Here is a 230,760-nt window from a genome sequence, read left to right as displayed (position 1 = left end):
AATGGAAGTTGACAATAATTACAAAAACATTTACATTCTAATAGGTAGGAACATAGAACAGAAAAAAACTTCCTGATTACTGAGTCCTCTTCTATTGCTGCTACTCATGTTATATAAACTTCTAAATAAACATATCAAACTCTATTTTAAAAGCATTTTTTATTTCCCCCAGTGATTTCCCCCAAAAAACCCTGCTGTTAAATTTCACTTCTCTGATTATCATATTTTATAATACAGTTATGCTATTTTGTATAATCTGTTTGTTCCGCTGAGATTGCTGCCTTCAACTTGACTAGCTTTCCAACTTCTTGGATGTTCCCTCAACCTGAGAAGTGTTTGACAGCAATCATATTCTCTTCCTCTCCCTTGTCATGCTGTGCTGAACAAATAATTTTTTTTAGCCTCTAAAAATATTCTCTTTCCTTATAACTTCATATCTTTAATTTACTTTTCTAGAACACAAATGACTAGAACTGTATGTAGTATTTCAGTTTGAAATTCCCTTGGTGTGCTCCATGTCACTGATGCAACTCTACCTCTATGGAAAATAACTAACTTGTCATTTGCCTATCCTCTGGTTGTGTTATGCTGATGGCTCAGAGCAACTCTGTGCAGCATTCCTTCTTTTCTGGCTAAGAAAACCTGATTTATAATGTTTCTAGTCTTGGCATTTGTAGTCTTGAATATATTAACAATTTTTAACTATTTTCTTAAGGAAATGTAGTCATTGCTGTTTGTATTTGAAGCCTTTCTTGTACTGGCAGTATCTCCCACCTTTGTGCTGTACCAGTTCTTACTTAAAGATATTATTATATCTTTATATGAATACTCCCACATTTATAAATGATAAATTCAGTGTTAGATAGGTTTGGCCAAAAAACTCTCCTTTGGGGAATTCTACAAGTAACCTTCCTCTAGTTTGATACCTTCTGTATGCAGTGCAGTATGTCATTATATTCTCTGTTTGCTTGTCTCCTACTTTATATATATATATATATGTCTAGGCAGACTGGATATGTCAAATACTTCTCACCTAGAATGATACGGTAGATATCAAGTTAGCTTGGTATAAGGTACTTTTGCTATAATGTATTTTATCATATTTTCTGTTTACCCTGGCCTTTAATTATTGCCTTTAAAAATTGTCCTGAACCTATGCATTGTCAGTGGGGCCAGAATAAGGTGCCATCCTTGCCTAGATCATTTCCTTTGTACTTCCCAGTTGTAATATAGTCACTTTGTTTATTATGAAATTTTTCTTTCCAAATCTTTATAAAGGAAATAAACTTATTTGGTCACCTGCAAAATCTAAGCTCTAGCTGGACAAGGAAAAAGAGTGCAAAAGATTATTGATAGGATTACATCATTGTAACCTATGTGTTAGTCATAATTGCATTTATCATAACTAAAAAAATCCCATAATAATGCAAGCTAGCACATCCAAAATAGTTTTCATTAGGAGTTTTCTAGCCTTGGATAAGTATAGATGAAGACAGCTATGAGAGTCAGATATTCTAGATAGATTTCTTGACATGGTATTTAGATTACATTACATTATCCTGACTCAGAAAATGTAGTTGAAAAACTCATCTCTTTTGCTTATTGACACTGCCGTATACATGTATGTTGTATCTATACTTGGGTTAGAAATGATCTGAAATTAATTCCCTCCTTTCCCCCACCGAGGGTGGTATCTCCACCACCCTGGAGAAGAGGATTCTCAAGAATTATTCCCTCAATAAATTAAAGGGATACATAAAGGTTCATGATACAATTTACAAAGCAAGACTCTGCTCCCCTAAACAGAAATAGAAACCCTGTACATCAGAATTGCCCTACTATTCTATCAGCTACCGAGTTCTTCATCTTTAGGGCTCATAGGCTCATTGGAATAAATGACAGAAAGGTGAAGCACGTGAATGCAGAGAACTCCATCAACTTTATAGGAAATAAGCTTTTCCTTACAGGAGTACACAAAAGGAAGCATTGGAATAAAAGCAATCAAATTTATCCATAAAGTGTATTTTACTTGTTGTTCTTATTGGCTCTGGGTGTCTTAACAGATGAATCGGTACTGTGAGAGTAAGTGGACAGAACTGAAAAAGCTGTTGCAGTGATTTTTTTTGTTGTTGTTGCGTATGTCTTGCTAGCTCAGCAGGTTGCAGTATAGAACTAAGATGTGTTTTGTTTACCTTCTGATTAATAGCTGATTCTTTTTTTCTCCTTCCTTCATAATATTGTTATCAAACACAAAGTCTAGGAGAAAACTTGCATATTGGTCTCCATGAGGGAATGCAGTGTTAAGAAGAAAAATAAATAAAATTGAAAGGTGACACATAAGTTAAAATCCAAGCTCTCCAAGCCACTTGCTTTGTGAACAGAGGCCAATGATTTTCTTTGTTAGGAAGCTACATTTAGCAGATGGGTATAGATGTATGCTCCTATTATCTGCAGTCTGTGCCAGCAAGAGACAGACTATCTTCAGTATGGAAGCAGTCACTTCATTAACAAAGAATAGTTTCCAGTTTGCTGAAAGGTTGTGTGAGTACAGCACTTTAGTAAAGTAGGCAAATGTCACCTGAACTGGAGTTGGCTGCTGTCTAGCCAGCTTGGAAAATGAGCAGAAAAATTAACACTTGCACTTGTAAAAATATCCTAATTGTCTTATGTGTAATTAGAGGGAACACTATGCTTGGAACAGAAAACACCTCATAAATTATGACGATGTTCTGCTAATAAAGACCATTTCTTTTATCACTAGCAATAGAATAGTCATTTATGTTGCTTCAGAAAGAAGCACAAGCAATGACTACTTAATACGAAATACCAACTTCCTTTAACAGAAGTTTGATTTCCATTCGCAAGTATAAAAATATACCTGATACTCTGCCTAACTGCTAGCCATTAAAGTTCTTGTGCTATAGATGTGTTATTAGTAGTGTGTCATGTATTGATTTTCCCTCCAAATTCTGCCTAGTAACATAATGGATGATGCATAATGGAAATTTTTAGTGGTGAAATGATGGCAGATGCACATTCTTGTACTCAAAGATTATGCTGTAGATTTTTATGATAATCTGAGTGAAAACTGAGTTTGATAACTTGCATAAGACACTCCTTCAGATGGAGTAGAAATGTTAAGTGAGGAAAGTGGAAATAGGTAAGAGTATTTAGAAATAGAATAACTCAGGATATTTTGTATTCAAAGTACTGTAAATTAAAAAGCAAAGGTCATAAGCAGATTCAGGAGGTAGGTTGTAGTCATACTTTTCAATTTCTTACTGGTCATTTGTAATTCTGCTTCACTGAGAAGTATTGAATAAAATCATTTTGAGCACTGAAATACCTAAGGCCTCTTAAGCGAAGAATTTAGTGAAGAATTATTCTTCCTTCAATGTATATTTGTGTACAGGTCTATTCATATGGTGTTTTAAGAGTACATAGGCTTTGATTCTGTACTGATTTTGGGATTGTAAAAGTGGGTTCTCCTCTTTTTAAGTATAATTTGCATATTCAGAGGTATGTGTGTTTTGATATAGATTTGTATTGAGTTATATCCACAGGTGTTTGTATATAGCCCAAATTTATATGTATAATTGCTAGACAAGAGTTAAATGCTAAATCAGTGTGTATACTATGTTGTACCTTTTGTCTACTTACATTACTGTGTTGGTATACTTAGGCTGAAAGCTTTTAGGGTAGAGTGCATGTACTTTTAAAATAAATTATTTACAGTACACCATTCCTGCTTCAAGTGTGTATCTAGTGAGGAAATGTTTCATGTCTGATAGTATGTAATCATGAGGATTGCTTCCAATCCTTCATTATGCTGAAAAACTACTTCCATGAGTTTTATAAAACTCATGGATTTTTTTGTTTGTATGAATTATATACTTACGCAGCACCATTCAGAGATAAATAATCAACATTAGAAATGTTTCTGACACTGAGTAATTTAATTTTAAAAATAGGGAAAGACAACTGTTGCCTTTTTGTCCTTCTCCCACATAAAAAAAGAACAAAATCTTCATTTTTAAGTCTCAAAAGGTTTAAAGATGAATTCAAGATAAAATTCATTTAAACAACTGATCACTAACAACACAGGAAAATAATCTATTGAAAAACAGTTCTCAGTGTTGTGAGAACTTCTTCTGTTTCATTTGAAGACGATGGTACCTCTGGCACTGAAAATCCCTCAGATCTGTGTGTTTTATTTGCCTCGCTACTGGTTGAACCTGCAAACGGGAGAGCCCTGCTGCACCCATCGGTCTGGGACGGAGAGACCCCCGTCCCAGGTCCCAGGCACACCAGGCTGGGCTCCAGCGCCTGGGCAGGAGGGATTCCCCAGTCCCAGAGCCCACTGGAGGTGGCGACTGCTGTGACTCCCTTATTGATTTCAACTTCTAAAGCAAGTGACCAGGGCAGAGGAAAGGCAGGGCATGGTCTGCTGCCTGAACTGCGGGCTTCTGCTGGTGGAAGGAAACTAGCTTCTTAGCAGATTGTCGACTGGGATGTTCTTGGCTGTGCTGTGCCTGATATTGGTAAAGTGAAGAACCTAATTTATAAAACTTGTTTAGCATACCTCACAGTGAAGATTTTCATGAGTTCATTGGCACTTTGTTTCTTGTGTCTGCCTCAAAAGCTGTAGAAAACTGCCTGAGTCTTTAGTATTAATGGAAACTACAGGAAAACATATATTGTGTGAAGTTACATGATTGTATGATTTATATATTTGGAAGTAAAAGTACAAGCTGCATACAATTTGAGTATTTAAAATTCATGCTCTTACCTGTTTTGCTGTAGTTGAGCAGTTGTCATGGTTCCTATTGTACTGTCTGCATTAGAGGCAAACTTCATAAACAGAGACATTAAATGGAACTGGGCTTCTTAAATGTCCTGCTAAATTCATAATACACTCAACTGTGTTTTGAATTGATCTGTATTTTCCAGAGATTGGATTACCTTGCTTTACATTGGTCTTGCTCATTTTCTTTCAAAAGGGATATGAATGGGGATATAGAGTCAACATAGTTCCGCTTTGCAAGGATGGGTAAACTGTGGCAATATGTAACACATCAGCTTCAGGGACAGGGTCAAACCTTGGAAAAGGAACAGTTTATATGCCCTGTTGTTGTATTTACATCTTGTGTAGATATGAATATGTGGAGGTATCTACATCCAATCAGCTTCACATGGAGAAAGGCATGCCTTTATTCCCAGAAACTCCTAAACCAGTGCATACCTCAGGACTAGGCTGTGACTTGAGTTAAAATTAGCCCTTTAGTGAAACGGACACATTCAGTTTGTGATCAGAGAGCAGAATCTTTCAGTATAGTTTCTCAGTGTTGTAGAGGACCGGTCCTCTACATGAGGTTTTGTCTCGACATTGCTGCTGCTGCTGCACCTGCACGAGGTAAAAAGGGCGTGAAAAGGGCAGAAGGTCGCCTCTAGGGCATGAACTGCACGTACTCATTTACCATCTGCGCATGAGCAGGAGACCCCCAGATGCCCCAGCCCGTTTCTGGAAGGTTCCGAGAGGGCGGACTGCGCATGACAGCTAATCTGCATGGGAAGTGAGGAAGCACCTCCCAGAAGCGCCTCCCAGAGGCGGGGCCTATAAAAACTGCAGACTGGGTGAATTGGGAGGGTTTTTTTTTTTTTTTTTTTTTTTTTTTTTTTTGCTTGTGTTGACGGAGGAACTCGAGTGGAGTCAGCGGAACCAGAGGGGAGTTTCCTGCTGCTGCCCCGTCCCTTCCCTCCCCCCCCCCCCCCCCGCCACCGAGACTCCCAAGAGAAGAGGACCAACGGGACGCCGCTGGATCCATGGGTGGTGATATCTATTTTTCTCTTTGTCTTCCCCCTTTCCTCTCTTTTTCCTAAACGTGTGACGCGGGATGTGTATAGTTAGTTGATTCCATTTTGCCTTAATAAATCTTAAAACTGGTTGGCTGGTGTCATTGCACCTTAATTGAGTCCAAGGGCATCACGAACTTGGTCGTTTGGCCCCAAGGGGAGGGAGGTCGTCCTGAACGACTCCCTTTGGGCTGCGACAAGTGTGTAGTGTAACAATTAAGTTTTTAGTGATTTGCTCTGTGTTGCCCAGAGAGGTGGTGGAGTTTTCTTTTCTGGAGATATTCAAAACCCACCTGGATGCGATCCTTTGCAACGTGCTCTAGGTGACCCTGCTCGAGCAGGGGGGTTGGACCATATGATCTCCAGAGGTCCCTTGCAACCGCAACCCTTATGTGATACTGTGATTTTGTGTATTAATTACAATGATTTTTCTTTTCTATTGCACTGCTATTCTCTCTTAATAAGTGGAAACTATTGACTCCAAACAAGTTAATCAGCTGTAAGTTTCTGAAAATGTTATAGAAAATATTATTATATATAAAATAACTGTTTAAATGTTGGTTTTGTTAACCAGGAAGTCTCTGATAACGACACCTGTTAGTGAATTACAGTTGATTTTTCTCCTCTGTTAGGCACTGGGATTAGAAAAGAATAAGCGTTTTGTTCCATGAATTTTAGTTCTCACTGGCCCATTAATTTTTGTGTTGGAACAAAGCTTTCCAAACAGGTATAACTAAAAAAATGTTCAGAATGGGAGAAAACCTCTAAAATCATCTGTCTTCACTTGGATGAACAAAATGAAATACTAGAAACTGGATAGCAAAATCCTGATAACTTATGGCTTTTGAGCTGGTGATGATAAGTGTTCATAAGTTAATGTGGTTAGGTACATTTTAGTCCATAATTAGCAAAAAAATTTCTGATCTGGCAAGTTCTGTGCATTTGGGTAGTTCTACTGAATCAGCATTATAGACACCTTATAAAAGTCTCAGATACATCAGTAAGTTACTTCATGTCAGATTCAACCATGTTAGCTGATTAACATGCTTTATTTAAGTGTTTTGGTTAATGCACAGTGGTAAATTGTATGGATATCTGAGCTCAAAGCGAAAAACATTATAACTTATTTGAGATAATGAGAAAATACATGTCTCTATACAATTACAGACTTTTTATCAGTCAGTGCCAATATATGTAGGGTTATTGGGAAAAATAAAAAAAAGCTACAGCAGTATTAGGGATGCTGAACATATTAATCTTTTTATTATAAGACACTCCAGTATCAACAAACTGAATATCTTATTGTTGGCTAATGTAATGGACCTTGCAAAGAATAATTGACTGTCTTCATCCATTTTTTTTAAGTTCTTCATGTTTCATCATAGTAAGTCTGAAAGATTTGTTCTTATTTCCCCGTAGCTTATATCAATGGACTAAGAAGATTAGACTTAAGTGAGACATAGCACACATTTAAGGAAGCGACAGATTGTCATTACAAAATTGTCAGTGGCTTCATATATGTGTATACTTAGATATATAAAAATGAAATCCACCCCCTCATAATCCATCACAGACCCTTTTATAGTATGTGCTTTTATCACCCTTTCCACAAGCGTTATTTCCAAGGAACTTTTGAGTAGTTAGATTCTGAGTCTTATAGTGTGACTGAGATATCCCTCACAACATTATAACAATATTATATCCCCTCCTGTATAAATGTATAATTTTTGGATTGTTCTATTCTAAAAGCTTTGTTTAGTATGTTACCTGCCTGACAAAGACAGTGCACACAGTCAGAGCAGGCTGAGAAGTCCGGTTATAAATGGATTCCCAGTCAGTGGAATACAAAGAGATTCACCAAAGAATTTCTTTGGCTTTTGTTTCAGTGGCTGTATAAATTGTGAGGCCAAGACCCCAAAGCTGGAATGATTAATTAGAGGCAAGTGATTAATTTAAAACTGATAGTTTCAAATGGTTGAAAATTCAGCTTGAGGCAGTTCAGAGATGTATGTAGGAAAGAAAAACAATCTAAATGGCAAAGATGAGTTAAAATAAGAGGTTTAAAGGAGAAGTTACAAAATTTTGATGGGCTTGGATTCTGTTTTGCTTCAGTACATTTACTCTGAAAAAATATTTACATTAAAGCCACCCATTTTGTTTTTGTTTGCTAAATGTAGCAAGTTAAAGTTATTTTCCAGCTTGAGTGTTTTCAGCTTGCTATAAATTTAATTTTCAGACTTTAATTCTGTGTTTTTGTACTTGTCAGTATTTTTCTGATCTACCCAGAAGACAATAGTTCAGAGGGATTTTTAAAAAATAGAAATGTAAATTTATTATAAAATTTATAATATTTTATATTATAAAATTTATTGTAAAACGTCAAATCCCATTTAAAATATATATGTATGTACGTACATCTATATACATATATACACACACACATATATATACTGCCAAATGCCTTGCCAAAGAAGTAGGCTTTAGGCACTGTGGCTCACCAGTCTGGTATCTGCTCAAATGGGAGATCAGTTCAATTGCTTCTGTACATTTTAGTCAGGTATAGGAATTAATATAGGCATAGGAATATCTATATTAACTGCCCTTGTTTAGAAGCATACACAATAGAATAAGCCTGTTTGCAATACATGTTACAGATTTATGTATAAGAGGTTTGGATTATGTAGGTTAATGTATTGGTACCCACTTTCTGTCAAAGCACTTGTGTTGATAGACCTATGGAGCTTGTGTGTTGGCCCTCAAAGAGTACTTTTGGTAATATGCCATATGGAAAAATTAAAAAATGTGGAAAAGTTTGTAAGTGGATTTGCAATTTAAAAGAATTGTAAGAATGCTAAGACACTAGATGTGCAGAAGACATGAGTGGGCTGAAAGGTTAAGTACTCTGCTGATGCAATGTATTTTTAATATTGATCTTGAAACTACTGCATTCATTAATGAATTAGGGAGGAGAACTTTGGAATCTGCCAATGAAATCAACAAAGTTACTGATGATTGACAGTTAAATGGTAATAAATCTATACACGCAAGGATAAGAATATCATAAACAGCCTTGATAAGTCATGGAATGTAATAGGATGAAATCTAATACTTCAGTCATTCATGATTTTAAATACGCACACACACACACACACACACTTCTGCTATCAGATTGGAACTCAGACATTGCAAAGGCCGGGGTGGAGAAAGATTTAGTTATATTAACAGTTGTAAGATGATTGAGAGACAGTAGTAGAATTTGTCCAGGAAAAGGCAAATACAGCTTTTGACTGTATCAGATGAATTATGTGCAGTAGAGATTGGAGAGCATAAATGCCATTGTACAAACCACATACCAGGAATACTGTGCTATTTTAACCATATATTTTGGAAAGAAAAATTCAAAATAAAATAGGTACAGGATGAGCCACTGTAATTCTTACGGTAAAGAAGAGCTTGTCTCATGAGAGACAGCTAAGTACTATGTGGCTTTTTTGCTCAGCAGAAGGTTTGACGTGGGAAGTAATAGTTCTCTATAATTAGATGTTGGGCTTGGATAAAAAATGGGGACATAATGGCTCTTCAGAAACTAAAAGCTGTTGTAGTAGCTGGGGTGAGCTGATAATATCACTGCATTAGAGTGAGCACATCCAGTGGTGAATCTGCGTAGTTTGGTTTTAAGCAGAGTGGGTTGTAGATGGGTAGTTACTGCTGAATAGAGCCTTGTGCTTGCTTCCTACAGGAATTACAGAAAACTGCATGCTGGAACTTAGTGAAGTATCTCTTTCAAAAGGGGAAAAATAATTGCAAAAGTGTGTGTACTGATTCAGTATTTGTAAAGGCCCTGAAAAATGATTTAGACCAGCTTTTCGTCTGCGAAGTGACCCATGCTTCTCTGTAGTGCTGTAGTACAAAGGAAAACAGTTATTAGCAGATGCAGTTCTTAGGCAGCTGTATGTTTCTGTTGCCTGCCATAGATCCAGTAAGGCCATTGTCACTTGAGTTAAAGAAGAAAATGAAACATGTGGTTTGAACCTCACTCTTTAGAGGCAACAGGAAGGGAAGACTTACCAGTGATGCTCACAGCAGGATTAAGGGCTGCTTACACACAGTGTGACAGAGGACAGTGAAGCACTGCTTTTGTTTTACTAATGCTTTCAGCTCTGGGAATTCTGCATGTTCACAAATCTGGGATAGTGCTTTCTTAAAATTTTCATAGGTTAATAGGATAATTCAGGTTGGAAGAGACCTCAGCAGGTCTCTAGTCTAACCTCCTGCTCAAAGCAGGGTCAGCTAATAGATCAGACCAGGCAGCTCAGGACTTTACCCATTGGTTCTTGAAAACCTCCAAGCATGGAGACTGCACAAGCTCCCTGGGCAACCTACTCCACTGCTTGGTTGTCCTCATGCAGAAAAAATTTTGCTTTTATGTCCAGTCTTGTTCCAATTTCTACCTGTTTTTTCTCGTTCTCTTGCCATGCAACACTGCGAAGAGCCTAAGTCCATTTTCTTGATACCACCCCTGTAGGCACTGGGTGGGGGTGGGAGGGCTGCCCAAAACCATCTCTCCTCCAGGGTGCACAAGCCCAACTCTTCCAACCTCAGCATCCTGGTGGCCTCTGCTGAACCTGTGTGTGAACCTGATCTCTTCCAATACAACTAAGTGCAAAGTCAGTTCCACAAAGGAAAAGACTGACTGTTCTTTAAATGGTATTTTAAAATACAAACCAGTTACAGAAAGTATTTGGGGGAAAAATATGTTCTGTATATTTAAAAAAAGATGAAATTCCTTGCAGATCTTTGGAACACGACTTGAATCACTGCTTAGTGCCACTCTCTCCTGTGTAAATTAGTCAGACATTACAGAAAAACCCTGCCAAAACAGCTCTTTCCTCTGTTCTAAATGAAAATTTTCTGACAGCTTTTTTTTGTGTGTGTGTGAATGTGCAATTTTGTAGAAAGTACTAGCTATATGTATTATTGTTAAGAGCCACATTTCCTTCAGGAAACAATAATCTACTGAGTTCACTGGGATACCCAACACCTACCTGTAAATTAAAAACCAAATAGTGTCCTACTTAATTATCTCCTTATCCTTGCTCCTTTAAGAAGAAGCACTGCTTTTTTAGAGTTCCTATGTTCTCTACTGAGAGTATCTGAATATAGAAATATAATCCTTCATATTTGGTATTCTTTGCCAAGTCTTTATCTAAACATTTTGTGAACACTTAGCAGTGCCTGTAATTGTACAAATGAAATTATTAGCTGTTTACTCTCCAGCTACTACCTAAATCTCAGTTAGCTTCACTAAGTTAAACGTCCCAAGACAGAAATAGAGATCTGGGCCTAATAATCTTTTTATACAGAGAAATTATTATGGACTAAAGTAGGACAGAATTTTCTTTGTAACAGATTACTGGCCATGTGACTGTGCTGAACTGGGAAAGGATGCTGCTATTTCAAAAAGCGGCTATTTTCTATGTCTTAAGTTCTACTTTTTAATTTTCATTTGCTGAATTCTTTTTTAATGGTTTCACTTTAGATAGCCTCATACTATCCTATTCACTTTGTAATTTCTTTTTGTTTGTTTTATGTGGTTGGTTTTCCCCTGTTGGACAGAATGTGATGATTGACAAATGACATCATTGTTAAAAAAAAAAAAATGTTACTGTCTAGAAGGAGCAGCTATACTGTATATAAATGAGGCCAGTCATGAACAGCTTTTCCAAAAGAACTCCAGGTACAGATGACTCTTAATACTGTTAATACAGTTCCTTGAAGGTGTCATCTGTACTGCAGTTCCAGTATTTCTCCCTTGAAATTTGTTTGTTTCTTCCTCTCAAACACACCAGAATTTTTTCTTTAGTAAAGAAATACAATTAGATGAAAAATATTTTAAGTTATCTGGCAAAGAGATTAATAACTCCTCCTCTTGCCTGATCAAGAATGGTATAAGATCATAACTATAATGACAGGTGTGCTAGAATACAGACTTTGATATATACTGACACCAAAGCAGTTTTCTTTTATTCAGTTGTCAGTGCAGAAATAAATAGTGCACTGGAAACGAAGTCATGTTCAGCTAAGAAAACGAGGAGGGGTTGTGGCATGGACTTTTTCAAAGATATTCTTCAGATTTGATCTTTTACTATGACTCTCAAAAATCCCTTCCAACAGTCCCCCCGCCCCCCCCCCCCCGATTTCTGTTCCACACTTCTTAACAAAAAGGAAAAGTCAGGATTTTATTGACTGCAGTTTGCAGATAAGGCTAATGACTAATAATTTTAATGGAATGTGTTATTTTGTGTGAAATAGCGAAAGCAAACAAGAAAAAAGATCAAGTCAAAAGATAGCAAAAATGACATACTGGACCAAGAAAGGTTGTGAATCTGAGAGCGATTCTGAGAGAAAGTAGGGATCATACAATATAAGAGTATGAAAACTGAGAAATAGTAGAAATACAGAAAACTAGGAGTGAAAAACAAGAAAAACAAAAAGATTGCATGAAATAGAATGGATGATATTCATCTCTAGAAGTATGTCAGTCATATTGTGTCTGACAGGGACAAAACCAGCAAGCAAACAGAAGTGTAAAATGAGAACAGAATAGGACTATGTAAAGTTGAAAGAGGGCAATTATGAAGGAAGACGGGAAAACAGAGAAGGAAATAGAAGATAATAGGAGAAAGAGAAATAGCTTCTTCATTCAATGCTTTTGGCATACCAACTATTCACAACTTTCACAAGATTTCTTTTTGTATATACATTCCACCACCACTCATATTTAACTTCTCTGTTACATCTTTATTCAAAATTGAAGAAGTTCTGAACTTCAAAAGGCTGAAATCTGCTACAGATAGACAGGTAGAAAGATCACACTCCAGTCGAAAGTTTTTCACTAATTCACTTCAATGTCTTCAGAAAAGGTATTCTATTGAGGAAGTATATGCATACACACATAAATATGTACATAAATAATACGTAAATAAAAAGATCGATATGTGTATTAACTCTGGGTAGTCTTGTAAAATATCCAGCCCTTAGTAGTTCTTTTAGAAATGCCAAAATAGACACCCATCATGTCTAAGGATTCCACCTAAAAGTAAAATAATGCAAAAATATTTTTTAAATTAAATATTACCCAGGCATATGCAAGCCTTTATAAGTTTACTTTTCCAGTATCTTTAATTTTGATTCTTACTGTATGTTAAGAATGGTTTGGGACTTTCCTAACACTATAACCTCATTGTAATAGGAAAAAAGAAAACCTGTTAAGTGCACACAGATTGTCAGAATCCTTATAAAAACAAGCAGCAACACAATCTATATCATGTAAGAACAGTAATAATGAAAAGGCCAACAAAGTAAGCACTAAATGCAAAATTCCTAGCTCAGTGAGAGTTTTGCCATTGACAATAGCAGTGCTAGGATTTCATACCGAAAGTGGAAGGTAACAGAGTTTAAAAAAAAAAAAAAAAAAAATTTCTTAACAGCCAAATGACTTGCTGCATACAGAACCCTTAGCGCACTCTGTGCAGGCAAAAAAATTCTACACATTATTTGCTTTAAGGATTGGTAGGAAGTATTTAGTGAAATGCAAAGAAATGTTAAGATAAAGTTATAAAGTGAAATTTTGTTTTTAAATTGTATTTTTTTTTTTAATGAAGGTTTGCAATAGGCAGTTACCAAAAGAAAAGTCAAAGCCATTTTTTGGGCAACTTTCTTATGGATAGGGAGCATAGGGTTATTTATCATGCGTATTCAGAAAAACCTCACATTCCGTATTGTTGGATGGTACAACTAGAAGTAATTCTTATAAAAGCTTTACAGTTATATATATGTTTTTATATAAATTGGTGGTGCAGAACCTTTACCTGTTTTCACCACCAGTCTGACATGTGCTGATTTTCTGCCTGTTAGGGAGCTCCCTGGCTGCTCTCAGTCTCGTCCGTCAGGCAGATCATTGCTGCTTCTCTCTTGGTGCTAATTAGGGGGATAGAGCCCTGCATTATTAGGTCCAAACCAGGGAATTTGCTGGCAGATCCAGCCAGTGTGGAATAACACACTCCTGCCTTGGCTAGGTACCCTTTTGGAGGCCATATGAACATATGCTTCAGCAGAGGGGCTTTAGAGTGCGTACACCTGCATTCACACCTGTATGACAAAAGTAGGTCTTTCAGTTATCATTTGCAGAGATATACATTCTAAGCAAAAAGCTGTCTTGTTCATAAGTTATTTTTAAATTTTGCTGTAGGTACTTCAACAAAGAGTAGTTACAGCTGGGATGATAAGAGCTTCAAATAAAATTAAGTGAAATCAGCATCTGTGATTCTTACACTAAATAACTGTTAACTGAGAAATGCTGTCGGTTTTCAATATTATTTCCTACTGAAGTAATAACTGTTATTATACAACCAGGTGTTTACAATGGAATATGCCTTTTTTTTTTTTTTAATCTTGAAGGTGCAAACCCTATTTGTTCTTAGAAGGGATGAATTATTCAACAGTAACTCGTCCTCTTCATCCTTTTACATCATGATGAATGGACAGATGAATGGGCCTCTTTTCATAACATAATGTATTTATATGTATAAATATATTATATTTACTTGGGGATAGTAGTATATCAGTGAGCAAACTACTATGGAGGAGCTGCTAAACTGTAGAGTCTTATCTAGCCTTTTTGTGTGTTTTCACATTCTGAGAATAGCAGCTCTCAGATCATGACTGGAAAGGAACAATTGTAAAGTAATAAAAAATTCTTTTTTTTTCTGTTCAGGTATGAAGCAGTTGATAGACGGGTTATCTAATGTCGTAGTGGCAGAGTGAGACTTTACAATTTATAATTTGCAAGTTATAATTTTTAATACTTCAGTCCAGAAGTCTTGTTTCTCAGAAGATTCTGACTGGTTTTCATTTGGCTATATGGATGAATAAATTAGACTTCTCATGTCCTTGTTCCAATGTGAGATTGGCGATGTGGTTGGAAGAGGTAGCATAATTTAAGAGATGTACTTGAAGCTTTTGACAGAAAATTAATAATTCATTAATTAGTCCTGGTTTGTGTTTTGTTTTCTTTCAGCTTTACTGCTGTTGCAGCAGCATGTTTTCCAGGGCAGAAATAATTATCTATGCATTTATGTGGACTCTGTCACAGTAACATTTTGAACTGTAATTTCAGGCATTACTGTAAAACACACAATCACAGAGGATAAAAATAATCTTTTTTTCAGTAGAGTATACAGTGGTCACATTAGATCAACTTTTCTGTATGTGCGGCCTTATATTACTGTATTTGTGTATTATTAGCGCTAATGATAGCTTGTTTTAAGTTTAGGTGATACTACATTTTGCAAATGCAAACCTTGTGGTACAATCTAATATAATTGAAGATTCTCACCTTATTCTGAAGCTTGCAGCATTACCTACACTTAGAAAAAAATATTGGACCTTAGAACTCATTAGTCTCATCAGTTCCTGAAAAATTTATAATATAAAGAGTCTGCTGGTAACCAGGTTTGCAGTCTTTCTTTTTGTTCCTAGCATCATAAAAGCACACAGATCTATATTGCAAATTGAAGAGTTTTTTCATTATTGGCTTATATCAAATATTTAATATGGTCTTTTAGATCCTTTGCGATATATTTGAGTAAGGGTGTTTTGGCCAGATTTAGTGCGCTTTACAGAGAAGTACATTATTCTCCTTTCAGTGTTTATCTAAGTTTTTATTATATTTCCTATTTATATTATTAATAAAATACCTTATTTCTATGAAAATTATTTTCTTAACGCTTTTGAATCTATTTGATAGTTTAGTAATGGAGTTATACTCAAGATCAGTGTACAAGAGTAATAGAGGCAAGCTTTTCCATATGTATACTTTTGTGACTTGAAAGGATAATTCATTTTCAATCTAGAAGTCTGTTTTTAAACAATCATACAGATAATACCATCTATTCATGCACTTGAGTATCGTGTGAGCTCAGTCTTATCACACATCATACTGAGTCACGTCTATCCAGTACTATGAAAAGGCAGTATGCTGAATTTTTTTGTACACTGGTACAGTGGATAATTACTTTTAAAAATGTTATGAAGGCCTGTGTTTCAGCACTGCCAGGATGCCCTTGTGAAGAATCGAGTCCCGCTGTAATGCAGTACTAAAGAAGAGGAAGCTTCGAGCCTAATTCTTACAGTAGTAGTTTCCAAACTTTGGTCTGGCCAGATGAAGGATTATGGGAGCATCCAGACTAAATTTCTTCAATGCCGCAAACTCTTAATGTTGCTTTTGGTAACAGGTAACTCTATCTGACCTGTCTCTTCTGAAGTTGTTCATAATATCGTAGTCGGTTGAACCAGCGTACACCATGTGAAAGCAACTACTAGTTATGTAGCTGTAATAACAGAATAGACTGAATAAAGTACAACATCCAAACTGCATAGCTCTTTTTTCTGAGCAGTGATAGATCCGAGATTATGCTTAACTACACATGAAGTTGGTCAGTGAAGAAAGCCTTTTTTTTACTAAAAATTTCCAGAGTTTGAGGTGCCATGAAGCCAATGGATGTGATGTAGGAACATCTGAAAATGAACTGTGCTTGACATCAGCTTTCCAAGGGCCTAACTCATATTTTTGTCTTTTGTTGTCCTGCCCAGATGCAAGTTTCCTTAGTCCCTATTCACTCTAATGCATCTGTCAGGATAAACGTAACTTCTATAAATACATTGGAGTATTTAATGTGATCTGGGGGGACTTTTGGCATATTTTGGTCGTGCTATAAAAGCATAGTATTCTGAATATATATTTTCGCATATCCTCTTTATACTTTATAAAAGTGTATATATAAAAATCATAGCAATGCTCAAATTCAGTGACAAAGCAGCGTTCTTATTTTTCTTTCTTCTTAAGGGAAGTTATTCACTAAAAGTTCATTTGCACTGAAAGGAAACTAATCGTTTGCTAACAGATCTCAACAATACTAAAATAGTGTGGCACAGCTATATTTTGTTTCCTCTCTGTCTTGCAAATAATGTGTAGGCAGGAGCTTTGGGAAGTGTGTGTCTGTGTGTCACTTGCTACTTTTCTTCATCCTCTGAATATGCATTTTTGGCCACAGTACTGCACTTTAGCTATCATTTAAAAATTCAATCTTTATTTCCGTTTCAGTTTCTAAAAATGCAGCTTGCGTTTTCAATACCTGGTACAAGTAATACACATTTTAAATAGCTCTTCCTGAAAATGACAGTTGTCAACCTCATCGAAGTTTGACATATATTATAACTGACATTCTCTGGTGAGGACTTTCCTTCAAATTCTAGATGTATTCAGTTTGAAAACTTGCGCACAAGTTTATTCTTCATTACAAAGCTGGACAGAAAGCAATAAATAAAAGCTAGTAGATAATATTTTTCAAACACTATCTTATTTTCTCATTAGTATTTTAGAAACAATATAGGTATATTGAAGGAAAAGGAACAGATAGAAAATAAGGAAAAGTGGAATTTATGCTGAAAATGATATATCTGATGTTTGCGTAAGCAATTCACAAAATGTAAAATGTAGCAATGGTAAAGCACTCCATAGGGATATTTATTGAAATATTGCTGGAATATTGACAGTCTAAGACAATACTTTTTCAGTCATAAATACATAAATATCCTATTCCTGAGCTTTCAGTTTTTTTTAACTCTGCGTTCTTTTTCATATAGCATTAGACAGCGTAGTATCCCAGATTTGTATCATTGCATATTTAGAGTCATCTAAAGAAAGTGCAAGCATAAAGTCTTCATTAAAAAAACAATTAGACCACCTGTGTTACAGGAGGAGAGTTCAAATTTCCCAAGGGAGACCACTGTTTCCTCATCTCACTTGAGGTGGTTTCTTCTATTCCTTTCTAGTGTTCACTGTTGTTTAGATCTTAAAAGACGGCAGTCACTTTCCCAGCGCTTATCAGATAGGACATGCCTACATTATAGAAGAGTATCTATTTTAAGTCTCTAATCCAGTTAAAGTAGCAGGTGTTTCTGAAAGTTCAGAGCCTGTGTTTGCAGTCGCCAAAATGCAAGCCCAAAGTGAGAGCAGACAAATCTTTTGAAATAAGACTGGGTTTGACTCCCAAGAGCAAAATAATGGTTCTGCTTTATCAGTATTATGTGTAGGTAGAGCTGAGCACATGGAATCAAACTGAGTTAATCCTTGCTAGATATCTTTGTACAGTTTTAAATAGTGCTAAGCAAGGAAGTGAAGCTGTATACTTCTTAACTGACTCGATTTATGATGTTCTCAGACTTTATATCAGAGTGAATCTTAAAACATGATGAAAATATTTGGTCCAATTAAGAAACAATTTGTCTTTTCTAGCCTTTCCTCTTACCGTATTATTTTGGAAAGAGATAATTTGAGGCAATATGAAAAAAATCCTCTCTGATTCTAGCTGGTGGATTAATTAAGCTTGGGGAAGTTAGACATACCATCAAAATGTTTGTTTGGACAATCCATAAAGTCTATTCATTACTCATTTCAAAGCATGCATTTTTTGCTACTACTTAGACTATATTTTTAATATGAGCCATGCTGTATCAACCAGAATCTTCATGCAATGGATACTGCGGACCTCATAGAGCATTCAGTCTTTCCTAGTATTTTTAATCTTGTGCACAAGATTTTTATAATATGCTCGCTGATGCAGTGTTACAATCCATAGGCTTATTGTCAATCATAATCAAGTTTGCTCTTTTTAACATTCTTTTGTTGCTATTTATTGTTCCTGTTTATGCCTGGTGCTTTCACTTTTACTCAGTGATCACATTATAAATGTGATGTTTTTTGCATTCATGGTGAAATCACCTTTATCATGCACAGATTTCTGAAATTTTGTATTTTTTCTTTCTTGGTGAAACCATCTTTTTTTAGCTGCACCTTTCATTCCTTGAGTCAGTTTTGAATAGCTAGATAAAGAGAGAAATCTGCAGAGATTTGCAAAGTAAAAGGTAAAAACAGTAACAAAATCAAATTAGCAGGTTTCTGGAAAATTTCTGGGCATCAAATCAGAAGTTTGTAATTTTTGAAGTGAGCATTGGGAGTGGAGGAAGGACCAACAGAAATACAGAAAAAATAAGGGACATCTATTTTAGAAGTCCTGGCTATTTATCACATCCTCTTAATATGAATATGTTATACTGGGACTTTGAACTGGAATTCCAGGAACTTTGATCTCCCAGGAATTTTACAAGAGATAAAAGCCTTCACATATTAGGTCAGAGAAAAAGTGGAACTATATGCTGAATCTTTGCATGAACACCATCTCTCAAGTATATTAAATCAAAGCTTTTAGTGGTAACGAATTATTGAGTGTTGAATGGTGTTGGAGTATTTATTTAAGATATGTATTAGGGTAGCTCATGAGCTTCTGTTTTACATATTTCATATAACCAGTATGAGGTTACAAAGAATTAATAATGTTCCTGGAGCAACACAACTTTGCTGATGTTTTCGCTGTATAAAGAAATCAGCAAGATGCTTTAGAACTAAGTACAACTGAAAGATGATGAGTTACACTTGAGAGAGTGTGGCTTTTAAATAAAGTCACTGTAGTGACTTAAGCAGAAATAGCATGTTATTTAAGCTTATTATTAGAATACCATAATGGTATCAAGGTGAAATAGTCTGCATTAAATTCTGCCTATAAGGAGCCATCATAAATCTGGATTGCAGTACATTATAGTGATCTAGTTCATGTACTCCCATGAATGATCTGTATAACCAATATATCTATCATCTTGTCTGTCTGAACCACAGCCTTGCTGGTGCATTAAAATAGTATTTTATAAATAACTATTAAATGAACTGAAACAAACTCACTTGGTGTTTGCATGTTTGAGCTCATGTTGTTATTAAACGTGCTTTATCTTCCTTGCCTTTGACTTTTTGCTATTCCTCTCACCCCTGAAGATACTTAGGCAAAATAGTCAAGAGATCTCTAAACTTATTTTGATTAATCGATTAAACTCCAGAAATCTCTCATAAAATGTTTCTCCCATTCTTAAGTTCTTGAAGGAATGCCATTTGTATGACTTTTTCCTGCTTTTTCTAGTTTTTTTAATATCCTTTTTTCATACCACAAATTAATGGAGTATTTTAGGCTTTGCAAGTGCTGCACATGGACATTATATACTTTACTGCTGTTGCTCATTATATCAGAGATTTGTTTTAGGAGTGTTGCATTGGATATTGTATATGCATTGTAATTTGCTTCTTCCAAAGTACTTTCTCCATTATACAATACGTTTTCTTGGATATATAACTGTATCTCCTCAAAACTCTTTAAAAATCATATCATTCAATTATAATTCCCCAATAATGACTTTTACTTATTAATCATTTAACTAATTATGTTCTCCATTTCTTACAAGCTCTTTTGGTAGTGTTTACTTTTAATCTAAATATGAGGTATATGTAAACTTGCCAGTTTTCAGTACAGTCTGCCCATTCATCTTCCTTCCCTCTCCCCTTTGGTTTTCTTTTATGATTTTTTAATGCAATAGTTAATTTTGAACAAATACAGCCCAAAGAAGAGAGCTCTACAAAGTAATAAATTCTAAGAAAGTATGTGAAGATTTAACTTGTTAGAGGAGAGAAACCAAATTAGTGCCTTACTAGGGGAAGTAAAGTGCCTTTATGTTCAGCCTGATGGTCCGACTGGTTGGTACTTACTTTGGCAGATGCACTGTTGCATTGACTGGTGGGTTCAGCCACTTCTTCAGCCCAAAATTAGTAGTGTGAGTGGGACGGAAGGAGGGCCGGGAGTTACTGCGAAGGGAGAAAACAGTGAGCTGAGAACGTGAGAAAAGGACTATTTAGGAGGTTGTTGGATGCAAGTCTCTATAAAACCAGCAGTGGCAGCTTTGCTGTGCTTTGAATCACTCATTTTATCAGGCCACTACAGAGTTTAAGTGAACTGTCATATGCAGTGTAAGTAAATACCATTGACTGCTATTTTTTCAGGCTAATATGTAAATTCCTCTAAGAATGACAATGGGTTCTTTCGAGAAGTCTGTTTCCCTTTAACCTTGGCAACTGTCATTTTTTCTTTTCCAGTGTGTTAGTATCAGATTACAATAATTATTTTAACTGTATATAACATTTTGCTAATCAGTTTAGAGTTACCTAGGGTATCCCCCTTGTCTCTCTAAGGGTGGCAATGATGTGCTTTGTTTAAAGTCTTTTGGAATTTTCCTGCTATTGCGTGATTTGTTAAAAGTTGACATCAGTGGCCTTGAGGTGTCTTACCTTATGTTATAGTGCTATCTGACTGGGTGGTGTTGTAATTTTTAAAGCCTGTCTTCATTATAGTTTCTTATTTTTAATCAAATTTTGGTACTTAATAAAGTCTGTTTTCTGATAATTCCTGTATAGCTTTTTCTATTTGTTAGAAATCTTTTTTTTTGTTATATATTCAATACCTAGTCAGACAAGATAGCCTTTAATCTTATGTTCTTCCTTATGTTAGTCATCTTTTTCATTTTTTTGCGCTCTCAACCTCTCTTGCCTGTGCCCTCCTTCATTTCTGATCTTATTGTAAAGTTTTGTAAAGGCAGTTCTTTAGGCTTGCTTCGGACATTAGTGATACTGCCATAGCCCCTGAGTAAGCCTAATTCACCAGTGAAACAGAGCTATTGCCCCTCCTCTCATTTTCATAAATACTCTTCTGTTTGGGGTTAAAGAAAATCTTGGCTGAGTAGCAATTAAATGTAAAAGAAAGCATTTTCTAACAACTAAGAAAAAACTTATAGTAGTCAACAGAAATCCTTTTCTTTTTTTACATGATCATCTACCTAGAGAATATGGCTGTTGTAAGAATTTTCCTTTGTATAATTAAATTTCCGTTAAACCATAAACTCAGTTACAGTAATGTCTAAATGTAAAATATGCATTATAAGAAGCAGCTAGAATGATAAATTGATGTATTTCTGTAAAAACAAATAACTAATGTTAGGAAGTGAAACATTGTGGTAATGATCTGCTATTTTTTCCACATTTTCTCATTGGTCATCCTTTCACAGTCTTTCCCCTCTCCTATTCAATTATTTTTTTTTCTCTGTTAGATTGCAGCTTTATGGACAACCCCTGTAGTTATATGCAGATTTATGGAACATTTGCTCTAAACACCCTGACATAGTTTGCTGTCAATTAACTTGTTCATGTGCTTTTACAGGGTTTGTTGTCTAGTATAAATCCTGTTCATTCCTAGGCATAGTTTGCTCCTGCGTGTTTGAGCAAAGAGACAAGGGGAGCTCATTTTTGGCCAATTTACCCTTTCAGTATCAGCATGTCTGTGCTGGAAGAGACTGAGCTTTATTTCTTCCACTCCTAGGAGAGTTGTTGCAGAGAAAAACTGCTTGCACACATCATTTAAATCAAACCAGGATTGAAACTGTTTTTCATTTATTAGCATTATGTAATTAACTTGCAATGAGTAAACTGTCTGTTCAGGATCAATATCAGCAATACGACAGATAAACCATGCTGGTAGATACGTACCAAAACGTTAATAGATACCTACGGATTTCCAAACACCCGCGATGTGCTGCCGCGCGCATGTGCCTGCGGTGGGAGCAGTGGGCGCCCGGCTCTGCGGTGCCCATGGCTGCCGCGCACCGCTTGGCCGACCGGCCCTTATGGTGCGGGTCCCGCCGCGGCCCCTGCGGTGCTCCCCAGTGGGCACCGCACGGAGGCTGCCATGCCACGGGGCAACCCACGGCGGCATCAGCCCGCATTGCGCCTCGCGCGCTGCTCCCGCCGCGTCTTGCCTGGAAAGTTGCAGTGCCTACATGGATGAGTAGTCCAATGATGTCTGTCGGGCTATGCTTCGGCGGTGCTCTTGTTAAATCCTGGTGTGCACTGAAGTAATTTCTGAATCCACTCTTGACCCATGCTTGAGTAGCTGACAAGTCACTTTTTTCTCTTTTAATTTTTCTGTAAAAATAAGGCCTTATTTTCCCACCCACTGTAAACACATTTGAATTGTATTTTTCAGGATAGTGGCAGCTCTGCATTTTGTTCATTATGTATCTGCAGAGTCTCATTAGGTCCAAAATAATTACTGTGATTAGAATTTGACAAATTTGCCTATCTGTGGTGAATCTGGAAGGATTTCTATTTGATCGTGAAACCCGACCTTATTGAGGTTAGTGTTACATGAAGTTTGTAACATTGACTTTGTTTTTAAATTAAAACCCTAAAATGATTAAAAGAGCATCTGTCAACACATTCTCAATCTGACTTCCAGTCTCACCCACTCCACCGACTCACTCTTATGTTGTAGTTAACACTACTGAAATAAATCCATGACACTGCTGTGAAATATTCAGGTGTCCAGGCAGCAAGTACACTGCGTCTTTACTATCTTTTTGCACATCAGAGCTGGGCTTTGGTTCAGTCCCTCATGAAAACCTATAAAGTTTTATCAGAGGAATGAAGCATATGTATGGGACAGCAACTACACTGATAAGCTGCTGAGAAGTGGTTATATAGGGGCAGAGACAGAGAATGAAATAGCTCTTGAGCGATACATCATGTTGGTGATTTGAGGTGGCTTTCTTCTTCCATTCTGCAACCATTCATTTCTGTTTGTGAATTTATGTGCAGAGTCTATCTTGTCTTCCCTGCTTTGCCACAAAGAGTTGCAGTGTGTGAACAACTCATTTTTAGGTTGTCGCTACTAGCTATCTTCTTGGCTACTTGAGTGCTGTGTAAAAGTAATTACAGAGGTGTTGACAGACAGTGGGACTAAATATAGAAATGCCTTCATACATGGAGGAATTGCATATTGGAGTATAATTTAAATGCCCTGTATGTCACTCAAAGTTGACACCAAAACGAAGGGTATACTGAAATGTTAGAAGCTACCCTTAGGTTTGAGCTGTATTTTCTGTATTTCTATCTATGCGGTCTATTCTCTGGGTCATACAGAAGGAATTGTGTATAGGATAATCTCTCTCTCTGTTCTTTAATAATTGTTATATGCCTCCATGAAACCTGTGCTATCAGTACTTTGTGCTTCTGAAGACAAAGAGGAAGTACTTGAAAGGTTACCTCACTTTTATCTAGGTGGGTAGGATTCACCTATGCAGGGGAGTTTTGACCACATTTACATTATTATGATAATGATTTTTTTAAGTACTGTAGTTTTGGAACATTGAGAAGAGAAATTGAATAAACTAATATCTAATTTGTATTTTGTACAAGAACAAGTCATAATTTCTTTTTTTTCCATAAATAGTTTAGCATCCCACTGTATGTTAACATTGGATTCTGATGTTTTCAGAAAGGAACAAAATATAATTGCAGAGCCTGTAATATTAAATTATTCATTAATAATTAATTTTTACAATAATTTTGAATTAATAAAGTGACTTTTTAGTTGGTAACCAGACACATTTTAGAAAAAACAGGCAGTTTGCTGACCTAAATTTTTGTTTTGTTTACAGACTTTCAACTATAGCAAAGGTACAAAAGTGTTCATTATATGTGTAATGATAAACATCTTATAAGTTACACAGATGAATATTAAATAATGAATATTTACATTTTATTATACAAACAAGAGCCAGTTGTTTGTTACAGAATAACAGTTCATAGTTGGTTCTTTACTGCTATGGGTTTCTGTCATAAACACACGTAAAACTAGTGTAACTAGCAAAGTGGATCCAGACAGAACAGATATAATAGAAGATTAATGAAATTAGCAGAGATTTGTTAATTTCACTGTCATAAATTTTGACTGTACTGCTTGCAGATATTAGTGTTACGTGTGTCTCAGCTGTTGTTGGCCTTTCTACCAGATAGCAGGGAGGTGTCATGCATAATAATACATCAGACAAGCAATGAAGCTAACCTGTCCAGTAATGAACCTGTCCATTTGTTTCATCAAATATACTGTTACTCATGTTTCATTTTGGAAAGCAGTAATAATGTTATCCTAAAACAGAAAATGTGCAGAAAATACAAATGTAAAGGCCTAATCCTACTGCTGGTCTTTCACAACCTCTTTAAAAATCTGCAAACAGAATATAGAACACCAAGGAATATATTCTTTCAGTTTTCTAAATTTGTAGTCTTTCAAATGTCAGATTTAAGAAGTGTTTTGGCACTAATGAAATGCAGATTCCAAATCATGTAGTTTAAGAGGATACAATTCATGTCTATGTATATGTTACTCATTACAATCATTTATTTTTTTTCTCATGCAAGTGTCTTTGAAATAATCAGCTTAAAATGACTGATTCCAAGCAGATAGGCTCGATACTTCTCTGTGCTGTGAGGGTGGATTTGCCAACTTGCATGAGTTACTCTTTCTCGGAGTGGGCACCCCATCGCTGTACCATTAATACTTTCTGAACAGGTTGTCAGTTCTGGAGCGAGGGCAGCTGCATGCCCTAATCCAGCAGAGCTCCGACACACAAGCATAGGGTAAGAATAAGTACAGTTAACTCCACTGGGAATACGTGTGTACACACAGTTCACTTTATGCAGTGTTTGAATAAAAATGTGTTAGTTAATACCGGAATGGTGTTTAATGCACATCAGTATGAATCAGTATTTTTAGCCCATTACTTTCTTTCTACCCACCTTGTACTGAACTACAGTTAGACAAATGCAAATGTTAGCTGTAAGTACTAAGAAAATGTCTCCCATGTTACTTTTAAGGACTTTTCTTATGATATACTTGCACATTTTCTATCTTTACATAGAAAAGAAATAAAAATTAATAAATTGGGGTGTTAGTCCCATACAGACTGTTTCTTCCAACCTCTTTGACTGTCAGGAAATGAGTATGCACTGGTTGTAGGCTGTGGTGTTGTTTTAATAGGGACTTAAGTGCCTTTTTCTTTTTTTTTTCCCCCTCTCTCTCACAGGTTACTTTATTCCTTGCCAAATTACTCCTCATCTCAAAATTTATGAGAACAAGACTATAGAAAGGGTCTAAGGAAAAGGAAGAATCTAGATATCAAAAAATAACCCAAAAGAATATTCTCTCCCCCAGGGGAAAAAAAAAAAAAAAAAAAAAGCAGCAGTAAGAAAGTATCCAACTTTAGGCAGTATGAGTACTGCAGGGGAAATGGTGCTAGAAGCTCAGCATTACAGTGAATATATATTTTTTAAATTAGGAGTGTGTCTGCTTATACTCTATTTTGGCAATCTAATTTTGGAATTCAGTGCCAATTATATGAATAACTGAAGCAATTTAAACTATAATCAGAATGCTTTTATTTTGGAATTATTCATGCACAGATGTAAATATTCAGAAGAATGTCAAACTTTTATTTCTTTCCATTTAATTTTAGATGTCTTTCAGGTGTAGACAAGACACAATTTCCAAAACTAATGTCCTAATAAAAAACTTTACTTTTTGTACTTCTGAAATATGAGTTATCTCTAGTTTAACATGAAGTGGACTAAGTTATAGATATGGAAATGTTGGAAGGGCAATAACTGTATCCTTAGACAACATGCTGTATAGACACTGTGCAAAGAAGATTGTCTAAAAAGCAAAGTCCCTCTACATAATATCACAGTGATATTTTGTGATTAAAAAAAAGAAACTGAGGTAACTTAGGTTGGAGAATATGCAAGTAGCTGTGCAGAAGCCTCTTTTCAAAGGAAAGAAAGGCTTTGGTAAAGAGATGTTAGTGAAAGCAGGAAAGGATGAATTATGGGAGTTTGTCAAGCCAGAAACTTGCTGCTTTTCTGAGTATCGAATCAAAGCAAATTCCATCTAAGAAAAAATTTCTCTCTCAGTGAATATCCATTTTTATTTCGAACAGCTTATAGCATTTACCTGTATCATTTCCCCATCTTTGGATGTTATTAAGTTTGTTGGAAGTCACATAAGTAAATTCAATACCAAAATTAGTATTGTATAGTGTTTTATAAAGATCTCGTTTCTTTCAAACAATAGAAACAGGTGCTAACAGTAGAGCTGAGAGCATCAAGAGGTATGTAAAGCTGTAGTTCATAAATTAACATCTGATTGTCAGGCTTTTAGATAAACTAATTCTTTTCTAAGCGTATTTGATTATTCTGATTGATTAACATTAGAGAGAAACAGATTAAGAAAAAAAAAAAAACTCTATAAGCAAGTGTGGTGAAGGGCCAACAAAAATTTCCATGAGCGAGAATTTCTGAATTAAGTTTGTCCACCAAAGACAGAGTATCACAGAACTAAACACCCAGTTTACTAACCTAATCTAGCTCTCAAAGGAGCATTCTGATATACAAGTTTATAAGTAGTATTATTTTTTTTTAAGTAAGTATTGAAACTACATTCTGAGTTATGTGAACAAGAGTGGCTTGAAGAGAGTATGTGTTGTATATATGTCTACAGAAGTGTAAAGGTGCTACACTAGACAACCTCTGATACCTGCACTCACTAATTCATAGCTAGGTTTTGAGAAGCTCTACAGATGTCCACATTTCAAGTGTAGATAAACCTTTATTGCTAAAAATTAAAGCAACATATGCGGTAGCCAGTAGATAATGGTATGTATGTGAAACTTACTGAATGTTTATAATCTCATCATTAACTTTTATAGTTAAAAATTTGGATGCTGTATGTGGTAAGAATGTAGGTTTGTCATTATAGTGATAGCATGGATGTCACAGCTGGGACAGGGTTGTATCTTCAAGTCTTCACTTGCATTTCACCTATTCCAGCTTCCAGCTAAAGTTCTTCAGGAATATTTTCCTGAATGAGAGGGTTATCACTGAATAAACATGATTGAATAAAATGTGCTGCTGGCAGAACTAGCATAGTTACATTGGTTTAACTGAAGTTTTGATAGGGCCAGCAGCTCCTGTTTTACCCCATAAAGATTTGGCTACATAGTGTATATCACATTGTTAAATGTTCTCTTCTCGATGCCCTCATTATTCCTTCTCATAAGAGATCTTAAACAAAATTAAGGTGTGATTTAAAAATAGCAGAAGGAAGTGAAAAGCATTTGTTGCTTTATTTACCTGATCTTGACTGTTAGGAATATTCGACCTTGACAGAGCCAAGTTAGATGGATGAGAGTGAAAAGGACAAAATGATATTATTGGATGAGCTAAGGGGGCTTGTGATTGATGAACAGGCTGCAAGATTTTGTTGCTGTCTTCTTTCTTTTTGCGTTCTTTGCTGTTTCTTCCTTTTTGTATTATGTCAAACACAGACCACTTTTCTCTCTGTTCAGTGCCTGTTCCTCTCTTGCCAGTTTCCTCTTGCTTCATAATGAGGTTGGCTCTTGCCTTTCATCAGATCATAATGTCAGCTTCTGTTTACCTCAAATAGTGTATTTTCAAGCTATATTTTTCAAGTTTTTATGTTTGAACAGGCGTGTTAAAAAAAAAAAAAAGTCACCTTAATATAAATATGAACTTTCCTGAAATTCAACCCCTTTATATTTGGAATGTATTTCACCAAAATTTCCATTAAAACATTTTGCTGTTGGATTACTGGCTTGGGCTCTGTCTTTAGCTGAATGAGAGTCACCTTCTGAGGGTAATTAATCTCTAAGACCCCTTTGGAACTGAAATCTCAGGGAGTTTACTATAACTATGTCCTTAACTGAGGTGTTTCAGCAAAGTGTCTAAAATTTGATGGGATGAATTTGCTCTATGTTATCTTTGTGCCTTCTGTACAGAAAGAATATAAAGAGCTTTTGGTCTATAATTAAGGTTACAGTTATTACGGTGCAACGTACAATAACTAAATCCACTTGGCAGGATGATTATTAATCCCTTTTTTACTTTCTGGACTTTGAAAGATTCTGTTCGTATTACTTTTGACTGTAAGGGTACTGAAGCTGTTCAGAAACCATTAATCATTCCAGTCCTAAGATATGTGGAACGCATTTAATGGAAAATGAAAAACTAATATTGTAATTACAATTTCAATAATGTTTTGTTTAACTAAGGGCTGTATTTTATAGGACATATACTAATGAAAATGTGCTCTGATTTTTTAAAAATAATTTCTAGCTCTTTCTTATCATTGTTCCCACCTTCAGTCAAATGTACTCATAGGTGCTGAAAGACCTTCTTAAAAAATGTAAATAAATTTCTGTTAGATGGGCAGATAGTTCACCAGGTAAATGCCACTGACATTATGAATGCTATTTTGGTGCAGCTTGGGTTCCCTTTGTAGTCTTGGAACCTACAATTTTATTAGTCAGGTGTTTTGAAGCTGCTGCCTAACAGTAAATAAGCTGTTCTAGGTTCTCCCTCAAGCCAGTTTCTAAAACCTGAATTTTAGCGAGTGAGAGAATACTCTCCACAGGGAGACCCAGCACCAAAAATCAAAATGTCTATTCTTAGTTTGTCAGTCATGTGGGTCAGAGCAACTGCTTGGGAATCTGAGTCCCCTTCATCTTCCACATAGGCTGTTTTTCTTTGCACCCCTCAGAATTTTATTCAGTTTTAACTTGAACAGATTTCTATTACATACCTGACTCCTTAAATTGTTTTTCAATCAGTTAATTGCATACACTCTATGAAAAATCTGGAGGTAGTCTAGAGCATTCTTTTCCTGCTGATGGGGTAGGGGAATGGAGTTAGGCTGCTCAGAACAGACCCAGAGTCCTCAGGATCTTCAGGGATGGACTACTGGGTTCAATCTACTCTGAAGTTCAATAATACCTGGTTGTCAACTGCTGTTTCCATTATCTTACCTGACAATCTTAACTATTACTTACTGTAAAAGACTCTTTAGGCAGCTGTTTTGCAGGTTGGTTAATTCTTCAGCTCCGAGGAGAATAGATGGAGCCAACATCAGAGCATGCCAATTATCCATCATATCCATTATCTTCTGTCTGATGGAAGCCAATTTTATGACTCTTGGAAGAAAGCAAGATTTCTGTGCAGTTGTTTAGTAGTATAACATGGAGGAAAAATGCCTTTCACTTACAGACTGGCAGTCAATTTATGAATTTAGAAATAACTTTTAGAAATAAAATAAGAACAAAAACATCTTTACAGCTGTATTATTTCTGGTGGGTTTTGCAGTAATTTCAAAAGAATTAAAAACATTTCTCTAAAGCATGTATTGTCTTCAAATTAAGAATGTGGAAACTGAAATTTAAAGCTTAGCAGGACTGTTTTCAAACATGGGAATTCTTGTCTTGCATAATACAATTGGACAGCTGTCCATACACAAAGGACTAAAGTGACTGATATAGTGTAATGGTAGCAGCATGGTGCTTTTGGTAAAAAAGAAAAAAAATCAGCAGGGTAAACTAGCCTGTGTAGCTTACCATCTTGCAATAGCTAATCTTTAAGTTACACATTAAATAAAGGATCAGACCTCAAAACGTTATACTCTATTCCCCACTTTGTTGCCCGTATATTTACATGATATCTATACCAATGTTATTTTGTAGATTATTGTTTAAACTAGAGCAGAAAACATCTAAGAGAATAAATACATTTTTTCACAGCCTTTCATGTGGCTGTTTCAATTTAATACATCACGTTCTGGATTTACTAATTCGACTGCATCATTTTACTTGATTTACCTTTCAGCCATAGCAGTGAATAACTCCACAGTTCTGTGATTCTGTGTGAGAGGTTTCCTGTAAGTGTTTTCCATTAAGTTAACAGTCTCAGAAAAATAGGTGCTTGTGATAGCAGGAAGGTGAACATGATTATCAGTTCCATGTTTCCTGTAATCAGTTCTCAAAAAAGTGCATTGCATTCATTTTATTAATTGGTCATTCCCCCAAAATAACAGAACTAGAAAAATAGATAATGAAGAGGGTTACCAACATTGTCTGCATATTTTAAAGTAGATTATTCAGTATGTTTAAACTCTTTTCTTTCTTGTTTCTCTATCATAACTTTGCTTTGAACATTTCAATTGAATCTCAATTGAAATTGAAGTTGAAATTTATTCCATTTATCATGTTATTTTTAAAAATATTTCTGTACTGTCTGATACAGTCTTATGTTTACAGTTCACCTTTTTTACACAGTTACAGCAGGTGCTTTTTTTGCTTGTTTCTTTGTTCTTTTTTCAACAACTGTTTTAATACTTCTAACCTGAAGTAGTTAATATTTATTTTTAGGTCCTTGATATTCTGAGATTGACTTGAAAATAGTCAAATTTAAAATAATACAACTTGGATTCTTTATATTATTATTTTCAATTCTAAATGATGAGATCGCACTTGCATTTTTTCATTCATAGGTTTCATGTAGGTTAAAATTTTGCTATTTACTATATATAATGTCTCTTCAACTAGCCAGAAATTAGTATCTATCTTTTTCTTTCTTTGGATTCAGGAATTGGTACTAGATGTTCTGAGCCACTTGATGAAATCATCTTTATAGTTTGGTAATATACCCTTTACTTGTTCAGGAACATGAAGGAATTGTTAATGAAGTATGAAAACCAGCATAAGTTATAGAGTCTTAATATCAGTTGAGTAAGTGGTTCAGATTGATTTCAGTTAAGAAAATTGATATAATCCTGAAAGATGTCCTTCCGCATGAATTTTTATAGTTATTGCAATAACTGTGCTATAAATATGACAATTTGAAAGCTGGCATTTGTGATACAATTTAAATTAATTATTTTTACAATGAAAGCCTGACTTGACTGAGAATTTTTCATTGACTTCATCGGGAATAAAATTACATCCCTAGGATTTTGTGGAACATGCATTCATTTGTGCCAGAATGCTATTTCTTTTTTGTAAGAGGAAAATGATAGATTGGTTTTAGGTACAAGTAAAGGAGAGAGTTTATTTAAGATTATTCCTGGGATTTTTAATGGCCCATTAAAATCAGTAAGAATTGTCTGAATTAGAAAAAAAAAAAATGTGTGTCCCTATAGCATGAAAAGCAAAAGAAGATAATGAAGCCAAAAGTAAGCCTTTGACATTTATGAAATGCAGAAAATCTAAGCAGGAGCATGGGAGGTGCCCTGCACTGACCTCCCTGATCAGAAAATCTTCAATGCCTTATGTGCTAAGGCAAAAATCAGCAAAAAGAAAAGCACAGAAATTTTTCAGGTGTAATAATACTTAGATCTGCAACTAACAAGTCAAAACAGAAATAAATGTTTACGGAAAGGCTGAGGGAGTAATATTCTCACTGTGTCAATTCTTAATATGTGTATAGAAAAGTATTACTTTTCTATGGTGTAGAATAGTGGTAATTGAAAGTACGGCTTAGTGTGTAAAAGGGGTGTAAAAAGCACATACTTAATAATGTAATCATATCAGAGATAAATGGGGTTAAATAATCAATGATAAACTATAGCAGTGATCCTTAGGATAGCTTTTGTGCATGTGTGTCTCGGCACATGTTGAAAAGGAAGTTGTAGAAAGTGGTGGCACGATTTACATTAATGGTCATCCAAATGAACTTTCTGACACTGGAAGAAGCAATGATATACCTTGGGCAGGATCCGGTGTGCTTAATAGGTGTGTTTTGTGGCCTTATTTTTTATCTATCCTTACAATTGTTTTGGATAGTATTATCACTAAGTGCAACTTTTGTAAATTCTCAGTTTCCATTTTTTCACATAGATTTTTATATCAACTCTGTGCATAGTTGTTACATCAAGTTCTCATGGTTAGTATCTCTGTGCTGCAAAAGAGAAGGACATGTTTGTTGATGGGCAACTACTTTCTTTAAGCATATGTTTTTTAAATTATCTTTTTTTTTTCATTTTTCTCTCCCTATTCCTTTTCTTCGCTTTTTTATCTTTTTCACTGCTGTTACTGTTAATTCCTCTTGTTATTTCTCCTGTTCTTATTTTAAAGTCTATATTCTCCTCCTTTTGCTCTTCTCAAAATGCTATGTTATGCCAAGAAAATAGCCCTCTCTCCGCATCCATACCTCTATTCTCCCGGTTTCCTTCACGAAGAACACACTCTTTTGCCCTGCAAATCTGACTCTTATACTTGCATAAATATATGAAACTGTCAATGTTTTAATCAAGAGTATATAGCTTTTTCCAGCAAAGGCCTTTCATAAATGTGCTTCAAATATATATGCACAACAGAGGCTTTTGTATTCAGGCCCCCATCATCAAAATATTTGTACATACATAGACATTATCACCTTTGACATCTCCACTGTGAAATGTCATTAGGAGAATCTGGCAGTAGTTCTGCTACAGTACTCATATGATTTTATTGTACTGCTGATGCTGTTATCAAAACCCTGTAAAACACTTTAATTAAGGTAACTGGGAAAACTTTCAATAACTTAAGTGTGACTGTGATATGACTGTGTTCAGGAAACAGCTGAAATAACTGTTACTTCCAACTGCATAGTGCTTTAAAAGAGCGATAACTTAAAGCAAACTGCTGACTAAATGAATGTTCAATTCCAAGTTTTTTCGTGTTTTGGGAGGCAGTGGAAAGTAGAACATATAGGCAACATTGGTTGTCTGTAGTGGTCTGCCAAGGTTGTTAGGAGGAAAAAAGGCCCAAAGGCCAACAACAAACCCTCAGTTTATTCTGTGGGCCCTTTTCTTGCCTGTGCACCATTGGCAAGAGTCGTACATGATAAGCTTGATTCAGGGAATGCTTAAGGAAAGTGCATTTTGGAAATTAATTCTCAGAGGTTTTTATAGCACATGCACACTACTCTTCAATGAAATCTGTCATCTACATAGGTGGACTGTCTTCATGCTGAATAGTGCTGAGTATTTTTGCAGTGACATGCTGTAATATCTTATCCATCATGTCTTTGCTTTGCCAGCTTTCTTAGGACTGACTGGAAGCCTGACTTTTCTATAATCTTCCAAAAGTATTCTTGTAAACATGACACTTTCTGGTGACTTTGTTTAAAAAAAGAAAGAAAAAAAGAAAAAAAAGGTGTTGATGGGTTTAGTTACCCTAAGATTTTTAAGACACCTAAAGATTGAAAATGCTTCCTGCAGTTGATACGATTCAACTCTTAAAAATATGACAAAATAACAAAGATGGTTTGACTTGCTCAAGAGTAACAAAATTTTAAAAAAAATCATATTCTCAGAGCTTTAATATTTTCCTTTCTTGTGTCTTTTTTTCCCTCCCAAAACTGAATCCCAGAATTCCTGTCCACAAGGTATACAGCTTAGGCAAGATCTGCCATTTGAAGAGAAGTCTGTTTATAAATACAATTCTAAACACAATTCTGAATCAACTTATGTGAGTTTTTGCGGTTGCTTTTACAAAATTGTGTTTGAACGTGGGTTGTTACTTGTTCTCTTCCCTGATACATGTGTTGAACTGCAGTATGTGATGTAGCTATACTCCCTTACTCACAGAATCCTGGAGTGAAGGTTTCCCATGAAGTATCAATGGAAAATTGTGCTAGTCCAGTGTCCTATGGCTAATAATTGTAAGTATAAGATGATATCGGAGGGACATTTATGAATAAAAAGCAACTTCCACTGTAAATTTATTATACTCTGAAGCATATCTGTTAGGAAGGGCTTTGTCAAAACCCTTGAAAGGTCAGAATCTTTTGTCAGTCGGTTTACCTTCAAATGCTTTTGTATCCAATATTGCTTGCAGATTTATTTGATCGGTTCCTAACAGTTTTATTTTTGTCAGTTGGTACATGTGTATATATGTATAAATGTGTCTGAATAAGCATAAGCCAAATGGTTACACTAGCTGTGTATCAGAATCAGTTGACTGGAGTGGCTGGTCAGTTCTTGAAGTTGAGAAAGAGATGTGAAATAATTTTTATATTCAACTGCCTGAATCAGACTTAGCACCATTCCTGGAATATTTTTTTAGGATTAGTTTTCTTGCTCAGTCATCTTGATACTAATGAGACAGTGTACACTTTAAAAATATAAGAAGTCCCTTTGAGTTCTGTACAAATATTTATTCACCCCAGATTATTTATTGCTTTAAAAAGTACATATACTTGCCACCTCTGACTACGTTTTTGTTGCCCATAAAAAGTTACTTAGAACAGATTTTCTTCATCTTTTCTGAAGAAATATGAGTCAAATAAATAACTTATTTTCAAAACTCACATTATCTGCATTTTTTATCTATTCCCAGGTATTCCAGAAAACCTGTAGTTTCCCTTAGATTTCCAGCTTGTTTTGTTTGATTTTATTTGGGTAAGCTTCCAGTTCCTGAAGGATGCTTGTTTAACTTGAACATGGTAATTTATTCATTTTTCTGTTTATTTATAGTTTCTGTCCCCAAAGGTAAGCTCAAGTACTCTTTTTTTCTAGTCTGCACTGAGAATTTTTGTTTTCCCATCTCTGATATTTTCAAATATTTTACCAGCTTCTTCATTTTATGAACACATTTTTTTTTACAAAGCTTATTCTCAATACTATTTTTTGGTTCAGGCTTAATTGCTAAAGAATATGGAAATGACTTATATTAAACCACTGTTAAATCAGTTATAATAGTTGCTTGTTTAAAGACTTCTTTGTTGCAAAAGACTCAGTTGGGATTAGTCCATCTTTATCTATGCTTACCATTAACTCATACAATGATTTAATACTTAAATACTGTGTAGCAGTCCCAGCAAGTTCAGAAACTCATCGTTTCAAACTACACATTTCTGAAAAAGGCCATTCTTTGTGAAGCTTACAACATAGTAATCAACTATTTACAAATTCTATATGCAAATATACATTTTGGAATTTTTTATATTTATATTATTCCTAAGAAAACTCTCTTAAGAACAGAATGAAACAATGAAATTCTTGTTACAGGAAATTTTGTTTTTCTATGTATTTTAGGCGTAAACAAACTGCTTCTCTTATCTTTTTCCTAGCATGACCTAGCATGATCAGTTTTTAAATTAGACTCTTCTCCACTATTTAATATTGGCTGTCTAGGCACTGCTGTCATCTCTGCTCTTGAATATGAGATTGCTAAGAGGTATAATTTCTTAGAAACTTCTCAGCTTTTTCCTGGCTCCTATCCTACTTAGCCATTTACTGCCAATTCCACTGTGTTTCCTAGAGAGGCCCATAATTTCAAAATAGAGGGTTTTTTTTCTTTCTTTTCTTTTTAAGTAGTTTATGCCCTTATCCTCTTTAATGTCTTTAATCCTGTTTTTTCTTTATTAATTTCAGGACTTAAAATGTTTGCTTTCATACTGATAAGTCTTCATAAATCCCCTCCCAGATTTATCTGAAGTACTCTCAGTATTTCAACCCATTTGACACATTTAACTAGTATTCTGTCTGTCAGATATAGAAAGTATTGAACAGTTACTGATCATCACACTTATATTTGAAATTTGTAACCAAGTCTAAAAGAAGAAGAAGAAAGTGTAACACAGGATCAGCTTAAATATGCCATTAAGCCTTTGGATAAAACATGTAGCTGGACTGTCTCCTTACTTTCCAGGCTAGTAGCCAAATACATGGCTAAAAGGATTTTAATTTCCGACATCTGGATTTATCTGAGGAAGTGGCCTGTAAAAACAACAACTACAGATGAAAATAGAAGTTTTTTTCCTGGATTTTGTTTAATGCTCAGGAGCTGTTTTTTAACTCCCATTGTATTTGTGTTATTAATCTTTACCTAAATCTTACTGTGAAAGTCCAATAGTAGTAGAAGACAACATAGTATGGGAAATTCTTACTGTAATAATGATATGAATATCTTTGCTATAGCAGTATTCACAGGAGGATGATGAAAGTATAGAATTTAATTTTGTCATTTTAAACTTAGAAAGAAGCCAGAAATATTTGCATGCACCTTATTTAGAAATTAAGCAGTTAGATATAGCTTTGCTTCGCTGGTTCTGGCAGAACAACTCAACACAGTTTAGAAGAATGGAAAAAAACTTGATGGGAAAGGTAGAAAAAGAATGAATGTGATACAGTTGTATCAGAGTAAAGGGGAAGGATAGCAGGAGTGGGAAGATTTGGCAAATGAAACAAGGCCAGCTATTTCATTACAAAAACATGATACCTTTATGTATGGTCATACTTGGTTATTCCAAATTAAGAAAATACAGTGAGTCTCTCTGGATGAATTGTACTCCCAGTTGTACATATTAAGGGAATATGTTCTTTATTTACATGTTGATATATCAAAAGGAACAGCCTACCTATCAGGGTAGGCTGAATGGTACCAATAGTAGAAATGATCAAATCAATTTTCAAGCAGTCTCTTAGCTGTTTCTTCAATAATCTCCAAAGAGAAAGTTCTTGAGGACCTTTTGGTCTATTGCTAAGTATTTCAAGTTTCAAGTGTGAAATTTTTTCCTTCTTGTTTAACTGGTAACTGCCTGCTGTAAGCGTAGGAGTGTCTTTATATTCTTAGGCTAGTTAGTTCTGTCCTACTGATCAGTTCCCTGAAAAAATGAGGTATAGCAAAAAACAGTCAATTTACTTAAAGATATCTTTTAAATCAAAATAAGACTAGGCATTTTTTTTCTAAAAGTTTATGCCTTGACTATTTTCTGGGATAGGGACTGTGTTCTAATATATTCAGCTGTGTGGCATTATTATTTAGCACTGATTAGAATTTGTGTTTTTAACAGGCAGTTTTTATCCAAATTGATGTTCTGAAAGTTCATTTTCTAAACATGCATTACAGGATTCAGATATTTCTGATCTTTTGAGAGGTGCATGAGGATGACAATAATCAATCATATCTAATTAGCTGCTGACACACTGTGCTTGCAATAATGAAACAAGACATTACTGCTTACTTTCTAATGGTTAAGATCACACAGATTGAAAGCCAGCTGTTAATCACTTCTCTTGCAAGACTAATGTCATTAACAGAAAATCCCGACATTCCACCCCAAAGGCTATTTTGAGGAGAGCTTTTGGTTGACAGGCTGTGATGTAAGCAGTAAAATAGATTTTAAAATTATGGTTTTTGAGCATCTCTTCAGACAGCTGTTAGCTTGAGCTTTTAGTCTTTTTTGTAGATTTCTATATGCTAGTTAAATATTTAGAAAAAAATCTGTGTCCTGAAGTGCTGGAAAATAATATCACAATGCTGCAATTAAAATATTCTAAAAACTTTTAACATTAATATGCCTTTTAACTGGATGTAGTAAAATGTTAATCCACAATAAGCACTGATAAATGCAGATATGCAAAAATAAGAAAAATCTTTATGAAAAATAGTAATTTTTAAGATGCATATTTCATATATTATAATTCATATATTCATATATTCTGTACTTTGGGGAAAAATAGAATGAATTTTTTATTAAATATCTGTTCTTGAACATTTTTGTTTCTAATTCTGATTCTTATAATAATCATATATCTACCTATTAAATATCTTGCATTGAAAATTTACAATATATTGTGACTGAGTACCATTAGTCTTAATTGACTTACCCTGGAATCATTAATGCCCATCAGACAAATTCCACTGGCTTTAGCATGAATATGAATCACACGTTTAAAAACAGGCTGTCAGGAATTTCTGTTCTTCGCCACTGACTGACAGTGGTGATTGTGAACTCTATGAAATGGCGTAACAGTCTAATCAAAATACATAATCTAGTCTCATACTTCAACTGCTCAAGAGGACTAAAAAAAGGAAATAAGTGAGGAATAAATACTGTTATTAGCTACTTACTGATTAGGCTACCAAGCAGTTTTCTCCTTTTGATTAATTTTTGGTGGGTTTGGCTTGAGGTTTTGTTTGTTTGTTTTAAATAGAGGCTGAAAGAAGATACATTTCAAATACATCTTAGATAGAAGTAAGGCAGCTGTTAAGTCAGTTTGGTTGTATATTATTCTAGATTAAAACTTACTGTTGACTTTGTGATATTAAAAATAATCTGCTATCAAAGATTAACATTGGCAGTTGCTTTCAGACTGGAATAAAATTCACAGTTTATTTTATTTTGGTTTGTTTTTCAGAAATGAAAATAATACTACCCTTCAGTCTACTTCATGATAATGACAAAGTAGACTCTTGCTTCACTGTAGTTTGGGGGAAGGAGGGAATTAGTAGAATTAGGTAATACAAATATGATTTCAGATTTTTGCTTTTGCTGACAGAATGCATTCTAAAGTCCTCTCCAGTTCAAGTTTAAGGGTAGTTCAGAATATTTAATTTTCTTTCTAGGTTGTATAGATCTATTCTTCCAGTAATTTTATTAGGAAATTGTAAAGCAAAATAAAAACAAGCAATGTGTTTAAAACATCATCTACACTATTTTTTCTGTCATTCTATTTGCTTGCACTTAGAGCTGCTACGTTTGATATGTTCTGCTAACTTTAAGTAAAGTTTCTAATTGAAGAAAGCAAGAATACTTATATTGCAAATATTATTTATAGTGTTTGTTCTGCATGGGTTTACAGTACAAGTAATGTTTAACCAGTCAAACCTTCTTATTACCCATCTTAATTATTAAATTCAGTTTCACAACTGCATGTGTGTGTGTGAAGAACACTGTACTTAAAAGGTAAAATTAAAATCAATGATTAAGTGAAGCAAAGCCTCTCCTGAATTCCTGTGCAACATTGCCTAGTTTAGTGATTAAAGCTTATCAGTGACAATATTTGCCAGATTAATGTATTAATAAACGCTGTATGCTCTGTGGCTGGCCACGTGTCATATGAATGACATGCGAATGATGCATTTGTTACTTATTTTCCTAGATGATTATCAGGGACTCAACATTTTCTGTGGCTCAGGCAAGTAGGTGCTTAGTGCTTGTATCACCCTTGTTCTAACAAAACATTTCAACATATGCAGAACTCAGTTATGCTGAAGTTTACATAAATGTGGTGCTCTTGTAAAAGTCATTGACAGAATTAGCATTTTAAATTCCTCATCTTTTTTATGCTATTAAATGCTTTTATCTATGCAAAACAGTTATAATTCTGAGTTTTGCATCATCATGTAGAGGAAAATACATTTTCTATTACAAATATGTGTTGTTCTTTCAAACACCATATTGCTCTATTTTTCTCTCAGGATTTATTCCAGTAGAATGTCATTCTACTTTTCAGAATACTTATTATCATAATGGGTGCAGTTTCTAAGCTATAGCTCACAGTGCACACCCACACACTGTATCATTGAGCTACATGGGAGTTTGCATTTCTATATGGGTTGCAGTTTTGGGGCAAGGCTGTGCTGTGGGCAGTTCCATCTTATTCAGTCAAATAAGTTCTTACATCACGGCTGCCTGTTACAACTCACTTTCGGTGTACCCTCTTCTGGAAGTTGCATTGACGGTGCTCTTCCTCTGTCTATGCAGCAGGCTGTAAACCCATGGGCTTTCAGTGCTACCTTGCTGTTCTTCATGGATGTAAAGGCAAAGTAAAGGGGGCTGGTTGGGAAAAGGGGCAGCTTCTGGATGGAGGGTGGAAGGGGTACATAGATTCAAACTGAGAACAGCTCTAAGGGAAGGGAGTAGTCTTGCCTCAGCCACAGGCGAAGGCCAAAGGACTGAACTGCTGGGGCAGGCAGCCACCTCTTGTGCAAGGGGTAGCGCAAGACGCTGGTGCTGCGGTCACCACTGCAGTTGCTGTGCTCACTTAGAGCGGAAGCAGAAGCAGCTGGCAGTGAGCTATGTGTGTGTGCGGGGAGAGGCCCTGGGCATGGTCCTCAGACCAAAGCACAAGGTAGAGTGTGTAAGAGTGTCCAGCACAGCCCTGGCCTTTGGACTCTGAGGTTGGGTAAGCAGTAAGCGCCCCTGGTGATATCCTTGGGCCTAGCATGTAAAGGCACTGCTGTGCTCCTCTGTACATGGAAACTGGACAGTTGTGGCACTGGTGATGGTGAGCAATAGGAATTTAGAGCAGAACGGTGTCTGGAAATTTGAGCTCCCTCCTGTTTTCCCCGTCTTCAGTATTTCCTGTTAAAAGCACAGCCTGATTAAGTTGTTGACTGGGAGGGGATAGGAGCTCAGAAGAAAACCTCCATCAGAACCCATTGGTACTCTCTGACAGAGCACCCGTTTTTTGGAACAACTTTGAATTTTAATCTCATGTGTGGTTCAGACTGTAGAAGAGATGGCTTCAAGGCAACTAATAGCAGCCCCCCCTGTACCTATGAGAGAGTATCAAGAAGACAGAGCCAGGCTCTTCACAGTTGTGCATGATGGGAGTATGAGAGACAACACGCAAAAATTGAAAAGAGAGGTTCAGACCTGATACAAGGGGAAGCTTTTTCCCCAGGAGGACAGCCAAGCAGTGGAGTGGGTTGCCCAGAGAGGTTGTGTAGTTTCCATCCTTAGAAGAGTTTCAGCCTGGTCTGATCTCAGAGCTGACTCTGATCTGAACAGGAGATTGAACTTCAAACCTCCCAAGTTCCCTTTCAACCCGAATGATTCTGTGATTGTAAAACAGCATTTTACCTCCTGATCTACAGCAGTTTTGAGTTACTCTTTGAGATATGGGAAAAGTCCATACCATTTGGGCATCCAATGGTTAGCATTTTTACAGATGGTTTTGTAACTTGTTCTCAGAAACCCCTAGTATTAGGGAACCATAATCTATCCAAACAATCTGTTTAAGGACTTCATTATCGTTATAATCCCTACATATCTGCTGTCCTTATCCTTTTATTCCAGGTTGGTCCATCAAAAAGCCTGTGTTTATGTTCTCATTCAAAGCCTCTTAAACCTGGAATTACCTTCTAGTCATGAAAGACAAAGTTACAGTTCTTTTTAGGGTACAGTCTTCCTTCAGGTTAATTGGTGTGAAAATTACTAATATTAACCTATTCTATTTTGAATGCCACAAATCCATTTTTAGGTCCTTAAATGAAAAACTTCTTTAGGTCTTCTAGTTATTTTTCATGTCTCTCCTGTAACAGCAACAAGCTTTTCAATGTAGATACCCTTTTAAAGCCAGTCAGAATTCTTCAAGAATGCACGATTCCAGTCATATGCAAGAAGTCATAACTCTAAACATTAGTTTCATAGACAAACAGATCTGAAAGAAATCATTCTGTCCAGGATTTTTGCCATGTAAGAGGATTAGCACCTGTACCATTTAGACAGATGTTCAGTTTTCTCTCAGAATCCCTCAGAGATGAAAATCCATAATCTGTCCCAGCAATCTGAGGACTTCAGTTTATTTGCAGTAGGAGTATGCTAAAGAAAGGAGGTTTTTTTTTTTTCTTATTGGATTGTTCCGTCTGTCTTTGTAATATGCTTTGAAGTACTTTAAAACTGTCATCATCTCCCCTGCCGTTCTGTCTTTAAGGTAAACAACCCTAATTCATGCAGAATTACAGATCTCTGGTAGTTTTTAATTTTTTGTTCTTGACTCTTTTCAGTTCATTATCTCTTTTCTCTAGTGCGGCCATGAGTCAGCACTGTCATAATGTATAAAAAGAAAATTTACTGGGATGCATTAAATGCAACCTGTGGTAATGGATTACTTCACGGACATGAAATAATCTTCCCTTGTATTCAGCACTGTGAGGGAACATTTTGTACTACAAAGCCAGAGTGCTATGTTCACTTTTGGGCACTGTTTTTTGTTGCCGGGAGGGAAGCAAATCAGTTGGGGAGAACCAGAAGTAGAGCCACAGAAATGATCTGTGTTTGCCTTTATTGCAACAAGATAGTACACTAATATTTCCTGTTTCCTTTCTTGAAGGAGTGGTACAAGTTTTCCCAATTACATGCAATTGATTATTATTCCTAGAGTGTAGTACCTTCTACTTTTTTCTGTGGTGCTTCATCCCATTTTTTTGAATCTTTTTTGTATTAGTCAAGGTCATTTCAAATTTGAATTCTCTCCCGTTCCAAGAAAATGCCTTCCTTTGTCTTTTGATCACAATAGTGGAAGTTGTGTATAAAATATATCAGAACAGTTATGAGAGAGTAAATTTAAGTCTTCCTTAACTTAGTGGTGAGAGCACTGTGGGGCAGACAGCAAACCTAAAGTTCTATCTCTGCTTAATTTAAAGTGACATAGGATAAAAATTAGTGACCCCACTTCTCACATGTCCTCCCAAACATCAGTAAACCACAGATATGAAATTTCAACAGAGTTAAGTTTTCAGGAAAACCTTCATAATTGGATTAAAGAATTTAATCACTGTTTCTGAGATACAAGGATTGTTGATAAAATATTTTTATTTATTTCACTTTAAAAAGTTAAATTTAAGTTCAAATATGATGCTAAAAGAATTTTTTTTACAAATGAAGAAAGCTTATTTAGAAATGTATTTTTAGCAGTTGAAAATCAAACTGTTGTGCTATTGAAGCTATAAATTTATTTATTAAGCATAAGAACCAGCAAATGGTAATTTCTGCTGGAGGATCAGTGTGACTCAGTGGACTAGAGCAGAGTATTTTTTAGATACAGCAAGGGAAACTCCTTAGAATAAATTTTCATGCAGGTCTAAAGACACTGACGCCTCTATTCAGTTGGCCAAAATAGTGACGACAAATGATAAAAGCCATTTAGGCAGAGGGAAGGAAGAGAGAGAAGTTTTGAGTTACTGAGAACTTCTGCAATCTAAATCTCTGTAAAAGAGTTTTAAACTTTCTTTTATGTCAAACATTCACTAGCATAAAAAGCCTGAAAACTATTGCTCTAATTCAGTATTACATTTGAAAAACAATTATATGTAAACAAGTAAATAGTTTCTGTAGAAGAAGACGGAATACATCTCAATAACACGTTTACATTTATGTCTGCCTTACTTTTTACAAGTTTTTTCAACATTAAAGTAATGAAGACAAATGCTTATGCCATTAAGACCAAAGTTTGGCCCATAGATGTCTACTCTGAAACAGAATTCACAGCTGTGATGTTTAGGCTGCAGATACAGTGCACTGAAAGAATTATGATAGTTTGAGTAGGGTCCCAAAATACTACACTGAACAGGGAGCACTCTAAAGCAAGTACACTGACAGAGAGGTCCTGCCCTGAGTAGTGAAGAATAGAAGTTTGATAAAAGGATGTATTTACAATTCTAGCTCCATCTAGAAAGTGCTGTTTTCTTCTGTGTGGTATTGACAGTTTTTGAGCTTACTCAAGAAAGTAAGCCTCAGTGTTTCTTCTTTCAAAGACAGAATAGTGACTACGCTTTCTTAAATGTCACGACTAATGTGATGTGTATGCTACTGTGCTCTCTTTTCCTCTCTCTGCACACACATACATACACATACCCCTTTTGTTTTCCTGAGGCCAATGTCTAGAAAACTTACCAGTACGATATGTATTGGTATGGCAACCAACATTTAATTTCCTTATCTGCCCAAATGAATTTAAACACATATTCCTTTACTTCTCACTATAAGCACCCAAGTTCTATTGAGATGCAACTCTCTAGGCACTTTGTGCATTCTTTTATTACAAAACACATACAAATTTGGTGTATGGTCTCTAACATTACTGTGTCATTTTTAGGAGATACTTCTACTCTTCAAATCTCACTTTCTGATACCAGTTATTGGAACAGTTACTTTATAAAGAAACTTTTTAAAAGAGAAATCAAGACAAATCCAGCATAGATTAAATGTTGTATATACAAGTACATGCAAAAACTAAATTGCCATTAAAATAGTCTTGTTTGAAGAAGCACTTTGTCCATACTGGAATTTGCCTAATGAATGTGGAGTTACTTGTAACACCTCTTTAATACAAAGGAGGAACAGGTGAATGTTCTGAATTCTAATTCACAGCCATTTATAATGATCTAAAAAGGCATAATTGAAAGGCTAAGAGAAATCTAGATTTATTTTATTGATTCTGAAAGCAAATATGGTATTGCTGTTTGTAATCTTAGATCACACTGAAAGTTAGATGGTGTGAAGTAGGTATTCATTTTAATAGGAATAGATGAACTTCAGTGAGACTTTTAGTTTAAATAGCATGATAGAAAACACTACAATATTTAATCACTCTACATGTTTCATTCATTATTTGATGGGCTGTTACAATTAAAAGTTCTGTTGTGTTTTTTTTTTTTTAATTGTGTTACTTCTAAACATGTGCAACAATTGCTGGCCAGTAGAATGTTCTGATTTTAGATTATATAAAGTGTTCTGTTCTCTCAAGATGTTTCTGTAAAGCATAATCTGGCATATCAGCAAAAGTAACAATGATTGCCAGGCTGGGTGAAGTAGTGATGCAGAACCTTTGAATGGGAGCAAAATTTGGGTAAGCTGATTTTGCAAGGGAATTCTACTGTTTGAAAATATTTGCTCTTCTGTACCATAACTGTTAAGGAGATTGTGTTGACACAGTTTTCATATCCTGTCATTTATAAAATTGTATTGATAAATCATCCGATCATACTAGAAATTTTAAAATGTTGAAAGTTTGTGAATATAAAGTAATGTCAGTTTACAAACAAACGAGAATAATTAAAGTTTACACATGACACTGAACTTTTTTTTTTCCTTTAGGCATTCCTAGCAGACACTAGGGACAAGATTCATCTGTCCAGAATTAGACACCTGTGTCTGGGTTGTCATTTATATTTATTTTCTAAGTTGAAGTAGAGAGCTATGATGCAATTTGTTTCATTCTAGATGGGTCTGTAGAAGAGATCAGATAAATCCTGCTCCAGAAGTGTTTATTTCTCACCACTGGCTTTACAGAATCCAAATGGCTGGCCTAGATGGGAAATTCTACATTGTAAACCTTTGTGGCGAGATTAATTTCAAGCTTAAAATATCTACAGGTAGATGTCTACTAGTATGATAGGTGTCTGCATCTCATTATAATTATGGAGATCTGGCCAAGCCTCCAGCTAGAAGCACCTGGGTTTCCCGTAGGGCCACATACATGTTTAGATTGTCTTGGATATCCTAAGTGTCTTAAATGGCAGCAGTGGCCTACATGGGGCACTAATGAGAACCTTATGAGCAATTCAACTGAGCAACTGCTATGTAAGGGTATATTGAATTGCTGTCTAGGCAGTTTTCCATTTCCGTGGACTATAATGGATGCTTTGGCACTTTCTTTCTGCATAGAGCTACATGACATCAAAATATAAGTGCCTTAAGCTTGAACTGATCCTGCCTTTAAAGACCAAAAGGTTTTACTAACAATCACCAAAGAGCTCTCTGCTTAATCTTTATAGTAATGAAAATACTGTTTTAAAGGTTATGTGCCATTTTTTTATTTTACTTTTAAATCAGTTGAGGAGCATCCATTCAATGCACAGGGCATGTTTCTTCTTTAATTCCATTACTCTGTTCTTTACTCAGTCTGCTATTTAACAAAATAAAAACAAAATATGAAGGTGAATGACTTGATTTAAAACAGTCTTAAAAAAACCCCAACACTGTAGCTATAAACCTTAAGTTGTGCTTGATTTCTTCACTTGCACAGAGAAAGTGCACAGTGGTCTGATGGTACTGTTATAGATACAAATTAATAAACAAATATTACTCTCAAATATGATCGTCTGTTTTCAGAACAGGTGCTTTAATCTTTCTCTTCTGTGCAACAGTTGTAAAGTTCTGAAATTATACTAGCCTGCTTATTTTAACAACTAACTATAGCATTCTGAATTCCAGTTTAGTAGGAAATCTGTGCATATGTAAGAAAACCAAAAGTCAAAACAGATTTTCTTTTCTATTAGTCATGTAGAGAACTTTGAGGATAATCATTTCTTCTGGCTACAAGCTATCTTTTAGATTTTACCTTTTTTTAATACAAACATACTTGACTACCGATAGACTTTAGTATGTAATATTCTGGTGATGATGTAACTTCAGAAATACATGTCCATTTGACTTAAACAAATTGAAACCTTTAACACCTATATGTTTGCAGTGTGTATATGTGTGGTTTACTGTATGAAAACAGTTTTGTACCACAATAGAACTCTATCTTAAAGGTGGCATTTATGAAGGATACAGATTTTTTTCCTGAGACAGTGGAAGGAACATCTTTGAGTCAGTAACAATATTACACTTCTCCACCTCTTGTTGAAACTGAAAAGTGCATACATACATGTATATATATATGTGCATACATTTTGCTTCTAATACAAATTAATAGTAAGTTGTATGACTAAAAATAAACAGAATTTTCTACAGCAAAAAAATCCTTTGTTGAACAGTACAATGGGGAATATTTTTTTATATATTAATACCTACTTCAAAGACCATTTAGCTGTCTTTTTACAGTACAGAAGAGGCTTTTTATGTTTAATCCGTTTGAAGCCTAAAAAGCAAACCAGTTTTCCACTTTTTATAAAGAATGCTTATTTATATGCATTTTGTGTATTGAATCGGATAGAGGTTATTTTTTATCATTATGAAGTGTTCACATAATTAAAATCTTTGTTTCTATTTCTGTGCCTTGTTTTCACAGACTAAAACTGGTATTGCATTGTTGTATGATGAAGTATCTGAAAATGCCTATGACATCCGACTGAAGCTTACAAAAGAGGTATTAACAATTCAAAAACAAGATGTCGTCTGTGTTAGTGGAAGTGATCACAGTGCAAATGTAAGTGCTTCTAGATTTCTATGTTTTTGACTGTATTTTTTAATGTCTTCTACAGAGATCAGAATATGCTATTGGAGTGCGAGATATGTTATTTGGTAATAGAAAATATGTAATGATCAATATTTCTTTTGTGCATATTTGGATTCTTGTAGGTAAGAACTTATTTTTTTTTTACCTACAAGATGGTATGTGTCCTTTATTCTGACATGACATTACAAGAAATTAAAAATCTATAAATATTGAGAGTACAGCATTCTTCCACGAAATATTGTTAGCTTATTAAATGAAAAATAAAAGCAAGAAAAAGCTGTATTTCCAACTGAAAGCATTTTAAGAGTAAACTAATACAAGGAGTTTTCTTCATTGATGCATCAAGTATCAACAATTGTCTGTTCAAGGGTATAGAGCTGGCTGACAGAACACTTGACAGATACTTACTTGCTTCATTTTAATTCTTCTTCAGCCACAGATGGAGCTTACTCAGTGCCAGCATATGTATGGTGTTCTTTTCCCCCCCCCCCCAAATTCAGTTACGAAGTTTTTCTAAAGCATGTGGTGTCGTTAAGCTATAGAAAAGTCTTCTGTATCACCATTTAATATTGTTGCTAGAAAATCTAGAGACGTTTTGTATAATGAGTACAACAGTGGCATCTGTGTTTTGGACATCTTCAAATAACATCTTTTATTTCCTCATATGAAAGTGTTCCTCTTAAATCTAAGTGTAGATATCCCAGATTTACCGAGTAAAATAAATTTCATGAACCATGCTGGTATTCGCTAGAACAATGCATGGAAGCCTCCTCAGAGAGAGGACAAAAAGGGAGTGTTTTGTCTATTTGTTATATGGCACATTTCATCTGAACATAAAATCTAGCACTAGGAGTTATCATGTAAGTTTATGATATCCTGTTGAGGATTAAGAGTCAAAAAGTATATAGGGGTATCTGTATATGCACACACACACACACACGTATACATATGTGTGCATATGAGAGCGACAGTGAGAGCCTTTTTATGTAACACATACATACATAAATTTCTGCTACAGTAAATATCTGTATTTTTTGTTTAATATCACATAAAAACAAACAGCTTTTAGAAGTTAGAAACTATATACTGGTTTCAGACCTTGTCTGTGTAATTCAATGGAACATGACTTGCTTTTAAAAATGTGCAAAAAGACTGCATCAGTGGGCAGCTAGTGGAAGAACACTTAGTGAAGTGAAAGGCATGTCACATTCCGGTTGGTTTGCTGAAATAAATATAAGCCTGAGCCAAAAATCGTCAGCTTGTGTATACTTTCCATTTCACTGAGAAGCATGAAAAGGTGCAGACTTTAACTACAGACATTATTGGTAGCACTGAGAAGTTGTATGCAAATTGTGGTTACAAAAGTCATAGTAAAATGTTTTATGGCTGCAATTCACGGTGTCTGTACATATAAGCATACATGATGGCTCTGGTCTTGGTGGTATCTAGATGCCTTTTGTATAAATTTTCTTTCATTGAGAAAACAGAAATTCATCCTATTTAATTCTGAGATAGTTCTTGACTGAATTAGCACAGGCTAGTTGCATCTGAGAAAAAAAAAAGTATCAAATCTGTATCTGTATTGATCATCTTTCATTGAGCAAAAAAAGCAAGCCTGATGCACTTTACTGCTACATTTTATGTGTCCCCTTAGTAGCATTTCCTGGAAGAAGACAGGACGGGAAGACAGGCTCTGATAATACCTGGAATTTTAAGATAAGAAGTAGGATTTTGAAAAAAGTTCTGGAAAGTAAGAGTCAATGTAGAGTACCAGAGCTCTGACATGTAGCCACTGTGTACGAAATGAGCTGAAGATCCTAGGTTGTATTTCATGATGAGTAACAATCAAAAGTAGGTAAGCCTAGAGATAAGGGCATAGCCTGGGACTACGTCAGAAAGTAAACAGCTTTTCCAGTATATAGAAGTAGCATTAATCTGTAGAAGTGAGGTAGTTTCATATACAGTTCAGATGGCAATCTAGGTTTGAGTTGCAAAGTACTATGTGGCTCTAGATAGTTCATTAAGAAGGAATTCTTCCTCATTACACTGTTTGTAGGCAACATGGTAATTCTGCCAAGCTGACCTTTCCAGGAAAACACTGAAACATCAGGTGATCATACACAAACAACTGGGTCTTCCTTAACCTGTCCAGTTGCCTATACTGTGGTAGAGCTTATAGCTTTGTACTTTTCTAAATTCATTTAATTCTCATCTTCACATGTTATTTTGATGTTACGGCTGAACTTTTTCCTTGTTTCCTTTAATGGACAGGATAATATTTTTCTCACTGTTTTTCTCCATATTGCTATAATTGGTGGGGTTTTTTTTTTAACAAATGCATTGAACTTATATAATAGAAATTATAAATTGAAAAACTGAATTGTTTTGAAAATCTTAATCTTTATGATTTGTTTATGATATTATTACAATATTATGACTATTACAATATTTATTGATTGTTTACATTAATCCTAAATTATCCTTAAGTTTTCCTCAAGTTTTTTGTAGGTTTTGTTGCTGAAGACTCTAAAATGTAAATTACAAAGCTCTTACCTGTTGCTTTTCCATGGGCCTTTCAAGATCTCCTCAAGTTGTCCCTTCTTGAAAGTGTTATCTTCAATCTGCATGAGTTTCTGTTGTCAAACTCAAATGAGAAAAATGGATTAAATCAAGGCTTCATGGCAATATTTGCTTTGGTTTACTTTGGACCAAATAGAAACTTTTGGAGCATTAGTTTTTAAAATAAATGCCAATTGAGTGTAATGTAAAGATGAGCATTTTAGTTTTTACAGAATATAAATTACCAGTATATAGGAACTCAAAGGCAGAATTTGAAATCAGGGTGAAATAGCTGGTAGTCTTTTAGCACTCTCTTTGCTATTCTAAAATTTTGAAGAAAAATCCAGAAGAGCTAGATGTTTTAAGTGTTTCAAGAAAATAATTTTGCTTGTCCTCTATATGACTATGTATAATTCAATATATTAATAGAAAATTGTAACCTGAAAGGCATTTCTATAGCAGTTATAGACAATCACATTGTCTTACTCATTTATTCTCCTCCTTTCTATACTTTGCCTTTATTATTTATTATTCATAGTTAATCTGTATTTTGCACAGAGCCATTCATCACACTATTTCCTTTATAACAAAAATAGAAATAACTCATTTGCTTTCTTTATGTAATCATCTCAGATATGTAGGAGGAAAAAAACTTCTGCTTTTAGAGTTGCTTTTCGTAGGTGGAATATGTGAATGGGAAAATATTGAAAGTTCTGTATCTACTTCTGACAGTACTTAATTCTCTAGCCAGTTTTGTGGAAAGCATTCCATGTTACCTGTTCTGCTCTGCTCTCAGTTCTTTCTCATATAATTGCAGCCTCCATGGGGCCGACCAGTTCATTGAGCTTGTGCAATACAGAGGACTACACAAGCCACTGGGGTGGGTTGGACTTTCAGCAACACAGATTGCTCCATAAGCCTCTCACATTGATTGTACAGATAAAAGGCAGGTCCTATCACTGTAAAATACTACTAAGAGTAAATTACTTCTACTAGCATCATCTTGACCTTTACTTGTTTCGTATTTTGCCTCTGCCATACATTTTTAAACACTGAGAAAGCTGTTCACCTGTTCATGAGAAAATGTAGAGCTGGTTTTCTGTAATTTGATGGCAGTTCATCCCATTTCACTAGCCCATTTCACTAGACATTTGACTTGGATGTAAAATAATAAGGGAGAGGAATGTGGTTTGTGGAATTCAAGGTATGTATAGAAGAAATAGCTAAAGAAAGAGTTGTCTTTGCATTTAGATACCAGATTCTACACAATAGAAAAGACGGCTTTTAAATATGTAAAAAAAATCCTTCCAGAAGTGGAACCACTGTGGGAAATAAGTTCTCAGTGTTTGATTATATATTATTTGATTATCTCTCTATATATGTTATTAAATATGTGTTCCTTCCAACAAAATGTTTCAGTCATTCAGACTTGGAAAGTCCAAGCACTCCAAACAAGTCTTTGTGACTTACTTCACAGGGTTCTCATTGGTAGGAAAAAGGAGAATGTATGGGAGAATCATTCATAGAAGCAAAATTTGAAAATATTGACAGAAAAACAGGTAATTTTTTTTTCAGGATGAATAGTTTAACAATACCCACAGAAGCAAATTGGTTGTATGGTAGCTAGGGAAAGAATCCACTATCAGTTAAAGGAGAAACAGGACGGCATTTGTTTCTATACTTTCATAATATGATGTGCTTTACTAAGATGTGATATTTCTGTAATTTTTTGCTTCTCCACTTATTAAAATTAGTTTCCCATATATTGCTAGTGCCTCACTATCTTACTGTCTAGTAAGTGCTATGTTACTTCTCCTGCTGTCAGCCCAGTTTTAAGCCTCTCCACTTTTCATAAACATTTTTTCTTTTCCTTTCTATTACCTTTCTGTGTCTATTCCCTGCTAAGTCCACTTACAAAGTAAGAAAAAAAAATGCATTTAGCTTTTTATCACTATTGATCAGTCCCTCCCACAGAGCTGAATTGTCTCTGACTTGATCAGTGGTAGAACAAATAGGTTTCTGATGCAGGCTCTTGGCTTGTTAATTGGAAGAAGACTCTTCAGAGGCTTTTGGAAGACTAATATAATTAGAATAACAAAAGCTTTACATCCTGGGCACACAATCCAGTTTCACAGGTCTTGTCTTAGCTGGAGTTTGCCACATCGAAATAAGGTAGGTGAATAGGGACAAAAAATAGCAAGACTGGTTGTTTTGTTGATTTTCCCCCCCCCCCCCAAAAAAAAAAAAAAAAAAGCATCTGAATGTACTGTTTAAATCTCTGATGAGACTGCTATGACTTTTTGCCTTTATAACTCAGATGCTAATAAGGACAGAGAAGAATGTTCTTTTGGCAAACCTCTAGAGAATAGGTCTGCATTAAAAGTTTCTTTATACCCCAAGTACATTTCTGTCTAGGTAACTACTAATATTACTGTTTGCCCAGTGCCCATTCTGCCATAAGAGCTAATAACTAACATTTCTATTTATTTGGAAATATCAAGCTGGTGATTAAAGAAAGACTTTTCTTTTTGAAAATTAGATTTTTTTGTATGGAGGAAATACATTATTTAGCCTTTTGTTATTTATTTTCCGTACTCTGGGAAGCTGGCCTAGATATTTAGAAGACAGATATCAAATAATGCTTTAGGATATATTATTAAAGATCATAAGCTCCTGTTGCTGTCACTTTGAGAACAGTTAGAAGTTTATATCACAAAATAAATAATAAATATGAGTATTCATCAGCATGACAAACAGAAAATAACTTTGGTTTATTATTAAAGGCAAAAAAGTAACTAGCATTGACAAAAATAGTAATAAATGTACAGAGGAGAGTAATAAAAGGGACACTGTAGATATCCCTGAAAAAAAAATCTCCCTGAGATATGGTCAGAATCTAGCTGAGGTTAAGTGCCCTTACCAACAAGGTAGAAAAGACAGCAATACAGTATCAGTATTTCTGTGTTGCTAACCAGGCAAACAGGCAGACAGATATATGCATCCTTTATTAAAATTTAAATTAATCTGTTGTTGTACATGGAGCCATGACAAATTGTCAGGATTGGTAAATTGCTACTGTATATATTGCAAAAGATTGTGCAACAGTTAAAAATCTTCGATAGCTAGATGCAGAATATCTGACTGTGTGGAAATATAAGCATCTTTAGTGATAGAACAGGACACCGGTGGATACAGCCTCTATTGTTCATCTTTGCCTTCACACCTGCCAACATGTAACAGCGAATGCCATTGAAATTATTCAGCTAAAGAACAGCTGTGTTCTGGAAGGATTTAGCTGTAATTCTTGTTATAGCATGTCTTTTTACTTGAAAGAAATCAGCTTATTCTTAATGGAAAAAGAAAGAAATATAACTATATATTGCCACTGGGGCCATATATGTAATAACAATTAGCAACTCTGAAAATTCAGATTTGTAGATGATCTGCACAGCCTTTATCTATATTGTTGCTCTCACAGTCTGGGATCAGTCCAAGTCTCAAATCCTCTCTTATCACCAAAGATAGCTCCTGTCCCAAATTAATCTTACAACTCAGTGAGGGAGTTCCTGGAGATTCTTGTGAACTTATACCAATACTTATACCAATATTGTCACTAAGAAATCTGTAATATGATCACCACACCCTGGAGAATGAACTACACTGTGGTTTCTCAGACTCATCCTTATTAGAATAGATCGCAAGATAATTTAGATTGAAAGGGATCTGTGGAGTCATCCAGTTCAACCTCCCACTGAGATAGGGGTGGAGTCATCTAGTGCAACCTCCCACTGGAAGCAAGGATAGCTTCCAAGTTTGTTCAGGTTGCTTGGGGCCTTGTCCACTCAAGTTTATAAAATCTCCAAGGATGGAGATTCCACCATCTCTCACCAGGGCAGCCTGTTCTAGTACTTAACCACTTTCACTGTGAAATTATTTCCCATTATACTCAACTGGAATTTCCTTTGCTGCCAGTGGTGACTGTTGCCTCTCCTCTTTTTATTGTGCACCTCTGAGAACAATCTGGTTCAGTTTTCTTTATAATCTTCCTTTAGGTTGGCAGGCTTTAAAAATAGAATGAGTGACTTCATTTTACTCTATCAAAAATGAACTAAGACTTTGATAAGCAGTAATGGAAATAGTTATAACAACATAAACTGATAAAAACACCTTATTACACTTAGCAAGGATCATCTACAGCTGTCCCAGATCTCAGCTTGCATGTGAAAAGATCTGCTTTGCCTCTGTACAAAGCTCTACTGGTCCTGGCATGCCTCAGTCAATTTTTATAGCTGCATTTTTTTTCCTCTTCCTTTGGGGAAAAGATGACATCCTGTACAAAAAATCAAACAAACAAACAAAAAACCTGTGTTAAAAGTTCCAACTATCTCTTATATTGACAGTACTCTCTTGCTTTCTGTTTACCTGTCTTTTATTACAGCTTACCTCCTTTTCATGGGACTGGAGAATGAAGCATCACATATTGCCATAGAGGATTACTGCATGCTTTTCTCTTTATTGAGGTTTCTTGACCTGTATTTCCATTTTCTCCTTAATTTATTCCACTTCCTGACAAGTTACAGTGTCTTTTTATAGACTATAAAACTATTTCTAAGACTATAAAACAGTATTTTAAAAATTACATGGATATAGGGCTAAAATTTATACAGACAGCCTTTGAGCAAAAAGCTTCTGCTGAAGGCTAAACATGTTACAACCAACAGTATAACACATTCTGTTGTAAAACAGGTCTTTGATTTCCACCCTCCTCCAATACATGGAAGAGCCTTTACATTATTTTTCATTGCATTATATAACAGTTTACCTAGTTAAGGGTAAGGTGCTGGTGGTTACAGTTCCCAAGAGAGCCATATTAACAATCCTTAGAAATACATGAATATGGCAGATTCAGTCTTAAGTGGCTGTGAAATTTAGGTGAAACCTTCACTGTTTTCTTAAGATTTGTGATACTCATGGTCTTTCATAAAGGCTGTGGGACATATGTAAGTAGTAACAGGAGTCAGTAAGGAAGCAATCAAAATTCAGTGTTTCTTGGCATTTAATTAATTAATTAAATTTAATAATTTGTTTTTTGATCCCAGACTACAAAGTACTGCAACAAGGAACCTCTCTAATCCAGTCCTAGGTATTGGCATTGCAATTCTTCTGAAATGCTGAATGATCTGTGAAGTCTACTAGCCTTATCATGGGTGCCTATACTAGTCAGTGATAAATCATAATCCAGTACCATCTCTAGTTACAGCTGTCATGTACACTCTTTCTCCCAGGCATAGTTTTTCTTCTGACTTCCACCTTGATAGAATTTTGGCAAATGCAGTCCCTTCTGTAGTTTAAAATCCTTATTTCTAGCAAGAGTGTTGGGCAAAGGGCAGACTGCATCCAGTAGCGAAGTGGAAGTGTGCTGCTCATCAGCGAGCAGTGAGGGTTATGTGAGTGTAGGTGGAAATCTCAATATATGGCAGAATATTAAATATATGCAGAGCAGTATGCTGAGGAAGCTCTGGGAGTGAACAGGTGGAGGGTGTAGCTGAGAAAATCCTTATCTGCAGTGATCTCCCCACCAAAGGATTTTACATATTCTTGTTCTGCCCTGGATGTCTGCATTTGGTGATACATTTTACGTTTACATTTTACATTCTCACAGCATCTGTCTCTTCAATAATTTTTTATCTTATAACTTCCTGTGGCAGCTTCAGCAATAAGAAAAGATTTGGCTGATATCTTAAGTATCTTCATCTTCTTATCCCTTTTTGTATCATGCTATTTCTTTCCTTGCACCCATGTGGGACTTGTTACAGACTTGTTTTAGCTCTTCTTATTGTACCTTTTTGTTCCACTTCTTCCTGTCCCCTGAATATTTCCCAAGGGATTGGCTGGTAAATTCTGCATTATTGTTTAAGGCTGGCTTTTGTTTTGTATCGTCACCCTGCCGTGTCACTTGGAGAAAATTTGGTGCCTTCTTTCCAACATCTAAGATGGCCTTTTGAGGTTATTCTTTCCAGTAGAGGAGATTACAACCACAGAACTGGGAATAAAGTTTCTTTATCTAATAAAAACAACAAAGACTTTGAACTACTATGAACAATGCAGCAGTGAATGATTTCCTTGCTTGCATTTTCCTAGCTTGCTGTTTAGCCACTTACCTTGCTTAAGTTAATAGTGTGTTATGGTTTGAGATGGAGCTGGCAATGTGGAGGCTAGATGGTCTCAGGTACCAAAGCACGTTTAATCACAGATATATGGACAAGTGACACAGCAGCCTTACAATGGAGGAGGTGGCAGGAAGAGTTTGGGCAGGCCAAATGTTGACATTTCTCCTATGACCTGCCTGTGCCCTGGCGGTGCAGACCAGGTGGCCCTGGAGGACACGGGGGGCCAGTGCCCTTGGGCACTCCGGCAACCTCCATGGGCTCTTTGCTGGGTCCACGCGGCAACCTCAGCACTTTCAGCTATGGGTGAAAATGCCTGGTTCTGATTGGCTCAAATTCCCGTGTCACCTGGCGATTGGCTGTTGCTGGGGAAGGGGGCACACACAGCCTGCCCCGCTGGAAGGTTCTGCATGCTGTGGCAATGGCATGTTCACAGCTTTCAGTGTGATTACCAGGTTATTTACCCTAAAATTACTCCCTTATTCTTGTCTGCTTCTTTCTAACTATGGTACAACCAGTGCCAACTGCCAAATAGTCATGACTGCCAGCTAACATCTCCTAGCCTTGTTATGATTTATCTTGGATACAAAATAGATAGTAAAATGCCTATTATTTCTTCCACAATGCATGACGAACAATTGTTTAAATATTTCTCCTTTTCTAGAAGGTCTTTCTTTGCTGTATGAGCCTACTTTTTTAGAAAGAACTCAAATTTCCAAGTGTTTATGTTTGTGTATATTACTTTTATAGCCATCTAGGATCATTATATATATATATGCTGAATATATATATATATATATACACACACTATATATATATATACACACTATATATATATACGCAGTATATATATATATACTGAATCTTCTCCCAAATATATCCCTTTATATCAAATTGTGTGGAAAGCTTAAAGTACCTCCTCATGAAATCTCTCCCCTTGTTCATTAACGCACAAATAGAATACTCTTCATAATGAAGGATCCCCTTCCTCGACTGCCAGTGCTGGATGTTGACAATCTGGTAATGATGACAAAACGGGTAGACATTGATGGGTGGATGTAAAATCCTGCTACAAAACACTAAACTGAATTCTGTGATTGTTCAGTGACAGACAGCAAGCAGCACCAAAAATTAGAACTATAATTGGCTTCTGACATTGGCCCTTAAGCTCCATTCACATCTCTAGAAAAGTCTTTTATATATTTGTATCCATCCACATGCAGAGATAAACTTTTCTATCAAACCATTGTGTCAAGAGCTATCTCATAACTAAAAGGCAGGTGTTTGACCACGTAGTTCTCCAAATTACATTTAATAAGTATCATAAGGCAAGTCTCGATGTTCTTTGAGAAACTTTATTAAAGCTGTTGGTGGTTTTCAGCTGTATCATTCTCAGGAGTTAGGTCTGTGAGCCAGAGTTTATGATTTATTTGTAGGGAAATGCACTTAAAATGAGGAGGGTAATTCATGTTTTTCCTGATAGAAATATTTCAGAAGTGGATTAAAAACTTTTTGAAAAATATGTAGTATTAAAGGATAGTTTCAGTAGCAATGGAAGTTGTTACAACCTCCACTTTATGCCTCCAGTTACCAACTAGTTTCTTCTCTAGTTACTGATATCTTGCTCTTCTATTTGGTGTCTATGTTTTCAAGTTTGCATTGCATTTGTTTTTCAACATATTCTCGCATCATTCTTGGAATTCTTTAAAGTTTTTGCCTTGCTGCTGTCTGTTTCAATATTGATGACTGAGATCTTTTAAGCTCCCCAATCTGTTCAGTTATATATGCTATTTCAATCTAGAGCTCTCCTGAAGTTCTCTCCCTGAAATTGTCTCTCCCAGGGCTTCTAAAACCTTTTGGGACTACATCTAAGCAAAAAAATGCAGGCTTAATTAACAAATATATTTTTGGTACTGCTTTCATGCTTAAAGCTTTGGAGAGCTACAGGTTGTTGAAAGCGACATAAGTACTGAACTGCATCCTGCCCAAGTCTGATTTCATCTGTGGTCTATGCCTGTCAGCATCTTAGGTTAGGGCAAAATCCTTTCTGCTTATTCACATCGTGAACAGCTTTTTTATGCATTGCAGTTGTTTACCCTTGTGCACAGAACAAGATCTTGTTCTGAAATAAAGCCCTTGTCTCTGAGCTACGTACTGTGACAAGATATAAACCCACTGGTTGTGCTCTGGCCTCCCTTCAGAACAAATGTTGTTCCATGAGCATGATAGTGACTGAGGAACAAACAAGTTGATCACTTCTAAATATTACTTCTAACCACAAAATTTAGTTTAACTCCACCCTTTCACTTTTGCAGCTACAAGGGTTTTTTTTGCCTAGAAATTGCTTTTGCTTCTGTCGTGATGACTGCTGATGTTAGTCTTTCATCAAAAGCAAAGTGCTTTCTTAAATGCAGTTGCATTGTCTTTGAACATATCTAAGCCTGTTCATGGTCAACAACCATGAACTCCAGTGTTTCCATGCTTTGGAACAAGACAAAGGTTTTATTCAGGCATGTACAACTGGATTTCTGGATTGCTCCCTCCCCCCCCCCCCCCATAAGCTACATTTTCATTTAAAGGCATTTAAAGGACTTTTTTTTTTTTTTTTAATCAAATACTGGCTTTACCAATAAGATGCTTTTTTATTTACCCTTTTGGTTGTGTTCTGTGCTCTGACTGTCTGCCCTAACAGGTGGCTGGACTCATTTTCACAGAGGGTCCTGTCCATCCTATAGTTCTCTCTACCGTGCACCTATAAAATTCCAGGAAATAGCTTTTTAACACTGGATATCTAATTGGCAGCAAGAACAAAAGCGCAAAAATTGAAATGAACTCACAGACAACATTCATATCTGCACACAATCCCTATATGCTAATTCTTGTGAGTCGACTTTGGTTTCTTGGACCAAAGAGACAGTGTTTAGGAATTTTATTTCTATTCAAACCTTAAATAGAATTCACAGGAAGAATTCATCTTATGCACCTACATTTTCTAACTTTTCATTTTATGACCTTTTAATGCTTTCAGTTTTTCCAGAAACAGATAGCAGATTTAGTAGAGATATCAAGATTGGAACCCATTATTTTGCAGTAGGATTTACGCCCAGAGTTAGGCTTTGTTTCCACTTCTCCATTTGTTTGTCTTACCCATCTGTTACAGACTGTAACAGCCTGTCATCTTAAATTTCAAGTTCTGTGTAGCAGTACTTTTTTATGAAATGATAGATATGTTGGTCCTTGAAACCTCTTGTTATTATTATAGGGCTATATAAAAAGTGTTAGAAGTAATCTTAATCTTGCAAATTCCATTATTCTGTAATATTAAGAAAATTATAGTCCTATTTGGGCTTTGGCAGTGAGTGTGTATTTCTGCGCTTCCCTCTAAAAGATTCCTTGATTGTAAATTTAGGGGAAAAATTGAACATCTTATTTTATAAAATTTTGCGACGAAATATTGACCATACAATGCTATAACTTTATAACAATGAGAATGTTACTGGTCTACTCTTTTTTAAAATTAACTTTTCAAAGAAAAAGCCTGTTTCCAAAATATATATTTCTCCACAGTAAACTAAGTCAAAATGAAACAGCTAGGCTATACAGTCACAGAACTGCTTCTGCCTACCATGCACTTAGGTAAATCTGTTTTCTCTTTCTATGTTGGTACTTCTGATACTGGTCAATTTAATCTGTTTCTTAAAGCTTAGAAGCTAGCTAATATCATTCCCAAAATGTTAACCCAATTCTTAAACATAATGATAGGTATTACATAGCCAGTATCACTTGGAAAAATGGACAATTGAATCCTTGTCTACTTGCAACAATAAAAGGTCCCACAAAGGTAGGAATGTTTCATATTGGTATCCTGAACAATTACAGTTTTATTAATTAACATTCTGTCTACTCAAATGCACCTTGAAGTTCCATGCAGTCCACTTATTCTTCCTCTAATCTCCTAGAAATAAGAGACCCAAAAGCCTGTTATGCTATCTGCTGTAAGAGGTACAGAATTACTTCTGCTTTGTAGCACAATTTGAGTAAGTGATCTTTATAGTGTACACATCGAGTACTTTGGAAACCTTCAGAATGAATGACTTTAATAAATAAAAAATTATTAAAGGATATAATTAGTAAAACAAAACACTAGTTAAAAAACAAAATAGTATTTCAGATTTTCTGTTCAGATTCAGATTGATAATTTGTAACACTTTGTAAAGAGTTTTCCTTGCCTATACAGAAATAATATTACACAGTTATCATACAGTCAGCTGTAGCGCTATATTTTTGTGGTTGTTTCTTAAGACAGCTACAGATGTCTGCCTCACTTTAGCCTCAAACCATAAATAAATTAATCTGAATAGAAAAATTATACATAACATACAGGCAACTAAGGGGTAAAATAAGCGGTCTCTATATTTGAATTATACAAAAACATTAGGTTTTCATCATGCATAAAGTTATCATTTATGTCTTCAGAAGATTTGGTTTTTTACAAATATTAGGGTTTGGTTTTGGCATGAAGTTCTTGTATTAGAATTTTGTTTCATAACTGCATACAAAACTAGTATAATTTTCTGTCCAAGTTTCATTGCTGTGAAATTTTGTCTGCATAAGTACTGATTCAGACCTAAGATCTACTGAGTCTAGTATCCTTTTTTCAAAAGTAGCCATTAATGTATCCCTAGGAAAGGTTAAGGATAGGGCAGGAATATATGATGCTTTTCTTAACACTTTCCCTGCCTGAAGTTATTCAGGGTTTTCCTAAGCAAAATGTAGTTTGTATTAGCTCTTAACAGAATTATTTTCCATGTCCAGTCTCCCCTTGAACCCATGTAGATTTTCAGCATCCAAAATTTTTTTCTCATCAGACGCTATAGATCTGCTACTCATTGCACAAAGAATCACCCATTTTTGTTTAATCTGAGCCTAGCTCCTAACAGTATCATTTGATGCCTCCTAATTCATGTATTGCAAAAGATGATAAAGACTGGTTCCTATTCACTGTCTTCCATGCCACTTGTGTTTTTTTAAGACTCTCCTGATCCCCAGTCCATCTCTCTTCCTGGCTGAGGAGTTATAGGCTATTCTGTTATTCTTTGTACAGAGGCTCTTTTGTCCTTCCGTCATCCTTATTGGCCTTCTCTAAACCTTTTCCAGAAGTTTTACATATGAGGGGACCAAATTGGTATACGTAATTCAAGGATAGGTGAACTTTGGATTTTTACAGTGGTCTAATTTACATATATGTATACCTATATATATACACCTGTATACACACACACACTCACACATATATTTATTTATTTTTTTTATCTCTATTCTTTTGCTTAAGACTTCCTAAAATTTGATCTGTGTTTTTGACCACTGCTGAAGACTGAACTGATGTTGTTGTGGAACTATCTATTTTAACCCCAAGGTTTGACTCCATTATAGAAATAACTGATTTAGAAATAATCCTAACTTCATATAAAAGTAATATATGTGGGGGAAAAAAAGTCTCTTTCATTAACACTTATCTACTATTGTCTTTTATCTGCTATTTTATAATTACTATTTCATGAGATCCTTCTGCAGATATTCCAAGTTCACTCATCCTTCTTGTCTCAGGTATAAGCAGTGAAGATAATCTCACTATCTGACCCTGGTGATTTGCTATGTTATTTAGTCAATTTGCTCCTAAAGTTATTTCAGAATCATGCAGATCCATATATCATTTGTGCTACAAGGAGTATTGGAGGAACATTTCTATTTTCTTTCACAGTAAGCCCTAATGAAAAGTGTTCATTTATCTTCCCTCTAACAGCTTTATTTTCTCTTAGTACTCCTTTATATCTTCATCATAAATTGGCCCTGCAGTTTCTTTGGCAGACCTCCTGCTCCTGATATATTTGAATATTTATTATTATTTTTGATTGTTTTTGATTCTTTCATTCTTTGATTCTTTGTTTCTTTTTGTCAGTTGTTTTTTGAACTCTCTTTACTTCCAATGTCTAATTCTGTTTTTATATTTCATTTGCTTATGTTTCTTTCTCTTGTCTTCATTTCAATATGATGTCCACTCCTTACATCTGATAACCTCTCTTACATCTGATAACCTCTCTTATCCTGCTATTTAGCCATGCTGCTTTCATTTTGTCTTTGTTAAGCTTTGTTAAGCCACATTCAGTGGCTCTGCATTTCCAGCGTGGTAACCTTAAGTAGTCTTCACACCGCCTATGAAGATTTAATTTTCAACTTTATATTCCTTTTTACCAAACTTCCTTACTTTTGCATAATTCCTCTTTTGGGATCAAAATTGCAGTGGAATTTTTGAACTTGCTGCTCTTGCAGATGTTGAGTCTAAAGTACACAGTGGTTGCTGCTACAGAGTAGATCCTTTGTGGTATTCAAGACAGGAGCAAGTGTTGCATCTAATCTTTGAGCTCCATAAGCAGCTGCTCCATGAAGCAGTCACTGATAGACACCTACATTTTATTGGCTGTGTTATATTCTGGTGTGATATTTGTCTGATCTACATGAGGTTAATTTAAATCTGTCATCAGTGTTATATTTCTCATTTTCATCACCTCTTTGCATATCTCGGTTACTGTTGTCAACCTAGTTGACTCGTATCATTGTAATATACAGTCTTGCTTGTATTTAGCTTGGAATCCATAGAGATTCTGTTTTATTTGATGAGGTAGTTGGTTTATTAGTTTTCTTTGAGTCTAAGCTCTTTTTTCTCACAGAGCCTCTACTCTGCTGTTCATGCAGACTGTTTTACCTTTGCTATATGTATGTATATTTATGTATAGTTTTCATCCTGACATTACAGTCATCTTCTACCTCTCCAAAACCCCTTCACTTGAGCATACAGCATTTCTCTGCTTATATCCATAATACGAGCATAGTCCGCAATAATGCTCATCTGTACTTCTTTCCCAGCCCTACAGTTTAAAATTTCACTTACAGCCTTCCTGAATTTTAAGTACCAGCAGCTTTGGCTTATTTACAGTCCAGATGAAGTGTGTGCCTCCTGAACAGGCTCCCTTTATTTCAAAAATTCCTTCAGTTTCTGATGAATCTGAATCCATATTTCTTGAGTTCTCTTTTCAGGCAGACATTAGAGCTTTGTCTGTCTCCTCAGTCCTGTGGGGAATATTGGAAGCATTTTGGGGAATCTTACTATAGAAGTGCAGGTCTCCAACTTACTTCCTTGCAATCTAGTTTTTATCTCTAGAGCTCATTTCCTGAATTTCCCTATGTTGTTGGTACTCATGTAGATCAAACCTACAGACTCCTTCCTGTTTTTTTCTGGGCTGAGCAAGATTCCTGTGAGATGTATCACCTTGCACTTCACTAACTAGACTTTCTGGAGTCTTTTCCCTGGTGTCAAAAACCTGTCTATTTGCCTGATGGTCATTTACCACTATTTCAACTATCTAGGATCTCAGTTTTAAGAAAGAGATTCTCACAGCAAGAAAATACATGACCATCGTCCACTGGGAGAACTACCAGTGGAGTTACATCCCGTATCACTAACCTGTGCATCCTGTGATGAGACTAGTCTTGGGGATCCTGCTATATGATGTTCCTGAAAGTCTCTGTAATGAACCATGTATATATGCTGTCTTTCCCGTGCGGAAGGAACTCAGACATATGATATTAACATGGTAAATTGCATAACTCTCATCATGCATGAATTCTGCCTTCATATCTTCTTTAAACAGATAAAGTTCATACAAATATTAAATACTTAGAAAAAAATATATTTAGGCATTTTGCATCAGTAATACAGAATAAATTGTAGTTTAATCTTTAGGTGCCTCCCTTCTTACTCTGTAGGATGAGGCTACTTGTGATAGCTTTAACTAATTTTATTTCTATGGGTGAATCCAGATATTGTAGCGGATAGTACCATAAAAAGCCCATGAGGATTTTAATAATTCTGCATTTAGAACTGAATTAAATCTGTGTTCATGAAATAACATGATAGATCATGGTTTAAAGAAAGATAAAAAAGAAATATCATTTCATTTTAAGGTCTAAAGGCCATATTATTGTTAAAAATGTTCACTATTTTAAATTCCAATTATGGTTTACCCTGGTAGCAAGGTTTAAAATGTTGTGTCTGTAGTCTGAATGTGTCTATTTTCAACTTCATGTCACTGAAATTTGCACTATATTTGTCTGTAAGATTCACTCTTCTGCCAAGGAAGTTGCTTAAAACTGTGCTTGATCATCCCTGAAATATGCTTAAAAAAGCTAAATAGGTTCAAGTCCTGGTATCTGTTTCACTACAAGACAAACCTCTCAAGCTGTTTGGCATTCTTGTGGCTCTTCTTTGCTGCCTCTCCAGTTTGTGTGTTATCATTTTCAAAATGAGCTTATCAGAACTTGCTGTATTCGTTCAAGTGTTTGCACCACTGCCAGATACAGAAATAATTTAAGTGTCCATACTCCTGCTTAATAGTCACCTAATGATGTAGGATTACACTAGTGCTTTTGGCTGTGGTTTTATTTAGGAATACAGATTTTTCTCATACTCAGTAGAACTCACTTTTTTTGGAAAATCACCTTTTTCCAGATAGAGTGCTCTGCTCTATTTATTTATGGAATTTGTTTTCCTTGTTACAAGAAGAATTTATCTTTTATTTGCTTGTATTAAAATATGTATTGTAACTTCTAATTTAACAAATCATCAAAATAACTGTGTACTCAGAATCTGTCCTGGTGATCATTACTTCTCACTTTGTGTCACCTACAAACATTATTGCAATTAATTTAGATTTTCTTTCAGATCACTAATTTTTTGAACTTTTTTAATAATCCAGGGACTGTCACTACCCTACCAGAAGCATACCCACTTAATTGATGACTTTATCTTAATTAAATTTTGATTTGGAATCTTTTAGTTAGCCAGTTTAAATGCATTTAAAATATGCCATATTATTTTGCATAGTTTTATTTTTTTCTTTAACCATTTTTGTGGTGTCAGATTGGTGCCTTATGTGGGTTATTACAGCACTGGTACCTGTCACTAAGACTGGAAACTGCATAACAAATATTAATTTAATTTGAAAAGCTCTGTTTTCCATAAAATTATTCTCCTTTAAATTTTTATGAGCTGGGTTGATTGCTATTCTATAATGGAACAGGTGGTTGGTTGACAAATTATGATCATCTGACCTTTAAGCCCCTGTGATATAATGAATTTATATATGTTTTAAATATTGACCCAGTTTTAGCTTTCTTCTATTCTTCTGCATTTATACACTCTTCCGTTTTTGGAAAATTGAAAATCACTAACAAAAATCTATCTTTCAGTGAAAATATTTTTTAATAGGAGTATTTGGAGCTACATAATGACCTATGCTATAAGCTATGAAAATATAAATATCAAAATTATAACAAACTATTATGCGAGTAGAGTGCCTTGTAGGGCTCTGAATTGAATAATCTAATCAGTTTTATCAGTTGAAATTTATCTGTCAACTGTATAAAATATGTGTATTAGTTACAGTTGAATGGAGAAAATGCCAGTGGACAATATCTTGCTTGTTTTTTTATTATAAAAAGGCAAAAGCTATCCTTGCAGCATATGTACATTTCTTGCCAAATAATGCTCAAGTAATCTAAACTCTGAAATAATTTATTTCATCATTTCTGTACAATGAATTATATTGGGATAATTTTTTTAGAGGGGATAAGTATAGGTGCAGGGAAAGAAAAAAAATTAAATAAGCGAGTAGGATTTATGTCATAGAAAAATGGCTCTTGGGAATGAGTCAATGATTTTAAACGTAGATATCCATGTATTCTCAATCAGATTGGATCCGAGCTTTCTCAGTACACATGATTATTTTGATTAAAAGTTTTGATTCAATTCAAAATGAAGAATCAATGAAATAATCTGAAATAGCACATACTTCACTAAAGCTGAATTATATAGTCTGAGATTGAATCATACACACCTTTGATTAAATCAGTTATCATATGTCATGAAAGAATACTTTTCCATTTTAGCACAGACTGGAGTAGTATAATATTCATGGGAACAGAAAAGATAAATTTTAAAAATGCAAGTAAGTATTCTTAAGTTTTAACTATATGCTTTAGTTTTACCCTCTTAAAGTCAAACTGAAATGTATGACTTACTGTTGCCCTTTCCTCCAAGTCAATATTGTCACAAGTCTGCTAAGTTGAGTGTTAGAAAAAATAAATAACGTGTTGGGTATGGGGTTAACTGTTGAACATCAAAATTCACATTTATCTGAATTAGTGAAATCATAAAATGCCCAATCAGAAATTTACATGTAAGAGTAATCTCATATGAGATTTTTGATATACAGAATAAAAAGAAAAATATTTTACCTTAAATGTTCAGTAGTTACTGTTGTAGGTGCTGAGAATCAACATTATATGCAGTATTGTTCAGCATGTTGCTAAAAAAGTCCTGCTCAACTATTAATTACTGTCAACAGATGAAGTGAAGATACATGTTCCATTATTATGGTGTCAGGCACTGAGAGGTACACATGAATGAAATGTCAAATTCAGTATAGTATTAAACATATGATAGGTTACTATAGAAAAATATTGATAAATGTGTATCTTCTTTATGCACTTCAACAGAAAATGCAAGAAAATAATCATGAGAAGCATATCCTGCAAGAAAATTCACATAGGCCTGAAGATATGGATTAGAAAACACTGGTATTTGCAATTGAAAAATGATCAGCTAGAGAAAATAATTCAGCTGTAAAAATTTGCATCTCAAATCTCTTCATATAGTTTTTTCACAAAAATATTTGTCAAAGCAAAAGGATGTAAAAATTTCCATCTAGGAAGAATAGTGCTTCAGTAATAGAAAAAAAACATTAAAAATCTGTGTGCAGAATTCACAATATAAAAGTGTTCTGCTCTCAGTGTTAAAGACCTTTATGGTAAGGGAATTAAATGAGTGCCTATGAAGTCAGTCTTGAATCATACCTCAGAAATAAACTTGATCACCCAGATTCTAGGGTACCTTTGAGAAGTAACTTTTAAAAAGTAAAAAAAAAAAATATCAAAGACATTTTATATGCTTGTTCAGATATCATATTTTCACCTGAATTTATTTTTTCTGCAATTTTTTAAAGCACAGAACTGTTACACTTCGTAGACAACCAGTTGGTGGCTTGGGCTTAAGCATAAAGGTATGGATAACTTCTTGTTTGTTTTTCTTTTAATTTTCAGTATAAATAGTTCACTACAGCCTTAATTGAGATCTCATGGTTAATACACATCTTTTGCAGGGTGGTGCTGAGCACAAAGTGCCTGTCGTCATATCAAAAATATTTAAAGACCAAGCAGGTAAAATATATGTTTATATTATTTAAATATATAGTACTATAGTATACATTGTTTTTTCTTGAGAAAATTAAAGGTTCTTTGAACACAGAATTAAAATACATTTATGGATCATTCCTTCAGCATCACACTTTCTTTAAGCCTTTCTATAAATGTCCAAGTGCTCCATATGTCTTTGTGCTGAATTTAAAATCTATAATCTTTTCAAGTCTTTAAGACCTGTACTTGAAATTTTACTGGTCAATATTAGCTTTAGAAAATACACTTTTTACAGCAGAAACACAACTGTGTCTCATAAACATAGCATTTAACATTAATCATGAAAACACAACTATGTTATAGGAAATCTACTGATACACTTAACTTTAATAACCCAGAGGATAAAATAATATGAATCGAGCATATTTTTCCCGACACAGTAATTCATTGCCATATGGTATGACTTATTGTGCCTAGTAGCAAACAGAGAGTGATTTGTAATGTTTATTTTTATTGTGATAACACAAGATATAAATCAGTATAATCCAACCCAGTTAATTATTACATTGACAAGTATTTGCAAAAGAAACCTCCTTTGCAGGGTAGTGTTAGAATTTGGAACGATCTTGAAAAATTGTAGAACTGTGAAAAATAAAGGGTCAGTTCAGTGGAACCACTGCACGTAGGTGGGAATAATGAACTACACAAAGATAGGCAGCACCTTGCAAGGTGAAATAAAGGTTTTAGTTGATCAAAAACAAAGTCATATTTTTGTGTCTGGTGGACATGGACATGGTGACTAGTTTGTTCTTTTCTTCACTAAAGCAACCTTTAAATATTTGAAGACTTACCATGTTTCTACAATAAATCTGTATATTTCCTGTCTTCTCTAGAATATGTCCATTTCTTATAACCTTTTCTGCAAGAAAAGACAGAACACTATATAATGATACTCATTACATGCTGTGCTCCTTAAAGGACTCAGAGCCATTGGGATCAGGTTTTTGGCATCATCTTTTTAGCTTATCAGACTCTCTTCCTGCTTTGTGTAGTAGAGGCTGAGCATTTTTTTTCTACTTGGCACCATGTTCAGCTTCATGCTTTCCTAGATCTCAGACTGTGCTTGTTTTTTTCTTCTCTGCATTTTCTTTAGTGGGTCCACATTTTGCTAGAAGTGTAATACCCAAACTTGGAAACCTATTTCCAGCTGATATCTAATGAATACCCAATATATTGGCTATACTGAATATCCTATTGGAAAGAGTGCTTTAAGTTTCTTACACATACAGTACTTGTGTTTATATATATCAATATAATATTTTTTATGATTGTTTCTGTTGTTTAAGATTCTATTGTTTAGGATTGTTTCTACAGTGAGGAAGAGAACAGATATTTTCATATCAATTGTAGATGGAACAATAGTAAGCTTCTAATGCATAGCATAATAAATCACACAAAGAAAATAAATATATAGTTAAAAGGAGAAGTATAAGCATCCAGGTCTAAAGAATGTAGATCAGGCAATTAAATACAAATAAAGGAAAGATATCTACTGCTCTTTTAGGACACACTACTTTAAATCAAAGTTTATTGTAAGGTTGAATATCAAATAGTTATGTGCACTATTTTGTACATTGTAGGTAATTTTTGGAAATCTGTATCAATTTGTAGAGTAACTAGTGCACCAACAATTTTATGGGGTCAACAGTTTACCTCAGAGTTGAGAGTCTCTTCTCAGAAGATACCTGTTGTAAGATCTTGTAATGTTTTGTCCAAGAAAGCTCTAAAATGAGTAGCAGTTACAATAAGAGACAATGCTGATCCTGGCTGAATCAGTGAGTTGCATGAAGACACTGACCCAATTAACAAGGTATAAAGAAGGCAGTATATGCATTAACTGCACCACTGCTGTGGGTGTTGGATAACATGACCTCCTGAGGTACCTTCCAACCTAACTGTATTTGTGATTAGCAAAAAAAAGATGTAGCACTGCAGGAGCATAGACATGTGATCAAAATGGTTATTGTGGCACTTCGTATCATGCACCCCCATTCTGGTTACTGAATGCCCGCACAACAGAAAACAATTCTTTTTTGTTTTCTTCTGGAAAATGAATATTTCTAAAAAGCATGAAAGGTTTTGAGAAAAACTTGGAAGTCTGGAATGTTCACATACTGCAAATCTTTCTGCAAATCTTTTTTTGGAGATGATATCGAAATCTCAAAATGTTGCTGGTTTTCTGTTTAGAAAAAAGGTAATAACAAAATCTGTTCACAGCATTATTTTGATAGCAGGATATTTAATTGGTAATTAAAGCTAATAAAGAGATTATGTCCAAATGTAACTCATAGATGACCCTGAGGAAAGATTTCAATTTCAAGATTCTAATGTCCTAATGTTACAGGAAACAGTTTAATACTACTATTTAAAGGAAAAGTAGTTCTATACATATGTGCATGCTTTCTTTTTTTTTCATTTTTATCTCTCCCTATTTATTTATACACATGTATATTATATACATATATATGTGCATATTTATAAAAAAATATATAATATATAAAAAATTCTGAAAGAATAATGATATAATGAAATGTAATGAAAGAATAATGATATAACAAAAGGATACGTTAAGCATGAGGAGAGATGAGACCCACGCAGAGTTATCTCTAACTAAACAGCTATGTGTTCAAAATGTGAATAAATTAACAAGAACTTCTGTTATTCTAGAGACTAATAGTGGTGAAACTGGTAGTCTAACATGAAAGGTGGCAATGAGATAACACCCTTTGTATGGAAACATGGGCAAAATCACTCAACTTTACTTTGGTTGGATACAGTATTATTTTATAGTTCCAAAAGCTGGAAGTGTAATATATTAAATTAGTTGATTCTCTGGTATGTACCTTTGCAAGGCTTTTGCTGTCCTAAATAATGTAATTAGTCAGCTGTCTTTATGCTCTCTTTAAATTTCCTAATTATAGGTGAAGAAAGGAAGTGATTTAGTTGGTATTGACCTAAGCAACAGCTGAACACTTCAGTCGTTGATATAGGATGGGGATTTCAAATTTACTTGATTTAATTATTCAACACAAACACTTCTATAGCAACAGTGGTAATAAATATGATTCTTAAATTTTTGTCTATCTAGGAGGCCCCTCAAGGAGCTGTGATCTTTCTGTTTATAATTTCCAGATGAAGATACCCTACTTCACTATATTCCAGATGAATATGACTTTCATGAACAAGTTCACTGAAATATATACAGACACTCAATTCAAAAGCATAACCCTAGATTTCTGAAATACAAGCTTAAGTGGCCATTCAGTTCTGGAGGCTGATGTCTCATATATTATGAATCACAGTAAGAATGCCCTGAAATCTGTCTGAATACGTGCTCTTCTCAACAGTATTAAGAAACAGCAAGTTTTGCTAATGTCCCTCGTCACCGCAGTACTTTACATTTCTCTGTGGTTTCTGTGTTCTGTCCTAACAAACATACTGCATTTTTTCATACCACCAAAGCTTTTATTAAAGTTGATTTCAGAAGGAGAGAAGTACTATGTCAGTCTCTAAATGAGAACAAGTAAACATGAACACATTTATAAATTCAAAACAGAAGCAGTATACTTAACTTCAGAGTCATTTTAATCCAGCACGGTTGATACAGATATCTTTCCAGAGTTATTAAATTGCACACTTTAAGGAGAAGCAAATATATGTTTCCTCAAGTATAAGTAAGCTTAAACACAGGAACACTTACAAATCATCTGTTAATTATAAGATTGGAAAACCTAAAATGGGTAATAATAAAATCATTTCTGCTACAGTAACTAGGAAAAAGAGTAGGCATTCAGGAAAACTGGAAAGGATGGAATATAATCTTATAAAACTGTAGGGATTTTAATATAAGAAATTATTTACTTCTCAAACTAGCCATCTAGATATCTTTACAGTGCTTATCTCTGCTATGTCAAAATACTGTCTGGAATTAGATCACACAGGAATCCTTACTGCTAAGTTTTGTGTAAATATGAGTCACTTGTGGAAGGCTAAAGGCAACACCATGGAAAATGCCAAAGATGGGACATGTTCTTCCAGAGGTAATAACAGCTGTTTGTATTTCTTTAATAAAAAGAGGATAGTTTAAACTGCTAAATATTTAAGAGCAACTGAATACTTCTTAGATCTTTCTAAAGAAATGCAGTGACAGGAATATGAAGCATGAAACTTAGATATTAATATAGCACTTACAGATGCTTACTTACCTAGTTGCAAAATTTTAGAACAAAATTTAATTAAGAACAAACTATATGGAAACGTATGGACAGTAATTAGACAGTCATAGATAGACAGTTACAGATAGACTGGAACTACATGGAAACTACAAACTGTGTGGAAACAGACTGTAAACTCTGCATCACATATGTGGTGAGTTGAACAGTCATATTCCTAAAAAAAAAAAAAAAAATCTTGATAATGAAGTAGTAAATACATGGGAAATGAGTGGTCCTTTATTTACTGGGCTCCTCAAAGTGTCCTATAGCTTACTATTTCACTTCCAAAACAAGGATTTGTTGTTCCTGCCCATGTGTCTGATTTTCCAGTTGACTCAGAATGTAAGCAACATTACTAGTAATTTCACAAAATACGTTTTTGAAAATATACTAACTATTAATGTGAAAGCTTCTAACTAAAATTTTCCAAGATTGATCAATACTTTCTCTTAGTTTTTTCTTTGAGGAGATGTAATACAATATTGTTTTTCCTTTATTTTCCTTTTTGAAGCTGACTTCAAGTTGAGTGAATCATTACATAATACTTTGTGTTTTGCTAATAGCTTCTAGATGTGTACTACTCATATTGTTATCATAATCAGTATTAACAGCTAATTTATGGTAAAGAATGCAGTAGTTTTGCAGTCCAGTATAGATTCCTTTTCTTACAGATGGGTGATTGAACTATTGAACATGGCTAGTTGAAAGGAATCAGATCATTTAGGCTTATTTGATGCACAGTGAACCTATGAGAAATGTTGTCAGGTCCATTAAATGTCCCTTAAAATCCTTATACACAGTAAGAATTAAATTGCATGATCTTTTCTATGTTTCTCCCTATTATCTTTCTCCCTATTATCTGTTATTTTCATTTTAAATGACTAGGGAGTCTTTATGAACTTTTGGAGGCTGTAAATCCTCGTGGACTTTAAAATAACTTCATTGTATGTATAACTGACTTTTAATCACATATAGTATTGGGGGGGGTTGTAAAAACAGTTTATTATACCAGTCAAGGATAAAATTTCTCTTTTATGTTGTAGAATTATGAAGCTAGCAATCACATTTTTTTTACCTTGATGGAACATTCCATTTTTGTGAGAACTGCTGTAATAATCTGACTACTGCTGTGAGCTTTGCCTGTATCTCTTGTAACATGTCGAGTCAGACAAGCAACAATGATGAAACAGACTCATCTCTTCAGAAACAGAACAGTGAGTTCAGCTCACTAAGGCATGATGAAAATAGTTAAATAAAATTAAATACAACTTGGTGGAAGAGGGATAGTTTGGATTTTGAAAGCATTTTCCCACCTTCTGTGCTCTGTAAGGCGATGTATAACCCACATGCTGCTATATTGAAAAAACTTCTATTTTATGTGGTTAGTCCATTTCTGACTGAAAATGGCATGTACCATGGAAGAAGTGGAACAAACTCAGGACATTCAGCCATTGAAACGTTCTTGGCTTGAAACCTTGCACTCTGCAAACACAGATTGTGTCTATGACCAAATGCCACATCCTAGCTGCCTGTATTCAGGGCCTTCTGTTTAGAGGACATAGTGTGGATTTGTCAAGGGCTTATGACAGGTTCATTTACACATAGATGCCAAACAAAGATGGTTTAATATGGAAGCACATGTGCTACTTCCTCCCTAAGTATTTTTTCAGAGTTGACCCCAGTCATTCACAAAGGTAGTACAGCTGAGGTAACCAAGGCTAGGCTGAATGGGTCAGTGGCCAGAAGCCAGGAGCTTGACTCCAGTGGGCCAACAAGGTCAAGTTTAAGGATGAGTTAAGCCCAGATGGGGGTGCTTGTGTGCATAAGGAAGTCAGAGTGGATCAAAAGCTTGTGTTACACCTTGCACTGATGAAGATGGAGGTTGAACATGAGTCCTTCGTTGAACAGAAGAAAGGCCTTAGTTGAACATAAGACATTAGAACTTGCACGGTATTTAATATTTGTACACTGTTACATATTTGTATTAGTATTTGTATTTGTATTGTATAGTGTTACATATTTGACTTAGTATTTTTGCAGGATTATTCTTATTCTCTTCAATTTATTTTTAATTATTTTGCCCATGTTATTTTTCTTTATTACTGGAAAGCTAAAGGTATCTGAAGATAACATAACATCTACTCAGTGTTCTCGCTCTTAGATCCACGCCTCCAGCACTACGTTTGGTTTGACAGGACCGAGTAGAACATTCTTAGCATTTAGGATTTTTTTCTTTTTCAGTATTGCATCTTTGAGACTAGTCAGGCACCAACAGGGGCCTCATTACCTGTTGGTAGAAAGAACATCTCTATGAACAGTTTAATAGCAATCAACAAGAAGAGGGAAGTAGTTTGATCTCTGATTGAAGAATATATTTTTATTCAAAATAATAATTAAACACATACTTAAGTTGCAATGATATGGAGTCACTATATGTTTAGTGAAAAGTGTATGGATAAATTAATTCTACAGTTGAGGCTTTAGAGTAATATATGATAATGGGATTTGTTTTGAGGGTTAAATGCTGAAACAAGGGACTTACTGAGGTAACTAAAGAATTCTTTGAGTAGAAGGATGCACAAGCTTAATTTTTAGTTGTTTGCTTAAGTGAACAGGCATATACTTAAAATCAGATCTGAGAAATGTTTTTAAGAACATAATGTTTTTAAGAAGATACTGGAAATATTTGTATGCTTTATAATTATTTATAAATGATTCCCCAGGAAAAGAAAAATTGGAATGAAGTATTTGTATGTTTCACTTGAAAATTATGTTTTGTTGTGGAATTTGCTTTAATTTTCTTTTTATAGGATTTAAGAGCTTGATGAATTCAAAACACATTTTTAGAGAGAAAATCAAAGTATTCACATTTTAGGCTGATATAAAAAATTTTTTCATTTCTTTGATTTGGCTAAAAAAACAGAAAGAGTGAACTAGCTGCCCAATTCCAGACTTACACAGTCACTTTCTTTCTTTCCTGAAATGAGGCTTTATATATGTGTATATTTATATACATGTGTGTGTGTGTGAATGACACCTGAGGGCTGTGCTGCCATTCAGAGGGACCTGGACAGGCTGGAGTGATGGGTAGAGGGAATCTCCTGAAGTTCAATAAAGGGAAGTGCAGGGTCCTGCACCTAGGGAGGAATAACCCCATGCATCAGTACAGGTTGGGGATTGACCTGCTGGAAAGCAGCTCTGCAGAGAAGGACCTGGGAGTCTTGGTGGAGAAGAAGTTAACCATGAGGCAGCAATGTGCCCTTGTGGCCAAGGCAAATAGTATCCTGGGTTGCATTAGGAAGAGCATTGCCAGCAGGTCAAGGGAAGCGATCTTCCCCCGCTACTCAGCCCTGGGGAGGCCACACCTGGAGTACTGTGTCCAGTGCTAGGCTCCCCAGTACAAGAGAGACATGGAGTTACTGGAGTGAGTCCAGCAAAGGCTTACTAAATCCCCTGATGAGGGGACTGGAGCATCTCTCATATACTGGGACTGTTCAGCCTGGGAAAGAGAAGGCTGAGGGGGGATCTTATCAATGTGTATAAATATCTGAAGGAAGAGTGTCAAGAGGATGGGGCCAGACTGTTTTCAGTGGTGCCCAGTGACAGGATGAAAGACAACTGAAACACAGGCAGTTCCATCTGAATAGGAGGAAACCTTTTTTACTGTGAGGGTGACAGAGCACTGGCACAGGTTGCTCAGAGAGGTTGTGGAGTTTCTATCCTTGGAGATACAAAAGCCATCTGGACAGGATCCTGGGCAACGTGCTCCAGGTGATCTTGCGTGAGCAGGATGATCTCCAGAGGTCCCTTCCAACCTGAACCATTCTGTGATTCTGTAAAGATGTTTCTGGATACTGTACTTTAGTTCTGTATGTATTTCATGATCAATATTCACTTTGGAAGGTGCATTTTGCAGTTTATGAAACGAAAGATCGATATTAAATCTGAAAACCATCATCTGTAATTTCAGTGAACTTGCAGTATTACAGTTATCATTCACATACTTTAATCTTAATAGAGAAAGGTATCAAAATGCAATATATTGTTTTAATTATCATCTCTTCCATGTAACATTTCAGTGAATATACTACTGCGTTAGGATACCACTGATATGAACAATTCCTATTCTTTCTTCTACCTACCTCTGGTTGAACATAGTTCCTTCATGAACTTCAGAAATCTAATTAAATAGAAGTTACTATTTGAATTTATTACCACTACAGTCCAGGTAGAAGAAAAAAATTATAATTATTCCATGCAGGCAAATTAGAGACCTAGACCATACGTGTTCACTCAGATCATTTGTTCAGGAGAGAACCACCTGAAATCTTTCTGAAGATGGATGGTGTTTTGGACTTTGGGTTTGGAGCTTGCTTTTACCATGGTGCTTTAGTGTGGAAGCTGAAGAAGCAAGCAGCTAGACAGAAAGCATCCTCTGGTCTGTAATACAGACTCACAGTGCACTGAAAGATACCGATTAAATTCAGAAGAAAATTCATGCAGATATTTTGGGGCAGAAGCACAACCAAGAATCATACAGTATATTTGATGGAAAGAGCAAATGTAGTGATCCTTCTGCTGGGAGATAGTGTCATATGGAATAATATGAGAAATTTAATAACATCCTTTGGCAATTTCAGAAAAGTTCTATTTTTGATCTTTCCACTGTTCTTATCTTCCTTGTACTGATTTATGAATTAAAGACTTTTTAGGCTATTTTAGGAAATATATCTCTTCTTTCCTTATAACTCATTTAATGTATATACTTCTGCTATTTCTGGCATCACCTCAGTTTGTCAAGTAAGTTTTCCAATTTTCATATCTACAGCTTTTACAACGTTTTTTGCATTCTATAATGGTATGTAATGGAAACTGAGTTACCTATTTTGGAAGAAAAGATTGAAGATATCAGATTTGCGTTTAATTTATTTCTATATAAAATGTTACATATTCATAACTTGTCTGACTTTATATTATGCTGTTCAGCTCAGTAGGCTTTTTACCTGTGATATTAATCATATGTCTATTAGAGCTAACCTTACACCTTAGAATATTGCAATTATGTGAGCAGATTCATCTTCCTTTACATTTTACTGCATTCCTCAATTTATTCACCAAGTGATTAATTAATTTTAAAATGTGTGCAACTATTTTCAACTGAAAAATATTGTACTCATTCTTAAAATATTATCAGGTTTATGTTGAGTAACATGTAAAGACTTTCTGATACTATTAACCATATTCCTAGAAATGCTGCATTTTTATCAATTTAACTAAGTTTGCACTGACTTTTAATGGGGTCCTAATTATTCTTGCCTGGTAGAACTTTTTTTTATTGTTTAACAATAAACATAGCTTGCTCACAACTGTAACTGTTGCTTTTGCTACTTACTTATTGCTACTTACTTCTGTCCTTATACAATAGAGGAGTATTTTTACTTTTATTTTCAAAAATAATGAACTTACTGGCTATAGTTAGGAATGTATCTCAAATAATAAATAACAGTAGTAATGTAGCATTTTCAAATTTTCTAAAGATATATTAAAAAAATAGATGCTGTGTTTCTCATTACACCATCTTAGGTGCCATGTGTTTCCTTGAAAAAGTGAAGTTTTAAGTACTTCCATGACTAAAGTTCCAATTTTATGTTTCTTAACTTCTAGTATTGATATTTTTCTATAAAGACAAAGTCAGATGAGGAAGAACTGATTTACTAAGTGTGGATAAAACTGAAAATGTTTTCCTCTAGTACAAATTTATTCACATAATCACACATTCACAAGTTATACCACTCAACACTATTGGGTGAGGCACATGAATTACAATGAGATGAGAATTTACTGTTCATCAGCTGACCCATGATAACATTCATACGGGCTCTCTTTGCTGGCAACAAATACAAGATAATCTGTGTTACGTTAAACCCCTTCCCTTAACTAAAAAGGTAACTTCATGTGTCTCAGTATTTCTTCATTGACTTCACACTGAATATTATTTGCTTGGAAATCACTGAAAGAATCACATTTTTAGCAGTTTGGCTTAAGAATATGATAATGAGACATACAAATACCTGGACTTCTGCAGGAAATTCAAGTTATTTGCATTTTTCTCCTAATTTCCTAAAGTAGGTCTAAAGTTAGTCTATTTTATCACAGTGTGTGTTGACACTTCACACAGATCGTCTGATAAACTGTCAATGCAGCTGATGTCACAAACCGGCTTGCAATGAGAAAATCATACAAAAGCCTTTAATAATTTTTCTTTTAGTCAGTGCTAAAAGATAGACGGGCAGAAATCTAACTGAACTGTAAAGCTTTTCCTGTTACATCTTTTGATATGCAAAGCACATTTAATTAAAAAAAAAAGGAGTCATCCCCAGGACTTTTCCACATGTCTTCTATGTTTTGAAATGCATAGAGCTTATTGCCCCCACCAGATCAGAAAAAAAATGGCAAATTCAGGCAGTAATATAGGCTCTCAGAGTTATTAGGCATTTAGTATCAAAATGGTATTTTTTGAAATTGGCAAGAGACACAGAGGACAGTTATAATATCATCTGCCTTCTAAAAGTCACAGCAGGGCAGGAAAAGGTTTGGGTTTTTAATTTTTTTAAAAGTTAAGGAAAAAATTGTCTCCTGTTTATGCTTTTCCTTGATGCCAGTTGCTATGCTTTTGCGGTTGCTAATTGCACTTACCCATTTGCCTCCGTTTATTTTTTGGCTTATATAAAATATAAAACAATATTTGTTTATAAGAAAACATTTGTTCCATTGATATAGTCTGCAGTGAAAAATATTATAAATTTGTTGTTGCAGTAGTTTTCCTTTCAAGTTGGACTCAGTGCCAGCCATATAGGGGAAAACACTTTTATTAGTAGAATGTTCTAATAATTTATTCTGAAAACCTGCTTTTTTGCTTGTATCATCTGAAGGGAAATAGTGAAGAAGCAAAGCCGGTGTCAAAAGCAAAGCCATCTGCAAAACAGATTCATCCCTGTTACATTTGCCTTTGTGACGTTTTCTGATTTTTTTAGAATTAAAACAACTTCTCATTTGAAAAAAGAAATTTCTAGCCATTCACAGCAATAAAGCAGGCTTTGAAATCATGAGCTAACTGTAAAATCTCCCCTTAAGCTGCCTATTTCTGTAAAAGATCTCATAAAATAGCTTAGATGGTCTTAAGTATCAGAATTGACTACAAGCTTGCTGATCATTCCAGGGAATGGAGTGGAGAATGGGATGAGAGAACTCACACTGAAAATAAGTAGAAAAAGAGATGGAAAATCACAGAGATAAACAGAGCTAGAAATGAATAAAGCAGAATAGGGAAGAAAAATGGTAATAATACTGGAACAGAGAAAATCATTTTTGTTACAGGACCATAGTAAATATGACACTAACAATCTGAAGTATATATGGTTAGAAGTGACCACCATTTCTTCACGCCCCCACCCCCAGTGGAACCTGACTCAGTTACATTTTTCTGGATGAGATATCCATGTTTGATTTGGGAGGATTATTATTCTTAATTGCTGTGTAAGTCTTCTTCAAAAACTGCTATGAAAATCTGTCTGCTCTCAATGTGAGATTCTCTTTGCTCCTCATGAGGTCTGTTTTTTTTTTTTGTGAATATAGTTCCCATCTCACTGTAGCTCCCATTGCATTCTAGGCACCGGGAATTAGAAAAACAGTGCTTAGGTTTCTCACAGCAAAAAAGATCCAGAAAATGATATGGGTAGCATAGAGTATGAAGAATAATTCTGAGAAGAATCAACGTCTGGAAATCAAACTATAGTTTATGCTAAATCCTGTTTTTATCCAGGATATCTTTATTTACAACAAATACTTCCTTAATATGTTAATGCCATGTTAAATTAGTTGTGTTTGAACAAATATGATCATTATTAGTATACTACATATATTCCTGTATGCACCTTTGCAAATGTTCCTTTGATAGTAACAGCAGTACTCAAGGACTCCACAGTGTATTTTGTAAGCCAGGAATATGTGTAATTCTTCTGAGTTAAATATCTCTCTTAGAGCAACAGCTGTTTCCTTTTCAGTAAAAAATATCAACTTATTTAGCAGTAGTTTACAAGAAATGGAGAAAATCACAATATTGGTATTCTCAGTGAAATAAAGGCAGAAATTAAGGTCACTAGCTAGCATGGAATTTGGGTAGATTATTGAGACAAATATTTCGGTCAGTGTAAAAAGAGATAAATCATCTCAAATTCCACATAATCTATTGGGAGCAAATTAATTCCAGTGTTCAACAGTCTTATATCAAATAGCATAGTTTCTTCTGGAAGTATACTTTCTCTTACCCTCATGGTAAGGCATTAGTTTAACAATGAATTCATGGCTTGAGCAAAACTTACTGACTCAAAAAGCATCATCTTTTGCAGCAGCAGTTATTTTATGGGATTCTCATCCAAGTATTCAGCCAGCCTAAATCCTGCTTAGCTTTTGGAATCTGATGCAATTACGGGCTATTGTGATAAGGCAAAAGGCTTACTACCCAGATTTATTTTATAGTAATGTGAACTCAGAACTTGCTGTGTTTAGATATAGTATTCTCCCCTTTTTCTTGGCAATATTATGTCAAGTAAGTCTTTCTCATGCTTTTACAGATTCCTATATTTGTCCTCTAGTTGCCTTTATATGTTTATCTTCTGTTTGTGTAGCTTCTTAGCTCTGCAGTAATCTTGAGAGAGTAAATAAATAAGAGCTATACAACTCTATTTTGAATTATGTGCCAGCAGAGAGGAGGAGGGAAACAAAGTAAAATCAAGCAATCCATAGTTAGACTACAAAGCCTACATCTGTGCTCTTGGCTTTCTGATCACCACGGAGTGACACTAAATCACACTTAATTAATTGCATTAATTTCTTAAAATGATTTAACATTTTTGGTATGCTCCCACAGATTCTTCTGTCGTAATAATTGCACATGTTTAATTACTAACAAAATAATACCTTTCACTTGCAAACAAAGAAGTGCCAATTTTTTTGGTATAAATCATGGTTTCCTAAAATTTCACAGATTAGTACTGCTAAAAACAACATTAGTAGTTGTATTTTGACCCATGCACATATATTTAGTTTCCAGGCAACTATGATCCTACTCCCATGACCTGACTTTACCAACTTTCCTAGTGTTACAAGAAAAACACCGCCTTCTATTATGTGCAGACCCTGCCTGCCCAATGAGTAGAACAGAAAAAGACTCAATTTTATTAGTATTTCTTTTATTGAAGAAAATCTGAAGTTTACAATTGCTAGCACGTATCTGTGACAAAGGTGTTGTAGACAATTCCTGGTGTCAGCTGCATGCACATGACTATGACCTATGCCAAATTGCAAGGAGGACTCCATCTAAGAGTGATCGTCTCTTGCACAGATACTTGGATGGTGGGTAGGTGTCATTATGTTATCTGCACAGTTATAGTTCATGCTGTTCTTTACATAGTCCAAGTTCAAAATGCTTCTGGTCTTCCAGGCCAAAACAGTTTTATCTTGAATTAACTTTGTAGAAGCAAGAGCATATGCAGCTATAAGAGTACCAGCTAAAATATTGTTTGGCAAGATGGCATTAGCTTTTTAACAGTTCGATAACCTACTCACATAAAGTAACTAATCACTAATCTGCTGTGAGTCAGCAGGAGATTCATTCTGCCACTAAGGCATTCAGGGATGTTGAGGAGGGTAGTGGCATTTTCTGTATCACTGCTGAATATCCCACTCCTTCATTCACATAGGACCTATTATCGTCTCTCCAAAGGTGTCTCCAAAGGTCTCCGTGCTACATCCTGACTTGACCTACTCCTGTATCCAGTACTTGTCTCACCTCACTTCTCCTGTGCATGTCTCACATTGAGTTGATTTCTACAGTGTGTCAGACTTCAGGCTTGTGTACATGTAGGGTCTACAAATGAATTCCTAAGTGGGTGTGTAGGCAGACACAGTACTTCAATAACATGAAGCCATCTTTTTCTGCCTGCTCCACAGGCACTGAGAGAAGTGAGGAAACAAGTCCTAAAACTTCCCATGTACTACCAGTAGTTTACTTACTACAGTGTGGGCAACCTCGTGCTTTAGAATAATGACATGGTGTTTTGAAACACATTTTATTATTGAGTGAGTTAAATGCTTTTCTTTATATGATAAACTGGACACATATGAAAAGGAGGAAGACTAAGCTGAGGGAACCTCATATTCAAGAATAGAAATTTGGACCTTTTTTTTGCTTTAAACAGAGAAATGGATTTTAACATAGTACTGTAAAGAACATGTGCACTTAAAAAGCTTTTCCAACAAGGTATTTTTCAATGTCTGAAGTAAGAGAGTTCCACTTTCAAATATTGATTAGAAATGTCAAATTGTTTGTCCTTAAAGTATAGTAATGAAACAAATGGCACCAAGTGTATCTTTACAGTCATGATGGACACTTTGACTTGTTCATGGGAGAGGAGGGAAAAACACATCTGTACAGCTTTAAGGAGTCTCTTGTACTCTGGTTACCAATTTCTCCATCCTTTGTTTTATTTCATCTGGTTTCTTAATTAATGATTTTCATTTTCCTCATGCAGTGAATACTTATGCCTATATTTAAAGTTAAGCCTATGAGTTGAGAGGTTTGTAAAGTCAATGAAGCTAATCATATGCTTTAAACTGATCATGTTTTTGTGCAAAACTAATACAGTGTCAGAGAACTTACTGCTTTGTATATTTCCTATGTAATTCAGGAATTTAACAATTTTTGAAAAATTAAATGGAAATATTTATTTTGATAAATGTAGGAAAATATGCACAATAAACTATTTGAAGAATCGAATCTGTATTAGGAACTATGATTTGTGCATGAATTAACATGTGGTAAGTCAGGATTTCCCTAGCATCTGTTCTGTAAAATTTACAGTTTCACAACCTTACAAAGTTTAGACAATTTAATACAGCTCTCCTCCAGCCCTAATGAATATGAAACACAAACAAGGTAAAGCTAGAAAAAATTACTACTTCTTCCTTCTCATCAAGTGCAAAATAATTTCACATAGTCCATGACTCTTTCTGAATTTTTAAGTGACTTCAATGATGGGCAACTTGCTTTCAGGAAAGTGTCTCAAGTCTGATACATTCTTAAAAGTAAGAAATTTTTATTTGATTAATTTCATATCATTTCATCTACTTCATTCCCTTTGGACTTCCCAGATGCTTTCTTCCTACTGCAGTATCATTTGTGAATTTTATCAGTGTACTTTTAAAGCTTTTTTTTTAAAAAAAGATAATTAAGATGAAGACTAAAAGTGTTTTAACACTAATTGCTGCAGCATACATTTAATGTTCTTTTAAAGCCTGGTACATTTCTGCTTATAACTACTTTGTGCTTATTTTCTTTTGAAAGTTTTTTTTTTTTTTTTTTGGCCATGTTCAGTTCAAGATCACTGAAATTATTGGTATTGGTACCAAAATTACATATTATTTCAAGTGAAACTTGACTCCACATAAATTGGAACATTTTACTTGAAGTTAGAAATGTTTTTGTTGTATAGAGAGCATATAATTCCAGTGAAAACACCAGTGAAGTTTTAAATGATATATCCACTTGTCTTCAATATTTAAAATATGTCCTAGAGAAACAGAACTGTCTTTTTCTTTTTCTCTCTTATTTTAGTAGCAACTAGGTTAATTCCCTGAACCGCAGCTTCTTGTCAATTTTTTTTGTAGATTTATATATTTTTGCGAGAAACTGAGTAATTCCCTTAGAGCTGGCATTCACCTAGGTCGCAGAATTATTTGTTTTAAAGGGGTAGTATCTGTTTAGTCTTTCAGATAACATCAATTTGTAATACACTTGTAACCTATAATATGACTTCTGCATCTTTTCGCACGTCTTTGCAATTTGATTTGGGCAAAATACTTTTGTTAGAAGCTATCTTTGATTTTAAATTATAGACCATTGGCTGAAATCAAAATAAGAGACTTTCAAAGATGGTTTGCCAGACTACCATCACTGGCCATGATGACAGCTAGTGCCATTACAGCAACCATGGAGGTTTCTACATTATTGTTTTGGTTTGGAGCAATATTGCATTTTTGGAGCAAATCTCCTAATTGTCCTTATTTTCAATGTTTTGTTTCAGATCACAGAACATTTGGTATCAATCCTGTAACCCACCTTCTCTCAGTTACTTTGTCTGGGCACACACGACTGTGCAGAGACTCTGCAAGAATATAAATGCTTTGTGCTCTTAAGCTGTAATATATATTGGCTAATACACACGATACATTGGTATTGCAGTACTCATTACCCCTGGGGGACACCTAGTGAGTCTTTGCTGGCCTGGAAGTCATCAGCCAGATGGGGAAGGTTCAGCCTCCATTGTTCCCTGGAAGAGATTTGATCTTCAGTGTTGCTGAATTACCATCTTCCAGTTCTCTGGTTTTCTCTCTTGAGATTTTATACCTTTTCATGTCAGTGTTTTTCCTCTTCCATCTTCAGCTGCAAACTAGCCCCATCTGAACAATCTTACCTGTGTCTGTAATTTTGACTTTCTTAACTGCATGATGCTTATCTGCATATTTTATTATAGCTCTTTCTCAAAATGTAGCAGTTTTCACAGAAGTCTGAGTCAAGATTATATGGCTGTGCTGCACCAGAATTAGGCAGTAGTGGGTCATGGCTAGGTCAACAACTACGAGGACGGTTACAAGTACCAGCCTCTGGCTCTTTATGATTCACTCTTCCACCAGGAACTCATCTTCCACCCAAACCTCTCCTGGCTCAGTAGGCTTTCCCTTCTTGCTGGCCGTTCTGTTGTTTTCAGAACTTTTTTTCAAACTCCTTGTGCCCCCACCTCTCTTTTATTGTACTTCTTTTGTCAAGTGTCACCATTTCCAGTTAAAATCTTTCCAATGGTGACATCAGCTGCTTTGGTCTCCCAGACAAGCCAAGAAGAGAGGCCCTCAAGGAAACAACACTGCCTGCTGCATGACATCCTCATCATATTGGAGGCCTGTAGGTTAGTTGAGTGGCAGCCATTGAAGTATGTATGATTACAGCTGCTTTGCTGCAGTGATTTGGAGCGTGGGTCCTGCCATCACCCCCACACAGACCAAATAATATCCAAGAGGGCCAGGACTGCTTCATTAAGGGTGTCCTCCTGGAGAAGGTTGAAATCTTACTCTGCTGGTATTACACCTTTGTTCAACTGAAGTTGAAGTTCTGCACTGTAAGGAGGTTCAAATAGCAGGTACCATTGTATTACTTGTAAGTAGGGCCTACTTCTGCCTATGTGGCCCATTATAGCTACTACTGGCATCAGGAGTATGTCACTGTGTGGCACAAACAACAGGATGCTGGTGCGTCTCTGGATGGGCTGCTTAGGGGCCGCTTAGGGGCCAACATCCCAGAAAGTGAAGGTTTGTGCAGTAGCTTTCCTTAGGCAGCTTTGCCTCACCTGGACTGTGGGACCATTCAGTCTGGGAGACCAGACTAACTACTCTGAAACAGAACTTCTGAAACCCATATAGCATAGGTATAAGGAATGTCAACAACAGCTGCTTGAGCTGCTGACCCATTTCTGTTGTGCTTCATTATTGCTCATACAAACACATACAGTATTTTTCTGTTCACTGCTCAATCTCATACAGTAGGCACGGCATGCCTCCTGCACTCTTTGACTTTATCCTCTCATACCTCAGCTAGAATTTCAATCCTATTCACTATCCTATCCTACACAATCGTATATGTGATTGTTCATATACTTAAGTTAACCACATCAATCTTGGTAGGATCAGAGCCTTGCATTTAATTAAGTACTAAATTCCAAGAGGTAAATGTCCTCAAATTCCACTAAAAATTACGAAATTTAAAAATCAGTGAGTACACCTCCGGAAATGTCATTGTTTGTACCTATACAGAATTATTTTTCCTTACAGTTTCATTACAGTGTTCCCATTAATTCTGCAAGGCAGGACACATGCAGATCACACACTGAAATAATGTATTATGTTACTCTCAGGAACAAAGCTAACTCAAACTTCATATTAAAGAGTGGTATTATATTCTAGGCACAACCTCTTTAATTATAGCAGTCCCTGTAAATTTGTTTGGGGGGAAAGGAGCTGGTAAGCAGTTTTCAAAATTCCTATTTTCCTTTTGTAGAAGACTAATGAAAAGTGTGAAATACACTTTCCACATAATTTAATGAAATCCTTCATTAGTGAGAAATTACACTTGTGCTCCATATTAAATAAGTTCTTTGTGCATGGAAAGTAACTCTTAATTTGCTTAAAATTGGAAGGAATCTATTAGCTTTACAGGATGGTAACTGATTGCTGTGCCACTGGTATTTTTCACAAGCAAAGCAGTTTCAGATGACTGTTATAAACAGTATGCTAAACCAAGTGCTGAAAGGCAATATAGCATTATTTTCCACTACCTTTTTCAATTAAAATGTACTCTTTTTGTAATCCCACAGCTGACCAAACAGGAATGTTATTCATAGGAGATGCAATAATGCAGGTCAGTAAACATTTGCTTGTTCTGCAGACACGTTTGTTTCATACTTGGCTTTATGTTTATTTCTTTAGCCAGCTTACACATTGCAAATCGTTTTCTCTCTATCATATCTGCTTTTAGGTTAATGGTATTAATGTAGAAAGTGCTACCCATGAAGAAGTGGTAAGTCATTCTACTTTGATTTGTTGATAACATGCAGAATATTGTGTCCATACTTTTTTTTCTCTAGCTTTGTACCATATCAGTTTATTTTTTCACTGTAAAGACACAGTGCTTTAGCCAGGTCTGTCAGGCATGTGAACATTAAGAGTTTTATTTTGGCTGTTCACATTATTTATAGTTTCTTTATAGGTAGCTTTTTGTGACTGTTCTTCACAGTAGGATACATGCACTTGTGGCACAAACGTACTGTTCCAGAGTCCAGTCTCCATTATCATTTACTATAGTTTTTACATTCCTTAGAAAAAATAAAATTTTAAAAGCAGAAAATAAGGCAAAAATGCCAAATCTTGGTAGGTTATGTCCATTCTCTTCAGTGGAGCCCAACTGCTCTTCCCAGAATACGAACTTTATCAGTTTCACCAATGAACATATGATGAATTTTTTCATTCTGTGAACTGTACACTGGGCTACTTGCCATAAAATTTGAATAGAATGCAAATAAAAAATTAAAAGAGCTTCACTATTTAAGAATTAATGTTAAACATATAAAAAACATACATCACCTTCTTAGGTATGCTACCACAGGTACTCAACAGTCCTGTGGGTATGCACAATTACAGTCTCTCAGGGAAGGCAAATACATTGAATAGTCTTTTTTATATATATATATGTATTTATATATGTATGTATGTATATGTAGGTGTGTGTGTATTTGTAACTTTATTTGTTTATGCACAGAGGTATGATCTTTATGGAGTATGACTTCGTTATAGTCCCTGATCCACTGGTATTGTAGGTGGTCCTAAAGGGTTTAGGTACTTTGATAATACTTTTAAAGAGTACAAAAATTCTCAGCTTTTTAGCATTGCAGAAACAAGGATTGAATTACTGTAGTAAAGAATCTATTTTAATTGATTGTAAGAGCAACATTGAAAAATTAGATTATGTGAGGTGAGTGTCATGTTCCTGCTCAGGTATTTAAAATCTTTGATACCGTTTGCCTTCAGTACGATTAAAAAGGACTCAAGTTTTGCAGGTTATATGTGTGCGTGTATATATATACACACATATATATATATGTATGTGTATGTGCACATGTGCACACGTGTATATATATATGTATAATATTATATATAATTTATATGTGTGTTGTGACCACAAGGTGGACAAGAGAGGGTCAGATACCAGCGGAGAGAGACACTCAAGGTTCATAAGGGGTTAAGCAGGATAAGTTTAACAAAGGACTTACCCTACAGACTGCATGGGGAGCCCCAGGAACCACGAGGAGGGGTTGCCAATGGGAGGCTGCTGGAGGCATGGGTAGGACACACAGGTCAGACGCCCAGGTGGGAGTCAACTTGTTGTTCCTAAGGACCCCTTAAATCTACTAGAACTGTTTCCTCATCTCAGCTGTGCTAACCTGAGTAGCTACTGTCTGGAAAGCAGCTAGACGTTGTTGACAAAATGGAATATGCATGCCTGACCTTGATGGGAATTTGGTCAGTGCATAGTTTCACACAGTGGGCCTGCTACTATGTATGCTGCCAGTCACTGATTCCTCACCAGATCTTCAGCAGGTGTTCTCACTACATGTATATACACCTACATTCATGCGTATATGTATAGTTATGTAGTTATTGTTGCTGTGGGCTGTATTGCTTAGCTCAGTGTACCTGTTTTGTGTTAGGAGTTCTCAAGTGTTACAGAAATATCACTAGTACATAAAAATAAGATTTAACATTATATTTAGACTGTGTCTAAATGCTGGGGCAATAATGGGAGGAACAGAGAAAGCAGTGGTGATAACCCCGTTCAAATTTCAGCTTATCCTGTATGTCATTTTAAGACAGTATTCATCAGATTTGGGGGAAGTTTAAAAGAAAGAAACTTTCTTTGAAAGAAAGAAGCTTCCCCCAAATCTGATGTATAGTGTCTTAAAATGTAAGAAATGTACTTAAACATTGATTGCAGATTTTTCTTCTTTTCTGAAGTTTCTTTTAGATTGTATCTGTAGGACTAAGATGCACTTCCTACCTTCAAGTCTGAGTGCACATATTGTACACATGCTAACTCCAAGCTTATACTGCCAGATGTTAGAGGGATAGAGATAATAAATAACCCTAATATAAAACTTTGTACCTAATAAGACTAAATGTAAATGTTGAAGCAAAAAGGAGAGGAATAAAAAAAAATACAAAGATATACGAAGTTAAAAAGTTGACCTACAAAGATGTCAGCTGCAGGCTGGGATGAGAATAAGGCACACACTGCTGTATCATGGTTTTCATGTGAAAACCAGTATGTGCGGATTACAGGGGAGCTGCACCACTATGAAAAGTCCCCTTCTCTAGAAAAGATTGTCCAGGATTGTACAGCATGCTATGGAATGCACTTGTAGCTTGTGCATAGCTTTTGAATCTGGTGAAGTTCCTTAAGAGAAGCCAAACTGTTATTCATGAAGTGAAAGTATGAATGTGATAGATACCTATCTCCTTTTTTTTCTGAGGCTCACTCATGTTGATTTTTGAGAAGTGTTAACAGTATGTAAGTTTTTGTTAAGTTTAGAGGAATCCTGAAGTTAAAGAATGGAATTAAGATAACTAGTGCTAGTACCGTATACTGACTCTTTCTGGCATATTCATGGTCATTATAATATTCAAGAAGGGGACTAAGGTCTTCAAGTGAGTTCTAAGGAGGTATAGTACAGTAAAAAAGGATCTAAAGATTGGGAAGATTATCTGATATTTCTAAGGCCAGTAATTTCACAGAGCATTCAGTTTGCTGAAAATAAAAATTATTAAAACGTTTTCTATATTGCTTTATAGAATTAAGATGTTAAGAGCTTCTCTCTTCTCCTAATTAAACGGTAGCATCTCAAACTCTCTTATCTCTTCATTGAAAAGGTTTGTGTTGGGGGGTCAGTAGGGTTGTTCTGTTTTGCAGAAAAAAGTTAAAATAGGGAATTACTTTCTTCTTCTGAAACATGTTATTCTTGTATATAATACCTTCCATAGCGTTTTCAGTGCTTAGATGCTTGCAGCCGTACCCCAGATTAGAAAATACTTATCAATTGCTACTTCATATTACCTATTGGAATCTAGACAAGAGATAAGCCAGAAGTTGCTAGCTGAATTTCCAGAATGTTTTTACCAACACATGTAATCTGGTTGGGCTAAAGTATTGATTCTGACAGTATTTCTTATACTTTCTCCTCCAATTCATACTCTACCATAGTTTAAGAATCACTTGTACTTACATTCTCAGACTAATGTGTTGGCATGCACAGAGGAGAGGAGATGGCTGAGATGGGAGTAGGCAGTGCACAGAGCAGAGAGAACCTATGGATTTTGGATGCTACTGACACATCACCAGCTCTTGTCTGAGAGTATCTGAATGGCTCCTAGCAGTAATATGTTCTCATTGCATCTGTTCCCTGTGCTGGCATTAGATGCAAGGCATTAGACAGGGATTACTACCTTAATCCTATAATTATGAAAAATTTATTGAATTTTGTTTTTTAAAGGGAATGGACACACACCATTCTCACTGATTTAAAGAAAAATGGGGGTCAATACTATGTTTATTTTTTTCATTTATTGTTCTGATTATTTCATGTGGTTTTGAAGCACAAACCATGACAATGTTTTCTCCTGCATTTAACATTGTTTAGTTTTAAATTGGTTTAGTTCATTTATCAGATTGACTGTATGCAGGGGATGATTTTACACACTATCAGATTAGGTAGACTACTGGCTCCTAAGAGAATGGAGGATGTTTTATTTCTTGTTTTTATGTATGTTGCATTTTCTTGAAATAATGGTTCAGTTTTCTCACCCAAAATAAAGCCAGTTCATATTCTGCCCATGTGCACTGCTTTTCTGACATGCAGTAAAAGGCAGTATAGGTAAAAGTTCTTACCACCTGTTGTGTGTTTATTGGCAGTATCAGTTGATTCACTGACAAGTGTATCTCAGAATAGCATCTGTAGCAATCATAAATGACATGGGTTTTGACAGTCTTATCAGCAAGGCAGAAATTATATGGGCAAAGAAACTAAACTAGTTTTTATTACCTGGAGGTGATCTCTCTAGGTCAAGATAAAGTGCAGCTACATGATCTTGCAGTCCATTTCTTAGTGCTGATTAATATAGTCAGGCTGAATCTCTAAAATAATAACAGACAGAATCTCAGTAAAGCACTGAGTCAGATCTGTTTTATATTGGTGAACTGTCCTCCTGCTGCTTGTATTGTTATTGCACATACAAAACTCTAAACCTTCTGAAAGCCATTCCTCACAAAACTGTAAGTTACATCCCTTAAGGGTTGTTTTTCAGTACCAAGGAACACTCAAGAACTGTCAGTGTAACTCAGCTATTCTCAGTGGTGAGGAATGATAGAGAAATTTGTAAAGCTACTCTTTGCACTGTGCATGGGAATTCAATGAGAATCACTAAACAAAACATTTTGGAACAACTGTAGGCCATATGGCTGAAAGAAGCTCCAGAAGGGAAAAAGAGATCTCAATGGACCTGGAGACAGATCTGCAAAGAGACATTTCTACAACCACAGCCTGCTATCAAAATCAGAGTGAGGTTTGATAAATGGGTCAAGTAGTTTAGGAAGGGACTGATTCTATATGGTATCAGATTAGGTAGGCTACTGCCAAAGCTCCTGAAAGAATGGAGGATGTTTTATTTCTTATTTTTATCTAAGTTGCATTTCCCTGAAATAACAGTTGAGTTTTCTCACCCAGAATAAAGATTTCCTTATTTGAATATGGTATATGACTTTGTAGTTGAGAAGAAATGCTTCAGAAAGAAGTCTGTTAATGTTCCTAAGCTTGCAGCTGTGGGAATCCCTTGTTTGTCAGTAGCCACTATTTGTAGATGGAATACGTCAATGATGCCTTTATCTGCTGCCTATGAGGAGGTTAATATTTCTTATCTCATGTTCATTGAATTACACAGTGCCTGAGTGCACATGCATGGACACAAACATACGACATAAACAGCTAAAGTAAAATTCATATAGAATTTAGGAATATGTGCGAGTGATCTATTTAATTAAAAATAAAAAATAAAAAGCCTTGAACTGAAGTTCTTCAGAGTCTGTGGGTTTCTTTTTTTTTTTTTTTTCTGATGAATGTAGATAAGTTTTAATTTCTGGTACTGCATACATCCAGAGCTGCGTTGATACTTGTTTTTTCAGTGCTTCTTTCCTATGTAAGATTTTTCATTTATTTGAAAGAGGAAACCTCACTCCTAAGATCTGTTTAGGGTTCAGAGAACTCATAAACTAACAGGTTTGGGTTTTGTATACAATACAGTAGCTTCTGAAGCTATTAATACAATAGCCTAGTGATTAAGAGTACTTATCTAATCCAAAAGGCAGGAAGTTAGGTTTTGAGGAGCTATCTAACCTTTAGGGAATCACACCTGCACCTTCTGTCTCCATAAAGAGTTCCCTATTTTCTATGTGCGTAAGTCGGGTGAGAGGTACTCCATCAATTCTGTTCAAAAGGCACTCAGCAATGAGGTTTGGGTAGTCTCAGTTCATGTTGGGTTGTATTTTATGCTTAGCATTGTTAATATCATACGAAATAGTTAATCAGTGGGAGAATGCCTGCCGCAGGATTACTGAGTCATTCTTCTGGCTTGCTTTATTTCCTTTGGCACCATGATCATATTCAGTGATCTGCTTCAAGTGGAGGCTTCTGAAAAGTCATCCTCCAGCATAGTTTGAACATACTTCTTCCTGTTCACGTCCTGGGAGATGAAGATGTCATTTGTAAACAGCTAAATCAAGATTATGAATTGTAGTGTGTGATCCAAAGAACTACCACAAGGACGCTGGTGGTAAAGGTAGAGACGCTGGATTCTTTCACTAGTGCCTGCCACAGTGATAAGGTATTAAGGGGCAGGTTCAAGAACACAGTCTCTGCTTTTAGTTTTTTGGTTTGGCTTTTTTTTAATCTTTTTATTGTAGCACTAAAAAGTGGTATTTAGAATTTTTCCCCTTTTGTTCTTCATTTCTTCTGTTTTAGAATACCTGCTGGTTCAGTCTTAGAGTATGTGAGGAAGTGTGCTGCATAGACACAAGTTTAGATAACCCACACTTTATTAAATGGAAGATTATGTGTAATCTCATGTCAGTTTGGCTGACAGGTGTTCCAGAGTCACCATGGGTGAATACATTTGGAGAGGAAGCTACAGGATCTGGGAGTAGTGGGAAAGGAGGTCAATTTAGTCTATCTACTGCTTACCAGCCTCACAGCTGGCACTGTGGAGATGGTTATGTAGATGTCTGATCTTGGTTGCACCAAATGTATAGCTTTGTTTCTTGATCCTTGCACTTTCAGCAAGGTTAAAAGATCCTAGCTTCCTTGGAATCCAAACAACTAGCTGGGCTGTCAGCAACAATCACAGCTTTCCTATTTCACACTACTAATTATTAGAATTTGCTTTTCTCCACAGTTCTTCAAGCTGCTACAGACTTGCTATCAACTTGCAGTAGTTCCTACCCTTCTATGGGCTTATCTTGATGGCTTTATTTTCTAATATAATTTGGCTGTTTTTTTGCACCCTATTTTGTACTTCAGCTTTGCATTGTTGTTTCTTTATCCTTTTCATCTAACTTCTAGCAACTATCCTATCCCATAGTTCTCCCATTCTTTGCATTATTTCACTCATATGCACCAACCAAACATCAGAGGGCAAGCAGATAGAATCCTTAAAATAACAGTGTGTCCAAATTTTGGCTGATACACAGGCACGAAGGGGAGCTGCCGTGGCCCAAACTGTAATTTTTGTGTTGTATTTTGTATTCATGCCTGTCCTAGGCCTGACTCAGAAAAATATTCATGAGGTCATCAGATAAGCCAGTGTTTAATCCAGTTGACATACATGGAAATGAAGCATGTGTTTAACTATTTTAATTATTGCATATGGCAATTTCTCTGAATGGTATGTTAGCAACAGATTCAAATACAATAATAATAAAAACAAAAAGATTAATGTGAATTTCATTTTAGATTTATTGCAGTCTGTGTGAGGGATTGCCTGTTTCCATTTCATATTATTAGAAAATAGATCTTTGAATTTTTAGATCACGACAAACTTAAGGACATCATGGATATTGATAAAATTCTGGATGAGTTGCTGTAGGTAGTGTTTGAAAAAAGTGTAGATGAAAACAGAAAACTGGAAATCAGAATTGAGTGAAATGATGCTTTTACAGTAGATAATACTACCTGTGAAGAGTAGTAGTAGTTCACTGACTGTGAAGAATTGAAAATAAATTATTTTCCGTGAAAAATAAATTTATTTTTAGAAATAGTATATTGGCATGGGCAGACTGTTAGTACAGATAATTTTAATGCAGAAATTAATCTTGTTTCTGTATTGATCATCTGAGAGCAAATATATTTTGTTTCTCTCATGGCTAATCAGATTATCACCCAATACAACACAAATCGAACAGTCAGTTCTCCTAATAAAATGTCAGTTCTACGTTTGCCCCAAAATACCCTTACAGCCTGCAAAATTCTATTTCGTGTGCATCAATCCTTTGCATTGGATGGTGTGTATATTAAAATAAAAACTGAATATATATTTTTTACTCCTTTTAAAATTTTAAAATCAAAATCTTTGATGTTGTTTCCTTCTTCTAGTAATGCTTCACTATTTAACAGAAATCAAAATGGACACTCCTTCCAATGAAACCGAATCAGGAATTACAGTAACTATACTTTTAAAAATTACTTTTCTGGTATTTTACAGATATTTTTCTCAGTAGCCTATGTCAACTGACAAATACTTCTGCAACATAGAACCAGTTCCTCCCGTGCTGTCTAAGTGTTATTAGGGTATGAGGAACATGGACAGACAGCCTGTGGGACAAACTCCCAGTACGTTAGTTTATATTTAATTTTGGGACTACTTCAGATCATTGTCAGAGAGAGTTATGTCCAAAACAATGCACCAAAGTCCTTATTTTTATAAGCTCTGCCACACTGTTGTAGGGCAAACTATTCTTAAGCATCCCAATATTGTCTACATCGGTCAAATCATACATCTACCATATGTCTGATCAGAACTTATTCTAGAGAATTACTGGATCAAGCATTTCCTTGATCAGGTCAAAACAAAATAAAATAAATTATCTTGTGTATCATAATGGAAGGTCGCTCTAGGAGCGGTGAATAAATGGGTCTTTTTAACGGTCAGCCACAGAAGGATGTGCTGGCTCTTTACTGCCACAGCGAAGGGGGAGGCTGTCTTGATTTTACCCTAATTATTCCCTATTTTAAGGAGCAGTAAGAAATTCTAACTCTAAGTAAAGACATTTTTTTCCTAGAGAGAGTGGTGTCTGCAGAAAACTTCAGCAATGCTTGTATGCAAGTACTTTATTTTCAGATGTTGTTGATGGGGAGTCTAAAGTATCTTTGTATTTGAGGATTGAGAGGTGACAAATATGTGTTAGTAAAAAGTGCAAAAGATGATCTGGAAAACCTGGTGTCTGAACTAAGCAAATTATAAGCAAGTAGCAAAAAAATAGAGTTAACAAACGCATAGACAAAAATGATTTGCTGGCAAGGAGTCAGTATGTCTCAGGAACCTACTAGAGCTTTGTCAAGAATCGAGAAGCATGTGGATAAAGGACATTTGATCAATATAGTCTGCTTGGCTTTACAAAAGGCTCTCAACGAAATGCTTGTCTCAAACATGCTTTTAAGTAGACTAACTAACCAGTGGATAAGAATGACAATTCTTGCTTGGATAAATAATTGATTAAAAGATGGGAAACAGAGGAAAAACTATCTGGTCAATGTTCACAGCGAAGGGATACCATCACAGCTTTGCTTCATTCACAATGAACTGTGAAAGGAAATAGTTGTCTTGGTGTGAAATTCATATGTCCTTCTACTGTTTGACTACCATTACTTGGGAAAAGACTCCATGGCAATATGGAGTATGATTTGACGACTTTGGTAGTTTTAAAGTTAGTGTCTTTATTTGCATTAAAAGTGAAAAAATATCTAACATTCTTAGGGTAAAAAATTACCCTCTTTTGTGGGAAAGACAGAGAAATTGTTATTCTGTTACATTATATGAAATGGTCATTTTGTATAAATATTGCTTTATGGAAATTGTTTTCTATTTTTGTCATTTTACTGCATTGAAAAAAGCATAATTTTCTCTTAAAATGACAGTAGCTCAATGCTGTATTTCCAAACTGTCCAAAGCAAAATTAATATTTCTTTTTATGCTGAAACCATTGTACAGTACTTGTGGCACACAAATCCACAGACATCAGTGTGCGCGCATGCGTGATTGTCTGTCTGTTTGTGTGAATACTGCTTAGCAAGTTCTACTGAAGTCAAATCAGTAAGTATTTCCTTTAATTAAATCATATTATTTGGAAAGATGCACTTCTATCCAAAATGGTCAGGAGTTCCATATACTTAAGTTATATGTTATATGTCCATATCTTCAAACATTATGTGTCTGTCATATTATGTAATAGTGGTGAGTCTAATCCTTTCTAGTTAATGAAGATCTCAACATAAAATTCTCTATGGGTTTGTGTGTGTGCCTGCAAGTGTATCATGCAACAGAGATTTAAGAGAACAGTATTGTACAAATCAAAAAATAAATAATAATAGCAAAAGAGTTATTTGTTTATATTTTGGGGGAAAAAAAATTAAAAAGACCATTACCATGTAGAGGGTCTTTTAACTTTCTTCTAAGTGGCCTTCCAAGTGCCACAAGCTTGTTTCTGCAGGGTTAGGAGTAGTAAGGGATATCCCACAGAGTACTACTTACTGCACAGGTATACGAATGTGCAGGAACTCTGTAACAGGTTTACTAAATTTGTTTTTTTTAAAAAAATCATCTACTTTGTTCTACTTAATCTTACAAAGTAGCATTTGAGCACACAGACAATAAATTCTTGCTGCTCATCTTATGTACGAATTGCCAGACAGCTGGGTTATCAGGATCATCTTTCTTTGACACACCACTTTTTGTGAACAGCCCAAGTGGTCTATGATGTTCTCTGCGACTTTGAGGGAAACCCAGGGAAATCTGTGCTAAACAGCTATTGCACAGTACAGTTCCTGTTCTGGTGTTGTGTGGTGTGGGCTAGGTGTTAGCATGTGTGCTCTCTGTGCCTAGTGGAGAAGAGAAACATGGTGCAGAAAGATTTTGCTGAGATTTGTCTGGTTTTGGTCGGGGACACATCGCACTGTCCCCAAAGTGAGCGCTACCTTAGAGTGGAATGAATTGTTCACTAGAAATGCCTATTTGTATTCACCATAAACAAAAACCTACATGACTAGTTCAGATGTAAGTTTCATTGAACTGAATCCCATTTCAAGACAGTAAACTTTTTTTCCCATTAACTAGAAAAGACAAAACTGAGCATCTAAGAATATAAAAAGAAGAACAAGGTACTACGCAACATTTTTTCTTCATATTTTTTCATAGTAAATTAGTGAGTTTTAATATAATTTTGGTATTTCACACAAATGGTAATTTAATTGAAATCTTGCTCACCAATCCAGGAAAATACTTAGAAATATTTCTTATTTTAAGTATATGAGTAATGTCACAGAAGTGAATCAATAAATAGGAAGTACTTCTTTAAAACAGAGAAGCCATTCAATGGGGTTGTTTTAGATTTTCAGAATTTCAACTGCTTTTAGTCAGTAGTCATCAAGCGTCTTTGCCAGATCTTTGAACTCTTCCAGCTATTTTTTGTAATAGTTTAATATATTATTGGCTTGTCTGGCAGAGGGTGATGGACTTGGACTTGAATAGGTTGATTCATTAAGGACACAAGGGAAAATTTGAAAATTGCTCTTCTTCCTTAAGATATTGAAATTTTCCTTTCACTCATCCCTTATTTTCATCATTCATTCTTTGTAAAGTATTATTAGTTCTTTGCACAGAGTCTTCTTAAATTCTATTACAAGTGGAACATAGACTATATCCTTGAGTTTGTATCTACGTAATATCAGAAAGAAAAAGGCTGACTAGAAAGAATTAGATACATGCCTAAAAACGTGCATGGTGGTCAACTGCTTAGCAGATACTTCACATCGAAGTTTGTAACATAATACAAACCATATAAGTAGAATTGTAGTGATAAATTAATAAAATCAGTAAAATAGGAGAAAGAGAATTATCAAATACCTTCACAAATTGATAAATTCATCTTTTGATATGTATGTGAAATAATAAAAACATTTTTATGATAAACCATTCATTTACTAATTTTACTGTGTAGCAGTGCCTCATAATCATATTAATAAGTAATTTTTTATTGACATATCCAGTTATTAAAGTCATTTATTAAAATCTGCTGCTACCTTAAATAATTTAAGATATTAATTTATTTGCACTGTGAAAACTACAGTGTTATTTTCTGTAGATTTAACTACCTGCTAAATTTAATACATAATTCAGCTATATTTGAGGCAGCAGCCATGTGAAATTTGGAGAAAATAAAAGTAAAGTTTTCATTCAATACCAGTAGAGGGTTAAATACCTAAAGATTCCTGCAGGAAATAATGAGCAGTACAGATTACAACTGCAAGTGAAATGCTTTTTGTTTTGTTAGATTGAACATGTACTTGCTACATTAAAATATATAGATACACTTGCAGATGTACATGTATTTCTGACTTGAGACTGACACTGACCTTTTATCTTCAGGTTATTCTTCAAAGCTTTACAGTTTCTCCTGTGGGGAGCTTTTCATTTTAAACATGTTCTTTTGCCCAACAGAGAAAATGTTATGATGTCAGCAATAACATGTTAATTGAGATATGGCAAGTATAGTATGAGAGTTTGATCAAATAAATGAAGGCTAAGACAAATATTTTACTACATATGAAGACTGCGCACCTCTTTCATTTCTTGGAATATCTATCTTAATGCTGCCAAGATGAGTATTTTTTCAACAGTACACTGTACATTTCACTTTAATAGTTAGGCTTTTATACTGCAATTTCAGACTTCTATCAAAATATAAGAAGTATTCGGATAATACTGGGAGGTAATTCCTCCAAGTCCAGAAGAACCAGTAGCTAAGAGTTTCTCCGGTCACATGTAGATTATCTGATGCCTTTGGATGTTGGGGCACTGGTTCTTCGTTTCAGCTGTGTGGCTCTCCCATTTTATCAGTACTTTGCAAAATTATTTTTAGACATCTTAATTGTAGTAAATTAATTTGCTCTTTTGTATGGAGAGTTTAGAAGTGATGTTATAAATGGTTTCCATCTAAATGAGATTGTGATTCTGTATTCCCTATCCCTTTTCCTCCCATGTCTCCTTTCCCAAATGAAATTCAGTCAGAAACTGATCAAATAAGTATTAAGAAAAAAAAAAAAAAAGAAGAAGAAGAAAGGATGTGGTGATTCCTAAGATGGTCTTACATATCCATTTAGTTCCATATAGATGTTGCTGCCTTGCTGAGATGTTCTAACAAAAGCGATCTCTTCCTCCTCTTTTTTTTTTTTTTTTTGATGTACTGAAAGAAGAGGTGGATGCTTTTAAGAACCATTTTAAAATGAATTATTACCAGTAAAAAGAGACAGTAAAATTGTACACATTTTCTGAAATATTGTATATACATTATTGCAAAGTTTTGTTGGAATTAAATCCTACTATATTAATGCAAGTCAAAAAAGTATGTGTTATTGCACAGAAACTTAGCAGTATTGTGTTAAATCACCTGAACATTTTGTTGCAATTCACAGTCTGTATTTCCTGAAATTGGCATGTGTTCGAGTAATGCAGATGCAGTAGAGTGGAAATAAACGAATCTCTGTAAAGATTATATTGAACATGTAGAGAAGAAGTGTGTGTACATTTTTGTGAGGTTGTATGTTTTGTCATGGGAAACCTAAAGAAATATGGAATAGGATAATCAAACTTTGTGTTCCAGAGAGACTGCAAATAAGTCTCAGGAAAATGTCAGCGAGGGAAGAAAAAGAAGAGCAATAGGAAAAAGTTGAAAATCTGCCTCAGTGAGTTTTTGTTAGGGCTTTTGTTAGTGCCTTCATTGATGTCAGTTAAGTAGCTGTTAAAGAAAAAGAGAAAAAATATGAAAACTTACAATATGCAATTGACTAACCGAGAGCTAAAGTGGCTCCCTTCTCTCTGTCTGTCTCTCTCTCTTTTTTTTAAAAAAAAACTTAATCAAAGCTTGTAGAGCAAACAGAATTAAGGTATGTACTTTCATAGCCTTGACCCTCCTACTTCCCTTCTCCATATCCTTTCTGTTCATGAGAGCTGAAGAGAGAGGAAGGGAAAAATGATGGAGATTACCTAGAACAACTTGGCAAGGCTATGCTGTGAAATGACTTAGGAGGATCCATTGAGTCTCCCCTTTTTTTCAGAGTCTTTATGTGGAATGCATTTAATCTTTTGAAGATAGTTTTGGCATTTTCTGAATTTTCTGCTTACATCGTTTCCTCCACCCCCCAAAAATAGCATTTAAAAACAATAAAGCCAAAACCTTTGGTATTTTCTTACTCTAGCTGATTTTCATCACTGATCTAACTTGTTACTGGATATTGAAGAAGAAATGTAGAGGTTTTTGTCTATCGTCTTTTCTATGACTAGTTTCTGTGTATGAAATGTAATTTATTTAATTTGTGATGCCTTATTCTTTTCCGTATATGTTGCTGTTAGTTTTATTTCTCTAAATGGATTATATGGGTCATGAAATAAATGGCCAAATACTGAGTGACTGATAAGATTGGAGTGTGCTCCAGGCTAATAGGTTATCTCCAGTTACACAAAGACATAAAGAAACAATGTGGACAGAATCCTTCCGCCCTGAGTATATTAATGAAGGGGAGCTGCATTCCTGGAACCCCTGCTGAAATAATTCCAAACTCTCCTTGCTAGGTATTCCCATTATTAGAAGGTTTACTTTTTCAGTCAGACAGAGCGAGCATGGAGCTTGCCAAAGGATTTATAAGTGAACTTTAAACAAAATGGGATTTTCAGACATAAGAGAAATTGCAATTGCATATAAATAAGATTTTGTGGAGGAACTCTTTGAAAGGAGGAACTCCATGAAACATTCAACAGGTCTCTGTTTACTTAAAGCTTTTTAGTGTATTTCGAGGACTATACAGAGAAAAAAAGATAACAAGCTTCTGAAGATTTTATTTTCAGAACTTCATCTTGGTAGTTCTCAGAGTTCTCGTCATTGTCCCAGATCAGTCCCAAAACAGCACTTTAATTGTGTCCACTATGTGGACAGCAAATACATCTTACGGTGAGTAGATAGCTGCAGAATGGCTGCATGCATCAAAGAGCCCAAGCAGGAGCTGAAAGAAGTAGATGAACCCTTTTTTTAGTAGCATTTATTGAAGGTTTTAATATAGGAGCTTTCATTAGTTAAGACTTACCATGTATTTTAGAAAATTAGCTGCTGCTATGTTGGTAGGCAGTAAGAGAAAGAGAAAAAAAATTTACATTAATAGCAAGAATGCTAATTTGAGTGCAGAATGAAGTCCTGGTGTTCATAGTTTGCCTAGGCTATAAAATAGTATTCTTTCAGTTACTCTTTAGAACTTTCCTGGGATATTTTTCTGGGGATTTGGTCATAGCAGAACAACCCTCCTATCTGACTGCGAGGCAAATAATTTAGCAATATTTTTTACCTTAGATGCGAAAGATATGAGTTTCGTTTCATTTTTCCAGGTGCTAGTTTGCCATAGGCATTCTGTATCCCAGCCCTACGTAAAAATAAAACTACATAAAATAAGCAAATTACAGTACTACTGAAAAATATTGTGGGATACACAATTCATCATTGCTGTTTGCCAGATACCATAAGAAATGGGATCATTTCATCACTGGATGCATCTGTCAGCATTCCTTATTAAGAATCAAGATCAGTCTTCAGCATCTTTAACATGAAAATGATAAACCTCACATGCTTTAACACACATTTTTGCCATTTGAAATTGCACCCTTTTGCACCTCTAGAGTTCTTTTGTAAAGAATAAAAAAAATCAAGAAAAAGATTTAAAAAATAGAGTAACACCATATGGTACCTATATTCGTTTTATACTTAAAAATGTTACATGATTTCTGTAATATATTCTTGGAAATGGACTTACTTTGAAGCACTAAACATGTTAAGAAAGCATCCAGAATTTAATACTTCTAGATTTCAGTATTGTTATTTTACCACCACCTATTTCACAATCACTTAATTCCCTGAGTAAGAAAAGCAGCAAGTACTCTGGTATTACAAAAATGTGTGATATGCATAATCTTTGAACACAAAAGCTGAATTATTGTAATTAAAACCAATAGAAGAATGCAGCTTCTTGGCACAAAGGAGCTATAAGCAGAATTTAAGTCTTTGTTAAGTTACAGGCACAAAATGTAGCACTTAGATAAAGCACATAGACAGTAGGCCTGAACAGCTACCATTTAAAGCAGTACTTTCTACAGGTTAAAAAAATAATATTTTTTAAAAAAGTTTTACTTCCAAACTCAGGTATCTATATCTCTTCCTATAACAGTTAGCCTTTTTCATTTCATAAATTCTGAAAGACCTACAAAAGAGTTTTAACAAATTTTACTAGTCTTAAAGAACAAAAAAATAGGGTCGCTATTAGAGTTGCATGTAAACTGTAAATAATACAAATACAGTTCAGAAATTAAAAGTAATTTTGCATCAGTTTATATAAGGGAAAATAATATTGAATGCATGAGTAAAAGCAGGATGAGTGATCACAATTTATATATTTTATTATGCTTAAAATGTGATCCTCATTTTGATCTAGGTGATCCTTGTCTTAGAGTTTTGAAAAACTGACACATGATATAGCAGATCCTTTTACAAAAATCACCAAATACCTGGAGTTGTGCAAATACCTGGAGCAAGCAATTACAGTAGCTCTATATTTAACAGAGCTGGGGGGGGGGGGGTTGTTGAGGGGGAAGGGTAAGAGTGATCTAAACAGTTTGCTTGTAATAAGATGAAAAATAATCTTAATTTTAATCCATTTTTGTAAATACATCAGACAAATAAAGATTAGATCAAAATATAATTCAAGTTTAAAAGTAGGTCATGTTAGATCAGTCATATTTCTGCCTCTTATGATTATTGAACTTGATCACCACCACCACTGACACCTGCATCCACCCTCCTCTTGGCATTGTTGCCAGCACCCTGTCTGCACACCCTGTCTGAGCACATGGACCACAACCCTTGACACCCTGCACAATGGGAGCCAAAGATCCAGTAGGTCAAAACTGTGCCTGCTACCAGCTGAGTGTGGGGTGTCCCCGCACTGTCTGCAGCAGCAACTTCTTCCCACCACAGCCTACTGCCTCCTCACAGAGGGAGTGAACTTTGAGTGAGTCCTCTTCCTCACTTACTCCAGCCCTGCTCCCCACTACTTCACTCTGCTCCTTCTTCCTTCTCCTCCTATCTGTATAAAACCAAATGCCATGGAGGGAAACCAAATATTTAAGCTAAAGGAGAATGTTGAAATAAGAACAAAAGGGTATAAACTATCTGTGGATAAACCTCTAGCATCACTGAAAGTGTTGATAGGAAAAGAAATCATCTGTTTTTAAAACGGGGCTTAATAGATTCAGGACAAGTACTGTGTGACGTCCCTTGTTATCACTGACAGTCACTAGGAAGAACTTTCCACCCTTGCTTTATTTGATCCTTACATCATGTGCACAAACTAATCTGTTTTTTTCATTTTTGGTCACACTTCTGCACCTCAACTGGTAGGTAGTTTCTCTGAAGCAGTGTCCATTCTTCCTATTTCCCCCTCCCCTACGTACCTTTTGCTGTCTAAACAGTGTTTTGTGCTATCAAATAAATCACTACCTTATCTTGGGTGACCCTCCGTTTTTCATCATAGTGTAAAGAATTACAGAACATGATATATTCTAGCCCCAAGCTTTTAGGAGGACCAAACTGGAAACTAGAAAAGACTTAGTGATGTTCAGTTGATTATGTAAATAAAATTGTACAAGATCAAGCTTATTCTGTTTGCATAAGTGGAACTCAGTCATTTTGTATCTTGTACATTTCCTGAATTGGAAAGGAAAATACAAGTTGTATAAAAGAATTAATCCCACATAAAATTAACTTCTTAATAGAGTTGTTGTATTTCTGATCATAAGTGAGATGCATGAACTACTTCTTGGATTGTGGTTTGTAAAGATCATTATATAAGCTGTATATAAGTTCTGTTTCTCTTCAAAAAGGCGTTGACTTTAATGGGGATGATCTAAACAAGAGGCGAAGAGGACTCATAGCTGTTATTAATATTACAGGCAATATTAATTTTTTTAGCCACTAAATTGAGGCTAGATTGTGGTACCTGCTCTTGTTCCTTATTGTAGATACCAGACAAAACACTCAGAGCATAAATGGTCATCCACTTTGTTAGGGGGAGGCCAAATCCAGTAGCCCAGTAGTATCCTGGGCTGCAGTAGGAAGGGCTGCATTGCCAGCAGTTCGAGGGAGGTGATCTTTCCCCTCTACTCAGCCCTGGGGTGGCCACACTTGGAGTACTGTGTCCAGTTGTGGGCTCCCCAGCATAAGAAAGATATGGAGCTACTGGAACAAGTCCAGCAAAGGGCTACAAAGATGATTAAGAGACTAGAGCATCTCTCATATGAGGAAAGGCTGAGAGAGGTGGGACTATTCAGTCTGGGAAAGAGAGGGCTGAGGGGGGATCTTATCAGTGTGTATAAATAGCTGATGGGAGGGTGTAAAGAGGATGGGGCTAGACTCTTTTCACTGCTGCCCAGTGATGGGACAAGAGACAACAGGCACAAACTGAAACACAGGCAGTTCCATCTGAACGTAAGGAAAACCTTTTTTATTGTGAGGGTGACAGAGCACTGGCACAGGTTGCCCAGAGAGGTTGTGGAGTCTCTATCCTTGGAGATATACAAAAGCCATCTGGGCAGGGTCCTGGGCAATGTGCTCTAGGTGATTTTGCTTGAGCAGGGGGGTTGGGCTAGATGATCTCCAGAGGTCCCTTCCGAACTCAACTATACCGTGATTCTGTGATAGCGGTGAGGCTGTCACAGCTCCGTGTCCCTAAATTCATCCAATAGCAAGGCTGAGCATACATTCCCAGTAGGCGCCCACACAAACATGTATACAACATATATATACATATACACATGACTGGCCACACAGATTAACACGGACAGACACACTTAGCACTCACATAGACACAAGCAGTACCCATGTCCTCATCTTGGTCCCCTCTCTGGCTGATCAGGAGGCAGGTCTTGTAGTGGGGCACATATATGCAAATGCATGATGTGGATCCCTCCTGTAGCTGGGCTTCGACATTCAGTTTGTCCAATCACTGCCCCTAGATCCCCAGTTTCCCAGTTGCTGGCTTATGGACATATGAGTCTCTGAGGCCCATAGCCACACTCCAGTTGCTGATGCAGATCCCTTTATGATCATGAACACACACTCAGAGACACACTCCAGAACCTGGGTTTAAAGACACACAGTCCATCTAGAAGTGTATCCTGGTATTATTTGAGTTCCTCCATCTGCCATTGTGTCTCTGCACCTTTGTGCGTGTGCACAGGAGCTTTTTATCACAGAGCCTAACACGTCAAACCGTGGATAAGATAATGCATTGAATCAAAAATATTAAAGAACTGGATTAGGAAATTAAAAACTTTTGTTTGTTTAATACAGTAAAACAAGTATATCCCTGTGTTAAAACAACTGCACCTCCAGCTATAATGAGGATTCTGGGAGAAGAGAAACTAACCCCTCAGAAGATTATGACATGTCACTGAGATTTGCATGATATTCCCTAATCAATTATTACGATTTTTTTACTATGGAAAATATTTGATTGTTGAATGAAAGAATATACTGACTCGTGCTTAACAAATATTGGCCTGTATAGTAACACAGTTGGAAAGAATCATGGGTTTGGGTTCTGAGATAGTGTGCAGAAGGTTGAAGTATGGGCCTTCACCTATCAGAAGTTTCTTTGTGATACATACTAAATCGTGCAGATGGTCTGGTTTTTTATAGGTGTAGTAGCATTTTGGTGCTTGGGAAGTTTCTTGTGGAAACAAAAACATTAAAGACAGTGACATACTCACATACTATTTTTATAAAACAGAGCTGCATTTTATCTATATAGATGCTGTTATGTTCTTCTATATACTGTAAGAATTACAGTGTAAAAGAGTAATGAAATTTATTTTCCAGCTGCTCCAGTTCTTAAGGCCTGACAGTGAACATATGCATGATTACAAATCAATCCTAATCTAGATGTCTGTGTCTCCCTACTAGATTAGGGAGACTTAGTGCAGAAACAAGTGCCCAAATTGTCAACAATTTCTAAATCAGAGAATGCAGCATATGACCTGCTGTTTTTGATCACTTCAGTAACTTGTAGTTTAGCTTTTGTACTCAGTTGCACAGGACAATCTTCATTAAAATTGGCCATTGTTCAGCTGAAACTGCCTTCATCATCGTTTCATACCATTGCTAGTGGACATTGGTCAAAGTTTCCTCTCTATTCAGAGGTACTTCTGGTCAGTTATAGTTCTTTTCTGAGCACTTGCAGGTATGTTACGAATACAAATACTACCGAAGAAAATTGGAACTGTAAGGCTACACGAAAAACTGCACTTACTTTTTTTAGATCAATATATGCTGGTTGGAGTTTGTATTTTTATATATATATACATATATATATATACACAGAAACACAACCGTTTAACTATTGAATAGAAGGATTTTTGAATATAATCGAAGAATATGAACCTACAAGCTTTGGTCCAATTTTTTGGCTTAAAGGCCTGTTTTGGGGATAGACATATTTTTATTTTTACAAAGTCTGATTCCATGTAAACATATACATCTCCAGTCAAGTTAAGTGAGAGGTGTGTGTATCTATCTGAAGTGAAAATGGCACATAGATACGATAGTGATACTATAGTGTTTCTGACATACCAGATATATTAGTAATGATTTATATTTTCAGCTAGGAATTACATGTTTGTTTTTCGTTAATTTGGCTATTTCTGTCTGTTGTGATTTTCTGATACATGTGAAAATTATTTCTTTTGACAAGTAATACGTAGCAATATTTGAGCTGTAAAAAATTTTGCTTATTCTAAAATTATGAGTTATGTGTCTTTGAACTCTTTTCAATTATAGCACATAAATAACCAATAGATTGACCTGACGTTTCAAAGACAAGTAGTGCTCTGATATTCTTGGAGTTTTTGAAGGACAGCGGTTATTTTCACAGGGAATAGTTAGCCTTAAGCGATTTTCTTCAAACTTCCATTGCTTCGGGGAACAGCTGAGCTCTGATTGTATTTTCCAATCCAGAATGCATAGAAACTACTTTTATATACCATATATTTGTGTAAGCAAAGACTAGAGTCTGTACTTAAAAGAAGGAAAAATAATGTACAAAATCATGAAAAAAAATTAAAATAATTTCCTTTTTGTCTTTAGTTCTTGTTAGTTATACTATTCAGGAACAGTGTTATTTGTTTAAATGGATAATCAAGTTTTGTGGTTAAAAAACATCCTTTACTTTATTTGTAGGCAGAAATAGGAGAAAAGTGTTAATTAAGTGAACAAAGAGAATTTGCGGTATAATTTAAATCTGTGAAAACTTCCATAAGTTGCATTGTCTTCACAGACAGGTAATGGGGAGGGGGAATTTTTAAAGTGATAATAAACAACATTTAGTTTCCCACAGAATAGCATGTTTTATTTTTGAATTGGAAAATGCATAGATTCTCTGTTGTTTCAGGGCCCAATCTGGAACACATATATCAGTTGCTGTTCCACATTCACCAACCATACTAGGGTCTCCTTAGATATTTATGCAGGCCAAAGGGACTGATTTGTGAGATAGGAAGTGTAGCAAATCCAAGTGAATATAATGAACAGGAGGAAAAATTTCAGATAGGAAGAAAAAATGGTGAAGATTCAGGCTCTTTTCTCCTTTACTTTTCTGCATGTTTTGTCTCCAGGTAAGCTGATGCCTTTTCTGCCTCTAAATTTTTATCTGGTTCTTTAGCAAACAAAACAGTTTATGGCTTTACTTAGTATATGGTGGGGTTGTGTTATAATGGATAGGTTTTGGTATTCCTGAAGCCACAGAGGGAGTTGTGCCTTAGGAGCTGTAGTGGAAGTTTGCTGTGAACACCAGTTCCTATTGAAGCACAAGAAGGCAATGAGAAAGTTGCCAGATTATAGTAGGGAGAGGAGCAATAGTGTGATTTGGGTGCAGAGCTCATGATGTTCTAGAAGGCTCGTTTGTCCAGGTCTGAATGTTTTTCTGCTCACTGATATATGTCCCAGTCAGGTTTCTTACTTGTATGAGATATATATGATAGAATACAAGTGCATGCCAAACTGGAGAACTGTTGACTGCCTACCTAATATTTTTTTTTCTCTTCCTGTAGTCTTTTCTGAGATATAAAATCTATATATTGTATTCAGGGAAATTGTAAGATTTTCCAGTCAGTAAGATTTTCCAATCTTTTCTCTCTCTGATTAGTAACTTCGTAGCAAGCCCGGTTCAGACTACAGGAATCAGTATTATTATTGTTTATTTGGAGTTGTATGCAAGTGCTGTTTTTAAATAAGAACTTTGCATGGAACTCATAATTTAATAATGTTTTACTTCTCTACAATAATAAAAATATGTTGTATTTACTAGCTTGTTAAAAAATCTCTTTGTTCCCAAAAAGGGCCATCTTTCTGCTTTGGAACTGTACACTTGCTGTCAACTTCCCTGTGGCTGCAGTCCTGCCATACTTCTAAGTGTAATTCCTTTCTCTTTGTAGGTGATCCTTAATAGCATCCTTGCTAAATTCAACATTATTCTCTGTATTTTTATTCATAATTTATATATATGTGTGTATCTATGTATATATTTTACATATGAATAAAAGTGCCCATGTCTGATGCTGGTCAGCTATGTGATTCTTTGTTGCTTGAGGGTTTTCAATTTCAGAAGAGAGATGAGAGTAAAATCTTTTATCTACGGATGTTGCCCGTAACAGCAGTCTGCTGTGTCGTTGTTGCATAAACTGACTAATTTCCAAACAACTTCCAAACATGTTTTAGTCTAGGAGACATTTAAAGTATTAAGTACTATTGTTTCCTTGTTTCCTTTTGCATTTTGAGGGTTTAAAGATTTTTTTTTAACTTCCAACTTTTTAATCCTGAGTTTTTTTTTTTTTTTCTTTACTGTTTTATGTTATGATCTAATGCTCTTCCTATGATTGACCACAACTTGTTGGGTTTTGCCTGCTGCACCGCAAAGACTTACATACATAATCTTTTCCGCTCAGGTACTTGTCAAGCCCAAGACTTGTATGTCATGTGCATTTCCTCTGTTTCATTTCAGAAATGCCCATGTTTCAGGATCAGACATTCACCATGAGATTCATCTCGTTTTAGTCTGCGTGTCCAAAAGTTAGGTGATCAATCAATTAGGTGATCAAGTTTGACCCACATGCTTAGCAGGAATTAATTTAGAAGAATATTGATGAATAAATTTGTCTCCTAAAATAAACAAGTGGACCACAAAACTGTGGAGCGTTCAGTGGATTTTTAGCATGAAAAAATGCATACTTACAGGTTCGGTTGCTAAACAGTTTTATGCATGTGTGAATAAATTTGCTTATGTGTTATTGTCACTGAAGAACAACCACCTGGTAATAGCATATCCCGATTTAGAGTTTTGTCTACAATTCAGACAGCTTTCAGAATTATATTTAGAACTGCAATTACTGCTCAGCTCATCTATAAGGATGACAATGCTATGATATAAGAAAAGGGAAGTATTTTCAAGCAGTCACTTTCAGCTGTGCTGTTGTGCTCAGCATGAAAGCAAAATATTTCGTCTGTCTTACTCCAGAAGTAAAACTGCACATTTGAGAGAGAATGCTAACAGGGAAACTAACATCCTGTTCTGTCTGTGTAATCTAGGGTGCGGATCAGTAACACCCCAAGATGAGCAATACCATCTGTAAGCAAAAGATCTGTTTAAATGACATTTACTGTTAGGGAAAAGCCCATATCTATGAATCGTGCCAGACTGATCTGACTGAACCCAAGAATATAGAATTTGCCTAAAATGGAACTTAATAGTAAAGGTGAGGCAACACATGAGGTCAAAGGTGAGGTCATTCAGTTTTTGCCAAAATCTCAGTCATATTTTGTTGTGCAAACTCTGTAGTCAGATCTAGAGGGTCCTATTTGTATTTTTTACATTATCTGTGTTACAGTTTTGAGAAAGGGATGTGAAAAAAGAGAAACATAATGAAGCCTGTCTTGATAAAATGCACTTAATAGAGATATGTAAAATCCACAAATTAGAGGCAGCATGAAAAGCAAGTATTTCCTTTAATGCCGTTTTGTCTTCCATACGTAGGAACACCTAAGCAAGTATATACATATACACAGTTAGCTGCAGTAAATGTATTTGATCTACTAGTAAAAAGAAAAATCTATTACCTTTTTAAATTTTCTTTTTACAGTATTACTACAGAAGGGCAACAGTGCAATAGTGAATGTTACTCCAGAGCTACCGGATTTGTCTTTTTGTATTGGATTTGTGTTAAAAGCTTCAGCACCACAGAGCATGCATTATTTAATGACCTTCTGCACCATTAATTCCTTCTTGTGAGCACTGAAATTGATTTTTTTTTCTTAGTGTGTGTGGTTCCATACTATCCCCTTTTTGGACATTACCTAAGAATATAAAGTAGCTACAGAAGGGTAAGATACAGCACTAGTATCTTTCTGAATTACTGTTTGGTAATTTTAACTAAAACTTAAATATTGTAGTTGTTCACTTTTAAAAATCATGTAAAATGAAAAAGTAAATATTACTCTTTGCAGCAGTTTTGTTTTGTTCCATTCAATTTTTTTGCATTGAATTTGTCTACATAGTGTTTTACAAAGGTCTTCTAAAAATACCTTAAGCAGTATGTATATCATGCTGTCTCCTCTCATCCCTTGACTTTTTTTACAAAAGTGAGTTTACACCTTGTTGTGTAATCATTATTTGAATCAAATAAGAGTAAACATAGTTCTTGTGCTGTATTTGAAAGATTACTTCAAAATGTTTTTATCTATTAGTAAGTTAAAATTCTTCCTTGTTATTCTGAAATCAAAGAATGAATATGATTAATGTTAGGAACTTTTCTAAAATCCCAGTTGTAATTGGTTAGGTGAATTCTTGGTATTACAACAATTTTATTTGGTTCATTTTTTTTTCCATTACATATTTCAATACAGTGCCATGAAAATATATTATAACTTTGTGGTTTTTTAATTGTCTATTGTATTTTACAAAGTACTGATGTCGCACTGAGTGTGCACTTAAGTCATTATTGTTGATAGTTACCACACAGTGACAAGGAAAATGGTGTCACAAGATACTGGAGCATTCTGTGACAGGATCTTTTTATATCTTGCCAGCTCTGACCCTTCAGATGATTTTCTGACAGCATGATTTCTTTGGAAGAGAACATAGTTGAGTGTCCTTTTCTCTTCTTGCTCTCTTTGTGGGAATCCCACTCTTCTTTCGTATTTTTGATAGGTATGCTGATGATATGTTCCGAAATCCTCATTTCTTCAGGTACTTTTTGTTGCAGGCAAACAGTTTTTCTTGACACGTGGACATTGCAATGACCGTTGCAATTGTTGTTTCAGCTATATCTGCACTCATAAATTAAATGGGTCCAGGACTGTTCTGTGGGGCTGAGGCCAACTGATACAGGATGACCTGCCTCCATGATCTTTTCCTGCAAAACAGGATAAAAAGTTCAAGCACAATCTTTGAGTATAACTATGTATGATTTATGTCTGGGATTTTGGGGGCAGATGGCTAGTTGACCTGGGCTGAAACCACACCAGGGTCGTTCCAAAAACTTAACAGAAAAGACAAACAAGTTCCAGTGCCCAGGAACATTATTTTGCAGTATTTACTAGTATACGTAAAGCCGTATGTCCCAGTAGTTTTGAACCTTTAACTTTTTAGAGACCAAGCAATAGGTGATATGGGTAGAAGACATATGTAACATCTGTTGTTTGAAATACTTAAAATTTCATAGTGAATGACTATTTATTTTAAAGGCAAAAAGTAATTAATTATTTATTAACTTTATACAAGTAGAAATTGTTTCCAATTAAGCTGTTTTGGTCAGTGAATCAACAAATCAGCTGTTCTATCAATAGAGCAAGGCAAAAAAAATATTTACTCTTTCTGTCTTATAAATGCATCTGTCAAATTTAAAAGCATTTGATACAGTTTTGAAGGCTCCATTACAATGTAGATGAGCATAAATAGTGCAAAGTGATCAGGTGGTGTGCCTGACCTAGAAGGAGAACATCAATTCATTTCAAATTCTAGTGTGGATATTAGTGAAGTTTGGGAAGCCACATTTATCAATCTGAGACTGATAAGTAAATGCAGTCTAACATACAAGGATGTACCAACAGTTTCTTCAGTTTTTATCATATCTATTTTTCATCTCTAGATCAGTTTATGTATATAAATATATATATATCTGTGTATGAAATAGATGAGTGTATATGTCTGAACTGTGTGTTTATATATGATTCAGTATCATTCAGGTGGTTCAGTATAATTACTATGAGTGTCTGTTTTAGCTTCTGAACAAAGCAAGTGTAACCTCTCTCTCTATATATATGTAAGTGTGTAGCTCAGCTGCACACGGCAAAATATTAGTGAAGACCTGTAAGATGAGTACTATTTTTTTTTTGACGGTATTTAATCTATCATGAATGTTTTCCAAAAGAGAACTACCTTCAGGGAAATTAATTTCAAATATTGCTGGGACATCCAAATATCATGTGATAATAGATCTATATAAATACCCAAATATTAAAACATTACTTTCCAGCAAAGCTTTTGGGGAGTTCACATGAGTTTCATGAATCTCTGGGCATTTTGTGCAAAGTAGCTGGTCTAGGTCACAAAATATACACTATTTCAATTTAAAGTTTTGCTTCACCTCACTTACATTTGCATCTACTCACTTACATTTGCATCTACCTAGGTCCTTACTATATGGGAAGAATGGGTTCACGTCGCTTTTCCAGCTGGTGAAAATCTGAGTTGTCTCACTTTTCCTCTCCTTTTTTTCCTTCTGTATTTAAAAAAAAAATCCTTATGCAATAGTGTGCTATACTTTTAATTAGATTCTCATGTTTTAATACACAGATGTCTATTATGTATATATATAATGTGTGTATGTATCTAATGAATGTGTATGTGTATATATATTCACTTATTCTGCTTAGCAAATACTTACAGATAATGAAAACATTCAAAGAAATCAAGACTGTATTTGAAAGAGAAATGTGCTTAATGTATCAATGAGCTGAACAAAGCCAAATACTTCAGAATCAGTTATAAAATATATATTATGTGTTAACATATATTTATATTATGTATGTGTATACACATACGATTAATATATTATATATGCACACACACATATACATATACATATGTATACATACATATAGATACACACACATAAATATATATACACATATGTAGACATAAACATATATATCCCAAGTATCCTATCCCAGTTTCTAGAGGCTATGTTCAGCTGGTATATAAAGTCAGATTGCCCACCAAATTATTTCTTCATATTGATCCTATGGTCTTGCGTTCTCGCATCTTTTATTGGTGTGGCTTGGCCCTCAAGGCATGGTTCATTTCCAGTCAGAAATATTCATACTGAATTTCTTACAGATCAACAGAGATGTAGATTTCATTGTAACTAATGTGTTTTCCATGACTGGTGGTTCTTTGGTTTAAAGTAGCTGTTATTTGTCATACTGACAGGTACACTTACTGAGAAATGCTGGCGATGAAGTTACCATCACCGTTCAGTACCTCAGGGAAGCTCCATCATTTTTAAAGCTCCCATTAGGTAAGAGGAAATTAATGGATAGAAGTAATTTGTTTTGCTCTTTGTAGTATTTCTCATAATAAGAAGACACTGACAGAAACAGGAATTCAAACCTTGAGTGTTTTACAGCAAGAAATAGAAAATTATTTATGTACTTTATTGCTTAACTTGTAAGAATCTAATGTCTACTGCATGATTGCCTCTGTATAGTTGATTCAAAATGAACCTGAAAACTCACTAAAATTCAGTACAATCATGGATATTTTCTGAAAGGTTTTCCACACTAGGGCTGACCAAATACAATAAAGTAGTGTTTATAAACATTTGAATTCTCGATTCACAGTGAAAGTTACGGGTTTTTTTACTCAGGATGATCTAGAAAAACAGCAGGATACTTACACACAAAACAAATGCTTGACTTTAATTGCGTACATGTAATAAATCTTTTTGATATTTTGATCATTTTATCTACCAGAATTATGATGTGCCACATGTGTAGTCAAACTGTAGGAATAGTAAACTGTTTATGAGCAATGCAGGTGAAGGAAATTTTCTCTTCTTCTGGTTAGCAAATACTTACAAATAATGAAGATACTCACATGAAATCTAGATCATGTTGCAAGTAGAAAAATGTACATAATATCAGCTAACTGAATCAGACCAAATACTTCAGAATCATTTTATCTTACAGATGATCCTCTTTCTAAATTTAGCAAAACATATTTAAAATGTGTCTGTTGTTTTATGTAAGTAGTGCTCAACTGTGTACTTGCTTTTTCTTGATTTGAACAGATCAAGATTTGCCAAGGTCTGCCTCCTGTGGTTAGAAAATGTGTGTCTGTAATTTCATCTAGATTCTTACACCTGTTATAAGCAAAGTTGCCAGGCCTTTTCTAAGGTGAACTATATCTTTCATCTTAAAACCATTATTTTACTACTTAGAGCTTATCATTTCTATTTGAAAATGGAATATAAATTCATGAAATTCAAAGAAGTCCTACCTTGAGATATCTTTTTCTGTTCAATGTTCCTTATAATGAGACTTCAGTTTTTTCTTCCTACTTTTCTATCCTAGGTCGTCAGACAGCTAGAGACTACTGTCTGTAATGCTTTTGATAACTGTGCCCAAGCTTAGGTATGATTTTGGCAAGCGAGCAGGCTCTTATGAGTTGTATCTGTACTGTTGGCCATATTCTTCTCTAGTTAATAACGGTTACACCACCCTGGTCTTTGACAGGAAGAAAATGAGACCCACTAGCTTTCCCATACATTCTTGTGGGAGCTGTAGCAGCAGGTCCTATTAACATTTTTATCTCATACACCCTTGGACTCTCTAGCAGTCTACATGAATGACCTGCCACCTTCACCAGAGCACATGCAGGCTGAGGAATATTGATGTCTCCTTGGCTGAGCCCAGATACACCATGAAAGAGAAAAGAGTCACTTGACTTCTGCTTTGCATTTCACAGCAGGAGGCTGTACACCCATTCCTAACTGGTAGGCTCAGATCATGACACTCCTTCCAAGCAATTAACAGGGAGACCAGATTGTCTTAAATCTGCAGGTGACCAAATGTGGGTGCAAAACTGCTGTAGGTAGATCAACACTCCACATTTGAAGTAGGAATTTTCACCTTACAAAAACCATCATTCTATTTTAAAGGGCCTGCTTCAGGGCCTGCAGCTAGCTAGCACTATTTGGAATCTAGCCCTTGTTACTGTTGTTCAAGGAAGAGCTGTTTGAAACAGGAAGACTACTTTAACTGTGGTGTTGTATGCATATACATCATCCGTCCTTCTGTGGTTACAGGGAATGTCGCTGATGCAATTTCAATCAAAATCCTGGTAGCATGAACATGTAGAATACCAGTCTATTCTTGGGCATGTCAGTGACATTGGGATTCAAAGATCAGACGAAATTTCCATAGCAAGCAAACCTGCTGTCTTGCTTTTGGCTACAGCCAGAGTACAGGTGTCATGAAAACAAGATAGAATTTTCATAGAGACGGTATTCAGACTGAAGTTGGAACTCAGTCTCTAATTTGGTAATATATACATCTACATGAAGAGTTCATTTACATTGGAACACTCTCAGTTTGGGTGTAAAGTCCTACTTTGCCAGTCTCCACACTATTTTTTGATGCGGGCTATGTCCTAAGTGTTCTTTCTGAGAAAGCCCAGGTATGGAGGGTGTAGAGTGCTAGGCTGGTGCACACATTTTGTTAATGCAGTACAGCTGTTCCACTATGGATTTTCTGAACACCATGGGCTCATCATTCTGGTTCAATTACAGTCCTCACAAGAGGTCATGCATGGGTTTGCAGCCTGTTGTTCTTCCTCACTATCTCATATGTCTTTCTATATACATATATCACCCTCATCTGAACAACAAAGAAAAAGTTCTTTCTGCTGGACTGTCTTGTTTCTGTTGCTGCACCAATGTTGTGCTGCAAGGAGGACCATCAGGCATTGCATAACAGTATAGGAGGGTGAAGGGAAAAAGGGACAAGAGAGCTGTAGTGCATATGTGTGATGGGTAGTAAGGGGGTTGCTACTCCACTCTCTTTGGCAAATTTTCCTGTCAGTAGCATAGTGCTGTTTTAAACATGCTGTCACAGACTATCAAGAAACACAACAGAGAAGCAATACTTAACTGAAAGAAACTGAGAGAGACATGTTGGATACAAAATGCTAATTTGGGGTGTTTATCGGACCTGCCTCTCTTACAGCAAGCATGAAGAAATCTTTGGCAAGCATTATACTATCCTACCCACTCCAGTGCATGATCCCGTGCCCGGAGTCCTATACTACAGGCTCAACAAAAGGACTCTTTCAATATGATCAGGCAGCTGAGCAACTGAAGAAATGACCCTCCTTTTGAACTAGACATGGACATCAGCACAGAGCTCACCTGCTTGTCTCTGGGATGGTCTGTGCAGCCATCCAGTATAGGCTGAAACCAAACTCAATGAACAAGATGATCTTTGGACTTGATACAAGTACTCATTTTAGTGGTGGTTGGGAAGAAACTAAAGTCTCAGAGAATCATGGAAAATAGATTGCTTTAGGGGTACACACTGACATTACAGAGATGAGCAGAAGTGGGACAAAGCACCCAGTGTTGGGAAGAATTTTCAGAAGCTTGTGCACAAAGGGGAATTCCAGTCATGAAGCATCAGTGACACGTATAACAGGCTAATTAACAATTATACTAAGCAATAAAGTACATCCCAACTCACACTGCTTGCAAGATTGAAGTGTATACATGCATAACTGAAGTATCTTGGCCTTTCCTGGCATCCCAGAAGACTCAGGCATATAGTCCCCTACCTCCAAGCATTCAATCAGACTAGCTGCTGCATTGGCAGTTTTAGTACTGTGGTGTTTTCCTTTTGAATGCAATCATATTGTCTCTTCCCATTAACCGGTGTTATTACTGTAATATTTCTTGTAAGTACATCCTCATGAATAACATTTGCCTCCCCTGATTATTTTTCAGAGTTCTTCCTTCCCTACACTATCTCATGCAGTGGGCTAGCAAAGGCACAAGATGTCACAACAGGGAAATATCTGCCTACACTTCTCAACACTTTTGTCTGGTTGCTTCCCCGTTTCATGGGTAATGAACAATAATATAGGATTTGGCATGGGCTTAGGCAAGGGTATTGACTAATTGGCACTTAAGAATGAGACAAGGACTGCTTGTTTCTTCATTTGGGTAGGTCCTACCCCATGGTGATATGCCAGTATTGGTAGAGATCTCTGTCTCTTTCACAGCTGCCTGGAACTTCTGGACCATACTAGAGTGTTCTGATTGTCCATAATAGCATGGTGTCAGCAAATATTCTTTGGCACAGGAATTTGATCAGCAATATTGTTAAAATATCAGAGGATACTTGGCATAGCTTGGCCCAAACCAAATATTTCTTTCTGAAACAACTACCAGGCCTGGATCAGAAGTTAACATGGGCCAGCCACCCTGTTTTGGAGGTTAAGAGAAATACATATGGCCAGACAATGCTAGTTGGTTTCAGTGCCAAAGAACAGGCACTGACACTATTTTCCTTACTAGTTTAGCTGTGCCCGCTGAATTCACTTTATGCATCCACATATAAAGTTGCAAACTTTGTGCTGTAAGTAGCACTGGGTGTTTGGCAGATTGGGTCTGGCTACCAATATATTGTGTACCTCTAAACAGAAGTAGAGATTGATGAATTTGCTGTCTTTGTCTCTACAGAAACAGCTGCCTCACCTTCTCATGGGTTGCCTCAAAACTCTCACCGTGAATCCTCCAACAGCAGACTGCTTATGCTATTGAGATCATGTTCCTCGAGCACAGATAGATGAGGAAAGATCCCTCATCTATCATGCCCCAGCATAATTTTGTAGGACTGGAAGGTGCGAGGGTGCTAACAGTGCTATCTTCACGGGGAACAGCGGTAGCAGCTGGACCTACTCCAGCAGAAACCATCAGGAAGAGCTAGTCCAGCCTGTGAAATGATTCACAGAAGATAAAGCAGTAGCTGAATCAGTAAGTCTTTGGTCTGAGACCCCAAATGCCCTTCCATATGGCTCCAGCCTTGGGGGAGGAGTGAAGGGAACAGGACTAGGTGCTTCTAGATGCTAGGGCTGATGGTAGCACAATCTACCCCTCCCTGGATCCACAATAGTTGGTTTGTAGGAATGTAGCCATGGCACCTACTAATATAAATTAGGACAAGAAGACCTTGATTCTTGTGGGAAGAGGGTTGGGGTTTTTTTTCCTTAATAAAATTAAGAAGATATGGGAAAGTAGGACAGTTAATTTTCTCTTGTTGACTGGGTGCCCTTTTTTTGGTTTTGAATTTGGAAATAAAATGCTGGTAAGAACTGAAGCTATGTCTTTTGCCTTTCCATGGATTCCAGGAGCTCCTGATCTGTTAGCTTCTCCAAGATGTACAGCTATGTGCCCTGGTGGTCACCCTACGCTGAGGCAGGGCACCAGGGTTCAGAATCTTCTGCAGGATAATAAATTAGGCCAACTAAGGAGTGGTGGGCTGTGGAGGGAAACCTCTACCAGACAGGTTTTGTGATGTTGAAGGGGAAACTTGATTCGTAGCATCAATAACTGTCTGCTTATTGGGTTGCCTTGCTCCATGACTACGATGATTCCTCATCCCATAGCCTGTGGTTTGCTCTAAGGTCACTGCGGGCGAGCCAGAGGACAGATCTGTGTTCCTGAAACAAAAGGGAGGAATTTCCCTTTTTGGGACTGGGTCAGGAAGTTGTTAGTGGATTAGTTATTGGAATTCTTTACTGTAGATGGTACTGAGTTCATTACCCATTCCAGAGTTGAATAGAGCATTAAGGGCCTTGTAGGGCCCTCTTAGATAGGGTTCACTGCTAGGGTTCACTGATAAGATTCATGAGAGCATTTTATTGTCAATCAGACTCTTAAGAAATTTCTCTTTCTGATAGTTAGGCAAAATTACCAGAATATTCTGATGTTGCAAGGCTTGTAGTGTAATTAAAAAATACTAGAAGATTTTCCTTCAGTTTTATTTTGTGGTTTGACTGGAATGGTCTTCTTTCAGTTTTATCTATTGGAGGTTGTCTATAACATAATTAGCAAGTCAGATATATGAGATTTGTTAATACAAGAGATCCCCAGTATAATACAGCAATTTTGATGATAAGACAAACTGTAGTATTATAAAGAATAAAACCTTGCTGACTACATGGTTCTGCTAGCCTGTTTTACTTGTTTTGTTGTTGTTTTTTGCTTAGATGTTTAGTGTAATTCACTGACTGAAATAAACAGCTGTCTGTTGATGGCACTCTGGTGACCTTCTAGGTCTATAAAGTTTCAGATTTTTAAACTTAAAAATATAATCCAGGTCATATTAAAATAAAAAGTAGAATGCCTAACTTTTTAAGTTGAAAAATCTCAGTGATTCAATCAGAAAGAATAGAAATGAAAAAGATTTATTAACAACTCCCACCTGTACAACTGCAAATGAGTTTTTGCTTTCAGATTTAGTTTCACCTAACTCAGTGATTTCCTGAGTTACCACTAACTTTGCAAAGTCCCCTGTGACCCTTTCCCTCACCTCTGAGTTCTGGTTCTCTGCCTCCTGGTACCCTCAGGAGTGCCCTGGTTTCTTTTCATGAACTGCAAACTCCTGTATTGTTGCTAGATCTCTTTCTCTGACTCCTTCTCACCTTGCAGGCCAAGTTTCTTTCTCTGAGTATACTCAGCTGTTGCTCAAGCAAAGATCAGTCTTCTCCTCAACCAGAGAATCCTTCCTAACCCAGCTTTCTTAAAAGAATAAAAAATGGCACAACTGAGAATAAACACATTAAACAGATACAGCCTGTCATGCCCTGCATTCACGTTTCTCATAGGTTGGATGTCTAACTACAATTTGGATGGGGTAAGATGAGAGCTAGGTAATGAAAGGATGCTGAAAACCTCCAGCGTACCAAATACATAGTATCTGGCATGAGTATCCATCAGGATATTGTACGGTAGTGATGGAAAGGGGAGTTACCTATAGAACATGTTTTATTTTACATATATACTTTGTTTAGATAGTCTTTCTTGAAATACTGTTCCAGAGTTAGACTGGTACCTACCCTGTTAGATTTGGAGTCTCATCTACTTGGGCAAAGACTATAGTAGCAGATAGTGGAAGTTTTACTTCATGTTAGTATATTGTGTGTTGTGTATTTACTGCCTTTTTGGGTTTTGTTTTGTTCTGAGAGCAGGGAAAAAAGACTACTTGTTTGCTTTTGGGCTGCCATGCAGGGAGGCAGGTGGAGCTGCTTGGGAGATCAGAGAACAGCACCTTCCATGAAAGCATTTGAGCATACACAGGGGCAGTTTCTAAAATGCTGAATGCGGCCATGAGTGAATAGTCCATGAGTATGTGAGGCACAATAAGCAGGGAGCATACTAAAAGACTTGTGAACTTGATTGTAAGTCAAGTCTGGGAAGTGACAGAGACTGAGAGAGGCTATGTAGAGTTTGTTGTGACACAGTCACACTGTGACAGTGTCAGTCAGCTGCTGAACTGGAAAGCAAATCTGTAAGGACACTGTAGTAGGAGGGAAATTTGTTATTTCACCTTTTATTCTAGGTTTTACCATGCAGCAGATGTCAGTTTTCTCCATTTAAAAAAATAATTTATTGTAATGTAATGTTTTGTATTGTAGTAAAACCTGGATTTAGAGATTTGGAAGTCTCTTTGGAATTCATGTATTTGATATGTTCAGTTAACAGAAGAGATGGGATAGTTCCATTTTAAGAATCTGACTGACTCATGGACTACTTATGTGGTCCCCAAATAGCAGACTCTTCAGTGGAGAATTTAATGGCAACTATTTTATTTAAATGTTTTTATAAAGAATGTAGAAATTATTTCCAGCAAGTTATAATCATCTACTAGTCCAAACATAGATTTTTGTGTTCGCATACATGAAACTATCCATAAAATGTTATAGTTAGTTACTACAGTTGGTGCTTGGGTTAAATATATATAAGCAAACTGTGTCTATGCTGTCTAAATATCTAAATGCTTTATAAAATAAATGTGAAAGATTAATTAAATGAACAACAATCAGCCAGCTTCCATGGCCATCAGAAATATAAAGACATTATAAATGCCTCTTGCTGATATCATTTAAAGGCATACAGAAATGACTGCAAATGAAAACCTGCTGAAACTTCCGAACTCAGGGTATTGCTTTGAGACCTCAGCACTGAACTGACAGAGATTTGTTATGGAGAAAATGAGCTTTTGCTGAACTAACTTCCATTTTGCTAAATCCTTCAGATATGTGGAATATAAACCTAGGAAAATATATGGCCAAGAATGACTTTTTGACTTTCTTGATGTTAGACTTGAAAAACCTATTAATGTGAAATGATTTACAGGCAATTTCAGGTGACTTCTTCAGACAGAAAAAAGAGTTTTCGGTGATGATGAATATAATGCTGTGAAATTGATTTTATGTACTTTATTGATAAGATCAAGTCCTGTCTGACAGTAATTGTATGAAGTACATTATTGGAGCTATATGTTAAGATACATTTAAGAAAATTGTACAATGATGTGACTTTGTGCTGGTTCCATTATAAAAATAGGTTATTACATACAGATGCATTAAGCTAACCTGGAGTCACATTAACCATTAAAGCAGGATCGTGATGCATAACTATTAAAGAAAGAGTTATCTCAGAGATAATTTTTGAGACTATAATGGTGCAATATTAACATTGCAAAATGACTCCTTGCTTTTAATCTTGCAGTTTCAAAAAGTACCTCATACTTGGCACTTGTAGCAAAAAGATGTATCCATTAATAAAGTGTGTGTATGTGTACAGTTAGTGCTTGCCTGAGAGGTTCTTATTAGCTTTGTCTATAAATACAGTCCACAGTTATACTGTAGGGTGAGAGTTTCAATAGTAAATAAGAAATGTATTCATTAAATTAATGGGATTTGTGTAACTAAATTACTTACTTGTTTTTAAATATATCATTCTCAGTGCAAAAAAGGCTTAGTCCTGCTAACAGTTAAGCATATTAGAAGTTCCTCTGAGCCCAGTCTCTATATAATGATGTCCAGCTGCTTTTATCTTTTTAGACATATGAAGTGTAGCATATGGTCAGACACATTTTATTGGCTGTCATTCTAAATGCAAGCAGTACTCTTTTGGTTTGGTGTTTTATATTGAAAGTTCTCATTGTGTTTTCCTTTCTCAGCTGAATTAGCTATTGTCTGCTGAAAAAATATATATGTATAGTATAATGTAATATAATATGTTAACATAAACAGTTTTCTTTCATGATCTGATTTCAGGTTCCCCTGGACCATCTAGTGATCACAGCAGTGGAGCTTCATCACCTCTCTTTGACAGTGGTTTACATTTAAATGGAAACTCGACTAACACGGTAAGCAAATTAGTAATAAAAACATGATGTAAGCTGTGTAAGTTCGCTTTCCATTCTGAGCTTCAGAATGTTAACATAGGACTATACTAAGGATTTGCATTTATTTATTTAATTTAAGGGCATAAAAGATTCTGAAGATTCTGAATTCACAAAGTAACCAACATGGGCTCTTGAATTACTAGGTTCTTATTCGGAAAAGCTAACTGTTACATGTTAACTTTTGACATATTTTATTGAATTTAATACAGCTAAAGATGCTGACTTACACATGGAATTCTGAAGAGAATGTAAATTGAATTACTGAAACATTCATAACAGGAAAGAAAGCGAGAAAAAGGGAAAGAAATGAAATGAGAAAGCAGACTTAGGGGAAAAAAATCGGTTCTTTAATATGGAAGATAACAGTTCTTTTCTCATCAGCAAACAGCTATGATTGAAGCATACGTAATATCATGAGGGTTTTTGTTTTCCCTTTTTGAAGTAAAAAGACCATCTGGCAAAGCCAAAGATAGGTTGTCTTAGTAGGTGGACATGTTGCTATCTTTTTAAAATTAAGATGGAAGATGGAAATAGCAGCTGTACAAGGAGAGACCTTCATGGTGACAACTCCTTTAGCTCCTAACTAATTGCAACTGTGGTCTTTTCACTTCGATACTACATTTTACAGAAAGTATATCCAGAGAATGGACTGCAGGCTGCTGCTTCTATTTTTCCTTTTTTTTTTTTTTATTTGACTCAACAAAAGATATCAGTGTCTGCTCCCTGCCGTAGACTTCTCCCACAACTTTGCACTTTTCTGAGCATTGTCTCTCTAAACTAATCCTTAAGGCTGGTTTTCATCTGATCGAAATTCTGAGATTCATCTATGCTGTGATACCTGTAACTTAGGGCCCAGGGTCCAAACTGAGTCTAGGTTCAGAAAGTTTCATGATTATTTGTTTGCAGTTAATTATTTCCTTTCGGTTGTGTTATTGTCTTACCAAGGAACCCCACTCAGTCATCAGGGTCCATCACTCTGCAGTGCCTGAAGAATGCCTGTGTACCAGGTGCTCTGCAAGCAATCCATTTTGCAAAGAGCATATGTTATAAGAAGAGGGCTATGGTCAGAGGATTGCATGTGATTACATTAGCATGTTTTAGTAAATTAATGCCTTTTAAGTACCAACATGAGTGTTCCATAATAACTTACAAAAATTATTATGACTGTACTTTGGGAATTACACATTTTGAATTCTACACATTATAAAAGTATAAATAAGTGGCTGGAGATACTTAAATTTGTAAAAGATTAATTTAGAGTTGCAGTTTACAAGGTAGCACACAAAAGACTGAGTAAGCTTGAAATACAGGCAGAAAAACAAAAAGCAAAGAAAGGAGAATACTTAGGAACGAATTTGTTTTTATACAGAACTTACTCTCTTTTTCTGAAGTTTGACATAAACTCACATGGGAAGCTATGCCTAAGCACCAGACACTATGGCCTAGAAGTGAAATAAAGCAAAACAGTCTATATTTTATCTAGCCAACTACTGTGGATACAGGAAGGGGTAGCTTGTGCTACCATCAGCTCTAGCATCTAGAAGCACCTAGTCCTTAGTGCTAAAGGAGGAGCTGGCCTCAAGGCCGGTGATTACAGGTCATGTACCTCAATGATTATAACTACAAAACAATGGGGAAAATACAATATGGATATTTTTCTTGCTGTCCAGATGCCCTAGATTTCCAGGCCAGCCCACTCAAGAGAAAGAAGAAGTCTGAAATAACTTTTAATAAAGACATACAATGAAGGTACAATAAAAATACCATTGAATTATTATTATTCAGTAGGATAGTTGACAGGCACATGGGGAGAATGTGGTCATTTTTCATTTGTTTGAAAATCCAGCTTCCTCGAGATAAGGTAAATGGTCTAAAAGTGGTATTCTGATAAGTGAACTGAGACCAAAGTAGACCATGATTTTCTGTGTGTTCATGTAATTTAAGAATGCTAATTAAATTTTTATAAAATGTATGATGATTTTGGTTGGTTAGATGAAACTAAATAAGCATTTAGGATTTTCTAAATTGCTTTAAAATCTTTTTTCCTTAGTTACTTTGTTTCATCTATTAAATTAAAATGTTTTGCATTAAGAAAGACATTGTCTACTTCATCACCTGCTACAGCTTATAAAAAATTAAAAATACAAATGCCCAGCTGATGGGACCTGTAAGATGCTAATTGTTTAATTTGCTATGTAAGATCCTGTTTTCAGAGAGAGATAAAGGTATGGCTCAGTCAAGCCCGTAAAAGGCAAAAAAGGAAAAGGCTCCAAGAAAGGGGATGGACACCCCCATACAGAGAGTAAAAGCTATGCTGACGGATACTTTTAGTAAGTGATCGGGCTATTGAGTTGAGATCCAGTTGCTGCCCTACATCTAAAAGCTTCAATGGTTTTATTTTTTGATTGCTTATATGGCATCTTCCAATTCAGTATGAACACACTATTTATCATTCTGAAGTTTTATTTTATTCTCCATTTTTACCATCCTGTAGCTCACTTTGGAGAAGTTTCAAGATTTCAGATCAATACTTTTTCTATTAGAATGGTTTAGCATGTGATGCCAGTAGACTCAGCCATTCCTTGATCTGAAAGTCCATGATTTTCTCACTGAGAATGAAAGCATTATAGGTATAGATCTTGAAGCTTTAAATTGACTTTCAATTTACACTGCATCATTTAGTAATGTATGTGTATAAAATGTAACAAATACAAAGAATAGTTCCCTTACTTAGAAGGACAGTGCTGGTTCCTGTCATGAAAGTAGTCATCAATATCTGCTGAACAGAAAAGAAAAGTGTTACAATAGATGAGCATAGCTAGGTACACTTAAATATTTTGGACTGCTGCTGGGCTGTGGACCTATATGAAATGAGATAAATACACTGCAAATAAATGCACTCCTTTTACTTCATGAATAAATTTGAAATGGCTGTCTCTTTTCTGCATACAGGGAAAAATAATCTTGAATTTTCTGTTCTGATTACACCTTTCAGGAATAGTAGCAGTAGAAAAACAGGCTGGAAAAAGACAATTAATTAATGCCTTCTTACTCTACTAATATAGAATTGTATATGAAATTATTTTGATACTGAGTAAGAAAATTGTTTAGTTTAGATTTAGTTGTTCAAAAACACTGTATGTCTCTAATTCGGATTAGAGTTGATTGTTGATTAGGACTTTCACTGTGACATTATTGAAATGAGTAAATCGTATCTTTAAAAGTCTTATCTTTTAGTTGCATTGATCCCCATAGTCAATTCTGTTAATTCTTTCACCAGACATATTTCTTCTGGTGTTGAAACTGATGGTTGTTTGTCATTTCTTCTGCACAGAAATTAAACACTTTTTAATTTACCATTGAAGTTTAATTCAAATACGTTTTATGATTTTTTTTTAAACTTAGAGCCTTAGCAACGTCTGGTGAATGGAAATACGGAATTGCAAAGGTCTTATTAGCTGCTAAATAAGTAAACACTGAGCAATATTTATTATTTTATGATATCTAATACTAGTAGAAAAAAATCAGTTAAAACTCTGAAAATTGATCCAATGTTCACATACTGTCCAAGAGGAAGGTTTACATTTTTTAAGTAGGACTGGCCTTGTTCTGTTCCCATTGGAAAAGAAATCAGACCAAGAAAGGTCAGATGAAAGGTTCTGGCTTTGTGTAGTCTTTGTTGAGACTTCTAGCCATAAGCATAACAAAAAAGTGCAGCAGTAAAACTATGGAACTAAAATGCCAAGCGGAAAACAATAACTTGAGTTGCATTTTGTAGCTATTCTGGTTTCATTTATTATTTCTACAAATTTTTCCCATAAACAGCTCTGTCTTGTTGTGAATAAGTTGTTTTCATATTTCTTACAATTTTATTTCATTTTACTTTTCATCAGTAGTACAAAGGAAATGGCTTAGAAGATAAATAAAGCTTAGTTTATTACTTAGGGTTTTTTTATCCTTTCTCATATAACTGGGCTTATTTTCTTTACCCTTGTATTGTCTGCAGAATTGTCTGCAATAGCTGAAGTTTGGATATACTCACATTTATAGTATAATTTCATATTAATCTCAACATTTTTTTCTTTACTGTTCTATTCCTTATATACCTACAACATCATGTTTTGATTTCTGAGTGCAGTTATAATTTGAGAAGCGGCACAATTACTTTCTGCTTTTTGTGCTGAAATTAAATATAAATTACTCTGTCTCCCCATGACCGTCCCCATCTCCCCCCTTCCTCCCCCCCCATAGAATATATCTAGAAAGGCATTCCAGGCAAGGTCATTGAGGTTAGTCAGGAACCAATTACATACTAGCCTGAGGGAAACAAATTGAAGAAAAAGGTGCAAGATTCTGTCAAATAGTCCATATCTATTCTCAAAAAATATCTTAGGCTTTTACTTTACTGAGTCATTAAAAAAAATAATGTAATAGTACCTGGCAGCACAAATATAATGAAATATTCATTAATATTTCCATTGTAAATCACTTCTGGAGAAATTCATATAATTGAAAGGTTTTAGTGTGTGTCTCACTAGTAGCAGAAATACTAATCCAACTGATTTAAATGCATAGCTACTGCAGTGAACAGGGCAGCGTAAGCCACTAACACATACTGATATACAGACTGTCATGTAAACACCGCATATAGGTGTTCAGTGTCTGCAAGAGCAACCATTAAATTAAAAAAACATTAAAAGTCTGTGAGAGCAGCCATTAAATTTCAAAAGCATACAGGTGAGATAGCCTTAGAATCAAATCAAAAGGTTTTTTTCTGTGACAGAAAGAGAGGGGGCAATATCTTGTTTCACATGCTGTTTCACATTCTTCCAATTTAATTAAACAATGTCTGCCGATTAAAATAATGTAGAATAGAGCTGTGTAATTAAAAGTTGCTGCTTTCACTGAATTTTAAAGACCTCAAATTACTTTTCCAAATTGTTATTTCATCTGGAAGACCTTGTTTCCTGTATAGAAGCCTTTATCTACTAAATGATTTGGTGATGCATGCTTTACCACATAATTACTATCGTTTTAAAGCTGTCACAGAATTGTGCACTTGCATCTGAGCATTCCATTAAAAATAAATAAACACCAACCCTCTGCTGAATTGATGCTGCATCAAAGGAATGCATAGGTATTTTGATATCATCATTAAATGAATTTTGAGACTAGTCTAACACTCTAATTGACTCCTGTTTACAGCAGCTATCTCAAAAGTGTGTTTCATTAGCTGGGCATCACAAGAGTTTCAAGTCATGTCCCTGCTCCTCGTTGAACATTTGTAATTTTGCTGTTCCATGATTAATGTAAGCTAATGTAAGACTCCGCTACTGCTAGATGGAACAGTCTTAATTTCTTCTCCGACTTGTCCCCAGCCTCTGCTTCCTCTCTCTCCCAAGAATCAGTAATGTTCAGCCATACATTGATCAGATCAGTTCACTGTTCCACTGGAAACTAATCCTACCTATATATATGGGTATACATATGCACATATATATGTATATACACGTATTTCAGTCACTGACCTGACTGAGAGCTGAAGAGAGAGAGTTCATTCAATTCATTGTGAGTTGTGTGGTTGCTGGTGCTGTTGCAAGAAATGTAACAAGGAAACATGCCTGAGACAAAGACCAGAAGGTTAGAATAACTGCCATCAGCACCAGCATGATTTTATATCAGCTTAAGCTGATCATGGCACTGCATGCTAAGGCCATAGCTTTGTGTACGTTTAAGTTTGCATTAGCCAGCAATAGTAGTGAAAGAAATTCTACCTTCCCCTAAACTAGTAATTCTCATCTATGCCTCCTGTGTACCTTTTCATGCGTCTGCAGTGAACTAGATTGGGGAATTGATCTAGGTTAAAACTAAGCTGGCAAAAACTTCTTCACGTAATTGTACAAATGGTGTTTGTGCAGAGGGTGGAAGTGCTGCATTGTTTTGGCAATGATGCTAGAATATGCAGGCCTTAGAAAGTGAAAATTACATGAAATTATAGCCTCATTTAGAGTGGTGCAGCTTCACAGGGTGTTGGCTGGATCTGAGGCTTTTAGACTATACAGGATGAGTTTTCCAACTTCTCAAGTTCTGCCACTCCACTTCCAATTTTAGTTACCAGTCTACATTGAACAAACCCCTGAACACAATTTTACTAATCAGAACTAATGTATTTGAGCATATTCAAAGACTTGTACAATCTCATTGGAAATTATAAAATGCTAAAGCCCCTCCTCCAGATTAACTGTAAGACAAATCAGCCTACTTTGAAAAGCTTGTTACATTGAAAGCTTTCTTTTGAGTATGCTGTAATATATCTGGTAATGGAGGTTTGTAAAGATGTAAAGATGCAAGAAAGTTAAATTTACTACACTCAAAGTTTTACTAAATCCATCAAAAGTGATTGTCCAGTGTTTTCAGTTATAGCTTTAGAAAATGAAAGTATTGAACATAAGGGCACTTTTCGGCACTTCAGCCTCAGGGTTAAGTTTATAGTTTCAGTATAGTTTCAGTTTATAAATTTCAAATGTTGTATTATCAAATGTTGTATTAATGTCGCTAACATTTTCATATACATATTTTATAGAGAAAGATTTGTTTTTCTGTTCAGAACTTTTCAGTAATGCTTACTAAACAGTAAATAGCAAAAAAAATGCCTTAGAAGATAAATAATATCATCCTCATAACCTCTTATTTTATCCAGTGTCCACAGCAGGCAGTAATCTGGTATTAGTCATGCACTTCCATATGCATGTTCTTGATAGAAAAAACACTTTTACAGAACAAGTTCAAGAGTTTAATAATATGCTTTGAAAGATAAATTCTCTAAAACAAAAAATGGATGAATTCTGAATTATCGATAAAGATCTTACAGAAGGCAAGAGGAAATCACAAAAATTAGGCTGTAATTTTTCCTAGTGGGTATCCCACTTGATTCTTAATCATTTTCTTGTAGATAGTTTTACCTGTCAGTCTTCACCAAAACAATAACTTCATTGAAAGTTAAGTTTCAATATAAGAATTTAGCTGCCCATATGTATTTGATCCAAGTTTCCTTGAAAGTTGTAAGTGTATATCTTGCCAGTCTTTTGAAACCTGCAAACATGCAAGTTAGCAAGTAATTGCAAAAATCAAGGGATTTTGATAGAAGATTGAAATCTTACAGAACACAAGCCTTTTGTGAAATCATTTCCACCAGTTACATTAATAACTGGCCACATTATGTAAAACAAATCTTCTTACACATGATAAATTTTTAAACCCAACTTATTAAATTTTTAAATCTGTAATTTTATTTTTGAACATTGCTTTCATTGCTGATGTTTTGTTTTGTATTCCATTCAAATATTTACTGAGTAGTAAATGCTGGGTATATCCAAAAAGGCACATTTTGGGAAATCGGTTTATGCCTTTACCATCCTCAGTGGAGAAACATCATTGATAGGAGGAACAAACCAGTACCAGCCAAACACATTAGCAGGTTGAGAAGAAGTGATAAGGAACTCAGAGTACCCCCAAAAGAATCACATCTTCCTAGCTATTTCTTGCCCACATCCTTCCAGTAGGATTCTGCAACAGCAGCAGAAATTGCATCAAATATCTCCAGTTTGCCAGAGCCTATCAAAACAGGTGGAATATCTGGAAATGGAAGCATTCCAGAAAGTGGAAGTGAGGTTCCTAGAACCTTTTTTCAATTAAAATTTGCCACCAGAAGTAAGATTGCATTGCTTGGAATGAGAAAGCCTTGAATCCTTGACTTGTCCTATCATCTTTACTGTCATACACTGCAAGAGACCATTGAAAGCTCAGATATTGCTAAAAAAAAGGTTCTGCCCTCACTTTCTTTCTTAAAGGTGGTGACAGCAGAGCAAGGCATCATGGTAGTAAAGAAAGAAAGATAGCTTCTTTAAAGGGAACAAATACTTGATGCTAGTCAGTTTAGTCTTCTAAGAATAAACCCTACCAATAATTGTTGCCTCTGTTTTTTTGCCCAGTTGTGCTATGACAATGCTTGCAATAGATACCTTGCTATTCCAGGTATATTCCTTCATCTTCATCCACTATAAAGACTTTGCAAGACCTGCCTTCCTGCAAAACAGATTATATTTGCAGTATGAAGTAAAGAGCATATTTAAGTGCAAGCTTAAGCACGCTGAGTAGCATGACCCTGAGTATTTTCTGCTCCCAAAACTGGCTTAACTCAGCTTCAACCTGTCTGAAGCCTGTGTTTAAAGAAAGAGCTGTGTCAACCTAGAAAATCATGGTTTCAAGGGGCAGCCGTAAGAGAAATTGCAAATTAAATTACTAGGGAAGATTCAGAAATACTTTCCTCCAATAACATGATATTTCCCCTGTAGAGATTTAAAATCAGTGGCAGTTTAAAAAAAGCAAGGTAAAACAACCGATTGCCTACTCTCTGCAAATCGTATATCACAACAAGATGAAAAGTTGACAGCCACAGCCAGCTGCAATCCTATTTTCTCCCTTCCTATGTTCTGATAGTGGAAGGTTGATTATAGAGACATATCTAATTAAGGCTCCCACTTAACAGAGGATGTTTTATTCTACTTATGGAAAGACTTCTTGGTTGACCCATAATGAGTTGTTATAGAATATGTTTAAAAAAACAACAAAGCTCTCGTCTAAATTGTCCTTCATAGGTCAGTGATTGCTAATGGGATACAGAATCGTTCCCTCCTCCAGGTCAGCAGCTCACATCTGTCCCAGGTGGGTAGTGATTATGTGTCATTACAAACTGATTCTTGTTCAGTGTTCTGTCAAAAATGAGATTTTTCTGCTCAATCCATTTCCTAATGGACAGGTGTTACAAACAAATTGGCATTAATTGGCAACATTGTTGGTGGTCTCAGCAGAAAGTCAAAGGTGTGAAATGGACCAGAGGATAAAAGATGTGATTGCAAAGGTGATCCCTAAACAGCTGTTTTTTTTAGTGCTTTGGAAGGGTGATGTGGAGAGTTGCAACATGAGCAGCAGCTGTTTAGTAGACAGAAGGCTTGAAGGGCAGCCAGCTCAGCACACTGGACTTTGTCCTCAAAACATGCTCTTGACAAAATACAAGACCAGAGGAAATATATAGCGTTATTTCTATGGTATATTCTCTACACCTCCAGTGATTTCTGGCATAGGGACTTCCTGAGCCGGAGTTTGTATCTTTGCATTTAGCAGCCCTATTTGGATTTTGATTCCATATATTTGTATTTCTTGATCACATATAAACTTTTAGCACCTACAACTTTGTGGATGAAAGTTTCACAGCCTCACTCTATGTTATGTGGAGACATACATCCTTTTTTTGTTTTTACCCTGTTGCATTTTACCTCTATTTGATATCTCTGCTTCTTATATTAAAAGACTCAGTGAACTTGTTTCCTAGTCACTTTCTTTGCATTTTTTGTGGCTTTATAAATCTTTGCCATACACCCCCCTCAGCAATTTCTTTTCTAGTCTAATGAATCTTTGTTTACTTGCTCATTTTCATGGAAGCCATTCCATACATTTCAACATTTGTTTTTCCCACAAGAGCAAGATCTTTTTGCTGAGCAGTAATCACCTGTTCATATCCTACCACAGCATATGGAAAGTTAATGTTGTCTTTTCTCAAGTATTTGTTTACAATAATTTTGTCTGTCATTTTATCTCTTGACTGGAGAAATATTAAATATCATGAGATTCTTTATTTTCATTTTGATTTTCTTTTTATTGTTCTTCATTACTTGGTATGCTTAGTAAACTTGGTCAGTCCAGCATTCACCACCTTGTCCAGTTCATTCATCAATATGCATAGGTTGGGCCACAGTTGTCTGTGGGAGCCTGATAATGCCCCTCCACAGTGAAAAATGGTTATTAATTGCTGTGTTTTGTTTGCTATATTTTGCTATATTTTAGGTAATTATTTATCTGTATTTATCTTGCCTTATTTCATAGCAAATTCTAAGAATCTTTTGTGTGGGACAAATGGTTTTTGGAAATCCAAGTGTGCCTTACCAAGTGGTTCTCTCATATTAGTTGACTGCTTTGGACAACTTTGAAAGATCTGTGAGACGTGACCTCTGTTTGCAAAAGTTGTGTTGACTTGATTCTTCCCCAGTTTGTTATGTTTATCCATGTGTTCACTAATTTTGAAGGGATAAAATCAAAGGATGAGTGTCAAATTGAAGTGTAATAGGTTACAGGACAAGCTGAACAAAATGAAGTGTTGGTCCTATGACAGAGTTTACTTTTTGCGTGGTGGCCTATGGCCATGTGTATGCCCTCTTTTTCCCTTAAGAAGGAGGGGTCAGTCTCTACTCTGTGCTCCAACATAAACTGGGTAGTAGAATATGTTTTAGTACGAAGTAGACATTTGAGAATGTCACCAGCTTGACCCCTTTGTATCCTTTCCCTATTCCTTGTCATTACAGACAGGCTTTTAAGTTTAGATTATCTAGATCTGACCCATATCTAGAGAGTGGAGGGGAATGGAAAAATAGGTGAGGATGCTTCAGAAATTGTGGTACTTCTTTACTTTCTGATTCCTGGATATAAATTCAGTGATTGTATTCAAGCATTTATGTTTGACTGTAATAAACTACGTTCAGGTTTATTCTTAGACATTTCAGTTTCCAGATAGGCACTTTAAATTATGTTGATCATTTTCAACATGAGGTTATGTCACAAAATCATTTGTACAGAATTCAAAAATATGCAACAGATTCTTCACTATGATCTTATAAAATTTATACAAAGCTCTGGAGACATCTTAGCCTTTTGAGGCTATTTGTACGGACTAGAATTAGTCTATGAACTTTATTATTAAATACTCATACTGCAACAACACCAGGAGATCTCAATCAGATGAAAGCTGGATTTTCCTAGGTACTTTGCAAATACTCTAAATGAAATTCTTTTCCCCAAACAGTTTGAAGCCTAAGAGATATTTTAGTATTACCAATTCTGGCAATTTCATTACAAATTTTTCATTTACTAGAATGCGTTCCTCAGTCACTAATTCTCAGTGGTCCTGTTAGAATATGAAACTCACTATTCTGATTTATTTAAAGAAATAAATAGAAAGATCAGCCCTTGCTGACTATAAGAGCTTTAGGAAAAAATGTTAACCCTAAAACCTTATGAGCAAGAAAAAGAACTAGAAATAAAACAATTCTCAGAATATGCTTTATTTTGAGTTAAGTTTTATGGCCTTTGAACACCAGGGCTTAACAGAGCTGAAGCTAGGTCATCCTGTAGTTTATCTGCTTTTGTACGTACTACACAGTGCATATTTGTGACCTTTTTTTAAAATAGCCAGCTTTCAACTACATTCTGTACTAGAAAATTCTCTTAACAACCTGGGATAAGTAATTTTGGTTCAGAGTTAGAGAACATAGATGCCTAGTTTTGACCTTAATAGCTGTGTCTGTGAATCTGTCTCAGCTGCTTCTCTGTAAATAGTATTCCTATCTTTATAAAAGAGTGCAATGCTCAGATGTCATGATAGTGAGGAGATAAAAGTAGCAATGAAAACTTTCCAAGTTATCATTTTTATGCATTCTGTAAGAAGCTCCTTGCTGTTCTATTGTTCCCATTTAATAATTCCCATTTTGCAGTACATAATCATGATCATAAATCCTGAGTGGTATTCTGAACAATGAATTCCAGCAGTTACTCAGCTGTTTCTAATTTAATTGATTTTTGCCTGTAAACACAATTTTCAAATCAATTGCAACCAAAACCAATTGCCACCATTTCCTTCTAAATTTGGGCATATTTCTGTACTTTCACTGGTGTAAACCTCTGTTTTTACAAATGGTGTAAACCTCTGGACACTATGTCATAAAGAACAAACTACATATATATACATATATATACCACTGCATATATATATTAGTGTTAGTGGTTCTGTTACACCTTTAACAATCTAAAAAATACTTTCTTTTAATCATGTTTCATTCTGTGGTGCCTTCAGGAACTAATTAAATAATTAGGTGTGATACATAAGAGGCAATATATATTAGGAGGCTGAGCAATCTCCATATAATCTATACTTTAGGTTTGGCTAGACCCTTTTATCAATGACAGTATGTCCAGTCTAATTCCCCTAACTTCGTTTGCAATGGCATTTGCACACATTTAATTTAATGTTATATTATTTTGTTTGTTCTCATAACATGAACTAAGTAGGTCATACAGGTACTTATTTATTTTCACTGTTCTGAGATCTGGACATCTTTTACTGCTTAAATAATGCCAGCAATCTTTACTAGAAGAAATACTTGGAGGAAAACTTCAAAGATAAAATTTTTAAATTCATCAGTCCGTATATGGTTAGTGATAATATGAAACTCAGGATTTGCAGTCTGTTATTAAATAATGCTATGGATAAAAGTCACAATGCGTAAATAAGAAACCAGTATTCTGCATGACTACTGTAGTCTTTACATATATGTACTAAAATTAAAATTACTGAAATACTGAAATCAAATCACAAGTATAGTATCAAGATGTCCAGTGTTCTTTTTTACACAAATACTTTTTAACATTTTTCTACTAGATCCTGAGTTTCTTGAATAGTTCTATTGCTATATATTATTCACTTCCAACACAAGCACAGCCAGAAATGCATATTCTTGCTTTATGCACTATATTGTCTGATAGACTGTGCTTACTGATTCTGATTTGTTTTGTACAGGCTCCATCATCACCTTCTTCACCCATAGCTAATGAACCAAAATACGAGAAGCGCTGGCTAGACACCTTATCAGTTCCTCTGTTGATGGCTCACATCTCGAGGTACAAAGCTGGAACAGATAAATTAAGGTTTGTAATCTAAAAAGGGAAGCACTGGGTTAGTTAGCTGGACCTAATATTTTGCTCTGGAGCATTGGCTGTGCAAGGATTCTTTGCGTTATGAAAATCTTTAGTTTTTATCATAAAAGATACATATATATGCCGGTCATCTTCCCTTGAGGTTAATGGCATGCTTGGTGATTACCAATGACAAAGTAAAAAGTATAGTAAACATAGCTCCATAAAATATGTTTCCATAATCCATTTTATCTTGGGAGTTCGGTTACCATCAGCAGATAGTTCAGAGGTTAAGCTTGGCTTTACTTGAATTAGTTTTTAAGGTATTACATTTCACTCCATAGCTCTATAAGAGAATACTCCTATATTCCATATTCCCAAGTTTTGATATTGTCAGTTAACACCTTTTTTAAAAAAATAATGAGATATCTCACAATTCTTGTGACTATGCTACATACCATTGTCATATAGAAACTCATATTGACTGTAACAGAGTTTTATAAAGTACAGGGTACAAAAAGTAGTATTTTCAATCATAAAATCTTGCATCTCAGAGACCTAAGCAATGGTTTATAAAGCATCTGTGGAATAGGATAGAAGAGCTGATTTTGCTGGACTAACAAAAAGATGTGAAAGCAAAAGTGTATACTGTCACCTGAATCAGGTGGCAGCTCCTCTCCCAGACTTTGCGTTAAAGCATCACAAATCAAATAATAGTAATCTGTCCAGGAGAGTTTTAGGTTCTTCCCCAGTCTTTGTGTTAGCTCTTAATTCTATTCTTTACTAAGTCTCTCATCACTTCCTCCACTGCTTTCTTTCTCCCTCCTTCAGCTGTGAAGTTCACGTGGTCATTCTTCCAAATCTATAACAGGCCTCTATACATTCCAAAATAAATATATCACAACAAGGCTTAGAAGTTCTCCTGTGGGTTAAATGAACAAATCTCTGCATGCATATTTAGGCATCAACTCTAATGATCAATGTTATTGCACTTAAAGGATAAGTGGAAAGAAATTAAAACATTTAAACGACTGAGTTCAGTTACTACCCTGCTAGTTAGAAGCAGTTTCACTCCTATTCTGTGCACTCTGTCCATTAATTGGAGCAATCCGAATGGATTCCAATTCAGAAAATGTCAGCAATGTATGCATTTTGAGATTGCCTTGAAATAAAACAACTTCTAAGTATTTTTCATGTAAGGAATTAGAATTCTAGTGCTTTCAGCCTCAGCCTCGGATAGATACAGTCTCTTGTGATGCATCTGACTCCAGTATATACTTTCTGTACACAGCATTCCACTATTACTGTTCTTTTGCCTTTTCTTTTAAACAGTACAGGAAGTTGGAATCATTCCTTAGAGCCTATCACTATCAAATGATACTTCTACTGATATGCACCCTGCTGCTTTTTATTTTTGGTAATCCTGCAGGAATATCCATGTGAGCATTAAAGGAATACCACTTTGAGAGTAATTGCTGATGAGGCCAGTCCCATGTTCTTACCAATGTTGTATTCTTATATGAGGGGTACCAGACTGCTCTTACCTATTCTCTCCTTCTCTGAAATACATGCTTATATTCTTACTATTATCCCACATATTACTTTCTTTTACATTTCTCCATGTTTGTGTAAGCATAAATTCCAGCATTTGTCTTCAATACTTACTTTATATAATCAAATGTCTGCCTTGCATGAGATGAAACCTATAAACAACTATAAGTATAAATGGTAACATCAGTCTGGATAAAATCCCTTCTTTCAACCATATCTGCATATCTTGACTCCCTTTCACATTTCAGCCATCAATCTAAATTCATTTGAATGAGTCTGTGCCGATTTCCTTGAATGTATCATGGGTCTAGCTGACCAATTTGCTTTTTTTGCCATTCTCTGAATATTTATTTAGAGTCTGTCTGCATACATTAGGTAAACAGCATGCCTACTTTTTCAGTATTAAATGAGTTTATGAATCTATATGTCATCCTTGCTACTTTCTGAATCCCTCCTGTTCTCTGTCATGGCTTTGTTTTGCTGTAATGCTTCTTTATATATTTCTTTTTATATACTACTTTATATATTATCCTTGGGATAATATATAGGATTATCTCAGTTGATCCTAAGAAGGTGCACTGGCACTGGAACAGCCACTCTTGTTTTTAAGTCCATATCATTGAACTATTGGAACTGTTTTCTGTAGTATCACATACACAGCTGTTTGCTTTCTCTTCTACTGGGTGACCTGTGTGAAGGGCCTTTTTCCCTGCTCTTTACATCAATTAAACTTAGAAAGAGTGATCTGTATCATTCTCTGTATCAGGATGGTCTATGTACTGCTTGCTTTAGGAATTTACTTGCAACTGTGCAAAATGTTATGGTTTGGGAAAGGTTATTAAAGCCTGTATGACTATCTTGCTGTCTGTCCACTCAGCCATGTAACACACACTGCATTCTTCAGTCCTTCTTTCCCAAATGGAAAACCGTCTTTTTCACCTCGGAGATTCTTGCAGATAGCCACAGCAGACTTAGCATTCTTTTGTTATTAAAATCAATTGCTTAATTGCTGTGGCTTGTTTTAATACATGGTTTTGTACAGTGTAAGCCCAACTATTCTTGTTGTTCTGATGTGGAAAGCTGCTGCCAGCCAGTTTGGATGACCTCATTCACTTTTCTTTCCTTGGCCATCATAATTTTCAGCTTTCCTTTTCCAGTGTTGTAAATAATCTCCAGCCTTCAGACAACCTTATGAACAAAAAAGAGATTGCTTGTCATAAGGTCAAACAGAGTCTGATATGTTACTGAAGGGTATCTTTTTGTTGCCTTTAAAAAATACTGAGTATGTCAGCGTATAGCAGGTAAGCATCTTGCTGAATGTCTTTGACCCTTTTTTGGATTAGAAACATTTTATAAGCTAGAGTTGTCTGTTAGACTATAATATAACTTTAGTGTGATATTAGATCAGTTCTAATCTAAACTAATCAGATTAGGTTATATCATTTCCTTTGTGGTTAAACTACACATTTTAAATAGCTTGGTACTTCCTCTGAGCTTTCCAGTAACTTCGGCATGAAAATGCATACTTTTAGCTCTTATGTCATCAGATGGCCAGGAAAACCTGTATGTTTGATTGTTATTCTATTCTTCACTATAAGGAAAAGGACTTACCTTTGACTTTTCATTTCACTTGATTTTTCATTTGATTTTTCTCATGAAGTCTTAAGTCTTTTTACTTGGTACCAAAGAGTACCTTTTTTCACATATATTAGATTTTGTTAGCACCATAGGTATTAACGGAAACCAGAGAGAATAGGAAGGACTTTTTTCCTTTTTTATACTCAAAGAGGATTAATCAGAAATACTGCAAAGGGCAAGTCCATGAAGTGTGTTTGCCCCATTACAAAACAAAAACAGAAGAAAAACAGTCCCAGGATACCTAAAGAAAAGGTAAGAAATGTAGTAGATCTCTTCTCTTCTTGGTGCAGGATTTTTCCAGCTATGTCTTCAGAGAGTGTGAGTATGGGCAAGAAATAGTAACTACCCAAGTCACCCCTAATTAGTATATTTCGGATTGTTGATATGATTGAAGTTTATCTGAATGCATGTAGATTCGTGTACTCCTTTTGGTAACTTACTAAATCAATAACTTTTTTATTTGCTTGTTTTTATAATAAGGCACCACTGCTTTTATCATCCTAAAGTTCTCATCAACCCATAAGTGTCTTAAATGTCCTGTTTTCTGTGTAAATTTTACAGTAATATATACTGTGAAAATTCTGTTCTTGTGAATACTGTTAATTGCTACTTGTTGATGGAAACATTAGGGATAGAGTTGGTCACTAATTGTAACAGAAGTTTGGCAGTGAAATACTGAGATCAATGTCTTTCTTACCCAGAGTATGCAGTTCACAAATTTGTAATTATATAAAAGAGGGAGAAAATAGTTCTATTAATCTATAGGCTTTCAGTTTTCTTAGAGAATGTCTAGAACCTTATTTAGAAAAATGTGTAGGTAAGTATTTTTAGTATTTTTAGCAGATACGGACAGTACTACATAGTCACCTTTATTTGCTGCATTGACCAGAGCCTTAAGAAGTGAATATTGTGTATCTATAACCTCTCAAACATTATGAGTTTAGAGTCTGAAAAAAAAAAAAAAAACCCTCATTTGGAAGCAGATGGAAGCTAAATTCAAGAAATGTGTGGACTGGAAGTAACATAGGCACAGTGGCTATGAGTCTGTGTAGCTATGATCCCAATTACAAAAACAGCTTAATTAGGTTTTGGTGTTACTTTCTATTTCTTGATATTCTGGTCATTATAATTATTGCAGTGTATTGTGTTTTTTGTTTTGTTTTGTTTTTATAATTGGCTCACTGGGTTTTTAAGATAGATAATTTTTCTTAAGTCTTCTATTTTCCATTTTAACACGTCAGTGGGTTAACAAAATGCCTTTAATTAGGTAAATAAATAGGACAGTAAGAAATTAAGCAAACCATTTTGAGATAAGGAAGGTGAAGGAATTGAGCAAAGAGTGAGTATGTAAATGAAAAATACCACAGCCAAACTGGAATCTAATTCAAGAAAAGGGGGCAGTAGGGCAGGAAACTATGGCAGACAGTAACATCTGGTAAATGGAAAAGATGAGAGTAATTTGTAGAGAAAAAGAAACTGTTGATTTGGAGAGATACTATTAATAGAGTGCCTTAAGAACTAACTTGGCTGCTGTTGATGCAGAACATAGAACTACACTAATCAAGCTCACTGGTGACACAGAATCAGCATCATAGGTACAGAAAAGGAGCACTATATTCTTATAAAAGGATGGAACTAATGGAAATGGGATGCAACCTAACAGTACAAAGTGCAGGAGGTGACATCACGGATTGTAAATGTTGTAACAGAGCAGTTTGATCCTTAAGGAAGATTACAGTTTGTCACAGTTCTGTTCAAGCAGCAAGATATTTTGGAAATCAATTGTCAGGAATCAAGTAAATGCAGGCTACAGAATAAAGTCTGCTCAGCAGAATAGAAACAAAGAGATATCCAAGAAGTGGCTAGGCATTCTGCAGATCTCTCCACAGAGACAGACAGACATACCCTTGACTAAAATGAGCTGCTAACTCAGGGAAAAATCAAGATATAGGCAGGAAAGAAAAGCTAGACAGGAACTGTGCCACACAGAATTAGAGATCAGCGCTGAGTACTGATTCTCAGCATTTTAGTACCTGTTCCTTATGCAGCAAGTGAAGTAGAATGTCTAAGCCAGAAGTTAGACATCTTTTAGGATGCCAGATATTTGTAGTCTAAAAGTGTATCAAAAAATCAATGACATGAAAATTAAGGAAATTGCTGTTTCTTTGCAGTGTAGAGCAGTGTATTTACATGCTCTTTACAGCTCATATACATGCCTTTAATTTGTTCAGCAGCATAGCAAGAGAAGTAAACTGGCTTATTTTTTGAATCTTCACCCTCACAATGGTTAGCTGAATTCTAGCTTTAAAATCTATACTGCAATTAAGTGTGCCACAAGCAAAAATGAAGCATCCTCATTCTTTTCAGAATCCATGTATTCAGGAAGAACTTCCCCTTATCCCCAATGGTTACATGTTGCACATCTCTTCATTTGTGCTTCTTCTACTAAATAGCATCCCTTAGAGTACAGAATCCTAGATCACAGAATGGCAAATTGTTAGGAAGCAGAAGAAAAGGCAAAAGAAAATCTCCTTCCTATCCCCACCCCCCAAAATAAAGAGATTAATACTGTCAGAAGATTGTTCATATTAATATTACCACTGAGCTCAAAGAATTATTACTTCTTTTTCTTTCTGGAGGTGGTGAGACTTATTTTGCCTTTTCTTCTGCTTGCTGACAACATACTAAATTCTAATCCACTAGGATTATTTCAGCAAGACTCTGCCCCCAGATGTCTTCAATAAATGCCTCTGGATAAATAGCCTTGGGTTTCAGTGGCAGACCTGCTTGCTTTCCACTAACTTGGGCATCAAAGTAGGAAAGAAATAAGTCAAGTGAGCTGAGTATGTTGAAGTGAGTAGTCGTAGTGCTCATTACTGAGCTTTATTGCTTTTGTTTTTCAAAATACCTATTTGTTCAAGAAATGACTGTTTTCAGAGGTGTGTTATGGAAATAGTCTGATTTGCACTATGTTAGCTTATTAATATAATAATAATAAAAATATAAGAGCAAGCTATATTGGTCTTACTTCTGAAACCAGACGGTTTGCAGACTTCAAAGAAACATTGCTAAGTGTGTCATGCACATGAACATCTGTTCTTCCCTCCCAAACACATCTGAATTTCATATACCGTATAAACTATATATTTAAATCATGTGGAGAGCTGAAAACCTTGAAGAAGTAATCATTTGCGTATAATTTAAACAAAATGTACCTGATATTCTCTGTATTCATGACATTGATGAATACAATTCAGTTGTTGTGGGCTGTAGACTGTCCTCTTACTGAAAGGCTTACAGGGCCTGAGAGGAAATTAAACCTGAACATGAACGAGCATTACAATGGCAAGGCAGTCCAGTAATTGTTATCTATATGTAGATTTTGTTAGCCATCTTATGTGTCAGGAAATAACTAGAGACACCTATATGTTATATATAAGAGATTGAAGCTATTGACCTGTCAAGTCATCTGTAAAGGCATCATTAAGATAAATCTAGTCTTCCTACAAGGAATGCAGTAGGATGGCTTATTATTTAAAATTTTCACATCTCTCACACACTCCCATTGTGCTGAAAGACCAATTAGAAAATAACATGCCTCTGTATCATCCAAGTGACTAAAAGAAAATATAAATACTTGCATTAAGACTTCTTAAAAATACAGCTGAAGGGTTCCTTTTTTTTTTTACCTTTACTTGTATTTACTTTGCCAGTTCATTCAATAAGATGAATGAAATCAATCTTGTCTGCTTTTTTCTTTGTCATTTTCAATTCATATTTAGTAATATTTTCTCGTATTTTTTTAAGTTGAGTTAATGTGATTATGCTCTGCATGTCGATAATGTAAGGCAAACCAACATTCCAACTGTTCTGTGGAACTATTCACATGCTTAAAATCTTTATGGGATTGGGACTTAATAAGTGAGATTGATCTCATCTGACTGTAACATCTAATAGTTGCTCATCTGCAAATGTGCTTAATCCCTGGACTCATGTTGGAGTCAATGGAGAGAAATAAATATCTCCAGCGAGTGATTCACCTCACCTATCTTGTGCATTTACTTATGATAAAACAAAGTTGTTCCTGAGTTTAGCATGCCTTCCTTATCGAATCATAGAATAATTTAGGTTGGAGGGGCCCTGGCGGTCATCTAGTCCAACTCCCTGCTCACTGCAGGTCTAATGGGATCATGTTGCTCAGACATCTTGTGCTGTCAAGTCTTGGACACTTCCCAGGATGAAGAGTCCACAGGCGCACTGTGGCAGTTTTTGATCCTGGCACCTGTGTCAGTATTTGATTGCTCCCATGGCAAAAAAAAAATAAAAATAAAAATAAAAATTCCAATATCTGATTGTAATTTGCCATGTTCTAACTTCTGTTTGTTGCCTCTCATCCATATACTTAGGCGATAGAATTTAACATGGCTAAATTGGGTGAAATGCATCTCACTTGAATTATGCCTTACCATAATTACACTGAAATTATAAAACACTTGCTTACAAGTACACATACACCTTGTTCTCCAGCCTACCACAGTGACCAGCCCTACTAGACATGCTGCACTCAAGAGACGACAGTAGTACAGTGATATTGCACATAGCTTTCAGTAATTCAAGCTGCTCCTGTTTTCCAGCAAAACTCCTCCACCTCTTTCTTTGATCTGTTACTTCCATACAAATAAAGCATGCTGAGTGTGACAGACTATAATTCCACAGACTTTTCTCCCTGCAGCAAAGCCAATTAAATTATCTCATACCTGCATTCCACTCTCTTGTTTCTCCTTCAGCTGCTTGTTTTACCCTATTCTGTCCTCTTCATAGTGCCAGTGCAACTATTTGTATGACTTCATGAAGAACAGAGTAAGAAAGAGACCGGATCAATACTAAAACCGTCCCACCTCCCCCCTCTTCTTTTTCTCTGCATGTATTATTACAAACCTGATGGATACAGCTGGGAGTTGCTTCTGCTGGCAAATTAGTAAGAAAATTTCTCTAGAAGCATAATTTCTATGTCACTTCAGTTATCTTACTCTACTACTCCAAGTTTAATACAAAATAAAGCAAAGTTACAGCATGGGAAGCAAAATGTTCAGCTAAAACAAACACAAAATGCAATCCAGGTTTATGCTTAATAGCTTCATTTATTTTTAGCTCCACAGTTTCTGCTAATAACCCAATTGTATGAGCAACTTGATCATTATTTGAAAATATGAGGGTATATAAAAGCTACAGTACTAAAGCCCTTCATTTCTTAAATTTCAAAGAGATAAAGATTCAGAGAGTACTTTCTTAGGAATTTTCATTCATATCCACCCATAATCCATAAAACTTAAGCCTAAATAGAAATAGAAATTCTAGCAAGAGAGCCATAGAGTAATGTAGATAAGCCACTAGAAAATGTTGTAAGAAACACAAGAAACTTTGAAGGCAGTCATCAAAATATGTAGAAACAGGGCGGAAGACTGAGTTAGGACCTGGGAAGATATAAAGCTGATCAAGTGTATCTGTCTGTAACAACATGTTAGTAAACTTTGGATAAAACAGCTGCTGTCAGACAACCATCTAGGCTTTTATTAAGGAAATACCGTATAACTTTGAGATAAATCTAAAGGACAGACTGTTTCACATACCACATTCAGATACTGAAAATCTTAAAGTATCTTTTGCTGAAATCCTTAGCTTCTAAAAAAGTAGAAATTTAGCTTTTTGCATTTCAGTTGGCACTGAGAAGGTGTTTTCTCTTATAAAAGTCTTTTTGCTTAACACCTCTCTAATAGCTAGTGGCTCTATATGGCAAAATTCACAGTGGCCATTTTAAGTTTTATTAGTATTAGTTATTATTAATTACCAAGAAGTGTCAAAGTCAGGAATTGAATTTAAGTCTGTCGATGCCTATCTGTTATTCTGACTGCCACTCTCACTAAAACAGTGTTATTTTATTAAAAGAGATTAATGCAATAAACAAACCCCAAAACAGAGCAGCATGCAGATTCTTCCATCATTTCACCATGAAAGTGGGATATAAATAGACTGAGTATAGAAAACAGTGCCACATGCTCCTGAGTGGTTATGCTTACAAGAAACAAACAAACAAAAATTTACAGATAAAAGGCTGAAAATAATAACAAAGAAATGTAAGGGTAGTGTGGCCCAAATCCCTAAAGTTTAGGAAAAGCAAACATTCTAAAATTCTTATTCACACTCATGCAATGTCCAGTTAAAGATAGTATGGCCAGATTCAGTAGCTGTCCAACTACATAAATGTAGAGTGAGAGAAAGCTGTAGAAACTAACAACATAATATGAAATATTAAAAGAAGACTCTTTTCATCAGAAATTTTTCTGCATCTGAAGTGTTTGTACTTTTCCCCATAGAAGTCACATATCAGCAAAAATGATCTCTTACATTTAATGTGTGAAACACATGCCTAACAATTAATGTTTGTTATCCTTCTTCCACACCTGAGGAAGAGATGAGATATTTTAAATGTTGGAGAATGATGGCTGCCTTCAGATGATTGTCACTTCACAGCCACAATGATGCTGTTTTTGAATAGGCTACATTGGAGAAAATCATGCAACTCCAGTCTTTCAAGATGGAAAAAAGGCCTTCAATTTTCTCAGTCTGGGAGTTTAAGTGATACTTTCCTCAGTAAGACTATTTATACATGATACATTCGGTGATTGCTGCTTTGTAGTGAAGAATACTTCCAATCATGGCAAAGTGGGAAAAATTCCATAAAGTTGATGCATCTGTTAAAGTGGAGACTTCTGTATTTGGAAGGACTTTATCTTTTACTTGATTCAGAGATGAGTTTCATGAGCTTTGGTAGTCACTTAAAATAATTATGTAAAATTCTTGATAATGTCATCCCATCTGTATTTGAAATGATACTGAGAGTAAAGCACCACCACACAATCTTTCTCAGAGTAGTAACTGCTTACATTTCTGTTTCCTGTTTTTTTCTTTTTGGGGGGTGTCTGAACTGAAGTCCATTCATTTCTGGTTCTATTTGCAATAATCGGTACAGTAACAGGAAAAGTAGAAGAGATGGGAATTTCCTCTAGCTCTGTCTTTCAATGATCTTGAAGCCACAGAGGGAAAAAATAGCCAAAAAAGATGTATCTAATCGTATTTTGTGGTGATGAGATGACTACATAGCATCTTGAGATCTCTCAAACGTGTTTTTCAGTATTAAATACAAAACTTAGCTAAAAGGAGTAGGCGCATACTTATGTCTCTTCCCCCCGCCCATGCTTTGAAGAAATGGAGAAAGGCATGATCTTTAAGCCTCCAGGATTTATTTTCTCCTGAATTTCAATGCTGTCTTTGTGCTTGCGTTATTTATTGATTACTTCACATAAAAAGAAAAGAAAAATTCAGCATTCAGTAGTTTTCTATTTAGCTTTTATTTTTAGCTTCCATATTTGCTTTTACTTTTTTCTGTATATATGTTATATTTTTCAGACTACAGAGTAAAACAGAACAATATGTTACGTGAATTGTAGAGGGAAACTACTGTAATTAAAGGCAAGAAATAATCATAATAAAGTTCAGTATGTTGAGAACAAAACCACTGTTTTACCAGCACAGACTTACTGGTTGGCATCTGTAAACTTTGCTTATTCTTTTTCTGTTTTGTTTCAGTCACTTGCTTCAAAGGGTCCTGCTTTCTGGCAAAACCAGCTTTCTGCTAAAGTCAACATAGTGGTGGTGGTGGTGGTGGTGGTGCACTGCAGGTCTCCGTCCCCCATACCAGACAGTGTGACTACCTATGGCACATCAGAGGCCTTAAACCAGACAGAGCTCCTGAGGGAGGAGGCAGTTGTCCTGGTCACAGGCTACAGGGACACATTGGCTAGAGATCAGGAATGGGGTCAGTGGAGGAGGTGGTTGAGCTATCAGTTGAAGAGGAGATGAAGGAGATGAGCAGCTGCATAGCATCATGGAGGATGAACAGGAGATTGACAGGTTCCTCACAGAGACTCTGGGGGCTCAGGACTGCGCCTGTCCACCCAGATTGCTTCATATGATGAAACAACTCTCTCTGTAGATGAGGGGAGAGCAGCGGGTGTTATTTACCTTAACTTTTGCAAGACTTTCTGCAGTCTCCTGTAGCATCCCTGTAGCCAAATTGAGGACAATGGACTAGATGAGTGGACTACAAGATGTATGAAATTCTGGCTAGACTCAAAGGGCAGTGGATAATGGTTCAAAGTTTATCTGGTGGCTGTTTACAAGTATTATTCCTCAGCTGTCTGTAGTAGGGCCAGTAATGTTTAACATCTTCATTCGTAATCTGCTCAGTTGGACAGAGCACATCCTCATCAAGTCCATGAATGGCATCAAATTGGGAGCAGTAGACATTCTTGAAGATAAGACTGCCATCAAGAGAGACCTCAAAAAGGTAAAGAATGAGCCAACAGGAATCTCATCAAGTTCAGCAAAGACACATGCAAAGTCCTGCACCTGGGTCAGAATAAGCCCATGCAACAATACTGGCTAGGGAACAGCTCTGCAGAAGGGCTTGGGGATCCTAATGGACAGCACATTGAGCAGCGGTCAGCTGTAAGCACTTTCAGTGATGAAGGCTAAGACAGATGGGGCTGCATTGGTAATAAAATGGTATGCAGGTTAAAGGAAGTGATTATTCTTCTCTGCTTTGCATTTGTGAGGCCACATCTCAAATACATGCATCTATAGTACTGTGTCCAGTTTTGGTCCTCTCGTTGAAAAGAGAATTGTAATGTAAACCAGTCAGCCAGGAGGTTGGACTAGAGGACCTTCAGGATCCCTCACATCATGTTCTTTGATTCTGTGCAAATATCCTGTGACTGAAGCATTCAGAACTCTGTCAACTGGCTTTTATAACTGATTACCATATTTTAATAAGGAAAAGGATGTGACAACTGGAGTTTATAGTGTCATCCGAAGTATTGCCAGCATCATGCTTTCAAACAATAAAAGATTAGTTCATTTTTATAATAAAATTTGTTTTGTTTTGTTTTTATGTTGATTGTCTAGTGCATTAGTTGTTAGCTTAAGAGTTTATTTCTGTGATCTTTCATCAGCCATTTGTATAACTTTGTGCCACTTGAATAGGGCATTCACATTGCATTCATTCATGCATCTGCTCTGGATGAGTTAGAATCCTAGGCATTCTATGGATTCAGTGGAGAGCATTTACTATTTCCTGCTTCAGTTAAATGTATTTTAATTTTGATATTTAAATTTGATGTCTAAAGTAGGCATTGTGAATGGGTTAACTTCATGGCAGCAGATTCAGTTTTTTTCCATGTTCCACTGTCTACATACAGGATAATGGAACTTTCCTATCTCAGAGGGTTGTGTATATATACATATATATATATGGATACTGTCTTGTGAATATTGTAATTGATGGGAACTTTATAATACCATTTTTAGCAAGTATATAGATTTGAGTCTTCATGTGTACCATCAAACTCCCTATGAATGACAAATGTTAGGTTAATAATTTTTTCAGTAAGTCATGAGTAAACATGCCTTGTAACCTCCATGTGTCACTTTGAATGCTTATTTTGACATATATCATGAACTAAGCATTATTGGACTTGGCCTTAGATCAGAGAATCACAGGGAAACCCTGCAACCACATAGAGCATTTTTCTTGAGTCAGTATCTTATTTTCTTCTGGTTAGTTCTGAAAAGAAACCAATATAGCATATAAATAATCTGTACTACAAATATAGCAGATAGCAGCAATATTTTCCAAATGATATACAAAAGAAACATATGCACAATCTTTCAACTATTTATAATTGTCTTTTATAGTAGTATTTGAGCTTTCTGAAATTCTGTTCCTGAAAACATTGCATGACACATATTTTAAAGATATCTAAACCAGTGCACTTCCATGCCACTACTTAATTTTCTGTTGTTCCTACCAAAAAATCTAACAGTTCAAAATGCATAATGATATCCCATTCCAGCATCCAGATGTGTGGGATTTCAGCAGTACATGGATGGTGCCTAACTTACTGCAAGCAATGAAGAAAGCACTGGCATTTGCAGAATAAAGTTGTTATATAAAAGATGCATAGAAAGTGAATAAATGCAATTAGCAATTAGCATACGTAGATGCTATTATGAAAAGGGGCCTTACACTGAAAAATGCTTTAAAGGAAATTTTAAGTACATTTTTCAGATTTTCTATGTCATAAAGGAGCTTAAAGGAAGCATTGCATTAGAATTTTATATAGAAAATTATAGGAATCCAAGAAATTAAAACTAGGGAAGTCAATTCTTTGCAACTTATACATCCTTAGTAAATGAAACCAAAATGCAAGAAATGCAGAAAAAAATTCATTTTGGTTTCAGGATTTGTTATAGTTGTTCAAAAAAAATTAATGCATATGTCCTCAGTATGCTACACTTAAGTTCAGTAATTGTAAACATATATTTATACCCTAGTAAATACATGATCAGGGCATATAGATACTGGTACAGAGAAAGTATTTATTGTATGTGTTGCTCCTGATACTGCCCATTATTATCTTTCTTTCTGTTACCTTTCCTTTACTTTGTAAAGTCAAAACCCAAAACTTGTCAAAGATTGTAAAGATCACTTGAACCCTGAAAAATATTGGGCAGTTTCAGAAAACTGACATATCTTCCTTTATGGATATGTTTCTTCTTACTGCAGATCTAATGCATTTGAAGTGCTGGCACTCGATGGAGTTAGTACTGGGATACTTCAGTTATATACAGCCCAGGAGAGTGCTGACTGGCTGAGAGCAATATCAACTAACATCAGTGATTTGACACTTCAAAATGTATGTTACTTTCTGCATATTTTTTGTCTATGCTGTCTTAAAATTATTTCTAATTTTCCAAGGACAGAAAATAATTCACGTTTAAGATAGGCAGTATGAAACAAATGTGTGTGTATTGGGAGGAAAAGGAGAAAGGAAAGAGAAGAGACAGGGTTTCTGGTAAATCAAAGCTGTCCTGAAGTTTTCAAGACTTGCAGTACTATTGTAAAACAGAGAGAAATAGAAGTTCAGGTTGCCTTTATTATTTTAAAGATTCTTTCAAGGCAAAATACCGACCCTTTCTAATCATATAATGGAGCCTTGGATAGGGCCAATTATATCACTTGTACTTTCTCGAAATTAGCGTGCTTAAAACATGGTTTCAGAAATTAGCATTTGTTGATTTTGAAGTAGGCATGTGGAAATTTTGTAACTAGTGAAGTGTAACTTATAAGGGCTCATTGGGAGGCAGTATTTTTACGTCTGTAATTTGTCTAGGAATTGGTTTATTTAAAGTCATGTGTTCCATCTTTTTGTCTACAGGTATAGAGGTGCTTATGCCAGTGTAAATTATTCCTGTAAATTCAAAAGTAGTATTTGTTATTGAAAACAGAGGTACTAAATAAACTCCAGAGAAACAGAAAATCGTTATTTGGACAACAGGTTATTATTCCAAGAAAGAACAACTGGAAACTATTGAAAATTCTGGAATGGAACATGAAGTCAAATAGGCAACTTGATAATGTACACTATTGAAAATATATACCAGTCTTTATGAACTGGTAGAAATCAATGATGAAAAAAATACAAGCACAGTTTGCTCTGAGAGAATTACCTGGGCAGATTTTTAATCTTGTTCTTTAGATGTGTTAAGACTGAAGCATCTTCTATAAACCAGGATCTGGTAGGATAAATATCTTTAATTTGTACTCCAGGTTAATCGATGCTTAGTTATTCAGATTATATTGGGTAGGATTTGTATCAGGTTTGAGCAATCTTTGATCAAACTAGATAATAATTTGACTTTTTTGGTCTTCAAAAGTTACTTGATCATGGTAGATATTTGATCATGGTAGTTCTATTAAATTAATTCTTTTTTTTAATCTGAAATTATTTAAGGAGGTCTTTGACAAAATCAGTAAATTTGCTTATGATATATCCTTTATAAATATTCCCTTCTAGGCACTATTTAGTAAATTACCTAATTTAGAGATTATTGTTTCTATTTGATAATTCTAGGGAAATAATATACATTATTCAAGAATGTTCATAATTGCCTGCTGTGTGAATAGTGGAAAGAAGTTCACTTTAATATTTTTAGAGCAATTCCACTTCCTAGTTCCTAATCACAATTCTTTTGCTTTCTAAAAAATTCCCATGAGTTAAAGTTACTCCAAGTATGTAGCTGAATATGACAGTAAAAGTGGCTATACAAGCAAAGTATTTATTAATATATTTTATTACTGGTAGGGTTCTGGTCTGTTTCTTTGAAATGCAATGTATGTGGTAGCAGGTGTCTTGACCTAGTATCCTCACTGTGTTATGACCTGTCTACAAGAATATTTTGTTATCTACTGAGTATTTTTACTAATCTTCATTTTTCAGTTATCTATCACAATATAGAATTCTGTAAACAAAATACTGCATCTTGTGTCTTTCTCTTTAGTAGGGGTTTGATCAAGCTTTGTTAACAGCAGTGACAAATTCACGTGTTCTAAGCCAGGCAGAGAGTAATCTCTACACAGATCATATTAGAAGTGGGTAAAATCTTTACTTGGATTTAGTGCTTAACAGGCTGTGACAGAGGTGCAGCCTTTGGAACAACTGAATAGGGTCTGGCCACAGTAGTATTTTAACTAATTACTAATCATCAGAACAACAGATGTAAAAGTCAATGAGAAACCATTTTATTGCAAAACCTTTTGCAAAAAGATCAGAATGTGAGGCTGGAATGCAATTTCAGTAAAAGTTTGCAGTAAAGGAAGGCTCCCTGACTGGGAGGGCCAAGGGACTATTTCAAATCCACAGTGCCTAGGGCAAGGCCTTTACAGTAGACTTCTTGAAAATCTATTCAGAATGCTTTTTATTACATTATTATCTTCTCACAAATGGTCAGTATTTTTCTATGATCATCTTACTGAAGTCGAAGTTATCTGTATCTGTATCTGTATTTTGTATCTGTAATTCTTCAGACTGTTTTTCCTGTATTTGCCCTTCTTTAGTCCTGTAAAATTTCAGCCATTCTCCAGGAGTCTCTGAAGATAATCAGGATTCAGAGATTAGGGTTAGGGTTAGGGTTTAGAGTTCAGATAATTTCCTAACTTCTCAAGGGTTAATTTCACGAGTACATGCCAACACTGAGTTCATTGGCTTCTCCAAATATTTAACCTATTCATTTACTGTTCTGTCCTATGCTGTCATGTCTGTAGATAAATGAATTCTGTTAGATACGTGATCACAATGGACCTTGTTACTAAGACTATTGGCATCAAGAATTTCAGCCTTTTCACCTGACCATTATTAAGTTTTTCTGCCATATTTTCCATTGCTCACTTTTACTTCTATATATTTTCAGATTTTCTATGTCTGTGATGTTTATGCTTCTTGATTTTAGCAACTCTTCCTGCACCTTAGTCATTCTTGCTTTACCTGTGCCTATCTGTGCCTCTTCTGTATACATTCTTTGTTGTACATGTTTGCATACCATTCGAATCATCTATTTTTGACTTTTAGTTCTTAAAGAGATCCTGATGGAGGTGAATTGATCTCTTACAATGCACGCTGTCTTTCCTGCATCGTAATGCTTTGCCACTTTGCCCTTTCAGCAGTTGGCAGCTCTCTGCCAGATCCCCTGCTGATGCCAGAAGACAGTCCTAATGTAGGCAATACAAAAATAATTCTGCCACAATCTGACACTTCTGCTAATGTCAGACTACTCTTTTGAAGTACTGAAACATCTAACTTCTATGCAAAGGCAAGCTCTCAGGGGATCAAATGAAAGGGAGGAGTTGTCTTTCAGTAGTGAAGATGTGAGGAGTTGTCACTGCCTAAGGATGCTACCACTGAATGTTAGCATAGGTAGAAAGTGTTACTCTGTAGATGAGAAATAATGATTCTGGTATTAGCCTGGAGACAGTTAGTTCTTATAAGACAGAAAAGCACAGCGAATATGGCAACATGGAGAAAGATGTAAGCGTGTCTTTTCAGCCTGCCTTCCTGATATTTCCCTTGTATGCTGAGTTAGGAAAACCTGCCAGTAACTGTCATATTTACAAGCAATACATATTTTTTTCTAAAGATCCATGCCCCCCACTATTCACCATTCTGTCCATACCCTTGTTTTTGCATACTTTTCTACCAAAGGGAAACTTCCCTATCCTCTTCCTTTATGATTCAATCCTTAGTCTCCTCAGTGTGTTCCAAGATCTTCACATTTACCTTTTGGAGGAGGAAGAAAACAGAGATGAGTAAGCACCTCCCATCTATTTCTTCTTACAACCCTTTTCTCACAAAAGGAGGTACAGTTAAAGACACTGAGGGAAGAAAAGGAACAGAAGCTGGCAGTGAAGCTGCCATAATGAATCAAAAAGCATAGGCAGCAACTTGATCTGCATGTGCTTCTCGTTGCTACTGTTTGGTTTGTTTAGTTAGAGGGTTCTTTGCAGGGAAGTGACAGCGCTGTGCAAGAGATGTTTTTAGGAGACAATTCTTTGGAATAATTTAGAATCCCCCCTCTGTTGTGCACCGTTCAGATAGCTATCTATTAAACGTTTTTAGCTTTTGTCATAGGCTTTAATTATTTTCTTTCATACATAACACCAAACATTAATATAGACATGATAGGTAGAAACACCTGAAGTTGATGTTGCCGGTTCATTTGCATCATAGAAACTTATTTCTTATATTTATAGATCTCTCAAGGTTTTCTCTTTTTTGCAGTGTGTTCTCAAGGTGTTGTGTTTTTCAAATTTAATAACGAATTTAATAAATGAACAGTTCATAAGCAGGTAAGGAATAAAAAGATGCAGTTGTTCCACTTTAACCATTATTTATGATCTTTTTAAATCATTCCAGCAGCTCATTGGAGGATGATAGAAACTTAAAATTTGGCTTCAAAACAAGGATATTAATCTTAAATCATATATATGCTTTTGACAGTGGATTTAATTTCCATGTGTTGTAGGACTTAAACATTTTCTCTTATGCTTACATGTACATGTATATCTACAACAGTGGAGTGAAATTTCAGTTTGATTAGAGAGAGGCTTATGAAATATGAGCTTTGAACATTCATATAAAAAAGAAAGAGGAGTAGGTCTTTCTTTCTTTACAAACCAATATATGAGGTGCATGTAGATCAAAACAAAATCCATTATGTGTCCATAACCTGTAGGAAGCGGTATACAAATCTTATTGCTCAATGATTATACAAACCATTCTATTGCTGTCTAGGGGTAGTAGCACAAGATAATGTATCTTTTCTGCCGCTTCTTTTTGTTTTTCAGTGCAGGAATTCCTATTTGGAAGTATATCAGATCAAACCACTGAGATTGTAAAGGGTAGTCAGTAAGGGTAGGAATCATGTCAGCTAAATTTAGCCAATCAAATAGGATCCTCTTGCTGTGCAAAAAGAGAAAGAGACAGCTGTCAAGATCCTCATATGTCTCTGCTGATTAGAAAGAGAATATTGATATATTAAATGTATAACTTTTTTTTTTTTTTGAATTGCCAAAGCTAAGTGAGGTAAATCCCAGCCTGGGAGCTGAGTCATGGCAGCCCCATTCTCTTCCTGCCCCCTGCAGATTCCTATGCATTCATTTAAACACAGTATAGTAATTATGATTGTTTAACAGTTCTAGTTGTCTGACTCAGCCACCGCACTCTTTGCAGATCCAGATTTTTGGTTTTAGCTTCCCTGCTCTTCCAAACACCCATTACTGTACTACAGTGTTTAAAACACATACATTCCCAACAAGGTGTAGCAAATTCCATTTGTATTCCTGCCACAATGCACCAGCTGTGGAGGGATGTAGGGAACATATGGTGCTGTGCAGTATGGAGAGTGCATACTTCCCTCTCCTCAGTCCAGTGACATAGGGGCACAATGTGATGTAGAAGGAGATCTTTCCTCTTGCCCCACTTACATCAGGGCTGCAACCATCCCTGCTTTGAATAAAGAATGAGTTAAGCCTATGTGGTGAATAGCTGTGGAATCCAAAGCATCCTTCCATATTGCCCTTAATAACTGGAAGCGATGCTGTTTGTGAGGATGCTCTTCACATTACTCTTCTCTCATTCTCCAGAGAATCTGCATGGCCAGTCTCACACACATTTTCACAGGCACATCTGAACATAGTAAGGTAGAAAGTTGGATAACAGAATTTCTTCCTTTTATAAAGAGAACTTAAAATAGTTTGATTTAACTGGAAAGCAAGGTGAAAGGAGACAGGATCACTGCTTATTCTGTTTATTTGCACTGTATTATATTATAGTGATCTCATAATTTAGTGTGTCTGTGGTCACCTGCAGGGAAATAGTATTGTCTGTGTGCGTGGCTTGGTTTCTGAGTAGTTACTTCTTGTGTATATTTTTCTCTAAAGCACTGGAGAATTGCTGGAGCTGAAGATAGGCAGGGGGTGATGGTATTCCTGGTGATGTTAAAGTATTTAAGATACCTTTTTATTATGTCTTCTCAAATGCCCAAGATTAAGCCTGCTGCCAATCCCCCAAATCAGACTGGTGAGGACTGCTTCCTTCTGTAACACCGGGCTTTTCACTAATTTGTAGCACGCAGGTTACAGATAAGGTTTCTTGGGTTCCCACCAGTTTGTTACTGTCAAGGCCCTGAGAGTGGCCAACAACCTCTGCCACCCCCCCCGCCCCATCCCAGGGATTTGGCTGCATGTGCTCAAGGCCAGTGCTGACATGCAGCCGGGGATGAGGCTGCTGTGAGAAGAGCTGTGGGAGAGAGCTGAGAGAAGCCTTGCTGGAGGCTCCCATTTGCTTGGAAGCTGCATGTTGGGAATGCTCATCCTTGGTCTTTGCCTGAGCTATGGTGCAGATGTCTGTGACCTGCCTCTGTTGTGGTGGCCCCACTCCTCCTCTGGGGTAGCATGACCCCTCCAAGGGGCTGGCGGACCCTCCCTGCGCACCATCAGATGCCTTGCCAGGGTGATAGCCAGGCCTGGCAGCTGCCCCAGGCAGCCGGCAGGTCAGCTTTGGCCACCTCATCACGCAGGGTCTCAGTTGGCACACCTGCACGGTTCAAATACACAATTCAGTTCAAGTGGGTTGCAAAGCTGAGTGGGGGGAACAATCCCTTATGGCCTATGACTGACAAGTTCTTATAGCCCTGGGGCCTTTGTGTCATCCTCCATGTGTACATTCAAGGCCCTTGCTATCATCCTGTATTCCTCTGTGTTGCGTTTTATTCTAGGGTCATTTTGTTTAGGGTGGTTCCATACAGAATAAGCACTTGTTATTGCTATCAATTAGTTACAAATATCTGCATATGTATATAGATAACATTACACCCCACAACTGCACTTTTCTCAAAAAAAATGAGTCTCATGCTCTTTAGATAATTGTTATAGCTAAACAAGCTGTAACACAGCTCCAGACATACCAGGACAGATCCAGACCAAGCCCAACAAGAGCTGAGGCTGGTGTTGTTGGAATAATGCAAGGCCTGTTGGCCTCTTACTGTCATGCTCTGCCTTTGAGGTTTATCCACAGATTTCGTCTTGCAAATCTCTTGCTCTTGCTAGGATACTGGTAATAGCCTTGGATTTCTTCTGCTCTTTTGCAGTGACTGTATCTTTTCCTGTGTGCAATTGTAGCTTTTGGTCTGTTATCACAAGCTTTTCATTTTTTTATAAAATGAGGGGAAATGCTTTGTGATGATAAGATTGTTTGGAAGGACTCATCAGCTGTGTGACTGTTTGCAGGTTCTATCCCTAGATATAGGGGAGTCTTTTCTTGTAGTCATTCAATCTTTTCATGTCTAAATCCCTATCTTTAGTTCACTGTTACTAATATTTCGCATTAAGAAGTGTTTCACTTCAAAGAAGGGTTTGTCAGGGTTTGTTCAGCAGTCACCTATGCCAATTATGACTGTCAAAGAAAAGCCAAAATCAGCACACCTCTTCATTGACTAAACTGTGAGCAAAAAGGAAGATATGTTACTTTATATTGAACAAAAGGAAATCCTAAACAATTCCCTTAATCTGTTTTATATGCTGCGTCCTTCATTTCACAAAGTACTTGAGCACATGCCTAATTTACAGATCTGCTTAAACAATTGTTAACTGAGATCTAAAAGAGATATCTATAGTACAGTATAATATTTTCACAGTGGCAAAGTAAATTCATACAGCCAATTCTTTATGAAGGATTTCCTGAAAACTGTGATGAAAGGTTTCCTGTCTTTTGAGTCCTTTGTTTTCTAGGCTTAGGATAATTATAATCTAGTATTTCTGCACTGAAAATATAAAAATTTCTTATAATTTTGAAGTACTAATACCAGTGTGCATTAACTGTGTCAGTGCTGATTGCCTCATAGTAACTTTTAGCATCAGAATATTAATAACTGAGTATTTTTCAATCTCTGTTCTATAGATGAAAATGGCAAATAAATGCTGTTCTCCCTCAGACCAGGTAAGACTTTAATTGTATTAATGAAATGTATTCATCATGCCGGAACAAAAATTATTAATTTTTCTAATTCTTCTCATTGCTTTAAGTTGCAAAATTTGTAGAGCCTACATACAGACATTTAGTCAGTTTGCAAATTCTAAAACCACATTTGCAAAATCTGTTTTAAATTTTGAGATGTCATAGTTTACACAGCAGATTCTCACTAATCAACAGTAACTAGTAGAATCCCCAATTGCACTTGTTTATTAAAAAATAAAAATAAAGGAAAATTAAAAAAGAAGGCTATATCACTGGATTAGACGGAGCCATGATATAAGTGAAAGAGGGAGACAGTGTAACTTACAAATATGTCTTGGAAAACATACTTTATGCTTGCATGCCTATAGCTTCAGAGAGTCTGACAAATTGATGTGACTTTATATCTACATCACATTATTATGCATAGATAGCTCAGGAATATATTGCAAAAAGTATCCTTTGGATGTGTCATGCTGTGCAGAATACATGTTTGCAGTGACCATTTGTCTAGGGCTTTTGGAGCTTAGGGAGCCTGATGCAATATTGCTGCACCTCTAGCTAGTCAAAAAGACCCAATGAATTTACTACACTGGAAAGCCTTCTTACTTACTGTGGGATTGCAAGGTTGTTGGGGTTTTTTTTTCCATTTACTTTGTAAATTTTCTTTTTCTTTTTCCAGGCTAATTCTATAATTCTGGGAAATAAATTGAATTTTATATCATAAAACTAATGAGCTTCACACTTATTTGCTATCCTTGCATCAATCTGGTGCTGAACTCAGGAAAAAAGAGCCCAATCCTTGTCTGTTTCCAAGAATGCTGTGTTTGCAGAGTAAAAAAGTAAAAAATAGCCAGGTTGTCTTTTGCTACTTACTGCTTTACTATAGAAATTTATTATAGAAATTTACTACAGAATTAAAAGACTGAGTCTAGAAGTATTCTGTATGGACATCAAATAAATGTTTAAAATATTTGTTATTAATTAGACAGCTTGTATATTCTTTCATGTGTCACCATTTTGTCATCTTATCTAAAAAACATAGTTGGACATTTGTAGACTGTTCTAGAAGTCATTAAAAATATCTAACCATTTACATTTTCTTACCCAGGAAACTGCTTTATTTTGTTATACTTGTGCCTGCATTTTGGAAAAAAAAAAGTACACCTGAAGAACTACTATAAACTTTAATTCTGTGCGTAGTAGATACCTAAAAGTTTTCCCTAAAACAAAATGAATGCCTATGTAAGAAAGGAGCATTTAATTATTCCTTCTCATTATTAATCAAACTGATATGAAAAACAGGTGATTATAAATGGTAGGAGGAAAGATACTGAATTTGGATATATGTTGTTGGATGAACTCCCTACTACAAATATTTTAGTAACTATTTTCATAACATCTGAATCCCATTTTAAATTTAATGATATATTTAATTATCTGTAAGTTAAAGAAATGAAGAATAATGATAAATGAGAATTGCTGCCTGTAACCTGCTTACCTACCTGCAGTATGGTATAACTACTAATGTAATTAATAATATGTTCCAAAATTTATTTAATGTTCTTGGGTCTATCACTTTTTTGGAGCTGCAGGAGTACTGAAATCAAAGAAATGCCAAATCTGCTATACTGTAGCATTCACATGAAAAGCTCAAAAGGGAATTCCAACTTCTATTTTATTAAAGACAGAAGTACTAATTGACATTAAAATGTCTGCTTTTAAGAAACTCTTTCTTAAACTAAGTACAGGAACATTAGAAGCAGTCTTTGTTGATACAGACAGCTTGTAGAGTTGGATTTAAAGACTTTGGTTCAAGCTGCTGAGAGTTAGAAGGCGAATGAAGATGATACAAGAATGAGCTTTTTTGTATTAATGGATAACTGCAAATGATTGACTCTATTCTTTTAAACTTTATTCATCTCAATTTTTGTGCATGTAATATGATACTTCAAAAAAAGGAAGAAGTATTCTTCCTGAATTTGTAAATAAATATTGAGGACAGTCATACGACCCAACATTAGATGCCTAATTTGATTTCCCAGGTTAACAGGCTAGTGTCTATAAACTATCCATTTAGTCAGGGCAGAAAAATATTCTTTTCCAGAGCGTCATTCAAATGTGGAAATTAATATCAATCAGTGTTTTAAATAATCCTTTATACGGATTATATGTATAGCCTCTCCTTCTGCTTTGACTGTACTGGGGTCCTAAGAAGACCCCAGTAGCCTCTTAACTTACTATCTAAGGTAGGTGTCTAATGTTAAGCAGTACAAATCCATTACCCTTTTTACCTTCAGAATATGAAAGGAAGGAAAGATGCAATTAGAACGTAAATTTCTGGAATGGAAAATTTAAGGCAAGACTGATGTCACTTACATAATGTGTGTACAAACCTGAACTGCTCTTGTTAATATAATTGATTTAAAAGACAGAGAAAAGAGAAGTTTGAGAGACTGGAGGTGGTTTGAAGAGCTTCCATAAGTAAATTTTGTGATAGTTGCAGATTTATCCTTCCTGTTGAGTATGGACTTTCCTGAAGAATTAGATAGAGCCTTGGAGTTTCATTATCGTGTCAGTTGCCGTGAGTTTTCTTCATTGCCTTCAGAATCCAAACCAATCTTTCGAAAAGGGGTGAGATCAGATCAGGACAGGTTCCATTCAGATTCTGTTTTTCATAGGTCTGTAACAAACTAGGATTTGGCATCAACAAGTGCAAAATTAGTTCACTAAACCTGGGTTTCTCGCTTTTCTTTCATATTGTCCTTGACTGGTTTAACTGGAAATATTATTCTGGAAATCCAGAACAAGATGAATTCCAAGGGCATATAGCTAAGAAAACTGTAGAGGGAAGGGATGCAACTAATGGTTCTCAGATCTAAAACAGCTGTATTTCTGGGTCTCTTTGCCCAAAGAAGACATTAAACAAAGAGTTTGCATTTTGTCCTGCATATAAGATCCAAAGTTAGGAAGAGGTTCCTAGAGGTAGTGGTAGCAACAGTTGTAATTATTATGACTATATTTATAATGTTAAATTAAACAGTACCAGGTCAACAAGCTAATTGGCACAGTCTCGCTATGTTCATACTATTAATGTCTCTTCTCCCTCCAAAGGAGGCATTTAAACTGGGAGGCATTTAAACTATTGGAATTTCATTTTTGCCAGTGCTTAAATCCCAAACTGTTCTTGGGAATTTTTTGAAGAGTACTAGTTATCCCAGACCATGTCATGCTAGTTAGTCTCTGTCAAGGACTAATTATAAAAATTTGACAGGTGTATATAAATAAGTACCACTGCTGAAGCCCTGACACTATATATAACCTGTGTAGACCTCAGAGGATTGGAAGCATGAGGCACCTAAGCACTGGGTACTTTTAGAGCAGATTGGTGCTCTGCAAGAAGACAGGGAGATTGAGCTAGGTTGTACAATATTTTATTAAGTGTGGAGGGTGTTTACAGCTGCCATTTTCCAAACTTTTGATTCTGCTTGATATAATGTGTTGCAGTGCTCTAGAGACTTGGAAGCACTTAATTCTCTTATCTGTAAGCAGTTAGATTTGTGACTCAATTTTCAAAAAGATATGCACCACTGGATTGCTGCATATTTTTTTATGAAACAGTAAATTAGGTGATTCCCTCTGTACAGAAAAAAAAACTTGCAGAGTTGTTGGCTTTCTAAGACTATATGAGCATTTCCCATCCCCCACTGAAGCAATACCTTTTCTTCTCAGTTTTAAGAAAATGTTCATCGGATCTTGATAAACACTATGTATAATTTTACTTTATATGCTATAAAACAGATTTTCAGTGTTTCCTGCAATGTCTCTTTCCTTGTTTGTTTTGATTTTTTGCAGCTGGAGGAAAAGGTGAACCCTCTCCTTGTAATTGTTTGCATATGTATATTCCATTTGCTCTTTTGTAGTGATTGTATGGATTTCAGTATTTATAACAATCAGTGATTTAGAACATGAGGGGAATTTCATGAATTTGGAGCCTTGCTTTATTTGTGTCCTTTACCAGACTTGTGCATGGTAGTGCACAGGTATTCTCATCTGCAGCCCTGCAACTGTGAATCTTCCACGATGTTATACCAAAGTTTTACATTTGTGTTTCTGCTACAGTATCACCAATTCATAACATGCTTTTGAATTTGCTGACAATACTATTCCAGAACTGTTCACTGACCTTTGCAACCTGAGTCAAGGCCTACAAAGGCACAGTAACATACTAATTGAATTAACTGGGGTTTGAATCATTCTTTTGTTTTTCTTCTGACATATATCTTCAGTAAACAGAGTCACTTGCTTGCCTAAATCATGAGCTTTTCATTGACCGCTAGAGGAAATCATACAGAAATTAAATTCTAGATACAGTGGTTATAAAAGAAGAGCATGTACCTGAAAGGCCAGGACACAGATTAAGATGTAACCAGCAAGAGATATATAGGTAACAAAAAATTATGCTGTGAATTCATTAATAGCAGGGAGATGACAAAGGAAAATTTTGCCATTACTCAGTTTATCAGAGATCAGCCTTCAATAAAAAGGTCAACTGCAACAGATGGTTATTGCAAGTAATACTAGAAAAATATGGCAAGATCTCAGATTACAAAATGAAGGAAAATTTTGGTGGTACTTATGCTTTCAATGCCTTGTGATGTGAAAAAATGGTCAAAGTAATCTCAGAGCTGTTATCAAGATATCTCAGAGGATTTGTGACTGCCAGCTGACAGATCAAAAGATTAGGAAAGGGTAAACACAGTGCCTGTTATTGAAAAGAAAGAGAAACTGGAGAATTAGAGACTAGTCAATTAACTTCAAACCCTTGAAAGAAATCTGAAATAAATAAGCAGAACATTTGTATACAGATGAAAGATAACAAGCAGATGAGTGGCAGCCATGAAGGATTTGTCAAGAATAAGTAGTTAATATCTAATCTAATTTCCTTCTGTGGTAGGATAACACATCTTGTGGATGGGTGAGAAGTAGTTGCTGACATATCTTGACTTCATTAAAGCTTTTGACACTTCTTGACATGAGAGTATTCTAAACAAATTTTGTCCAGATTTCCTGGTACAAACTGTGTTGGATAATCCAAGAATAGGTGTAAATGGTTCACTTTTAAAATTAAATGATATATTGATGGAGTCCTGAAAAGGTATCTCCCAGATCCAATTCACTTGAATATTTTCCCTACGATGCATTAGCAAAAGTATGTGTACTAGTTTTGTAGACATGAAGCTGTAAAAGACAGCATTAGACATAAGAATGATCTTGATGTATTGAAGAATGAGTCTGAAAAACAGGATGGAAGCCAGTTATGGTACAGCACGTAAGCAAGAATAATCAACAAATATTTGTGAGAGGTTGTAGGAACAACTCATTCTTCCAAAAAGTGTTTGGGGACATAAACTCTGTTGGGCAGTTCAGTCCAGCCTCTGTCCCCTTGCTAGCATTAGGGAGGTCATCGTAGTGCTACTGACCACAGAAGCCAGTTGGACACACATGGTGTCATCAGAAAAACAACAGGTTTATTATTATATCAGGCTGTGGTAGTCAGGCACAGGGCTGATTAGCAGGGACCTTTCAAAAGTCCCAGTCACATGGTTGACCTTAAATTCCCTTTTCTCTCTTTTTCTCCCTTCCAAATAAGCAACCCACAGACTTTTTAATCTTTCATCATCCCTGTTTTTCTCATTTTTATATTCTTTTTTGGTTATTTTGGCCTTAGTCACTGATCCTCAACATCCTCAAAAAGCCAGCACCTCTCTTTCTTCTGATATTCTTAACCCAAGGGGACTTCCTGATGCTTCCCTGTCGTATATTTAGCCTGCCAGTTTATCCCGTTAATGTTTTATTAGTTCAGCAGTGCTAGACTGGAGTTGGCCAACCACTTTTTCCTGTACATTGTGTGCAATGTCCAGCAGTTTCTTACGTTGTTACCTTGTTTGTTTAACCTCAGGCCAGAGCTGCATACCATAACTACAATGTCTCCTTTGTGACTTTTGATAAAGAGGCAAGCATTCTGGCCTATATGTTATGTATAGGTGAGAGTACCTTGCAAAACATAAGTGCAAAGTGTTCCAGCTAATTTTGTGCACTATGCTGCAGAAAAGATTTTGACGAAAGGCTTTCCATGGTCTCTGTGGAAAGATTGAAAGAAATGGAGTTGTGTAAATTAAAGAAGAGAAGACAGGGAGGTATGAAAGAAGTCTTCAGAAATGGTAACCTGATCTTGCAGAATGGAAGAAAATAGATGTTCTTATGTGGTTGATCAGAGAATGACATTGGAAAGAAGCAAGGAATGATGCTACACAAACTACATGTTATGATTCATGGAATTTTTGCTCCAGTTATGGATTGAAGGAGTTTCTATTTCCTCTACTCTTGAGGGTGAAGCAATTTGAGACTATAATGGAGAGGGCAAAAAATGTCTTGAATTGTAATTATAGCACAGATGACTCATGTTAGACATGAGGAATAGACTTCTTCATCTCTGGTAAAGCTGATAAAGTGCTGGAATAGATTGTTGGAAGAAATTATAGAGTCTCCATTACTGGAGGTCCTTAAGAGGTTAAGAAAACATCTTTTAGAAATAAAATATGTATCATGGGTCCTGCATTTCAGAGCGGGTTTTAAACAATTTCTGAGAAGCCTCTTTTCGTCTCTGTTTTTGATGATTATATGAACCTAATTGTGAATAAGTTTTCAAATATGAGGGGTTTTCCCACTGTTCTTCATAGTAGAACTGCTGTCTCAGGCATGCCATGAACTCTGGCTTCATGCTGCAGATTCAGACACTGCACATACTCTTACAAGATCAATTTCTCTTTTTTCATTTTCATAAATTAGAGAAAAACATTTTACAATTATATCATATACATGATAAATTTAGTTTCTCCAAACTTCAAAAGTTAGTCTTCAAAAGTTAGATTCTTGCAGACTATAGTTTTAGGACTCACACATCTGGAAACAAAGCAAGAGTAAACTCCTTTGAACATAATGCAACCACTTAAAGATAGAATTGAGATATTCCTTTGTAATTGTTCTTACTTTATTTATATGGAAGGTCAGTTATGCAGTTCTTAATGAAATTCTCTTGATCTGTTTCAGAGATTTTTCTGGGACCTCAACACTTTCACTTATAAAATAAAAGTTACTGGAACAATTAAACACCACTTCAAAGTACATAAACAGTTGAACCTCTAGTCAGATAGTTACAATGTAATTCCTCTGTGATGTAATATTACTATTATACCAATTTTGAAGATGGAGAAACTGTAGATAATAAGGTTAAGAAATCTGTCAAACTTGATGGAACAAATCAATATATTCTGATTATCCTTGTTGCATTTCTGAACATATTTCAAAAATCTCACTGTGCCCTCTAAAACTAACACATTTCACAGTGTGTCATGGTGTTTGTATGTTCCACTTTTCTCTCTTTAGAATGGAAAATATTTGTGTTAGTGAAATAGCTTGTATTAGCTTACTCTTTTAAAGTTGGAAGACTTCGAAACATTTGATTCTAGAAGCTCTAGAATGGGTCAGACTAAAGAATTCTGTCTCAAAGACTGACCAATAGTTCCTATTGAAGAACTAAGTATATGAAACACAGTATTTAAACAGCATTTCTTACCCAAATATGTTGACCATAGCTTCCAGCTGTCAGCTGGGTCTACAGATACTCTGACAGTGACTGGAACAATGTAATTCTGTTTTTTGTGAAAAATCATGTTCTCTGATTAAAGCTGTCTTCCTGATAATTTCATCAAGCTTCCATAAGCTCTTAGAATATAAAAAATTGTTAACAATTGCTTTTTATTCTCTGTTTCCATACCATTCTGACCTCTCCCTACTCTCTTTTCAATTTCTGCTCTCCAGGCTGAGTGCTGACCTACTGTATAGATTTCCTGTCTTTATGTCTGGACATCCGTATTGCCATTTTCTGTAGTTTTCTAGTTCTATTTTATCTCTCAATTTGATTTGTTTATTTCTGCTTTATGATTGTGAGAAAGAATCTAGAAGATACAGTCTTCTGCACAGGGAGCTCCTCTTCACAGCTTTTAGAACTAATTGCTTTTCTACTCAGTTTTATACAACAGTGATTTCACTGGATTCACACTATAAGATCAGTCCTTCTCCTTCAGGATGATTCTCCAATTAAAATTATGTTGACACATTTTTAAGCAGAATTATCATGTGATTGATTAGGGGATAACATGCAGAAGGAAGTTGGGAGTAAATTTTCAGACTGAATTTTATTTTTGAGGATCTTTTTGCAGCAGCTATAGATTGATTTTTTAAAAAATTTTCCAGAACAGCAGAAGAAACAATTTGAGTCTTTATTAGGTGAGGAGTTGTTTTTTAAGCTCACTTTACGGTGGTTGTAATTTTGATAAAAAACTAAACAGAAATTTAAGAAAAGAGTAACTAAGGACCTGAGTTCTCCACTGTTACTTGGATTGGGTTCCTGCTGCACAAGTAGTCCCACTGATTTAAAAAAAAATACAAGAATATGTAGAAGAACAGGGCATCTACTAATAGGAAGAACAAGAATCACAATAGTTAAATAAGGCTTGACCATCAGCTGTTGAGATATGAATGCTGCTTTGGGAGAGAGGAGAGGAACAACTGCCCAGCTCACTAATCATTACACCACATATGGTCTCCCAAAAGAAGAACATCTGAATATGTTCAAATATTGGAACTTTTGGTAATTTGGTCAAACACCGGAGCAAATTACCCAGACAGGTTGTGGAATCTTCATCTTTGACAGATATTCAAAAAAATATATATTATGTTATGTTATATTATTTGTGTTGATACTGAAAACTCATTTGGATAAGTCCCTGAGTAACCTGATCTACATTGGTACTGCTTCAAGCAGGAGGTTGGACAAGATGAGCTCCAGAGGTCTCTGTCAACCTAAATTATTCTATGATTCTGTTTGGATCTTTTTTTTCTATGATTCTGTTTGGATCTTTTTTTTCTGAAAGGCTCCCAGATGTCATCAAAGACAGCAATACGGGCTGTAATAACTGTTTTCACATACCATTTCTGGACAAGAAGCTGAGAGCTGGATAGTCTTGACTTTAGTACAGGTGTGCACCCTTTGTTAATTTTAGTCACACCTACTCTGGCGAAATATATCTGACATTTAGCCATGGACACTGACCTACATGTACACTACTCATCAGGCGCTCATATCACATAGCGGGCAACTATGCCACAGAATTCAAACTTTGGCCAGTAGGTTTGGCGTTACACTGAGCTATTGTATAAAAGGCAAACACAGGTGTATCACTTCCTGCTGCATTCAGAAAAGGATTTTTTTCAAAGGCAGCTTATTGATAGCTGTTCTCAAGAGAAAGCTTTAGGTTTTAGATCCTATCTTGAAAGAGAAGGCTATTATGAAATAACCAGTAGGTTATTATGAAAAAAAGTGGGTGACATCATCCCCAATTTTACCAGCAGCCCTGTAATGGAAACAGTAGTCACTACCCAAAGGACTCTGAATCCAAATTTGACATAGGCAGCCAGCTCCTGGGAAAATGAATGAAGTCAGATGCATACCCATCTTCATGGTTTCCTATCTGTTAATGTGGACATGTTGCTTTTTGTGGTGTTCAAGTTGTGCCTAGCTTGGACTTAAAAAATTCCCTCTGGGGTTGAAGCATGTAAAAATAGGGTATCGTCATTTCTAAATTCCTCTGTAGTTTCATCCCTAAAACGTTATTTTAAATAAATGTTAAATATGTCATTCTGACAGAAATGAATTAAGTTAAATACAGTGGAAAACATCAATGTAATGTGTCAGATCTTCCGGCATGCCAATTTTTTTTTTTTGAAAATTTATTATTTTCATGATAATTATGTATGTGAGAGGCCTGCAGGTCACAAAGATACAGAAAAGTCTATTAGTCCCTCCCCCCCCCCCCCCACCAAGTACTAGTTAGAATATTAAGTCTGCCACTTGCTTTGGAAAAGACCAGAAAAAGAACTAAAGCTAAAATTAAAGCAATATATACTTCTCTTAGCTTTCTTATATTTGCTTTGTTCCATGATGCTTTATGATACAACATTAGTTTTTGACTTGCAGTCAAAGCTGGTTTCTGTTGTAGATTCTTTTCCTTCTTTAACTAAATGAGCATTCTATCGCATCTGTTCTGACCTTTCATATGTCAGAGATCTACTTGATTTTCTTTAACTATTTTCCCCTTCAGTGTTTTGCTTCATTTACTTTTCATAGCTATTTAACTAACAGTACTACACACAAAATGTACAGATAACTTTATTAAATGTAACACGTTACGTTTCCAGTCATCTAGATGCTCTATTCCTATAGCAAAACAGTAAGTGCAAATAAGAATGTTCACTCATCTGCTATCATCGGATTACATTTTGTTAGTGACATATTACCACCCCATAATGAGTGCCATTGCTCATTTTGTTCCTACAGGAAGTTTTGTAAAGTATATTGGAACACTTTAGCAAATTAATAACACAGCAATGGTGAATGGGTACTTTTCCATGCAGTTTCAAATAGCAGTCTGAGATTGATCAGGAAAGGAGTGCTAAAAGCAGTGCTGAAAATGGGGTAGTTTGTAGTGTTATGCCAAATCAGCACTCCTTAAAATTTCAAATGGAAGGTTTTGGTCTAGTCAAAATCTCCCTAGCATACTTATCAACCACAAGCAGCTTATTATTGAGTACCAATATTTGGTTGGTTTTTTTTTCCATACAGACCTCTGTTGAACTGAATAATTATTCTTCTACCCATTCATACGGCCTAAATGACCATTAAATAAACCAGTCAACAAGAAGGAGAGATGGAGAGAAAGTAAACAAATGTTAGATTTTTTTTTCATATTTTTTATAAAAGATGCGTAATTTTACTTACATATGTTAATTAAACGCTGATTCTGATAAAATTCTTCTATTTTCTTTCTTTACTTTTTAGGCATTTTTTGTCTTTATAGTTGATTATAAATTTGTTATACTCTTTTCTTTATGGCTTTTTTTTCTCTCAGATTTATTTTTCTGCCTGATTTTTCCTTCTTCGCATGCCTGTATAGTGTCTTCTCTTTTGTTCTTTTCATTTTAATTTCATGTTTATTTTGTTTCATTATTTTCCATCTTACAATATTGGTGTCTTTCTCCTCCTGAATGTCCTTTCCCTTGTCTCTCTGGTTTGCATTTGCCTTTCCTCTTTCCCTTTTATACTCGTTAGCACTTACTTTCTAGTTTCCCCTTTTATTATCCTCAGTTACTTCAAATAACAGTAATGCAGCTCTAAACCCACTGAGCTCACTCCAAATCTTCCAGTAGCAATAATTCTTCAAACACGTAGCTTAACTTTATTTCTTCTTGTAGACAGTATCTCATTTCAGCAATCTGCATTTGAATCAGCTCAAATATTGCTTTCTCATAAATATACGAAAACTCTAAACCAAACAATCACTAAAACTTTTCATGTCTTCTAGCCATATTATATTTCTTTCCCTAAATATATGTATGTACTGAGACTTCATACATTCAGTAAATTTTCTACAGGGGTATTCTTCTTTGACTTTTAGATCAATCTACCAATGGCTCCTTGTTGATTTTTTTCACATTTTCATTAAAAAAAAAATGGACCAAGATGATGTAAGAATAGATACCTTTTAGAAAAGGCAAGAATTGCCAATAGATTTTTTTTTTTTTTTTACTGGCACCTTTAATACTTAGGTAAGAGTCTCATAGTGTAAATATAGAAACCATAACCTTGTGATTTGAAAGGTTTTCAAAGCTTTTGAAGGGGGATCCTTTTCTTTAAATTCACATTGAACTATAACATACTAGCTAGTTTTTTTGGGTGAGTTTTTATTTTCTTTTGTAAGATAGAAATCAGCAAAGCATTTTTTCTTATTTCTACTGCTAAGCACAAAAATTGCTTCCTCATTCAAGAAACTATGTTGACAATCTGAAGCTAAGTAGTGGCTTTAAAAAAATGGAAACCGAAAAAGCTGTTAATCAGTTTTGACATTTCTTGGGAATTATCATTAAATCAATCATCCAAAAAAACAAAAAAAATTTTCAGGGTTCTAAGACTGTTTGCTTTGATGATGTTATATTATTTGGGTTTTTTGATTTAGATCCTGTGTTTCTGGAATTGGACTTTTTAATCTGGCTACTCATTTCAGTCAAGCAGAGTAATAAGCTGTCCAATGTATTCGAAGTGTAACTGAAGTATTGCTCTTTTTTTCTGTAGTCTTTGAAGAAATAGAACAAATAAATGACCTCATGATGATCCATATACTTGTTTCTATAAGAAATTAAATGAGCGATATTACAAAGTTGCAATCAGTTAATAGAAAGACCATACTCTCCAAAAAGGTTTCACAGTCCCCCCAAAATCTAGTCCAGTGAATATGTTTTTGTATAATTTTGGGTTTTTTGGTCTGGGGTTGAAAGAGATTCCATCATACCAAGGCAGATTATCACTGAGTTTATAGGTGCTAATAGTTATAAAAATCTGTTTGCAGTGTGGAAAAGGATATACTTGAAACCAAGACTTTTGATTCTGACCTACCACAAGTAGTCTGCCCACAGCATCATGTGACTACAATAAAAATAGTAATAGTACATTTCCATTTTAGTAAAACACTTAGAGCACAAGCCCAAAATATATGTTTGCAGCTGATCAGAAAATGTAATCTATAATGTAAAGGGACATATTATAATACTGTTAGAGCAAAGTTATGTGATGAGTGAAACTGACATTTAATTTTACTACAACATAAAGCACATATCCTTCTTATGTGATAAAGTTAATCCAAAAAAGGTATATAAAGAAAGAATCAATGTGATAAAGTTAATCCAAAAAAGGTATAAAAAGAAAGAATCAATGTGACAAAGGCACTTTATTAGCAACAACAAAGGTGAGCGTACAGAAAGTTTTTTTCAGATAAATCTTGTGACTTATTCAGATGTCTCTCTTAAGAGGTATGTGTCACAGAGGTTCTAGGTTGTCCAGCTTTTTACTGTCCTAAAGGTAAAGTAGAATCTAGAGTACTGGCTGTACTATTTTAGTACACCCAGCTTTTCTGCTGGCTAAAATGAGAGTCTGCTGAAACATATGTAGGTGACTTTTTAAAAGGAGATTATCTTTGGAACCTTCTAATATGGTTGAATTAATCATATTAGAACACCTAATTTTATGATAATAACTATGCTTAATTTTTACATATTAAATTTCCCCTTTCCTCCACGGCTGGCACACAGCATACCAGCATGGATACAACTTTGCTGCCTGGAATAGAATCAGGATTCAGAAAACCTGTGCAATATGGATTATGTCTCTTCAAGGACTTTTGACACACTGGAATGGTTAAAAGGTTAAGAGTGTGATAGCAATGGGAGGGCAGTTTAGAAGCAGGGAATGATGCATCCAAATCTAAGACACTCTTCCCTGTGGAAAGATTTGACCTATTCAGGTCTATCTTATGCCTCGCTAGAAAAACGAGCTTTAATTTTCAATGACTTTGTTTTACAGGTCATACATATGGGATGGGTAAATGAGAAACTTGAAGGAACTGATTCATCTCAGCTGTGCAAATTCAAGTTTCTGGCACTGAAGGGTTCATCCTTCTACATTTTCAGCACTCCACCGGTAAAAATATATACACACATATATATACTTTGGGGGAGGATTTAACTGTAGATGGAAACCTGTTTGTTATGTCTGGGTTTATTTTTTCCTACCAAGTAGAGTTGTCAGCTGAGATTTCAAAAACAGTTAAAGCCATAGATGCCACTATGTTTCAGTAAGCTTTAGATATCTAACCTTTTTCAAGGTCCTCTGAAAATCCTACCATATCTGGATATCTCAATAAATTCTTAATAGAGAACATTTGTTTTACTTTTTTAAGTTGTTGTGTTCAGATTCTTTTCTGGTTGGTTATAGTCAAAATTTCATATCTTACATTTATTCTGAGGCATTTTTCCAGGTGTAATGACTTGGTAGTTACTCTGTTTTCTTAAAGATAGTCACATCATGAAATACACCACCGATACTAAAGTTGTGAATTTTACATACAGGCTAGGGATTGAACTATTACAGAGAATCCAATCCTAAATGTGCAGTTTGAATAAGTGACAACATCCTGCTTTGATTATTTCCATAGCTAAAAACTAGAATCGTATTTCATAACAGATGACTTACCTAATACCACTGTAAAACACTAAAAATTAATTTAAAAGAAGGGAACAGAAATGAACTGGAAAATTCTCGGCTCCTAAAAGTGACCCATAAATACCACATGGAAACTTTTTTATGCTTTCTTTCTCCCTTCAGAGAGCCATTGCTTTAAATACATCACAAAGAACAGAATGTAGAATTAAAATACATTTGCAGCTAAATAGCTTTCTTAATTCTTGATCAGAAAGTGGTCAGTCTCCTGATTTCTTCAGCAGAAGCAAAAGCAAATCTGATTTTTTATGTGTACCACCAGCATACCTTTGTGAAGTACTTACTCTTTGAACCTTATTTATGAACAGAAGCAATTAATAACAGTCTCTTTCTCTAGACTGAAATTCTAAACCCAGTGATTCCTATAAACTTCTAACATTTATAAATGGCAAATTAATAGTACTTTTCTTAAAATGAGAGAACACATCTGGAAAAAGTTTTTTTTTTTCTTTCTGCAAAAGAATATTCATGTTTATATGTTAAGTGAGGAACTAAAATCTTACTTAGTTACTAGAATCCAATTATAGTGAAAAACAAAACAAAACAAAAAAGTAAATAAATAGCACACCAAATATTCATGTGTCTTTAACTTTATGAATTTCAATTATGATGTTCAGACCTATTCTGGAAGGAAAATTTTTGATATAATTATAACTATCTATCTACATGATACTAATTGAGAATAAACTACTTCATTTATCATATTCAGCATACTCATTTATCATATTCTACTAAGAACAGGCAAGTCAGAATAAATGTTTGTTAGCATTTTTACCATCTTATTTGTCACTATCTACTACACTCTACAGTGTTTCTGTGCAACATATTTGTAGAAACAGTGGCTTTTCAAAAAAAAGGAACAAAGGTGACCCCTTTGGTCATGGTGTTACGTCATCCCAGTAATCAGATGCACTTAGGTGTACAATATCAATGACAGAATGCATAAATCCCAAAACCCATTGACCAGTTTTCCTGATCTGTAATCACACCACAGATGTTTTATATCAGGGAATAAAAAAAAATTAAAAAAAGGAAATTGGCAGTTTCCATTTAGAATTCAAACCTGGATCTCGAGCCACAAGCTGGCTGGGGCTGCCCCAGCTGTCACCAGGACCTTGCTCCCTCAGAGCAGGGGGACGGGCCCCAGCAGCCAGGCCAAGCCCAGCCCTGTCCCACCAGCAGCCCTTGCCAGTACCAGCCCTGGGGAGGCCCTGGCCCATGTTGCATCCTGAAACTGGTTCTGTATTGCATGTCCAAGCACGAGTAACTTTGTAGCTTCAAACATAAATCCCCACAAGAAGCCTTACACTACTTTTAGTGATATTTAATTATGCTGCTCTTATTATCCCCACTGATTTTTTTTTTACATTAAGTGAAATATAACAAATGGACTGTTCTACTACAAAAATATTAATACTGTTATCTTGCCTGATCTTTAAATGTTTGCCATTGTTTTATTTCAGACATGTTTCTCTGATGCTATGCTATTGACAATGCCACACTGTAGTGTACATGAAGTAGATGATGTACAAGTCATATAGTTAGTTGTAATGACCTTATCCACAATTTATAACTGCTTATAAAAACATCTAATACAATTTTTACTCTATTTCTTTGTGTGTAAGAGATCATATGGGGACAAATACAGTTTCTAACTTTCAAAAGAATAAACAAAATACAGCTACCAATGAGCAAAATTCAAGAAAAGTACAGATCAAGTACGGATTTTGTAATTTCAGAGAAGCTACTATAGAGAGTAGTGTTCTATTTATACTCTGCTTAAACAGTTTCTCAGATGGTGCTTTCAAAAATGTAGATGCTTCCCAGTAAGAACAGATATCAAGAACAGAGTTGCTTACCACAGTAACAGAAATGGGCTAGAAAACTCAGCTGTGATGTGTAGACCAGGGAGTTTTCTAGCTCCATGATGAGGAACAAGCCATTTTCTAAAAGGCTGTATGATATCTTCTGTCCTCTCCAAGAAGAAGTGTTATTTAACATCTTCCATGCTGGAAAAAGCTCATAGGCTTATTCTTGTTTGACTGTAATGGGCGCATTTTCAACTTTTTCTGTTTTCAGTTGTGCATATAATTTCATTTGCATGGTTTGTCACTATGAATTGATGAGAGGTTCTACATGTACACAGAGATATGCATGTACAGATACAAAACCCAGCACCTGTTCATGATGGAGTGAAACATTGTCACATATGTTTGGCATGGTGTGCATAGCTGTAGCTGTATGCAGGAGAGTTTTATATACAGAAATTGGTGATGTGCTGAAATGCTTTTACATTTAGACCTAATGATAGTAATCGAAATGTCTTTTAGGTAAATACGCCTATGACTTATAGGTCATAACTTATGACACTTCCTATCATAGATTTAATATCCACAAAGGCCTTGGAAAAGAGATAATTAGGTTTCATATCAGATTTAGCAAAGTCATTTTTTTGTGTCATCAGATGCTGTATATTCTCATGTTTTCCTGTTTTAAGTAGAAGTAAAATATACATGACATCTGCACACTTTCTTCCCCAGAATCTTCACTGGCCCTAGAAGTGCATCTTTTCTGTCGTTTATAGAGACAAATAGACTGAGATGATGTTCTCAGAGTTAAATAGCTTGGACTGTGAAAGTTCAAAAAGCAGATGCTTGGGAATGGCTGCAGCAGGCACTGACCTATAATTGAGACTGAACTGAAGAATGTGTAATTTGTGTTTATAAGGCATAAGCATGGATCTACTGCCTGTGTTTACTCCATTCATTTCAAAAATTTCTTCCTGTTGTTTTTATGTCAGTCTGGTTAGTTAATTATACACTCTGTAACAGAATTCTTATCCACCCACTTTACAATATGTGAATCTTTCTGGATCAAGATCATTCCTGAATAAAGCCAATGAGTTTATGGTGAAGTTGCAGCTTAATGCTGAGACTAGAATATCTATAATATCTGTATTGAGGTCTGCTCTGCCTAAGAAGTGTTTTATTGGGGTTCCTGTTTTATGCAACAGTATCAGGACAAAACTTGGCAGATTTAGCAAAACTAGATTTTAGATTGCCCTCATGGAAAATGGATAAAGATATGGTAGGTGCCGTAAATATTACAGAATAGATAACTCAAGGGGAAACAACTCTTCGAGTCATTGCCAGTGTAAGATTTGTCAATTATTCTGTAATCATGGCTGGCTCTAGGGGATAATTAAGGGCTAAAAATGCATGCATTTTTATTGCAGCTGATGGAGTCTGAATTATTGCCCTCTAGATGTTACCATATATAAATAAAACAGCAAACAGATGTGATTACAAAGTGCTTTCTATAAGCTGTTATTATGCTGTTTCCACTTACAATTGTATTTACTGTAAAAATATTTTAGTTCAGTTATATCCAAGGAATTCTGGGAGATTTTCTTTTTTGCAAGATAATACTTTATTTCTGAAGAAGCTAATTTTTTAAAAGAGTGGAAATTTATCCAAGAATATAAACATGACCGACAGTGAAGAGAAGATCTTGTTATCTCATCGTATACATAATTTGATTAAAAAATTAAAAATTCTTAAATAAAGATATGAAAAATCGAGTCTTTATTTTGAAATTATTATGAAGACTCCATCCTCAAAATTTATGTTTCGGTTATATAGATATACAAATGAAAAAAATGTAGTGGTTACAATAGGCATGTATAAATTAAAACAATTCCTTCTCTGTAGAGTTCATTTTGATCTTAAGGCAATATACTAGACATCTAAGAACTAATGCATAATCAGCAACCTACAGCCTGTTCTCAAATCCGTCTGAAAACCAAATTTGCTGCACGATGTAGATGTTCATTAACTTCAAGACAAGAAATTCTTCAAGGCAAAAAAAAAGTCAGTTTGAGTTTGGCAGATGATCACCTCTGCTGAAACAACTAGGAAAGTGGAAAGTGAATATGAATATTACGTGAAATGACAACAGTGATGGCCCTCAGGAGACAAACTGCCAGTTGTTTTAGAAAGAGTTATGTTTGTCTAGAGGAAGCAGATTCTCCATCTCTCATTCAGATAAGTGCATTAATCACTGACTATTATATATAATAGCACATCTAGAACCATATCCTGTGTTAGATTACTGATTCTGTGATCATCTTTGTTATCTGCCATTAACCTGTTATTTCAGGCTCTGCTCATCACTGGTCACTGGATTTCCCTTTAATTTTCATGTGATTTTCCTGAATAAGTATCACTGATAGTTGCTGCCTGTGAGAATTTTTTTCTTATTAGAAATATTTAACAACTTTCAGGGCATTAATGACTGATTGGAAAAGCTTGGTAAAATAATGCTAAATTGCAAAACTGAGGCACATATTCAGTTTTGTATGGAAATTTCAGTGACTTGTAACTTGAAATTGGCAAAATAGCTGAAGCAGAATATATTATTGCTTATTTTGTTACTGTAGTTCTTAGTAATTATAGTCCTGGACCAATATTTCAGAGTTTTGTTGCTGTTCAGAGAAGGTTCAACAAAAAGGTCTCTTCTCCAGAAAACCTGAAATGTAACTATGAGAGAACAGAATGAGAGAACAGATATGGGGTAGATAGAGAAAGATAGGGGGATATAAAAGGACAGTATTGGTAATAACCCACAACCCAAGTTCACAAAAGTATTGGTATAAAATTTGTGAGTAGTCTACAAATAGAAACTACATGAAGTAGTGTAGAGTGTTAGTGGTGAAGAGAAATGGAGTGGATGTATTTGTGAGGTAGTGAGAAAGGAGTTTTCTGAACTTTTTATAAAAGCCAAGAGGAATGCCAAGGAAAGATTTTTCTTTCTTTTTTTCCTTTTTACAGCCAACAGAGATGTGCCTGAAACAGGACATATACTCTTTTTTGACCTTCCCAAGGTCCAAAAAAACTCCTAGATCACATCATTGATCATAATTCACTTAAAGAAGCTGAAACAATAAGGCTGTTTGTCAAAGAATGTTCTTCCTGCATTCCTAAAGTAGCGTATCTGACTGCATTTAACAGATTTACAGATTTAATTCACAGATACCGTATTTACAGTTTAAAATTATGACACACTTTTGAAACTATCAAATATGAAAAACACCGTATCACAAATAAAAAATTATTTTTAGGGCTATGTTACTATGCAAGCTTTATTTTATTACATTCCGAAAGCATCTGATAAATTTCTGTCTATTTTCAAATCTTGAAAAAGTTCTGAATTCATATCCTAGAAGAAATTGGGAAGACATTATTCAGTGAACAAAATTTGCAAAAACATTCATTTAATAACAAAGCAGTTGAGATTTACTTGAAAATTTCCAGAAAAAAATATTTTGTATTCACAGAATAAGTGCTGTAATTGTGGGGAAGTTGTACTGTTTTGTTTTTCTATCTTCTTCTTCATCGTAGTTTAATATCATTTTTAGCTTCCAGTTTTAAAGTAATCATATCTTTGAAGCTGTTGTGGTAGTCTTTAATGTGTTTTTTGAGATGATTAAATAAATAGCACTGAAGTGACTCAAGTGAAGACAGTTGACCGTCTATCCTACTTTTAGTTTTAACAAAAGGAATAAATGCAACAGTACTATGAAAGCAATAGAAATAGTTATGAAGCTAATATACTCTATTTTATCAGTCTTTTACCTTGGACAAAAAATTACAGAGAAGAAAAGTACAGGTAATTTAATTGCTACATGAACAGTACTTTGATATGAAAGAGTACCGCTATTTAAGTGGTAAGTATTGGCAATTGTAATTGTAATTGTACGTTGTGTATATTGCCAATGTAACATAATAGGAATTGAGCTGCAGTGCATATTGCCAATGTAACGTAATAGGAATTGAGCTGCAGTGCGTAGCCATGAATGCTTTCAGTGGACTTTCTAACTCTACATGTAAATCCTTATTTCTTTAGTTCACATCTTTGCTTGGATCTGACTACTCTTTATTGTGTGTTTTGTAGCATCTAGTTCAGGTTGTTTTAGACATCTTTAGGTTCCTACTGTTATATCATAGTTCACATCAGGAACATCTCTTGATATATCTTTTTCTTTTTAAAGTTTATATATAATTTTTGAAATTTTTTCTTGGATGATTTTTTCCCCTTTCATGAAGAAGCCAGTGAAGTGAATACCATTGACCTGGAAGTATTTCATCTTTTTGTCTTTACCTTTGTAAATATTTTTAGATTGATTGGATAATTCTGCTTACTTGTCAAATAGTGAAGCTCCTCTGTAGTCCAGGTATTAAAATCTTTTTCATTTTTTCCCTAAGTTTTATTCTTTAAATATATTAAAATTTGTTAATATTATTTAGGTACTGTAAATTTCCAGAATCAGGTTCAGTGTTCACAGAAGCCAAAGAGTATGTTCCTTTTGCCTTCAGTGAGTTTTAGATTAGGTCTAGGTATAGTCATGCTACAATTTTTAATTAAGTGTGATACTCCCTTATATATGCCCCAAAATTATATTGACTGTATCTCCTTCTTTATGTTCTATATCTGTAGTGTAATCCTTTAGTATGTTTTGTTGGGTATCATTGCAGAATTCTCTTCTAAGGAATAACTGTTGTTCAGTTTGTTGTCTAACACATGGATACATATGTCCTGTATGCATGTGTCAAAATGATTTTAATTTTGTTGTTTTCTCTCTCCTGTTCTAAAATCTTAACAGTGTTTTTAAGAAAAATCAATGAATTATGTGCCCATTTAGAGCTAAGTATTTTTTGAATTTGAGCATTCTTCTGAACTGATGTTCAGATTACTTGGTCTAAATACTTAAAACGAGAAGGCTTGAACAGTGTAGTTTAGTTTCTTAAATCCATTAGAATGCCTTTTTTAAAAATGAGGAGCTCACAGAAACTCACACTGAAGGAAAAAGTACCTGTTAAACACTTAGCACTTTTGAAAATCAGGTCTGTTATTCCAGTATCTCTTTATGGATTTAGAATTGTAACTTCAGGTTATATCTTCGTTCATTTGTATTATCCCGGTGTCCTCATGGGTGTTCATGTGGCCTTTCATCTGAGCTCAGCATCATCTGCCAGTTTATGAATGTGTTATTTTACACTCTTTCTGAAGGAATAAATATAACCAAATACCTACAAAAACAGTATTCAATAACTTTTACAATTTTTCACCAGGTAGTGCATTGAGTTAGCCAGGAGTTGGCTATACACCTGAAAAATGCTCAACAATGCAATTCTTTCTAATACTGTATAATTAGACTTTCACCATATTGTTGTGAATAATAGCATTCAGTTAAACTTGGTTATAAATTCATGTATTAGACAAGAGTTAGGTGGAAGCTGACTGAATGCTACTAGGTATTCTCATATATTTTCACACTAGTTTTTACTCTTTGTGAGACCTAAATTCACATGAACGAAAGTGTGTCTCAGTCTTAATTGACCCATTCTGAATATAACTTTTTGAGTTATTTTGTCAAATGCTTTATTAAAAAGTAAATATGTTGTCATTTTAAAACAATTCCAAAATATTGCAATGTATGGAATATTTAGAGGAACAATTCCAAAAGGCAATAATGAGGAAAACTTCTTTATTGCTTAAGGAATATATATCAGTGTCTCATTTATCTTAGACCTATTTATTAACTGTGTTATGATGGATATGCTCATGATAAATTGAGACATCATTTAAAACAAATGAAGTGTATTGCACGTTTTGTGAACTCTTCTGATTCTTTGCAGCTTTTCTCATTGACTAGAAGTATATGATCACTTGCGATATTTTTAAAGCAATGCAGACTATAACAATAACATTTTAAACTTAGACATTCTAGGATAGTTCTAAGGAGAAAACTATAAATAATGTCAACTGCCCCTTTGGATTCCAACATCTCTTTGCATTATGTTTATTTCCCTTCCTTAAAATCCCTCCAAATGTCATTTGTGTTCTCCTGATGACCTTGCACACTATGATATTCAGGCTGTTTCACTCTTGGCTGTAAGTATGGTAGTTTTTCCTTGATACACAGTAAAATAAAGACTTGGCTTATATAGCTGTTGATTGTGATCTATCATCCCTTGCTATCTCTGCACAAAAGGTCATAAGAGGTTACAGAGAGTCAAAGGATGAAAGAGATCCACAGGATAATGGAGAGAATTCTGAAGTATTCACAGTGAATTTAATGGCACAGCAGTGTTACCAGTGTCCATGGCAGCATCATTAATAGTAGCAAAAAACCCTAGCAGTTTAAATTAATCTTCAGGAATCAAAACAGAAGGTAGGAGCAAATGAAAATTCAGTTGTCTGGACAACTTTTAAGTTATGCCCTCTGTCATTAAGTTCACTTTCATAAACAGCAAATTAAGCAGGTGCTTCTGCTTTTATGTCTTCTCTAGCCACTAATAGGGATGGAGGATTCTCATACATACTGAGAATGAAAAGAAATTTTTTCCTTCCAGAAACTCAAGACCAAATAATGAACTAGCTATCACTCTGCTATAAATCTTATTTTGCAAGAAGCATTGAGATCTTTTGAGAGTCAACAATAATGGGCCAGAACCTGTTATCTTTAATTAGTTTATTTTCAAAACAACTATCAAAGTAAAAAAGACTTCCCTTTAAATAAGAATCAAGGAAAGACCTGCAGTACTTAGCCCGATGTCAGCGTGTTTGAATGTACGGTATTCCCTTATGAATCTGCCATAATTCCTCAGTTCCAGTTGCTTCTAATCTTGTGTTACTGCCAACTCCTAACAATAATTAAAAATCAAAATTCAAATAAAATATTGATTGCACCTCACTAGAAAGAAAATAGTAACAGAATATTTAAAATCAGTAATGTATGACTCCAAAAATTACTGCACTTTATAAAGTAATGGGAGGACAAGTGTAATATTTAAAATTGCTTTAAATTGGTTTTCTAAAGCAGCTGACATTAGATTTAAATTTGACAAAGTTCCTTTAAGGTAGTATTAAGTACTTTTAAAGTTATCATTAAGTAATGTCTTGAGCTTTAATTTATGATGAAACAATGCTTATAATATTACAGAAAGAATTGTATTGCATTGTATTTAGGTGATTTTTTAATTTAATTTTTAAAATATAAAAACTGTCAAATGGACAACCATGGAATATGAGTCCCTTTACATCCTGAAAAGATGTGGTGATACAGCTTTCACTTCCAGGGGTCTTCAGTCTCGTTTGTAATATGTGATTCATCTCAACTAAGTTTGGTTTTCTGAAAGCTACATATCTAATCTAAAGTAGTTACCAACTTCTATATCCAGTGACAGAAAAAGAAAAAGCATTTCCACAGTCTGTTCATAAACCCTATGGCAAGGATGTAAGACAACTTGGAGAAACCACTGTCTTGTCTTTTTTTTTTCTTTCCCAAACATGAGGGAATTAAAATTAGATTTATGAAGAATTAGATTAGATTGTTAATATTAGACACTTCTGATATCTAAATTTAAGTGAGATGTTTTGCATGCTAGGAAGAAAGATTTTAGGTAAATTCTGGAACACTGCTTTTAAACTCATAGCTGTGACAGATATGTGGCAATGATGTCCATTAGTTCCTGTTGGAGTGGACACAAGAGCATATAAGATTAGACAGAAATTAACACTGAGTTCACATTACTCTTCAAACAGCATTCAGGTGAAATAACTTTTAGTTACTGACAAAAATCACCACAGTCTGCTCCTGAGTTTTGTGGTGCTTTTCAGAGTTCGGTATAGTCACATTCTCCATGTACCTGAACAGTCATACCTGTGCATTCACCAAGAAAAAAAACATGACTTTGCTGTAAATAATATAAAGAAAATAATGTGTATTCGCCTTGTATTATACTTAGAGGTTCATGTTTTTTTTCTTGAACTGCATAGGCTAGATCCTGTTTTTAAAATAAAGCAGATGATTATCACATAATACCATGACCTAGACATTAGAGAGAAAAACTTCAAATATCATTCCAAGTGTCAAGCTATAGCAGCCATTAATGTCAACAGGATACTGTAACAAAATCAAAAGAAAACAAAAAATTCCATTTCTTTTTAGTATTAAGAAATATAAGCACACAGCTGACATTCTTTCTAATGTCAGATATTGTAAATATATAGTCCTTTTTCATTTTTAATATAAAATTAAGGTCCTTGTGTTCTAGTGTATGTGAATTCAAAGCTGAATTTAGGATCACATCTTGGTTTATTGATTTAAAATTTTTATTAAATTGGGGAGTGCATTTGAATGACTCTGAATTTGAGAAAGTTCTGTCTGTTAGCATCTTGTAAAATAAATATGGTTATGTACCTCACCACAGAGATTACAAAGAGGTTTCCATCATACTGAAGTAATAATAGAAAAAATGTAATTAAATATGTTTTAATTTTGGTAAGAATCCTCTAGGTTCTGTTTCTTTAAAAATGAAATGCTATTTGGCAGTCTTTTTTAAATCCTGGATATTAAGGGTAGTAACGTTTGAATATTTTTATAGTATCCAGTAGAATAATCATTGGTGAAATCTTTTTAATTTTTCATCTTTTCATAATTTTAATAGAAATATGTAAAAAGAAATATGTTTTTAATATTTTCTTTTGATATTATAGGTAAGCACACTAGACTGGGTACGAGCTGAAAAAATCTATAACCTCTGTGAGGTTCTGTTTAAAATTCACAAGGTAGGTTTCCCAAAAATTACGATTATGCTATTTAGTAAAAAGAGTTTACCTCTTCAGGTTAATGATGATCTCAAGTTAAGATTAACTGGTAGTAGCTAACATTCAAGTAGTTTATCTGTTGTTATAAAGCCTATTCTTTGCAGCAGCTGCATTGTCTATGTAAGTATAAGAGACTACAGCAAATGGATTAGGTTCCAAGCGAGCAACTTACTAAAATACTTCCAAATTGAAGACATTTTTCAGTATTACAGGCAGCCATGTCAATTACGAATGAAACAAACAGCTAATCATAATGAAGCTTGATATTGCATTTCTTTTTAATGAGTCAGATTTTTACATGACTGTGACAAAAAATGCTTTCTTTGTAATTTTGATCTATGTAAGGTACTTTTATTTAATTTGCATAATAAGGAATACAAAATTCTGTCCTTGTTAGATTGTGAGTAACTTACTAACACTATAATTGGTTTTACCTTACAAAGGACAACATGGTGCATTCATGTATTGTAGGGTTTTTTTCTTTTCTTTTTTGCATAGTCTAGATACGTTGTCATGTTTTATCTCTTTAGCTTGTCCTGAGGAATGACTTTTTGGCCAAACATTAGCAGTCTGTTTATAGAATTGATTTGTGAAAGATATTTGTATGATAAGTTCCATCAGATAGATTAAGTTAGTTCTTTACTAGGTATTCGGAAACTGCTTTGTAGGTGAGAGAAATAACTTGATCATCATCATTTTGGACAGGGAAACCCAAGCATAGGTATATTAAAAGTATGCTTGTAGAGTCGCAGAAGACTGAAAGTAGAGCCATAAGAAGACTGTAATTCACCTGAGTCCCCAGACTGCACTCTAACTGTGAAATTATACTTTCCTTCACTATATTTGCAAGCTATGAAGTTTACACAGGATGATGTCCAGAAAGACAGTAATGGTACCAGTTTGCAGCCATCCAAATCGGAAGTTAGCTGGAAAAAACTCGTACTTATCTCTCTCACGTTCTGTATGAGTGCTTTAACTACTAGACTACTTGCTGTTAGAATTACATCAAGAAATGCCATCCTAAATAAGAGATATTTCTAAGAAAATAAAAATGAGTGAATTCCCAGAAAAGAAGGTTTTCAATAATTCAGTCTTTTTTCATGAAATGCTATTTCATTGAAAAATTCCAAACCAACTGAAAACAATTCTGACCAGCTGCTGACCCTTTCCTTACTGTTATTCCTTTGACCATGTGCTAGTGTTCTAAAGACGGGTTGGTCTGCTGTCTGTACGTAACTGCAGAAGGAGAACAGTAGCTCGCCGACTTAAGTTCCATTACTGTAAGGGAGTGCTGGTTACGGATGCTTCTCTGATGCAACACAGTTATTATTCAGGACAAGTTACAGAAGGAGCAGATCAAAAAATACATCTTTCAGAGAGCTGACAATAACATTCGATCCCCCTTTTCTGTCTGGCTCGGAATGGAGTTCCCTGTTGCAGTAAATGACCAAATTCTTTAAAGAATGGGGTGACAGGTATGGATAGGTACAACATCTCGACCACTCAAACTATTTGTTCCAAACTAGCTTTCAACAACACAGGCTTACTTCCTATGCTTGTTTTGCTGATAATGACTAAAAAAAAAAAAAAAGAAAAAGAAAAGAAGAACAAACTTGAAAATATGATCAAGTTATAACCACAGAGCAAAGAATATGTGAGATGACAGAAACTACAAAAATAGTTCTTAAACATGTGCTGACATCTGCATCTTACAGAGGTGTCATTCCCTTTAGCTGACAGCTAAAGGAGCCTCTACTGATTTCAGTGGCCAATTTTGCTGTTGTAAATGAAAAATTCAGCAGTTCCAGCCCTTCAGCCAGAGTGAGGAGATTCCTTCACTGCCTATCACTGCAGCAAAGGGCAGAGGCTCTGTCCCAGGTTATTGATTCTATTTCCTTAAAATTTTATTAAACCTTGTATTTTCCAGATAAATAAATTGGGCAGCGACAAAGTAGATACTCGTCAAGCCTTTTGAGAAGGGTTTGCTGTATAGTAGGCATTGTTTTTGTTTTCTCTCCTATAAATGTTACTACTGATTTCATACTCAGTCTTTCCTTGAATATTCTGGTAAGGTTAATTTCAAGGACATCACAAGAATTTGCTTGAAGTAAATTCTGAAAAACATGAAAAAAATTCTTAATTTTCATTAAGAAAAAGTGGGAAATAAACTACCCACAATTCAACTCGTAATGTCCTTGACATTTTAATAGATGAATACTTCATTCCAAATCTTAGTGATTAAATTAACTAAATTACAAAAGCTTAAACTCAACACTAAAGTTTTTTTTCTGTTGGTTCTTTAGTATACATGACAAATGAAGGAAATTGTGTGACTCAACAAACATGGACAAAATTCTTAAGAGATTAAAGCTTCTGCATGGCAGACTCAAAGGTGGAATTCATGTTGTAAAGACTGCAGTTTTGGGAGAGCGTTTTTAAAGATTTTCCGAAGCTAGTTAGAACTACTGTAAGGGTGTAGTGGAGAATATTGTATCATTTTGGTTCTTAGGAAAGATGGTTCTTAAGGCAAGGTCAGTTGTTACACATCAGATTGTAAGCTTCTCGTGTTGATTATGACATAAGTTAAAAATGGAAAATAAGAATTCAATATGGAAATTAGATTTTAACACAAAACACTTGCTATATTTTAGGTTTGTGTGTGTTTACATATGTACATATATACACACATGCAAACATAAACATACATATGCAAATATGTGAATGAATATTCATATTTCACATTCTCACACTTGAATATACATGAACATTTAGTGGTAACAACCAGATGATTGAAAATCTGATCTCATTTATCTCATTTTTCCCCCTCCATCTTAACTCATACTCCATATTTACTGGAACTGTTACTGAAAATCTGTATAGTTCAGAGGCAAGAACATTAGATACTTTTTAAAAATCAATCTGCCTTAAAAAACATTTCATTTTCTTCTAATACATAGTGTTTCCACACATCACATTTTCACATTCAGTCAAAGTAAAAAAATATATATATATTAGTCTAAGAGCCAGGGTAAGCATTACTGAGTCTCAAAGCAGAAGTAGGCTTAATACCTATTAGTCCATGGCTGCTGAAAAAGAGGTGACACTTGGGAACATAGGAGAATCTCTGCTCAGCTTCCATTTCATCAGTCCAAAAAAGCATGGGAAAATCGGTTTGAACTGCCTCAAGACCATTCTCTCCTAGAATAGCTGCAGGGCCATTTTTGACAATGAAGTGCAGTGTACCCTGGTGGTATTAGATGCCACGTCCAAGGTGCACCCTAAGACACCCACAGCAGACATCACAGCTTAGGTTTGAGTAAATTGCATAAAGTTAGATATGCCAGCTTTATGTTACTCAGTAGTTCATGAGCACAAGCAAAATTTTCAGTTCCCACATGAGAAGTTTGGTGCTGTTTGTGAATATGGGGCAGTACCTGGAGGAGAATGTGCTAGCAGAGCAGTTTTTTCTTCTGCTTTTTATTACTGAAAAGGGAACCTTCACTGCTCTCCTGTGAAGGTGGTTGTGTGTTCATCTAGAACAGGAAGGACACAGGACCCTAAACTTGTAAGCATTTATTTTATATACATGATTGTAGGTTACATTTAGATGTTCAGATCCCAGTTGTTTGCTTATTTGTTTGTTTTTATGTGCATGGGTTGCAGGTCCAGACTTTGGTAGGTTATGGTAGACTACTATAGGTCCTGGAAAAATGAATGCAAAATCTTTAAAGTGCTTATTCTGACTACAGGATTCTAGGACTTGGGTACAAAGCTGCATTCTGATCTTTTCAAAGCCACCTATGTCCAGTCCAGCATCTGCTTTTATCCCATACCTGGCTGACTAGAGACCTCTCCTAAACCCAGAAACAAAACGCTCTTTACAGGTGACATTAGAGCGTAACAAATGGGATTCTCTTTGCAAAGTCCCTTTTGTTCTTTCACTGTTCTCTTCCCTGTGCCATCAAAGAGAAAGGGAGGTGGGAAAGAGCCCTATCTAACATATAGAAACTAAAACATATATAATTTGAAAATTCAACTGGTGAAAATATTTAAATCTATAAGCAGCTGGAAAGACTGGCTTTTTAATTTAGTTTTGTTTTTCTCAGTTTTCGTGCTAATCAATGATAAACTGAAACATAAAGGAAATTTCTTGTAAGAGTGTGTTTTCATTTACAAAACCTTGTGTTACAGGGATGTATTTTGGTTATAAAAGAGTAATGTGGAAGTTCTGGTTTGTCCTGAAGTTGATGGCAGGGTCTCACTTCACTGCCCTTGTAGTTGCAGGGCACACTGGCAGCTACTAAGCGACCTGTGTAAGCTCATGTTGTCATTTCCAGAATAACCATTAGATTGTTAATAAATTACTGCATTAGCAGACTGGAATCCAGCTAGCGTGGAGTACTTGTACTCTGCTGTAAGACTGGTGCAGAGCTCTTCAACTGCATTCAAGCAAGTCAGGAATTTCCCTCCACTTGATTGTAAACAAAATATCATTTCTTTGAGCTTATAAGAAGTTCTTTTCAGTGTCACCTCTGAGTAATCTATGACTGGACCAAAACTGTAAAGTGAAATGGGCTCATTAAAAGTGCTTCAAGAGAAAGAAACTCAATCTTTCAATCTTACAAATCTGAGTTTAGTGTTTGGGAGACACTTTAAATAAGATACCATTCATTTAAGTCTGTTTCAAAAGTAATTTCTTTCGTAGAAGCATTTATCACTATATGGGGGAGTCTTTCGTTTTATTTCATCTTTAAAAGGTTTTTTTTTTTTGTTTCACAAAATCACACTAATCAGTTCCTTGATTAACTGTGCAACTTAAACTAGGTATGTGGTCAGCTAAATTTATCTCAGATACAACTCCACTGACTGCGAGGGGCTATTTCCTGCCGATTTTTTCATAAATATGTTAGTTCAAAGGGGTGCTATTATGAAGACATTTGAAAAACCTATGATGAAAAAACATAAAAGAATATATATTATATAATATGTATTTATATATATTTACTTTTATAATAGATTATAAATTCAAAAGCTAAAATATTTAAATTAGAGGGAATTGCTTTACTTGGAACTGGTATCTGACATCATAGTCACAATTTTTGCTATTTTAAACAGTCCATTTTTATAAAGTAGGTAAGACACCATTTTGCTTATAGAAGTTTGAATTCAAGTTCACATATAAAACAAAAAATAGCAATTCACTTCCAAATGGTTGATCACAGGATAGCTGGAAAAGGGGAGAAACAGAACTGGAAGGATATAAAATATAGTTCCATATATTATCAACACACCTGCTAATAGGTGTTCCTCTCTCTCTTCGGCATGATAGTGCAGACCTTTTAGTCATCACCTGGAATCATGGATGAATTTTTAAGAAACTTCTCCCACCATCCTCTGGAGAAACAATAGTATGCTATCTGCTCTACAGCCAGTGGCTTTCTTAGAAGTTCTGATGCACTCCCATATGCTGTCTCCCAAATTTATCCCCAGTATCTCTCCAAAATCCTTCTTTCCCTCTTCCGTTGGTAGGCTTGTTCTCTAACCTTAGTCAGAGAACTTCCTTCTGGTCACCCTCCTAATCATCCCTTCCTCCTCAACTTCATTACTATAAAATCCTTTTAAATTACAATGTATGTATTGCTTAGATTACTTTGATGGTATTTTGGAAGTACAGAAGTAGCTCAGATTGTATATACAGGTTAAAGTGAATAAAAAGTAAAAGAGAAGTTGTCTTTGCAAATATTCCTTAATTCTCAAAACATTGCTTCAAGATAATTGTTAATATAACAACATAAATAAGTGAGTACCTGTCATTTACAGAAGACAATGTTGCCATAACTGCTTGTTTTTGCTAGATGAAGAGTCACATACTGAAACATGTCTTTCAGCTCTGGCTTGCTGATGATTGCTGGCTACAAGCAAACTTGTATTTAGGTATTCATCAGGACTATGATCTTGACGACCAGAGGCCATATTGTTTCAGTGTTATGGTTGGACATGGCAAGAGTCATTATTTCAATGTAGAGCTTGGCAGTGAGTTGGCAGTGTGGGAGAAATCTTTTCAAAGAGCAATTTTCTTGGAAGTTCAAAGAACAGGGGTAAGTAATGAATACTTTGAATCCTGGAGTCATTTCATCAGTAAAATATTCTGTAACAAATTTTAGCAAAGTTACTGCATATGTTTAATAATTGTTTCAGATTAATATGCACTGTGAGTAAAGATCTGAGTATACTTTAATACACCAAAGGCTTCTGAAAGCTTCATCATCACATAAATATTTATCTGTCTATGACTGTGTGATAACACTGTATGAGTATATTATGACAGTTTGAAAATTAGAAGTAGTAATGTATAAATTTACTTTGATTACAATAAACTGGAAATTGATACATTCTGCAACTGGAAAAAAATTTCTGTGGAGTTTCTTCAGGACACCTTTAACAGTGTCCTCCATAAAGCTTATTTTCTACTTGCATAATATAAATTTATTGTATTTTGCATAATGGTTCTATTTTCAAAGAACAAAGAAAGAAGTATTTTGCTCTTACATTGTTAATTGTAAATTAGGAATGACTTTATTAACATTGGAAGAATTTGAAAAATCATTGTAAAATCATTGTGAGAACAAATTTTGTCATATCACTCTATCACTCTTTACTGAATAGTAAAATTCTCTCAAGCTATTCTTTTCTCAGACCAGATAATACATTTCCCATTAGGTGATATGAAATTTAAGATGCAGATTCCCCATACAGTTATCTACAAGTGGGTGCCTATTAGCCTTGTGGTGTCTAAGCTCCCATGAGAGTTAGTGAATGGAACCCAGAGAATGATTGTGCTTATCCTAAAGCAGATATTTAATCCTAAAGGAGGTATTTTGTGGTATGAAGACAGGGCAGTTCTATTGATTTTGAGTTAAGTTGTAACTTACAGCATATTTATACTATATACCATTGCTATACATAAGGAAGTTATTGCTGAACATCTAGATCTGTACTCCCAACTGAACTGGATGAGTAGTACGTGAATGTATGGGTTAAGAGTATAAGCCTTCTCTATTTCAAAATCTATTTACACAGTTTAGCACAAATGCAAGCTTGAGCAGGTGTGTGCTAGTTTGCAGGGGCCTCCTAAAGATGTTTATGCTAGCCAAAGCACACTGGATCATGGTATTGCATTAGCACAGCTTGCAAGGAGTGGGAGTCCCAGCAAGACTGTTGAACCAGCTTTTCTAAGTTTATGTATATTTGGAATTCCCAGGAGATTTCTGCATGTTCACTTAGAAGAGTTTTAATAATCTCTTTGGACTGATAGGGTAACAAAAAAGATTTTGTAATGGCAATGTTGTTGTTCGTGCACTTCTGAGAAGGAATGCAGTCCTTCAGAAAAAATGTGATTCTTCCTGAAAAATTGCTAGGTTTCAGGGAGGGATTAGTAATGCATAAAGGATTTTCTCACGCAAACTCTTCAAGAAATAGTGATGAATCCATTTGACCAACCACGTAATTATCTTATCCATCATCCATATAAAAAACAGATAATATAGAATTAAAGTGTAAGAAGGGTGGGGATCAAAATATTTGGTAACTGATTTAAAAGACATTATTTTGTCTTATATGACATTGTGAAGTGTTTATTGTTAAATCTCAAAACCTGATGTTCTGTTACAGTCTAACAATCTCAAAATTAAGGGACAATTATTCACTTGTGCAATGATCTTTGTCATTTGAATTCAAGAATCTGCTAGCCCAGTATAGCACAAAAGATATTAATATTTCTTCTAGTCATGGTTCAGCCTATCTGAAGACTCCAGCTGAGGCATTAGATTAAAAATCTGGTTGCAATGCTTAAGTTGTTGTGTGTGTATTCCCATATCTTAGTTTTCTGTCAGTCAGTTTCATACATTCAAGTTTGCTATAAACCACTATGCCAGTAGGGTACAAAGTGTTGTGGTCACTCTCCAGCAGTGAAAAATCTTTCTGATTTCACTATTTCCTTTCTTACCTCAAAAAATAAATGCTGCTTTTCATGTCCATCTTTTCAGAAGGATATCAGGAGTAGCATGAATGAAGTCTGCAATTTAATGTTACTCAGAACATTTCTAGCCACATAAAGGGGACTGACATTTCAGCATCCAGAAAATTAAAGGTTGTCACCTGTAGGTTCATTTGTCCATAAGACTTCTTTCTTTTGAATAAGGACCATAATTGCAGTGGGAAGCTTTCAATTTTCATTTCAAAAATATTATGCTGATAAAACACTATTTTAATATTTAATTTTTTAGAAATTAAAATTCCTAAAAAAGAAACAAGAATAGTTAAAACAAATGCAATTAATCAATTCCTTTTCTGTTTTGTCAGCAGCGATGAATTACTTTTCAATGCTGGTGTGTCCTGCCAATCCCTGTTTTTCCTCTGTGATCATAAGCAATGTTCCACAGTTATGGAAGATCACAGAGCTGAAATTAACTTATCTCAAAGTATCCTGAGTTCGTTATCTTCTTATTCCAGACTTTAGCATTTCCCTCTATCCACTGAATGTTCTTCAGGATGACCAAGTCAAGTAATAATTTTAAAGAAATGTTTTATACAATATCCTTTCCTCAGCTTTGTTTCTCTTTCCTGTTTTGCTTGATGGACTATCTCTGATTGAGTATCTAGTCCTGGGTATTTTTGACATCTTCTCTTCTATTAGTCTTTCTAAATTTCCTCTTTAATATCTTGTCACAGATTTTACCAGTTCATCAGTTTAATTCATTTCTAACCCAAACATAATATTCAGGTCTGAGAAGATGAGATTATTTTCCATGAAATATTCATTGCTTAAATTCTTTCAGAATCCATTCTGTGTTTATGTTTTGTTTTTCACTTCTTGTTTTCCTAGTACATATCTATGGTTTTAAAATTTTCTGTGTAAAACATGTCCATATAATACTTTCTTTCCATCTATCCTTTGCAACTCAGACAATGATCTATACAATCTCCTCATTCCTACAACTGCTCACTGTTCTGAAGTATTATTTAATTTTGCATGTGTATTCTATTAAAAATGCCCTGAAAGAGGTCACTAGCACTGATCAATAATCATACAGAAGTGAATAGATTAGCTCCAACTGATTTCAGTAGCCTTTGCGTGAAACCAGTAGTTTCTAATAATTTCCCTTTAAATGCATTCATTTGACTATATTATATATAATAGCAACATAGTAGTGACTATATGCCTATGTACTACTTCCTGACCTTTCATTAGCAATAATTGTTTTATAATATGAGAAGTATTGCTTTTATTTTAAATCATGTACTTGCTTTTGTGATATTTTATTTATTGATATATTGATAGCTGTGAGAGGTCAAATAGAAAACTGCACAAAACTGCACTGACATTTTAAAAACCTGCATTTTCACCAAAATAAACAAACAGGTGAATAGCTCCAAAAATCTAAGTTGCTCCAGAAAGAAACAAAATTAACTTGTATATTTTGGATATTATTCTCAGTCCACTGGAGGTATCAACAAAACTCCCATTGTTTTCAAAATTAGGAGTTAGCTGAAGAGATTCCACTAGATAAAAATTCAGATAGCTTCTAAACTATTTTTGCAATGAATAGCAATGCAGTCTTGTATCCAGTTCTTCTGTGATCATGATCAATATTAGCCTACTCGTATATTTTAAACTTTTTTTTCTATTTTAATGTTTCTATTCAAAAATAAAATCTGTAAATATCAAAATCTGGGTGAGACTGCTAAATAATTACAGCATAATATTCCATTATAAATCCATCACAATATTGTTGGACTCAAGTAATATGTAATTAGAGGGGTATTGGAAAGCCAAGGCAGAGGCAGAGAATAGGTATCTCCCTACTCATGTTTGTATCACAGCTAACCTAGCTCTTCTGAGAACTCAGAAGACTTTGGGTGTCTAAGCAACTCTGCAGTCAAAACAAACACATTGATTGTTTCTAGGCATCTTTAGGAATTAAGTGGTGCTTGAGAAATAGGATTCTGAATCACCCTCTAAGTTTCATCAAGAAATGTTCCCCTACATAAATAAAATTTAGCAGAAATTAGGCAGTCGGAATAAGAAGTAATTGTCATTTCTATCTTATGAATTTATTAATTCTTCATGGTAAACTAAGAAGATGAATAAAACAGGGTTGATGAATGTGATGCTCATGAGTATTTAAAATGTGAAAATGTTCAATCAAGTTGTCAACATTATCTTAATTTTATGTTCTGTGATGACAACAAAAGCATATATGAAGCAAAATTATACAGAGGAATCCCTTTAATAATGGAAAGACAGTCATGTGCTAATTTTAGAACATACTGCATTTTAATTTCTGAAGCAAACAAATAAACAAACTGAATATCCTCTTTAAATTCAGGTGAGGTATTAAATAGCAATTAGATTAGGTTAGATTTATAGGGTCATTAAAAGATACTTATCAGTTTGTTACCAGAAGCACTCAGTTTAATTACACAATTAAGTTTTAGATTGTTTTAATTATGTATAGGAAGCTTATTACAATTCCAATTTAAATGGTCATCTTTGGAAACACCATTAAATTTTAATTAATTTTCATGTGAATGCAAAAAAAGTTCCCCAACCAAAAGTCAGATCTTTAGAGCTATACAGATTAATTGTATGTGTTTAACATTTGTAAAAATAATTAATAATTCAGCAGATGGGATACTGAGGAAGAATCAAGCAGTGCACCTATTAATGTTGTAAAGCAGACAAGAAATTTTATGCGTGTACAAAAATATTAAACAAAATCTTGCTTATATGTTCTGTAGTTTATGTCCTCGTATTTAAATCATGATTAATATAAAATGTTGATTTTCATGAAGGTACGCCAATATTTCTAAAAATCCTAGCATATTCTTAAAATTACAAATAAACTAAATCAAAAGGATACATCTAAATTGTTACATATATTATAAATATATTTATATTTATTTATAAATCTAAAGCTTTAGATAAAAACTATATGGTTAGAGTGTATTCTTGTTATTTGTCAGAGAATGTTACAGACTTGTATAAGTATAAAACCACTAAAGCTGTAAGGAAGTTGCTCAAATGGAATTTCAGATTTATAGAGAAATTTGATCTGAAAATTTTGTCATCTTGTTTTCTATTTTTAAAAGTTTATGGTTCTCTATTGTTCTCTCTCTGTGATTTCTTTATAAGAATCAGGTACAAAAGAAAACCCCAGTCCACGGAGCCTTGATGCAGAGCTGAATATTGTACTTGGGAATGTCTCTCATTGATACTTCTAATTAAATCCTTTCTCAACTGCAAAATCTGTAGTAGCGTCATTCCAGCTTTTATATATCACTTGAAAAGAAAAGCCTTGTATTATACAGTAAAGAACTTTTTCGAAAGCAAGTCAATGCCTTTGCTGGAGTAAGTCAGTAGAGTTCTACTGACATGAATGGTGCCAGCCTGATTACTCCGCATCTGCTTCAGATATGTGAAAATATACTTAGGACACTCTAGAGATAGGAAAATACTAAACAGTACACTGTTGTACCTTGGTTTTCCTTCTGGAAAAAAATGGTTGCTACAAATCCGTAAAACTGCTGTTCAGGCACAGAGGTGAGGAAGCAAAATCTTTTCCCAACGTAAACTTAAGCTTAAGAATGCCATTTGAATTTTCACTGTTAGAGGAAGACTCCCACTAAGCCACCTGGCCTTTGATTTTTCCTCCTACTTCCATTTCTCTCATTGCCTTCTACTAACAATTTAATCCATAGTCTGATTGTCTAGCAAAGGCGATAGCAAAGCGTTTTTTTGCTGTTGGCTTTACATTAGCCTAAGGTTCTCTTTACAGAGAGAATGCAATAGCCATGAGTAGGTAACCATATCTGCATGGTTGAGTAGTCTTGCCAAGTAGTTCAGTTCTAGCTGAGACTGTGACACAGTTTTCCTATAGAAAGAGAATTCCCTGTAGAGAAACATTTTGTTTCGGGCTTCAAGTCCATGCAGTCCTAGTCTCTCTGTCACAGTGGTTTAACACTGTGATCACAGTTAACACTGTCATCACATAATGATCACAGTTCTGTAATTTTTTAATTGTGATATGATGAATTTCTTAAAGGTATGACTATGTGAGTGGATATGCCACATTTTTTGAGTGAAAATACTGTATATTCATGCACAGCAAAAAAAATTATTTCACTGATACCTTTGCAAAGTTATCTGGAACAGGCATACACCTGATATCTGAAAATATCGTTCAGAATTTTTCACGTACCTGAAAACAAAAATATATGCATTTTTAATTCAATATTCTGGAATTTCAGAAAGTTTAAAAAGCACTTCTGTTCAGCACTGGTAGTTCTATATAAAAAATACTGTTGAAGAAAATGTTGTAGACTGTCTTCAGAATTAAGGGTTTTAATTTTGTATGCCTTCTAACACACTCTCTAGAGTGTACTAGATGTGGGCTAAGATACATTTCTCTGTACAATCATAACAACTGTATGCTCTTATCATCATTTTCACTTCCTCCTCAGAGTTTTTATATGCTAGAAGTAGAATTTCAGAAAGGCCTATCCTGTCCCATATTAAGGCCTTTAGCAAACTCTATGTATTGGTAAATACTTTGGAATTTATTCCAAAACCTCTGCTGTGTGGTGTAATAGCTGCCTAAAAAATGGAAAAAGAGAAAGACAAAGGCATTGACATGTCATATGCTATGTTCTTTTACTTGTGATTCTGTAAAGTCTGTCTCCTTAATGCAAAAATATGTGGTACAAACTGTCAGCAGTTTGTACCAATTTCTATTTTTTCTAACCCTCACTGTATTTTAAATTCTCTTGTGCTTTATTTTGCAACTAAAGCATATGAAAAGAACCCCTCATTTAGGTTCTTTTCTGTGTCAGGCCTTCAGGTTCCTCCGACAATTTCCACAAACTTCCTCCTATTTTTATAGTTTTCATAATTCCAGATGCAGAAAGACTAAAGAAAATATTAAATGTCTTAAGAAAATATTAAAATATAAGATGTTGCTAGGTCTTAGAACCCGGGTGATACAAATATCAGTGATGTTTTTACGATACCAAAATGTTACCAGTTCAAACTGGGAACACTGGAATTTTCTGTTAATATCATTGAATTGTTGACTGTTTCTAGAGAAAACTCTTATAATTAAATTCAATGATTATGTTAGTGTCCAATCTAATAGAGAATGATAAAGAAATCACTTCATACACGTATAGTCCCTTAAAATTCCACCGTCCCCCTCTCATGCATAAAAGTCAATTTTTTAAGTCTTTATGAGATCACAGACTGTTAAAAAGTCAAATATCTCTTAGTTCAGCCTATATAGTTAAGTTCTTATCTGAACATTAAGTAACAACAGGCAGGTCTTGAATAGTTCAAGAGAGCTTTGCCATTAGCAGATTTAATAGGTTTTGGTCATCGCTTAAGATTTGCATAAAACACATTAAAGCTACAGCTGTTCCTGTAGTAACTGCTGTTACTGATTTTTGTATATTTTTATTAGTAGGTAACTATAAACAAGCAAAACCACCAGAACAAGTAGTAATGGCTGTTTAATAACACATGAAGTAGGTACTGTTTTACTGAGCAAGTAAAATTTTGTTCTCATCAACTGTATTGTTTATTTTTGCATGTAATTGGGATGAATTGTCCCTGTGAAAGAATAAATTTTCTCAAAATTTATTAATTACTTTAATAAATTAATTCTAACTTAGTGTGAATGCGAACACTTCCTTGTTGTAAGCAAAGTAGAAGTTGTGTTAAGATTTTAGCAGTTAGCAAATCGGTGACAGATTAACTTCCACTCACAGACATAGCATATATTTTAACTTCAAATAACAAGTAATAAAGGTACACAATATGTGTATTATGTGCATTATGGTTCTTGACCAAATTCTTTGTTGTCTGGTTATTTTTTATTATTTATTTTTATAAAGTAAATATGCGTGGAACTGTATAACATGAGTATATTGAAAAATAGTAACTGTTTTCCCACATACATGTAATAAGTACAGTATATCTTAGCGCAAATATGTGTATACATATATAAAGTAGTTGATAGAGTAGGAAGGGGACTGTGTAGTTTACGCAATAAAGTATACCTATATTATCTACTTTCTAATGGCTTTTGGGGAAGTAAACATGCAAAGTAACATAGGTGCCAAATTTGTTTTTATTTAGAACAAAAGAGCTGTAATTTTTGCTATACTTTGTCTGATCAAAAACACTAAAATTCCTGTGCAACAGAATATAGCTGAGGCCAGAAAGAATGAATATGTTGCATATGAATGAATGGCATAAGAGGTAGCTGTAATTTCAAGCAGAAGTGAGTTTTTCTTCATGCAAGACAATAATTAACAAAACCGTAGCCAGGCTTCAGCTGAGTTTTTGAAATTGTAAGCTTGATGGGGCATTAGGGACAAGCTAAATAAAGTTAAGGAGGTCAGCTCCATTAGAACCAACCTGTGCTATTACCATTTTTCTCACTGCGTTTTTTATCCTTACATGAGCAACATCACTGAATTTCATTTGTTCATTAGAAATTCTATTTGCCAAACAGTTTCTTGGGATACGAAAATGGAAAACTGACAGAAAAAGCTCACGGTTGTGAGCTCTTTGATTCTTTAAAGATGGTGTAAAATAGTATTTCTTCACGATGAATCTTTGTTGATGACCTCAGTATGTAACCTCAAAACCATCAGAATTAGTAATTATAATTTTAAAGAGTTTTGTTCAAAATATGAAGAAATACAATCCTTGTCTGTTGGTTGGAAAACAATCCAAGAAAGTCAGAGGAACATTAAAAGATTGTATGTCTTGGAAAAAAACCCAGAGGTAGTACCTTTCACACCTATGACAGGACTTAGGCATATTTAGGCACGCAAGCCAAAGCATTTCAAGGCAAATATTCCAGTAGCCACAAAGTCTATTGGATGTCTAGATTTTTTCAGAAGTAGTTGGACCTCACTGTCCCTGAAGCATCCAAATATGTGTGTATTCAGCTTATGCAGGAAAGCTAAATCTCTCTTTTGAAATCAGAAGTCCTCTGATCAGAAGTCCCCTTTACATAGAAGGCAACTCAAAAAGAGGAGGGGACCTCTTCTTCCTTGCCCCTCCCTCCTGAACAGGCTGTGCTTATCCGTGACTGGGCTGCAACTGTGCATATTGCCCACTACATCTCTGTAATTCCAGTCATGCCAGAGTCCTTTGACTGCACATGAACTGATAATTCTTTTTTTCCCAAGCCTCATTCACTGTTGCACAGGCACTTGAGGTATACTGCTGAATGCCCTCCTTCCTAAATGGATGTGAAAGTCCCTCTGGTAGCCTTTTCTCACACATTCATTCTCCATTTTCAGTATTCCCTTACCCCTGGACTTAGGTACCCAACCCCCACGAACCAAATTTAAAGCGCTCCTCATTACATTAGCAGATCTGTTCACAAATACATTCTCTCCTTCTGAAGCAAAGAGGATCATACAAAAATGGTTTTGAAATGAATTGGCCTACTGTCAAGCATTTTTGAAAAAGCTTTCCTAATTGTTACTCAAAATCCTGCATCAGTCTCTGTTTAAGAGAATTGAAGCACCCTGTCCCTTGTCGCCTCCCTGATGTAAAAACTCATGGAACATGACCATGAAGAAAGCATTTCTGTTTTTTACCATTAGGAGGTACCTGACCCACATCTTCAGTGCTAGTTACCACCTGCAGATACCTGGAGGTGTGCACTTGTCATGGAAGATAGCAATTGACTCTCTGGTGATGTGGCTAGGAGAAAAAAAAAAAAAGAAATCTACCAAGTTCTCAAAGTATCAAAACATTAGTAAATTGTAGTATAATGCTTCGATGGATGAAGAGTTTCGTGGATGGGGGTGAAGACCCGCTATCTAGCTGATCTTGTTATAGGGCTGAAACCTCTCCTTCACCTCCTGCCTGTAGATACAGGACCTGCTTTCCCATCATTTAGCTTCCAAGACCCTTTCTTCTTCCTAACTCCTCCTGCAGTATGAAACTCTGAGGTCTGCCCAGCCATCTCTTCACTCTTCCCCAGGAGTCATAGTCCCCAGGTGTTCTTGTACAGACAACATCTCAGCTTTGTTTCAGTGATTTGCTGAAGCGAGGTAGGAATTTCATTGCACAGGAGGTCTGTGTATAAGAGATTCATTTTACAGAATTTATGGAAGTCAGAAACACAGTTCTCCCTCTATTTAGCCAGTGATATTGTTGTCTTAATGATATTTTCATGAGTTAAAGGCATAAGTATTGAGATAGTGGTACCTGAATGAATACAGAGATAAGATGTTTGTAATCATCTTTTATTACAAATAATAGTTCTACAGATCATTTCACTATCAAAGGACTTTGAAAACATTAAATGATTGATCTGGGAAATATACGCTACTTGTATGATTTGATGCAGTTTAGGCATAACCCCTTCCTTTTAACAGCTAAATTCTTAGTCCTTTGGCTAAAGAATCTCATCATGAGTGCATTCTGAGTCTACATCCCTGCTACTTTTCAGAGCCACTAAGATTAAATATTTGCTCTCGTCTGCAGCAGTGTCAAATGTTGTCACTGTACCACACTTGCAATTCTTTTGAATTTTCATATCTATATGATCTGTGTAAATGCATTTAGTAAATTAATGTGGATATTAGACTATTGCTGTATGTCAGGAAAATATTTTAATGCGTATCTTAAGGTTGAGACTTTGCAGATCCTCATCCTCCTGTACTTACTCAGGTTTTTGTGACAAGCCAGCATTAAATTTAAGCCCAGAAAATCTCATTTCCAAACAGCAAGGAAGATATATATTTCTTTTAATAATCCATTCCGTTCCTCTCTGTTGCTTAAACTGTGAGTTCTCAAGTTGGACGCCTCAGAGAGGCAGCTAATATGCAGTACTGTCTGCATTTTTTTCTCCAAAATTGCATTAAAAGACATCCAAACCCAGCTTGCTAATATTAAGCTTCCATGCAGACAATTGCTGTAGACACCCAAGGGTGATCCCATAATCACAAATGTAAAGGAAGCTTATTGCCAAAGTCAAGAATGGAAAGGGACAGTGATCTGTGCTAGTGTGAACGAGTGGGGATGGGAGGCTATCTTATGGAGGCATTTGAGAGATTGAGTCACTGAGCATGTGCCATAAGCAAATTTAATAACAGTTGTTATCTCTACTTTATATGGCAAAACCCGAACTATATTTGTTGTTAAAAATGCTATGAGTCTTTTGTACGCATAAATCTTGATTACATCTATTTGCAATATTTATCTTGTTGAAAATGCAACATATTCTGTTTGTCTTTAGTATCTATCTGCAAATAATTTCCAAACCATTTACATTATTTGCAAATATTGAATATTCATAAAATACTCCAGGCTTAATTATTAGTGAATAGTTCATTTTAGTATTCAACTTTTGTAGCTGTGTAATTAGATGCTTACTCATTGGGGGATCTAATTTAATATGAGTTTTTAAAATTGCTTTGCTGAGTCAGAGCTCAGTTAGTATAACCTTTTTAATTGGAAAATAATGGAGAATAAGTTATGACTGGTGCTTAGTGCCACATTTTAATTAGTGTATAAAATGTGGGGATATTTAAATACTGCTCTAATTGACTATCAATCACCGAAATATTTTAAAATGACAAAAATACGATCTTTGAACACCAGTGAGGAAAATATTTTATTCAGAAATATTTTACAACTCTGTCATTGTCTGATTGATTATAATACTAGTATATGAATAAATGAATTTCATTCCAAGGTCTTTCAATAACCTATATAAAATGTTATATGTGTAACTCAGAAACATTGTTTTGATAAAACTCTAAATTTTTTTGAATAGTAAAATCTTTCAGAGATACTAAATACTAAAGTTTTATATTGTACTAAAAATATCTTTAAAAAGTGATTAAGTGGAAAACTTTCAATAACTTAAGCAAGCTTATTAAAGCTTTCATTCTCCTCCTGGCCATTCTTGTGTTAAAACTATTTTTAGGCACTTAAACACTTTTTAGGCAGCATCTTGGTACGAAAATTCTAATTAACAAGTGTCTAAAGGTAAGATAACAGTGTGATGCTCTCCTGGGAGAAAAAAAAAAAAAGAAAAAAGCTTTCATAAAACATGAGGGTATATTAAGCATTTTAAAAATGGGCTGTAAACTTCAGCGAGGAAAGGCTGAGGGCAAGATCTTTTCCCTACTCATATGGAGGTCTGTGGGATTTTTGCCATTGACTTAAGTGTCATCAAGCCATTTCATATTGGTAGCTGAAATTTTCTCTTTTATTTTCAGAATGCAACATATATTCAAGTTGGCTAGTCTTAAATATGCATGTAAAGGAGAATTTTCTTTGAGTTTTTTTTGTAAAGCTTTTTCTGAAGTTTAAATAGAACTTTCTTTTTTTCAGCCTAAAAAGGGGTCAAAGAATTGGCATATATATAGTACTGTCTAGCAAGTAACAATACTGGTTAATTAGTGCTAGTTAGCTCTAATTATTAAATTATTATATTAGCTGGCATTAATTAACAGTAGTGCAGTGGCATGTCACCCAAGTTCTTGCATGAAAATGTTGCAAAAAGACTATCTTCAAAGTCTAAATCAGAAATAGGGTGAAGTAATAATTCTTTCATAATTAGATTGTAATCACCAGATATTTAGGCAATGTTACTTGCACATTTATTGGAAATGATGTGCTAAACCATTAGTAGGTCAGGTATAAGCAGTTTTCCAAAAGCTTTGAAATGGTCAGATTTGGCATTGCTAGTTCTATGTTGCATTTTATAAAGGATAATTTCCAAGAATGTTATTTTTTTCGAGAAATAGGGACTCTTTATATGAAAAAGTTCTCCAGTTAATCTCTGGCTAACAGATCTGGTACTACATTACTGTCAAAGCTTTTATTAACTTAAAGTGCAATAATATAAAGCAATAGTAGTGTTGCCAGCTGAGTGTCTTCTCATGCTCAAAAAAGTGTATACAACATTATTTTTATATGATAAATGAAACTGATGGCTGTTCTCTCAAAATTCATGCTTTTTTTCCAGTCTAAAACATATGTGTGCAGTTGGCAAGGGGATACCCTGTGCTTCACAGTTGACTTTGCTCTTGGATTTACCTGTTTTGACAGTAAAACAAAGGTAAGAGGAAAAGGAGCAGAAGACATAACTCTACTTGACTGATAATTCTGGGAATAATAAAAAAATATATTTTTTTATGTGTAGTATTTCTTCCCCTAAAATACTGCAATTTTTATTTATATGGCACCACTGAAATGCAGCCCGTTTGAGACTAGAAAGGAATAATTTCTTTGTACTGTAGCATGTGAAGAGATATTTTGGAGGAGGATATAAAACAGCTCATTTCCTTCTCAAGTAATAAAAGGAAAGAAAGTTAATATTTAGCATAGAACTTGATTTCTTAGTATCTGAAATCCTTTAGGATTTTATGAAGATTACTAATCATGAAGAAAATTAGTGTCACTTGATTCAGTTTGTTTTGAAGTCACAGATATAAGACAAGATTAATTATTCTTCCATCATAAGAAAGTTAAGCTATGTCTATACTAAACAGAGCTACAGCCAATGTGCTTCAGTCATAATGCAGATGATTACATTCTCTTGTTCTGCAAAACAGATTGGCTGCATCTAAAAGGCCTGTTGTGGATGGTTCATGACATATACCAATTTCCAAACAATATCTACAATTCTACTATATTAAATATAATTTTAGGTGATATTTTAAGCTATTTTAAATGAATTTCTAAATTTATTTGTAAGTGAAATTAAATTTACATATAATAAATATTTCTACCTTAATAGAGCTATACAGCAGAAGGTCTGTCCCTCAAAATATCATCTTTTACTCAAAAATGAAAGCTTTCTTTTCTTTCAAATGTCTATGAAAGAAATTGAGTAAGTCATTCTACATAAAGAGGAAATAAACTCCATTTTAAAATATTGACAAAGAATCTAGTGGGGTTTTTTTGTCATCCAAAATGCATGTTTCTTGAAATCTTTGGGAAGCAAAATAATGACCGAGACTATTGGCATTTGAAAACTTAGACTTTACATTGCATGTGCTATCCCATTAAGTAGGGTAAAATCCCAAGAAACACCTTTGCATACTTTTCCCTGCCTTAAGGTGATACTGCATGCTCAAATTGTGCTCTGCATATCACATTTTATTTTCTATACCTAAAGCTACGTGCAATCTCATTGGTTTAAACTATATAGAATGTTTCTTTTAAATGTGTAGGTTGATCAGGTGTACTCCTACTTTTAGGATTATAAACTTGTCTATTGACATTCATTTTCAAAATATCAGAAAATAAGCCAGAATTAAAATCCTTTTCCTGCTGTGTTCAATAGAACCAAGATTTTAGCTACAGGAGGAGTAGGACTTTGACTCAAAGTGCTACCTTCACTGTCAGTGATCAGGAGGATTTAGATCAATCCTTGTTGCTTACCTAAAGGAAAAACACAGAATAAAGTTAGATAGATTAAAATGTAAAAATTTTGAAGACCTATATACATTTGTTTTGTATTTGTGTGAGAGATGAAGATGGCCTGTGCATCCTCAAGCCTCTGAGTGAGGCAGTAACAGGCAACTTGTGCAATTCATTCTTACTGCCTGTAATTGTCAGCTGGAGTTGACTGTTCCAGGGTCGTCACAGTTTTGACTCATGCAGCTTTTACCATTTGGGGCCTATCACAGAGCTACCCTTGTCAACTGCAGCTGTTTTGTATGTGATCATACAGGCTTTCTTGTACCTGGCTGGCTTAATTGGTTCACCTTCCCTATTCTGTGCCTCTAGCAGCTCACCTAAAATAAAGGGATCCCAAAGTGTGCATTTTCTTCTGCCTTCCAGAGCCATCTGCTTCTTCTGTTTTTCACAAAGTGTCAACTGTTGGGAGAGATGATCACTCCAGCAATGCACATTATTGCTAAATTGTTCCTAGGTCCTTGTTTCCTCTCCATCTGTAGCAGTTACACTATATAGAACATTCATCTGTTCTGTTTAGATCCAAACCCATTTAAGCTTTGACCTTTCAGGTGGTCTAATTAGGCCCTCTGGACCCAGTTAAACTCTATTCATGAATGTAAAGTTTAATCACAATGCCGTAGCATAGTTGATTTTTTTCATCTTTTAAATTAGGAAATCTAAGAAGCCACCTGAGTTTGTGTCTGCTGGGAACCAGGAGATGGAGTCAAGCTTTTTTTGCCTCCTGTAAGACTTTTTATTTTTTATAGGGCATTACAAAGTATTAGTAGGGTTGTAAAAACCATAATAGAATAATTTAAATTTGTTAGATTTTCCTCACGCTAAATATATATTGTCATGTTTATCAGTTGACATTTGTTCAAGTGGTGCAATATCCACTACAAAGAAAAAATTATTGGCCAATGAGACAAACTCTGTAATATCCCAACATTTGTTACCTTTCTCATTTTAATCATCTCTCAGTCAGATATTCTTGTTTTCTACATTGCTGTAGCACTTGGAATGGTGGGATTTTAATCACAATTAGCATATGTGACATTAAGAGTGAATATTTAATCATTATCATTAGCATAAAGGCATATAATGTAATAGCAACAATGTGAAGAAATAACTTCCCAAACTTAATTTGAGGGAAGCAGGGCTCCTGCTGTCTTCCAGGCTAACCATGTTCTGAATTAGGAATAAGCCAGCACAGTCTTTCTTGAATTTACCAACTATATGTGGTAGTAGTCTCATTTGCAGAGAGTAGTTCAAAACTCCCCAGAGTATCAACCTTATCAGATAATAGAAATAGTCTCAACTCACTTAGAGAGGACTGGTGTTCCTTCTTTCTGTAATTGCATGTGACTCACAGACCAGCTATTCTACCCCAAATCCAATCAGTGTTACCTACAGAATATTGGACAAATTCACAGGGAGAAAGTCTGCTACTTCCAAGTGTAAGTATGGAGCCGGTGTACATAAGGAGAATATTTTGCAGTGAGGCAAAGTGAAAGATGGAACACATCAAAATTTCTTCTGCCTGTTTTATGTGTTCTTTTGAAAAAGCTTTCAAAGCATTTAAGTCATGTTTCCTCAGCAGTGACCAGGGACTGATTCACATGTCAACATGTACATCAATTTTCATTAACATTACGGGACATTAAGGAAACATCAGCAGGTAATCTGGATGCAAGTTGTTAGTTTGTTCTTTAGACTTATTATACCTTTAAAGGTGATGAACAGAAAACATTCAGATAAAAACAGAAAATGGAAGTGGTTTCAAAAATAATTTCCCAGGGTTAGTTTTTTAAAAACACCCTCATAACTATTAAAATATCCTGTTGATTTGCCTACTAGTAAGACCACATATGTAAACCCATACGAGAGCTAGCTTTGATCATAACCTAGAATTCTTATATATTTGCAAATGACTGTATAACACACAATGTATTTTTTGTAGTTTGCAAGACCACATTAAAAAATAACAATTTTGCATTTCTATAGCACATTTCAAACCACTTTACACACATCAGTGAATGCAACTTTGCAACATCTGTATAAGGTATTATTACCTATGCTATGCAGATGAGCTAGCTGAAATATGAGAGATTAAGATACTGTATTGAATTGTGTTCATACTGAAACTGATACAAATATCCTCCTGGTTCATTCTAGAATTAAGCTTTTGCCATGGATGTTGATACTATTTCAGATACACAAGTGAAACATTTACATATATTGAGAATTTCTAGATAATTAATCAGTGAATATTATACAGTATCTTTTGCTCTCACATTATGATACAGAACCGTTAACTTTATTTGTTCTGCAACTAGCCTGCTATCATGCACTATATTTGTTGTCTTAAAGCTTTATCTTAATATGTCAACATCTATCAGTTATCTGTAGTTCTAGGTGAGAGTGTGTAACAGAGTCCTTAATCAAATTTCCTTCTCTTTAGAATGTGCTGTGGAGGTTTAAATTCTCTCAGCTGAAAGGATCTTCAGATGATGGGAAAACAAGAGTAAAGCTGCTTTTTCAGAATCTAGACACCAAACAAATTGAGACAAAGGTAGGCGGCATATTCTTTCTCAGTTTGGTAACAAATGAAATGGAATTACTATCAAGACATTAAAATTTCCATTTCCTGCTGCACACACACACGGCGAACTGCAAATCATAGATTATCTTTTTTTTCTATTCTCTAGAAACTCCACAACAAAATGGAAGTGGTGTAGTGTCTATAGATTTGTTGCACTATTTAGACAAGTCTGTTGCTGCATTGTGTTATGATAAATGGTGTTTTATTTCAGAAAGATCATTTCTGTAAAGTTATGTAGTCAACCTGTAAAAGATATAATATCTAAAAACTGATTTTAAAAAGGATAATGGAAAAAAGAACTATTTAAATACAAAATATATTTTAAAGCTGCTATGTAATAGACAAATTTCTAAGCACATAGATAGATGTTAAAGATTTACTGATAAAATAAAATAAGGTATACATTTATTACCTTTAAAAAGAAATAATTTTCCAAAAGGCCAAGAATGTTCTGAAGTCTATTGGCTCTACTGTGAGTTAAGAGGGCTCAGTGCTGTGCAGGAGCTGGCATTAAGCAGTGGTGACATACAGGCACTACTATATGTGAGGTATTTCTAGTGTCTGTTTTCTTCCCTCTAGAAAACATCAGAGAAAGTTATGAAACTTAGAATTCAAATTCCCAACTGAATTTCAGCAGTTTCTAATTCAGGATTCCAATTTGAATCATTATCTGTAGGTGTAGCTTAACACCTGCATCTGGGCTCGAATTCTGCCCTGTGATCCCCAGTTTGATGCTGTTGTATGCATCGTCTAGGGGATGGGATAAAACTTAGATAAATGGAGTATCAAGGCTCAGATCACTAATGAACAAAGAAGCTTGGGGAAGGATTCAAGAAAATATGAGGAAAAGGGAAATGTGCAGTCACACAATTTTGAAAGGAATGAGAAGAATGTGATATGGTAGAGAAGAGGAAGCTGAGTGAGGTTCAGCTGGGATCTAGTGGAACAAAAGTCAGTGAAAACAAGCAAGCAAAAAATCTTAAGAGCTATGCATTTTTCCGAATATTCTTTCATAGGGTTTCATAGAGTCACTTGCCACTTGCAAGCTGATAATTTGCTCTAGTGACCACACACAAAGACAGAACTGATATTACCTGTCTTTTCCAATATATAAAAAAAGTTGTAAGAAAATCTCTGACCTTTCTTGTTTATCATAGAGATATAACAAATGCAATGTGTCTTCCTTTGTATATCTATATTAGTAAACTATTCCAGAATGTACTGATTATGTGACTGTGTTTTCCATCAGTTATGTATAGATAATTATTGTAAAGTTTGTCTGAACTCTTTTTCCAGAGGAAAACGGCTTTTTTGGTTTTAAAGGTTAGTGTTTTGTGGTGTCTCCCTGTCATAAAAGTTTTCAGTATTTCATCAGTGAACTTAACCTAAGTTATTATTTGTCTCTGCTGCAAAATATAATTTCTACTATAAAATACAGAGTACTATAATAACTTGACCGTAGGAGCAGATCATTTCCATGTCGTCCTCACAGTACTCCTTGGACATAAAAAAAAGAACTGCTATCATCATGTTATACATGACCATTTGTTGCACAGAGTTCAAGTAACTTGGTCAAGGTCAGACAGTAAGATTATACTAGTGTAAAAATGTGAATTTGAATCCCTGAATCCGTGTCCTGAATGGTTAGATTACCCATTGCTGATAATTGGCTATGGCCCACTTCTATTGCTTTAATACTGAATCATTCCTTTTACTCTTGTGGTAAGCAGTAAGATTATTTTTTAAAACCCTGCATTTTCCATTCATTGTGATTATGTTTTTAATTGTTTCTCCTTAAGTTTTACTTTCTAGTTAGAAAAATTGTAAGGTTTTTTTTATGAAAATTCAATTATCTTATTATTTGTAAAATAAAGATAAAAATGAGCTCTAATAGTAATAATTTTTCAGCAATTTTTGTCTAGAAGTGCTGATTTATCAAAACATTGAATGGGATTCTTTTGCATACCTCTAATGAAAACACATCTGTAATTCACAAAGTTTTGTGTGAAAACACAAAGTTTTTGTGAATGTTTGTATGGTACCTTGAAATTATCAGAAGGAAGATGATACATGGTTATGAAGTATGTGGATTCATATAGACCGGTAACTAGATGTATACCTAAATGTACATGTCATTGTAAATATTCGAAGAACACAGGGAAAGCTCATTAAAGGGCAGAGGGATACTATGTAGGTGAGTATTTATCAAGATTTCAGTGACTGTCCCTTTCACCACTGGCTCTGCACAGTGCCGTGTACCCATTAGGGTACATTAAATGGGACTGGGGATAAAGCTTTGCAGCTTCCCCACTCTGGCTTTGGTATATGTCTATCACAGCTGTAAATGGTATTATTTCTTAGACTTCAGAGTTAGAGTAGTCAGGAAATAAACAGCAATGATACCCACAGTGTTGTACAATATCTACTTCAGCTTATCATACTGAAAGAAAGATTTCATAGAGGGAGGTGGTGCTGTGCAGCCAATAATGAGAAACAGGAAATGTCATCAAATATCAGAAGTTTCATTTCTCCTGAGTAAATGAGTCACTGCAGGTGAAATAAGGCTTAATACCTTAGCCTGTTCACTTGGTAGTAAACAGGAGAGTTAATCTGCAAAAGAATTTACCTGATTAAGTCTAATTTTATATGCTTATGAATACTTGGGGGGGAAAATCACATTTGGGAATTCTATTTCTGTGTCTTGGTGACTAGCTGCAGGTGTTTTTCTCCTGTAAATTTTGAGCAAAGCACTTCTTACTGTACACTTCTATTTTAGATGAAGAAAAAACATTTTTTTCTTTTAAAATAAGTGTTTTTCTGCTCAAAGGAACTAATAAAGCCTAGATTCCTAACATTTTTGTCTCCTTCAGGTCCTTCATATTCCCTACAGTTTCCCAGTCCAGTATTTCCCCAAACTTACTGTACCTTTACCTATACTTCCAGTAATGTCTCCACCCCAAATCCTTGCAGTCCCCCAAAAGTTAGTGCAGTGCATCCATCCTGTTCCCAAGTCACAGCATATTTTTGTCCACGCTGATAGTGGGAAAACAGAAAGCACTTTTTTTAGCCGGGTTGGAGGTATGTATGTATTAACCAGTTAGATAACCCTTGTTTGATGGGTGGCCAGGGGACAGCTGCCCCCAGCTGCTGATCAGGACAGGAAAGGATGATGCTCTCCCTTTGCCTCTGCATGCAGTGGTGACAAGACCTCCCAAAGATAGTCAGCAACTTCCGCAAGTTCAGTTTCTTCAGGGTGTCCACCCCTTGAAGGTGCAGACAAATGAAGCAAAAATGGCATGCATGTACACATATGTGATTGCATCACTTCATTCCTGTAGGAAATCAGACTTATTTTTTTGAAAAAAAAGACTGAAAAAATTCTGTGTTTGCAACTTAGCACATAAATAGATCTTTATGAAGTAGTACTTATGTGGTTGTTTTGAAAGGGGGAAGACAGTGGTTAGTTATGAAGTATTTTGGGACCATAATGTTAGTGTGGAGTTTGTAAGGATTATGGGGGACTGTTTTCCTTGAATAAAGAGATTGAATTCTTTGAGCTGGAGCTGCCTATTCATGTCTTTTTGGTGGGCTTATAAACACAAGCCAGAACATGGAGGATAGGTGGTTAAAATATTTTTAATGTTAGTTTTGTCAGTATTTAGAAGCTGGTAGAAGTCATGTTTGAGAAGTCCAGATTGATGGGTAAGATTCCAGAAAATGGGAGAGATTGTTGGGAAGAGATTAGATCAAAATTGCCCCCTTTCCATTTTTTAATAGGATAACTGCTCTGGAGAGAAGCAATAGTTGTGATCTGTCTTGGCTTAGGCATAGTCCCACATAACATTCTCATAAATAATGTTGGTAAATACTGCCTGAATTAAGTTAGTATAAGATACACAAACAGTGATTGAAAGAGAAAATCTAAAAGTAGTTTCAATCAGTTGCTTGCAAAATGAAAGAATATGACATGCCCAGATTTCCCTGCTCCAGCTTCATATGTCTTTAATTTCTACATGGTTGAAGTCTGAAGCTGGAGCATGCTCACTGAAAATTATATCTTGGGCAACTGTATTTCCCAATTAACAAATGTGGGCAAATTTCACAGGAATAATAAAAAATGACCTCCTGATGCAAATCTCTCTGAGAAACCTGATGATGTTAGTGTTTTTCAGAGCAAATGTCATGAGAGCTTTTTAATGCAGGCAAAATAGTAGATTTTCCCCACACATCATCTCAGGAATGATTAAACTATTTTGGCTGAAATTTTATTTACAGAAGTAATCTTTGGCAGAAAGCTGATATGGTAAATATCAATCAAAACGTTAAAAATTTGGCAAGATTGTACATAGCTTATGTACCCGAATGCAGGATCCCATACCGAAAAGTGACAGGTAATCTTAATAATAGTAGGTATTCTTAGCCTACATAACATGTATACTGAGTTTTCAAGGTTTATGGGTTTTTTTTCTTCTTTTTAACCAAGATTAATACTTCTGCGATTATATTGATAATTTATCTGCCCCAGTTAAGGAGTAATTACCTGGAATGTAAAATTCTTTTTAATTGAGCCATATGAGCATTTTCCTTTTCTTCCTGGTTTTTTAATCCTTTTCTTTTTTATTCTGTGGAAAAGATGGTTATATTTTTGCAGTTCATTCACACTGAAAAGGGAAAGAGAGCTTATTTCTCTTTCTTCACTAAATTTCCTCTTTTACTAACTTGGTCTCAAATATTTCATCAAGGAAAGAACCAAGAAAAGAGACTTCGATTTTTTTATTCTTCTATATATCTTCCTACTATTTTGAAACAAAACAATATGGATAACCTTATAAAAAGAATTTTCAGCATCAGTGATTTGACGTTTTTGCAAATGATGTACTTTTTAGATATGAAAAATACTATTTTCAAAAAGTTGTCACTAGCAATTAAAATTAAGGCCATGCTACTTTCAACACAAGACCAGCTTATTTTTGGTGGGAAACAGGAACAATGGCAAGCCTGAAGACAGCTCTTTGTGTTCTACTTACACTACTATAACATAATGTTCAGTAGAATGATCCAGTAAGAGAAATCATAATGTCACTTGATTATTGTGAGCCATAGCAAAGCTTCAGCTAAATTTTGTCCCATACACTTCCTGTCTGTTAAGCATATAACTTGAGAACCTTACATATTTATCTTAGTACATACAGTTTTCTTTGTTCACTGACTTCAGGCCTCAACACTTGTATTTTCACGGGGATATAGTAATACATCGTGGTATGCTTTTGCAATTATACTCTTCAGCATAGTTTTGCAGCAAATCCTATTCTCTTTAAAACTTCAGCAGCGTGGTCAAGGACACGTCAGCAGTTGGGTTCCTTTTGTTAGATTTCACTGTATTCATCTGACAGAATATTTATTCCACATTAATACTGTTGAGAGATATGGCAAATTAAAGAAAGTACAAGCAAAGCTGTCTCTTAGAGCAACATTTAGCTCTAATCTAGCACTCAAACCCTTATGCATTTCTATTAACGTGGTTCTTTTGTTGCTGACATCTGGCAGTTTACTATTGAACATCTTAAGAGCTTGATAATGATTCACAAGATGACGGTGGATAAGAGTTAAGACTTTGCCTGTATGGCAGGATCGGACAGTCTGATTGCTGTTTGAAATTTATGTAAATATTTGCTGGAAGAGATTAATTTAGTTGGCTGCTCGTAGACAAGCATATCTGGAACAACTTTTCAGATGAATTTCTTGTGCATTAACAAAGTTTGCATCTGCCAATGCAAGTGTTCCAGATTTAACAAGAGACAGTGACATTTGGAATCACTCAAGCTGGAAGTGAAAAGCTGACTGACTCTTCCAGATCCCTGTAGAACAAGTATTAAAAATTTAGGTACAATTTATAGATAGACTTGCAATTCATTTGTCACAGACTGTTGGCATCATTGCTTGCAAGGTAAGAGCACAATTTTAGTTTATCATTCTGCTGTTTGTGCAAATAACAAACTCAAACAGGATGCCAACTAAAAGTTTATAGCTGAACAAGCTTTCATGCTTCATTCTATTGCTGATAATTTATCGTTGCATATTTACAACAATCTTAACAAGCTGTGAGCTACTGATACATTTGTTCTTCTTAACCATGATATGGCAACCATCAGTTCCAAGCCCTGGCATACTTGTTGAGATTTAGCAGAAATATATAGCAGAAAAATAGCAGAAATTCAAGATTTTCTTCTGCTGTTTTGATGATTTCTGCTTACTAGACTTAAAATCCTAGCTATCTTTATCTGTTCTTTTTTTTTCCCAAAAAGTCTGATTATCGTTTCAATCTGAAGGACTGAAATAATATGCTGAAGGATATAGTAGTAATATTTGTAGTTTTGTCAACAACTAATAAACACTGAGGCTTGCCGATGTCCTTAAAGAAGCCATGGAATAAACGGGGCACAGTAATGCTATCCATCAGTGTCTATGTTATCTACCTGTTGTATTATGCAGGCTCATGTCTTGTTCAAATGGTGATCCAACAGCTCTCGGAGTAATCGATAAAATTAAGCGTTGTGTGGTAGTGGCTCAATGGGCCTGTGCAAGCAAGGTTTTTATGGTACATAATAAATTCAGCTCTTCTAGGCAGGTGGACAAAAAAGAGCATGCATTTTTCTTGCTTGGCTGTGCATATGTAGTGATCCCAGGGAGTGCAGTGTGTACAGATTTCATATGGTCAGTACCAGCTGACAGATTTGCAGTCTTGTCCTCCCACTACTTTAATCCAATCTTTTATGTTCTTGTCTTCCTGTCTTCCTTCTAATGCTTTTGCTGTACCTAATCGACTTATTAGGAGATATAGAGTAAACTGAAATAGCCCTGATTGTTGAAATATTAGACACCCATAAATTCTTCTAAATACATATAGAAATACACTGAGAACCCTAATTAAAGAAAAAACAACAATCACAGATGGGGCAAACAAGCAAAAGGGTGGAGTTAGGTGACACAGAGTGAATGAAATGATTAGTTACCCAGTGGTCTGCCTGGCTGGGTGTGGAGAGAAATAGAGTATCAAATGAAAAATAGATTACGGGAGCAATGCATTCATTTGAAAGAAGCGGCATTGGTGTTATTTTCTAGGAGAAATTCACATTACATTCTAAAACTGAAGAAGGCAAATTTCTACCCTACAAAACGTGTTCCAGATGGTCTGTTCCTAAGAGATATATCCACCCCATGTCACCGGACTATGCAGCATCTGCATTTCCCCAAACAAGGATGCAGTCCCTGTCTTCCTACCAAATCTACATTTCCAAGCTAAAACCGTAGTCCTCTTCCCCTTTCTCTGTAAGCTGCCTGCAAGCTGTATCCACTAGCACAATAACAGTTCTCAGAGCAAGCTGTATCCTCAGCCCACACAAATCTGCACCCCAGCTTCTGCTTTGGATATATGTGACTCTCTATTCCACAACATCTGCCTCTGGTGAGCCACTGTCAGGATTGTAAAGGCAGTCAGCACGGGCATCAGATATCCCTCAGACAGCAAGCACCACTGCCTCACTCATACTTGTGATCCTCTGGTCAATACTACTGTGATGAGGTGGATCTGTGAGCACTTCTGATGCGTGAGGCCACAGAGGGAACCCTAGTCCTCTGATACCACCGTCATGGGCCATCCCTACTGGAGCCTTGCACAGGGCACCTCCAGGGCTCTGCTCCTCTCTTCATATGGTCTCACATGATTGCTCACCCCCACAGATAACTTAACATAACCTGACACTCGGTCTCATAAAGCAGTATTCTGTATATGAAATATTGAAGACGTGAGAGTGCTCAAAAGTGAATCAGCTGGTACACTGCCTGTAGAGTACTTACATGAGCCACCCATTTGGCCACCCTGCTCTATAACAACTCCCAAAACTAGCATCCCTCTTGAAAATAATCCTCCAAATTGAGGGACCTGCACTGTTAACTGGAGAAAATAAAGCCTGTCTTCACTTAAAACATAGTTTTAGCAATACTGCTCCGCTTCCAACTATACATAAGTTATATCAGATAGAAATAATAGCAGAAAATTAATATTCAAAAGGTAAATCTCATCAGGTTAGAGGAGCTTTTCTCAGCTCTTTGGGGCATTTGGTCAGTGTGCTGAATGTTCAGCAGTGTCACATCAATGAGTTGCTAATGTGGTGGGTATGAGACAGTAGAGGATGGAGCCAAGTGGTGACAGAGGAGCCATGACACAGCAAAGCTTTGTCTTCCTTGCAGGACATGGTGTGCGTGCTGCACCTCGTGGCACTAACTGTGGGACTGTGGCATCCTAAGCTGATATACTAAGGCCTGTATTGTTTTGTATTAAGGGTTGTATTCTACTGAAAAAATGAGTGTGTACTTCATTACAGTTTCAGAAAACTTCAACAATAAGAGTTACATAATAGCACTAGATTTTTTTGACAGTGTTTATATTAATTTGTATTTATTTACAATATGCATCTATTCAATAAAATGTTTAGAAACTTATTTCCATACGTGCTCCATATCTGTCAATCAAAACAGAATAAGCAGTTTGTTTATTATGCCAAAAAAAATCATAATAAAGATTTCCTGGGCTTAAATTCCTCAAAGGATTTTCACCAACATCTTACTCTTCATTTTTCTTTCACAATGAGATCTCATTTTGAGTATGAGGCCCAAATGAATACTTCAGCGACTGAATGCCAATTATTACTCATTACCTAAGTGTTCACTTTGCTCTAAGTTCTCAAGAGAGTTTTCTTCTTTTAGGATAATTATTTCTTAATCTGTTGACTAGCAAGCATGAAAGAACAGAAGGTTGAGAGAGTTTTGCCTCTTTCATTAATGTTACTTTATTTTCTTCTTTTTTAACTAGACATGAATGACAAAAATAGCACATTTGGCTCATCAGTATTATTGGCTTATGCTCCTATTGTTTTTATTAGAGTTTATTAGTGTTTTGTGTTTGTCACTATTTTATAATCTTGGAAGTGTCAGTCTGTAATTTCCATTAAATTCATAGGGATTCATAGCTGTTTAACACATTTCAGAATGAGAACCTCTACAGTAGATAGATTGTTTTATTCCAACCAAGGGATATTATATCCTTTTTTAAACTTTTTCACATTTATGCAATTCATAGGAACAGCAATAAGCTTACCACAGAAATGGAGATGCAGCATGACAAAAAAATAACTATAGCTGCTGAGAGAACCAGCCTCTCTCTCTCTCTCTTGCTTTCTCCCCTCTCGTCTCTCTCTCTCCCTCCCCACTTCTCTCTTCTTTATCTCTCACTCCTTTTTCCTTTCTCTCCTCCTGCTCCACTTTTCTTTTTTTAACAAAGCGGGCTGGAATCTTATCAAAATATACTTCTTCCCTATGTAAGCAGCTCTGTCTTATTTCAATAAAGCTGTAGTATCCACTTGCCTTTCCCAAGAGTCCTTATAGTTTTGCATCCTGTCCTAGAGGAGACTAGAAAGCTCACATTTTGATAATGCAGAAGCATGTCCAGTGCAGCATTTAAATCATGTTAAGGTTATGAATTTTTTGCAATAAAATATAAACAGGTAGCAACATCTTGCTGAATATGATATTATGATAACCTTGCCTGGCTGACTAGAGACTGTGAGAGTTTCTGAGCAGTAGGAAGTCAGATAGCAGTTTGAATTGCATTGCAAATACACGTAATGTTATACATACCCTGAAAGCAGAGCTTTACTGTCAAAAGCAACAAAAGCTGAATATTAGTCAGTCTCCCAAGACCTGAATCTGATCTGGACACCTCGTATAAGTTTCCTTAATTTTCTGTCACATTTGCGTAATCTATTCTTCTGAGTTAGCTGCTTTCAGATAAAAGAATATATGATTTTGATTGTCTGATGATGAGCCACCCAGGACTGATTAGTATATGTATCTAAAAGTTTCTGCTTAAATATGCTCTGCAGGACTTGGGGCTGAAAGCATTGTCCTCTAAGGCTTTTGTCTGCACTGAGCAAGCACGGGAAGGAGGACAGCTGGTTGACAAAACTTTCTCTGTCCCAAGGCTACAGTGTCTGAGCAGGCCTTTCCCTGTAGCTTTCTTGGATGTTTCACACAAGATAAAGGCACTTGTAATACGTGTTACACTTTGGGAAGAGCGTATCTCGGGAGCCTGTTGAATATCATTCTATCACTCTTACTGCATAGTAATATTGTTTACTGCCGCCTTATGTTGAAGAAAGTAGACAATAATGAGAAATTACATTTGTCTGACGATAATAAATGTGCTTAGTGGGAAATAAAATCACTGAGACAATAAAATACATGTGCCTGAGGTTGTAAAGAACCTGTGCACAATTGACTGAAAAAATCAGTAGTCTCATCTTCAGCATGAAGTAGAGCCCTCAAATGTCTGAGAAGTTACCTGCTCCTTCTCCCCCCTTTTTACTTTATTTTCCACTTGTGCCTGATCAAGCACTTCCTGTTCTCTTCACAACCCCACCAGGATCCCTGACTGTTTCCTGAAATGGAATAGTAGAAAGGCGAGTACCAAGGGTTTTGTTTTGTTTATTTTTTCCTGCAATATGCGAGGCAGAATATGTATCCACAATTTGCATTCTCCTGTTTGCAGCCTAGTTAGTACAAAAAAATCAGCAATGAGCCCCTGTCTTTTGAAACTTTTGCTGAGCACTTCTTTCATGTGAAAACTCTGATTAGTGCTGGTCTAAGGGGGAAATCAAGCAATTTTCCCCTATTTAGATTGAAATATTGTGTCCAGTATCACTGTTTACTAGCTGTGCCTTCCTAACAAATCCAAATGAATTTTTGATTTCTACTGAGCCAGGTGCAGCTTTTTCAATACAAAGTATATTTAGTTTACTCTGGGGATTCTGCCAAGCAGAAGCAAAGAGATATGGCTAATCTAATTTGCAGATTTTCCCTGAACAAAGTTATCCTGTCTTGCCATTCTTGCTCACAAGTTGATTTCCAGTAGTGGAATCACAGTATTATTTACTGTGTATCAACATCTAAGTTAGTCATTGTCTCCCGTCCTTGGGGATGTACACAGTGACCCAGCATTTTGATAATACTTTGCTGTCATAGAGAGGAGACAGTAAGATTCTATCATACAACAGAGATATGTAAAATATTTATTTAAAATAATACAGCTATCTGTCACTGTAGCATAAATGAGATAGCTGTTATTTGCTACACAGTATGTTCAAATATCAATATGTTTACAAGGACACCTGTCTCGTTATCTTTAGCTTCCGAGGGAATCGAGCTAAGCATCTCAAAGAAAAAAGTCAATAAAATAAAGCCATTGAAAAAAAAAACAAAATGATATTTATCTCTGGGAGTGCTTAATCGCAAGAAAGTTGGAAATAGGGTAGTAATAGACATTGGAAAAAAATATCCCATGATGGAAAAATAAATCTTTCAAACATCTTTCAGTGAGCACTGTAAATCTGGACACAATGAAAAGCAGAGTTTCTGATTACTTGTGGTACTTAAAAGAGTTGTTGTGGTTATAGTGCATAAAGATGACCTCTATCATCCTGGTCCAATTTCAAAATACCTGTGGTAACTCCAGGCTTCTGGGGCCCTGAAATATCAAAGGCGCCGTATAAATGCATCATACTCTTTATGGCTGAAGTTTATGTGCATAAGTATCTTCATCTTCCAAAAGCACTTCTTAGCAAACTTGGCCTGATGCTGAAGTCATTAATCATGTGTGTTACTCTCTTCTCCTGAATATTTCCAGTAATTTCAATGATTGATTTCCTGAGCATGTAAAGCGTCACAAAATGAATCGCCATAAATAGCTGTTAACAGTTTAAGACATCCGTTATTAGCAGCAAAACTGCTGCCAAGTAAATCCGTAGCCTTTGATCCCAAATTGGTGTGATGATTAGCTTTTCCTGAGTAGTAACCTTGAATTCCAGATATACTGTTCGAGGCAATTTTATTTAGAAGGTAATCATAAAATACTCTGATAGGAAAAACAAAAGCCCAGTTCTTTGATTTCTTTTTAAAAGAAAGCATATACAGTGTGCCTTGATAAACTACTATGTAACCAATGCCTTTAGATAAATTTCCTGTTGAAACCAAATGTCGTCTCTCCAAACCAAAAACCCTCCCAAATATCCACACAATATACTTACCAGGTGCAGACTTTACATATAATAGTATTAGGTAAATTAAACATGTTTTTTTACACTATATTTGCTGTATTTCTACCAGAAAATCACCCCATTTCTGGCTGGGGAAATTGGGAAAAAAAAAGTAATTTGTGCACGAGTAATTAAATGCAAGTTATAGAAGTCAAGGGAATTCAAGAACTGGTTGGAAGTCTGCCTTTCTTGCTGAATTAGGGTATATGAATTTCATATGCAGCCATTATTTCTATACGGTGATCGTAGTGTGACTGCCTCAGCTTCTGTCCTACCTCTGTCCTACCAGTCTGATTGTTTGACTCCCAAGAGGCTGCCAAAGTATATGTCCTCCTCACCCCCTTCTGGCTGTGTCTCAGCACCACATCTGCCCCAACTATCCTTACTCATTCAAATATTTTAAAATGTGTTGAAAGTTTATTCTTGCAGATTGAATCTGTTTTCATTGTCCAACAATAAAGCAGCACAAAGAGTGAAAACTAAAGTGACATAATAGTGAAAAATGTAAGGTTATATAGCTTTTAAGAATAACACTTTTAACTTTACACTTTTCTATTAAGATTCACATTTTCATTTAATTTCCGTTGTTGTTTGCTGACCAGTCTCTTCTGTGTTTACATAAAATGTGTATAAACCTGAATATGATTCCCTTTTTTCTCTGTTTTCTTTCTCTTTCCTCCTCTTTCAGGAACTTGAATTTCAGGATCTGACAGCAGTTTTACACTGTATTCACTCCTTTATAGCAGCAAAAGTGGCATCTGTGGATCCAGTGTTTATGGACAGCCAGAGTATTGCAAGGAAATATATGTACAGTAACTGAAATCAGATTATTTGTCGTGATTATGGAAAATAAATTATTTTCTTAAAGAAAGTAGCTATTTCATGCACAATATTGCAACTTTGTGATTTTATAAGAAGCCTATAGTTGTGTTATCTGTAATGTTAATGGTTTTCACGCTGTTCACCACTGTTGAATCTGACAAGTTAACAAACATTAAGTCAAACTGAATCAGTTTGTTGTCTTTGGCATTAATCTAAAACTCAGAGCAAATATTCATTCAATAATATTTGTGATGTTATTTCAGTTTCTGTTCTCATGGTCATATATATCCCATATGCTACATAAAAACACAAACCAACATTTGCAAAGTATGTGACCAAAATTTGGAGTTTCAATCCACTTTGAAAAGTTCAAGGCACACAGACAACTTCTACAGCATATGGTGGAAAAGAGCTAATTTTTGACAAAACCAAAATGGGAATTGGACTTCTATCTTGCTTGTTATAGTTGAAAAAATAATTCCTCCATCCATTTATTTTAAGGCCTGAGAATTAGCTCTGGCAAAGCACTAAGTACCCTGTTTCTGACTGAGGAAAGGACTTAAGCACACACTTGACTCTAACCATATGAAGTAACCCCAGAGGACTCACAAGATAATGTTAATTTTGTATTAAAATATCTTGCTGGATCAGCTGAAGAGCCTTGGGGCATATGTAGGATCATACCCTAAGGACCCTAACTGTAGGCATACTCTTTTAGAAAACTTGCCCTAAGTTTTTCTTTTTATTGATAAAACTTTCAGGAATCATTCATTTATTCATTCACAGACTGAACTGACAGTATCCTCTGTTATAACCCTATGTGTACAGCTTCTTTAGTAAGTGTTTTGTTTAGAGGTAGATGCTTTAGGTGTAGGGTAAACATAACTAGACATAAAGATTTTGCTGGCCCATCCATCTGCCACTTTTTTCTACAGCTGTAATCTTGACTCAGTATGCTTATACAGAAGGTAAGTGAGGTTTCTCCTTACTAAGGAAATCCTATGGCTCTTTTTTTGACATATCCGTAACCTCCCTTCTGAAATCACTTGCTTATATGCACTGATAATGGTTCCTGCTATTGAAATATTATAAAAGAAAGACATTTTAATTTGGATGGATAGTCCCCTATCATCCCCCTAATACCAAGTATTCCAGGTTTCTGTGATAAAAGTCACAGTTGTTCTCTAGTGCAATTTTGAGGCAGTAACCAAAAAAGCAGACAAGTGTATATGGATAGTTCATCATAGTATATAGGGATCCTGTTTATCAGAGTTCTCTCCAAATTTTAGGAATCTAATGAACTGTCCTAAAGCAAAATCCTTGATTCACTATTTAATAAGGAAAGGAGGTAGGTACTTTTAAAAGCCCTCAGGTGAGGCTTCTGTTCTCATAACTTAGGTGCTTACAGCTGGTCAGAGATGAGTGGCCTCTTGAGGTCTTAAGGCAGATAGTTCTCTCAGCAGACTGCAGTGGGGTCTTAGGCACTTACTTACATTAAAACGATCCTTCTCTGTTCACCTTAAACTTAGGCAGAAGTAAAGTGCTTAAACCAGGCGATTTGATCCTACCGTAAGGATTGCCTATTTCCATGTGGTATCCTTAGAGGAATTCATTTTAACTGTGGGGACACTGTTTGCAGATCTAATGTTGTTTGCAAGGAGACACAGTAGGAGAGCTAAGTTCTGTTAAAACAATATTTAGCAAAGATGAAGAATATTTTAATTAAATTTAAATATTTGTAAACAGTATGGTATTTTTAACAACTATCATCTCAAGTTTTTTTCAAAAAACACTACATTAATTATGTTTATAGAACATGTTTTTATGCAAAACATCTCATTTAATCATATTTCCACTCTTTGTATTTACTGAGCTTTTAAGATTCACAGATCATAGCAATAAAATCAGAATAGCTTTCTTACAGTCAATTTTCAATTATTAGCATGAACAGTTATAAATGACAGAGCGACTGTAGGTGGAAGAATGATGGAATTCCTCCTCTACTTCATTTACTGCTATTATCGCTTGTATGAAGTTAAATACTAACATGAAACTAGTGTAACTGAGTGGAAAATTGCACCAGATACTACTGAACTAAGACTGCACACTCAGGCCTGTAGACCTAGTGTTTTAAATATTATGTGGTAAAAACATAATGCGTCTTTCTAAATATTGTGAATAAAAGCTTAACAGAAAGTAAGCTTAGTTTATTAAATAATCTTTCATTTCTACAGAAAAGTTCTGCAATTCAGAATGAACATTATTAAAAATGTAGAAAGTCCATACAAATAGAATGAAACAAGACAATAACAAGCTAATTGTATATAAAAATTATGATTAAGACTATTCTGAATTTTAATAGCCTTAACTTTATGGAGCCATAAAATAAAATCTCTCTGGGAAAGAATAATTCTTAATTTGCTTGGAACCATAAAGATAACTCTAGTCCTTCATTTTGACAATTCTTTCTGGTGCCCATTCTCTCTTCTTACTTGGAAGTTACTGGTTATATTCGATAAAACATGCATTTTCTTGTAAATTATTTTTCAGTTTCTCTTTTAAATTTTCTCAGTCTGTTATATTTATACAAAATTGTATTTATGGTTCTACTAAGGACTTCGCATTCTCCTACTCATAATCCTGTTTTCCATTTCCTGTTACCCTTTCTCTTAGAATAGCTTTGTGAATGCTCAAAGAAAATAAATCAGAGGTTTTTTACAAAAGCAACTGGATATTTCTCATGGAATTACTAAATACTGTTAGAGTCTTTTGGTGAGCTAAGTTCTCTCCAATTTTTGCAAGACAGTAGTTTTCTTCTGATTTGTGTAAATCAGTCTCTGTAGGAATATTATAATATAAGGTATATGTAATATAATATAAGGCCATATAAATTCCCACTTTGGATTTTAGAGTTGTATTTTAGAAATAATTTTCCAAACATATTTTTAATGAAGCAACTGAAATACCTTGTTAGTTCGCTTGCTTTTTCCTTCCCTTTAAACACTGAAAAAATCCCAAGGTAGGGACTAAAGGCTAGTTTTCTGGGGAAGTTGGCAGAGGCTGGGTAAAGCTAACAGGCAGCTAGTTAGGCAGCTGTTATGTAGGACTTCCACAGGACCTTGTATTTCTTTGTAGTTGTTTTAACAAGTTAACGTGTACTTCATACGTGAAAATGTTATGCTTCCAACTTGTTTGGTTGCTAATGCTCTTTTGTTACTTTTTTTTTTTAACATCAGTAAATCGTATTATCTTATTATTGGCTTCAGAGGTTTTGCAATATAATATGCATGTATTTTGCCCAGTCAAATGTTTTTAGCATTTGCACGATTTTTCAGCCCACTTAAGACACCAAAATAGCTGGATTACCAAATCATAAATAGAACTAATGGTGGATGGATACCTTCCACAGTCAACCTTAAGAAAGCAAACACTAACAGACAGGGATGGCAGCTGCTTTATGGTGACTAGGCAGTTAGAATGTCAGATAGTAAATTACTAATCAAGGCAGAAAACAAAATTTAATGTGCATTATTATGCAATTGTGATATATTAAGCTTTAGTCTTACTGCCTCATTATTCACCTGTGTGTAGTTTTCCCTTATTTCTTCCAGGGGACAGAAAGTTGTACCAGAATAAAATACGGGCTAGGAGGAGAGGACAGTTGCTACAGTAGAGCCATAAACAGAAAACTGAGGAAAGAAGCATGGAAACATGCTTAGAAAATTGTACACCATCTCAAAACCAAGTAAGACCACTTATGACTAGAAACATAGCAAAAACGAGATGACTTCTATATGTCCAGATTGTATTTATGTCTTTAATTTAAGCTCAAAAATATTAAAAGGCTAAAAGTAATTATACTTGCAAAAATGACTTTGAGCAAATGATTGCTCCAACAATGTAAATCAGAGCAGACAGATCAGTGACTTTTACTTATAAACTAAGCAGTGCTATGACTTGGGCTTGGGCACTGGCCTTGAATCATGCTGTTAATTTATTAAAACAATTTCTGGCATTCTGTGGTCTGTGCTAATTAAAATTTTCAGAAAAAATGCCTGAGCACAGTTTATGAGCTAGAGTCAGCTCAGGTCTATTCCCAGTAAGTGGTTTGGTTGTGCTACCCCATTTAAAACGTAAGAGAGTTTAATAGAATAGATATGGCCAAACCATGCCAGATGGCCTCAGGGATAGAAAACAGGCCCTGACAATTTTAGTTTATGAATTTAGACAGAGCTTCAGATTATGGCTTCAGCCATTGTATATGACCTATATTATTTATTTTTGCTTATAGTCATAAAGCACAGAATTCCAATAGTGAAGCTGTGCTGATCCATCCAAACCTCAAGTTCTGCAAGTCTGACTTAATTTTTTTCAAAAGATCTCTGAAGAACAGTAATTCTTACCAAGTATTTTCTACCCTTGTGCCAGTAGGCCTAAGGCATAAACAGGACATGTTTTTTGGCAGGGCTAAACTCTGCCAAACTTTACAATCCTAAATCTAAAATTGTATTTTATAGCTGGGCTAGATTAATTCATAACTTCAGGCAGGGAATGCCTTTTCCATGAAACCTTTAATGTGTAGTCTGATCTTGTCAGTGGTATAAACAGTATTTAGAAATGCCTGAATTCCTTTTTAAGTATATTTCCATAAATTCATCTACTGTCAGGATTTTGTAACACCCCATCCCCACCTGAATATCTTCTCTATGTCAATGTTCAAAGTGGAGCATGTGTAATGGCAGTGCATTTTTTGTGCTTTTTATTGGATAAAACAATCTAGGGCAGTGAAGTTTGGGACTGTAAACATGTTAAAGCTTCTCAGCACATACCATGACAATGCTAAGGAGAGAGTATCCCTCCCTCTGCAAGAGGGGAGAAGTGAGCCTGCATGCAGAGATCTGCCTTCACCACAGGCTTCACTTCACTGAGTGTGGTCCTGAGCTGGCTGTACACAAAACGCATGTGGCAGCATGCTAATGCAGCAGACAGAAGTATGTATTTTCCGTGCTGTGTCAACTCAAACTACTGTGGTTAATTTTTGGTTGGACGTAGTCAACCTTGTGTGCTCCAGTATGCTTCTGAGGGCAAAGAGGATGGGCCTTAGTGTGAGATGCCTTCCCTCCAGGCTCTCTTGATGAGGTGGGGCAGAGAGGCTGGTGCCAGCAGCAGTGCGGAGCGATGTGGGTTTAGCAGGGGCAGCCAGCAGTGCTAGGTAGAGGAGGGTGCTGCACTGGCTTCTGCCTGTCCCGCCACCAGGGCTCTCCGACTCTACCACCTGCTGAATTTCACTAAACCTGTGGGAATAAGGTTATCTTTGATCTTTCTGTTGTTCTTTCCAGTTCATTGGAAATGGAACCAAAATGTTTCACAAATAGAGGTGGGGGAAGGAAGGACAGATAGATAGGCTGTGCAATCATGCAAGCCTCTTTAGGCATCCGGGCTAAATGTAGAACTCTTACCATTGCATAGAGACATTCTTTTAGTGTACTTCTGTTACTTTACATTGCTATTCATTGCATTATGGCTGATGAATAAGGAAACTATTTCGAAGAAAAACATGTAAAATATATCACATAATCATGTATCTAATTTCTTAACGCATACTTCAAAAATATTTTGGTTCTTCTGTGCTGAAGCATATAGAGAATAGATTATCTTCTGTGAAGTAAAAGACCTTGTAGTAAATTTATTAGAAAGTATGAAGGGGATTTGTGTAGCACGCAAGATGAAATTGAAGATGTATCTTAATCTGGTTCAACTAGAAAAACTCTATAGGAGAAATCTTATCATTACATTTGAAATTATTAAATTCCAGGCACTTCAGCCAAAATCCACTGCTGTTGATGAACAGACTAGACTCCCAGTGACTTAAAATGGGACTTAAACCAAAAAATGACAGAAAACAATACAATTTAAAATAATCCAGAGGGGAGAAAAATGTTTTCTTTTCTAATATTCCCGTGGTGCACAGCTGCTAACTTTGTCAATAAGAGGATTTATTCCTCCAGAAAAACTGCTGACTTTTCAGTGAGAAATCAAAATCAAACTATTTTGATGGAAAGCTGTGGTTTTTATTTGGAAAGGCTGCCATAGTACCTCATAAGAGTTGCCGTTATGCAGGTATCTCTAGTCTTCTCTTTAGCTAGATTACAACTCCCACAGTATATCACAGTCTCCCTTTTCAGTGAAGAAACATGGTGTAAATTTACACTACGTGGAGAACCGAGAGTGGCAGTAGGTTTTACATTCACAGGAGACTGAGAAAACAAGGCAGAAGCCTTCTATTCTCGTGAAACACTGCAATGGTACTTTCTAGTGAAAGCATTGTTCTTTCTTTTTGGCCCAGTTTTCCCAAAATCAAAAGCTTTTAATTTCTATGGCATTTGAGTAGGGGAGGAGGGGATTCTGTTAGTTTGATGGATTTTTTTTTAACCAGGAATTAGTTTTTTACCAGGAATTTTTTTTTTTTTTTACTAGAAAGCGAACAGATTTGCAAGAATGTTTAGTTGAAAAGACTTGTAATTCTCATATTTCTAACATTATTTTTAGTGCTGTTACAGCTGTGAGAGTGCTTCATTCTTCCCTCTTAGAGTGCACCCTTAGTTGGTCATGACTGAATAATCCTAAATCAGTAGGACTGCCAGACAACCAAACAGGGAAAGGAAATTAAAGGTAAAAGGACTTCAAGTATGATAGAAATATCATACCTGATACTTATTAATTGATTTGTTTAGAAATTAGGTGTTTAGTCTGAGTTAGTCAGCTGGTCTCAGCTCTGTAATCATAGGAAAGAAACTGGCAGTTCCAGAGTGTTTTACTTTCTCCTAGTATAGATGGATACCTAATACAAATGGACTGAATCACTTACTGCAAAGACAGGCATTTTTTTCCATTGACTGACAGAGAGCCTAGATTTTCCTAGGGTATAACATAGCTTTTATGCATCAATGGTGAGATGTCATGAACCTCAATTTCCTATAGATAGCATTAGCATCAGATTTACATACTAATACAATAAAATCTACCAGTCATGAGCAAAGTTGGAGGATTATGAGAATAAAATAAATCCTGAAGCAAATGGGGTGTAAATCAGAGTTTTTTTCCTTTCCTTAAAAAGGCAAAGGGGGGGAAAAAGCATCAGCCTGTTTTTCAAGCTGAAGTTACTAGCTGATGCTTAGTAGAAAGAATTTCTAAAATGAGGCAGTAGAAATAGCATTAATTTGTAGACTGGTTCTATGTCCCAGGGGATACATGGACTTTTGGAACATGAAGCTACTCATAAAATAAATATTAGAGACATTTTATTGTGTCTTTAAGCACTTTGTTCAATTAACATTCAGAACTGAGCTAAAATACTGTCCTTTAGTATGCCCTAAAACATCCATAAGCAGAGTACATAATCAGCTCACTATTTTCTTTTTGCACAGAAGCTGGACAAATATTCTCCAGCTGATTTACTATGAATATTTAATTGGCTTTAGGGATAAAACTTTCCCTGCATTTAAAAATGGAAATGCTTTACTGAACCCGTGTGTTCAGTCAGATTATTTTAGAGTTGGATAAAAAAGGAAAGCAAAATGTTTATTAAATGTTTCACACCAAGACTTCAAGAAGTGCTATGGTTCGCGTTTGCCTTCCACTCTAGCCATATTCAAAACTACCAAGAACAATTTTTGGAATAAAGGTAGCATTTTTCCCTATTTTCCCTATGCCTGTTACTAAGAACACAGTGATTACCCTGAAAGCCCCCAACACCTACTAGCACATATTATACCTTGGTATTTAAGATATGTTAGTGCTTTCTTAGAATTCCAGTGATGAAATGCATGCAGTCAGAGAGAAGAAATATGAAACCTGGTAATGTTAAAACAGCTACAAAATTGAAAGTCAAGGACTCTTCAGGGCTTCAAGTCTTTGTTCCAGCCAGTGATAGTTTTTTCATCATTATTAGCATGATTGTAGATTTATTTCTCCCCATCACTGGAATATTGATAGCAGGATGAAAGGAAAAGGAAGCAGATTCATAATCAAAGTTGTAGTTCATTTGTCCTCCACCTTCCTTTGGATCAAGGCATTGAGGATTTTAAACTGTTGAGTCTTACTTACTCTATAGAGTAAAAATGCTGTCTTCTAATGAACATTTTATCTTATAATAGAGCCAAATTCTGAGTTCATGCTCATTTTAATTTATACAGAATTCACTTCTTCTCAGGCCTGCTATTAAGCTCCTTTAATTTATTCTGCATTTGATGTGCTGATGCGTTGATGTGCTTATGTGTGATGTAACTGAATTATGTTTGCTTGTTGCTTTGTTTTGCACTTTAAATTTTTAGAGTTTTACTAAGATCTCAAAATACTCTTAAACGTTCTTTTTTTCATTACAATCTTTTTCATCCTGAAGAAATAATTTTTGCATGGCCCAATGCTTCTGATGTCTTTTGTTATCACACTGATCATTTCCATTCCCTCAACATTTTTTTGCATTTCTTTTTAATCTCTTTGTATTTTTCCCAAATATTGTTTTTATATACTTCAGGGAAAGGTCTGCAATTGTAATCAGCAAATTACCCCATAGACCACAGTTTTTGACTGTTCATGAGATGTTGATGTGAACTGCACTTCTCTGCTTTAATCAATAAGAGCTTTTCCTTGTATGAATTTTCCTCTTGGAAAATCTTGCACCATACTCCTTTCTTGTCTGGTATTCTAGTATGCACAGCAGTATAGCAGGTATTTACTGATGCTAATTAATATATATCCCCCCAACAATAGATGCCTTTTCATTAATAGTAAATCCATTTATGTGGCATGCTCTCTTATGATTTTGCTTTAACTAGCTAATAGGCATGCAGGTTTTCTGATTTTTTTCTTTCTCTGTCTGAATAGTTTTGCCATCCATCATCAAGTGGTTCTTTGCTCCCATAACTGTTGAGCTTCCTTGCCTTTGGAGGAAGCATTCTACTAGTTTGACACAACTGACTATTTGTTTGTTAACGATTCAAGTAGGCAAAGTATGGGCGTTGTTGTTTTCTTTTTTATTTTCCGTGTTCTTTTTAATAAGAACAGTGTTTTCTCTGCCATCCACAGCTGTACAAACTTTCCCAACATTGCTGCAAAAGTATGCTGACTGAAAGGGTATGCTAAACTCTTTTCCCAGCAATGATGGGTTCCATTTTTCCCTGATGCTTGCTGATTAAATAATTGCTTCAGTTTAGTCTGTGCATATTTATCTGTGCTATACTTTGATTTATCATATCACTTCACATTTTTTCTGGACATTTTTATGAAGAATTGTATGCAGCGTTTGTTTGTCATAATTCTTTCCAAAAAATCAGTCAACTTTATTCTTTTATAGTTATACTATCATTCCTTGGTTTGAAAAAATTCAACTGCCTGAAAAAACGTCTGTAGTTGTTCTCAAACAGTTTGCTCTACTGATGATACTTTTGTTTCTCTTTATTTAATTTTGTTGACTATTTTTGCCCTCTTCAATTTCTACAATATTAGAAAGTAAGACTTGGAATATATTAATGGTATTGTCCATCCTGTTCTTCGTTTTCCCACATTCCTTTTTTTAACAAAAAGCAACTTCAAGCAAAACCAGCATTTTCTAGAGATAGATTGGACTAATTATGTCTCTGTAGCATGAAAGCATCACCTCCAAATTCAAATGTTAGGAGTTCAAATTTATGAAAGAAACACAAGCATTTGTGTTGAGCAGTTCTGTGTTCACTGTTCTTTGCCATCTCAAGCTTTACGAGTTGCCAGAAGTGTGTGCAGATGTATTTTAATGAGTTTTAACTCCAAATATAATTTCAACCAAATGAAGGGGTGTTTCATTAAATATCGCAAATATTAGGAACATTTCCTAGCATTAAAAAGAGAGAACATCTCAGTATCAAACATGTTGTTTCATTATATTATAATATATATACAGTTTCAATTTTTTTATATATATATATACATATATATATATAGTATGGATAATATATATATTATCCAAACTGTATGAGCGTAAGAACTACCATATTGGTATATGACCCAGTTTTACATAATCCAGAATAGTCAGTATCAAATAATTAGGAAGAAGTATAAGAAACATGACAAATATGCAGTTAAAGGTCCTCACCACAGTTAATGATTATCTTTTAACAGCATTTAACACACTGTCTTGACTTCACAAAAGGATGATGTGATTTACTGAACACTTTTAACAAGGCTATTAGAAGCCATGAATGGTCTGGTTATTTCACATACAGCGCTAAATATTTTCTGTACAAATTGCAGTCCATTGCTTAGGTCAGGAGAGAGCAGGACTTTTTCTAGGTGTGTATTAGTTTATCTGGACCAAGGTTTCTTTGATAAACCAGTATACTTTTATTCATGGTCTCTGAGCAGAAAAAATATATATCAAGAAAAAATGCTAACTTCTGCCTACCTAAAGAAGCTTACATTTTTATTACTTACATCCTTGAACCTGCTGCCAACTATTAAGTCATTTGCATAACTCTTCTAAACTAGTACTAATAGAACTGGAATGAAATTCTCTTTCTCGAATAAGAAAAGTGTTGAAAATGTTCCTGTTGTTTTCCAAACTGATTCAGCTCTTCAAGGAAAGCAGAATGCTTGTGTAGACAGACCTCTTGCTTGTCCCCTTCATTTTAAATCACCATGGCCAAGATTTTATAAAGCAGAAATCTAGCACCTGACAGTATAACCCAAATCCATTCAGTATGTGCTATTTCTGATCTGTTTGCAGACTGCTTATAGGATTTCCCAACAGAGAGGAACCTTCAGCTAACAAAAACAGAAAACAAGGAGATGATATGTTTAACACATCCACAAAAAGGGTACATAGCAGGGAACTGTAAGACAAAATTGTAGTTCTTCTGTGAACTGTATTTAGTGTCAACAGATGAGACCAGATTACAGGCTGTTAAATGTTCTCAGTGGTTCATTCACAGGCAGCTTGGGAAGCAGCAATTCATAACAGTCATCCCTCCCCCCAGCTATGAACAGACTTTGCAGTGGGAATGAGATCTTGCCTTTCTATTAAGACATATAAGTGATTATTTAGATTCCTCTAAATTGACCTAATAATTAAAATTGCTAAATATACAATAATCTACTTGGACATTCACTTTGAATTGCTAGACCTTTACAATTGTTTACTGAACATGTTTCACTTAATATTTGCAATAGGCTGGGAGTATGCCTGCAGATGATTACAGTGCCTCAGCTGATGAGTGGAAGTTATTAAGCTGTAATAGCTTGGTTGCTTATGGTTATTTATCTGTGTCCCTATCCTTTGACTTCTTGGGTCAAATAGATTAGCCCCACTGTATGTGTGCTTCAGTGGTTGATTTGAAACAAAGTTGAGCATATAGAAAATTTCTGCAAAATATTCTTAGTGTGACAAGAACGAACAGAAGTAGTTATATCATCAGTAGAAGTATAAGGAAATAAACACACCTTACAAACCTATTAAGTGCTATTCTTTTTCTATTCCCTCAAGATGAGATTTCTTCATATCAAGCTAAGTCACTTATTTTGTACTCATTGGAAAGCTTTTATACAGAGGAGGAAATTCAGCCTTTAAACTGTAATACTCTAGCATTTTCAAATATCAGAGGTCATTCAGATCATCTGACTGTTCAGTCACATTCTTCGTTAATATTTCTGTTTTTAAATTCATGCCAAACTCCCTTGCGAACTTATCCACAGTTATCACCACATCTGCTTGTTGAGGCCTACATCCTGCACGTCCACTATGCCTTGTCAGAAAGTGAAGAGTCACCACTGCCTATGTGTATTTTGTTTCAGATTTTTATTGGACAGTAAGGGAATTTTTTATGTTTAAACACAGAAGAAAAATGCTGTCCTTCCTTGGATTAAAAATGAAACAAAACAGAGCAAACATTCTGAAAAACTGTCATTAGAGGGAAAGACATCCTATCACTCAGCATATAGAGTTCCTAAATCATTTCTACACCTGCTAGGCAGTCACGCTCTGATTCGAGCAAGCCTCTGTTAGCTGAACAAGATTACAGGCCGTTTACATCAGCAAGGCTTTAGCAAGCAAGCATGCCCTAAGCCCCAGTCTTCTGCACGCATGCAGAGTCGTATCAATACCCAGCAATAAAATGTGTTCAGCAGACATTTGGGTCCCTTGTTCTGTGTCATATAATTAATCACTTCAGTAAATACCATTCTGCTGAAATTCAGTGAGGGATAGGGAAACTTGATGGCACTGTAATAGCTTTTAAAGGGCAAATTCAATTGTCTGGCTGCACAACTGTAAGTAGTGGAAGCCGGAGCTTGGGCTGAACAGGAAATGATCTAATTGACAAATCATTTGAAGTGGAAAAGGCACAATAACTTATTCAATGGCTTTTTGTAGCACAAGATTGCTAGAGTGCAGAAGTATAGGTGAAAATAGAAGTGTTGAAGTAAAGCACAGACTTTCTGCAGGAGAGACCCTTCGTCCAGTCTCTCCCTGTATTTTTCTATAGCATCTGGTTCCCAAAGGTATTCAGTAAAACTGTAAATTGATCAATAACATATTACACATCTCCTGGAGAGGGTGTCTGAGATGAGAAAGGAGTGGAGGCTAGGAATTATATGCAAATCTCTGAACCAAATGTATGATTCACAGCTGTTGGTAGGAAAAGGAGAATAGACCTTCATAGGGAAGCATATCTTAATTTGAATTTTTTACTCTTTTGAGTTGTCTATACTTAAGTTGTTTTTTTTTCCATTGAACTGATTTGCCTCCACAAATCTGATTGTTCTTATTTTTCTGATATCCTAACATGAATTCTAAGAGCAATTTGGAAATGTGCTTACTGAGAGGAATTAACAAAAGAGATTTGGGTGCATCCCAGGACAACTGTTGTGCATCTAGCAATTCCTTTCAGCTAGTAATCAATCTACCTAACTCTGCACAGCTGAGAGTTGAGGAACTGGGATCCAACACATGGGAATTGTCAACCTGTCAGTTTTCCTACTAGCTTCATGCTTTTGTGGTAAAACCATGCACATGTGCCTGACTTCATCACTCTTTTGGGAGAGGAGTGAGTCCAAGCATATCAGAGTGGTAACGATTTGA

General features: G+C 35.3%; 1 protein-coding gene across 1 annotated transcript; it reads left to right on the top strand.

Moving 5' to 3' along the window:
- Nucleotides 1-45,498: 45,498 nt before the first annotated feature.
- On the top strand, nucleotides 45,499-220,356 carry SNTG2 (syntrophin gamma 2). The gene is made up of 17 exons (XM_064508091.1): nucleotides 45,499-45,543; nucleotides 47,097-47,234; nucleotides 67,111-67,167; nucleotides 67,267-67,324; nucleotides 86,058-86,101; nucleotides 86,219-86,260; nucleotides 113,184-113,271; nucleotides 122,091-122,182; nucleotides 134,907-135,034; nucleotides 148,896-149,025; nucleotides 156,622-156,660; nucleotides 170,213-170,329; nucleotides 181,469-181,540; nucleotides 187,468-187,677; nucleotides 200,641-200,733; nucleotides 204,541-204,651; nucleotides 217,519-220,356. The coding sequence occupies exons 1-17, from the start codon at nucleotides 45,499-45,501 to the stop codon at nucleotides 217,648-217,650; spliced, it is 1,596 nt and encodes a 531-aa protein (XP_064364161.1). The 3' UTR covers nucleotides 217,651-220,356.
- The last annotated feature ends 10,404 nt before the right edge of the window (nucleotides 220,357-230,760 follow it).

Source organism: Dromaius novaehollandiae, chromosome 3 (genome assembly GCF_036370855.1).
Source record: "Dromaius novaehollandiae isolate bDroNov1 chromosome 3, bDroNov1.hap1, whole genome shotgun sequence".
Classification (NCBI taxonomy): domain Eukaryota; kingdom Metazoa; phylum Chordata; class Aves; order Casuariiformes; family Dromaiidae; genus Dromaius; species Dromaius novaehollandiae.
Note: the sequence above shows the minus strand (reverse complement) of the source record. Positions and strands in the feature narration are given on the sequence as shown.

Excerpts from the sequence above, each read along its gene's own strand:
- SNTG2 (XM_064508091.1), top strand. The coding sequence starts at position 45,499 with ATGGAGATCTGGCCAAGCCTCCAGCTAGAAGCACCTGGGTTTCCC. Across the intron at positions 122,183-134,906 it reads ATGGAAACTCGACTAACACG|GCTCCATCATCACCTTCTTC; the intron begins GTAAGCAAATTA and ends TGTTTTGTACAG. Across the intron at positions 204,652-217,518 it reads CCAAACAAATTGAGACAAAG|GAACTTGAATTTCAGGATCT; the intron begins GTAGGCGGCATA and ends CTCCTCTTTCAG.